At 35.9% G+C, this 270,037-nt stretch overlaps 12 protein-coding genes and 2 long non-coding RNA genes across 24 annotated transcripts; 6 read left to right on the top strand and 8 right to left on the bottom strand.

Moving 5' to 3' along the window:
* Positions 1 to 4,032: 4,032 nt before the first annotated feature.
* On the top strand, positions 4,033 to 9,316 carry LOC123870569 (uncharacterized transmembrane protein DDB_G0289901-like). 2 transcript variants are annotated; one of them, XM_045913941.1, is made up of 4 exons: positions 4,033 to 4,252; positions 5,069 to 6,828; positions 7,243 to 8,497; positions 9,048 to 9,316. In XM_045913941.1, exons 1-4 carry the CDS (start codon positions 4,159 to 4,161, stop codon positions 9,062 to 9,064), a joined length of 3,126 nt encoding a protein of 1,041 aa, XP_045769897.1. In that variant the 5' UTR covers positions 4,033 to 4,158; the 3' UTR covers positions 9,065 to 9,316. The 2 variants fall into 2 exon arrangements, with proteins under 2 accessions (XP_045769897.1, XP_045769896.1); XM_045913940.1 differs by having other exon boundaries at positions 4,034 to 4,252; positions 5,069 to 8,497.
* Positions 9,317 to 21,846: 12,530 nt separating this feature from the next.
* LOC123875130 (putative cyclin-dependent serine/threonine-protein kinase DDB_G0272797/DDB_G0274007) lies at positions 21,847 to 23,173 on the top strand. Its single transcript, XM_045920809.1, has 2 exons — positions 21,847 to 22,154; positions 22,398 to 23,173. The coding sequence occupies exons 1-2, from the start codon at positions 22,115 to 22,117 to the stop codon at positions 23,093 to 23,095; spliced, it is 738 nt and encodes a 245-aa protein (XP_045776765.1). The 5' UTR covers positions 21,847 to 22,114; the 3' UTR covers positions 23,096 to 23,173.
* A 186-nt stretch (positions 23,174 to 23,359) lies between these two features.
* LOC123875137 lies at positions 23,360 to 33,234 on the bottom strand. The gene is made up of 4 exons (XM_045920822.1): positions 33,084 to 33,234; positions 30,501 to 30,665; positions 27,040 to 27,145; positions 23,360 to 23,813 (listed from the first exon to the last, which is right to left on the bottom strand). Exons 1-4 carry the CDS (start codon positions 33,136 to 33,138, stop codon positions 23,687 to 23,689), a joined length of 453 nt encoding a protein of 150 aa, XP_045776778.1. The 5' UTR covers positions 33,139 to 33,234; the 3' UTR covers positions 23,360 to 23,686.
* A 3,778-nt stretch (positions 33,235 to 37,012) lies between these two features.
* Positions 37,013 to 41,577, bottom strand: LOC123875124 (translocating chain-associated membrane protein 1). The gene is made up of 9 exons (XM_045920796.1): positions 41,431 to 41,577; positions 41,179 to 41,333; positions 40,891 to 41,079; positions 40,527 to 40,680; positions 40,047 to 40,224; positions 39,399 to 39,514; positions 39,104 to 39,249; positions 38,562 to 38,676; positions 37,013 to 38,122 (listed from the first exon to the last, which is right to left on the bottom strand). The coding sequence occupies exons 2-9, from the start codon at positions 41,311 to 41,313 to the stop codon at positions 38,022 to 38,024; spliced, it is 1,134 nt and encodes a 377-aa protein (XP_045776752.1). The 5' UTR covers positions 41,314 to 41,333; positions 41,431 to 41,577; the 3' UTR covers positions 37,013 to 38,021.
* Positions 41,578 to 43,431: 1,854 nt separating this feature from the next.
* Positions 43,432 to 54,680, bottom strand: LOC123875082 (ATP-dependent 6-phosphofructokinase). Of its 4 annotated transcripts, none has more exons than XM_045920744.1 (15): positions 54,584 to 54,680; positions 54,112 to 54,424; positions 53,706 to 53,910; positions 53,109 to 53,263; positions 52,157 to 52,265; positions 50,483 to 50,671; positions 48,795 to 48,938; positions 48,283 to 48,417; positions 47,595 to 47,758; positions 47,055 to 47,196; positions 46,410 to 46,592; positions 45,919 to 45,988; positions 45,151 to 45,375; positions 44,216 to 44,417; positions 43,432 to 43,579 (listed from the first exon to the last, which is right to left on the bottom strand). In XM_045920744.1, the coding sequence occupies exons 2-15, from the start codon at positions 54,393 to 54,395 to the stop codon at positions 43,438 to 43,440; spliced, it is 2,349 nt and encodes a 782-aa protein (XP_045776700.1). In that variant the 5' UTR covers positions 54,396 to 54,424; positions 54,584 to 54,680; the 3' UTR covers positions 43,432 to 43,437. The 4 variants fall into 4 exon arrangements, with proteins under 4 accessions (XP_045776700.1, XP_045776704.1, XP_045776701.1 ...); XM_045920748.1 differs by lacking the exon at positions 52,157 to 52,265 and adding an exon at positions 51,935 to 52,043; XM_045920745.1 differs by lacking the exon at positions 52,157 to 52,265 and adding an exon at positions 51,503 to 51,611.
* A 257-nt stretch (positions 54,681 to 54,937) lies between these two features.
* LOC123875120 (potential E3 ubiquitin-protein ligase ariadne-2) lies at positions 54,938 to 60,907 on the top strand. The gene is made up of 8 exons (XM_045920781.1): positions 54,938 to 55,383; positions 56,199 to 56,445; positions 57,207 to 57,382; positions 58,094 to 58,279; positions 58,677 to 58,862; positions 59,614 to 59,730; positions 60,369 to 60,521; positions 60,602 to 60,907. The coding sequence occupies exons 1-8, from the start codon at positions 55,162 to 55,164 to the stop codon at positions 60,770 to 60,772; spliced, it is 1,458 nt and encodes a 485-aa protein (XP_045776737.1). The 5' UTR covers positions 54,938 to 55,161; the 3' UTR covers positions 60,773 to 60,907.
* Positions 60,908 to 62,134: 1,227 nt separating this feature from the next.
* LOC123875071 (DNA-directed RNA polymerase II subunit RPB1) lies at positions 62,135 to 70,449 on the top strand. Its single transcript, XM_045920733.1, has 7 exons — positions 62,135 to 62,260; positions 62,591 to 62,860; positions 62,969 to 63,275; positions 63,857 to 64,148; positions 64,417 to 67,844; positions 67,926 to 68,117; positions 68,252 to 70,449. The coding sequence occupies exons 1-7, from the start codon at positions 62,180 to 62,182 to the stop codon at positions 69,418 to 69,420; spliced, it is 5,739 nt and encodes a 1,912-aa protein (XP_045776689.1). The 5' UTR covers positions 62,135 to 62,179; the 3' UTR covers positions 69,421 to 70,449.
* Positions 70,450 to 74,155: 3,706 nt separating this feature from the next.
* Positions 74,156 to 79,862, bottom strand: LOC123875114 (acetylcholine receptor subunit beta-like 1). The gene is made up of 9 exons (XM_045920769.1): positions 79,743 to 79,862; positions 78,125 to 78,261; positions 77,791 to 77,945; positions 77,610 to 77,700; positions 76,830 to 77,177; positions 76,325 to 76,518; positions 75,642 to 75,794; positions 75,150 to 75,414; positions 74,156 to 74,741 (listed from the first exon to the last, which is right to left on the bottom strand). Exons 1-9 carry the CDS (start codon positions 79,801 to 79,803, stop codon positions 74,577 to 74,579), a joined length of 1,569 nt encoding a protein of 522 aa, XP_045776725.1. The 5' UTR covers positions 79,804 to 79,862; the 3' UTR covers positions 74,156 to 74,576.
* Positions 79,863 to 80,859: 997 nt separating this feature from the next.
* LOC123871972 (neuronal acetylcholine receptor subunit alpha-7) lies at positions 80,860 to 93,666 on the bottom strand. Of its 2 annotated transcripts, none has more exons than XM_045916062.1 (11): positions 93,533 to 93,666; positions 88,453 to 88,592; positions 87,365 to 87,409; positions 86,207 to 86,316; positions 85,389 to 85,569; positions 84,842 to 84,917; positions 84,132 to 84,326; positions 83,860 to 84,056; positions 83,311 to 83,555; positions 82,931 to 83,033; positions 80,860 to 82,859 (listed from the first exon to the last, which is right to left on the bottom strand). In XM_045916062.1, exons 1-11 carry the CDS (start codon positions 93,606 to 93,608, stop codon positions 82,707 to 82,709), a joined length of 1,521 nt encoding a protein of 506 aa, XP_045772018.1. In that variant the 5' UTR covers positions 93,609 to 93,666; the 3' UTR covers positions 80,860 to 82,706. The 2 variants fall into 2 exon arrangements, with proteins under 2 accessions (XP_045772018.1, XP_045772027.1); XM_045916071.1 differs by having other exon boundaries at positions 83,344 to 83,555.
* Positions 93,667 to 104,836: 11,170 nt separating this feature from the next.
* On the top strand, positions 104,837 to 158,667 carry LOC123871819. Its single transcript, XM_045915803.1, has 9 exons — positions 104,837 to 105,260; positions 114,538 to 116,287; positions 141,690 to 141,754; positions 153,901 to 156,227; positions 156,353 to 156,478; positions 156,569 to 156,650; positions 157,288 to 157,470; positions 157,832 to 158,007; positions 158,302 to 158,667. The coding sequence occupies exons 2-8, from the start codon at positions 114,591 to 114,593 to the stop codon at positions 157,996 to 157,998; spliced, it is 4,647 nt and encodes a 1,548-aa protein (XP_045771759.1). The 5' UTR covers positions 104,837 to 105,260; positions 114,538 to 114,590; the 3' UTR covers positions 157,999 to 158,007; positions 158,302 to 158,667.
* Positions 147,913 to 187,747, bottom strand: LOC123872003 (serine/arginine repetitive matrix protein 1-like). Of its 4 annotated transcripts, none has more exons than XR_006797395.1 (6): positions 187,515 to 187,743; positions 166,485 to 166,652; positions 165,389 to 166,221; positions 164,856 to 165,000; positions 161,410 to 163,040; positions 147,913 to 147,923 (listed from the first exon to the last, which is right to left on the bottom strand). XR_006797395.1 is itself a non-coding variant. In XM_045916127.1 (5 exons), exons 2-5 carry the CDS (start codon positions 166,639 to 166,641, stop codon positions 162,910 to 162,912), a joined length of 1,263 nt encoding a protein of 420 aa, XP_045772083.1. In that variant the 5' UTR covers positions 166,642 to 166,652; positions 187,515 to 187,747; the 3' UTR covers positions 161,056 to 162,909. The 4 variants fall into 4 exon arrangements, 2 of the variants coding, with proteins under 2 accessions (XP_045772083.1, XP_045772067.1); XR_006797396.1 differs by lacking the exon at positions 147,913 to 147,923 and adding an exon at positions 159,700 to 159,710 and having other exon boundaries at positions 161,955 to 163,040; XM_045916127.1 differs by lacking the exon at positions 147,913 to 147,923 and having other exon boundaries at positions 161,056 to 163,040; positions 165,389 to 166,218; positions 187,515 to 187,747.
* A 15,987-nt stretch (positions 187,748 to 203,734) lies between these two features.
* On the bottom strand, positions 203,735 to 205,415 carry LOC123872075. The gene is made up of 2 exons (XR_006797406.1): positions 205,374 to 205,415; positions 203,735 to 203,919 (listed from the first exon to the last, which is right to left on the bottom strand). It is a non-coding gene; the product is annotated as an uncharacterized LOC123872075 (long non-coding RNA).
* An 899-nt stretch (positions 205,416 to 206,314) lies between these two features.
* On the top strand, positions 206,315 to 269,813 carry LOC123871832 (band 4.1-like protein 4). Of its 3 annotated transcripts, XR_006797351.1 has the most exons (22): positions 206,315 to 206,638; positions 225,512 to 225,620; positions 231,867 to 231,971; positions 232,830 to 232,951; positions 238,216 to 238,313; positions 253,949 to 254,069; positions 254,216 to 254,303; positions 254,806 to 254,958; positions 257,288 to 257,442; positions 258,895 to 258,992; positions 259,885 to 259,963; positions 260,792 to 260,983; positions 262,023 to 262,172; positions 263,071 to 263,146; positions 263,259 to 263,344; positions 263,691 to 263,873; positions 264,277 to 264,414; positions 264,910 to 265,149; positions 265,717 to 265,984; positions 267,652 to 267,854; positions 268,177 to 268,394; positions 268,576 to 268,586. XR_006797351.1 is itself a non-coding variant. In XM_045915829.1 (21 exons), exons 2-21 carry the CDS (start codon positions 225,534 to 225,536, stop codon positions 268,190 to 268,192), a joined length of 2,658 nt encoding a protein of 885 aa, XP_045771785.1. In that variant the 5' UTR covers positions 206,315 to 206,638; positions 225,512 to 225,533; the 3' UTR covers positions 268,193 to 269,813. The 3 variants fall into 3 exon arrangements, 2 of the variants coding, with proteins under 2 accessions (XP_045771785.1, XP_045771794.1); XM_045915829.1 differs by having other exon boundaries at positions 268,177 to 269,813; XM_045915838.1 differs by having other exon boundaries at positions 206,315 to 206,642; positions 268,177 to 269,813.
* LOC123872081 lies at positions 236,245 to 239,574 on the bottom strand. Its single transcript, XR_006797407.1, has 2 exons — positions 239,504 to 239,574; positions 236,245 to 236,571 (listed from the first exon to the last, which is right to left on the bottom strand). It is a non-coding gene; the product is annotated as an uncharacterized LOC123872081 (long non-coding RNA).
* Positions 269,814 to 270,037: the final 224 nt, after the last annotated feature.

The raw sequence follows: 270,037 nt of genomic DNA, 5'->3' as shown, positions 1-270,037 counted from the left end.
AAAGGCACAAGTCCGTAGCCGACTACAGCACAGTTTTACGATCTCTGCAGGCAGCAACAGCAGAATCTACTTGTTTCTGTGTAACTTGGTATTATTTCTATGAAATATGAGGCCGCCGCGTTTTTAAGTTAGCTGCATGGCGAGTAAGGAGTGAAAATAAAAAACAAATTATTTTTTCTTCTAAATATATTCACCTGCTACGCCAATACACTTTTCAGATCTTTCGATTGTAGTTTAAACAAACCCTCGTAAAAACATGTTTTGTCATGTTCGGTAAAAATGAAGGACTCAGTTTCAGGCTGAAACTGTATCCTTGTGTGTGATGTGTGAAATTCGATTTCTCGTCGATTTTCTCCATGTCTTCCCGATTGAGTTGCTTGGTCGGCGATAGTTCAAAGACTAATCATGCAATTGCGATAAATCTTGGTATTTTACTACACTGAGTCAATTAACCCGTTAGTACTTAAAAACTACCCTCATTAATAAAACTATCTCTCATTGCGCGAACTAAAAAATATACCTACCCTCGTTCCTACCTTCCAGACGACGCGACGTGCGTGTCGCGAACCACGGAAGGCTTTATTACCCTTTATTATTTCATTCCCCCCGTCCACACTATGCCCATGTGGCATGGGAAGGAGCGAGGAACGGAGGCAGAGACGTAGTGTGGCCGCGTTACTCGCGTGTTCCTCGTTCACGCCCATCACTCCCTATTTTGACGGTAAGTATGCAATAGCGCGCACGCTGCCAGTTTCGACGTCCATCGCGTTGCAAAGGCAAGTGACCTAGAGCGGCGGCGCGGTCGCGATTAATTGCGCGAGTAGTGCAATGTGTGGACGGGGGGTTAGAAATGCATGGAAACCAGTAGAGTCGCGGCTACACGTCTCTTGCTGCTGCTACTTGCAGTCGATTACGAACTTGTACCTTAAGTCACGGCATAAGTAATGCCTGGTAATGCCATAGGTATATCCTGCAAGTACAAAGCAGGTTATAAATTCATCCTTGACCTCTAAAATAAACACGTAACTAATGTTCCGTTTATTTATCATATCGTTATTATTGATGATTTACTGTTTAAGTAGCCTATTTTATTGTAAGCTTTTATTAAAATGACTTGTATCGTACCAGCTATGAAATGGTTGTCTTTCCGTCGAAATTGGTACGTTACTTTTCCGGCTATACCTACTTTCAAATGTCCTATTGAATCGAAATTTTACAGATACGTGTTTGAATGATAAAAATAATTATGATACCATGGTAAGTAAGGGCTAAGGGGATAACGTAAGTACATCAATACGAGTCAGTTACACTGAACGATTATAATTTACGGAGTGTGCAGAACGTTAAAAGTAATCGAGGAATGAACATTTGGGGTAATGTGGACTTGATATCCTGAGTTATGGGGTGACTGATGAGATTCCTGACGCTTGCCATATGCCAATATATCTTATCTCGCAAATTGCAAAAATAGCAGACGGTGATTGGTCGTCTACTAGATGGGCCTCCAAAACTAGCCGACGCGACGATGGTAGGTATGGTGCTAATAAAATTATTAGCTTTATTAGTAAGTTAGACGCTATACCTATTTATATCAATAGGTAAATAACTAAATTACATCAGCTTACGGTTTCTTCTCGTCTGTTTTACACTGGGTCGATAAAATAAACATAGGACATTAAGCTAGACTATAATAAGCCACTTTATATGAGTTATAGAATGCCAGCTTTAAGACAAGCAAGGGAAACCCTGTTATTGAAGTAATCACACCGTATATGTCAAGATCAGGTTCATGATATATCATGCAAGCTCTTATGATGGAATGTGATGATTGAGACGCGTTACCCGGATGTACCATAACTGGGTATTAGGAACGTGTACTTACTTACCTAGGTAGACTAGTGGTTAAAACGTCTCAAGGCCTTCTATTCGTATGGTTGCGGGTTCGATCCCGAGCATGCATCTCTAACTAGTCGGAGGTGCGTTTTAAGCAATTAAATATCACTTGCCTTAGCAATGAAGGGAAACATCGTGAATTATCACCGAGGAGTAAACCAATAGTCTCTCTCAGTTATAATGCATGCCTGAAAGTTCCGCATGATGGTCGCAAAGGTGTGTGATTTCTGCCGATCCGTACTGAAGTAAGGCGGATTATCGTCTAAACCGTTCTCATTCTGAGAGGAAACCCGTGTTTAGTAGTGAGCCGGCGACGTGTTGATTACGATAATCATGATGTTGATTTACTTAAATTTTTGAACAACGCCTTCATCGCATTCCTAGATTTTTTGAGCTGCTAGGTATTATTAATTTTATTTAAAGTTAGGTAGGTAATTACGCGAATTAATTATAGAACCAATTTTGTGCGACAAGACACAATATGTATGTAAATAGTAGGTACATTAATGAAACAAGCTTCGTAGGTAGGTTAGGATGATAGGCATACCTAATACATCAATGTAATAAAATTGTGGTTTCACGACGTGTGAAGCTAAAGTCGGATCTTGTTCGTAACGATTATCCTAACGTTTTTCTTCATAAACCTGTCATTGTGGTTATTTTACATACCTATGAACTAATACAATGTTGTCTGCGATTGCGTCCGCAAGAATTTAATTTTTTTAAATCCCGTAGGAACTCTTCCATTTTCCGACATAAAAAGTAGCCTAGTCTATACTAGTATACGAGTTCCGGGATACAATTTATCTCTGTATCTTTCGGGACGGGATGGGCAGTGAAAAAGTAACAAATATATTATACCTAGCTAGACAGACCAACAACACACTTTCGCATTTAATTAGTATGGATGCATTATTAAAACGTGATTTATATACCTACATACATGAGTTATTTAGCAAACTAAGAGATGTGGAATACAGGGACTATTTTCATAGATAATTGCCAATTATTATCTAAAGATAGGAACGAGCAGGTTATAGATAGGTACGTAAAAATTAACTGAGTTTTCGAATTAGTAAAAGCTTTCATATACCAATCTATCAACTTAATGCAATGGATTTACGTACCTAGGACCATAGAAGTATATAGGGTAGGACTTAGGCAGGCAATAAAAAATGTCGGTGTGCTGGGCGTCACTCAATTTAGGTACTGAACGGATTACCGACCGGAAAAAAAGTGTTTTGAACGCATTTTGAACGTAACTTACCATCATCATCGTCATTTTCACGATCTGGTCATTCAATTCTTTCTCGAAAGGTTGCTTGTAAGAGATTGCTTTAGCAATAAAGCCGTCTTTGCACGCTCATGTATAGTTTCTTCTGTGTTTTCTGTATATTTAGGTATAGATTAGGTATATTATGTTTGTCTGTGCAATAAAGAATTCTAAAATTTAAAAAAAAAATCAACACGGGTTTTCTCTCAGAATGAGAAGGGTTTGGCCACTGTCTACGACGCTTGCCAAGTGCTGATTCACTTCACATACCTTTGAGGTTTCCTTACGATGTTTACCTTCGCTGTTTAAGCAAATGATATAACCCACAAATCGCCGAAAAGTTAGAGGTGCGTCTAGGATCGAACTCCGGACAACCCGACTAGGAGGCTGACGTTTTAACCACTAAGCTATCACTGTAATTTGGCATACTCTTATAAGTAGTTATTATTCCGGGTAATATAAGTAACTTGAAAAATTTGTTTTATCCCGCAAAACAACAGGCTTCGTTTGAGATAGGGAACTAAAATTTCAACAGGAATCATCCAGTTACAGTTTTATTATAATCATTCATGATATACTCGAACGAAATCCTAATTGCGGTATAAATGAACATGGCAACAACTTTTTAGACTAACACAATGTTACGAATAAACCCAATCATTAGCATACAGCTGTAAATAATAATCCCGAGTTTAGAGCTGTATGTCGGTGTATTTTCCAGTGACCGTCTAAGCCTCGAGTGAATATTAAGAAGCATGAGTAATACATTTTTGAGTGGCATGTGACAGTGCCCAATCGCTATGTACCAAGTAGTGGTATCTAAGGCTTGTACTGAGCACGGGAAACAACGGCTGCCTACGCGATCACGAGCAAGTTCAAATTCGCAGTAAACACCAACAGGTTTTTTGTAAAATACACGACTATTTGTGAATCGCTTTATAAACGCTGTCAGTAGCATAACAATAACATTGTGACCGGCAAGCTTCGCCACTATGGAGCTCTCGGGTGTAATTGTGTTAGCCCTTGGCCTTGTAAGCTGTGCGACAGGCACGCCTTACGGATACGGTGTGAAAAGTGGTGCGAAAGGTAAGAAGATTTTCTTTTTGTTAGAAAATATGGAAAAGCAATATTTATATTAAGCAAATACTAAACTTAGCTTATATATCTAAAGTAAGCTATTAAATATAATCAATGAGTTACTTAAAGCCGATCTGTTTTCGAGTGAAATGGTAGTGATCAGTTTTTGATAGGACTTTTACCGATAAGTAGATAGGTTATCTTATCGTTATCTAGTTTAAATCACAAAAATATCTCAATACTATTTAATTTAATAAACATAAACTAACATATTTCGCACTCTATAGTTTTAGTGTACCTACTTAGTTATAATATCGTCTCAGATTTAACTATATTAACACTGTTTTTTTATAATAGGTGTACTTACTTACTGTACTTAATACTTATTAGATTTATTATTGGCTATAAATACACTCATATTATTTATTACATTTTGTGTCATTACAAAAGTATAAGTACCTAGTTACTTCAAAGTGTAGGTTGCTGTTGCATACGTAATTAGTACAGGCTTATAGCTGATATTTTCTGTGTCGAAATGTAGGTACTTGGTGCCCAATGCCCATAGTAAAAATATTCTAATTTACATGACCGAAACGCTATTTCTTAACTAATTTAGTTATCTTCATATTAAAATACCTACCTTCGTCTACCTGCCTACTTCAAGCCGGATCCCCGATTAGGTTCAAATAGGCAAATTGGACCGGTTTATGTAGGTGTTTAGGGACTTTTCATAAGATTGATATTACTATTGGACCTACTAAATAATAAACTCATTTACATTGATTTAAGATCAATCATTTTATTAAACTGATACTTTTTTTTTAGCTGACGCAAACGCAGCATCCGGCGCATTCGGAGGCGCTCTACCCGCTATCCCACTTAGTATTCCCAGTGGTGGTGGATTTTCGGGGAGTTTCTCCAAGTCAGCTTCGTCAAGTTTTGCTTCTTCAAGTTCAAGTTCAAGCTCAAGCTCGAGTTCATTCAGTTTCGGCGGTACCGCAGCAAACGGCGTAGCGGGAAATAGCATACCGTCGACATTACACGGTTCGCCTCATAATGGATTCGGAGCTAGTGGATCAATTGCACAAGCTGCAGCTGGTGCAAGTGCCATCGCAGGATCTTCAGCACTCTCGCATAATATTGGTGGCTTGCCTTGTGCAGGAAATAACTGTAATACTGCTGGTGGCACAAACAATAAATGCACGTCAAATGAGTGCGGATCGAGCGGCCATCAACCTAATATAAATGATAATAAGAATTGCTTATCAGGACATTGCCAACCATCTTCAGGTATACCTAATAACTATGGAGCGGATTTACAAACAGCAAACTCTCCGTCAATTCAACAACAAACGGACTTGGACGATTTTGAAGTTAATATTGGGGGAAAATCGAAACCTAGCAGCAATTTAAACCACGGCCACACATCTGGTTTTGATGCAACTGGATCCCGGAATGACTGTTCCTACGGAAAATGTGAATCGAATATTAATTTAGCATCCCATACACCTTCGACTTCGACCCACCATAACGAACAACCCACAACGAAAAACTGTGACTCTCCCAATTCGGGGTGTGATATTTTTATTCCTCTCGCACCCTCAGGAAGTGCCGCTTCAACGAACCCACAACAGCCTGCTACGCATTTAACTACTCCTAATATTGGACCAGCTTGTGCCACTCACAATTGCAACCCTGCTTTGACCGGTGCGAATTTAATTAACGGAAAACCATCAAGTTATAATGTCCCTATTCTTGGCGGAAACCCAGGCGAAGCATCACCCAATTACAATAGCAATACCCAGCTCAACGGACCCTTGTATAATTTACCGTCAAATGCACCACCAAAATCCGTTATAACGCCCAAAATCCCCAGCTATTCTGATGGAATTTATTCTTCTCCATTACCAATAAGCCCCGCTGGATCTCCAGGTTGTAATGGGGCAAATTGTGATTCGTTAAATAGCCCAACTTATCAATCTCCAAGTAGTCCTTCTTGTAGCACACCTAATTGTGAAGTTCGTCCTATTTCTTCAGGACCCAGTTCACAAGCTGGCTTGATAAAGCCTGGAACTGTTTCTGCTCCAACTCAGTCAGCTTCATTTGGTGTATCAGACACCGAAAATAATTCAGGCCACAATGCTTATTCTGGGCATACTGATGGATTTTTAAAGCCAAATCCTAACAATCCTACCGCAAATGCAGGGCCACTTAATGTTGTGGCCCATCCGGGATCTTCAGAAACACCAAAAACTAATGTTTTGTCACCTAGTCAAAATACTCAGGGATATACGAGTGGATTTGGAGTACCTGCGGGGTCAATTGATGCCGGACATAAACCAAACACTGGATTTGGAACATCAGGTGCATTTGGACATGGCTTAAATGATGGTTTAAAACCGGGTTCAAGTGTGTCACCTTCTAGTCAAAATATTCCTTCGTATACTGGAGGGTTTGGAGGTTCAGCGGGTACCTTTGACACACCTACTAACTCTTATCACCAATCTAAGCCAACTAATGAAAATCCATCATCTGTACCAAATACTGTACCACATAAAAATGAAATATCGGCCAGTCCTGGGCATGTACATGGCTTAAATTTAAAACCGGGTTCAAGTGTCTCACCTTCTAGTCAAAATATTCCTTCATATACTGGAGGGTTTGGAGGTTCAGCGGGTACATTTGACACACCTACTAACTCTTATCACCAATCTAAGCCAACCAATGAAAATCCATCATCTGTACCAAATACTGTGCCACATAAAAATGAAATATCGGCCAGTCCTGGGCATGCACATGGCTTAAATTTAAAACCGGGTTCAAGTGTGTCACCTTCTAGTCAAAATATTCCTTCGTATACTGGAAGTTTTGGAGGTTCAGCGGGATCATTTGACACACATACTAACTCATATTCCCAATCTAAGCCAACCAATGAAAATCCATCATCTGTTCCAAGTACTGTGCCACATAAAAATGAAATATCAGCCAGTCCTGGGCACGTCTCTTTCGGCTTACCAAAGCCAGATTCTAGCTTAGGTTTTGGTCACAGCACTCCTTCTTATACTGGTGGATTCGGGAGACCCACGGGTTCAGCTGACGTGCACTCTGATGTAGGTTCACATGATAAACCACATGTCGTTGGAGGGGCTCCCGTTACTGGATTACATGAATCATTCGGCATTAAGCCTGCATCTGAATCTAATCATAAAAATCCTATATATACTGGTGGTTTTGGTGGATCACCAGGTTCCTTTGATACAGGCTCCAAAATCGGCACACATGTTAAAACAAAACCTACTCAAGACAAAATACCACCTGGCCCTAATATTGCACAGTCTAGCGGTGACCATATAAGTTCAGACGTCGTAGCAAACTCTGGGTTTGGAGTATCGAATAATCACAACTTACATAAACCAAGTGAAAGTCTTATTCCTCCTAACACTGGTACCCCCAACACGGGATACTTCGCTGGTGTAAGTAATACACTAAAACCTGGATTAGTTAAACCAGTTGATGAAAAAACAAAGTTACCTCCATACTTGGGTGGTTTTGGCGGTCCATCAGGAGTACTTAAACCAAATGAATATGTATCGCCAAATATTCCTACGTCACCTTTAGGTCATACTACTTGTGCTAGTGGAAATTGTGGTCCTGCAATTTTGCCTAGTGGAAAGGAACATATTTCGCCTAGTAGTGCTAGCGCAGCGGCAAATGCGAAGGCGGCAGCTTACTCGGGAACTTTTGGTGGCCCACCGGGCTTTTTAAAACCTTTTGACAATGGTAAACCTTCAAAAAATGGATACGATGAACATACTGGAAAAATTATAACAGGAGAGCATGACAAGTCTGCAAGTGGAGTTAATACAGAATATGGCAATACACTTGCGGTGAAGAATAATGAACCTAGCGGTGTGAATAAGGCACCGAGTGATTCAGTGATTGCAGGTACTGCAGGGGCAAATGCTAATGCTGCAACTTTTGCCAGCTCTAACGCATTTAGTGCAAACCAAGGTCTCAGTTCTTCTGGCTGCAATTCTGGATGTGGCTCAAATTATTCTGGAAATAACGGAAATTACCCATCTAGTCAAGGCTCTTCAACAACAGGTGCTTTAGGAGGACACGATAGTCTAGTTGGCAATTTAGCCTCTGCCAATAGTGTTGCGAACGCAGGCGCTGGGTCTTTTGGAACCGGAAGAAGTTTTGCCAGCAGCTCAGCCTCAGCTCATGCATCTGCGGGTGCTGCAGTGAAAGGAGGTAATTTTACTTTTGTTATCCAGTGATTCTATTGAAAATATGCACAACAATGACAAGAATGCACGGAAATACAATTCGACACGTGGAATTTTTCGTAACTGATTAAATTCTGTGTATTCTAGTCTTTGTTATGTGCACATAGTAATACCTATATTTTCAAAATATTAATTCCTCATATACCTACCCACTAATAGCAAAACCAGGTATCGCGGGAAAATCGACATGAAAATCTATCTACCTATTAATTTAAAATAAGTTTTAATCCTTTCACCCGCGATTTCGTCCGCATGAATTTGTTTAAAATTCCCTAGGGTAAGGATAGCATTAGTAGTTTCTGATATAGGAACCTACCTAAGTAGATGTGAATGACGGACGGACGGACAGATTTAGTCGCACCATAAGGGTTCTTTTTTATCATTTTGGTACGGAACCCTAAAAATGGTTATTTGAGTTTTGATAAGGTGTAGATAATAATACCTTTATTAAATATCTAGGTAAGTAGGTACAGTATGTTGTTATTTTTAATATTAACCGTGTACTTTGTTTACAGGTTACGGAAGACGATAAAAATAGGACGGTAACATTATAGCTACAAAATTCAGCGTATTGCTTCTCTACTAAAACATGTAGATGAAGAAAATCGTTGTTTTATGTTATGCCCATTGTGATATAATCACGAAATAAGACTTATACGATAACGTATTTAAGACATTTGTGATAAATTCTTTTGTGAGATAGATAGAATAGATAGTAAGCTTTTACAATACATATTTTATAATAAGTTTTTTAAGTATTAAATATTTTATATTAATTTAATAATTTAGCTTTTTCTTTCATCCCTTTGCACATATACACACTCAAGTAAAAACACAAAGAATGTTTGAATAACTGACATATTATTATACTACGATTAACATAATTTGAATGCTATATTCTACTAGAACAAGTAAATTTTAGTAGCAATGTTATACCTAGTACATATTGAATATTGAATATTTTTATATTACGTAGGTATTAAAATTAATTAACTTTCGAAGTTTTTTCTTTCATCCTTTTGCCCATGGAACATGTTCATATTATGTTAATTTGCATAGATTTACATAATTTTGATATTATATTCAGCATACCTACCCAACAACTAAATAAAAGTTGTTGGTTAGTTAGGTATTAATTAATAATTATTATCATCATAAACACAAAACAAGTTCCAATTTTTCGAGTGAAGCTCGTTCAGTGATGATGGGAGTAAAATCCAGAAAATTGATTAAAATTAATTAATTGGAAAAATTGAAACATATTGCCTATCAATACCTACTAATTGAATGAAGTTTAAGAATTTAATACCTAACTATCTAATAAACAATCGGTCAAGTGCGAGTCGGACTCGCACACGAAGTTCCGTACCGTAGTAGGTACTTACAAGATAATATCACACTTTTTAATTTCAATTTTCATGGCAGCCATTTTGACTAATATTTGTTGTTATAGCAGCAATAGAAATGAACTATGTGAGAACCCTCTACCTATTATGGTTCACAAGGTACAGTTCGCTGACAGACAGACGGATGGACAGCGGAAACTTACCTAGTAATAGGGTTCTGTTGGCGCCCTTCGGGCACGAAACCCTAAAAAGCTGCTATTATTATAAATGCAAAATTGTTATTTTCTATGTTTGTTTGTTACTTAGGCATATGTACATATACCTACTATGTATCCTTTCCACAAATACCCGCTGAACCGATTTTGATATAATTAGGCGCAGAGCTATATAGCTCACTTGGAGACAAAACTAAAGACAATATAGATAATAATTACTTATCTGTTTCTCGAGGTTTAAGTATACGACCTGCTCGCTTACTTTTTTTTACTTATTATTCAGCGTATCTGAATAATTTAAAAGGAAGTTAGCCCTTGACTGCAATCTCACCTGGTGGTCAGTGATGATGCAGTCTAAGAAGGAAGCAGGCTAACTTGGAAGGGGTATGGCAGTTTTTATGGAACTCATACCCCTTTGGTTTCTACACGGCATCGTATCGGAATGCTAAATCGCTTGATGGCACGGCACGGCTTGTGCAGGTAGGGTACTAGCCACGACCGAAGCCTCCCACCAGACGAGACCAAATTGCGAAATTATAAAATTCCGAATTCTTGCCAAATATTGGACTTTGGATAGTTTTAGGTATGGTTTAAGTCAAAGGATTGGCAATGTAGTAAATGCCAGTGAGTGCTATGTGGACTATGATATTATCTAATAGACATCTGAGTCAGTTCACATCCGTGTTCCGTATCTATTTGCCATTCAATGTCATTGGTGACGAAGAAACGACCCCAGCTGTTTTAATGCCTCCTTAAAACATAAGTAATAAAATCAACAACAACATATTCTATAAATACCTAATTATATAGAAAGAACAAATAGCTAACTCATAATATAATAATAGCATATTTAAGTTTGTTACAAGTTTGCTTTGCCTATACCTACATAATATTATAATACGAGGCCTATGTCACAGCCTATGTACATACCTACCTGCCTACCTATATCTACCTAAATACTACCTACATTGCTAGAGTTCAATGACAAATAGGTAAATACGCGTTATTAATAATATTATTTATTGAATACTTACAAACCAGTTATGTACCTACCAACCCAATGTTTATATTACCTATGAGTACCAAATAAAAGAAATTAAATCGAGTATGATCAAAAAATATGATTTAATGAATTACTTACTTAACATATTCGAATTTTACTAAAGTGAATGACCAGAGGTCAAAGCAAGCGCGCGCGCCACCTGAAGGCACTGCGGCCGCCTTTAACATTCGGAGATCTATATCTATAGTAGTTAGGTAGGTATTTAAGTATCTCGTATATTATGCATTTGAAGATTTCCTTAATTACAGATACCTAGTATACCATAGAGTAAAGTAATACAATGTGGTATGCCTACCTAACTTTATCTATCTTTGACATTAACTAACAGAGACCAGAATCGTAATAAGAAGAATCCAATTAAATGTAATTGTATACAATTACATTTAATTGGATTCTTATTCATTTATTTTATTGGATTTATTTATTTTATTGGATTGGATTCGTTATTATTATTCATTAAATGTTGAAGTCATAAACTGTTCATCTCTCGCGCTAATCATCCCGTAAATCACTCGAGCTGGCACAGATACAATCAGGTCTTGGGCACACACAACGAGAGACAGCAGCGACGCGCGATACGAACGTAACGCAGCTCCTACAAGTTTTTTTACATTAAGGACTGTATCAATAAGGGGTTTACAGTTTATATTATCTACAAATCGTGCTCGCCCATGTCTCAGGTTGAAATCTATAGAGCGCACTTTGACTTTGCTTAGACTTTAGTTTAAGTTAAAACGAGACAGATTTATGCCAGCGGTATAGTGCTGTCTCGTTTTAACAGTGTCTGAGCAAATTCAAAGTGCGCTCTATAGATCTCAGACTCAGTGTGACGTTATTGTTCTGTCGTGTTATCATATAAAATGCCTATATGCCATGATGACCAGCCTAATAGAGCTATGTGCGTTAGCATGTTATCCTGTTCCACGGACCACAATAACGCCTCCGTTTGTACTGTCGATGTTGCAAAGGCTGGAGAGTTCGTGCTTGCGACTCAACCCCCGGATAGTCGGTACAGGGTCCTGTCTGATATTTTCTTAAATTTGAAACGAGACATGAGGAATAAAAATTTCCAAACGTCGAAGAATGGAAAGTGGCTGTGTTTTCAGATATATTTCAAGATAAATATTCTATACATAATATAATAAAGAAATAGAAATATTAATTCACAGATATCAAAAGTGTGTTCATATTTAAAAAAGTTCTATTGCTTAGCACTAAACTAAGCTGGTTCCTAGTTCCATGATTGAGAACTAATAATCCTTAGTATCATTTTTTTCACTAATTCGTCGCGAGTTGCAGCCTCTACGCTTTGTGTTTGTCCAGGCCTTTATTCCCATCATGTCCATTGTTCACGATCGCTGGGAGGATGTACAATGCCTTCGAAATAAATAATTCATTAAGAGCTGATGTAACGTTCCACCTACACAGTACACCTAGTGTTCTGTGACATCAGTTTAGATCTTCCTTTAATCCTTTAATTTATTCAGGTTATTCTTATACAAAGGACTATAGGTATATACACATACACATTTATCGAATAGGTATCAGGGGGCACGGTAGTGCTCCCGCCAAGACGAGCCAAACGGCGGCCGGGGCGCTATGTACCTTTTTCTCGAAGTGTTTCGCCGTATTTTTGACCCGTCATAACTTCGGTCTGGATGACGCTAGAAAGCTGAAATTTTCAGTATGAGGTGTCCTCAGCAAACTTACCAAATATACCAAGTATCAAATATCTAGCTTTTATGGTTACAGATTTATTGATACCTAAAATACGCCGTTTTCGTCCCTCACTGATGATCATCAAAACCTCTAAGGTACTTCCCGAAGTCCTAGAAGACTGAAATTTGGTATGTAGACTAGAAATTGCATACAAACTACAGGAAAATTAAGAAATTGGAAATTTCCCCCCCTCTACGCCTCTTATGGGAAAAGCAAATCTGTAAATTCTGTCGCTAGAATGCTGATATTTTCAGAATAAGATGTCCTTGGCAGATTTATTAAATGCATTGAGTATCAATTGTCTAGCTTTTATAGTTTCAGATTTATTGAAAGTCAAAACTTTAGTCTGTAATTTTAGGGTACTTCCCGAAGTCCTAGAAGACTGAAATTTGGTATGTAGACTAGAAATTGCATACAAACTACAGGAAAATTGAGAAATTGGGATTTCCCCCCCTCTACGCCTCTGTATGGGGGAAACAAATCTTTAAATTCTGTCGCTAGAATGCTGATATTTTCAAGATAAGATGTCCTTGGCAGATTTATTAAACGCATTGACTATCAATTGTCTAACTTTTATAGTTTCAGATTTATTGACAATCAAAACTTCTAGTCACAAATTCTAGGGTACTTTCTGAAGTCCTAGAAGACTGAAATTTGGCATTAAGCAGGAATTTCAAGAATTATGAACAAAAGATAAATTAAGAAATCGGGTCCCCCTTCATCCCCTCGTATGCGTATCGAGATGCATATCTGTAAAATCTGTTGCTCGAATACTAAAGTTTTCAAGATAAGATGTCCGTGGCAGATTTTTCAAACGTACCAAGTATCTGTGTTTCCTGAAATCCTAAAAGACTGAAGTTTGGTATATCTGCTTCAAAATTGAGTTGCAAGATTCCACCCGAACAAACATATTTACATACGAGTACATTGCAAGTTGAATAAAAGCTTTTAAAAAGAGAGGTAACGATTGAGAGTGGGCCATGAAAATGATGTACCTACAAGAAATAGATCCAAAAAAAATCTAGGGTACCTGCCAAAAAGAAATGAAATCCCACCAAAAACATTTCATGTAAAAAGGTAGCCAAGACTCACAAGTTCATAATGTTTTCACTGTTAAAAAGTTATGAGATCTCTAGTAGAGCCAAGCCCCTAGCTGAGCTTAGATTTGTGCTGGCCATGGGACCTATCCCAAGTCCAAAGTAATATAGCTCTTAAATGTTCTTGACTATATCACATTTATAACAATAAATAACAAATCACTCTACTTACAAGCTCTGATTCTACAAACCCTATATCTTGGTAAGAAAAAGTACGGCTTGGCCGTTTACAGTTCGTGGATTTTTTATCTGAAATGACATTTAAGCCCGGAATAGCTTCTGCGACCATCACGAAGTACAATACAAATTAGTAATTGTCGAACAAACTATTCCTTATGGCCTTAAAATATGTTATGTCATGTAATAGTTTTACGAACATTAAACGGCCAAGCCGTACTTTTTTTACCAAGATGTAGGGTTTGTAGAATCAGAGCTTGTAAGTAGAGTGATTTGTTATTTATTGTTATAAATGTGATATAGTCAAGAACATTTAAGAGCTATATTACTTTGGACTTGGGATAGGTCCCATGGCCAGCACAAATCTAAGCTCAGCTAGGGGCTTGGCTCTACTAGAGACCTCATAACTTTTTAACAGTGAAAACATTATGAACTTGTGAGTCTTGGCTATCTTTTCACATGAGCTGTTTTTGGTGGGATAGGTACTTACTACCTATTGTTCGGTTGATTGGTGTTCAATAAATGAGTCTAGAGGTTCAAATCCTACACCTGTAAACTCGAGGGATACAGAAAAGGCAAGTGACGCTGGAGACCGCGGGGACAGCTCACAATAAACTTGGCCACCCGCCACGTCCACTGAGCAACTAACGGCATAAAAATGAAAAAAAAAAAACCGGTCAAGTGCGAATCAGACTCGCACACCCAGTTCCGTACTCGGTTATTTTTTCGTCACGATAAATCAAAAACTATTATGCATAAAAATAAATGAAAATCTGGTTTAGACTGTACAGATAAAGCCCTTTCATATGATACCCCACTTGGTATAGTTATCTTACTTTGAAAATTAAAACACATTTTAATTTTTTTTTCTGTGATATAACCAGAAATTCACGGTTTTAGGAGTTATTCCTTTACTTGTGCTATAAGACCTACCTAATTGCCAAATTTGATGATTCTAGGTCAACGGGAAATACCCTATAGGTTTTCTTGACAGACACGACGGATGGACGGACGGACTGACGGACGAACGGACAGACAGACAGACAAACAGACAGACAGACAACAAAGTTTTTTTTGTTTTTTTTCTTAAAAAAGAATATTGTTAAATGACTAATATTCCCCTTTCCTCTCAGGCGTCAGGCTTGTGCTAGGAGTAGGTACGACAATAGTGCAACGGGCGGGGTTTGAACCGTCGACCTTTCGGTTTTCAGTCCACTCCTTTACCGGTTGAGCTATTGAGGCTCTAAATTGATCCTATAAGGGTTCCGTTTTTCCTTTTGAGGTGCGGAACCCTAAAAATCAAAATTTATAAAGGTAGGTATTTTATTTAGGGCCATCAACTAGACTGCTTATGTAGGGGAGCCCAAGAGGGGATTTCGGGATTTACTCGAGCGCTCTATTTATTATCTCTTATGCTATGTTTGTGACTCTGGGTCTGCAACTCGCTTCGGAAAACAAATTCTATTGAGAAAAGCTGACCAGAAACTCAAATTGCTCTTTTCAAATCATAAAAAGTTTCGATACTTATTATTATTATCAATGTAACAATTCACTAACTATCAATGCGGGCAACTGAAATCCCAGGCGCGCTCCACGCAGCTTTGTCGTTACAGAACTTTCCTACAAAGGTAGATAAGGTAGGTTTGAGTATAAAATAATATTAAATTAGTGACCGTAATTGTCCTTCACAAACTTAAATCTTTTGAACATGTTACATTTATTTTAATGATTAGGTATAGGTCATAAATCGTATACAATATAGGTATTCCTATTTCCTACATAACGAGACTTTTCGACGTTTTATCTCTTTAATTTATAGCTATTGAAAAGGTCGATTTTTGTTCGTTGTATTAGATTATTCAGATCCAACTTTCTAGTATTATTAATTATATACTTAGGTAGGTAATATTTATTTATTTTATTTATCATTATTGACATTAGAAATATACAAAAAGTTTTTGTTACATTCAGCGCCACAAAAACCACAGTTAGTTAATAGGTATTATTATTTATACCTAGCCCTTCCTGTTAATGAAGTCAATTAAGTAGGTATATCAGTTTAAATTTAATTATATTAGTTTACGTTACACTCCTGGATCTACTTCCTTATTCCTACCTTAAGAAATTCACATTTTCATCTAGACTCTCTGTATCTTTTTGTCCACAAAATCACAAAATTAAAACAGCAATTGATAGAGACGCTAATATTGCTTTATTTTTACAACCAGGCGTGCCGGTGGGGAGGGGGACGGGGGTCATTTAGCAGGGAATGGAAGCGGATTTCTATCTCGTTATTTCTGTCTCATTTTACTGTCTCGGTTGAAATTAGTTCTTTGCATGTGGACCGCTTAGGTACCTACATCTTTGCCAGTAGCCATGCTGCCAAGTTACCAAATTGCCGCTACCGAAGCCTCCCATCCAGTCAGAACTGGGCCGATGTAGAAATTAACCATTTCTAATACCTACATTTCTATATTGAACCTTTTTTTTTTATTAACTATTAAATATTGAACGTTTTACAAATGCTTTTAGCACAACAAAAAAACCACTAAGGTTTAGTATTGTTGCTTATCATTCCGTCCATTAATCGATACCTGCCAAATATCAAACCCATTACCTCTTATAAATTTATAGAGCTATTCTTATTTGCACATCACAGTGCTCGAGAAACCAAGACGTCCTAGCTTCGAAAACTAAGTAAGTAAATACTTATTTAACATTGTTGAACCAGTAAGTACCTATGGTTCACTTACAACTATTACCTATCGACTATTACAATACTTGACTTAGTATTTGCAAATGAACAAACTTTTTACACATTTAAATAAATAATGGTACGTAACTGATGCCCCAACATTCAATACGGTGAGGTAGTGTTATAGTGTGCTTAGAATCCTAATGACTTTATTAAGATACATGATGTCAGTGACTCCGAAGCGGCTCCTAGAAAATGTAACACAAGACATTGTATAAATTAACATTGCAGAGCCGCGCTTCTGTCGTTGCGCTCTGAAGTGCGATGTATTACATACATTACAGTTAAGGTACTTGTAAAGAGAGAGTCAGAGCTTACCTAAAGCTCTCTTAAAGCTACTTTTTTCGTGGGGAAATCCTCATGGATACCACCGCGCCCGGAGAGGCACGGAGGTTATATCGGACTCTTACTGACTAAAACCTTACGGTGTTTCACGCATAACCCGGTGGCTGGGCAACGGGGCTAACTAAAAACGTTCGCGCAACCCAGCAGCGGCGTTTGCTGAGTGCAGATCTTCAGACCCTCCTCAGAGGACCAATGGAGTCCCTACACACCGTCTGAGACCTTTCTTTTCGGACGACAGACTCCCCGCGTCTATCGCCCGCAAGCCCTTTTCAAGGGGGTAAGCGACCATAACTCGTCACTGTTGGCTGCAGTACCGCGTTCCCTAGGTAACATTCTATCCAGATGGTGCTGCCATGCATTTTATCCATGCCATATATTTAATATTATAAATGCGAAAGGTTTCTCATGTTTGGTGATGAAAAGTTTTGGAGATCGAAGATGCCTTAACTCAATTATTGACAAGTGTAAATTAAAAATTTATAACACCCCCGACGATCCAAAGTATTTGAGTTTTCCAAAACATCATTTTCAAATAAATAATTATGTATTTAGGCAACGTCCATCTTGACAGCTTGACATTTGTCTATTGACATAATATTAAGAACCTAACGGTTATCTAACCTTCTTTTCTACAAGAAAACTAGAAAAGAGCTGATAACTCTTAAACGGCTGAACCAATTTTTTTAGATTATAGCTAAGAACACTCTCAATCAAGCAACCTTTCAAACAAAAAAAACTAAATTAAAATCGGTTCATTCGTTTAGGCGCTACGATGCCACAGACAGATACACAGATACACAGATACACACGTCAAACTTATAACACCCCTCTTTTTGGGTCGGGGGTTAAAAATAAGTTAAAAGCATGAAATTGAATCTCGTTAACATACAAAGTAGGTACGAAATTCCTCTCCTGTCGAAACAATTTATTTGTGACAACGTGGCCCTGTTTTTATGCTCATCTACTTATGGTATTGCATCGGAAACTTTCTTAAAACAGTTATTGCAAAATGAGACATCGAATAAACGTTAAGATAAATGTTTCATTGTATTGATCATAAATAATAAAACGCACAGCTATGCGACTTACGCATTTTGGCAGTTCTGCCTATCACATTAATTTAAACGTTGCAAAATATCGAGAATCTCGTTCAAGAAAATACATATTTACTTACGCAGTGTTGTCATAAATATGTAGTTCTTGTTTTCTTTTTCCTTTAATCTTCTGTTGGTAATGGATATACTTACCTAATTGGTTTAGGTACAATTATTTTTCCTGTTATAGGTATATCGAAATTACCTATCAGAAAGTATATTTCATTACAAGTGCGGAAAGGCTGTCATTGCAAAGAGTTCCGACAAATGTCTACCCGAGCCGAGGCGTAGCTGAAGGCGAGGGTTGACAGTCGGAACGAGTTGCAATGACGGTTCCGCACGTGTACTGAACGACTATTTTTAATACAGTTGCGAAAAAATGAAGCAATTTAATAAAATAATAAAAACACAATAAACTCAACTAACTTAATTTAATTTAATTTAAAACAACTTTATTGTTAATAGATATAAAAAACTAGGGTCGAAATTACTCATTTTAGGCAACCAACAACTAAACTCGCAAAGAAAATTTCTGAAAAATGGCGCCAACTGTAGAATATAAGCAGAGTTTTTTTTTCTTCACCCATTCTGGTAGGCAAAGGGAACTATGCCCATACAGCCAAGTCTTCAGTAGAAGTTTTTTATTGATATGAAATGAAAATTAAATTTAATGAGATGAAATGAAATGAAACCTAATCAAACTTTCAATCAAATCATTAAATCTGATATTGAAACAAATTAGTAGCTTCTTATTAGAAATACGTATTTGCATGAATCATAAAAACTTCTATGATTTTTTTTAGTAAAAACTTCATGGTTGGTTTTTCTTTTTAATATTTTGACAGTTGGGAAAGAAAAAGCACGAGTGCGGGAAAGGTAAAGAAAAAGCACGAGTATGTAATAGCCCACATCCCGAACGCTATACGTCCCTGTAATACGCCACTTTTTGAGCAACTGTATTAAAAAGATTTTTACACCTAGCTTTCATTATATGCTCAAGATTTCATGACAAGCAAAATTACAGGTTTTTAAATTTGTACATAGTTTAAATTATTACATAGTTCAATTTTAAAACCATTCTTATATTATACGAATTCGTAGTCAATCTAGGTAAAATTAAAGCGAAGAGTCACAAAGTAAAATGTAATGTGATTATAACTTGATTTATGACTGAGTTTTCGTAAGAGATACTTTTAACATAAATTACCCTCATTATTTCAGATTAATATCTTCATTAAGTAAATAACATAAATATGTGACATTATATTTACGGGTCAACTCGGACATTTCTCTCAAGTCTCACATAACGTTACTTATTCATAATCGCATAAGAACCTACAAACCTGAAGCACTTTAACCACTTCATTCATTACGCGACAATCTGCTTTATTATTGTTGATTCACTTTATGTCTTATAGCTAGTTTATTCCTGTGACTTGGTCTGCTTTGTCAATTTCTGTAAATCTCTTACGGGGTCTACTTTATAAAGAAAACCTACATGCAAGGTCTTAATTAAAAATTTAAATAAGATCTAGCGGTTTGTTGTTGTGTACCTACGTCAATCAGTTTATTCTTTTAAATGTATAAGTAATTAACCAGATTTTATATAACAGACTAGGTTTCTTACCGATAAAAGTTAGTCCGGTGAAAGTAGGTGAAAATCGGACACTTAACCGTCTAAAGATTAATTAGCTACCAAGTACGTTAGATGACATTTTCCTATTCAAGATACATAACATTTTAGGATTAACTAACGTTTGATTTTAAACGAGAGAAATCTTGAGAAAAAGTACTGGCTTGACAGTGATATGCCAGTAACACGAAATGCCTACTAAATTGACCCATTGACCACTTACCTAATTGGATGATCAATTGTTGAACTTTAAGCTAGATTTAAAGATAACTGTGATTAACGAGCTGTGAATACATTTGAATTGAAATTATTATAACTATTTGGAAACAGAAAATTTATACAAGAGTCGCCAATACCTATACGCATAGGCTTAAGAAATAGGCAAGTGACCTGTCTTTTGTTTTAACTGTTTTTGTTTAAATAATAATTAGTTTCATAATTTTTGTACAGAGTTAGTATTTAAATCAGCCTAGCTACCTACCAGTATTTCTACCTTACCTAGGTACTACTCTAAAAATGCACCGACGCTGCTTTTATTTTCAAGTCTCATCGTAGTGACGTTAACAATGTTTTCCTGGGAAACGAATTCATAATTTTTTAGTGATGCATGAAAGACATAATACTTACATAATATGAACCTTTAGACGAAATTGCATATGTAATTACTCGTACAAGTATAGAGCTACAATTTCATAGATTTCCAATTCAATTGATTTAAATCTTGCCATAAAATTTTCAATTAAATACCTAGCCAGGCTACCTATTTCTATTGAACCGATTCTCGAGGTACTTCGCACACTAATTTGGTTTCAGCTCCGGGTTCCAACTTCTGATTTTGAAGGGTAATGTTCACATGAATGATAAAGCCAGAGGATCTGCCGATATTCTGAATAGTTACTATGGGTTGAATAGGGCATGTTTGTTATGATCCGCCAGGAAAATCAAAAACTATAGGATACCCGTTGACCTAGAATCATTTTGGCAGTTTGCAATGTCTTAGAACATAACAGTTATTTGTTGTACGAGGTCGGGCCCCTTCAAAGGGAATCTGACTCGCCCTTGGTCGGTTTTTTAAGTAATTTTTAACCGATTTCCAATTCGGCACGTAGGTATTCTTTTTATAATAGATTAGTAATATTCATTATCTTGGTTTGCAAATAGATGACACCCTCATAGAGTCATAGCCCAGTTAAACTTCTAATCTGGAAATTCTTTCGATAGTTACTGAAATCTAATCTAACTTACCTACCTGCCTATGACCATTTAGCTTTAAAACACTTATTCATTCATAACTACCTATACCTTTATGTCGTGAGTGTCATGAAGCAATATTTCGCAAAAAGCTTCTGCGCTACGAACGACAATACCGTGACAATTATCGAAGACAAATACTCGTTATCTTATGAATAATGCCGATTAGGTATGTTGGGTAAACACACGCACGGACGAGTTCCAATGCATTTTTCACGAATAGATATCTTATATACAGGCTGTACCTTTTTAAATCTCTCTATTTTCCCTCTAACAACCGGCAAAAAAGCTTTTGGTTTCTGTATGTCTAGAATCTGTTAAGTAATTTGTATTCAGGTTTAAATGTTTACTTATAACCTAGTTATGATGAGATGATTGATAAGAACAATTTATTACAGCCCACAGGAGGCATTTATAAAAAGTTAAGTAAGTAATATCATTTTCATTATTGCATGAATAATGGTATGTGAATGTCATGAAGACTGCCTCTGTACCCTCATAAGTTTTACATTAAAAAATGAACATAAAATTACAATTAAAGATATAGATGTATAAAATTGCATAAAAAGAAGTCGTTACGCAACTTACGTAATCGAATCTTTATTATGTACCTGACATCTGCGATCGATCACGAAAAGTTTGTTTTCGCCACGGCCTGTGAATGCAGAAGCCGGCGACGTACGAGTCACCTAGATGTCACGCCTATTGTCCACGCAGTGCCATCCGCTGGCCGCTGGGTGAGCCGCTACCACGCATTACCTCACACTTTCAATATTGGGTTACGAGAATTTTTCTTCAAGGTCCTCATTTAGGAGTAAACACAGCCGGTATAAAGGCAAAGACAGGCAACAATAGCACACAGTTGAGGTTCAGTAACTCGTGCGAAAATGAATGCACCGGTCATCGTTTTATTTTGTAGCATCGTAGGTAGGTGGTGCGACAGTGTTTATGTGCAATTGTGATTTTAATTAGGAATTAATTTCATTCATTAGACTTTCTTACTTTCAAATCAAAAAGAATTTCAGGAGGAATATTTTTGTACACTCTGTGAAAATAATTAACTACTTATTAAATTAATAAATAATAAACAAACATATCACATATTTCATTTAGTTACTTGGCTTTGCATTTGTGGTTATTGCTGAATCTACATAATACTTTTTATTCTAGGTTGCGTTGTAAGTTACAATGTGCAACGGGAACTACTCTACAACATTGATCAAAACGACCCCTATGCCGTTGAAGTAAACCGAAACTTTGGCTATGAACCATCGCAACAGTTATTTTGGGGAAATGGCGGTAGCAACCAGGTCGGCGGCAACGGCGGACTGTGGTCAAAAATTACCAACAAATTCCCCTTCTTGGAAAACATGTTCGGACGGATGCAGTTACCAACACAATATGGACTACCCAACGTTCAACAGCAGTACGGAGTCCCAAATATTCCCCAGCAGTATAATTCACCACAGCAGTTTCAACAACAGCAGTATTATTCACCACAGCCGTTTCAACAACAGCAGTATTCTTCTCCACAGCAGTTTCAGCAACAGCAGTATTATTCACCGCAACAGTTGCAACCGCAGCAGTATTTTACACCTCAACAAGGTCAACCGCAGTTCTATCGCGCACAGTACCAGCAGCAGCTCCTACCATCTGCTCGTGATGTTGGGTTTACAGACGACGCTGTGATTGTAACACCACCCCAAGTACCTATTTTCCCGCAGCCGGTACCACAACCTGTTCCAGTGCCAGCGCCCGCACCCGCACCCGCACCCGCACCCGCACCTGCACCTGTACCATCCCCTGAGCCATCACCTGGGTACAACTATAACAAACCTCAGTACCGATTGGAATTACCTCGCAAATAAAGTGAACTTAGTAAGTAGGAAATAAAATATGAGCTAATAGTAAGTAGGTCATTCTCATTAATTGTAATTATCCAATTTTTTAATGTTTCAATATTTTTTGGACAAATTACCTACTTACATTGTTTTTTTTATAAAATTTTATTTTATTGTTGAATCGAAATCAATCGAATTACATACGGGTACTGATAAAATATAAATAAAATAAGGAGGCTCTCTCAGCAGTATTAACTATTATTTTACTGTATTTTTAATAATAAATATGAATTTAAAATACTGTGTTTTAATGTTTATTATTACAATTATTATTAATTTAAACTTACAATAACATCCATCCAGATCCCAGTGTCTTTATTTTACTAGTTATAAGTTAAAGCTTACAAGGTTACTTTTTTTACATTAAAGACTTAATAATAAAAATTATTGAATAAATAAAATCCAAGCATTTAAGCTCTGACAAAGTTTTAAAATTGAATAGCGATGGCATCTAGGTTTAAATAATTTAATGCACTTATATTATAAATAAATTAATATTAGCAGGTAGCAGGTCATTATTTTTCAGTGTTGTACTAGCTCAGGCGCATGAAATGGAATTCAGTTTGCGACGGAGGTATATTGATCATAGTGTCCTTTGCCGGATGAGTCGACGTTGACTGACGTGCTTGCACTGACTGACCGAGCGCCTTGGACTGATCCAAATTGTCGACGCGTTATTCCAGGGCTGAAATTGAAGTATGTATTTTGCTAATTAGGTATATTGTATCTCTAGTTTATCTAGAATTTACGTACTATTCAACCCCTTGGGAGTGGAGTTTGTGGAGTTTCTAAAAATCGTAAAACACGTAGTTCTTCATTTTTAACTTACCTAGTCCATACAAAGACTTTCATACAAACTTTCGTCCCCTAGAAAATTTAAAATCCCGTGGGAATTTTTGATTTCCCCGGACAAAGTAGACAATCCGTAATAGCCCGTCCCCGGGATGCAACTTGTTTCTATACCGCGTAAAAACATTTAAAAGGACGAAAATCCCGAGGGATCACCAGGATTTAAGAATGCAATTCCTTACAACAATAAAGTCTTTACTTGGTATAGATACCTTCAATATCAATTTATAACCGACAGTTTGTAAATCTTGAGCTTTGGTGATCAGGTCCCCTGCAGCATCAGGATTGAAGAGCTGGAATCCAAATTTTTTACGCAACAATGTCGCCAAGTTCCTCTATCGATAAAAAAAATTACGCATATCGGTTCAGAAATCTTGGAGATATCGGTATACATAGGTAGAAAAACACGACTCCTCCATTTTTGAAAATCGGTTAAAAAAGTTCCTTCCTCCTGGATCACTCCTTGGCTCGTCTACTTGTCTGTGAAATTCCCGTCAAAATAGGTCCAGCCATTCCGAAGATTAGCCCGTTCAAACAGACAGACATGCAAACAGACAGACAAAAATATTAAAAACGTGTGATTCAGTTATGTTAACGTTCAAATAATTATATTAGCTTAGTATGAGGTAGTTATTTCAAATTTCAGACACTCCTATTTTATATATTTTTATTAGTATAGATAAGGGAACCTACTGTTAAAATTTTAAGTAATTCTTGCCCCAGCGGCTATGCCATATTATATAAGCTTCGATTGGTAGATCAGTCAGTCAATCAGAACTAGCCTTTTTATATGTATAGAATATTTTGTTGTATCATTTCCTTCATTAGCAAAATTAATTAACGGATGGACATGATGCAGCAGTTTATCGTAAGTACCCATTGAAGTGTAAGTACCAATCTAATTTTGACCGATTTTGAAAATTCCTTCACCAGTCCAAGCTACATTATTCCTGTTTGACACAAGCTATATTTTATTTCCAAAAAAATTAGAGATCCCTATAAAAATTGTGATAAGCTACCCGTGCGAAGCCGGGGCGGGTCGCTAGTTCTCAATATCGAAATGCAACATACAAAAATATGAAAATACTTATTAGTTCTATACTTCGATTTTGAGTATATATTTAGAAGATATCTAGATACCTACCTGTATTTTTTTTAATATTGAGTTGCAATCTTTTCATATAAAAGACTTCAACGAGCGTAGAGCTCGTATCATATTAGGTTTAGTAATATTAATAGGTATGTTGACTAGTACAAAATAAATTTTCTTAAATAAAACGTAAAATTTGGTATTTTATATTTAAGAATATGATAGTTTAATATATTTTAATAGATAAGTATTTCAAATACAAACTTGAGTCGCAGTCAACAAACGTTGAAAATATGTGCTTGAACCCCGAAATAACAAATTGGATTTATTTAATAGATACACGGATACATAATTCATTTAAACAAAAGTGATTTTGTTACTTAATTTTATATATTATGAAACACAACATGGGTAGATACTAATTTTCTAAGGTATACTAAGGTATATATACTAATGTACATACTAGGGCATAGCTGATGAAAATTTTAAGCGCTCTACATTGAAGAAGGGGAAAATAAAAGAACCCAATATTACTTAACAAATAAAACACTTTATTAGTAGGTATAGAATGTTAATTACAATAAATAGCTGATCTTCCGGCAGTTGCACGGCGATGCGCGGGAGGCGGCGCGGGCTTGCAACTGGTGGAAAATGCGCGTCTGGATGGATGAGCCGACACCATGGAATTAGTTTGTTCTTTAGCTTTCAGTTAGTGCCTATGAAAACACACAAAGTTACCATGAGTTGTTGATCAATGAATAAAATAATAGTGTGGTTGCTATAATCATATCAAAAATTTAAGTCCTGAACTCCTCTTACGCTGACGTCAGTCGCGCATCTATTAAGCATCACACACTGCGATGCTGACAGTGCTGACTGCTGACAGCTTCGCAATACGAAACGAATACTACGCGTGACCGACGCGACGCGCGATGTGACGACGGACGTCGCTGTCATCAGTACTCAGTAGCTTTAGAACACACCATCGTTGTTAGTGCGACAAAGTAAAATGGGCCTTGATTGCTCTTGTTTAAAGCTCAAGTTCAATAGGCAGCGCTCGAAGCTGAAAACTTGCTAAATTAAAATTGATGAGACTGAATTTTTTACTTTAAATTAGTTCAGGCATTAGGTTCATTTTACTCTGTCTAACACTATTATGGCTAACGTTGACGAGTACGAGTATGAGATTTGACATCTCGTATAAGAGGAATTCAGGCCCAAACATAGGTAAAAGAAAGTGCAATGAGGGCAGCCAGCTAATCTATATAATATTATTTTTAAATAGAAAGTAGGTTTACTAATGTAATAGATAAAGTAGGTACTTATATTATATCAATGTGTTTATTATTCGATTTTAATTTATAATTAGTCTTTATTTGTTTGATAGAATTTAACGGTATAAAGTAAGGAAAATTGTTCAAATATCTAGATAATGCCCGCGACCTCATCCGCGTGGATGTCTTGGATAGCGCGTCTTATAAAGTCCCGTTGAAGCTTTTTGATTTTCTGGAATAAAAACTAGCCTATGTCTAGCGTGGCAGACTATGTCCTAAAGTTTTCTCAGGGCGGGCGGTTACGCACTCATCCGACCTGAGTCCGTGAAAATCGTAAATCGTATTTGCATCGTAGTTTACGCACTACATCCGACTTCCGACATCCGACATCTCTCCGATATCCGTGTGAATATCTCGGATGTGCGTCGTATACAAATCTGACCTATGCTTGGAAGCTTGGATTTGGATCAGAGTTCGGATTAGTGCGTAAGCAATGTTCGGATTCAATCCGATTTTTATCCGTATTTTTATCCGTGTTGTTATAAAATTAGCGAGCAAACGAGCAGGTACAGGGCATTCGGATCGGATGAGTGCGTTTAATCGCTCTTATCCTGAGAGGAGACACATTCTCATAGTGAGCCGGCTGGGGGTTGATCCTGATGATGATGATGATGATGATTGAACTGAAATTATCTTACCTGAGAGTATTAGGATTTGAGGAGCCGTAGTTCCATGCAGGAACGTCCCAGCCACCCGCGCCTGCTCGAGCGTTAGCGTTGGCGTTGGCATTCGCATCGCCTCCCCCTGAAAAAAGTTAAAAAAGTGACCGTCATAATGTAAATAGTTGAAATAAATAAAATTGTTATGCCCGCTTCTTGGCTAAGTAAACTCAGCAATAATTCATTTTTTTGTAATCATGTACCTACCTACGTTTTTATGATAATATTGGAGATGTCTTTGAACAAGTTCAAAGTTTTCATAAAATACAAATTTATTGAAAAATTCTATTAGAATATACCTAAACGATAAGAAATCTTGAGAATGAGTTTCAAAGAATGCCGGGCTGAGTTTGTTGTGGACTCTTCTTAGAGCTACGCGCGTAATGGAACACTTGTGATAGTTTTAGTTTTTAAGGTTTACGTAATTAATAAAATTATCACCATTACAAATTATGTTTCAAATTCAACAATTACTGACTATCAAAAGTGTACAATGAATGCTTTTTGTTACGAATTCGACGTCGATAAAGTAGCTTAAAAAAATTATAGCAACATGTGTGTCAACATAAAGTGTTCCAGACATGGCAGCATTTTATACCACAAGCAGCTTTATATTACTTGTTATAAATAAAACCGTTAACCTCTATTAAACTGTTGATCTAAAAAGTTCCCACCTATTCGGCTATGGTAAGTGCTCCCGTTTCCGATAGAGCTAATCATTTTTTTGCGCTACCAATAAACCTAATAACTGACCAGTGCGTTGTAGATAGAGTATGGACCGTTAGGTGAACGGAGACAGTCGCCGGCGGCGATTGAACTTGCTCTACACGTCCGATTCTACTGTTACTATGGAATGTTCATTACACGTTGTACAGGCGACAACCAGAACGCATACAAATTGGCGTTGCATTTCTATGAATTGCAACTATGTACTTATAACCTGCAGCCTGCATTCTATTTATGTAAACTTTAGTCGTTTTCACACTGTGTGAAAACGACTAAAGGTTTTTTTGAAATAAGTAATTGAACGCATTGTTTGAGGTAAATATTAACTTTATCAAAATAAGGTATTTTTAAAAGTCACAAACTTTACCTTTAAATTACTTTTGGATCAAATCAAGAAATAAAATTGCACAGATTTCCGTGGGTAGGTAAGGTAATTCAATGCAACAGAAAAACAAGTACAGTTGAAAAAAAATTACTAAACCATCAGAAAGTAAGTAGGTAGGCATACCTAGTTACGAACGGATTCACGAAGACCATATTGTCCAATGCTAACCCAGTGAGGATTGGCAGATTTTATTTCATTCACACATTTCACACCTTTGTGAACGATATGGGGAACAGATCCGCTCTACAGGTTTCCTCAGAATGTTCTCCTTCATCGTTAAAGCAAGTGATATTTAATTGCTTACAACGCACATAACTCCGAAAAGTTTTTGGTGTGTGCCCGGGTGGTGTGCGACTTCTTACGTACGTGGTGGTGTCGGACGAAGTCCGACATCTTAACCGCTAGGCTATTAGTGCTTCAACTAACTAACTTCATAGCTTATTTAACCACATAGCTCAGTTTAATCTAAATAAAATAGTACATAGTATTGTATAAATAAAATAGTACAATATTTAGATTCAATTATGTTATGTTCAAATGTTGTTATAATTATTGGTTTCGTATTAATCGCATTAACCTCTTTCTACTATAAAATGTAGATAACATGCCGTAAAGCATGAAATTTTAACATAACTTATTTAATAACTATGATCTAGCCAAACAACTAAGGAAACGTTTACTTATGTTATCAAAAAACTAACAAAGATGTTGCAAACAACTGGCAAGTTAGTTTTTGGTATTCTTATGAGGAAACGATTTAAGTATATACTACATGGGCATAAACTTTTAATATTTAATTGCTCAATTATTCTTATGAGATAGTTAATTAACATGAGATGTTGCACACATCACGAATACATATTTTTATAAAGAAATAAGTAGGTATTATTTATTAATAGGTAGGTATATTAATTTTTACCAGTCAAGTTAGAGCACTCAGCCGTTTCTAAAAATGCGAAATAATAAGCAGAACGAAAATTGTATTTATTACATGTGAATGAGTAGATAAGATGTAAATAGTGATAGCCTCGGCCTGCTATTTGGGATTCGATCCCTGGCACGCACGTTTAACTTATCAGAGTTGTGTGCGTTTTTAAAAAATACTTATATTTAATTTGCTTTAAACGATGAAGAAAAACGTCGTGGGAAAATCTGCATTTTGTTTTCAAAGGCATGTAAAGTCTGTCATTCCGCACTTAGTCAGCTGGGTGGACTCTGGTCTAGTTTTCTTATTCTGAAAGGAGACCCGTTCTCAGAAGTGAGCCATCGATAGGTTGAAATGATTAATAATAATTAATAGGTAGGTTGTTAAGTTATTAAAAATAAAAGATACAGTACATCTAACTTTACCTACTTGCAATTATGAATCTAACAAAGTTAGTTATTATTAACTGACTGCTATACGTAGAAATACCTCAATCTCAAACCATATTTTGTTAGTTGAAATTATTGTTCACTAAACTGGATATTAAACGCATGGTCTTTGGCTTTTATCTTCGCAAGACGATATTTGCCAATTTACAGACCCGTAAAAATACCTATCGTAAGCTATCGCAGTTCAGTAGGTCAAAAACCAAAATTGTATACTTTCTCACACTTATAATATTGTGCTGAATTGCTGATATACCTATTTGTCCTCATATAAGAAAAAAACCGGACAAGTGCTAGTCGGACTCGTATATGGAGAAAAAAGTAACTCTTACAGGATCACCTCGTTGTGTCTGTCTGTCTGTTGTGTCTGTCAAGACCAAAAGACGTAAAACTTACAGGTTTCTTCCTGTTGATTTAGAACCATAAAATTTGGCAGTTAGCACTGTCTTACAGAAGAAGTAAAGGGGAAAATCCGAAAACCGTGAATTTGTGGTTAGGTACATCGCAAAAAAGTGTTATTTCTTGTAAGTATAATGGTACTACGGATTCGGAACTACGGAAATGGTACTACGGAACCCTGGATGCGAGTTTTTTATTTTATTTCTACAGAAACGATTCTAGTTATGATTATTGATAACCGTTTCACCCTGTAATTTATTACGGAGATCTCTACATTGGAATTATTGTCCTTTTTTATATTTGAAATTGCATTACTTTCAAGGTTTGGATTAACTCCTAATCCTACGCACCGAGGCCTGGGGCGGGTCATTCTCCACAAAGCCACTACTTTGTATACAGAGCTTTATTAGAGCAATAACATATTAACATGCACCGAAGGCGTCTTACTCATTCACAATTCACATATAACAAACTTTACGTTTTTCAGGTCGAACAAAGAGTTAGATCCTGTTCACAAACTCATTCAAAATGACATGGGAACATATTCAAAGTTACTTACAGCTTTGTGCATCAGCGTTGGCGTTGGCATTCGCAGAAGCTCCTGCGGAGTAAGGCAGCGGGTAGGGGTTGACGGAGCGGCGCAGCCTGCGGAGAGGAACGGGGACCGACGCGTGGCCTTCCGCGTCTATTATGTAGTACGAGCGGGGCACGTAGTATTGGCCCTCTGAAATGTAGACCATAACATAACCAAGATTACTTTCTGTGAACAAGATAAAGTTGAAAACTAAAACCCGACTGCGATCGTCTTAATAAACGCTGAAATATTACAGTAAAATTGTTTTTCTGTCGCTTAGTATATTTTATGTTGTACATTTACATGAATGAGCTCACAATTTTCTCTTTCATTTGACAACCCACTCGATACAATAGCAAAAAAAAATTTTGGAGACCCCCACTTTTTTGATGTAAGTAACGTCCGTTAGGTCAATTTTGTTCATATAAAATATAGCCTATGTCACCCGTACCTTTACATCGAATCAATTGACACCTCATTCATCGAAATCGGGCCAGGCGCTACGGTGGAACACACAGAATTTGGATACAAACATACACACACACATACATACGAGTACATAGACTGCTAAAATCATAACCCTTCCTTTTGGCTTTGCCGTAGTCGGGTAAAAAAGAGCGCTTTTCAGTGATTCATGTGGAATAGTTGAGGATGTTCAACTCTTATTACCTACCTAAATGAATGTGTCCGATTCCAATCTGGGAGAGATGAAATTGTAAGAGATGAAATTGTAAATTTGGATTTAAACAGATTTGATACGGGCATGTCATGCGTCTAAGAATACCAATAAGTCTATTTGAATCCATATTCCATAGCCGCGACTTTGTCCGCGTATCGGTTAAACAGATCAGCTTTTAATAATCCCGTGGAAACTCGTTGATTTTCCTGAATAAAAAGTATTGCATGTCCGTTCCCGGGACGGGATGTTAATAGGCATATAACATGCAAGTAAACTAACTACCTCCACTGTATACCTTTCGTTAAAGTCGGCTAAATGAAAAGCTAGCAGAATGACATACTGACACACTTTTGCATTTATTTTAGAATGGACTAGCTGACTTGCCCCGGCTTCGCCCGGGTGAATTCACTGAAATTCCTTTCCTAGGATATCCTAGGAAACTAGGTGCTCGTTGTGTATCCTAGGGGTGCACACCCCTAGGATACACACCACCAGTTTAGGCTGTTTGTTGTATGTCAGTCACGATAGTGTATCACACTATCACACTAATATTATAAAGGCGAAAGTTTGTGTGTATGTAATATGTGTGTATGTGTGTGTGTGCGTATGTTCGTCACTCTTTCACGCAAAAATTACTGGACGGATTTGGCTGAAATTTGGAATGGAGATAGATAATATCTAGTATTAGCACATAAGGTACTTTTCATCCCAGAAAATCAAAGAGTTCTTACGGGATTTAAAAAACCTATATTCATGCGAACGAAATCGCGGGCATCAGCTAATATGTACATAATATAAAAAAGATAAGTATTTGCTCATTTGAAGATGTAGGTACCTAGGTAGGTACATACTACATAGGAAACTCCCAGAAATGTTGAGATCATCAACGTTTAACAACGGATAATTCGTGAGCTTAATTGACCTTACGAATCCATGACTTCACTGATGAATCGATTTCCAATCAAACGATTGCTAGCCGATGGAAGTTTGTTTTGGCTTTTTGCTAAGACTTGTAAGTTCTTGAACATTTTAATTTCGTTTAAAACATTTCGTGCCCAATTAAATCATAACATTATGTTAAACTTCATCTCATTGCTCATTCAGTGCATTCTAATATTATTATAAATGCGAAAGTGTGTCTGTCTGTCTGCTAGCTTTTCACGGCCCATCTGTGTAACCGATGTTGATGAAAGTTACAGAGATAGCTTGCATACCGGGGAAGGGCATACATAGGCTACTTTTTATTTCCGAAAATCAAAGAGTTTGCACGAGTTTTTAGCCTATGTCCGTCCCCGGGATATATAAGCTGACCCTGTACCAAACGTCAGAATCGGTTAAAGTGTTAGGCCGTGAAAAGGTAGCAGAAAGACAGACAGACACATTTTTGCATTTATAATATTAGTATGGAGGATGTTGGACAGAGTTTTTCATGATACCAATGTTTTATACTTAGATAGGTAGGCATGTGCCCAACTAGCAATTTATCACTGGTATAAGGCAGGTACATATTACGAATTTAGGTGCAAGAAAATACAGGTACTTATCTAGAAATAATAGCTACATGCCTAATAAGCACTGGTTGGTAGTACCTACTTAACCAAGTTAGGTTTTATTAGAAAAAATATTGTAACTATTTTGGTAGTCACGGCTTCTTCCAAGCCATTTAAACACTTTTTTATCACTCTAACACCAAAGCGTAACAATATACCGTAGGTAAACTTAAGTAAATAGGTATATTTACAAAAAACTTAATGTAAAAGGACACAGGAAACTATTTTCATTAACCATAGCTGAAACCAATGGGATATTAGCTGTGCACAATGTTTATAAAAAAGGAAACACAACTGTCGAGTCAGCTTGAGTGATGGCAAAAAATGGGGGGCACTAACCTGCTAAAGCCATGGCCACGATGGCCGCAAATACGATCAAAGTAACACTCTGCATGTTGACGTCGTGCCTCTGCAGATGCTGCTTCAAAACTGGCTTCTACGGGCTGTACAAAGTGTTTATATACTTTATATGTATATTCGTGGAGGCTTCGAAGGCATCGTGTGTGCAGCCGTGCGCATTGTCGTGGTCATCCGTATAATAACGGTCCAAGTAGCAAAAAAGTTAAACCTAAAATTAGGCAAATAAAAAACGAGAGCGTATGAGCGTAAATATGTACATTGTACATACCACTTGCATTGCACATTGAGGAGGCTCGTTCTCAGTAGTGAGCCGACGATGGGTTGATCATGATGATTATATTAAGTACTTATGGGCCTTATAACAAGAATAATTATTATGGTATGCGCATCTTAGTGCATTCTCTTGCAATCATATTAGGATTCTATTATAATATAGGTAGGTACTAGTAGACCCGCCCCGGCTTCGCACGGGAAGCCGTCCTACCCCATAGACAAAATATGAGTATGAGTGTGTTATACCTACCTATTAGAAACTACCTAGGTAGCTATAAACATTCCTCGTGAAAATGTTCTGAATACAATGAAACCCGTATTGAATTGCACTGAGAAGTTCAGGTACGTATCATTTTTTTTTATCGGAATCAAACCTGCTATTAATAGGCACTAAATGAAAATGTATTGTATGCTATATGATAAGCATTATGTTTAAGAGTCTAATTTTAACCCCCGACAAGAGGGGTGTTATAAGTTTGACGTGTGTATCTGTGGCGTCGTAGCTCCTAAACTAATGAACCGATTTTAATTCTTTTTATTTGAAAGGTGGCTTGATCGAGTTGTCCTTAGCTATAATCCAAGAAAATCGGTTCAGCCGTTTGAAAGTTATCAGCTTTTTTCTAGTTACTGTATGTAACCTTTACTTATCGGGGGTGTTATATACTTATTTTTAATTTACACTTGTTATTAAGGTATTATACTGATCGGGATCGATTTTCTGTTGCCCGTTGAGGAGTTCCTCCTCTATTCCAAAACTGTTTATTAAAACTTCACCAAACCTTTACTTTGTACCTACTAACCTGTTAGTATAACCTTTATAAATAAAAAAAATTGTGAAAATGGGTTCAGTTTTGATGGAATTATGGAGTAAAATCGATAAACACTTAATCCCGTATCCCGAAGAAACCCTAATATTTCTACCCTATATATTAACCCAGAGTATCAGCTACCACTGTACCTTTAGTTTAAATCGGTGTAGTAGATTTTGCGTGAAGCGCGTACAGACTGACAGACAGCAGACGAAAATTCCAAAAAAAAAGTTTTGAGGTTCACATCGATAATACTGTTTCCTATGTAATAGATAATAATGTTTGTAAATAATATATTTAATGTACAGAAATCGTCCAGTTACAGTTTTATTATAAGTAAAGAAGATTTTAAGTGTAAGTTATCAAATAGGTAAATATAGCTCCTACCTACATAATATGAAGCGGTATCAAGTCAGCCGTAACTTTTGTTTTGTGGAAACTTACAATGAAGTAGGTAGTTAAGTGTTTCTAACAATAAATCACAGGAAGGCTACGATTGATACTTAGGTTTACAAGTTGAACACTATAGATTCGATTCAGTAAAAAATGACCACATCATTTTGAATTATCAACATTTTCAAGGAAAAACTTTAGCATACTTACTAGTAGTAACTACGAGTATGCATAGTATATCAACGATGAATGTATAAGATTCGGGGATCAATAAAAAGCCACGATTTCATACTTATCGAAAGAAATGAAAGTAAGACTACCCGTCTACGTCTGCCAATTCGCACTTGGCCAGTGTGGCTAACCATGACCTAAAACCTTCTCATTCTGAGACGAGACCTGTGCTCAGTAGTGATTCGGTGATGGTTTGCGAGTGAGTAGAGTGTAGAACTAGTCATGATGGTGACTATACTTACTTAATACCCACTACAAACTTTTTTTACAGAATGCAGAAGCCTAAATTATACGTCTTATAACTAATAGTTACTTATACAAACTAGTCAAGTGCGTGTTAGATACACCGTAGCCTGTAGCCGTATACTTATATAGTATCAAGATAAAGTTCAATACTAAAACCCGACTATACTTATATACTTACATACCTATATGAATGTAGCCTATATTATCACCATAACAACCAATCGATTCACATTTCAATCATTAGACTCGGCCCAGTAGTTAGACGCTACGGTGGAACACAGAATCTGATACCTGCATAGACTATTAAAATCATTTAACCCTTTCTTTTAACTTTGCCATAGTAGGGTAAAATGGACTTCTTATCGTAAACTAAAACACCTATTCCTTACCCCGTTTAGAGTTCCGAGTACCCTAAATCACTTGGCGAGACATCCCTACATACCAGTAGCGTGCTAATTAACAGCCATAGGAGAGCTAACCTCCCATTAGGCAGACCAGAACCTATCACATCACACTAATCACACTATCACACTTCACACTAATATTATAAAGACGAAAGTATGTGTGTATGTATGTGTGTGTGTATGTTTGTTACTCCTTCACGCAAAAACTAGATTGGGCTGAAAAGAATGGAGATAGATTATACCCTGGATTAACACATAGGCTACTTTAATCCCGGAAAATTAAAGAGTTCCCACAGGATTTTTAAAAACATACATCAACGCGAACGAAGTCGCGGGCATTAGCTGGTTTAGAAATAATAATTTCCCAAGATGCCGAATTTCAAAATAGCCGCTAACCAAACTATAAATTTTTTAAAGTCAGTACATCCCTAGTGTTAGGTATATCTTGTACGATGGTACGGAACCTTTACGGAACCCTTCGTGTTCGAGTCCGATTCTCACTTTGCACTTGACTTTTATAGTTGTACCTAGCAATATGGATGGGTAAGACCAATAGTAATAAGCTGGAATACCTACTAAGAATATTTTTTCCACGTGTTATACAATAATTTTACATAAAATATAGGTGGCTGACATTAATTAGACAATTTTTTAATAAACAATAATATTAGTAGCTCTATAAATCGCCTTAAAGGACAAACAAGTTATGTCATCTCTTACCTTGCTCGTGAAAAACCTCTTCGAGTAACTATAGGTACAGTAGTTAGGCACTGTTTACTCCATTACTCTAACAATGGTGCATAAAATTTAATACTCGCCCAATGGTAATGATGTATAATTTTAAAATGAATAAGTACGAGACAAAATGTAAGTAATATAAATTTTGTTACCCGAAGTTGAAAGAGGCGGCTTTTAATAGAGAAGCTTTTCGGATGATGATCGCCAAACTTCGTTTCGAAGAAGGCACGTGATGATGATGATGATGATGACAGTCTACGTGTAATGTGAAGCCAGTATGTAGCTACTTTTTCTATAAGTCGCCCGCCTTTACGAACATTTACTATGTGATTTGTCTCCCTATAGTAATGTTTGTGACTATAGGTCAGTATCAGCAGTCAAGGCAGTCAAAGTCAAAGGCAGGAGATTCTCTGTACACACACGATTTGTGATAGTACCCCGAGTCTACATGTCAAAAATGTAGCAGAGTTCTGAAAAAAATTGCCATAGTAAGTTCGACAGATTTACCTCTCAGTTTAGCCAAACTCCCGCTAACTTATATACCGTCACATACCACACCAATAATGGCGTCGATTCTGATGTTTTTTTCCAAACTGAATTTAGAGTATCTGCATAAAATAAAAAGACGAAAAATTTTAGTGCACTCTACAACACAACTGGCACCTAAAGCCCAGAGACGTATTCCCAAGTATCCGTTCACACGTAAAAAAGCGTTGGCGTGTAAACATATTATACTTGGGAATAATATTTTCATTTATGACAGAATCAATACTACTGCCTCAACTCCCGGTCAGGACCAAAATTAAAAACATAATTATCTTACAAAAATTTATTGAGAAATAAAATAACATCAAGCCTTTAAAATTGACAATCCTCGTGAAAATAATACAATAATTTATGAGCACAATTTCATTTAGGAAGAATTATTATTACATTACCGCCTAATTCAGATACAAGTATAACAGCGATCTGGAGCATTCTCACAGTTCATTTTGACTATTTCACCCCCAAAGTCACTGAATTTATTAGGTCCAGAACTATTATACACTTAACGTAGACATAAAAATATATTGTACAGTAAAGTTGTAAATATAAGAGATGGAATAAAGCACCTAGATATCATTGAGATGTGCAATAGCAAATGTCTATTGTCATACAAAAATAGATATGGTTAAGTTATCCAAGTATATTAAAAACACTATAAAAATAAAATATTATAAACAATTTTAAAAACAATACATTGGAATTCATGGTACAAAACGTCAGCGTTAGAAATGCACAAAATAATTGAATGGAATATTTCAGTTTTTTTTTCTAATGTGTACACACTACACATTACTGTAAAATTCTTATCAATATATCAATATAAACAACGTTTTAACCTATACTTTAAGTTTTTTTTTTTACATTTTAAAGAGATATTTTTACAACCCTGTATCCACTATACGTAATGACAATAGTGCGCTTCGTAGTCTAACGACGAATGTAAGTTACACAAAATACTTCGACACCACAAGTTACACATACAGATAATAATAATAACATTACATTGTGTGGTAAAATTAAAATATCATGAAATCACACATACATTAATAATAAATATTAATTTTAACAATCTCAAACAAAAATAATTTCGTTAGAAGTTTATTCTGAGTTACCTACTAAGAACAATAATTTCTCACAACTTGCAGCACACAGTTCCTTTTGTGCGTGGACATTTACGTAACTAAAATGTATTAGGGGGAAAGTAATGGAAGATGTGTGGGTACTTACGAATGGAAGGGGATAACCTATTATTTCTAAGTAGAGGGCAGTGTGCGTTTTTATTTAGTCTTGACTGTAGCGGCTTGTCGTTGTCGCAGAGTCTTGTTGGTGTTCTGGTCTACTTCAGGGAGGTCGGACTCCTCGCTGTGGACTTTTTTCACTGTAAACGCAAATAGTCATGAATTATTATCTTTTATCAACAAACACTAGGAATCTTGATTTCTTGGCATGTTATATTCATGGATAGTGTGCCAAATTTTATTAAAATCCTTTCAGTCGTTAAAAGGTATAATCGAGTAACAAATTGGTAGAATCTTGACATGGCAGAGGCAATTTAGGAATTTATAATTTCTTAATTGTGTCTATTCCATTCAATCATCAGTAGCACAAGCAAGTAATAGACATACATCATTTTAAAACTGCCATTCCATTTCTATAAAGGTCTCTTTTTTCAGATAAGTTTAACTTTTTACAGATAACCGCTTTTAAAAAAATCAGACGGCAGAAATATCCAAATATCTTAGCAAAATAATATTAGTAAATTAGGTAGTATGCATAAATTTTTTATAGGTTACAAACAAGTAAGAACATAGCATTACCCTTTTCCTTCTTAGGCTTCTCTTTCTTTTCCCTTTTAGGCCTGCTTTGAGCCAGTTGGCGAGCCTCTTGTCGCTGCTTGATAGCTTCCGAGATGAAGTTGAACATCAGGTAAACCTAGAGGAAATAAACATATTCCTTTTTATCCCATATTAGGTTTTTTGTAAGAAAATTTCATTCAATAAAATTATTTTAAGACAATTTAAAAAATAGCTAACCGAAATTTGAACTCGGGCACTACAGGGTTTCTGTAGTAAACTTGAAAGACTGGATTGACGACTATGGCAGGGTGGGGCACCTCACGCAAATCAGCGAAAATATCTAAGCACGCTCACTTGGTCGCAGGAACCGAGAAATATACCTACAGCGGCGCGCCCCTTCGACGGCTTTCGCATAACTCATCTCTTATACAGATAAGAGTTAACGCGATAGAAAGAGTGATGATTTATGGGCCGCAGAGTTGTGTGAGCTGAATTGCACTTTATTGCGTCCTAACAAGAATTGCTATTTATTTAAACATTTTTCTTGATTGATTTATCTGTACCTGGAAGGAGACCAGCAGGACGAGGGCGGCCAGACGCAGCAGCAGCGGCGCCGCACCGGCCGCACCGAAGTAGAACGTGAGCACGCCCAGCACCAGCGAGCACAGCCGCACCGCCACGAACACCGCACCATTCAGCAGCCCCAGCACTGCCACAAAACCATAACTTAATATTTTCCAAGAGTCAACTTGAGGTCCAAGTGGTGTGACTCTATAATACTTTTGTCAAACTGAACACAGCTCAAGAAATTGGTAAATACTAGTCCAAATTAAAACTAAAAATTTGTATTTAGCTTACATTTGTCCAGATAGTCTTCCCGTTCTCCCCGAAGGATGGTGTTGAGACGATAGCTGTGAGCCACAAACTCGGCCAATGCATGCAGAACAATAAGACAGACTCCTACTCTTTGGAACCTGTTGGACAAAAATGCATGTCATTTCAACATTATATTGTCAACTTTTATTTAATTATTATAAATTAAACTATCACTACATAATATTATAAAATTAAGTCCCCCGCTGCACTGGGTTTGTGTTTGTTCAGACCAATCTCAGAAACAACTGTATGGATTTTCATGCAGTTTTCACCAATAGAAAGAGGAATTTTCTAGGTACCAAATTTCATACAAATCGGTTAAGCGGATGGGTCTTGGCGGAATCCCGTGGAAACTCTTTGATTTTCTGGGATAAAAAGTAGCCTATTTCCGTCCCCGGGATATAAGTTAACCCTGTACCAAATTTCATCAGAATTGGTTAAACTGTTGGGCAGTGAAAAGGTAGCAGACAGACACAGACACACTTTCGCATTTATAATATTAGTATGGATTAAGCTAAATACATTGGAAATGCTTATCTCTAAAATGATTATCTCTAGTATCCTATATTTTGAAAACAATAAATTAATAAAAATTGTCATGAAAAATTTATGATCATGATTTAAACTTACTTGAAGCCATATGCCAGGCCTACAAATGTGAAGGCGACAGCTGCCTGTCTGATGCGACCTGACCACTCATCTTTCTTGATGCGTTGGAAATATAGTTCTGGAATAGTGTGGATCCAGTATGCAGCTTGGACAACCCACCATAACTTTAACAAGAAACTCATTGGATGGTTTGGGTAACCTAGAAAAAATAACAAGTGTTAAATAAATAAAGTCTTGTATTTAAAAAGAATTCTTAGATTTTCTTATGTTTAGTTAAGAATTAAGATTCTATCACTTTTGATACTACTTAGCTTGCATACGCTGCTAAAGAGAATTTTCAAATGTACCATAAATATTTGCCACTAAGATATTCCTAGATAGCCATAAATAAATGTATTTATTCCAGTATGCAAATTATACTCATATTTTTTTCATCACTTAGTAAAAATAAAGTATAATGAAATGAGTAATTAAAAAATTAGTTAAGTATAATTAACTTACCATCCCAAAGCTGTGAAATATTGAAAATGAATCCTTCACGTAGAATAGCATCTCCACCCCAAACTAGAGTCACAAGTTGGAACACAACAAGCTGGCCTGATTCATTCAGAGAACTCAATCTTGACTTCGAGAGATGAAACTTCTTTGATATTTTCTAAAAATAATGTCATTTTTAGCATATTTTAATAGTCCATGTAGTCCAATCTGAACACAAGGCTAGGTACATAAACAAACAACGGACTTGTGTATTTAATGCTTAGACTAGGACCTGCACAAACCGCCATATTGCAACTTCAGATTTGATTACTTGTTTTATGCACACTACCACTTAATAAATTAATGTTTACAAGTTTTGATGACTTACATCTAAGAAGTACTCTTGAAGGATAGCATGCATAACAATGCACACTAAGGAATAGAAGAACACAGCACAGGCATCTTTCCAGCCAGCCTCGTACAAGAAAGGCTCTCCCTTCGGCGTCTCCCGCGTCGGTTCCACACCAGTAACGTTGTGGTGCAGACTGATGAATAAACTTGCCACTGGACTAGTCGACTGTAAACAACAACAAGAAATTCAAGTCTGCCAAAAGTAAAATAACAAACAACGCCAAAAAACATTTGGAGGATTACGTGGCATTCGCTTATCGCTTACCTGTACCATTAGTCCAACCAGGAAAACCATAACAATACATGACACAATATCAGCATGGTTTTGTATCACAAATTCGTGGCTGAAAAATGGGGGGTTCTTGTTAGATTTTCTTCCAATTGCAGGTTTTACACCCATCTTCCCGGTTTAACCTAGAACTGAAAATTGTACGTTAAATACGTATACAGTTAACGTCCACTAAGAAGGTTCGAATTCTAGCAATATTAAAATTTATGTAATAACAAGCAAAATTACCAATTTTAAATTAAAAGGGCCGATTTAGAAGCGAAATATTTCGAAAATTTGACAGCGATTCCACTGACGTGACACTTTCACTTGCTACGCGGTCAAACGTCAACACTAAAGCCGTTTGTTGACAGTTGTGTTGGCACTGAAATAGTCAAATGTGCGTCGTTTTTTACAAATTTCTATTTTAGAGCTAAAATAACAATTAATTTATACAATCCAATTATACTAATCAAAATTTTAAAATAACATTTTACGCAGCAAACTCGTTTATCAAACTCCTAGAGTTTTTAAAGTAAATACATATCCGGATATTCCTAGGCTTATAATCATTTTACTCAATGCTATTATTCTTCGAATTCTTCAAAATATTGTCTATGAATCAATTATAATGTTGCTATACTGACCTAACAGTATTCCCCATATTCTTTACCCGATTTTCAAAGGAAAGGAGTGATGATGTTCATTAAGAAATTAAAATATTATTTAAGTAACTACATAAAAATTTTGTTTTAAAAAAAAGAGCACCTGCAGAGTTTCTTGCTGGCTCTTCTCAATAGAACTGCTTTCTGTACCGGTGATTTTCCCAATATTATAAGTACCTACGTCCTACAGTAGGTACCCGGCAGGAAATATTGATTTAGAAAGAGATAGCGGTTTCTTAGAGCACTTGTCCTAGTAATATCTTCTCTTGAATATATTTTGTCAGATCGTCGTACCTATATTATGACGATTCTTTCGAATTTGTTAAAATTTAAAATAACCATAAAATAACACTGCAGAAAATAGTGTAAATTATTTAAGATTTCAGACAGATTTCGAGCAGGCTGTGAATTGTCAAACAAGTTCCTCTACATCAAATTATATTCAACTATTCTGATCATAACTACTAATATTATAATTGCGAAAGTGTGTTTGTTTGTTTGTACTTCAATCACGCCGCAACGAAGCCGCGGACTGGCATGTTTTTTTGCATGGACATAGTTAAAAACTTGGAGAGTGGCAAGGACTACTTTTTATCTCGCAAAATCAAAAAGTTCCCACAGGATTTTGAAACCTTAAATCCACGCAAAGTCGTGGGCATCAGCTAGTTGGAAAATATTTTTTGAGTCAATTAATAGATTACTGAAGACTAAAAGTACTAAATATTTAGATACTAATATGGATTAAAAAAAAAAAACAACTTTCTGGTATTTGTAAATAATGTATTAAATGTAGATTCATATAACGCACAATATAACACTGAGTATTGGATAAAGATAAACATCAAGTTTATATCTTCTTCATAAACATTTCAATCTTTATAAACATTTTGGGGCTCATATAGAATTAGTGTAAAAAATAAAAGATCGATGCAAGTGATCAAAAATATTTGTTTTCCAATTTTAGAGTCAAAGCCCGTAAAAACACTCCAATTAAGTAGATAATTACAAAATATGTACCTAGTCAAAAAATTACCACGATTTTGATCTTTCACAAGACAGAAACTAGATTAGTTATTATTTACTTTTGTTACATTATTTTTCTTTTCATAAATTATTGTTATTCAAAATGTTTTACATTATAATCTCAACAAAAAATGATAGTAAAAAATATACCTAATACTAAATTTTACACATAGACATATTACATAAGATAATATCAATTATTATAGGTATTTTTTGTTTAAAAATCTTAATAGACTCAATTGCTTCCTTATAAAATTAAATTGTATCTAAAAAGGAACTAACTCTTTACAATACATAGAATAATTTCGAATTTGACTAAAATAACAACTGATCCAATATCTAAAATTTAAATATAACTTAAAATTTTATTCATGAATTACAATCTAAGTTTATAATAATACTATATCTTTGTATCGTTACCAATTATAAAAGTTAAAATTATATTCTAGCAGCTTCAATAACAATTTGGGCAAATCTACATTGAGATACATGGCAACATCGAGGCAACACCATTGCAAGTGTGAACTGTAACACAAACATTTTGGACTAGTTTTAAATTTTTATTGGTTTAAATAACATGTTCGGAGTCTATCTCTCCTTGTTCGACTGTCATGTACATGCCCTCTTCCTCGTAGGTGGAATCGTGTTTGGCCAAAATACGCAACAACGGCCGCAGTTTCATCCACCATTGTTGCTTGGCTATTCTTTGCCTGAAAAAAAAAATTGCTTAGTATAGATAGAATCACTACCCGTACTATAAAATCCACGCGAACGTTATCGCGGGCAAAAAAAAAATACGTCGATTTAAGGATAGTATAGATGGTGGATTAAAATTATATTAGTGCCCAAAATGAGATTTCTCTGACAGCTCTATGGCCTACACCTAGTTCGCCTAGAGAATCATCCCTAATTCCGTAATTTTTCATAATAATTACACCTTTCACCTCCACTTAAGTTATTCATAAGCGCTCCTTTTTTAGTATGATTATTTTTCCAGATAGTTTAACGAATTTATCTCGTTGGTTTAGTGAGTTAGTATATTCGACTGAGAATAACAAGATCCTGGATTCATTTTCCGGATCGGGCCAAAGAATAGTTACCTAGGTAGTCAGTTTTCTGTCAAGAATTTCTCAGTATTAGCCCGGAGTTAGGAAGTTGGCGATGTTTCACCTGCGTGCCTGTAAAGCCGTCTATCCTATGACTGATTTATCTCTGGTCGTGTCGTATTGCCATCCCATCATGCTATACGAGTAAGGGAAAATGAACTGCCCATACTTGAACTCCCGCGCACATGGTCTGGTCACATCTCTGTGGAGGAAATACATGATTAAGGAAAATGCACTCACGCAAAGTTGGTCTGGGCCTTCAATTCTTCAAGAGGTGTAAACTTATACTGTCGCTTGACAACGCCCAGCAGGCAGGCGGAGTCGGCGCCGCGCGCCGGCCCCTTTTGAATAGTCTCGACGAGCCAGTGCAGGCACTTGGCGGCCATTTTGGTCCCCATGTTGCGGTCGAAGGGGGTCGGTGAGCCACCTTGTTGCATGTGACCTGCAAGTTAATAAAATAAATTTCATGTAACAAAGACTCACTACGGGAATTCATTATCATATCGACCTTTGGCTGGCTCACTACTGAGGGCGAGTCTCCTCTCAGAATGAGAATGGTCCGGCCATAATCTACCAAGTGCGGATTAGCAACTTCACACACTTTCGAGAACATTATGCAGGACTCCCATGCATGCAGCTCACGATGGTTTTATATCACCGTAAAAGCAAGTGTTTATTTGGTTAAAACGCACACAACTCCGAAAAGTAAGAGGTCCATCCCCTGAATATGAGGCCTACATATTAACCACGAGGCTATCATAAAGCGAATCAACTTTTTGGAACTTCTACTGCATGAATCTTCACCTGCAACTAAAACGAGGCAGCTCCATCAAAGCCTTGAAAGCATTATAATATTGCAGGTGAAGGGCACTGTATGCTTTTTGAGGACCATTCTATACGTCGTGAAATAATTTTTGTTTTCCTTTAGATTTTTTTAGCATCTAGGTTTAGGTTAGGAGTTAGGACCCTAAATTCAATCATGAAGTTATTGCTTGGTATCTACAATGTTAATTCACTATCAACAGTTCCTGAATATCTACGGTTTAGGAATAGTGTCATCAGGGTTTGGGAGTTGGGACTTGGAGTTTGATCATGTAGTTTGCTTTACTCCTATAATATCAATTTACTATCAATTTATATAGAAAGTTATATGTATGTATTAAAAACTGTCTTACCCAGTACATTCATTCTCGCTGTAAATAATCCTTTGCCCTCTTCAGAGTAAAGCCGATAAATGAAATCGGTGTTGTAATTCTCATTGGCCTTCTCATTGCGTAGAATCAGACCGCGCTGGATGCCGCCAGTCATCTTGGACGCGATGTGATAAACGTCTTGCTGTAAGTCTTTAATGGAGAACTTTTCCTCGTAAATATATGCAGCGTCCGCACCGCCCGCCAAACCTGTGTGTGAAAAGTAATTATATGAAATTTTACCATAGAATTGTACCTTTCACGCACAGAAGGATCACTTCACAACGATGTTTGAATAAATAGCAACTCTTGTTACGATGCAATAAAGTTCAGCCTAAATATATGTATTTTTTCTATCGCGTATTTTTATTTCTTACATGTCTCTCTTTTTCGCAAGAGCTAGGCGAGTGCCGTCGAAGGAGCACGTTGCCCATAGATCAGGAGACCAAGTGAGCTCGGGCTGGTAAATAGTGCATGCAAAACATGCAGGCCACAATTTGAAAACGATGTGTACTGTGCATTTACAAAACAGATCTCAGTTTCATATTTTCAACTTTCAACTTCATATTGGACTGTTTGTTTTGCGGGTACTGTAATACTAAGGATTTTTGCGTGAAAGAGTTATCAAAAATGTAGCAATAAAGGTCATTTTTAACTGACTTCAAAAAAGACTTCTCAATTCGTCAGAATCTTTTTTTGGATTCAACTAGAAATTAGTTCATTTATAAAGTTATAGGTAGTGAGAAACGTAACCTGCTAAAGTGGCGAGGTATCCGCAATAGCCTCCCATAGTCTCCACAACGAATACTCGGCGTTTAGTGCCCTGGTGAAAAAGATTTACGTTAAAAAATGTTGTGCTAAAAGGTTTGCCCCAGCTACGATTACCATTACCCAAGCTATTTAGGTAAAATCCGAATACTAACTTATTTAAGTTTGAATATTAACTACATTGAGTTTGAATATTAACTAAATTAAGTTTAGAGTATACTCAACCGAGTTTATGTTTACACCACACTCGCAAAAACCTTCTAAATATGCTTTATTAACAAGTAAAAAATAAAAAAGTTTGAATTTTAGCTACATTGAGTTTGAATATTACTAAATTAAGTTTGAATATTGAGTAAATTACGTTTGAATAAATAAATAAATAAATATCTTTATTATAAACAAATATCTTAAGTTTTAAAGGGCGGGATACATATACTAGGGGTGCAGAGAGCGGGAATCGTATATTATGTGCTCACCTGAGCCGACTGCCGGATGCGGTCGCAGATCTCGGTGATCTCGTTGAGTGCGGTGTCTGAGCCGAGAGAGAAGTCTGTTCCGGGCACGTTGTTGCTGATGGTGGCGGGCACTACCACTAGCGGCATACAGAACTCGGGGTACTGAGAGCGGGATTCGTACATCTCCAAACCAGCTTGATATGCCTACAAGAGACAGTATCGTTATAAGTAATATTGGTAGATTGTACTGAGAAAATTAGTATACTACGCAAAAATTAAGTTGTCACAATTTATGCCATGCAAAAGCGTTAAAAAAAAGTAGTTCTTACTGACTGCTTAGCGCGCTATATATGATGACAATAGGACAGACAACATAGGCATAAACTACTACTACCAACTACCAATTGCCTACACGAATAAAGTACCAGGACAGCATAACAGGACAAGAGAGAGCGGCGGTATTCCCGTTAGATTTCAACATGAGGTTATTCAAGGGGCGGATCAATAAATTCCAGAAAAGTGGACACGCATTGGCGATTCCTCTAGTGCTGCAAACATTCATGGGCGGCGATAATCACTTGTTAGCCTGTTCGTTTGCTCGCTACTTAAATATGTAGGTATTTAAAATAATACTGTTTGATAAAATTCAAGTAGAAGTTTTCTCACCTCAAATCCACCGATGATAAGTAAGCCTTGTATGTTGAACTCCTTGATGCGGGCAGCTATCTCCGCCTTCTTGTCTCCCGGAAGGGTGCGCTTTGTTCCTAAGAACGCTCCACCTTGACCCACCCAGCCTGTCACATCGGACCTTGAAATAATAACGAATGCCTTGTTGAAGTGAAACTTCTTTACCCCGGTAAAAATATGCATATATTAAATGCTTCATCCACACGGATTTAGGTCTTTAAAAGTTCCATGGAATCTGTTTAATTTCCTGTAGTAAATAGTAGAAGTAGTGGGTATAGTAAAAGATGGCGAGTGACATACGACTCTCCAGGTCCAGGTAAAAAATTTACATCGACCCGTAGTTGCGTGGTGGCGTTATAAATAGATAACACAACAAACAAACAAGTAATAAAAATCGTAAGTTTTTGAGTTTTGTCTTTTGGCAACAAAAGAGGACTTTGGAAGAATTCTCTGCCTGGAGGCATAGGCAAGTGCATCCCTATACTAATGCTTGTAAGGCAATTCATCATCATCACTCACCACTCCATCTTGACAATGTTCCCGCTGATGAAGCCCTCCATGCCGTCGTGGATGCCCAGCACGGTGTCGCCGCGGTAGATGCAGTTACGCGCGAACGAGCGCACGGCCGCGTTCATGCCGCACGCGGGCGCGCCCACGTGCATCACCGCTAGCGTCAGACCTTCCTACACAAAACCCCTCTTTATAACCACAAACCACGCAAATTATAGCATATAATCACAGAAAAAAGTGTCATATAACTTTTTATCCACATAAAATACGGGAAAATTTCTTCGGATTCTGGCGCGTTGTTTTAATTAAGTCTCTTTTGAAAAAGGTACGAAAACAAGACCGATGTACAAACATGACCCAGAAAGTATGAATTTCATACCCTTCTGGCAACGCTAGCTAGCATCGCGTCTGAAAAAGGTTCTCTCAAATAATTCAAGACAAGTTCTTAAACATATTTTTCAGTTTAACCTTCTCTCGTATGGAGTGTGAATAGCTTGGTTTTTAATGCGTCCAAACTAATAAAGGCAAAAAGTTTCCGCCATGTTGTGTGATTATATTTTGTAGGACAAGTTTTCAATGGATTTCGTAGGAGTTTGGAGGCATTACGAATTACGAATGTCGTTACATTCTATATCGATAGATGGACTCACTATCATTTCAAGACAGCAGTGTTCCTGACAGCACAAAATAAACATACCGAGGGTTTGCCCATCTCATCGAAGGCTTCCTTAGGTGGCTTCAGACGAGTCAACATCTTGTAAGTCTCCAAGTTACGTGCAAAGCTGCGCCCGCGCATCTGCACAGCTAGATCCCAGTTCTTGTCAGCCATAGCCTGGATAGGTACAAGATACAATTATGAAGTTCAAAGGAATGTTTTAAAACTCTTCAAGTTATCTTTTCCCAATACAAATAAGTTACCTACTACCGTCAATACTTGGACGTCTTTTACTTCTACACCCAAATTGCATACCTATTACCCACGTACTTTACTGAGAAACGTTTAATTATTTTGATTACTAAGTAGTGAATGATAATAGTGAAGTGAATAATAATTATATTATATAAACAAAATTATTTACTTACAATAGAATTACATCATAAAGACGATATTAGGTATAATTCATAAATATGCGCAGTTCGAATTAAGGGTAGTATAAAACGTTACCTAGAAGTAATATTTTGGTCACAATATGATTTAATAAAATTCACCTGAGCAACAGCCTTAGTACGCCGCACGCATTCCATAAGAGGTAGCCGCACAGCTTGGTTGCCGTCTAGGGTCACCACACATGCCTCGGTTTCAGGAGTCGCTTCCATTAGAGCCATTACAGCCTCGGCGCCCATGCGGCAACCCTAAATAATTGCACAAATTAATTGAAAATTGTCATTTCAACATTTTCTTTTTGTGACGTTTCCCTGAAGACTGAGTGAGTAAGAAATGAAGATCTGCAGGAGAATCAAAGTCATTGAGATAGTCTAAATCAATAGTTAGTTGCAATGACAGTGGCAAGCCGTGCTTGTCGTAGTAGGTACTTATTCTAGTGTATTGTTAGATACTTATTGTAACTTTTTATGATTTGGAAAAGCAACTGCCGAGTTTCTTGCCGGCTCTTCTCGGTAGAACCTTCATTCCGAACCGGTGGTAGAGACATAGACGTAGCATAAGAGACACTAGTTGTTCTGTATGAAATAAATAAGTTTTGATTTTGATTTCGTTCACGTTAACTCGCGGGTGCGGTAGCGGACAGGGTCGCGACAATATCAAACGTACAAGTTCATATGTACGAGTTGAGAAATTGTCGCATCCGCCACCGCGCCCGCGTATTTTACGTGAGCATAGGATTCAGGCAATTATAGCTGATAAGTCCTTGCTTTGAGACCGGGATAAGTAAGCGCGCTGTAGAGAAGCCAATGCGATGGATCGACGAAATAAATGCTTAGGTGTTTCTTCTTTCTTATATCTGGACGGGTTTCCGCACTTCAATGGCTCCATGTATTGTGCATCTAAATACGAGTAGGTGTTGTGGGATGGCTGTATAAGGCTACGGGTTTGATGGCATCCAATGAGGAAGAATCAAGACCTATGTCAAACAATTTACATTCAGGAATCAGTACTCATACAGCAGTACAGTACATAGTATATCAGCCCAGTCTGGAATAGGTAAGCTGTAATAGCGAAGCCATTACGATAGCTGGCTGATGTCTGGGAGATCTATTATCCGTCACTTTTATCAAACTTAAGTCAGTATACCTACTGTATATTATTTCAAAGAATACCTAATATTATTTGAAAAAAAATGTTCTAAGTAATGTCCATTCAGAAGGTCACAGTAGATACAGAATTTCGACTGATTGCATCATTTGTGGGTCAATAACCCTCAATTGTGGTGACGAATTGACGATGTAATTAATAATTATAAGAAATATGAACCTGGCCTCGTGCACGTGCTACTTTCTGACAATACAGTAAGTATATACCTACGTGACTTGTACAACGTACGGTACCGCGGGAAAACTCCGTAGACATACCTACTCCTATATACAGGTTTCTTTTTATATGTGGCAGTCTATGGGAAACTCCTTTTTTGTAGCTATGGTTGGTTGTATAGGTGTAGTTGTGGTGTTGTATAGTAACTCACAATACGTACAAGTAAAATTAGAGTAACATTGTTAAAAATTATGTACCTACTTATTTAAAAAAATATAATATAATTATGTTTTATAAACAACGCGAGGGCGCCTTCGCTAATCATTCAGCTCTGCCCAACTTTCAAGGTTGTGTACCTCTCTTCTGGCAATGTGGCTGAAATAATCAAGGCTCCTCTGGAGTCTGGAGACAGATGGTGATAGCCTTTTCGTCATTTACGGTTTATTTAGCTATCCATTCATTTTCTTACCAGAATTCTGTCGAAAGCAGACGGGGATCCTCCGCGCTGCACGTGACCGAGTACAGTGATACGTGTATCCTGCTTCAGGTTATCCACCACCACCTTCTTCACCAGCTCCGCGGTGATCGGCTTGCCTTCGCGGTCGATGGCCCCTTCCGCTACGATGATGATGTTCAGCCGCTGGCCCGACTTGCGCTCCTGGTTATTTGACAATGTGGCTAATTCTGTTGTACAAAACTCTAAACTAAAATGACAGGTTCAAATATACTGTTATTCCTTTCATATTGTTTTTGGGAACAGTGTTCTCAACGGAAAAGGATAGCACTAGATTTAGACCTGTCAATTTATTTCAGTTTAGAGATTGCATACAACAAAAATTAGCCACAATCATTTATACCCAATTATTTAAATATTAAACCCAGTGCAAATAAATGGAATAAAGATAAACGGAATTGAATCTTGCTGCAAATCTTTATAGCAGAGTAATGAATGAGTAGCGCGACATAGAAGGTAACTTGTCGACTACCCTCGCAAAAATCTTTAAAAACCCTTTCAGAGACTGCACCGTGAAACTTGAAGTAATTTTCCGTTTAACAAGAGGACCCACATGCGGGTTATTGATATTTAAAATTATTTTGATTAATTAACATGCAAGTGTTAACATTTGCAGAATCTTTCCATCCTTACTTTAAACAAACACATGTTTTAATCAAAGATAACCCAGTACAGGTTATGCAAAAAAAGTAAGATTAGCTTAAGAATGAGATAGGTATGTTACAGTAGCAAAAAATATTAGACACACAACACACAATAAATAATCATAAAAGAGTAGGTACGAGTACATAGTAACTAACAACATATACATCATTTTCTGAGCTGACAACAGCTTGTTGAAAGTGAATCATGTATGAATTGCCTGTCCTATTGATGTTATTACGAGTTGATAGAACCAGCGAGAGCTGGAAGTGGTTGTATTATACATTGCGTGTTATATGACGTGATCAGTGCCACTCAATTAAGTCGGCGTACCTGTGCTAAACGCTTGCAAAGTTTTTCAACCCACTTATTGGGAACAGGGTCTTCTGGAATGAATACTTGATCAGCTTCGCTCGCCAGAGCGGCCACTAATGCCAGATAACTGCAACAAGCAGCACCCAAGCATAATGGACCATGCATGTTACACCAATTTTATAAAAAAAAAATGATAAGTAATTTTGACAAATGGATTTCATATTTTGTTGAAATGGGTTCAATAAGTACGTGGATGGAATCTTCAGTCTATTCAAATTTTTCCTACAGTTAAGAACCAAAAGAAGTTGCCAATTGGAAAAGAAAAAAAGAAATGAAAAATAATAATTTACAACATTTGAACATTTTTATGCCAAATGCCGGTTAATAAAATGAAAATGGAAATTTTGAAGTGATCCTGCTCCCACATGAAAAAGAATATTGGATTCTTGCCTCTTTGATTTTCTCACACAACTTTTTATCCCAATTGAGAGGCGCTGGCTCTTCGCAAATAAAACAATATGTAGCATCCGTACCGAGTGCCGTGAATACTGCAAGAAAACTAAAGAGAGACTTAAATTAAGTATGTGTGTAAATGGAACTACAGGGTAAATTGAGGATAAGAAATCCACACTCATAACAAGGGCATGGTGCATACAAATTAGAAACGCTTGCCTGTTCTAACTTATCACATAGTTTATCTGGCCAGTCCACTGACGGTGGTGACTCTGGGATAAAGACAAAATCTGCTTCAGATGACAAGGCTGTGACCGTAGCAAGATATCTATATCAACAAACTTTTTATTTATTACAAAAATATTAAGTTGTTAACATAATCATGATAACTGAAATATTAAACACAAGATGAATAATTGGCTTCTTTCACTTATTAAAAAGATTGATTAAATACAGAAAAATGCAGTGGAAACTCTCTGAAACAAACAAGGGGCTACCCATTTTTTGCTACAGAAATATTATAATCGTTGTATCAATGCATGTATTGATAAATCAACCAAGCTCAAGCAATTTTTGTTAGAGAAGTTTGCTGTAGGGAGTTTACACTGTAAATTATAATGCCATGTTTACACCAACAAACAAGACTTAAAACTAGTTTTAGGCAAAACTTGTCATCAAACCGGCCAAGTACGAGTCAGACTCGCGCGCCGAGTTTCCGTACTACAGAAGAAGTACAACAATTGGTTTAATGTCTAGTGGCGATTTTTTCTTTTAAAAATTAAACAACTCGAAAATTGTTTATTGCAAATAATTCAGACAGGCCTCATTTTATTTCATGTCAATTTTTAAAAAACTATGCATATCATGTTTCAAACTTCTATACGTTGTTGTTCCATAATACAAAAGTTTCTGAACAACTTCAATTCGTGGTTATCTGTTTTAACAAAATATTGGCAAAAATTGAACCCTAAAAATGATAAACTTATATTGTCATTGTTTCCAACATATTTTGCTTGACTCATGTATTAACAGATTAGTCAAATCAAAATTGTTTACATATTACAAGTTTTGTCACTAGTTGCTCTTGGTGTAAACAAAAACTGACAACGAAGCACACTACATGTAGAAAACATGTTCAAGACTTGTAATAATATATCATATATTTTCTTACCCACAATGTCTGCCCATAACCTCCATAATAAATGTCCTTTGATGAGAATATGCTGTACTGACAATAGCATCAATGGCTTCTATGATGCGGTGCAAAGCTGAATCTGTACCAATGGTCATGTCTGTACCGCAGAAATCATTGTCAATGGAACCTACCTGTTGGATTATCAGAATACATTTATATATTCAGTCCAACAAACAGAGAGAAAACATTTCAGTGCAGATATTTGGCAGGAAGGTAGAATATTTTTTTTTTCAAATTGGTATAAAGTTTGTGCACATAATACGTATCATTAGTTTGAACTAACATATTGGTTTCCCATTTCATATATAAAATAAAACTATAGCGAATTCAGCATAGGAAATGGAAAGTTTGCTCACTGGGATTGCACTAACAACTTGTATAGCTACATGTTCAAATTGTACATATACAAAAATCAGTATACAAATTCATGCTTATTGATGTTATATTATATCCTGTCTGGAATTATTTGTCTTATGTTTTAAAAATAGACAATATACTTAGTTTTAAAAATAGAAAATATACTTAGTTTTAGGATTAGTTTAACTGTGAAAAATATTTAGTGTTGATCATTACCATTCCAGCAATGTGCAAGTATTTGTATTTTTCTCTCTGGTCCTTTGTAATTTTATTGTTCTCTAACAATTCATCAAGCAAGCTAGACCACTCTTGGCGGAAGAGATTGGCTCCAGTGAGTGAACCGTCACCACCAATTACTACCAAATTAGTAATACCTCGATTAACTAGGTTATACGCAGCTTTCAGGCGACCTTCTCGCTTGCTAAAACAAGTAACAGTATTTTGTATTACACCAACAGGATTGGATTTTTTTCAGACCATTGTAGACTTCTAAACCTACAACCAATTTCCAAAAAAACTTGCTACAAAATAATATAATTTTTTTTAGTAAGTGAAAAATATTCTGTACTGGTTATTGCATATTATAAATAATTTGTTTATATTGGGAAACAATAATACTCACATAAAATCCATACATCTAGCTGATCCTATGATTGTACCACCTTTGTGAATAATCGAGCTTACGGATGACCAGTTGGCTTCTTCAATATTGTCTCCACCATCAACCATACCCTGGTATCCTTCTCTGATAAAATAAACTTTACATCCCAAGTAGATTCCCATCCGAACTACTGATCGCACAGCAGCATTCATACCCTGAGAGTCACCACCGCTTGTGAACACTGCTAGGCCTTTGCCTTTATGCGAGCCTCGCTCTATAAACCGTTGTGTACCTGACACATCCATTTTTCTTCAATTTGAAAACACCCAAACACCTAGATGCGACAATTAGAAAATTAGTAATAAAATGGTGAATTGTGAAACGTTGTTCTTTTAATGATTACAAATCATTGCTTATTGAAATGTATTAGTACTAAGCAGTCATAAATCTGATAAAACAGTCTCAAATTAGTAAAAATAAATTTTTCAATTACTTTAAGTTATTTGAACGCCGGGAAGGTGAACTTTATCAAGGTGACCTTTCCTTGACTCGCTTGACATGCGCTTGACACTTGACCATCGACAATATGTCATGACTTATGACAGTTGAGTGCATTGTGCTGGTCTGGCACTTCAAAAAGCCACTATAAACAAGGAAAGAAGAAGAAGAAATTGAAAAAGTCGATTGGTGGTTGTAAGCTGTTTCATTCAAAATTCAGGCTGCAGCCTGCGAGTTAGAAGCTGCCACTGCAACGATTTAAAAAATTGCGCGAGGAAAAAAGGAAAAATAATTTGTCTATGGTTGAGCTAAGGACCATAGAGCCAAAAGTTTCATAGTCATCAAACTGACAGAAAAACAATTTTATATTTTTTTATTCTATATTTTTGTGTTTTACAAAAAGTTTTGTAAAATGTAAAAAAAGCTCGATTTCTAATCTGAAAAGTATGTGAGAAAGTTGGTTTTATTTTGCTATACTTAAATCCGAATTTGTAAAACTGATGCATGTTGCGGTGTTTTGCATCAAAACGATTTTATAGTTTGTGTATGGTCGTCACTTGAACAGCCAACAAAATGTCTGCTGAATCTGATATGGAATATTCGGACAATGACGGCGATGATTACGATTACTACGGTGAACAAGACGACTGTGATATGGAAGCAGTTGATCGAAGTAAATCAGATCCTGAATATTTCGTGTTTTCGTGTCTTAGAGTGGAAGAAGTGGAGAAGTTACTAAACGAATCGATAGAACTGCTAAGCAATAGCCTTCAAATAACGCCTTCTCTGGCTAAGGTAAAACCTTTTAATCGTGCTGCCTCGTTCGCTAGCTGTGATGTCAATGAGAATCTCTGGGGAATGTAGGCAGAACCCCCATCAATTTTACTTGCCAGAGATGTGATGAAATTCGATTTTAAATTAAGTATACAAAATAGTAGATGGAATGTGGCTCAGATATCTGACTCCAAGCAATTTTGTCTACTATACTTTTGATTATAAATTTTGCTATAAAAATGAATTCAGGAGTGAATGATAAATATTTATGTCTCTACTCCCTACCATCTTGTCGTCTTTGCACCTCCAATAATGTACTGTTATAGGTTAAACTTAAAATTTCAAAACTCATAAAACTTTTGCATCTCCAGCAGACAGGCTTACAGGAAAGGGGAACTAATACCCTTCCTCCTCCAATCTGATACCTTCTCAACCCTCATCGGAAGTAGCACAGTTTGAAACTTATATAATATTTAATATTTATATATTTGTCACTTATATATTTAATTTAAAAGGTTATATAATAAATAGTTTGGTTAAATTGGAAATTATTATAATTATTGTATACACACACATGTTCACACACAAACACACACAATACACACACACATATATTTTTAATTATTTATTCTAATTTTGATCGATAAATATTGGATTTTGCATCACGGAGGAGGAAGAGCGGGGACCCTGAGATACAGGTTTTGCAAACTTAATTTGAGGGCCCCAGCACAATTTGTAAAATGGCCAATTTTAAAAACAAATAAATCATATAATCATATACCTTTTCATTTTACATTTTCCCAGTTTTTTAAAGCTGTAATGTATAAATTTTTCAGGTTATGCTTCATGCATATGAATGGAATGCCCAAGAGATTATAAAGAAGTATCAAGAAAACGCAAATGAAGTGTTAGTGTACAGTCGTGTGAAGCCCAGCTTGCCTCTGGTTCAGGGAAACTGCAGTCGCTCTGTTTGTGCTGTGTGTGCAAGCACTCCTTCCATAAACAAATACAGTGCCCTTGCATGTATGCATTACTTTTGTGATGATTGTTGGGCTATGCATTTTGAAGTACAAATAATGCAAGGTTTGTATGATCCTATTTAAAAACCAATGATAGTTTTTGCATGCTTAATAATATACTGGCTTAATTCATAAATGTAGAATTTTGGGAAATCGCAAAAACTTCTCATTGATTGTGACTTGCTTCTTGTTACATATTTAGAAAAAATAAATTATTTAATTAATTAAGATTATTGCTAAAAGAGATTCCCTAGCAAAGTATTTGATTTAGACCAATATCCAGATTGGTCAGTTTATTACTAAACCTGCATTTTGTACTTTTCACCTGTGTTTTGTTTTTTTAATTAATTTGTCCACTATAGAATATACAATCCATTTCAAGGAGTGACCAATATAATTTGATTCAACATACCCTAAGCATAAACATGCAGTTTGAAAAAACTGCATCAAAAATTATTACAATCTTAATTGACGTAATTGGCTCAATTTTCGGCATTTTGCTGCAACAATGCATTTAAGCGTATAGCGACAGAGTGTCAGCCAATGAATGCAATCTATGTGAATGCAATCCTCACACTGTAACTATCAAACTATTGCAGTAGAGCCCACTTGTGAATGAATATGACAATAGTTAAATTACAAAGATCATTAAAGAAAAGCAAATACAGACGACAATAATAGAAAAACTGTGCATGCAATGGGGGCCTCATTGCCAAAAGCAAACTCTTTCTCTTATTCATCAGCCTATAGCTTACACTATACTATTATTATTTTATTTATACTAGTTTTAGTAAATATAAACTTTAAAAAAGGATTTTGTTATAGGTGTATCAAATACTATACAATGTATGGCCCAGGACTGTGAAGTGAGAGCTCCGGAAGATTTTGTACTATCTCATGTGGCTAAACCAGCAATAAGGGAACGCTATCAACAGTTTATGTTTAAAGACCATGTTAAATCTCACCCACAACTTAGATTCTGTCCAGGGCCCAATTGTCAGGTAAGAATTCTGGGTTAACAAAGGGGTATGGAAAATTATTAAGAAATTTGTCGTTTTGGTGATTTTAGAAGCAATTGGGTATATTATAATTGTCCTCAAATATCTTTAACCCAATAACAGAAATAATTTATTGAGTAACTCAGCTTGCACTGATGAAACCTATACATTAAAATGTGTTAAAAACTCTCTTTTCTGGCAATCTACTGAACTGTAATCGTAATGATTACATTTATGAAATTACCGGTTTTAGCCAGTGTTTGTAAAACATGCCCTGAGAGGAAGCCTGATAGCGTAGGAGTCTAGCGCCGGCCAGCTCGTCATTTTTAATGAAATTCAAAGGGCATTAATTTACTGTACCTTATATTTTTAAAAGTTGTTACCCAAAGGCAGCCAACGGGGCCCTATTCCTAAGTCTCTACTGTCCATCTGTCTGTCTCAAGAAAATCTATATGGTACTTCCCCTTGACCTAGAATCATGACAGATAGCTAGGTCTTATAGCACAAGTATAGGAAAAAAATCCAAAAGTGTGAATTTGTGGTTACATCACAAAAAAAATTAAATTGTGTTCACGAAAAAATTAATTTACTAAATTACATTAACTCGCAGTAAAAGTGTTAGGTACTAAATCTAGTACGATGGTACGGAACCCTTCATGTCGTCGGACTCGCACACGAAGGTTTCGCGCTTGACCGGTTTTTCTATCATTGCAGTGGATTTATCAAGCTTGGGTTCGTGTAGGTGCACGCAAAGTGGAATGTAAAGGCTGTGAACTCCTTACTTGCTTCTCCTGTGGAGCTCCCCACCATGCTCCTACAGATTGTGCTACTATCCGTCGCTGGCTCACTAAGTGTGCTGATGATTCGGAAACTGCTAATTATATCAGTGCTCATACAAAGGTAAGCCAGTCCTGGTGGGTGCATAGTGAAGATGTAAAAAAATTGCATATAGGCAGTATAGGGGATAACAAAATGGAATCTCGCAGCATCAGCAACCGACCTGTGCACTTAATACCCTGATTATTCAATAATTTACTACACTAGATATAAAATAAAGTATTGTATCCCTTGGATTGAAGTTGCAATGTACTTCACTAAGAAAATGCCGTTGTTTTAAATCCGTGTGACGCCATGACAGTGCATGAACATAAAAAAATGATGGCTAGCGTTTTTGCGGAAATACAAAATTAATCTAAATAAAAAAAAATTGTGACTTTTTGTTAGTTTATTATAACCTTAGGATCTAACTAAGAAACTTTGTAAAAAAGTGTAAAATACTCTATTGTTATATTTACAGGATTGCCCAAAATGCCAGATATGCATTGAAAAAAATGGCGGTTGTAATCATATGCAATGTGGTGCTTGCAGACATGACTTTTGTTGGGTTTGTTTAGGTGATTGGAAAAGTCATGGATCTGAATATTATGAGTGCAGTCGTTATAAAGAAGATCCTAATTTAGCCAATGATAGTCAACATGCACAGGTAATGGTTATTATTTTAGAAGTAACAAATAATTAACGAATGAAAATTAAACAAAAAATTTGTATCAAAAATAATATCATACAAATCAATGCATTGAGGCAATGTGACTGGGATGGCTGCAGTACCCTGCTGAGTGGCCTAACTTATACCTATAGCACGCGACAGGTTGAAATGGCAAATGGGGCGGGAACTCCCCGCACACCAGCACAGCCCCCGCGCTGTAGTGATGCGGGCGACCGCGAGTGACGTGCGGGTGTGCGGAGCGTCGCGGACTATAGTTGAGCCATTAAGAACATGCGAACTGAGTCATAAATCATTTTTATCAGACCTTTCGCACGCACTTACTTACTCACTTAGGCCTTATGGAACTGAAACCTGATCATCAGTTGCTTGCTACTGCTATTTTTTAGTCCCAGTTACCTGCATCCGAACAGCATCCCCTTATTGATAAAGATTTCTGTGCCATTCTCACAACCATGTGATCGTAATTGTTTATGATCCAGTTCCCATGGAGAAGAAAAGAAGAAGAAGATCCAGTTCGCACGTAATGGCTCAAGCACAACAAACAGTTGCTTGCGACTTTGACTGTGTAGATTGTTTAAAAATCACTTGGGGACCAGATTAAAAATAATCTTCTGCCATAAATTTTTTTTTGTATCCTGTATATCAATACCTCAGTTCCAAAGTATAATATAGTACAATATGTATAGTACAGGTAATCATTTGCTTTTACATCAATTTTCCTTTACAGGCAAGAGAGGCTTTAAAAAAATATTTACATTACTATGAGAGATGGGAAAATCATTCCAGGTCTTTAAAGCTGGAGGAGCAAACCCTTGCAAGCTTGAAGAGTCGAATTAATCAAAAGGTATGAGTTTAGGTTTTTCCATGACGTCATCCACAAGGATTTTTTTAACGATCCTGTTGACTCGAATTCCTTTCTTAATAGACCATAATATTATAGAGAGAACCTACGTGTAAAATCCCAAGTTTGCAGACCTAGCTGATTGAGCTGTATGTTGATATGTCCGTCCGTCAGTGTGGCCAATTCTGTTGTATACAATCTCTAAACTGAAGTAAAATGACAAATCACATACAGAATGTAACCAAAATGCTAGCAAAACCTTAGCGTAATCATCAATATAATCACCTGTCTTCGTTTTTGCTAGCATTCTGGTTACACCCTGTATAGGGACAAAATAATGCACCCTAAGGAAAAAGATAGATTTAGACCTGTCAATTTGTAAATTGTGTACAACATAGCCACAATATTCTCCTGTTTTGCTCTACGCATAAGAAAATCTCTAATATTCTAGCAAATAAACACTTCTTATTCTTATTCTAATACTACCTATACATGACTGTTCTAGATCAAGACCTAGATTGGTTTACCATTTAACAAACCAGAACACCTGTAGTGCACAGAACACTGTGTTCTTATTATTTAACTTTGCTGAACCCAGAACTGGGCTTGAGCAACAAAATTGTGATAAAAATATCTTTCAGGTGATGGCCGGGGAAGGGACCTGGATAGATTGGCAATACTTGTGGGATGCAGCAAGACTATTAAAACGTTGTAGATACACCCTCCAATACACTTATCCTTTTGCCTATTACATGGAAATTGGCCCAAGGAAAGAACTATTTGAATATCAACAGGTATATTATATGACATCACTATGTTACATACTTTCAATCAATCAAATTCAAATTGTTTTAATCATTACTATATTTTTCAGGCACAGTTAGAAGCGGAAATTGAAAATCTCTCGTGGAAGGTTGAGAGAGCAGAAACAACCGACAGAGGTGATTTAGAAAATCAAATGGACATAGCGGAAAAGAGAAGGACAACATTGCTCAAAGACTTTTTAGAATTTAACACTAATAGCGCCTCCAGTAGTAAAGTTTAACGAGACTAAATTATTCTAAGCTGTAATGAAACAAAAGCAATGAATGAGCACCTTGCGTATAACATTTCAGAAAGCTAGATTTTTCTTTGCCAAAGTATATTTATTAACACTTTGCAATAAAATAGTTTAAAATGGCTTTTGAAGTTTCTTTTCTATAAATTATAAATGATGATGGTGATCTTGATGATGATGATGATGATAAAATAATGAGTTTGACGTGTGTTACTCATAAATTAGTCGATATTCTAATTTCTTAAAGTGGACACTTTCAAGTAAAGATTTTTATATTTTGCGGAGATGATATTTCCATTGGCGCTATTAGAACGCCATAGGCCTACTTTGTCGTATTAACTTTACAAATTGCGAAAAACCCATGAACCTATTATACTATTATATCTCTATGGAAAAACCAAATTAAATTTCAGTTTCGCGGGCATACTCGTGCCCTGCACCTTGACAAATTGACAAACAAAATAGTGGCCACGGTGATAAGGACAAAAAATAATTAATCATTCGTCACGTTTTAATATGAGCTTAAATGTGTTTAACTATCTCGCTCTATCAGTAAAATTCACAGGGCACTTTCTACAGGTACAGGTACCATATTCTACCTATTTGTTCTGAGCCAAACACACGCTTGACAGTGTTTGCTGTGGCTGTTTGTCGGTCGCAGTCGCAAACATGTGGATCCGCCATCAGGAAGTAATGCCAATAGTGCCAACATAGACGATGACAAGTGTCAGCAAGTTGGCACTTTCTAGAGTTCTAATCAGTATTGCCAAGCTAGTAAAGTTTCCCATAAAACTGGTGGTTTCGACCCCATTTTAGTAGCGTGTAATGCTTTTAGTGGCTAGTAGGTTTTTAGTGGTTTAGTGAAATTCAGTTTAAATAGCTGAAAATGCGAAAACTCAACCACTAAACCATGTTTCGGAATAACGTCGTACTTAATGAGCGCTGACTTTTTTTTATGGTTCTGTACCTGAAAAGGAAAAAAGGAACCCTTATTCATCCTCTGTCTGTCTGTCTGTCAAGAAACCTACAGGGTACTTGCCATTGCCCTATATAGTCATAAATTTGGCAAGTACTTAGGTAGGTCTTATGGCACACATATTATAAAACAGATTTTATTTATTTATATGCATATTAGTTTTTGATTTATCGTGCAAAATGTTTGAAAAAATACCCGAGTACGGAACCCTCGATTCACGAGTCTGACTCGCACTTGGACGGTTTTTGTAAGAGGTTTACACTTTACAGCCTGGTGGAGAGAATCACGTAATGATTGATAACGGTTACATCATACCTACTCTTTAAACTTAACTGTTGGCAACATTGGTTCTAACTTCAACTTCATTGACAACAGTCAAGCTTCATGCTTCATGTTCATTCAGTCGTGAGTCGTCCAAAATGGCGGCGACGAATGACTCGAAGGCGCCTTTGCGCCTTGTTAAAAGAGTACAATTCGGAATATTATCTCCAGATGAAATCGTAAGTTTGGTGTTAAATGTTATATTGATGAAATAAATCGAAGTTATCGAAAAATAGTTTTATTTAATGGAAAATTCTCAATGTTGTGCAAGGGTGCTACTGCCCCGACTGCGTCGTGTTTTCCTGTTCTGTATCTACTGCAATGTTTTTAAAGATTGTTTATAGATACCATTGAATAATAAATAAGTTTTAAACATGCTGCATAGTTTAATACTATCCTATTAAACAACTTACTACTTCAACTTCAAGTGATCCTAGTGCTTCGTAATCTGTATCACTCACAAGCTGTGAAGATAGACGTTTTTGGAAAATGTATTATTTAATTTCCAGCGACGAATGTCAGTCACAGAAGGGGGTATACGTTACCCGGAAACGATGGAAGGTGGTAGGCCCAAACTTGGAGGCCTTATGGACCCTCGACAAGGGGTGATAGACAGAAGTTCAAGGTGCCAGACTTGTGCTGGTAATATGACAGAGTGTCCAGGACATTTTGGCCACATAGATTTGGCGAAACCAGTTTTTCACATTGGTTTCATAACAAAGACAATAAAAATATTAAGATGTGTCTGTTTTTATTGCTCCAAACTGCTTGTTAGCCCGGTAATTATTGCTATTTTATTTGTTTAAATTATTCTATCATTTATTCATAATTCTATAAATATTTTATGTAATATATATTTGGCAGTAATACTTGTTTTTACATTTTAGACAAACCCAAAGATCAAAGAAGTCATCATGAAATCAAAGGGCCAGCCTCGTAAACGTTTGACATATGTTTATGATTTGTGTAAGGGTAAGAATATTTGTGAAGGAGGTGAGGACATGGATATTGGCAAGGAAGGGGAGGAGGGCAAAAAGAGTTCAGGTCACGGGGGTTGTGGTCACTACCAGCCATCCATTAGAAGGCAAGGTTTAGATCTCACAGCTGAATGGAAACATGCCAATGAAGATACACAAGACAAAAAAATCCTTATAACTGCAGAGCGAGTGTATGAGATTTTAAAACATATTACAGGTATATATGACAAAATTCCATAGAATGCTTGTTGATCCATACTATTATTATAAGTGTGAAAGTATGTCTGGTATATCCGATTGAAGCCTATCTGCTTAGCCGATTTAGGAATTTAGTACAGAGGTAGCTTGCTTCCTGAAAATGGATAGTTTTTCCTCAAAAATTTTTTGAAACCTAAATACATGCAAAATCAGTTGTGGGCATTATTTAGTAGTTAAAATTTCTATACATGTACCTTTTAACTGAGACACTATTAAGTGTGGGGTGCTGATTGTGGGAGGGTGACAATGATTTTGGATTTCTTGATTTTTAACATCTGCTATCTTCTGCAATCCTCATCCTATCTTAAGAGCTGTCTCAATGGAATAGCTTAACTATAGCTTTCTTTCACGTGTTAAAACTATAGTGGAGTAGGTACTATGCCTAACTAGGTTCAACTTTGTCCAAGTCCATTTTTAAAGGGCCTTTGCTCGCTGTGCGACTCCATTTATAACAGGACTACATAAATTCAAACTTAAGAATGAAATATAAAGTATTTATAATGAATAAATCGGTTATAAGATAATAATTTTTTGTTTCAGATGATGAATCCTTTATATTAGGTATGGATCCTAAATTTGCCAGACCAGACTGGATGATAGTCACAGTTCTTCCAGTTCCACCTTTAGCTGTAAGACCAGCAGTTGTGATGTTCGGATCAGCTAAAAATCAAGACGATTTAACTCACAAGCTTGCAGATATCATCAAAGCTAATAATGAATTGATGAGAAATGAACAGTCAGGAGCTGCTGCGCATGTACTCACAGATAATATCAGAATGTTACAGTTTCATGTTGCCACATTTGTAGATAATGACATGCCTGGAATGCCAAAGTAAGTAGGAGTCAAACAATATAAGCATGTTATGTTAGAATTTAAAATATTGGACATAATTACAGATATGATCTCAAGCTAGAACATCAATTAGCATTGTCAAATCCTATAAACATTTTTTAACCAATAGAGTTGAGCACTCAATTAAACAATTTAAAATAGCTTAGACAGTAGTAAAAAAATCTTGAAGCACAAGTGATATAGGTGCATCAGCCAAAACTGCTTATTCTATTATAAATAATAATTTAGAATTTTCATTACTTTTTAGGGCCATGCAGAAATCTGGAAAACCATTAAAGGCGATAAAGGCAAGATTAAAAGGCAAAGAAGGTAGAATCAGAGGAAATCTTATGGGAAAACGTGTTGACTTCTCAGCCCGTACTGTCATCACACCCGATCCTAACTTGCGTATCGATCAAGTAGGAGTGCCCAGATCTATTGCACAGAATTTAACGTTTCCGGAATTAGTTACACCTTTTAATATTGATAGGATGCATGAGTTGGTTCGTAGAGGGAATGCACAATACCCAGGAGCTAAATATATAGTGCGTGATAATGGTGAAAGAATAGATTTACGATTTCATCCCAAACCATCAGACTTACATTTGCAATATGGATACAAAGTTGAACGACATTTGAGAGATGATGATTTGGTTATTTTCAATCGACAGCCAACTCTACACAAGATGAGTATGATGGGTCATAGGGTGAAAGTTCTGCCGTGGTCAACATTCCGTATGAATTTAAGTTGTACTTCACCATATAACGCTGATTTTGATGGGGATGAAATGAATTTACACGTACCACAGTCCATGGAAACTCGCGCTGAGGTAGAAAACATTCACATTACACCAAGACAGATTATCACTCCACAAGCGAATAAGCCTGTCATGGGAATTGTGCAAGATACACTAACAGCTGTAAGAAAAATGACCAAAAGGGATGTATTTCTCACTAAAGAACAAGTCATGAACCTGCTCATGTTTTTGCCGACGTGGGATGGCAAAATTCCTCAACCATGTATTTTGAAACCGCAGCCACTTTGGACTGGAAAACAAATATTTACATTAATCATTCCTGGAAATGTAAATATGGTTCGAACACATTCAACACATCCAGATGAAGAAGATGATGGCCCTTACCAATGGATCTCCCCTGGTGACACTAAAGTCATAGTTGAACATGGTGAACTGCTTATGGGGATCTTGTGTAAGAAGTCTCTTGGTGCATCTGCAGGTTCCTTGCTGCATATATGCATGTTGGAATTAGGACACGAAACTGCTGGACGCTTTTATGGTAATATTCAAACAGTTATTAATAATTGGCTGCTACTGGAAGGTCACTCCATCGGTATTGGAGACACCATTGCTGATCCACAGACATACCAAGAAATTCAGCGTGCTATCGTGAAAGCTAAAGACGATGTCATAGAAGTAATTCAAAAAGCTCACAACATGGAGCTAGAACCTACTCCTGGTAATACGCTTAGGCAGACATTCGAAAATCAAGTAAATCGGATATTGAACGACGCTCGTGACAAAACGGGAGGCTCTGCTAAGAAATCTCTCACAGAATACAATAACCTCAAAGCTATGGTGGTTGCTGGGTCCAAAGGATCAAATATTAATATTTCTCAAGTTATTGCTTGTGTGGGCCAGCAAAACGTAGAAGGAAAGCGAATTCCATTCGGTTTTCGTAAAAGGACCTTGCCACACTTTATTAAAGACGATTATGGTCCCGAATCAAGAGGTTTCGTAGAGAACTCATATCTTGCCGGTTTGACTCCTTCGGAATTTTATTTCCACGCCATGGGTGGTCGTGAAGGTCTTATCGATACTGCTGTAAAAACCGCTGAGACAGGATATATTCAGCGACGTTTGATAAAGGCTATGGAGTCTGTGATGGTACATTATGACGGCACAGTTCGTAATTCGGTGGGACAACTAATTCAATTGAGATATGGGGAAGATGGGTTAGCGGGAGAAACTGTAGAATTCCAAAATCTTCCCACAGTAAAGCTGTCTAATAAAGCATTCGAAAAGAAGTTCAAATTTGACCCAACAAATGAAAGATATTTAAAGAGAATCTTTAATGAGGATATAATAAAGGAATTAACTGAGTCAGGATATGTGATTAGTGATCTTGAGAGTGAATGGGAACAGTTGTCTAAAGATCGAGAAGTATTGCGTCAGATTTTCCCAAGTGGCGAGTCTAAAGTTGTATTGCCCTGTAACTTCAGGAGAATGATTTGGAATGTACAAAAGATTTTCCATATTAACAAGAGACTGCCTACTGACTTAAGTCCTATTAAAGTTATACAGGGAGTTAAAGATCTATTGAACAAATGTGTGATTGTGGCCGGCGATGATCGACTATCCAAACAAGCTAACGAAAATGCTACTTTACTTTTCCAATGTTTAGTGAGATCTACACTATGTACTAAATTTGTATCTGAGGATTATAGACTATCAAGTGAAGCTTTTGAATGGTTGATTGGAGAAATCGAAACACGTTTCCAACAAGCGCAAGTGAATCCCGGCGAAATGGTCGGCGCTTTGGCCGCTCAATCCCTTGGAGAACCTGCTACTCAGATGACATTGAATACTTTCCATTTTGCTGGTGTGTCATCGAAAAACGTAACCCTCGGTGTGCCGCGTTTGAAGGAAATCATTAACATTTCAAAGAAACCTAAAGCTCCCTCGCTAACCGTTTTTCTTACTGGAGGTGCAGCCAGAGATGCAGAAAAAGCCAAAAATGTCTTATGTAGATTGGAACATACAACTTTGCGCAAAGTTACCGCAAATACTGCTATTTACTACGATCCTGATCCACAAAATACAGTTATTGCTGAAGATCAAGAATTCGTCAACGTTTATTATGAGATGCCAGATTTTGACCCCACAAAGATTTCTCCATGGCTGTTGCGTATTGAATTGGATCGTAAAAGGATGACGGACAAAAAACTTACAATGGAACAGATCGCGGAAAAAATAAACGCCGGATTTGGAGATGATTTGAATTGTATCTTCAATGACGACAATGCTGAAAAACTCGTGTTGCGTATCAGAATAATGAATAATGAGGAAAGTAAATTCCAGGACAATGACGAGGAAACTGTCGATAAGATGGAAGACGATATGTTCCTCCGGTGCATCGAGGCTAATATGTTATCAGACATGACCCTGCAAGGAATAGAAGCGATCGCCAAAGTGTACATGCACTTGCCTCAAACGGAAGCCAAGAAGCGTATCACGATTACGGAACAAGGAGAATTTAAAGCTATTGCAGAATGGTTGCTGGAAACAGATGGTACCTCATTGATGAAAGTTTTGTCGGAACGTGACGTTGATCCAATAAGAACATTCAGTAACGACATTTGTGAAATATTCCAAGTACTCGGAATTGAAGCGGTACGAAAGTCAGTAGAAAAGGAAATGAATGCTGTCTTGCAGTTCTACGGTCTATACGTGAACTATCGGCACCTTGCTTTACTTTGTGACGTCATGACAGCTAAAGGTCATCTTATGGCTATCACTCGTCACGGTATTAACAGACAAGATACTGGAGCATTGATGAGGTGCTCTTTTGAAGAGACAGTAGACGTCTTACTTGATGCTGCTAGTCATGCTGAAGTAGATCCTATGAGAGGTGTATCTGAAAACATAATTATGGGACAATTACCTAGAATGGGAACTGGTATGCATCTAAATGATTTATTTAATTTAAATTGCTAACTGTATTATTTTTAAGGAAATCTAATGCTTAAATTTTTTTCAGGCTGTTTTGACTTGCTACTTGATGCCGAGAAATGTAAACATGGAATGGAAATGGGTGGACTCACAGTAGGAATGGGAGTTGGAGGAGGAATGTACTTTGGCGTTGGCACTCCTTCCATGACTCCTTTGATGACACCCTGGTCTAATCAGAACACTCCTGGATATGGAAGCAGTGTTTGGTCTCCTGGTCAAGGTAAGCATAGTTAAAATATGGTTTTTGTGTCAGTGAAATTCCTATTTAAATTATGTAAGTACTGATAATTGTTACTTGTTATGTACTACTACTTACTACTTCATATACTAATACTTCATTATTATTTCTTTCAGTTGGAAGCAGTATGACTCCTGGTGGGCCGTCGTTTTCACCATCTGGAGCTTCAGATGCTTCAGGTCTCTCTCCGGCTTACAGCAGCTCATGGTCGCCTCAACCTGGATCACCCGGCTCGCCGGGAGCTCCTCTGTCACCCTATGCTTCTCCAGCAGGGGCTTCACCGTCGTATTCTCCAACAAGTCCAGTATATGTTGCGGCCTCGCCTAGCCTCACTCCGACATCTTCACACTACTCGCCAACTAGTCCGTCTTATTCCCCGGCTTCACCGAATTATTCTCCAACGTCGCCTAATTATTCTCCGACATCCCCTATATATTCGCCCACGTCTCCCGGTTATTCGCCGACCTCGCCAGGGTACTCCCCTACGTCTCCGTCTTATTCGCCAACATCCCCCAGCTATTCACCTACGTCACCGAGTTATTCCCCAACAAGTCCAGCGTATTCACCTACGTCTCCTAGTTACTCTGCCACTTCTCCCAGCTATTCACCAACTAGCCCATCTTATTCGCCGACTAGTCCGTCTTATTCACCTACAAGTGCGGCCTATTCGCCGACATCTCCTGGTTATTCACCTTCCTCACCTAGTTATTCGCCAACTAGTCCCGCTTACAGCCCAGCATCACTCAGCTATTCACCATCTTCGCCAAATTTCACACCAGCCGCACCGGCTTATTCGCCTACAAGTCCGTCATATTCTCCAACATCGCCGGCATATTCGCCGACTTCCCCGAGTTACTCGCCGTCGTCACCGCAATACTCACCGTCGCCGAGCTATTCGCCGACTTCACCGTCGCATGCGGGAGGAAGTCCTACATATTCACCGACAAGTCCACAATATTCTCCAAAGAGTCCTCAATATTCGCCAACCAGTACGGCATATTCTCCGTCATCACCGCAGCACCCAGGAAGTACTAGGTACTCACCTTCATCACCAAATTACTCTCCTTCGTCACCAAATTACTCCCCTTCGTCGCCCAGCTATTCGCCATCATCGACCAAATACTCACCAACTTCACCAACATCACCACAGTACACTCCAACGTCTCCGACGTATTCTCCTACTTCACCAGCTTATTCGCCATCTTCAGTCGGCCCATCAACATATTCGCCCACATCACCGAATTACTCGCCCACATCACCTTCACATGACGATGGTGATGATTAGAGCTTAGGTTAGATAGTAATTTTATTGTAAATTAAGATTTAAAACGACTTTAAAACAAAAAAAAATGGTTTTTGACAAAATATTGATGTTAGAAATAGAACGGTAAAATTTTGACGAGCAATCGTTTTATGTTGTCTCTTATGAGTTGTTCACAAGTATAATTTATGGATTTACGGCCAAATACTGAAACAAGAGCGCTCCAACTATTCCAAAGTGGCTAGTGATATTTGTTGTATGCCCAAGATGTCAAACATGCACTGACATCAAATATGACATCCTTAGGTTCAATTTATATTAGCAGCGAATTTGTAAAATTTTACAAAGCATAATATTTACAGCACAAAATTTTAACAAAAAAAAAAAAATCGCCCTAAGTCCCGATCATTCGCTCGAGTCTTGTTGCGCAAAAAAAAATGTGCTCTATTTAGTGGAGATACAGATCAGTAAGCTATGTAAAATTTTAAAATTCGCTTCTATAAATCGACCCACAAACATAGGTTCAGTATTCGGCCGTAAGTAAACATAAGGCGTAATTTAATATTTTTATGTAAGTATAATAAATAAATTCAAATTATGGTGGAATATGAAATATTCCTTAGCACAGGGCGCTAAGTTTGTGTGATGTTGATGTCGTATTGTCTGAAACGTATCCATTTTGTCACGTAAATTTTGTCAGCAATTTACAGTTTCAACTAGGTTTTGTCATTTCGTTCATTTGTTATAAGCCAAAATCGAAATGCCGGCACATCCATCGTGATGATCCTAAACAATCCTCAGGAATACCGAGAGCTTGGTCCAAAACCAAAACGACTTTTGCCTAGCGAATTTTCGGTCTATTTGCGGAGTGCCTAAATTCTTATTTCATAGCCGGAACTGAATTTTATCAATTTGGCATCTAGGCAGTTCTCGATTATGAATTTGCCTATTACCAAACGCGATGTACTGGCATTTCAGTTTTGGATATAACACGTACCTATACCAAACGGCAAAACAGTTTTTATATTTAGGAATCTCTAAAGCGCATTTATATATTTTTATATTTGCGCAATCAGAGCTGACACTCAAATTCATATCAAGATTTTGATGACCGCCAGACGCAGGGAAATATTAATGTCTTTTCTATACTGTTGCGGCTAGATTTTGTTACCACGCCACTTGTTATTATGTAATTTAGACTCGCTGTAAAGTGTGAGCCAAATTGAATATCATAAAGTTTATAATTTCATTAAAATTATATATAATAATAAAACTATTTTAATATAATGATTAATCTTTATTTTACTTATAAGAAAAATAGTATTTAAGGATAAGCGCCCTTTAGGAAAAATTATCCCAAAAGTATCCTAATATTCAATGTTTTGTAGCTGTTCCTTAATTTTCATAAAGCATTTTTGATGGTCTTAAAGTGACAATTTATGTTTTAGTTTTTACATTTTCACGGCAATGTTGAGGTCAAGACTGAAAAATGTCGATATTTTGTTGGTTCTTAGTTTCTTATCATTGCGGATACTTACGCATTTTTGAAAAACTTTTTTTATATCTATTGATGAGGTGCCGAAAGCGGAACAATTGCAATGCTCAATAATTCATTGCAGCTTAAAATTAGGCACCTGTACAGTGTGCTTAGTAATATTCACGTTGATAGAATCCGACCGTCGAAATTTGAAACAAAAGTGTAAAATCGATCTGAGGGGCCTTGCATAAAGTCAAAAATTCAGTACCAATGATTTTAACATCTGACTAGTTATAGGGTAAGTTAATTTTGATTTCTGGATAAATGGTAATGTATGGATGAATTTGAGATTTAGATATAGGCCGTTAAGATCGATTTTGCTTTGAAGCTAAAGTGTTTCGACGCTCGAATTCTATCTACGTTGGTGAGATCTTATACTAAGACCTGTTATCCACCTAAGCGGAGAGGAGAGGAGATGTGTACAGCCAACCAATCAGATTTTTAAAAGATGACGTGATAATTTTTTCGCGTCAACTATGAACCTGATTGATCGACTGAACACATCTCCTCTTCTCTCCACATAGGTGGATACCGGGCCTAAGGCTGCTTACTGTATGTACTCGTACCTACCTACATAATCGGAACTAAGTATAAATCTCACACGTTCCTGACTTATTTCCGTCGTACCGGTAATATACTTATCTGTTTGTGGAGATTTCAATAAAGAACATTAAAAACTGAATTTGTTTTAATTTTTGTTAATATCATACTTTGTTTCCTATTCCCTAGACAAGGCCTGAGGTCTAGAATCTATTGGCACTGAAATGGAAATATATAAGTACGCTGGAAGAGGTGAGCCATAGAAAATGACAGTTAATTTTTGTGCGAATTCGAAGTACCCCACTGAGTGTTCCGGGAATTAAAATTAAAACTGTCAAATGGCATTTGTATTGACAAATGTCATCACTAATATGTAATTTCGAGTACGCTCACATGACTGCTATCGGCACCAAATTGCCGAAAATCAAGTTGTTTCAAAAACAGGTCGGCAATCGCAAGTCCAGCGTGGTATTACTTAGGAGATCAGTGCCTAGACCCTATAGGTAAAGCTACCCCAGCTTTCTGATCTGGATCAAAATATGAGGATTGTCTTATCAAATGTCTTAGGAGAGAAGTTAGTCAAAGTGCAAACCTCGCAGCTATGACTAACGACGAGATTTTGGTTAGGTACATACCCATTGTGCCTGTTTTGCACAAGCAGATAGGTAGGTACCTATCTACCGTCAAGATGGAACGCAGGTAGGTAATATGTACTTTGGATGAGTTCCTAAGTATTAAACGGGTTAAACGGACTATATAATTTTAATGAGCAAATAGGTAGGTAAGGATTAACGGTGGATTATTAATAAATGATACACAATTTGTGTTTAATTGAGAATTTTATAAAAAACAAAGAAATACAATAGACCTATGTGTGTAATAGGAATGAATTTCGAACTAATACAAATTCTAATTAGGTAGGTAGGTGCCTACTTAGTATTTTAATTCTTAACGTAGCTAGGTATAAACCCTTGATTGGAAGCTGTGGTTGGAAGATTCTTATCACAAAATATGATGGTTTAATTTATTTTAATAAAAATAGGTAACAACTAAAAATGCTTAATAGCTAGGTAATAAATATTGAACATTTGACTTTTCAACTACCACCCAATTTCTTACTGGCTCTTCTCGGTAGAAATGGCATTCCGAAGCAGTGGTAAATTATTTTCACTAGGTATTCAAAAGTACTTGTAAAGTTTATTTGAATAAAAATTCTATTCTATTCTAATATTAGTACCTACTTAGCTGACCCGCCCCGGTTTCACACGGTTAATGAAAATCCTTTCTTAGTGGTGCTTGCCATATCAACGTTGACCCAAATCGGTAAATGGATGGGTGACCAACTTTGAAGGTTTGGAGAAGAATTTGGAGTCCGTCACCTAATCTCACCTAAACACATAATTCACATCACCTAACGAAATCCTAAGTCGTATGCGAGAGGGTATGGAAGCCCACCGCATTCCAAGAAAACCCCTACCATTATGAATAATGGTTAGCGGTCAAAATCCATGTGTTAGGTAGGTACTTACCACTTAATCACCTACCTACTACTTCAGTGGTTTCGGCGTGATGCGTGGACAGACATACATACATTAGGTAAGTAATAGGTACCTATGTCTTGTATTTTGTAGGTAGGTAGGTACTGTTCTGTATCGTTAATAAAGCTTCCTCCGATTAAAATATTTAAAATACAAAGTTATAGACTTATTACCTAAGTATATTTAATGTACTTACAGAAGTCGTCTAATTAAGTACCTATAATTTAATTATACACTTAGTAGTTGGCAAGTAGATATATTAGATTTATTAAGAGGCCGCTTACATTTTCACGCAAAAATCTAAGATATTAAGCTCAAAATCTTACCTACCACCATACCTAGGAAAGCCTTGATTCGTATTGAGAGTTGACATTAAAATATTACCGTACCTATCATCCAGAAGAAGGTGTTTAATTTTACTACATGTAGGTAGGTAACTAGGTAGTCGGTAGGTACCTATGAGGTGGTACTTACTGAATTGGTACTTACCTACCTACTTTTGTTTAGGTAATTACTTAAAAAGTATATAATAAGATATTATAGTTAGGTACCCTACAGTAATGACTTTGCTGCCATATTATTAGGTAAGTATATAAAATTACATTTAATCTAATCTAATTTCATTATAATCGATTAGGACTAGGTACTTATTTGTGCAGCTCTTCTAAACATCAAACACAGCCATTTTATATATCTACTTAATTCTATGAGTTCAATAAAATAAGATAGGTAGACTTGGAGACAACACCCGCACTATCCCACGCCGGGTTATTTTTTTTCAAAAAAATATTGGGTGTCTTTTGAATTAGAAAAAAATTTAAAAAGTTTATTTTAATTAAAAAACCATTCTTTTGAAAAAAAAAAATAAGTAGGTACCTGCTTAGGTATATTAGGTATTGATTTTTCATTTTCATTAGGTACCTATATTGCACGAGGCCAGGGAAGTGCATCTTTCAGGATGAGCCCACTGGGCGTCGCGCAGGGGAGGCACCGGCGCACGTTCATAAGAGTTCCCGGAGCCTCTTAAAATGCGCTGAGGATGGCCATCGAGGGGGTTTTAGTGGGTACAAATCCTACATAACCCGATCTCTCCTCAAAGAGGTCGGGTATCTTGTGAAGATTTCCCCCCCGTCAACAAAAAAAAAAAAAAACCTATTATATTGACCAATCATTGCATATTAGGTAAAATGGCCATACCAGTGTATGGCCAAAACAAGGGGAAACGTAGCCAAAAATAGTGAATTGACACCATTCATATTTAAAAACTAATAACACAAAAAAAATTATTCTCATACGCCTCTACAAAAACAAAGTGGACAAAAACTTGCCCTGTCCTATGGAGTTTTAAAATACTCTTTTTGGAAAACTGTGATATACTTAAAGTGGTTACAACTGGGGCTATTGCCCTACATGTTTACCTAGTACCTCTATCTAATCGAATTAATTAATTCTCTGCCTTTCGAGGTAATTTAACAGAAATTATGTAGGTATAGTAAGTAATACATGGTATAGTAATACATAGCCTTAGGTATGCAGCTCTGATTATATTATAGGTAGTACTATACTTATTTTCCTCTATATATTTCTATGATGCGATCCTGATCAACGTATTCAAAGATATGCGGGGCGTCCATTAATATTCCGACTGTGCCAGCGGTTGTTACAATAAAAAATATGTAGAGCTGTAGCCTGTCGATCACCATTGCAACGTATTTCCAATCTTCTCGCGTCTAAAAGAAATAATACAGCAATTAAGTACAGTCAACTGTTACATTAGGTATTATCTACATTATAGTCAAGAAGAGGATAATATAGGTAATTAAAATAGTTACCTGCCTACTTACTTATTTTATAATTATGTTTTCACTAAATTGTAATAGATCCGCCTGCGCTTCAGAGCCCAGGATTCAACTTAAATAAACTAAGTACTGACCTACTCGTATACCTACGGATGAATTAAGATATGAAGAAGAAAAATGCTTCTAAACTTTAATCCGTTCATCACTTTTAAGATTAGGTTTTTCGTGCTTTCAAAAAGACAGACATATGCGACAGAATGACTTTTAAGTATTTTAAAGATACCAGCGATGTTAAAGTATATACTTATACTGTAGGTACGTATACCTCTTAAAACTTACTTGTATGTAGAGATCCTCGTTACGCAAGTGTTCAGCTATAAATTCGACCGCTTCGGTTGCTTTAGCGGCTTCAGGGGACAAGAGTAACGAATCAGAGCTCTCAGATTCTCGTCTCTCGCCGAGTCCTAGGCCGCCGAGTGCTCCAAGACCACCCAGAGCACCAACTTCTCCGCCACCACCAGATGCTCGATTTATTTTGCAATTGGGATGATGCAAGTCCGATAACTCCATCGCTTCCATTTTGCTCTGTTTAGCTCCGATTGCGCTGTCAAACCATTTAAATTAAGTTCATTCAATATTAGGAGAATATTAGATAAGTATTTACATTATTTGAGTATTCAATAAAAATACATAATAGGCATCCTGGGTAGATACCTAACTACGTATTTATTAAAGTATATTAACTAAAATTGCAAAAAGGATTTCTTTTAAACTTTTTTGCCTGTGGAATGATTTGGATTGTCCGTAAAATTAGAACATAGTAATTATTACCTTATATGCTTTGGCAAGTCGTGAGGCTGTTGAGGTGGAGCTCCCATTCCCGGCATTTCCATCATCCAACGTAGACGTGTCTTCCGAGGTCGCCGCATGAGAAGCCCCGCCGGTAAATAGTGTAAAAAGACACTTCGGATCCAAAGTGGCATTCTGAAACATTAACCAAGCCATCTCTGTAGGGGCATAATCTATACAATACGTATCCTTACATGAGTGTAAAAAAAAAAAGATTCCGACGAATTGAGAACCTCCTCCTTTTTTTGAAGTCGGTTAAAAAGAAGGCAGCTATCAAAGAGGAATGAAGACGCATACGTCTTATTTAAGCGTGCCAGAGCACTGCAGGGACGAAAGACTACGACTGCTCTGTCAGGAGCGTAACGACAAAGAACTTGAAATTTTGACAGTTCCTTTTAATGATACCTTATGTAGGCGTAGGCACCCACTAAGGAAAAAAAATTTTGGAACACCCTTGAAAGATCTAAATAGGGGTTGAAATTTTGTATAAAACTATTATTTTTCAAGTTAAAAATAATATATGTTTCAGGATTTTAGGAAATTTCACATCTAAACCGATTTTTAAAAATTCCACCCCACCGAAACCGGGGCGAGTCAGCTGGTATTAAATATATCTATCCAGAATTAATAAGCTCCAATAAAGTTCAGAATTGAATATTTTTTACCTGTGCGTTCTGGGTCCTCTGAAGTTCCAGTTAATTATTATGACTGTTACAAGTATACTAACAGTGTTCATGATAAACGTAAACAGTAGATACTTGGCAATGAGTGGCAAGACGAGGGACGTTGGTGGAAGAATCTTTGAAACTAGCAGCAGAAACACAACCAGTGACAGTAAAATGCTTATACCTAAAGTGACCTGAAAAAAGGAAAAAACACAAAATAGGTAAAATAAATTAACTAGTAACTACACTACACAGATTTTGCACTGCACTAGACAGATTTTGTAAATACATAAAATCAAATATGACTATCACTAAAAAGGTGTGGAATGCCCGTCCGGTGCCCATATTTCCTGCCAAGTAGGTACAACCGAGATGTGTTCATGACAAGAGTGAATAAGCAACTTCTAAGCAAGCCCTCTCGAACATAGACCTTATCATTGCTTTTTATTGGGTATGATTCTTGTCAAGCGTAAGTCTATCTTCAAAAAAAAAAGGTGATGCTTACCTTTTCTCCGGCTTCAGCTGGTAAGTAGAAGACAAGAACGCAGAGGAAAGAAATTAACACGGTTGGAAGAATCAAGTTGACGGTGTAAAACAAGGTCTTTCTCCTTATGATTATGTAAAAAGTTATATCCGTTTCAGTTGGATGGTTGCCTTCGTATATATTTAAATAGGCAGGGACTTCAATTATATCCCATGTACCAGATTTCCAGTAATCAGAGAGATCTACGAAGTTTTTGTTATTGTATAAAGCGAGTGACACTTGGTCTCCATTGAAAGTCCATGATCCGAATTTCATGATGCAAGTTTGCTGATCGAATGGGAAGTATGTTACGTCGATGGTACAGGAACTCTGAAAAAAAAAATACTCAGTAAGCATGTGGCTATGCCGAAGGCACTTATGCGATATTTTAAAGATTACATCCATATAGTCTATATCATGAATGCGAAAGTGAGTCTATCTGTCTGTAGCAACTAGTAACCAAGCTTTTCACGGTCCACGGTTTAACATGTTTGATGAAATGAACAAAACGGGGACGGACATAGGCTGTTTTTTTTTTCACAGAAAATGAAAGAGTTCCTACGGTATTTATTTTGAAGAACATAAATCCACGTGGATGAAGTAGCGGGCATCATCCATTTGGTACAGAGATAGTTTGCATCCCAGAGACGGACATAAGCTACTTTTTATTTCGGAAAACAAACAGTTCCGACGGGATTTATGAAAAACCTAAATCCACGCGGGCGAAGTAGCCGCGAGCAATATCTTGATTACCATATTTACCTGATATATAGCTGGTGGCACCCATAAAACTTCTCCGTTTGGATAAATCAGCACATTAGATTTATATCGCACCTCATAATTGCCATCGGCACTGAAACAAAATATCTTTATTTTTTTACCTTTTTCCTACTTACAACCCAGTGAGAAAGTTGCTTCAGATAAACAGCTATCCTATACTTACTTGTTAAAAAGTACAATGTCGGGTTTCCAAACCTTATCAGGAGGTAGTCTCAATACACCAATACCTCCATAGTCAGCTTCGTCCCACATCAGCTGATAGTCCATCCATACCAATCGCAACCAAACGTTTGATTTCATGATTTGATTCTTTTCATTCTGTAATTGAAAGGAAATAAACTTTTATATTTTGCAAGCTGCGTGTTTTTAGGTAATATAATAATAGCTTTATTTTATTCATAAGCAGGTAGGTATTTATTTTGAAAGTATCTTTTTTATTCAAAGTTGTGGAATGCTGCATTTCATTAATAATAAATACAATTAAAATTGTAACTTACCACGTTAATCAATTGAACGAAGGCCAGGCCGAAGCGGACATCCACTTTTTGTGTCATGTTTTGAACAGGCCGGATGAGCTTGTTGTATCCTCGAAACAGATCTCGGACGAGTCGCTCTTCGTCTTCTGAACACCATCCTGACAATACGATTTTGTTTAAGTTAATAGACTGTAAAAACTAAATGGTCTCACCGGTTGAAATATTTGAAATTTATGTAAATTCTGCAAAATCGCAAGGCTGGATTGGATTTACATGAATTTTCCTATCAACAGAGAACGAAGGAACCCATTGATCTGTTTGACATTGGAATCTAACTACTTAGCACATTGTTCTTCACTATCTTCAGCTTGGTTCTTGATGAAGGATCACTAATCATAATCACATAGATAGGAATAAGTAAGTACCTAAGTATATAAATAAAAAAAAAATCTTGTCATTTCGTTTTGCCGGCATATAGACGTTTCTATTAAGATACAAGTACTATCGTAATATAATAAAAATAAATAAATAATAATAATTAAATAAAATATTAACAATTTTCACTGTTCATATATCACTAGCCTTTAGGTATTTCACATGCTTACTCTATTAAGTTTTCAATTCTAAATGAATAAATATTTATTCATCCAAATCACACTAATATTATAAAGGCGAAAGTTTGTATGTGTGTGTGTGTGTGTGTGTGTATGTTTGTTACTCCTTCACGCAAAAACTACTGGACGGATTTGGCTGAAATTTGGAATGAAGATAGATAATATCCTGGATTAGCACATAGGCTACTTTTTATCCCGGAAAATCGAAGAGTTCCCACGGGATTTCGAAAAACCTAAATCCGCGCGGGCGAAGTCGCGGGCATTGGCTTGTCATCAATAACAAACAAATATAAAGCACCATAGTTCCCAGGCTATGTTTTCTCATTTGAATTCTCAAGAATTTCATTTCTATTTAAGTAGAAACTCACTGAATGACTTGCATATCACAACGCTCAAATTGCTGAGTCTAGAAAATTATATATTCAATATAGGAGTGTGTAAGAAAGGATTTTTACAAATTCTACCCATGTGGAGCCAGGCAAGCCCTAAGCTTTACATTTTGCCTAATCGTTGATTTTCACATTAAGAGTAGAGGCGCGTTCATTACTACATCTGCTGATGCTGCAGCCTGCGATCAATAAGGATTATTCGTAAGATTTAATTATACAGTTCTGAGTTTTATTATTATTCTAGTTTTAAGATTATGCTAGTCTTAATGATGATAATAATAAAAACTAGTAGATTTTTTATGATTCATGGACTCAATACTAATTTTATTAAATCTGGTAGGTATCTACGTACTTAATTTTTTTTGTAACATAAAATACCTATTATCTTCATTATGGAAAATCTGCATGGGTATTTCTACAATAAGTAACTTAAACAGGCCAAGTAATTATTAAATATTCTTACTATAAGAAATTCTGTACCTACCTTTTATAATTTAAGAATTTAGTAATAATTGTTTAGACAAATGTTTCGTGAACTGATTTGTTGGCAAAACAATGCGTTTGAATTAAATAAAGGCTTTAAGTTTTAAATAATATATATGATTTAATCATGCCGTTAAAATCATGACCGCGTACCTGAGTAAAGTGCTGCAAAGAGGGCGATGGCAAGCAATGGGCCGCGCGATCCAGCCGTCATGGCGGCGCTCACTACCGCACGGCAGAGTATAGCTACGCACGCGGCCCGCGCCGCCGCCGCGCCGTAGCCGCGCCCTAGCGCGTTGCCGCCCGCCCAACTTTACGGTTGATTCAGATTATCCAAAGTCAACCCTTTCAAAGGCTTTTAAAAAAATATGTCTCTAGATTCATTAAAAGTTTAAACGGATTCAAACCCATGTTATAAATTAGCATCTGATACGAACGTTTTATGATGTAAGGCATGTACTAAGAGATGCGTTAATTATATTATAAATGGGGTTGTTATTGGCTATCTCTGTACTATATGAAATACAATACCAGAATATAAGAACGTCAAGCAGTTTTATATTTCGTATTTGTTAGCTGATGCCCGCAATTTCGCTCGCGAGGATTTAAGTTTATAAAATCCCGTGAGAACTCTTTGATTTCCCGGGATAAGTGGCCTGTTATTCTCTAGGTCTGTAGCTATATCTATGTATAAATTACGTCAATATGTTGCTCTATTGCGACTTGAGTGAAGGACAAACCGACAAACAAACCCTTTTGCATTTATAATATGGGAAGTGATCGTCGTTGTAGAATAATAAATAATGTATATACTACCGAATCGTAAATACCTAACAAAATTACTTTTGGTATTTTTCATCTGGACCCTCTTAATTTTAATATTGACAGAGTTAATCTACAGATTTTACATTTTACAAATTGAGATGATGAGAAAGAGAAAAGAGAAAAGGCCAGGAATGATAAGAATATTTTCTTATCATTCCTGGTCTTTTCTGCATGGAAATGTGACTTTAACTGTGATACATTCAGTGAAACATTGAACCTTCTACTTGATTTACTGATGGTAAAAGTTTAAAAAATTCTTGTTTCTGCTATGCTGAAGCAATATGTGCGCATGTGCAGTTATCCCTCGGGATATCATCGATTGTCTACAGCTACTTAGCCCTCTACCCAAGAACATTTAGGTCAAGGCCTACTTTGGTACTAACAAGTGCCTCTTTGTCGCACATTAGGAAAATACGAATTATGTAATCGTGTAAAATAAAAGACATTTTCATTCGTTTATATTTAATAAACAAAGTGCAATTCAGAGTATTAACCCTAACAATTGAACAAATTACGGGGACAGACATCGTCCCGATGCCGGCGTGAATGCAGCGCATTAGCCCATCATCTAGTACAAAGATAGTTGCACCAGACGAGAAGGTGCCTAATGCGCCTTATCCCCGCCCGACTCTCCTCGGCCTCGATGGCTCAGGAGAACTCGTTATATAACAATAAATAAATAAAGGGATGATGGAAAACACTGGCACATAATCACATTCGCTCCGCAACTTCCAAAGGAACGCCTATGATTATTTTACAGCGGTACCTCAGACAAGAAAAACAGAATCTTCAGGAGGCCTGCGAGGGTACAATCGTCTCGACTGAATGTATCCGCGCAGCTCCATATAATAATTGTACGTTTTTCTTTTAGGAGGCTTACAATGTTTTCGGAAAATTAATCTTAAGTAGGTAGGTAAATTTTTAATGGCTGATATAAAAAGTTTGGTGAGACGATAGTAGTATACTAAATCAAATCTCAGCGGGTATGTTATGAAAAACAAGTTTTCATGGAACCTTAAGTCATGAGAGCTAACCAAATCGAGGTTTATAGAAAATCGATATCGATTCATTGTTCTGTGGCGCCATGTATAAGTCGCCGACATAACAATCAGACAACACATGATTTGGTTGAACGATAAAATAATTATCTAATGGATGAGTGAACCAACTAATTGTTGTAGATGTATGTATAGATATTAAGAGTATGGCTATATGTCAGTTTGATATATTCGCTGATTGAGAAACTTTAAAAAGCTACAATATTTCAGTATTAGGTATGATCGTATCGAAAGAAGTACAAGGTACAAACGTGATATCACCATGTAATGTAATGTAATTATTTGTATACGTTAATCCGAAAGATCCGAGTATGATTTTAATAAAATAATATGTTAACTACAACTTTTAACGAACGTTTTATTAAGCTATAGCTTTGGATATTTTACCATTTATAACAATATCGACCCGTTCACAACGAGGCCCGTTCACAACCTGTACCAATTGAATCAACATTGTTTGTAAAGTTCTATTCTAGCTACTGACACAAATACATCTGAAAATAAACTTAGGGATCATAACCACGATTCACGGAATCGAATAAGAAGGAAAAGAAGGGCCATTGCTTCACCGCCCAAATCCTAAACTGTACATAAATTTCAAGATTCGAGAAAGATAGGTATAACAAATATTTAAATTTATAAACGCGACAGGTTGATCAATGGTAAGAAGGAAGACGTTTTTGTGCTACGATTTTTGAAAGTGACCATAGTCATTTATAACATGGTCTGAAATGGCGACTATACTAGCGTGGATCAGTGTGATATAAGCTTTGCCATCGGAACGCCACGCCGGCGTCGTAAGTCACTTATTGCCACGATAACAATTTCTTATACTTTTTCTGTACAATTACAAAATAATATGCGTAAAATTACTTTTAACAGAAGGTATTCACTTGTTTTTGTGCGTAATAAATATTGCTGCATGATAAAGAATGTTTATTGTTCCATGTGTAAAACACAAGTCATTTATTTTTGGAAGAGCATAGAATAAGCCGTTGAAAGAGAGGCCTCAGAAATAAAAGGACAAGATACAGGACAGGCAGTATTTTGTTTCATGCGTAGGGATGGCAGTCAGCGGTAACTTATCTCTACAGGGGCGCGCGGGCGCCGAGGCGGGCGGCGGCAACTTCTTCGTCGCGGCTTCGACGCTCGCGCCGCTTCACACATCACAACTTAATTTATATTCGCGGTATCACAGAACGTTACGCATGCGCAGCCGCAAGCGGGCGGGTCGCTACGACACCATGATGTGCGGTGCGGACAGCAGCACGGCTAGCGTGGCAATGATTGTGAACAGGGTAAAGATAATAAGGCACAGTCTGTCCACGACCATGGCAGCGAATTTCCAGTCGCGCGAAACGTCCGCATCTTCATCATCTTTGCGCATCTGTAACAATTTTATTTTGTTAAATTTCTGGATAAGTTAGTACAAAGAAGAGCCTTTACTCCTCTACAGACCTGATCTGTGATGACTCGAAGCTCTTTTAGTATGAGCGAGAGCTCGTAGTCGACACCGAAACAGCTGTGTGCCGCTAGACCCGCGCCATTTTCTTCGCCACTCCTGCGAAAATATGGCTCTGTAACTCTCTGAATACTATTGCGCTCTACTCTACAGGTTCGGCAGAGGAACGTATAGGGCGCTACGGGAGTTATGCTGATCGATGTGATAAAGAAAGACCCAAGAACCAGAGTAGAAATTTTGATTTAAGTAGGTACCTATTATGAAGTATCTAAGATGTGAATTTAGATGATTTCATTTTGATGTTTGTTAAGCTGTTAGGGCCAGGTTGAACTGCGGAACGTTCGAGGCGGGTTAGTATTGTAACCGTGCTATTTACGGCGAGTAGTGTTCGTGTAGATCGTCGAGGGACCTGTAGTATCGGCAGCAAGGCGGCTGCTGCGCGTGGGAATGCCGGAAGTCGTCGTCGATGTCGAGTACGTTAGCTAGGAGCGACTTGGACGAGCGCTCGCGCAACTCCAAGTCCGGAGGAGGCGGCGCACGCGCCGGCGGCGGTGTTGTCGCGGAGCCTGGCCGGGACATTCGCAGGATCCAAGGCAGCCAGTAGAGAAACACGCACCGAATCTATAAAACAATTTCATTGATTAATTCACTATTTATTCAAGCGCTGAGTATCTTAATTACTTATTTACAAAAATTAATATTTCCCTGGTCGTTACCTTTGAGAATTCATCCGATTGAGTTGAAATTTGTAGACTACTACACTTCCGTGAAGGTTTCTGAATTCTGATGTTATGTCAACGCAAGATAGGTGCCAAGCCAGATTGCAACGCATACCGGGCATTAGCTAGTATTATATTATTACCTATTAAAAAATTTACTTCTATAGAAAATTGATTCCTACAACGGTAATTGTTTGAATACGAACCCAATCGCTCATTTCGTGTGTATCTGCATGTCGGTGGTGATAGTTGAGGATAAGGATCGTAGACACCACCGAAGAGGCCACCATAAACATGATGCAGTTGAAATATGTGCCCAGTAGTGGCACAGCATCTGACGTCGCTGGCATCGTCTCTGCTACCATGTTCAGGAACACTGTCAGCGACAAAAGAATTGTGACACCTGCAAATTAAATACAATATAATTAACAAATTCAAAAAATTCACAATTAATTAAAATAAATCAAAGTTATTTTACCTAATGAAAGTTTTTCGCCGGAATCAGGTGGTAAAGTAAAGCCCAATAAAGCCATTGAGGCTATAAGCACGCATGGCACGATCAAATTGAAAAAGTAGTATAAAGTTTTCCGCCTAATCACTACCGCGAAAGTAATATCGATGTACGGCTCGGGGCAACAGTTGTAGTAGATTTCATTACGCTTGCCAGGTACTCCTGTGAACAAACCAGTACTAATATTTAATAGCCAAATGCAAAAAATGAGAATTTTTCGTTAACCTATTAATATCTAAACATTGGGTTCGGGCCTGAAATTTGTCCGGCATTCTACGATGCGAATAGGTATAGCTTGCTAGGAGTTCTACCACAACTCGCTATAGGGCAGTGATTTATCAACTGAGGAGCTGGCTGACAAAACGGTTTAAGTGTCTGAAATAATTTTTTACAGGAGGAGCAAAAAATTGCGTTTTGATCGAAATTACGCAGTTTCGACTCAATTTCAGCGCATTTATAGGCTGTTTTGCTAGGAAATGAGTCCAAGTTTTGTATTCAGCAGGCTAAAATACCCGGATTAAAGACAAAAAGAAATATTTTGATTAGACATGTAGGTAACTACATCGTTTCTTTCGCCAGCTTCTCAATTGCTTCTGTACTTTTTATTATTAGTTATTTGATAATTTATTTGAAAGATTCAACGAGTGATTTTGTAGTTAAAATAAATCAATATGTACCTATTAGTTCCCATTCTCCGTTTGTAACAAAACTGCTAATATCTCCGCCACCTTCATCTTGTAGTTGAAGATCCAGCTATAAATCAAAAGGCTGGATGTAATTACGCAATACACTTTTTTTTATAATTTTAATCTTTAAAAATCGACTTATATGTCGAATAGGTACCTATTCTCTGATAAAGTCAAGGAAATCTTGGTTTGACCGTTCTTAATAATAATAAATATAATTCTAATTCTAAATAAATATAATATTACAGAAAATCAAAAAATACTGCTCAAGTGCGAGTTGGACTTGCACAGGAAGGGGTCCGTACCATCGTACAAATATTTTTTTGTGATGTAAGCACAAATTCATGGTTTTCGGATTTTCCCCTTTACTTGTGCTATAAGACCTACCTAGCTGCCTAATTGCATGACTCTAGGTCAACAGGAAATACCCTTGGGTATCATTGTACACTTTTTGATGGTCAAATTGTGTTTGAAAGAAATTAATTAATTACACTACAAACATTACAATTTTTTAATATAGCATGTTTAGTCTACTTACTTGATAACCATCATAAGTCCAGCTGCCAAATTTCATTTCGCATCTTTGGTCGTCGAACGGAAACCAGGTGATGTCTATTTTGCAAGTACTTTTAAATATTCCAGGTGGTACATAAAGACAAGATCCATTGTTTCGCACTACTACGTTTGTGGGGTACGTGCTGTCAAATCCTTCATCCGCACTGTGTATAAAAAATATAATAAGTAAGCAGGGGAAATGCTCAGATGTCTTTTTAGTTTTGCAATTCTACAGGTGACCGGTAAAATGTCACCATGTTGAGCAGTTATAGGGGAAACCTTAGGGCAAAATGATCGTTTTTTTTTAAATTATTGGATCGTTTTGTGTTCAGAAAAAATTGCGGATTAGTTTTTTTCTTAAACCAAAACATATTGCTATATTTTTTTTTGATTTTTAAGTAGTTGCCACCTAATGACCTAACTAATTAACTAAAAGCACTAAGATGAAAATTTTCCGATTAAAGCTCCGAAACTATCGTTTCAATTTTGTTGTCTTGATAAAGGGAATGGGTTATTTTTAAAGAAAAATAATTTTTGTCAAGCTATTATACCTAAATTATTAAACTGAAAGAATCTTAGAGTTATTAATCCGGATGTCCAATGCCCATAAAAAGGTTGGCAATATATTTGTACCTAGTCGTTTTTATATTTTTTTCTGAAAAACAAAACTTTCAACTAAAAATGAACCGTTTTTGTGGCCATTTGATGGCATTAGACCTCCCCTACAATGCAATCAACGAGATCGTGACGTTTTACCGGTCACCGAGTAGGTATTATCTGAAACAAAAGGTGCCAAATTACCTGTTGTACATAAGAACATCAGGTTTCCATAGTCTGTGAGGCGGTACTCTTAAATCTTTGACTCCGCCGAAATCAGAAGTGTTCCACCTCAAGTTCATATCATTCCATTCCTAGACAAGGTGAAACGAGAGTTAAAGTTGACATTATTGTAGGTAGGTAGTTGCCGATTTTTCCTATATTTTTTCAGAATATTAAAGTCTTTTCGTGCATAGTTGAGTATAATCTAAGTTTTGTTAATATGATTGAGGAGCTGGCGAATAAAACCGTGTATAGTTGCACGAAATTAAATTTTACAAATTTTAGAAAAACAGAATGATGAAAATTGAAACCTGTTGAAACTTTACTGTAATCATTTTGATCGAAACCCTGAACAAAAGCTCAAATTCACAGTTTTAAGCTGTGTTCCTTAAAAATGAGTTGAAGTTTATATTCAATGACCGAAACCACGAAATTTGGAGGTCAATTTTAGTATAGTTTTAGGTGGTTTTGATTAGAAATGAGTTCATATTTGCATTCAGTGGGTCCAAAAACGTCCGGATCAAAGAAAAAAAGTATTTTAATCAGAAGTGTAAGTAATTATACTGTTTTGTTCGCCAGCTCCTCAATTAGGATATAGGTTTTTATTTCATCTAATTAGAAGGTTGTCAAAAATTGAAATTGTTTTAAGGGATAACATCAAATCCAAATATCTAGTAACAATAAAGCAAGTCTAAGAATTTAGGAAAGACCTAAGTCATTTATTTCTAGCCGTTATAACTCAAAATTTATAAACCCCCGACACAAAAACCTCTATAAGAAAACTAGAAAAGAGCTGATTACTTTCAAACGGCTGAACCAATATTCTTTGATTATAGCTAAGAACACTCTCGATTAAGCCACCTTTAAAAGAAAAAAAAAAACTAAATTAAAATCGGTTCATTCGTTTAGGAGCTACGATGCCACAGACAGACACACAGATACACACGTCAAGCTTATAACACCCCTCTTTTTGGGTCGGGGGTTAAAAAAAAGGTAAAATTACAATAATTTTGCTGAAATGTCCCTTAAAACAATTTAAATTTTAGACTTCGCATCTCATAATATTATTTGTTTATTTACAATGTAGTTCGAGTTTACTTAATACAAATTTAAGTGCCGGTTTATTGCCCTAATACTTACTAGTTTAAGCCAGATGTTAGTTATTAGTAGCTGGTTCTTTTCATCCTGCGAAGAAATATTTAATTAAACAAATTTAGTTATGGTTTTTATTTTTTGTTTATTAACAAATGAAAGCTAAGCTTAATTAACTCTGCGTTTTCTTTTGTTAGGAAGTTTTTTAATTAATCTAAAACATAAATCATGATAAGTATACGCATAGCTGTACCTAATATTATTAGTACTTATATCAAAAGCATTCTAATTTTTAAGGGCTATTATCATAGCAGTACAAAGTTGTAGAGGCAAACAAAATTGCTCGAGTTAATTTTTAAAATGACTTAAATGTAAGTTTAACTCCTTTGTAGGAACATTTTTATTTAAGCCCTATTAAAATAACAAGGTGATATTATGGAAATTGAGAAAGTGAGATACACAAACAAAGTATATTTACATATCCAAGGCTCTGATTTGCATGAGCGTGAAGCTGAAGGACAATTGAAGTCTTTTTTTTAAATGTTATGATGCTTTTGATGATTTTCGAAGCAACTGCTACTTAAGTTTACAACAAAACATCAGAATTATTTTGCTACAGCGAAAGCAGGCTACTCACACACCTGCCACAATCTAAGTCGCACGGCGAAAGGAGCAAATTAGAATTTTTCTTTATACACAATATGCTTATCTATTAGTACTATCATATCACCACGATTATTGATGATATTAATTTAGAAAACTATAGAAATTGCCCCAATCGCGCTGCACACGCGACGGAGCTAAGAAGGTCTTGCGCTCCTGCCACATGCCGCTGAGACAATTTACGAAATAGCTTCTGCTTGCCTATACGCATAACAATTAAGGAGGCAATAGTGTTTAAACTATCGTGAGTTATTTCTATTTTAAGTACATACAGGGCTTACATTAACTAAATACGTGAGTATACCTGGTACAGTGGCAATTTAGGATTAAAGAAATTAATCAAGAATTTAGGATTTAGGAAAAAAGATCGGCTTAAAGAGGCAATTTAGGATTAAATTCTTAGATTACCCCCGCGGCAGGTGTGTGAGTAGCCTGCTTAGTGTAGGAACAATTATTATGTTGCAACAGTTTACCACGTCTATGATCTGCATGAGCGTAAGGCCGAAGGAGAGCTGAAGCGGGTCACTCTCGTTGACCACGGGCCGCTCCAGCACGTTGTAGTGGTCCAACAGATGATGTAGCAACCGCTTCTCGTGGTAACCACAGCGAACCTCTAAACAATATCATCATTATCATCATCATGATCAACCCACCGCCGGCTTATAACCGAGCACGGGTCTGCTCCAAAATGAGTAAGGGTATGGCCATAGTTTAACGCTGGCCAAGTGCGGATTGGTAGACTTCATTGACCTTGAGAACATTATGGATAACTCTCAGGTGTGCAGGTTTCCTCACGACGATTTTTCTTCGATTATTTTTATTGGCGTTTTTAGTTTTTCATAGTCGTTTTAAAATCGATATACGAGTGCTTATGTGTTTTAACAGTTATATATTATAAAAAGAATGCACAGTGGAAATGTTCCTTTTAATTAGATCTGAAAAAGTTACCAACGCTATAAGTCTATCTTCTATTACTAACTTACAATAACCTAAAAAAATATATTTAAAAACGCACAACTGAAAATCTGTGGATAATTTGGCTACCCGTGTGAAGCGGAGATGGATCTCTAGTTTTGTAATGAAAAGCGAGATGTATAAAATGACAGATAAAAATGTTCCTTTTCCATAGAGCTCTGAAAATTTCATATCCTTTGCGTCAGAGTTATCCTACGGTGGCAGCAACCGGTGACCCCGCCGTACAAACGAAGGAAGCACAACTATCGACCCACTATCGACCAAATCTCTGTAATTACACGTCACGCACACAAACTCAACATAAATTCTACGAAACTGGCCACTTAACACCTTCCGATACGCATTTGACACAACGTAGTGATTATATTTTTTTGTTTGACACTTCAATGAAATAATTTAATTTTAAATCGTATCGTAATCGTGCTGTGCAAATTACACAACTTCAAATTGAAGTCTAGGGTTGTCAGAAAATAAATGGGGTAATTTTGCCTAAAAATGAGCAATTTTTTTTTCATTATATTTAGACAAATTTATATTTTATTTTTGATGACAATCATAATATAACTAAGCGAAAAAGGCTGTTTTGTTAATTAAAAGATTTTAAATTGATATTGAAATTTAACTACAACAAAACTTATTACTAAATTGTAGTACATTTAATATACCAGTCTCCGTCATAATAGCTGCATGCCAAATTTATCATGAAGTACCTAGGTACCTACGTAATTGGTGTACGTACGTTGGACAGATAAAAACATACGTTTTTATCTGTCCAACGTACTTACCATGTTGTCTTCTATGTTTTTTGTAAATGTATATGTTTGTGTGTGCAATAAAGAAATAAATAAATAGGTAATCAAAATCTTACTACATTAATAATATTATTTAGTTATAGTTAGTCCATGATAGGTAGTAGTATTGGCATCACTCAGAAAAGCAGGTATTATTTAAATATTTTTATCGAATTATTGGAATGTCCTCTCCAAAACCAACACAAAAAAACACAAGTTTAATGTGTAAGGTTATCCGAGAGTAATAATCTAAACAAACTAATGCCAAAATAAGTAATTTAATTAGAGCGTGATTGCTATCACAACATCTAATTATCCAGTTCACAATCCAAATACCGAAAATATGCGATATCGCTCCGAATCTCAGAAGGAGACTAAACTAAAACCTTCGAAACGCCCGTATTTATGCAAGTTCAATCTTGTTGGCCTCCTAGCAACAGATTGTATGACATCGAATGAGCGAAATATCGATTTTATCAAACTACCTGCATTAGATAAATTAATAACTTTATATTATTTTTGACAACTCAAATCAATTTTTAAAAATAACCTTAAAGTAGGCACCCACCAAAACAACCTTAGCGACGAACGGAGGACTCGTCACGCGTGATGTGGTCAAAGATGGGACGCTATACGGATAGCTAGAATATTTATCTTTATTTCGGTATTTTTTAAGGTCATAAATGTCAGAAAACACAAGACAAATAAAATATGAACCCATTTTGAATAAATAACTTTGAATTTGGCTTAGAGAAAAAAAAAACCGCTACCCAAGAGCCGCTTTGTGTAATTTGGTAAGAGATCTACGATATAGGGATGTAAACTTGCCCGGTGTATAACACCAAAAGTAGTGAATAGTCTACTAACCCTGCGAGATACGCTAAATAAAATCGCTAACTGGTACATACTTGGATTATTATTAAATATTTTTAGTGAATATATTGCGTTTTTATATTTGACTTTTTAACTTTTTTATTTTTAACTGTCAGGATACGATTATATAGTAAACATGGTGATGGGCACCCTGTTAAGCAGAGATTTTCAATAAGGCCAGAGGCCCTATACTGTAATTAATCAAAATTATGTAAAAACAGAGTAGGTAAATTTTAATACGTTGCAATCGATAAATTATTATTTTCTAGCATCGAACATCCATCGATTTGTAACTATCATAATAAAGACTAATCTAATGAGATCTCATTTTTTAATAATCATCGTGAAAGGGAAAAATAGGGAAAAATAGGAAAATAGGCAAATTTTCATATGTGAATGGTATCATTCCATAACGCACACATACTCATCAACTGACAGTTCCCCTGCTTCATTTGACTTTTCGGAGCATACCATCCTGAGTATTTATTCATCCAAGGGTGGCAGATGATATTAAAGCCTTTGCGGAGTGAACCAATAACGTTACCTAGCTAGGTACGTCAATGATGAGAGTTTGAGGGCATTGAACAATGTTTCAGACGTATGTATCTGTCTATATCACACGTATTCCACACTATGTTATATAAGTTACAAGTACAAGTATATAAGTAAGTAAAAGTACCTATATACACCTAACACATTATTATATCCAATCATCCATTATTATAAAGCCACAGTGTGTCGTCTGTCTGTGTGTTTGTCACCTTTATGACATTTGTTATAGACATAGCTTGCGTTCTGAAGACGGACATAGGCTACTGTTTATCCCGGAGACGAATTCCCACGAGATTTTCAAAAAACTCAAGTTCAGCCGGATGAAGTCGCAGACATCATCAGTATTTTCATAAGCTTTACTGAACTCCATGATCATATGGATACAGTAACGAATATTACATACGTTATCATTATCATCACCATCACTAACAACTCATCGCCGGCTCACTACTGATCACGGGTCTACTTTCAAATGAGAAGGGTTTGATCAGTCGCGTAGCGCAACACACTCGCGTAGTGCAGATCGGTAGAATTCACACACCTTTGAGTTCTTTATGGAGAACTCTCAAGCATGCGGTTCACGATCTTTTCCTTCATCGTTAAAGCAAGTGATATTAAATGAGCTCTCAGCATTTTAATTTGATTGTGAATGAGGCTGTTAAATAATATAAGGAACGTTGACTTCGACACACGAGCATACTCGCGAACTCTCTACTCGTTACGTTATCTGACGATAAATGCTCTTGAGATTGCCTCCAATAAAATGACATCGCTTAAAAGCACATTCTTTTGTGTGGAATTTTCACCACTTATGTTTCGACGGACAGAATCTTTCACGGTATTTCGGTACTCAACTAGGCGTTTGTAGGCGGGCTTAAATGTGCTAGACGTGGGCATTAAGCGTTCTGCACAAAGTAGATATGAACTAAGTACAACTGTGATATGATTTTGTGCAAAAATTATCATCATAAATACTTTGCTTTACTTTACTTTATCTTTATTATTTGAATACTTAGTCAGTATATACAAGTAAACTAATGTAAGTACCTATTAGTAGTCTTCTATGAAGAAGATTTCATATCGATCATACTAATGTCGATGCTAGGAGTACGTCATACATTATAATTTGCACGCCTTAGTATGGTACAATGTGACTCGAAATAAAAACTATTGTAATAACTACTTAAGTAAGTAGGTATCTACGTACAATCAGCAATTAATAAATAGGTACTTAAATGATAATATGATTAGTGTGGTCCTGGTGACACTTAAAAAGTGCCTGGGAAACCTTTGTAGCTGTAGATAACACCTCTAGTACTACTCATGTGCTTCTAGGCCTAAAAAAACCGGCCAAGTGCGAGCCAGACTCGTGCACCGAGAGTTCCGTACTCGGGTATTTTTTCCGACATTTTGCATGATAACTCAAAAACTATTTAGCTATTTAATGCATAATGGTTTCTGATTTATTGTGCAAAGTGCCGAAAAAAAAATCCGAGTAGGTACGGAACACTCGGTGCGCGAGTCTGACTCGCATTTGGCCGGGTTTTTTTAACTCTAGCCAACTATTTCAGCGCGGTGGACTATGTTCTACACCTTCTCATTCTGAGAGGAGCCTCGTGGGTCGGCGATGAGATGATGTCGATTAAAATAATGAACTATTTTTGCGTGGTACGTATATGAATTTTCATAATATAATGAAAATAAAATAGCGATAGGTGGCAGTAAATGAGGCCTACTTTTAACTGAGTGTTTTTATTTCCCTAACCAGTGATAGATTCAGTGACGATTCAAAAGCACTTGTAAAAGTATATTTGAATAAAAAATCTTTCTATTCTAATGATCCTCCTTCAACGTTAGGTAAATACTTATTATGTTAACTCTACTAACGGTTCGGTTTCCTAATCGGAAAGGGGAAACTTTTGTAGGCTGTATTAAATAATTTGCAGGAGAAAGTTGCAGGGGGCAACTTAGTAGTTGAACCTGATTTTCAGTAATACGTATACAAAATAGTACAAAAACAGGTGTAGGTAAATGGAACATTCGCTAGGTATTATTTCATATGATATTTTTATTAATATTTCAATACTGATAGCCAGAAAATAATTTCCTTTTTTCCACAATACCTACGTATGCTTTTGTTCTAGAGTAGGTACATACATTAAGATAGTAGGTATAGTGATAGGTGTATTAAGCACAGCCTGTACCTATGTCTCGTGGTAAACAAAACTAAAGTTTCATCTAAATTACTTAGTAAAACTATAAGAATTTATTAACAATTAGTATTTGAAGCTCCCCCTGTTGTCTCGGACAAGGGTAGTGGCGGTGGTTGTGACGGGTGGGATGGCATGGTGGTGCGGCTTACCCCTCGGCCAGAGCAGGCCTAGCAGCAGCAGCACCGCGGGCGCCGCCTGCAGCGAGCGGCGCGCCCGGCCGGCCATGTCAGCGCCGCGAGCCCGCGCCGCACGCCGCGCCCGCGCGCCGCGCCATCTTCCCGATCCGCGACACCCGCGACACCGGCCCCCGCCTCCCGTTACCGCACTCCCGCCCCTCTATTCCGATCCCTCGAATACGATCAGCTTAAAAATTAATTCTTTTACGGTTTTCATAAATCAAATCTTCTTCAGGACCGCTCGCCGACGGCCACGCGTGCCGTCCGATCCTCGAGCATCGCCGACTGCGCCGCCGCTGGGTCTGTCGAGTTAGGTTGTGTTTTTGAGCATTGTTGTTCAGCGGAGTGCGGCCGACCGTGGGGCAGCGGAGCCGCCGGTGTGCGGACTGGCGGAGGCGCCGCAGCCGCGCAGCCGCGCCGCCGCGCCGCCGCCCATTCAAGCGCCGCGCGCCGAGCGTCTAGGGCTACCATTGCTGTCTTCCATTTACTTGTCATTACAACACCAACATCAGACATCGAGGGAAATATACACTTAGTTTGTAACTGCTATCCACTAAGTTGCTCCACTGTTTTAAAATTATGTAGAGGAAATATTTCAATCGTATTAAGGAAGTTTACTGAGGCGTAGCACTTGACACAGTCATTTCAAAATAAAAAAATTGCGATATTTAGATCAAGATTTTTTGCCCTATAAATTACAAAAACAAGAAGAATACAATTCAGAAGATTCCATATATTCCTCCGGATGATGGGATGACTCAATCACGCTTGTTACAATTTAGGTACTTACCTAAATATCTTTTTTTGAAAAATATCCTCGGTAGCCCTAGTTTCCCGCAGCGCAATGCCCGCGCCGCTGCTTGCCGCCTCGGCCGCACGCTCGAACGCCCAAACTCTTCTCTCGTGCTCTATCTAATTATGCAAATTTTGTCCCTTTACGAAAGCTCTTTGCTGTTGTTTTAATCCAAAACCAGTGGAAAAGGTGTATCCCAATTTAATGTACTTAAACTATTTTTAACCAGAGTACGTTGTTGGCGCTAGATAGTATAAAGGATCTATACCGATGATCTATGAAATATACAATTAACATGAACCATAAAAAAAGTGAAATATTATATGATCATTACGCCACAAGATACTCTTTTAAAACAGTATCTACCTATGTTTATAAATACATAAACAAATTGCATGATCAATCAATCTAAGAAGGTAAACTAAGTAATAATATTTTGCAAAAATAACTTAACACAGGATTTTTGTATATATTATGTAGGTATGTATAAATAATAGATAATATTATCTATTATTTATAATTTACCTAATAAAATAATACACGTCAAGTAATATTATCTCATGGTGAAAAATGTTTAACCAGTTTTTATAAATAATACGTAATTTACATATTAATTATAAAAACTTACGTAACATTTAGGTATCTATGTATTCACGTTAGGTGCACAGGAATACATAAGTACATTATGCAGATAGAAAGAAAGCAATTTTTTTAGAATTACACATATTATGTGAGGTGGAAATGGAAGCTAATATTATGGTCTAGTTGCGTAACAGGCGTTTAAAGTTAAAATATTGGCCTAAGTTTAACGTCGAACCTTTATTTGTGCAACCCATGCTTTTATTGATGGTCAAAAAACCGTAACAGTAACGTACGAGTAGATACATGTAACCGCCTGCCATCCATCTGGAACTTAGTCGACACTCGCTTATCAGAGTAAAGATATTTTTATTTAATAATATATATTTATATTTCTTTATTAAACTTAAAAAATATACAGAGAGTTTTGTTATATTCAGCGTCACAAAAACCACAGTTGGTTTTACCAGTTTACGACATTGTCCGTGTTTATTTAGGTTACTAAAAATCCCAAGGAAGCTCTTTGATTTTTTTGTATTTTGTAAAGTGTCCTATGTCTGGCTTCAGGATGCAAGCTCTCTTTGTAGTACGAAATCCCGTGGGACTTCTTTGATTTTCTGGGACAAAAAGTTGCTTATGTCCCAGAAAAGTGGAAACGACAAAATGAGCCGTAAAAACTAGCAGACAGACACACTTTCGCGTTTATAATGCTACTATACCTACTATAGTATGGAATTAGTATAGATTAAACTGCATTTCAATAATAAAATGGCATGTGTAAAACAAAAAAAAAAGAGTATAAGCTGTACCCATTCCAATCGGTCACGACTTTAATGGGGTTAAGAATGAGATGAGCTTTCGAATTCCAACGATTGCAATTTTGAGTGTTGAATTTTGTGGTTGTGTCGAGCGGAGAGTGCGGGAGGCGCGGGGATGCTGCGCGGCGTGCGATCAATGAGGGACACTGCCCTCTTCCTCGGTCCCTCCGCCGCGCGCCCCCATACTGCAACCTAGTACCACGAGCTGTCGACTTTACTAATTCGCACATTGACTGCAAGGACGTCACACAACCCATAAAAATAACACACGCGACACCTCCTATATAACTTTCATTCAGTATCAAAGGAGGGTTAACTTTACGTAACAATAATTATTATAGATTCTTAGTTCAAATTAAAATAACTAAATTACGTATCTACATACTAATATAGTATACCTTGTTCAATAATATTTTTTTTAAATACATAGATACGTATTTACATAAATATAATAAATTTTTTCCTTATACTATTTGTTTCTCTGGGAAAAAGAGAGTAGATAACTGGTAAAGGGTAATAAAGTAATTAGTTCCATAAGAACTTTGTAAATTACCTAAATATTTTCTTCAGTTTAGGGTTTTGGAATCATTTATACAAATAATGCATATTATATTATAATACATGATGCCTGATGACGAATATGATTCAGATTTTTGAAGTTCCGAGGGTACCTACTCTTTGATTTCCTGGGATGTAAAAGTAGCTTATATCTGAATCTGGATTGCTAGCTATCTCTGTATCAAACTGATGATGCCCGTGACATTGTCCAAGTGGATTTTGGTTTTGGATGGTTTTGGGTAAACATCCCTTGCAACACTTTGATTTTCTGGAACAAATGAAAGCCTATTACCGCCTCCAGGATGTAGACTTACTCTGTACCCGTCTAAATAGGTTTAACGGATGAGATGTTAAAAATTACTAGCAGAAAGACAGATATAAACACACTTTCACACTTGTCATATTAGTGTAGTATAAATCAGAAGTAAATTATAATACCTACAGCGTTTAATATTTCCCAATGATCTTAGTTTTACCAATTAAGATCCTCATATTCCAATACAATGGGAAAAGCTGACACAGCAGAATCTGAACAGAAACCATTACACTACTTCAGACTACATAATGTTATATACGTATAGCTATATCATCGTCTCCATTATTGGTGCGATCGGTAATAATTAATTGTATGTGATTTGGATGGAGAGTAGAACAATGCTATACTCGGAGTTCACGATCCAGTTCTGCACTTATTGGGCGGTCTGAATATATTTGGTAAATGGTAAATGTGTCTAGGAGCAGATTGCGAAACTTGGTGAAAGCGCTACTTGTAGGGTTGCTGCGTCTTTCTGAGTGTTTGCTAGAATTTGGCAGAGCCCAGGTACAGACTAAAGAATCGAAGAAAAAAGGGGGTTGCCAATTTTTGAGTTGAGATGGCGTTGTAGGGGATCATGGGTTGATTCTCGTAAAAGGATAGCTGGTATTCTTAGTTTGAAAATAAAAAAATGATTTTCTTCTTTTGCCACCCCGCCTCATACCCCGATTGCCATCTCGACCTGTCTCATACTATACTTACCTTTGTCAACAAAATATTATATTAAATATATTTGGCTACCCTATTTACCATTACAGAAATATTTTACAAATACAAAGGCGATTCATACGCTCGAAAATAGGTGAAATAAAGAACCCTTTATAAGTCAAATGTCAAAAGTTAACTGCTAAACGAGAGATAGAGGCAGTGTCACAGCAGTGTGCTATAATAATTGCATTTGTGGGTATTGCGTGAACTAGACAAAGATTATAAATATACGTCTACTGTACCTATAATATGATTAAATGAATTACCTGTGAGGTTTTATCATAATTAATATATGAATCGCTTCTTTCAAAGATATCATTTGTAATGTCCTAATTTTGAGTTAAGTACATAAAACGCAGTATTGGTATTTTTTAACGCAGTATGATAGTTTTTGATGATATTATACCTACTTACCTACCTATATTATGTAATTCTGTTTTATAGTATTCCTAATTGTTGTTTCAAGGCTGTTGACTAGAACGATTAGTATGTATAGTATTTTTTTATAGTAGATACCTACTTCCTTTCATCAACCCTTCAGTTAGCTTTTCAACATGTAGATAGGTACTTGGTAAAACACTAGAAGGCCTTTGCTCGCGTTAGTTCCCACGGGAGTTTAAAAAACCTAAATTCACGCGGGCGAAGCCGCAGGCGTCTTCTAGTTGTATAATATCTAACTCTTCATTAGTTGTAGGCACGTCATGTACTCGTAAGTTCAATTAATTCTGAAAGTTGGATCAACTTGACGTTGAATATATTAAATTTTGAATGCAAATTGAAAAGCATTCTAGAGATAGGAGCACTAGAATTTCCATACAGTAAATGCTAAAGTAGTTGTGTATAACAGGTTAGTAGGCTTATTGGAATTGCATTTACATACTATACTTAAAACATTGTTTGTTGTATAATTTTTAGTAACGCTGGTAGATCGTATTTACTTTTAAAAATCAACATTTAAACAAACTGCAAAGCTTTTAGACGGGCTAATAAATAAGTACCATTTGACATCTGGACGAATTCTTTACTAATTTTCATCAATAGCAAAATTAAAAAGCTACCAAAATCAGACAACAATTTTCCCGACTCAATTCAGCTTAAAAGACTGATATCCGAAAACTTTGTTGAAGACTCTACCTTATACATAAAAATGATGTATAGTGGATCACAGGTAAAAAGATCTACAAAAAAACTGGTCAAGTGTGAGTCGAACTCTTACACGAAGGGTTTCGTACCATCCATCGTTCAAGATATAACACCCCCGTCCACACACTGCCCGTGTGGCATGGGAAGAAGCGAGGAACGGAGGCAGAGACGTAGAGAAATTACATACGAAGTGTTTTGTCAAGTGCGTAACTAAGTAGTTCGTCTTTTCGAACCTTCATGATTGATAATACCTACCTAAACCATACCTACCCTTTTATTAATAGCTTTATTTACTAGGTACTCGTATATCACAAGTGGCCAAAGGCGTGGTCGTCGCGTGACCGCCATAATATGCGCGCTTGCAAATCGCATATTACACGCTGTTCAGGTGCAACCGATCATTAGTGCATTCCCACCGATTACTTCACTGCGAAACGAACCATGAAAACTGTAACGGCCGCTTTGAATTTCGTTGAAAACAGAATTTCCGTGAAAGTAGTTTTATTACAACCTTTTGCATAATGCTAGAGCTCTTCGTCTACTTATCAACCGATAGATGACCTTTGCTGGATATAAGTAGGTCTCTTGTATGGACTTCGACACGCCGGCGCCGCAGTGATGTACTGCCTGGATCCATTGGCTTAGGTACTGCTACTTGTTTGTAGTCGTCCATCCACCTAGTGAGAATCTAACAACGCTGTAGGTCCTTTCCGGTATAAGGTTGCCATCCCAGTACCTTGAGATCATAGCGTCTATTGATTCTTAGAAGTACCACTTCAGCTTCGCAACCCGTTCGGCTATGTCGGTTACTCTGGTTCTTGTCATTTCTGATTTGATCACGAAGAAAAACATTTAGGCTCATTAATAAATAATTAATCTTATCTTTTTATTTGTTACTGTACTTGCAACATACTTGAGCACCAAATAGAGTAGAGTAATTGATAATCAAGAACTGATTACAAATTGATGACGGCACATTACCATCCGACAATAATATTTGACCCAAATAGCACTATCGATCGAATACGAAGATGGTTTCTAATGATACTCATTTTACGTACTTTGCCGACTGATTCATCAACGACCAGCCCTTAGACCTAGAAAGCTAAACTCCAGAGAGGTTCCCTTTACAATGTAGCCAAGGATTAAGGCTAGATTTTTCGAAATCCCTACGGGAGCGAAGGTGCGAGCGGCTAGGTGTTTCTAATTTTGTAAGAGTCCACATGATTTTTTTCTATCAAGAAACTATAATAATATGCTATCTATTTCCAAAAATACCTAAAAAGCACATATTCAATCAAAGTTATTGTATTTAAAATATTCATATCATTTCAAAAATAGCATTTAGTATTATTTTCAATATGCGGCCTTAAATCGTTCGAGCTTTTTTGAATGGTAAAATCACTCAGCTGAATTTTATTGAAATAAATGACTTTTTAAATGTTTTTTTTTTTACATCGGGCCGCTTGTAATCGGATTCAGGTTAAATTGTGAAGCGTATTTTAATTAAATTTTATCTTTAGGGGTGAACGGGTTCAGGTTTCATTTAAAAACCGCAAAAGTATGCCAGAATTTACATAAATATAATACGTTTTACTTATGCGGTGTTTTTGGTATACTTACTTATCGTTTCCTAATTTATTACGGTCGTTATAATGACTTAACTTGATAAATGTATGATTGAAATATGTGTCTAAACGGTGAGTAAGGGCCCCTCAGTTATGTACTTTGATACTTAATAGTATAAGTACCTAGATGATCACACTTAATTTATTTTCAGTATATGTTAACAGTAGGTATACAGTTTGAACAAATATACCTGTTGTATAATTGTTGCGATTGTGAACTTGCATTATTAAAACCTTATTAAATACTAGATGATGCCCGCAGCTTCGCCCGTGTGATTTGGTCATATCTCCTGCAGCATCAGGATTGAGGAGTTGGAATCCAAATTTTTTATGGAACAATGTCGCAAAGTTCCTTTATCGATTAAAAAAAACTACGCCAATCGGTTCAGAAATCTCGGAGATATCAGTGTACATAAGTAGAAAAACAAGTTAGAATCTAATAAAAGATTAGCCCGTTCAAACAGACCAGACACTTAAATTTTATTTATTAGTATAGATTTTCACTATCTAACGTTTGAATACAAGGAATAGGTAGGTAGGCACCTGTTGGTTTCAATATGGTTTCAATACTATTTGATTAAACGTAATACAAAGCTTGTTTTATTCAAAGTTTAATGATAGGTAACAGTCATACCACGAGTATTTCGTGATGAAAAGAGAAAGTTAGGGCATGAATAAAATCATGAGATTTATTCGATCGGGAAAGCAGTCACTAATAATAAACATAATAGTTACTATGGAATAGAACAGGTTGACATTCAAATCAACTTTGACCACTATCTAAAGTTATATGACGTAACAGCGTTTTCACTTGCGTTCGATTGTTATAAGTATGCGGGTTTCGATGGATGCTGTACCTAGTAATATCTCCATCTAGTCGAGCTCTCAAGTTAATGTAATTTATATCATCACTAGCTGATGCCCGCGACTTCGTCCGCGTGGATTTACGTTTTTCAAAATCCGCCAGTAACTCTTTGATTTTCCGGAATGAAAAGTAGCCTATGTGTTAATCCAGGGTATAATCTATCTCCATTACAAATTTCAGCCATAGTTTTTCGTGATTGAGTAACAAACATCCAAACATCCACACTTTCACATTTATTGTTAGGATTAGGATTAGGATTATTTTCAACCGATAGACGTCCACAGCTGGGCATAGGTATCTCGTAGTGATTTCCACACGCCCCGGTCTTGCGCCGCCTGAATCCAGCGGCTTCCTGCAACTCGTTTGATGTCATCTGTCTCACAGGGAGTGTGGGGGGTTTTTCAACGCTGTGCTTGCCGGTGCGAGGTCGCTGCTCTAGTACCCGGGGTACCCAAAGTCTATCAGTTTTTCAAACTATATGCCCTGTCCATTGTCATTTCAGCTTCTATGTCAAGCTATGTCGATTACTCTGGTTCTCTATGGATCTCTTAATTTCTAATTTGTATAAATAGGTAATTTGTTATAAGTATATGAATTAATGTGAATGGTAGTTTAGTTCCTACTAAAGTAAAAGTGTGTTTAAATTGTTTTGAATTCTATTTTTAGAGTTCCGTACCCCAAAAGGAAAAACGGAACCCTTATAGGATCACTTTGTTGTCTGTCTGTCTGTTTGTCCGTCCGTCCGTCCGTCGTGTCTGTCAAGAAACCAATAGGGTACTTCCCATTGACCTAGAATCATGAAATTTAGCAGGTAGGTAGGACTTATAGCACAAGTTAAGAAATACATCTGAAAACCGTGAATTTGTGGTTACATCATAAAAAAAAATTAAAATGTGTTTCAATTTTCAAAGTAAGATAACTATACCAAGTGGGGTATCATATGAAAGGACTTTACCTGCACATTCTAAAACAGATTTTCATTTATTTTTGTGCATAATAGTTTTTGATATATCGTGCAAAATGTCGGAAAAAATACCCGAGTACGGAACCCTCGGTGCACAAGTCTGCCTCGCACTTGACCGGTTTTCTTTCTATCAATTTGTTTCTCAAATGTATTAATTATTATTTAACGATGTATTAGACAGCTTTAAGACTGTGCGTGTTACCTACTTGCTAAACTTACAAGGTTCGTCGTGTACAAGACGAGTTTATATCTCGTTCATGCCTTGCTAGGCAATTAAGTGAACCTCTTGCTCTCCCATTATGGATGAAAGCGGTGATTTTCATTAACCTGAAATGTTAAAAATGTTGCTCTCGGGGAATTCGTACACGCTTTGGGGTCTGGTGTAACTTGTAACTGCAGCGCTAAATAAGTTTTGGTGTAATGAATAAGTTATAATATGTATTTACTGAGTTGTTTCACTGCCTCCCTGACTTGTTTAACTTAGCTCTTATTTTTATTTTTTACTCCTTTGTTCTTAGACATTTATGAGAGGCGTACGCGTAGGTACCTTTTTAACCTCCGACCCAAAAAGAGGGTTATAAGTTTAACGTGTGTATCTGTGTGTCTGTGTATCTGTGACCCAAAAAGAGGGTTATAAGTTTAACGTGTGTGTCTGTGTGTCTGTGGCATGGTAGCTCCTAAACGAATGAACCGATTTTTTCTTGTTTGAAAGGTGGCTTGATCGAGAGTGTTCTTAGCTATATGTAATTGAAGAAAATCGGTTCAGTCGTTTGAAAGTTATCAACCCTTTTCTAGTTTTCTTGTAGAGGTTTTTGTGTCGGGGGTTTTTAAAATTTAGAGTTACCTATATCTTTATAAATTATCATGTTACACTTAATATTTGTTTTGCTGTTAGGTTCATATTCTTTCTATTTACATTACTTTGCCCCTAAACATAAAAATGTTGGAAATTACATTTTAGGTTAATTATTATTTTTGGCTATTAGCATATTTTCAAATAATATCATGATAATTCATAACATAAGGTCATCTATTAATTAGTAGGTATGATGTAGATTGTAGGTAAAGTCGTGTGTCATTAACGGAAATAGACAATTAATGACTTTGTTGATTCGCTCAACAAGATCTTACTTGTAGGACAGACAGTCTCGTATCTATAAGTGGACGTTTGACGCATTTCTACTGCAAGATAAGGTATTGAGAATCTAATACTTAGCGAATATTGTAGTATTGTGTTATTAATTTACTTATATGTCAAATTTTTAAAAAACATTAAAAGCTGAAATTTAGTCTTTTTTAAGTTAACTTTAAAAATAAATCAGTTCTGATTAGAATTAGTAATAAATGCAAATCATGATCCCACTTAATTATCATACTATTTTTTTTGGATGAAAAGCATTTTCCTTATGTGTTTATCAATCGCGCCGACTCGTGATATTTGAAAATTTTGAATTATTTTGATTATCTTTGATGCAGTAGATTGTAGAGATGGTATACGTAATATTAACAATGGAACAACCACAAAGAACAAACTCATCGCGCGTGTTGTATTGATAGCTTCCGTTTTGGAAGGAAGTTCCGGTCTCAAGAACAGGCGTCGTAATAGACCGGAGATGATAATGATGAATTAAGACCGATAGTAGAAGCGGATCCATTACAATGTACATTTGAGCTATCACTTTTTTTTTCAAGGTGAACTTTAGATAATAAATTGCAATTATTTCAGAAAAATTGAATATGAGAAGTGATGCGATATGTTGCGCTTAATATTGTTACTAACCCCGACCCAAAAAGTGGGGTGTTATAAGTTTGACGTGTGTATCTGTGTATCTGTCTATGGTATCGTAGCTCCTAAACTAATGAACCGATTTTAATTTAGTTTTTTTTTTGTTTGAAAGGTGGCTTGATAGAGAGTGTTTTTAGCTATAATCCAAGAAAATCGGTTCAGCCGTTTGAAAGTTATCAGCTCTTTTCTAGTTACTGTATGTAACCTTCACTTATCGGGGGTGTTATAAATTTTTATTTATACTTGTTATGTCATTAAATTAATCATGTAAACTACATGGTTACTAGGTACCGATGTTCACAACCACGAGGAAAAACTTGACTCAGTAAGATACACTTACAGATTAAACGATTATGTAGGTTACAGCGTGTTATTTGAAATATCAGGTAGGTATGATGCATGCGAGACCACGTGGACTACACAAATGTCAAACCCCTATTTCATCCCTTTTGGGATTGAACGTTCAAAAATCCTTTCTTAGCGGATGCCTACGTCATAATAGCTATCCGCATACCCAGCCCGATCCGTCCAGTAGTTTGAGCTGTGCGTTGATAGATCAGTCAGTCAGTCAGTTTTCCGTTTTATTTCGATATTTAAAATATGTATATGGATATGACTCACGATAGTTTAAACGCTAGAATCATAATAATCTATAGGAACTATTATTTTTAACTAAGATGCCACAATAAAACGGACAGTCAGCCCTATTCTTAGTTTGAACGAATCATTATAATACGAATGCATTTGTTGAAAGATATAAGAGGTTTTTGAAGAACATTATAAAATTAATGGAATTAAATGTTGATTGTCTTACATGACACGAAAAATAAGTGATTGACAACTTACCTCACGGGTTATCTATATAATTATGTAAGATCAATACCTTATACCTAGGTACCTAGTTACTTTCACTTGAGTACCTACTTATTTCCAGAATCAAACCATTATCAAGATATCAGGTGGAAATCGCACATAGCAGTCAAGTTCATGACAAATCAATACTCAGAAAACCTCTAGTGAGAAAAAAACGAAGCCAAATAGGTATGAACTCTACAATCACCTAATTCAATTACAATAGTTGACTCGGCTTCGTGTTCTGGCGCCAGTCGTATTAGAACGGGCGGCTGGAAATCGAGAGTAATTTTTGATTTTGGATTTTTTGTGCAAGTTAAACAAATGACATAGTAACGTGGAACTTTCTTCGAGATCGAACACGGTACGGTGTCAAGTGCGATTATAGTGAACATTGTGGCAGGGCGGCGAGGCGGTGAGAGCGCGGCCCGGTTGCGACCGGTCGGCCCCTCCGCCAGCGCGCGCGCAGCACACGCCGCTCCGCGCCGCCGACGTCGCGACGCACCCGTGTGCGATACGCCGAACCGCACCGTCGCTATCGTAAAACATTTCCTTCCACTAATTCCCGGCCCTATCGGTGTGCTAAACGAAGATGTATTAACGAGTGTTATCGGACTGTATTACCAGTGTATATGTACCGTGACCGATACTGATGTATTGAAAGCTGAGATTTCGGAGCTTGCGATACATTAGGGTGAGTTAAAAGTTTGCGCACTATATTGTGATAGAATATGAGTCGCCGGACGATATAAACAATAGCAAGGTGAGCAGGGTATTATGCGGGTTCCCGTGTCTGAAACCGGGCTAAGGTCGAGGTAGGCGCCGCGTGCGTGTAATGAGATTAGGGCGGGAGAGGCTGCGGCGAGTCCCGGGGTCCCGGGTGCCCCCGCGCCCGCCTCGCCGCCCGCGCCTCCTTCCGCACCCCGCCTGCTGTTTTCCGCGCCACCTGAACATGAACTGAGTATCCTATTTTCTTTTTCCGCCCGCCTTACCGCGCCACGATTTTCAAAATTGATCAGGCTTATTATTTCAATATTTTTGCGTTGCCTAAATCGCAACTAATTATTTCATTAGGTATTTTGAGCAACACAATTATCGTAGTAAACGAAGACAGGAAAATAAATTATTTCGCCAATTTCAAAATTCTACTACCTATATAAACTTATCAGAAAATAAACATTTTTACGTAGATACAATATTTCCTAAAACAAACAAATTAGAATCCAGAATAAAATATTAGATAATGTGGCATCTGCAGTCAAATAAATGAAGTTTGTACTAAACAGAAAAATATAATAAACATTCAATCGGTTCAAATTCGATACACATTGAAAACAACTTCATTGTTTGAATATCTAAAATCTAAATATATAAAAGAAAAAAAGATGACTTACTGACCGACTGATCCATCAACGCACACACCAAACCACTAACTGAACTGAAATTTTATAACTATTATGTCGTAGGCATCCGCTAAGTAGAGGTTTTTGAAAATTCAACCCCTAACGAGGTAAAATAGAGGTTTGAAGTTTGTATGAAAGTCCGTCACTTTTCAAGTTAATCTATTAAACTGCGTACCTATAAACCTAAGGTTACGACTAAAAATAAAGACATAAGTATTTCAGGATTTTAGGAAATTCTAAGGGAAAGAGAAGGGAACTTTAAAGAGGTTTTCACAGGCAAGTAGCGGGTTATACAAGAAGTCACACGCACGGGCTTCTAAGGAACCTAATACCATACGCCGACGAAGTAACGGGCAAAAGCTAGTTTCAAATAGACAGATTTATTACTTTGCCAGTGCTCCTGCTGGGACAATTAAATGACGTCGCGTTCGGGTGAAAATAATCATGCGTTTCGTATTAATTAATGTACCTACCTACTTAATCTAGTATTTCTTTTCTTCAAAAGTTATATTTTGATGGTCAGCGTTATATGAAAATTAAAATAACTTTTATAATCCATATCCATACTCACTACCTAATTAATATTATAAATGCTAAAGTGTGTCTGTCTGACTGTCTGTCTGTTATCTTTCACGGCCCATTCGTTATATCGATTTTTACAAAATTTTGTACAGAGATAGCTTGCACCCCAGAAACGGATATAATTTACTTTTTATCCTAGAAAAATAAAGATGTACCAAGGGATTTGTTTGGACCCTTATTCTAGACTCTTCAAAGAAGATCGGATACAAAAAAACCGCATGCAAATCGGTCTTGCCAGAAGCGAGATAGTCGTAGACATAGGTACCTATAACGACTGTAACGGGTCGGCATTTTTGAAGCATGCTCGTGGGTGTGGTTTTACCTAAAGGAGCGTAAACACTGCGCCATTATCTATGCAGTCTGTGCATACGTGTCATACACACACGGCAAGGGTACTTGCTTCCCTTTTTAAAATCCGAATGTATGAGCTTTGCCTATCTGAAGTTTTGTAATACATACAGGCATATGGACTAAGAGTCAGCGAGGGCCGGATCTACGATATTTTTTAAAAGCTAAAAGTTTCTCCGCGTATTGTCCTCAACACAGGAAAGAACGATCATCGAATATGGAGTATACTATTTATATTTTCTTCGGAATAGTATTAGAAATCATAGTATTGCCAGTTCTTAATATCGTGGCAACCCCCTGCGAGACACCTTTAAAGTTTAAAAGTTTAAGGGGCAGTCTGTTATACGCAGAGAAGCTTTCATCACACTATAATATTATAAAGGCGAAAGTATGTTTGTATGTGTGTGTGTGTGTGTGTGTGTGTATGTTTGTTACTCCTTCACGCAAAAACTACTGGACGGATTGGGCTGAAATTTAGAATGGAGATAGATTATACTCTGGATTAGCACATAGACTACTTTTTATCCCGGAAAATCAAAGAGTTCCCACGGGATTTTTAAAAAACTACATCCACGCGAACGAAGTCGCGGGCATCAGCTAGTCTTTTATAAAATAACGAAGGTCTGGCCCTCGCTGGCTCTCTCTGATAGGTAGGTGCATATTGATATGGATGGTGCCAGTTATAGATACCTACATACATAGTAGCTTAGATGTCAAATTGAGAACCCCTTTTTTAAATTTTTGACGTCGGTTAGGAAGATTTTCACACGATATATTAAGAATACCTAGTAGGTTCTTAAAAACATTATTTTTAAGCTAAGTTTGGGTTTTATTATGTTAAATATTCAAAATTAATTTCGAATCATTAATGTCTACCATTTCATTCATGCCGTTATAGAGCAAAACTTGATATTTTATTGGTCTCTACATCAGACATAACATGATAACACGTAATAATTTTAGTCCATTTGACTTTTTATTACATTTTGAAATCGATCTCATTGGTCAGCTACCGAAGGATGTTCACCTCTCGGAGCTTTGCAAGGGGGCTAGGGTAGCCATTTTATCATCAAACTAATATAAAAAAATAAACTTCTTTAGCTAGTATAAATTTAGGTCTAATTGGACTGTTTAGACTCATTTAGGAACGAATTTATTATTACCATATCATTCAGAAAGCAAGCATTACTAGTTTCATTACCAAAAACAATTTTGATAGCTGATTTGAATATTCGAATATAATATTATTTAGACCCAAATAAATAACATGCCACTACAAATAAAACCCAAATAACGTGTAGGTGAATTATAAAATAGGGATGGCTATTTTTTTTTGGTTTATTCTGCTTATCCACCCTAAAACAGCCCACCCTGGGTTGTATACTTGAAAACGTACTATATCCAACCCGGGCGGCGTATTTGTACCTACCTACCAACATTACTTTTTATTCCGGGATAGATAGACGGACTCCTAGATTTCCGAGAAACCCAAGATGCTGTTTTAAGGTGAATAAATGAAGTAAGCCATGATTTTCTTCATTATACTGAACTACGAATATTATATTGGTAGGAATTAGGGCTGAAAATGTTCTGTAAGAAGTTCTTGTCTGAAAATCAGTTAGAAAAGCAGGTGAATAGTGATTAAGCAGTAAGTAAGCAGTAAATAAGTATACTACTAAAAAAAATCGTCTTAATTTTTTTTTGCGAGTTTTTGTCACCCCAACTTTAGATGGGACCGTGGTAAACGATGTCTGATGTCATGCTTCAGACGCCCACTTCACTCATAACTTGGCTATTTGTATAAAACCAATTCCAGTCGCAAATATTTAAAGTCGAATATTAAAATGCTTCTTGCTTATGCTTAATATAACTCGATTCCTTATCTATTCTGTCGGTTTTCGATTTAATACAACATTTTTGAAATTTAGTCTCGAAGAAATTTCGTTTTCAACAAAATTGTTATTTAATGACACATCAAAACGTCTGATCTTTAGAGTGATGAATGAGCCAAATAGGATATGGAAGTGGAAGAAATGAAATTCTCGTTGGAATTTTGATTGCCTAAGTAGGTACCTAGTTTTTTTGCAATTTGTTAAGATGAAAGCATACCTACCAATTCCGTCAATAAAGAGATTTTGTCTACTACGAATCTTTTGAAAAACAGCAACGAGGTCAAACACATATTACTAACACCAATGTAAACGTGACTCTATTAAAGAACGGTTCAAGTTTATAGTTGTGGGAAACATCAAAGATAATCTTTTCACATACCTACATTGGTTTTCCATTACCATTACTTTTCATTGACTAAGAAATTTTACCAGCGCCATTAATGTGGATTAAACAATAGGGCCAAAATATATAAAATACACGATTAGATTTCGTGATTTAAACTTTACCGAATAGATTTTTTTTTTAAATAATGATGGTTCCATTCAATTTGCCCAAACAGCTTGTTGAGGTAAGATGGAGTCTTGACACTTTAATTAGCCAGAATCAAGAAAGATTTTTTAATTAAAATTTTGATATCAGATCATGGTACTCGTTATCTATATGCAATCCTTTTTTAATTAACTTTTGGTGACACTCCTAGCAGATACAGTCTGAGCCACTCTTCCCTCCTTACGGTGAAATCAGAGCCAGTTTTAAATGCCATCAGATATAATTATATTCCAAGCAAAATTCTGCTAAATAATTACAAGCAGACATGTTCTCGATGTTATAAATGTAGTTCACTTAATTAGAATTTACCTGATGAAGTAATAAATATTTCCGGTCTTTCGTTAACGTTGCGAACATCGTTTGAGAATTTGATTGAATGCAAATGAATGTGTGTCAATATCATATCAGCCATTGAAATGGACATAATATTATACACAAGTACGCTGGATGAGGAGTGCCATGTGGCACTAATAAAAGCCACAATCATACTAATATTATAAAGGAGAAAGTTTGTATGTGTGTGTGTGTGTGTGTGTGTGTGTATGTTTGTTATTACTTCACGCAAAAACTACTGGACGGATTGGGCTGAAATTTAGAATGGAGATAGATTATACACTGGATTAGCACATAGGCTACTTTTTATCCCGGAAAATCAAAGAGTTCTCACGGGAATTCCAAAAACTTACATCCACGCGAACGAAGTCGCGGGTATCAGCTAGTTCAAAATAAGAAGAAGATGAGGGGTACTATATAAAGCAGTTATTTCTTGTGCCGATTCGAAGTTCTCCAGTGGTAACTTTGGTCAAAATTGATCTTTGCGTTGACACTATATTGACGAATGTCTCATCACTAACATTTAATTCCGAGTACGCTGACATGACTGCCTCTATCAGCACCAAAATGGCGAAAATCAAGTTGCATCAAAAACAGGTCGGCAATCGCCGGTCCAGTGTATTTGAATAATGTGTAGACGTTAGTGATATTATCCGGTCATTAGGCAACATCACCACCACTATAAAATAAATAATGCTTACCAATACTTATAAATTCTTGCTAATCTGGTATTACCATATCAACAAATTCTGAACACTTTGTATTACCTTGGGGACTTTCTGTGTACCTATTACCTACTATAATAATACTAGTAAATATCTACTTCTACTACTAGTGATAGCTTAGAGGGACGGGCGTTCGATTTTCCGTACGCACCTCTAACTTTTATGAGCAATGAATATCACTAATATCTTTAACGGTGAAAAAAAAACATCCTGGGAAAACTGCATGCCTGAGAATTTTCCATCGTGTTTTCAAAGGTGTGTGAAGTCTATCAGTGGATTATGGCTACCTTTCTCATTGAGAGAAGAGACCCGTGCTCAGTAGTGGACCGGAGATGAGTTGATGATGATGATGATACTAGTAAGATTTGAAAGAATGAAATGAACATATACTCACCTTTCCGATAAAAATAGAGGAAATTTATCCAACCAGAGGTAGATCATTATATGGTTAGACAATATTTTTTTATTAGTAAGGGGTATAGAATAGCGAATTTAAACACATTTCTTGACTTCTATAATGTTTTGATTGTTACGACTATGACGCCAAGTTACCTGACTGCTATGTAAATGTCGCGTGCCGATGGAGTCATGGGTTCGAGCGTTCGAAAGCCAACTCTAATAAATTGCAAAATGTTTAGAAAACAGGATATTTTACATAATAACGGATGTGACAATGTGTTCTCGTCATTTCTTAAAATACACTTGGTCTATGTATTTTGCACATAAATAATGATAGGCCGAAAGGAGTTACGATGCTTGACCCGTCATCAATTAAATTGATAGTAAAATTCACAACTTAGGGTCATTGGGTTCATAGGTTTGTGAAAAACCGTAAAGTTCCAATCAAAACGCTGTAAGAAATGAAAATGTGATCATGTTCAACCCGCAAAATATTTCAATACTCATCTTTTTTAGGGTTCCGTTCCTCAAAAGGAAAAACGGAACCTTTATAGGATCACTTTGTTGTCTGTCTGTCTGTCTGTCCGTCCATCGTGTCTGTGAAGAACACCTGTAGGGTACTTTCCGTTGACCTAGAATAATGAAATTTGGCAAGTAGGTAGGTAGGTGCTATAGCACAAGTAAAGGAATAAATCCGAAAACCGTGAATTTGTGGTTACATCATTAAAAAAAATATTAAAATGTGTCACATTTTCAAAGTAAGATAACTATCCGAAGTGGTGTATCATATGAAACAGATTTTTATTTATATTAATGCACAATAGTTTTTGATTTATCGTGCAAAATGTCGAAAAACATATACCCGAGTACGGAACCATCGGTGCGCGAGTCCGACTCGCACTTAGCCGGTTTTTACGAAGCCGTTTGTTTAGATGCGGATATACTTTCCGGGTTACATAATGCGGAATTTGTGTCAAAAAATAAATTCAAAGATTCACACTATAGGTACAGCTACTAATTCAAATGCATTAGCAGTAGGAGTATAAATTATTGTACAATTAGTTACTGTATGCATCATGCACACTATATATTGGTCTCGAGGCTGGTTTTGTTGCTTACACAAGCACTATCAAGGATGGTCTAATTAGTTGTGCTACAGTGATTGGCCACTATTTGCCCCACGAAAATTATGCCAAGACACTGTATATTTTCATGCACGAAAATGTAGGATGCATTGCGTGTAAGGTACGGCGAGTGCCTCTATTGTTTTTGTCGGGAACTGGTTTTGTAAATAACAGGAGTTTTTGTTTACTTAACGCTAAAAAACGCGGTAGGTATATTTTTAATATTAAAATAAGTTTTGCTGAATACATAATCGAATTTGCTTTGACCTAAAGAGAAAAAAATAATAAGTTATGCATCCATTTTTTAAGACTATTAATGTATTATACATACCTAATCCTAACTATTTCTTTTTATTTAGCTTATTCTCGCAGATGTTTCAATTATAGATTCTGGAGGCAAATTATATTAACGTGGACAGGCCGACGAGACGTGCTGAAAATGTTTATAAACTTGAAATGATGATTTTTATTTCTAAGTTCTTATAATATTTTAGTAGTGGCACAGAATATAATATAATAGTACTAGGCACAGAGTAATTTCTATGTACCAGGCTTTCCCATCATAGAGGTCTTATAATATTACTTTAAACATTTAAAAAAAAATGATTTCAAGGGCCATAAATCAAGAGTACCAATGTGTAATAAAAATCATAATATGTGTTTATTAAGGTCTTGCGGTCTTTTTGTAGATAATATAGAGAGCAGTAGCAATGACCTATTTGTTTTCTGTATAATTTGGCTATCAAATTTTAAGCAGCGTTGCGTTTCACCTACTTGAGCACCCTACTGTGTAATTACTATGCTTCTTAACCCAAAATAAGTGTTTACGTTCGAATTTTATTCATAGGTACATGATTATGTAGATTCATGAATATTTATTAATCTTCTTAACTATATCAATGAACTCTAGCTTTATGTTTGTTTTTATAATATTTTTGTAACGGTTTCTATTAACCGCATGAAAACAATTATATTTAATTAATTATACCTACTTACCTATATTTAAACATAAGTAGGTACGAGGTACTGCACACTCGTACACTTTATGAATGATATTTAGTAGGTTAAATTGTGAAGATTCAATTTTGTGATATCGTGGAACAATACCCACTATATATTATTATTATTATGTATAACCGTATTTCTTTTCTTTGTTTACTCGATAAGAACGGACATGTAAAAAATCACTGAGTAAATTCGCTCTCCTTTTCGTTTTAACAGGGCTCTCTCCGTCACTTACCTACTCCATACAATCGTAGTCTCAATCTCATTTGAATATTAAGCAACCAAAGTCTTCATATTCGTCAAGATATATTCTAGAAACTAATATCTGTGCCTGCGGTGTTTTAGGTTTTTCTAAAAATATGTACTTAGTTTTAAAATTACAGGGGCTCAAAAATTTGTATGTGAATTTTTAAGACCGTGTAACTTTGAAACCGATTATTTTAACGGAAATCTGGAAAACCACAGGCATAGATATAAGTTCCCGGAACGTCTAGTACAAAATTCCATTGAGTATGGATTGGTTAGTATTCCAATGAGAGGCAAACTACGTTTGTATGGAGCGAGTGACGGAGAATACAATTCCGAGGTCATTTATGATCTGTAATGGTCTGTCGGACAGCGATTTCTTTCGAAAGTATTTTTAAAGTCCAATAGTCGTCTTAGTCGTCCATTAGAGTATTGCCAATATACATAATAACTTGAAAACGTAAAATGTAGGCACCTATAATAAATACTAGCGGAGTGTTAAATAAATAAAATTAAAACAATTTATTTTATTTTAGACCCCTGTGATTTAGTTGTAAAAAGCTGTTATGTGATCTGAAAATAATATTAGGACCGAAATTTAATAAAAAACTTCAGAGATTATTAAATAACAGTTTTACTACACTAAAAATTCAGTAAAAACTAAAGTTCTACTAAACTAAACTAAAAAATTCAGTTTAGTTTATAAAATACTTATTGAAAACTTGTTTTAAATACAGTAATGTTTGTAGGGTATGAAATCGAGACTGTGGTTTATGAGAAAATTGTAGAGAAACGTGAGAATGAGAGGCCCTTAAACGGAACTCGGGTGTAACGGGTCGCAGCCCTGGGCGTTATGCTAATGCCTCGATCTCTGGGGCCGCGCGATGGCTCTGGCGCGCGGCGCTGTCGTTGGTTCCACTAACCCACATCTCTACCTTCCGATGATGTGTCTGCTTGAGTCCAATGCGTTCTCGAACACGCTCGTTATACTTTCATATTGATCGATGAAAGTACCTATCTGCAGTCGTGAGTAGGAAATAAGCACACGTTAAAGTAGTAAAAATTCTCACATCTGATTGTAAACTTTATCTGTTGATATTTAAACATTTCTACCAGATTAGTAAGAGGTCACAATAATGTTTAGGTTTTTAGATTTGTTCTTCAAAATGTATTTGCGTACGCAAGTACTTTTATTTATAAATACTAATCGTATTTGTACCGACTTTTGTTCTTCTTGAAAAGCGGACCCGAGCGCAACGGTGAAAGAGAGAGGCCTTGCGCAGTTCTCGCATGCCTCTCGACGTGCGCGCAACTTTAACCATTATTGCATATTATGCAATCTCATGCATACTTTTTGTCGACAGATTCTGATCGAAAAGCGGTTATTCCAACTGCTTGGGTGTGCGTCACACGCGGTATGGAGACAGGGGCGGCGGACGAGGAGTTCATCACTATAGTTCCGGTAGGCGACAATAAGCCTGCCGTACAGGACTCTGCGTTCGTAACAGTGCTTACAGTGGGTGCTGCGGCGGGTGCCGCCAAAGTGGTTGTATGTAGACCACGTGGAGCACGACTTGGATTAGGACTTAAGTTTGAAGGTGGTTCAGCTGCCGCTGAGAGAGTGAGGAGACTTTTGGTACAATCATGTGCAGAAGATAGCCCTGCTGCTAAAGCTTCTACGCCCTGGGGTAAATTAATACCAGGTGATGAAATCCTAGCTATCGATGGAGTAACGGTTTCAGAATTAACAAGAATCGAATGTGTTCGTCGTTTAAAAGACTCAGATGAGAGTTTAGAATTACTTGTGAGACATTTTGAAGCTGAAAAACAGCCTGAACGAAACAGTATGGACTTTAAAGAAAATATTACAGATAACAAACAGAGCTCTGAAATAACTAGACCATCGACATTACCTCCCCCTGTTCCACCAAGGAAATTGGGAAAGAAAAACTCTTTCAAGGACAAATCTATTCTTCAAACTCTTGGCGAACAAAATACACTTGGAAACATAGATGCATCTAAAGAGAGTGAAAATAGCAAGGACACACTGCATAGTTCAGTCATTCCTATGATAAATAAGTTATCACGAAAATCATCTTTCGATAGTCACATACACAGGCAAAATAAGGAAAGTATTGCTTACTTAAGAAAAGGATCACCTGAAGAAGTGAGACGCTTAGTACGGAGACTTTCAGACGGTAAAGCTATACCCCCAGAGGCGGAAGTTTATTTAGATTTACTTTCTAATGAATGGGAACGCTGTCTTGTTTTGGCAGACGCGGAGTCTGATGACACAGGCAGTTCTATTTCAACAGTTGTTGATAGATTAGGATCAATGGCAAATTCTGTTGAGAATAGCATTCCATCAACTCCGATAATGCAGCCAAAATCTATAGATATTCAGAAGGTACTAAATAGTATTGAAAACATTGATTCCGATATATTGAAAGATATGACTAGTGCAAAACTTTTGGAAATAAGCGATGATTCTAGGAAAACTGACAAAAAACCATCAGATAACGGATTGAAAAATTACGAAATAACAATTCAGAATGCTTTAGTTACAGAAAACACAGTAAAGAAAAAGTTGGAAAAAAATGATAAAAACAATAATCCCACGCACATTTTGAAAAGTAATACCGAAACAAATGATTCTACGAAAATCAATGACACACCTTCAAAGCAAGAAACTGTTTCGGAAAAACCTAAACCAATGCCGAGGAATACGAAAGTGGAACGTTCGGCTAGTGAAAAGAAACGCCGTCCTATTCCCATTCCAGAACTACTTTCACCACCACTGTCCGAACCTCTTTTAACACCAACAAAGAAAACGTGCATTGAAACTTGGTTGCAGAGATCAGAAATTGAAATGAATAGCAAAACTGAAGATAAATTAGAAGACAGTTCTGTACCCGAAATATTGCCTCGGCTTATCGATTTTGTACCTAAAACTCAATACAAAGACAGCAGTGGCAGTGAATCACCTACAAGTACGTGCACACGGCCAACTACCGCACCACCGCCGCCTCCTGTAGAGACTAGGGAAGATGGCTCCGGGGCATCACTCGACACAATAGGAGAATTGGATGAATCCAGTGACGTTACCGACAATGTGTAAGTATTTTAACACTTTTCTACTCAACGATTTGTTTATCTTTACATCAATTTGTTTCCAAAACGCTGTTATTTCTATTTGTTAATGATTTTATTTAATTACTTACTTTTTAATATAATTAATACGTGCGTTGTTTTTTTTTTTTACTTTTGTCGGGTTAATTCAGAAAAATAATAATAATTTATATTTCAGTAAAAATAAAGTAGCATAAGTCCTTATCTACCATTGACTTTCGACTTCCTATATGTAATGTATGTGGATGTAAATCGTTACTTCCTCGAGAATCCGTCATGCAAGGTCTTTTACTGGACTGTTGACAGTGGACGATAAAAATGAATGTTCATGATTTGTGTTAAAAAAAATTATAGTTGATTTTATATGTTTTACATGGTTTACACCCTGGCCCATTACGGATTGGCTGACTTTATAGACCTTTGGGAATATTATGGTCAACTCTTAGGCATGTAGTTTTCGATGTGATATTTAATTGATTCTGAAAAGTTAGAATGTGCCTGGAACCGAACCCCTAATCTCCCGAATAGAAGACCGATGTCTTAACCACAAGGCTATCAAGTCACGATAATAATATAAAGTCATAAAATTAGTAAGAATATCAGGATTGGCAAATAATAAATATTTAAAGTGATTCATGCGTTGTCACTTTAACAAAGAACGTTATTTATCTAGCGTAAAGTCTAGATAAGGCTTAGGCTATCTAAACAAGACTCGAGTGCGTTACCCTGTGCTGATTTTATAGCATGCAACAAAGGAAGCGTACGCAGAGAATATTACGGCATACTACCTAAATTAAAATCTATTACACGTACAAACATACTACCAAAACATAAATAGGTACGTATAAAGCAATCTAAAAGTTGCTTTCAAGATCTGTGCCGGGTGGAAACATAAAGTGAACCAAAACTACCTAGGTACTTAAAACATTCAATATCGACAAGCAAAATGTTGATGATGATCATCATGAATTATTTCGATGTGATCAACCTAACGCCGCCGGCCCACTAACCTCAAAACTCAAACTCAAAATCATTTATTCAAAGTAGGTCCTCCTCCATTTGATGGTCAGAATTGTTAGATTTGTAAGATGATATTATAGTGGTGATAATTAATTACGTAAACTTAAAACTAAAGCTACGCTAACTATACTAAGCTTAAAACTAAAGCTTCTACTGAGCAGGGAGAAAGAATGGTTTGGCCATAGTCCATAGTCTATCAAGCTGAACCAAGTAGGTACGGGTTGAAAGACTTCACACACCTTTGAGAACATTATGGAGAACTCTCAGTTAGTAGATTTTCTCACGATGTTTTCCTTAAAGCAAGAGATATTTAATTGCTTAAAACGCACATTTCTTGAAAGAGTTAGAGGTGCATGCCCGGGATCGAACCCCCGACCTTTGGAATATGAGACAGGCGTTTTAACCGCCCGGACTGCAAATGGCAAATAGCAATTATAAAAAAGTAGGCCCTATTTGTTGTAAAAGTGCCGGCAGTCATCAGTGTGAGAAAGTTCATTTTCACCTCAGAAATAATCACTGCCTGCAATTGATAACATCCATTTATATAAAGTAGAACCGGTGCTGTGCAGTGGTTAGAAATGGGTCTTTTCTTCACAGCGGAAGCGTGCTAAGTACTAATGTTTCTCGTGTTTACAATTGTAAGAATCAGGTGGAAATTAAACCCATAAAATATGTGAAATGTTTCCGTTTACAAGCTTTAAGTAAGGAAAGTTAAAATGGGGGTAACTGATTAATATTGACGTGGAAATAAAAGCAAGAAACTATTAATATCGGACACCCAGAAGTGGTCAGAACGGTCGTTGCACTTCTGATTCGAAGAAGGGATATACTCGTAAGATTACCCAATGGGTAACATAATGCTGAACTTATGTTAGTTCTGTTCCTGGGTAAATACATAGGTATTCAACAAAAACTGTTTAGAATTTATATGGTACCTATTTAAATTTTCTATAGGTAGAAAAACTAACCACGACACAATCACAAAGAAAACATTAAACTGCTAGAAATATTATGATGGCTCTATTGTTGTAAATTTTAGTCAATCAACCTATAAAAATTACACGCGAATACTTAAATATTTTTTAATAACAATTTCGATTGTAAAATAAATTGGCAATCAAAGAAATTGTTGGTAGGTAGTCTCATTTTTGGTGCGGTTCCAAAATCATATCTTATTTTTGTGATAAGAAAAATTAGGATTCTTTCATGTCAGTTGAACATAATATTATTAACTACATATTATGCTTTATATTTCATATAAAAAAAACTGATGTGTCTTGATTGTTATAAATAATGATTGTTAGTATAATACTCTGTGGTCACAAAATTATAGTAAACTCTAAGTAGGTTCCTACTTACTTACCTATTAGAATAAATTAAGGGGCATGAGACGGCTCTGCCCGCGAAATTCAAATTTAATGTGGTTTTTCGCAATTCGTAAGCTAATACGACAATATAGGCTTATGGCATTTTAATTGCGCCAATGGCAGTATGATCCTCACAGGTTTATACAAAAACGGCAGACCCGTCGCATCTACCTTAAGGACAGTTATTGGAATGTTAATTTGATATAGAAATTAATCAAACAGTTTAAGCTTAAATAATATTACTTGATGCCCGTGACTTCATCTGCTAGGATTTAGTTTTTTAATCCCGTGGGAACTCGTAGCCTATGGCCTTCTCTAACGATGCAAGCTACCTATCTCTGACAAGCTAGCAGACAGATACATTTTTTGCATTTATTAGTATGGATTCAGATTAGCCTTTCTACCTACAGGCTAGATTGTAATAAGATGAAAGCTGGCATTATATAATGGTGCTTCATTTGTAATAAAAAGAATCGATACGGGGATGGTTTTGCGTTTCATAAGGCCTTGATGATGAAGAATTTGCATTTCCTTGTTTTTACAGAAACGCACCTATGTAGCGCTGATATAATTAATCTACATTGGTACAAAGTTACAAAGCGTTTCCATTGTGACTTCATACAAACGATATATTTACCAGTTATGCAGAGACAACAGACTATGTAGAAAGAAAAGAATATTTTATTCGTAACGGTGACACACACGGAAAGTTTTCTGTATTTTCAAGTAAACTAACGTAACAATGGCAAGCAGCACTAAGGGTGGTAACGGCCAACTGCACCCCTCCACCCTTGCCTCTCACCCTTAAAATGCACCAGCCTATACAACCTTTTGTGTAAACTCTTTGACACGTATAGACTGTGTACGCGAACTATCCTGATAGAGCTTTGAACTGGTAAATGTATTCAGTTTGAACAAAGATATTTATGGAATACACACGTGTGCACCATTGAGATTGGCTTATCCAATCTCAATGGTGCACACGAGTATTGACATCAGCTTACATCACAATAATAATTACTATAGAAAGTAGTACTTTTTTACCCGACTACGGCAAAGCTAAAACGAAGGGTTATGATTTTAGCAGTCCATGTATGTATGTATGTGGATGTTACATCCACAACAGTGGGTGTCTCTGAATTTAATTATTATCGCATCGAGTGGGATGTCAAATGAAACAGGAGACAATTCTGAGTTTATAAACATGTAAATATAAGTAGGTAAAGTAGGACAATATTAAAATATATCATATAATATCATGCGCCCTGAAAAGAATTTTACTATAATAATTTAAAATTTATTTCATACAGATTAAAATCGTTCTTTAATTAATGTAACTTGAGACTTAATTATTTTATTTTTATTACACTGTGGTTAAATTTATCATTTGTTTTTAAGGAGTTGATACCAGAATACCTGAGTAGCTACGTACGTATAATCTACAGTAATGACGTTGTTTATGTAAAGAATTAGGCATGTCTTCAAGTGGAAATAGGTATTTTTGATTTAATTAATACCTTAGTAATTAATGCTATAATATTTTTGATTTAATTACTTATTCATTTGTCAACAAGACAAAGTTCAAACTTTACAAACTTTAGTCGGGATTTGCCTTGTTGACAAATGAATAAATTATTAAAATTTGAAGAAAGATTATAATCTGTATGAGGTTTTATTAATCAGAGTCGTGGATGAATTTACAACTACCGCTATTCTACCTGAGCTACCGTTGATGAAAAACTAAAAAAAAAAAATGAAAAACTATATTTACAGTTGAATTACTAGTTAACGATATATGGCCGATTTTACAATTGATTAGAAAATAGAACTGGTTAACTCTTTAGCGTATACCGTTAAACGTGCCTACACACATCGGCAATGGCGAGACTAAGATTTGTTTTGACCCCTACTGAGAATTGGTTTTCATGTGAAATGATTGACAACTGACTTTCTTGACCCTCGGATAGGGACAGGTATAGCTAAGAAATTCTTGCGACTCACTCGCCTACCGATAGCTTAGAATACCTCTATTACTTTGAGCAAAATTCTTTACTACTAAAGGAAGGACACTGCTGTGCGTTGTAGAGATGCTTTTGTCTTAACAAAAGATTATAAATTAATAAATTTATAAATGTTAAACATTTACAAAAATCCGTAATACATTTAAGTAAAGAGATTGGCAATTCTCGCATTTGGTGGACAAAACAGTAGTATTTATCATCAGAATTAGAAATGCGAAATAGAGTTGCAGGTCATTGGAATGTTACTGTTACATGTATTTGATTTCGTTTCGCAGACTTGCATGCTTGACATACTTAGTGACTGTTTACATAGCGTTGAAAGTATTTAGCAATTCGTAGGTAAGCTGTCTAAATAATCATTTTCAACATATTGCCAGTTCACTATTGACTACTGGTCTCCTCATAAAATGAGAAGGGTTTGGCCAAACTCCCCCGTACGCCTATGATATGAGAACATTATGGAGAAGTCTTGGGCATGCGGGTTTCCTTGCGATGTTTTTCTTCAACGTTAAAGCAAGTGATACTTAAAACGTACATAGCTCCGAAAAGGGGATAGTGTGGTCGGGATATTAGGCTATTAGCGCTTGTCTACATAACACGAATTCAATAATGTTTAACTCATTTCTTATTTTTACCATATCCAACGAAACAACAATCGTCTAATGTAAAGTGATGATACCATACTACATACAGGCAGAAAAGATCTACGATACGTATCCATACATGAACTATGTAACGAATTTCATCTGCAACATCATAATATCATTATTGCTACATGACTCTAAAATGATTTAGACCGTGGGTATATTTTTTTATATTTTTTCGGGTCGTGTTATTTTGTATGTATATTATTTTGTAAATGATGATAAAACAGCTTTGTGCTAAGTCCAAATTGTATGCACTTAATTTTTCAACTATGACATAAGAATTAAAAAAATGTAATCTTGGATACTTGGAAATAGAGAATTTAAAATGTTCCATAAATAGATACTGTACTATACTACTATATACTATAACTAGGTACTACAATGCAGGTAGGTACTTAGATGAGAAAAAACTACTTGAGTATGATACATTTCGACCATCGATTATTATGACAAACAAGCAGATAAATGGCCCACAGACATAATGAACTATTATGAAGATCTATGGGACAATAGGCAAAGTATGTATGAATGTGACCTGCAACATCGTGTCATTGTTGATACTCGTACATGGCTCCGAAAGATGAGTAATGAACGTGGGTATCTTTTATTTCTTTCCCGTGATTGTTGTTGTTTTATCTCTACATTGATAAAGAACTAATATTTTCTCTATCACATTCACTTCGAAAAAAATTATGTACTTACTAACTTACTTATCCATATTATAAAGGAATGCTAGTGAGGGGAATCAAATCTTTCTGAAATTGATACAATTACATCGAATGTCCTACTTATAGTTGTAGTCTTTAAAACTACTTCTAGGACTACTCTAGAAATTGCCTCATTTGGATTTTAGGTCTGTAAATGTTTTTTTAATTCCATCTTTTACACTGTGAGGTAGATAGGTCAGTCAGATTCAGATATTGTTTCTCGAAAAACTTATTGAATTTGAATCGTTCGAAAATTGTGGGTCAAATAAAATAAGTCTTGCGGCAAAAGATAATGGTTTGTAAGAAATCTATTCGAGTTGAAAAGAAAGTAGATATTGACTCGTATTCCGATTATAATCTACTGGACTATAAATAGAAAGAACTTTATTATAGGCATGTTTGACATACAACGCCGATTCTCAATAAAGTAGATTACAAGTAGTTCAATAGCTCAATTGGCAAACCAGTTGAGGTATACGTTTCACTTATTAAGGTTACTCATATACATATCAAACGATTACTTATTGCTATAAAGGTGAATGATCATTACCAATAAACGAATATTAATCATGAGCCCATTAACTTTCTCACGATCTTTGAAGTTTTTTTTACTCTTAATAATAATTTGTTCTTAATTAGGAGGTATTTATAATTGAGTATTAGTATTAGACTGAGATTTATAGTAAGTCAAATTTCCTACTCTATATAAATCTGTCTTATTTTAACTTTGTCTTAAGTCTGAGCAAAGTCTATAGTATGCTCTATAGTAGATCTCAGGATTAGACTTGCAAGTGTAATGTTGTTCTCGTTGATTTCGCTATACCCACCAAATTAGGTTAGTTATTAATTTACAACTTTATAGAGGGTAGGTAGGTAGGTAGTGCTATCGTTACATTATATTTTAATGTCATAAAACTGACTACAATTATTGTTAGGACAAACTTCATAATTCCCATCTTTGAGGTTTTTACATAATTTACAACAATTCAATGCTTCCATCAATCACACTTTAGTAACTATTCGAATTTTTGTCCTCTTTGTGTGAACATCGAGACATTTAATCTAAAAGTAATTTAAATCTAAAAGTAGCATCACCAAATTGGATGAACTCATTAGTTCATCCAACAAATTTTATAAATAGCTGAAACATCACCAGGTACTACTCGTAGATGAAGCTTTTACAAGCGACGACGGTGTAATAGTATACGTCTAACATCGAGTGAAATGTAGCTCTTGACATTTCTAATCACTACTGTGCTACACCCACTTTGTAACTGTACATACTTGATACAGCCGGAAGAAATGCTCACCGAAATTTATTTTGTACTAGCTGTGCCCGCGACTTCGTTCGCGTGGAATAGTGACTTTTCGGGCAGCATAATGTTCGCCGTGATTCTTTAAATTGACATAACTTTTTTATTTATGAACCGATTGACATAAAATAAACACTAAATGTCTTAACATTTAAAAGCTTGAATTTTTGAAGCTTACTAAAATATATTAGTGAAAACCGTATCTAAATCGAATAAGCCGTTTCTGATATAAGCGTGCACAAACACACAGACAAATAGACAAACAGACAAAAAAAAATTAATTACAATTTCGGGTTCGGCATCGATATAATAACAACCCCTGCTACTTTTTTTTTATATATTTCCATTGTACAAACACCACTTTTCTACAATTTTATTATATGTATGTCTAGAAGAAATCTGTTAACAAAGGCCTATTTTCAATGTTTCGATAATTTTTTATGAGATTATATTGGAAAACATCTTGATACCTATACCTAGTTTTAAGGCTCTTTTTACGCCTATGTAACGGCATAAAATAGTGTTAAGTACTTATTAAAACTACCTACTGACCTTATTTGCCTACGTATATCAACAATTAAAAAGATTTTGATTTCATAATTTTAACTACAATTTTAAACAAAGGTACTTATTAAAAGGATTTGTAATCAATTTTCATGTCTACTGTAAATATAATATGGTGGTAATTTTGAGAAAAATATTTAAAAAGTGTATATTAAATATAGAATGCGATAATACAAAAATGGAATATTCCAAAAGTTATTTGTGCTGTTTTTAACAAAACTGCACTATGAGCAACTTCTGGCACGCGAGCAGGTCATACTGTACATAATATTATAAAATTCCTAAGATCAATATCCTATCTAAAACGAAATTTGAAGTAGTTGAAGATTTTTTATAATACCTACCTACTGTTTCAAACAGATTATACACATGAGACATGGAACATATGTGTATATAGAAATTATATTTAGGTGGTTTTAGTTCCTAATGTATATGATATATCACTTTGTAGAATGTATTAGGTATATAATGTGACAGAAACTAAGTAGTATTACAGAACCTAGCTAAGCCGTGGTCAGTTTACACTAGTTGGTTTACTGGTGGCTCTATTGCATAAGTCTAGTGCTTCAACCGCGATCAGTGCCAAATTGCATTCGAATTAAATCTTTATAGCGTCAGGGATTTCCACTTCAGTTATATAACGAACTGAAACCAATTTGGAACCGCAATTTGGAGATAAAAGAAATAAAACATTTAAATCTAAAATGCGGTAACTTTGCAGAATCAATCAATATATATATATATATATATATATATATATATATGCAGAATAAAACAAATGTGCATGCCTGAGAGTTCTCCTCAAAGGTGTGTGAAGTTTGCCAATCGGCACTTGGTCAGCGTGGCGGACTATATACCTATAGCCTGCAATCTTAATCCTTCTCTTACCCATGCTCACTGGCCAATGCGGATTGACAGACTTTACTGAGGACATTATGGAAAACTTTCGGGCATGCAGGTTTCCTCACGGTTATACATATTTAATCCAAATTGATTGTTTCTGCAAACTTACCGCATTTTAGATTTAATAGTTTTATTTCTTTTATCTCCAAATTGCGGTGGCCATGATGTTTTTCTTCACTGCTAGAGCAAGTGAGATTTAATTAGGTAGGTATTTAAAACGCACACAACTCTGAAAAGTTAGAAGTGCGTGCCCGGGATCGAACACCGAACCTCTCGACTAGAAGACCGACGTCTTAGCCCATTATAGAGCCTATTATAAATTCAGTGGTCAGGTAAAACCAGTATAGACTAGTTCCTATTGAGAAGTTGAAATAATATTATAGAGTGTTTCACATTAAAATACGCGGAAGCAAATTATTCTTATTGTCTTTTTGTTTCGGTCATGAAAATCAGAATGATATAAAGTTGTTCTTATTATAAGGAAGCAAGCAGGTACATAGGAACAAAACAACAATCGTAAAGGTTTATTCGATTCGATATTTAAAAGTTACTAGTTCTCCTTACTGTCAGATATTCGAGCTTTTATACAGGGTGGACGGGAAAGTGACTTCCAAAGTAAAATAATTTAGACACCTTAATATTTAGGGGTTTAAATCACCACAATTTAATAATATTATGTTCAGTGATTTTTAGCAGTATTCTATCTCCTAATAGATTTTTTTAATGTTTTTTCTCATAACTATCTATCATCACTAGCCACATACTAGCCATCGGTGTTTATTTTTCTCTTTCTTTTGTTTTCATTCGCTAAATAAACTACAAGATATCCCTATAACCTAAAAATACGGTTTACCTTGACATTAAGGGATATGAGTTTTCATCGAAAGTTCAAAATTGTTCGAGTACAAACAAGTCATATTTTTTTTTAAATGGCACCCATTGCTTTTTAGTAGGTATTTTTAGTAAACTTATATGGGCACTCATCTTCAGAAACCATGAAAATTATATTTTTCATATGTCATCATAGAACTACCTACTATTTTTTTGAGGACCTACGATATCATCAATATAAGTAGGTACCTAGGAACTTTATATTATGCAGAAATAAAATGCAGGTATGTATTTCTGAGTGAAAATATTTTGCGTAAAAATCGGGGAAATAAACACAAGTAAATTACACATAATACAACTGTACGTAACAAACCATAGCCGCCAATTTCTTAACAGTTAGGTAGTTTAACTGTTGAAAATAACATCAAATAAAATATCTTAACAAAGCAATATCAATAAATTTAAATAAATGCTCTTTTTTAACTTTAAGTAGATATTATATTGCTTTTTAATTTTCCGAATGGAGAGCTTTTTTGAAAAAAAAAAAAATCATGATAATACTAACTTGCCCAAAATATAAAATTAACGGTTATATTAAGGTTAATTATATTACGAGTATTTTTCCGTATTTTTTTTGCGGTTACGATGTTGGTTAGAGTACGTAAATTCTCATTCGAGATAACCAAAGTAAGTAATAATGTTCCGTTGTGATTGTGACCCACATTCTGATTTTCGAAAGAGAAAACGTGATGCATATTGGACACTACAATATCGACATTAGCATCTATACCAGCCTGTTTATAAGTGACAGCTTAATATAATTGATTGTTCGCGAAAACAATATTGTTTCATGTAATTGCTTGGTTTTTCAACACTTTGTGCCTTTTCAATAATTCCGAGATATCCTTTTTTAAAAAGTTTTCAGTCTTTTTATTCGGATTACATACCTATCGATGTACTTACCCGTTGAAGCTAGCAGTGGCGAAGGGTGCAGATCTGAAAAAGGGAAGCCGGAGCAAAAAAAGTTCTAACCTAACAGAATATCAGCACCGCCGTCACTGATGTTTCTATGGTGATTAAAGACCCAATTTTACCATTAACAATATAAAAAGCACTGGGACTTCGTCTGTGATGGCGTTTGCTGGCGCGCGTGCTATGCTTGTTTGGAGTGTTTTATTTTGTTAAGAGTGGATGGTTTTTGTGTTAGTTGGTGTTTTTTGGTGGTGGTACTGACTGAGAAACGCTCTAAAGGGGCGCCGCGCGTATGTCGGCGGGCGCCGGCGCAGACGGAGTCCATACTTGTATAGATTCAATAACTTGAAAATAACTACAAACTTGACATTGGCTAATCAGAGTAAAGCCAGATTTAAAGAAAAAAAAAAAAAAAAAAAAAAGCACTGATATTTTGAAAACCTCGGTCGCTTTGAAAAAAAAACTTTTAATATAGCTGTGATATACATCCTTGCTTGCTTTATTAAATACACCCTTAACCCATATGGAATTGAAAACTATAACAATTTTAGTCTTTAGTTTAACACATACACTAAACAAACTGAAACAAAATACCGTTAACTTACACTTATTAGTTATTAAAAATCGCTAACTTCAATTTGTTATATTATCAAAATCAAACAATCACTAAACTTTAAATTCAAGCACGCATGTATGTTTCACGTAGGTAAACGATTGTATTAAATCACCCTTAAAAACAGAAAAGTAGTATGTAGCAGGTACCTGTTAAAATAGCAGTGTAAATAAAATATTTAATTTTAAGGTACGATAAGCCGGTTTGCATCGGCTTATGAACCATATTTATCTGACCTGTCAGAGAGGCGAATTCGTATTCGTTCCGGGGCCACATTTAATTGGTGGTTCCATATTGGCCACCGCAGAGCGAGACAGACTTTGCTCGCTTCCTAGGGAAATGAAAGAGATGGAATGCTAAGCAGCAAGCCGGTATGTTTACGGGTTATCGAAGCTTTTTTCTATTGATGATAATTTTCCCTGACACTGTTATAAATTTTTAGGCGTCAAATAAACGTACACAGTACGGTAGTATCATTTACTTTGGTAGCCTGCATGATAATCGAACTTTTGCCGTACATTTGTCACTAAGTAGTAAGTGCGTACATAATATGCCAATTCTTAAAGGGAAGCCGATGGGAATCGGGTTACATGGACCTTTCGCCACTGGAAGCTAGTATTGTATTAAATTAAATATTTACTTCATTAAAAGCTTCATCTAGACGTAGAGTGCATCTGATTTTACTAAACCTGTTTCAATAAAATACAACTTACTTTGTGGTAAACTTTACTAAAAGATCTGGCAATCCATTCGCATTATAATCCCAAGAAAGCTCTTACCAGTATGTGATTAATAACAAAAGGTCACTGACCCTCAGTAATTAAGAAAATGACGCACAGACAGTTTTTATAGTTTACTGAATTCCAAGCTAAAGAAATTTTGGTTATTATTTTTCATCGTCTAGAAGTAGTAAGTTTTCTAAAGTAATACCTGGACAGGAACAGTTTACTCTTTTACTCCTATAATAGGTCATAATGGGCTAAGATTTACACAAGGTCGTTCTCATAAGTTGAACCAAGGTGCAAGTCATTCTAGACGCGACATAGATACAACAGTCGAGGTCACATACTGATATTCTCTCTAACGGAATGCCTTTTCAGTTACCTAGTATTGGCATATTCTATGTGCGTACGTGAAACACTTTAGTATTACTTGTGATGGTTTACCAAGAAGTGGTTCGCGAGGTCTTATTCTAGGACAACACCATTTTGCGAGTCTTTTACTTTATTTTTGAACTTGTTTGCCCTGTGCGCTAAATAATACGATGCAGTTTACGATTTAATAATTCAAGGTAGACGACTCTGTATTGAAAGTTAAGGTTAGCCCTTACCCTTAGACTGATTTTATGTGAACTTTATTAGTTTTTTACGAGTTGGTATTATAACTTAGGCATATCTCTTAATCAGAATTAATGTGAAATTTAATAACAGGACTTTATTATATACTGGAATATTTTTTGTAAAATAATCCCGCTATAGGTACGTACGTCATAATTCATAATACTAATTACATACCTAGTAGGTTCGCTGAATCTGCGATTGACGAAGTGAATTTGAAGCTACTTGATTATTATTATCGACATTTTGGCACTGATAGCAGAAGTGAGGGTCATGTGAACGTATATTCGGAACTAAGCATTAGCGATGAGAAATCTATGACTATATAAATTGGCACACAAAAGACTGTCATTTATGTATGGCATAGCATATCTAGCGTACTATGCAAATAGTAGATATTAGTATATGTATGAATTATCCGGTTTGGGCAAAAAGCTTTTGTGGTGAGAGGCCTCAGCTGCGATTAGTTACAACTCCACTGCCAAATAACAACGATTCAATACGGTGTTATTTAGAAACTGTTTAGAAGTAATGGTCTTTTGAAGTGCCATAACTCTACCATCTTATTTTCATCAGTTACTTTTAATTGAAACTGTACCTAGTCGAGCGCAAACCTGTCACCAATAAAGAAACCGCCGTTATCTTTTGTGTCTACTATCGAAATTTTAATATTAACTGACATAATTTATAGATTATCTCGACTTAGTGGCCTGATCGTGTCGCCAGAGTTGGCGGCATGCGGCGAGCTTTGCCCGCTAACGGTACCGCGTGCCCGCGCCGATTGGCCCTGCATCGCAGACCTTGTCTCCGCAATCCAATACATCTTATACTGTTATTAAATTTATGCGTGTATCTATCCGATGGTACTTTCACCCACTCGTTACAATCGTAAGCATCCGTCACGACGATGGTATCGATATCTCGTTTTGTATATCATCATCGTCATTCCTCATCATTATCAAACGATAAACGTCCACAGCTGAAAATAGATATCTTCTCACGCCAAGGTCTTGCGTCGCCTGATTTCAGCGGCTCCCTGCGACCCCTTTGATATCGTTTACCTACTGGAGGGGGTCTTCCAACGCTACGTTTTCTAGCACCTTAGACCCCAAAGACTATCGGTTTTTCGAACTATCAGGCCTGCCAATTGCCACTTTAGCTTCGCAACGCTTAAGCTAAGTCGGTTACTCTGGTTCTAATGCGGATTTACTTCCTCATTTCTGATTTGATAACGTAGAGCAACTCCAAGCATAGCTCTCTCCATCGCGCGCGTAGTGGCTCTAAGCTTTCTTATGAGGTCATCGGATCCCGTTTTGTGTGCCAACATTTATTTCAACACCTAAAAAAACTGTGCTTTATATTTCCTACCGATTAAAATTGCAAGTCTTTTGAAGTTAATAAGCATCGGCGCGTCTGTGCAGGTAATTAAATAGTTAGTTGGAAAGCCTGCGAAATCGCAATAATGCGGCTATGGCTCTGCGAGCCCGCCGGACGCGTTTCGACGCATAGATTCCTCGTGTAAGAGGCGGAAGCGGTGAGAAGGGCCTTGATCTCGTACTAGTGGCATTCATGTGAACATATTTATGCAGAAATGTACAAGAAATACATGTCGCGAAGAGGCAAAGAGCGAGACGTTGTTACAATAGCGCGTTCGACCCTATTCGCACGCTCGTCCCTTTCTTGACTTATTGACTAGTTGGCTGCCCCGCTTATGAGAGAGTATTTAGCTATTTGCACATACAAGTACATAATATTCTATTTAGTTCAAACAAAATTCCACTCTAATGGGTTACATTTGCTTATGCTTACCAACTTGAGTAAATTGTGATTAGTAGATGTGTGAACCTATACCAATATAATAACCGGTACGAATACAGTTATGTTAATATCCATCTTTATAGTTAATTAAAAAAAACACTTTCGTACTGTTATAATTAAGATAATTTACGACTATCGTTTTGGTGTGTGATAAAATTGGCTTAGTTTGGAGATTTAATTAATATTAATCTGCTACGCGTGAAGTTAGAGTATAGACCTTAATCAGTTTGGGATAAAGTGCGATCTTTTCTTTACGTTGTTTGAGCTTTTCCGTAGAAGAGTTGTTGGTATATTCTATACTACATGCAGAAGACACTACTAAGTACACTATTCTATTCCATTTCTTACATCTATGAAGTTACTTACTTAGGATATGAAATATAATAAAGGTAAACGCGTATGATCTGACCCGCTTTGCCAAAATTGGCAGATTTGAACCAAATTACTTTTAAATCAAAGATTGTCCTGCCTGCTATTTAAAAAAAAAGTATGTTCACCAATTTTCATATATATCCAAGATATATCCATGAAAATTGGTATTTAAGTTACTCTCCGGTACTTTTATACTGTTCGATTATCGTACAAAGTACATTTTACCCCATTTTCTAGGAGTTTTTTTTAAGAACCCTTTCTTAACCGTTGCCTATGCTATAGGTATCTATAATAGGTAGTATCTGTACCTATTCCAAATTTCATCTCGATCCTTCCAGTGGTTTGAAGTATGCTCTGATAGATCAGTCAGTCAGTCACCTTTTCCTTGCATATATTTAAACTAGCTTACATGCCTGTCCGCACGGATTTAGGTTTTTGTGAATCCGCCGTGAAAAGGTAGCAGACAGACACGCTTTCGCATTTGTAATAATATTATTTATTAGTATAGATTAATAGGTATGCATAGATACTTTACTTGAATAGTTTATCGATTGGAAAGCACGTACATACAACGTTAATTTAAGCCTAGCTTTACACTGGTGGAACTAGTCACTCCTCGACTGATGTAAATTAGAAATATGTACCTAGTTGGTGCACTGCAGTAGCGTATGCCCCGCCCTTGTCGTTTATCACTAAGGGGAAGTTCATATCGAGATAATTGATTTTCGATATTAATACAAGTCAATTTTTAATCCCAGACCCTTTTTCTTTTTTTTTCAAAAGTGGGGTGTTATAAGTTTGACGTGTGTATCTATCTGTGGCATCGTAGCTCCTAAACTAATGAACTGATTTTAATTTAGTTTTTTTTTTTTAGATCGATGTTTGAAAGGTAAGCCACCTTTCAAATATCGATCGAAAGAATTCTATCCAAAAAAAATCAGTTCAGCCGTTTGAAAGTTATCAGCTCTTTTCTTGTTACTGTCACATTCACTTGTGGGGGGTGTTATAAATTTTTAATTTACACTTGTACAAGTAACAAATTAGGTAAACATTAAAGATACATAATTTATAGTTAGATGATGATCGCGACTTTGTATCCGTGGATTTAGATTTTTTAAATCTTGTGGAAACTCTTTTATTTTCCAGGATAAAAGTAGCCTATGTCACTCGAAATATTTTTTGAGATCTCTATGGGAACTGCATATTTTATATCCTACACAGACAGGGGATTATTGTCCACGAAGGACAAACATGGATCATTAAGATCTGCATCGCATAACATAGGTACACGATGGACTAATCTATATAAATAAAAGGAAAAGCTGACTGACTGACTGACTAACTGACTGATCTATTAACGCACAGCTCAAACTACTGGACGGATTAGGCTGAAATTAGGCCTGCAGATAGCTATCATGACTTAGACATCCGCTAAGAAAGGACTTTTGAAAGTTCAACCCCTAAGGGGGTAAAATAGGGGTTTGAAATTAGTGTGGTCCACGCGGACGAAGTCGCGGGAATAAGCTACATAGTAGTATCTACGGCGAAACACCGTAGTAGAAGATAGGGACTTTCGTCCCTATCTTTGGCTTTAAGGCTTTAAAAACTGCGGAGTGTAGATATTTGCACAAAGAAATGTAATAAATTTATTGCTGCAACGGTACAAAGAATGTTTCAAAGATATATTAGGCATATACACTTTTATATTATGTATCTACAAGGATTTAACAAGAATGTAACCGTACGTTGTCGGACAGAACATGTAGTGTGGGAGCAAACATATTTTTTGTTGAGCCTCTGACGAGACTCGCTTCGAAGGGTTGTCAGTTTATAGGGGTAATCTGTATACATAAAAGCAAAAGCTGACTGAATGACGATCAACGCACAGTTCAAAGTACTGGACTGATCGGGTTGAAGTTCGGCATGCATCTAGCTATTATGACGTAGACATCCGCTAAGAAAGAATTTTTGAAAATTCAACCCCTAAAAGGGTAAAAGTCGGGCGAAGTCACGGGCTTATGGCTCGTCCTTAGTTTTTTCATAAAAATACAAGGCTCCATTCTACAGTCTTATATCTAAAAGCGGTTAACTATAAAAAATAGTATCAGATGATATCGCCAAAAGACATAGGAATTTATAAAAACTGATAACGTAACGTTTTTTTTGTTAATTGAACATTCGTTTTTGAAAAATTCCCAAGTTTTTGGCGATTAACTTAAAAACGACTTTTTGCAGTTGGTTTACTGCATAAAGTCGTTTTGAGTAAAGGATGACAGCATTATAGACCTGCATATTTTATTAACCCCCGACCAGGGGTGTTATAAGTTTGACGTGTGTATCTGTTTATCTGTGTATCTGTCTGTGGCATCGTAGCGTATCGTATCGTAGTAACTAATGAACTGATTTTAATTTAGTTTTTTTTTGTTTGAAAGGTGGCTTGATCGAGAGTGTTCTTAGCTATAATTCAAGAAAATGGGTTCAGCCGTTTGAAAGTTACCAGCTCTTTTCTAGTTACTGTAACCTTCACTTGTCGGGGTTGTTATAAATTTTTAATTTACACAATTTTGATTACTATTCATTACATCGACCGCAAATGTAATTTTTTCGAAAGTAATTTTGTCATACAGTACATATATAGCGTATAGATAGACATATAATATATGCTTACGAGTTAGTAACGGCGAATTTATAATTGAGCTACTTAACTCATCATAAATCTTGACGTAATCTACCCGAAAATTAGAGTTCTCTCTCTTTAACCCCCAACCCAAAAAGAGGGGTGTTATTAGTTTGACATGTGTATCTGTGTATCTGTCTGTGGCATCGTAGCTCCTAAACTAATGAACCGATTTTAATTTAGATTTTTTGTTTGAAAGGTGGTTTGATCGAGAGTGTTCTTAGCTATAATCCAAGAAAATCGGTTCAGCCATTTGAAAGTTATCAACCCTTTTCTAGTTACTACTGTAACCTTCACTTGTCGGGGGTGTTATAAATTTTAATTTACACTTGTATTATTGATGAATGGAAGGGAGAATTGTCAGCCCTACGTGATAGGTAATGAAAAACGATGCAACGCAATATTCTTCGAAGTGTCGCCCTCTAACGGTAACTTTGTACTGGACTTTTACATTTCAGTGCCTTATCACGTATTTCTATAAGCAACGGACTTCTTTTTACCCGACTACGGCAAAGCCAAAAGGGAGGGTTATGATTTTAGCAGCCTATTTAGGTTTGTATTTATGTGTTTTCCACCATAGCGCCTAAACTACTGAGCCGATTTTGATAAATGAGGTGTTAATCAATTCGTTATCATAGTCCCGGTGACATAGGCTAGATTTTATACGGAAAAATCGACCAGACGGATGTTACATCCAAATAAGTAGGGGCCTCAAATTTTTTTTTGCTATCATATCGAGTGGAATATCAAACGAAAGAGGAAAAAAATCTAAGTTCGTAAATATAAATATAGTATATTGTCAAAATTCACTGAGCTACAGGAAAAAGATTTAACTATATCCATCGCTATCTATCGGCAGTTCGCAGGCAGTATTTGTTTAACTTTATCTTGTTACTTTCTTAGGTATATAGTAATCCAATCGTCATAATAGGTCTATCTACTTTCTTTTTTATTAACCCCTAGCCCAAAAAGAGGGGTGTTATAAGTTTGACGTGTGTATCTGTGTAGCTGTCTGCGGCATTGTAGCTCCTAAACGAATGAACTGATTTTAATTTAATTTTTTTGGTGTTCTTACCTATAATCCAAGAAAATCGGTTCAGCCGTTTGAAAGTTATCAGCTCCTTTCTAGTTTTCTTATAGAGGTGTTTGTGTCGGGGGTTTTTTAAATTTGAGTTATATTATTTATAATCCATACTAATGTTACATTATGCGAAAGCGTGTATATCCTTCTGTAACAATAACGTTAAAATCGGGAAAATGGATGTGCCGCGAAAAGCCAAAAAATCGGTTAACGTCAAAATCGGTTAATCGGTAACACACTTACGCATCTTTAATACTTATTTATACCTACTATAAATATGGATTTCATCGACGTAAACAATAGAGGTGATTTCTAAATTTACATTCACTAAAGTCTCAGTTATTTATTAATAAACACAACATGTGACGTTAACCTAGGATACCTAGGTATACGGACGAGATAAGAAAATGAAATGTTGGTTCGGAATGTAAGCTGCTCACAATATCTAGATTCAACAAACTTATTATTGAAGCAGTATATACTTTTACATTATTTATAAGGTGGTTTAAAAGATAAGATGCTGTATCATAAACAACAATAACATACCTACCACAAAATAATATACCTACTTTTTTATTTTACCTATAGTTTTATCAACTATAGGTACCTACCTAGATAACTATAGATAGCTGTTTTAGTTCAGAATTGCTTAGAAATTACTCTTAGTTATTATGGAATTAAAGTAAATAAGTAGGTAGAGGTACCTACCTACTTAATTAAAAAAAAAATCAAAGTATACATACCTACCTACTGTAAGTTGATGCAAATTACTCAGTCTAGAAGCAGCCCATAATAATTATATTAGCCACATGACTAGCTATTAGGACATTGATAATTGAAATTGAAAGTAATTTATAAATACTTGACTGTTTTATCAAACGTATAAATTGAAATTCTAAATGAACTCAGGTCCTGTACGTCAAAAACTGTAACGACCTGCAGTTTTTTAAATAAAATACTAATTAGTATACTGTATGTAATGTGTAGAATCTATACCTACTGTTTTCATAGTATTTATTTTATTTCCATGTGAATATACCTACCTACTTAATTAAAAAAAATACAAGATCTCAAATTACAAAACCAATTTTTATCAAATGTTATATCTCTGGAATTGTAGATAAGCATTATTTATATGGCAGTTTAATAGACAAGAAGCTGCATAATAAACCAGTGAACAACAGACCATAGAATATCAAAAAAAAAAAACCAACTGGCAGTACAGGCAATAGTGGCTATTTATAACTAGAGGCGTACAAAAAGGGAAGGTTGCTCGATCAATGTTATACGTGTACTGAACTAGGAATACCGGTATTCTGTATAAGGTATTTTAATTATTTAATAGCATGGTAATATTATGTATGCCACTCGATATGAAAATCGTAAAATGCATTATACTTACTTCGAGTACATTAATGGGTCCTTATTCTAAATTATAAGGATATGCTAATCAACAAAGTTATTTGTATCGCTGTTGCGCATACCTGCATATTTAATGATAGTTTGCATGTATTTATTGAGCATGTGTTTATTTACGACGAACCGAACGATATGTAGAGACGAAGGAAATTGTTAACCAATTTTTTTTAATTAAAAGTAGTAAATTCCATTCTTTACCAAGCGATTAATTGCTAGATCTAACCAACCATAACATAATGTATGGAAATAAATTATTTGATTTGATAGTAAAAAATAAGTACAAAATTCTTTAACATAAGTATCTTTTCTGTGTTAACATTTTATTTGAATTACAAGAATTAATAGGCACTGTGCTTAGTAAACATGTTTGGTTTGATTTTTGTCATTCTTTGCCTCAAACTTAGGACTAATGAATGTCAAGTATGTTAAAATACATGCGTGGAGGAATCAGACGGATCAAGCTTTCAAAGGCAGTGTTGCCGCAATGACATCACAAACCACATGTGCATGTTGTTCAGAAAAGTTACTAAGTACTACTAGGTTATAGGGAAAGTCACTACTTCTAAGTTTTAGGGAAATTTAGCAAATTCTTGGGGGAAAATTTTTTTAGGGGTCGGCAGCACTGTGGCCATTAGCCTTCGCGGTATTGCTATACAGTATAGGTACTAGATAATATTATTATAGTCACAGTAAGTATACCTAATCCTTACTCTGTGTAGTAGATGCTAAATAGTAGTTACGAAATTTATAGAAAACGTGCAAAAACTAAACCGTGATAACATTAATTATCCAAAAAAAACTTGTTTTCAACAGAAATATATTATCTAGTATGTAAAATGGTTATATAGTTAAATTGCAAAAAAAACGCGTGTTTCATTTACTACGTTTTTTATTTTAATTGCGCCTTAATTGCTGCGAGATTAGACATACTCGTAAACACCACATACCTATTGTGGGTTCTGTAGAACACCTGTTCAAAAGTCACACGAAGTTTTTTAAGCGATCTTTGAAGACGATTGAAGACAGAAACAATGAGAAGTGAGAGACATCAAAGTTTTTTATAGGAAACACCACTTATTAATTATTATTGTATATTGTAAAATAATAATTTACTTTCGTTTGTTATGATACGGTCTACTTTCGTTTGATATGTGTTATGATGTGCAAAAATTATTTTAATGACGGATTATGGAAGTTTTATTTTGTGCTTCTCGTTAAAACTTGTACCCGGAAATGAATCTTATGGAAATGGCCTCAGTCGCAACTGGAAGTGCACCTAAATACTTAGGTACCTACTGAATAATGATAAAAAAACTCTTGTTTTAAGTCTATCCTCTTGCTCTTTCTCAAGTTTGGAAGGATAGAAATAATGATAGGAAACTATAGGTACCTACTTACTTCATTAGTTATGCATATTAGCTATTAGGTAAACTTATAAATTCACTGTCTAGAGGATTGGCAATCATCGTAACGAAATAGATATCCGCTTTAGTTTTTTGCTGTTGTAGGTAACGTAATTTAATATTTAAAAATATTTTATGGTCAAGCTCTATTAGTGCATTTATTGCTTCACCTGATCTACCCCATATTTTGCATTCTTTCAGGATATGAACCTTACCCAAGTGCAGAAAAAAAAATCCGTTTGTAATTGTAAATCGAAAAAGTAATCTGACGTGAGGGATTGAGGATATTCATCTCAACAATAACTCATTCAGCTTGCATTGACTTTCACTCCTTAAAAGGTTTTAAAGAATTGAAAAGGTTAAAAGAGTCATGCATTGTTTGCCTTCACTATGAAGAAACTTTGATCCAATATCGACTATCGTAACTGAATATAATCGTGAAGGTTTTCCGGCGAGCGACGGGCGGCTTAACCTGCGCGAGCGCTGCGGGGGGAGGGTGGAAGGGCGAGGGGGGGGGGGGGTCACGACGTGGTTAACCTAGGTTACACCACGCTCTAAAATGCAGACTTTCGCGCGTCACTTCGAATTCCTTGTAATTTTTAGAGTTCCGTATTCCCAGAGAAAAAATGAACCCGTATAGAATAGACGGCCTCCCTGGCGCAGTGGTAAACGCTGTGGTGGGAGGTCCCGGCAGGAGGTTGGAATTTTATAATTTCTAAATTTGTGGTCTGGTCTGGCGGGACACTTCGGCCGTGGCTAGTTACCATCCTACTGGCAAATCCATGCCGCCAAGCGATTTTGCGTTCCGGTACGATGCCGTGTAGAAAAAACCAAAGGAGTATGGACTAAATGAAAACTGCCATACCCCTGCCCGCTGCATTGTCACTTACCAGTTACCAGGTGAGATTTAGTCAAGGGTTAACGTGTATCTGAATAAAATAAAAGAATCATGGCGTTATCTGTCTGTCTGTCAAGACCCGTCAAGGGAATCAAAACCTATCTAGGGTATTTCCCGTTGACCTAGAATCATGAAATTTGACGGGTAGCAAGCAATGTATTTTATAGCACAAGTAAAGGCAAAAATTCGAAAACCGTGAATTTGTGGTTAAGTACATCACAAAATAAATTAAAAAGTGTTATTTCTTGTTCGGTGGTACGGAACTCTTCGTGTGCGAGTTCGACTCACACTTGGCCGTTTTTTCTGTCACGTGTTTTGGCGGCATGCTGACACCGAAACGCATCGAGACGTCTTTTTCGATTTCTTTTCGTATTGTACCTACCTACCTAATAAAGAAAAGCAAAAACTCTTTGTCCATTATTTTGCGAAAGGTACATTCACAAAAATATAGTGGGTGAATACGTGCCAATGTTATTGGAGCAATGATTTGTAAACAAAATAGGTAAGGTGTGCAAAAAGTACCTCTAGTTTCTAGTTCCGCTTTTTTGAGTTCAGATGAGTTTTTTCCGACTTTACATTCCGTTCCGTTTTCCTATTTGGGATTTTTTTAGCATTATGCCGCTTTTTCTCTAGGCTGTACTGTAACTGGACGATTCCTGTACATTTAATAGGTATAATTTTTTTTAAATATTTGTTGATGTTACTCCACTGAATTGCCAATTTTCACAAGTTTTTTTTTTACAAAAGTCAGTTTGTTCATATAAAGGTGTAGATCTGATGAATAGTTTCAGAGATAGAGAACGAAACTTGTCAAAGTTACTCCTCCAAAAAGTAGATATACGAATTGGAAAGAAATTTTCTTTCCTAGGGATAAAGAAGATAAAGAAAGATATTAATAAAGAAGGATACCTATTAACAAAGAAGGATTTAAAGAAAGATATTTTTGGAATAAAAAATAAATAAAAAACGTAGTCTCACGTCGACAGTCACAAAAATAGCCGGTTAGATATAAACAACTAATGGGAATGAATAAGAATGTCTTCATATATCTACATAATATTATTCTAATTAACATAATAGATAGTAGACTAGTATAGTAGTACTAGACTAGTAGTTTTAGTTATTATGATAAGGATAATGTTTAAATAATTAGATATATGGTTTGATGCCCGATATTCAACAGCTTCAAGGCTTTGTCGCGCATATTGGATAGGTATTTGAAATACCTAGTTAGGTATTCAGGCTTCGGTAGAGTCTGCTGGCATTCTGATTGTTGGCAGTTGCCGGACCCTGACATTTTGGTAGAGACATCGGACAGGTTTTCGATGTTATTGGATTTAATTTAGCGACAAAGCAAGTGTAAATTGTTCGAGTTAATAAAGAATGCGGCTGTGAGCGTCATATTTCACGGAGCCAGCAATTTGTTTGTTGATTTTACTGGCAAAATAAAACACAATGGGACATGTTAAACGGTCAGGATAAGAATTGATGATATGGCAAAACTTTATATTCGAACGATTAATAAAACTACTATCTATAGATACCTAGATGGTACCTAGTTGTAATGTATATAGGTAGCTGGATAATAAATTAATTACTAGGTAAATTAGATAAGTTTAAAAAAAGCTTTATATATTATCTTTGAAAAGGCTAAACCGATTTACCGAAAATTTAACAGGCAGGCGTAAAAGGATTGATCTAAGTTAGGTATTTACTATCTACTATCAAAAACGGTTCCGCGCGGAAGAAATCACGGGTAACTGCTAAGTAATTAATAATAAATTATATGTAGTTAGGTACTCGGACAGAAAAGTTTGTTAAAAAGCGGACACGTGTTAAAAAAAAAACCTGCAGTACCTGAGTACAAAAAGAGGTCAGGTCCAATATTGGTTACAATATGTACTGTGTTGGTGTGTTGGTCCGATTAGTCATTTATGCAAACATGTTAGTCATCCAATGAATCAATTAATATATCGGACGCAGTGTGTTGATAACGCGTAGGGTTCTTATTAAAGACGTGACGATAACCATTATTTTCTCACTAGCACGTGCTTATTAATTGTAGTTTCTGTATTTACTTATTAAATTATCGATTACTCTAGTCTCAAACAGATTATTATGTAACTAGATGATACCAACGACTTCGTTTATTCGCGATGTAGGTGTTTAAAGATCCCATGAGAACTCTTTGATTTTCCGGGATAAAATATAGTCTCCGGAGTCCGAAATGCAAGTTAAAGGTCAAAATCTAATGGCACCTTCGAAAATCGTGGGGATTTTTGATTTTCTGGCATAAAAATTAGTATAAGAGAACACAAAACACAATAAGAGTACTCATACTCGTAGGTACTTTTAGTTTTTAACCAGAACCAAAACGTGAAGTCCGAGTAGCTATATTTTCTTTTAATTTTAGGTCAAGAACGGTAAATTACGTAGAGGTTATCGTTTTGAGTTCCGGTAGGTTTCTTAATAATTTTCCATTCATTTTATAAATTTAGCTCTGCTCGTGCGGTCAAGAAGGCACAAATAGCGATGTAGGTATATGAAGCAATCTATATGACACAGGTCGAGGATATTTAAATATGCAAATACAAATTGAATATAATATGTACAAATATTCAGGTGAAGGTTAATGGGTGAGTGATAATTACAAAAAAAAAATTGATATTCGTCATCGAACATTTTGACGATCGCTAGTTTTGATAAATTTTATGACCCTCATCGCCTAATAAGACACCAGTTCACCTTTAGGAGGGCAAATATTATAAGCAGTCATTTTGTGCTTCTATTTTTTATGATAAAATTAAATTAATGCTACATAAATATTAGGATGGAATTTTCTAACATAATATTTTAATGCAACTTATATAAATCTAGACATTATCACGCTGGAATTTATATTGGTAGGATTCAGTAGGTAGGTTTTTTTAACCTATTTGTCTCTTTACTGCGATTCGATCAGCGCAGATTTCTTTAGATTTTTAGGATCTTTGCACAACGGATCAGCCTGGCTGGCTGGAAGTGCAGCCAGTAGTCTTGGCACCATTCCGCGCTTTAACCTTTAAAAAAAAAGGTTTTTTGAAAAGTCTCAAAATCATATTGGGGTTTTACTAAAGAAAAGCTACGCAAAATCTCGAGTAGCGGTTCGAGGCCGAGCTATATGCTGATATTGCTCTGTCACATAAGTAATGTTTTTCCAGTAATTTAGTCCAAAGATATTATAAAACTCCAGATAGGCAAAGCTCATACAATTTCGAAAAGTAAAGACAAATTAGTACGCTTGTTGTGGGACACATAGATACTTATGCTATGCGTAGCGAAGAGGTTTACGCACTTTTGACACCTACGACCGTGGTTAAATAATGGCAACCAGGGTTGAAAATTTTTAATATTTTTAATGACATATTTATTTTGTTGTTTTCAGGAAACCCGCAACCGACAACGAAGCGAATAAACGAAAGTCGCTGTACGAAAGAAGTTTTTGGGATGGTGAGTTGAATGGATAGGTATACTTTAGAATAATAAATTAGGTAAGTATCGAAATAAAATAAGGATGAAAAAAAAATCTTGATTGAAAACATAATTAACACAATTCGACGTTTGGAACAGAAAAAGCTTTTAAAGCTTGATAAAGGTAAAATACCTATACAGCGGTAATAGTTTAGTAGTGGTCAAAATGTTGAAATTCGGCGAGGTCTGGGGTTCAATCCATACTTGACCAGCGTGGTTAAATATGACTAAACACATCTCATTCTGAGAGGACACCGTGCTCAGTAGTGAGCCGACGATCGGTTGATAACGGTGATGACCTATAGGTAAGTACCTCATAGTAATAGATTTTTGGTAATCTTTACAAGAGGAATCCAAAAACTACAGAATTATTAAGTCAAATAAGAGAACTCATTAAACACTGCAGCAATTTCGAACACGTTTTTTGCGTGTATTTTACTAGTAAGCCAAGATACGAATATTTTAACAGAATAAATGGTTATTGCAAAATCATGTTTGACTATGTAAAGCCCGGGAGATAAAATATTTACTTTGATCTCATCATGTAGGCACCTATAGATTATTATTATTACAATACTACTTACTTACCCTTTGCAATATTTCGCCGTAATTAGTGAATTTACAAAGAAATTCATATCCATACTTCATACTCTATACTAATAATAATAATTATAACTGCGAAAGTGTGTCTGCCTGTCTACAAGCTTTTATGGTTCACCCGTTTATCCGATTTTAACGAAATTTGGTGCAGAAATAGCTTGCGGAGAAGGTCATAGGCTACTTTTCATCCCGAAAAATTAAAGTTCCTCCGGGATTTTTAAAAACCTTAGCTCTCTCTCTAGTAGCTTTTTATCTTGATAAATATTTTCAGTAGGACGATTTTATTGTAGGCATGTAGACCTACAAATTATATATACATATATCAGTTGTCTGGCTTGTGATAAGGTTGCGATATAAAGTATAACAATAGGTAGGTGTGTATAGAGAGTTAGACGTTGGAAACCTTACGTGTTCAAAGTCGTGAAAGTGCACCTTGCTCGATCGCCCTCTTTGTCACACCTGCCTGTTCCTTGCACATGGCGTAACATTTGTTGTAACGTTCCTTTTTGATTTGGAAATCATAAAAACTTTGTTCAAGACAATTCATCCGCGTGGTTTTCCGAGAACTCTTTGATTTTCTGGGATAAAAATTAGCTAATGTCCTACCCAGAAATGCAAGCTATCTCTGTACCAAATTAGTTTCATTAAAGTTGCCAAAATGAATAGGTCCTTAAAAAAATCTACGGGAATTATGATTTTCCGGGGCAAAAGTAGCCTATATCTGTCCCCGGGATGCAAGCTATCACTGTACCTTTCGTCAAAATCGGTTAAGCGGATGGGCCGTGAAAAGGTACCAAGTTGACAGGCAGACACAGGTGCTTTGGCATGTATAATATTAGTTTGGATTGGGTCTGGATATTTACTTTATCTAATTACTAGGCACAAGAGAAATAAATTTGACGTTACATGACTCGACTAGACGTGGCTTCTGTTCCTCTTTTTGACTGAATCCTCATTAATTATAGCACCAGTTGATCGTAATGAAATGCATAGGCACCTTTATTTTATACATCATTACATACCGAGAAAGAAAACACATTTTGCCTGCGGTATCAGACGTTACAACGTCAAAAACAATTAATTAATTATTCAATGATTGAAAAGTAACTAGACAACATTTTATTAAAGTAGGTACCTATCCGAACGATCTCGTTTAGAATTATTTAATCCTGCGCATAACACATTGCATAATACGAGTAGGTACATTGAATAAAAACAAGCTACCTACAAATAAAATGAAAATAAAATCTCACATTAAATTATTTAATGAATGGATAAAATGATCTTTAATTACAGCATTCTCATGAAGCCGAGAATGAAAGCTTTGTTTTCTTAAACGAAAATTCCAATTATGAAATATGCACACAAATGAATTCCCTCGAGGAAAGTAAGGTGGCTTGGAATCCCGCTGTACGACCATTAAGGTAACGACCGCGACCTGCCCGTCAGCTTTCATTGTTCAGGCAGCAGTTTGCATGCCGTCACTACAATTTTATGCTGCCATTTTATGATTGAAAGTGATTGACGAATCTTTACACCAGCAACAACTATACAACTATAATACACTTTCATTTAATCATGTTGAAAATAATCATAATCATCAGCACTAACCCTGAGCAATGAGCATGGATCTCCTCTTAGAATGATAAAGGTTTGGCCACAGTCTGCTAAGCTGCCCAAGCGCAGATTGGCGGACTACACACACCTTTGAGAACATCATGAAAAACCCTCAGGCATGCAATTTTCCTCACGATGTTTTCCTTCAACGTTAAACAAACGCACATAACCCCGAAAAGTTAGAGGTCCCGACATCGAACCCCCAACATTTATGTACATTTTTGTGCACATAATATTATGAATGAATAAATGAAAGTATTATTACCATAGACTTTAAAAAATTTCAATGATTCGCCATTTATCCATCCGGCTGCTACATAAAATTGAAGTCTTGGAATTTCCTGTAAGACAACAAAAAGCTCTCGGTTGATGTTGTTTCTGTAATATCCGGCTAGCGTTAAGGGTATAAAGTCGACTTTCAAAGAGCCGTCAAGACAAAGGCTGTTGTAACGTTTAATATAATATGATTTGGCAGATTCCGGAGCAAGCTTGGTTTCAGTTTGTTCGCATACCATCACAGAAGCGTTTTATTTGACGGAAATACCTGCCTACTTGTAAACACATACCTACTTGAGTTTTTATAACAATTCATTCATGGCACAAAGTATACAAAAAGCTATATTTACGTCAGTCTATTTTTATTCATGGTATCATCAATGAGCAATGACGTTAAAACTATCGTATTTGTATACTCAACTAGCTGATGTCCGCGACTTCGTCCGCCTACCTACGTCGATTTACCTGATGACCTTTAAGATCGAAATGTAAGATAAGTACAAATGTTTCTGTTTTGACCGTTTTATCTTGAAGAGATTACATAAGACATGTCACTGGAGAAAGTTAATTTAGTTTTGAAAGTGAAATCGATTGCACTTTCTTTCACTTATCCATTTCATAGTGTAGTACTTTATAGTACCTATTTGAATATTCAGTAATTCCAATAAATTCAATAATTTAGTTCATTCAATCCATGGAGAACAAAAGCGGATTTAATGGGTAATCCTAAAGAATGATAATTTTTGAGGGTTCCGTACCAAAATGGTAAAAATAGAATCCTTATGGTACGATTTTTTCTGTCTGTCACAGTCGATTATTTCAGTAACTATCACAAATATCTACATAAAATTTGGAATGGTTGTATATTTTGAGTTCAAAAAAATTAAAAAAGGGGAGAAAATCGGGGGTTTGAAATTTCAAAGTAACATAACTATAGATCGAATGAAAGGACTGTACCTGTACATTCTAAAACAGATTATTATTTAATTTTATGGATAATAGTTTTTGATTTATCGTGCAAAATGTTGAAAAAAAAAATGCCTTTTCACGACGGACGACCCACCCGTAAACGATTTTTAAGAAAGGTAGAGCTTGCTTTCCGTAGAATAGCTTCCGAGATACTATGCTAGTTTTTATCCCTAAAATCAAAGGGTTCCCTCGGGATTTTTTAAGCCCATCTGTTTATCTGATTTTGACAATATATGAGAGTATAACTACAGAAATGTTTGCATCCCAGAGAGGGACATAGGATGAAGTCGCGAGCATCATCTAGTAGATCATAGGTAGGTACTTACTATGCCTATTATGAAAGTACCATTCGAATTAAAAAGAGATTTCTAAAAGTGGAATCATCACGAGCTTGTATGTTATCCTGGAGTTCTGATGTTATATAGGAGCTTTAATATAAGAGGGGAATGTAAAAAAATGTGCAAACAACTCTACAAACACGTCGGAGCGGTTTAAAGGCCGCGTCCGGATTGCGAGGGGCGACGGCGGAGGGCAGGCAGCATTCCAGCTTCTGCGGCCGCCGACGTCACTTCAGTGCACGTTCCCAGGCGAGCCTTATGTTCCAACCGACATATCAAATTGAACTTTACCTATATGAAAATCTAATCCCGTGCAGTCTTATTTTGACCTACTTTACTACGGAAAAACCAGAAGGAAGGCTTATGATTTGAGCAGTCTTTAGGTAGCTGTGTATGAGCAAATGCATCATAGCACCAACACTACCAATTGAGCCGATTTTGATGAATGAAATGGCAATCAATTCTTGTTAATTATTATGGCCCGGGTGACAATAGGCTACATTTTATTAACCCCCGACGCAAAAAGAGGGGTGTTATAAATTTGACGTTTGTATCTGAGTAGCTGCCTGTAGCATCGTAGCTCCTAAGGTAATGGACCGATTTTAATTTAGCTTTTTTTTGTTTGAATGGTGGCTTGATCGAAAGTGTTCTTAGCTATAATCCAAGAAAATCGGTTCAGCCGTTTGAAAGTTATTAGCTCTTTTCTAGTTATATAACCTTGTCGGGGGTGTTATAAATTTTTAATTTACACGTCTTGTATACGAATAAAATCAATATGCCAGATGTGGGAATGTGGTTATATCAAAACAAGTGAGGTTTTCTGAAAGTTTTTTTATATTATCGTACCGATTGGGTGTCAAATGAAAGGGGAGAAAAATCAGAGTTCGTCAATATAATTATACAATATTAAAATGCAGAGAGCGACAGAACCAATTGTACCTACCTACTCGGATATTTTAGTCGGGTTTCAGTTTTGAACTTCATCTTGTAGCGAGCTTTTGATAGGAGGCGCAGTGCTGCACTTTACGACCCTGACATCTGTATTGCGGAGAATCGTATGTTACGCTCACGCACGGTCGGCGCCCTCTGATACCTTTTACTCCTAAAAGAAAAGCAGGTATTATTTAAATATTTTTATCGAATTATTGGAATGTCCTCTCCGAAACCAACACAAAAAAACACAAGTTTAATGTGCAAGGTTATCCGAGAGTTTTAATCTAAACAAACTAATGCCAAAATAAATAATTTAATTAGAGCGTGATTGCTATCACAACATCTAATTATACAGTTCACAACCCAAATACCGAAAATATGCGATATCGCCCCGAATCTCGGAAGGAGACTGAACTAAAACCTTCAAAACACCCGTATTTATGCAAGAGCCAAATATCGATTTTACCAAACTACCTTCATCAGCTAAATTAATAATTTTATATTATTTTTGACAACTCAAATCAACTTTTTAAAAATAACCTTACAGTTGCGTAAACGATCCAGATAGAACACCGTGGGTTTTTACTTGGTACCCGACTGCAATTGAAAGAGAGTAATGTTTTTCGGGTGTATGGGTGTATGAACCTAAGTATAAACAATTGTTTAGGCTTTTAATACGTCTTTTGGGAGTGACACTGGATAGAATATGAGGCCATAAGAAATATGGCAGATGCCGGTCACTGAAAAGAAATATTTTCTGGCGGAACCTGTAGACTAAACGGGTTGATCGATTTTAATAATGGGGGTCGTTAGATTATTTTTTGAATTAGGGATACTCTCATAGCGTCTCAAGAAGTGCTTATTCGAGAGTAAACCTAGTATCAAGTAGGTAAGATACCTACCACATTTCAACAAAACAGGTTTTATAAAATGATCAAGAGGTTTCTCGAAAAGTTATTATAATGAGAGTAAGAAACACTTATTATAATATAATATATAATATGTTGTTAAACCTAAAATAAGCCTAAAACAATTAATAATAGGTAGTAACTTATTCATGGTTTACAAAAAATTAAAAAAGAAGCAATTTGAAATAAAAATTTACTAAGCAGTACTTAGTACCTATAATTACTACCTATAGATTGAATAAAAAAAATAATTCAAAACTCGACTGCGTGAAGCTGAAATACTAACAGATTCTTTCACAAAATAATGTAACCTGTAATTTTATATGCAGCGACAAGCTTAACAAACAGCCTTTGAGACCATTTTTAAGCTCTGAACCCGACTTATAAGTTGGGTTCAGTTGGGTTCTTTTTAAATGGAATATAAGCTCTGGACCTAATTAATAAGCTGGATTCACTAATCATTTTTATGAAAATAAAGTTCTGAATCCAATTTATAAGCTGGGTTCACTTTAAATGTAAAGTTAGGTTCACTCTAAATGAAAGCTAAGCTTTGAACCCAATTTATAAGTTGGGTTCTGTAGTGTTCTTTTTAAATGAAAATTAAGCTCTGAACCCAATTTACAAGTTGCACTGATTCAACTTATAAGTTGGGTTCTGACCGTAATTATTTTCATTTAAAGTTCGTTTCAAACGGTCTCAAAGGCTGTTTGTTAAGGTTTTCGCTGCATAGGCGAAGTCCAGAGCCATAAAGGGGTCTGCGAGGCGTCGCAGGGGTCGAGGGATGCGGGGAGTCGCGTGCGCAGCTCGTCGTCCGTCCCGGCCTCGGAGCAACGCCCCCGTCAAGGGCGGCGACGCTGCAAAATTCTGCAAGTCCGAGGCGATTCAGTGCATCGCGCCCCGCCGCGGCGGTTCCGCGCACGCGTCTCGACGCCGAGAGCTCGCACGCCGCGCACCGGCATCGTGGGCGCACCGCACGCACCGCCCTATGTTAAATAACTGTTATTTCGGTCTTTAATGGAAATGTTCCGCATTCTTAACTCGCTCCTCTCTCATGTCACTCTGTGACATCAGATGCGGTCTCATTAATTACGTGGTTAACATTTTGTTCACGTAACGCTTTTAGTGACAATGTTTTTACACACTTTTTTTAAGACGATGAAAGTAAATGTATTATGAATGAGCGGATGCCGAAAACAGGTTTAATAAATGGAAGTGTAGTGTTATGAGTTCGGCCATGACGTTTAACTTGGGATCTGATCGTCAATTTTTTACGATGCTGGACACACGGAAGCTGCCCAGACGCTCCATCTCGCTTATCGGTCCGTATAGAATAAAAAGATTTTGCTGTTTTGATATTATGTAAAAAATATATTTTATTTTTTGTTTTCAAGTTAATAGGAAGTTCATTAACGTACTAAGGACCATCGCTAAGTTAGAAACGCTAATCGCTCTTCAATTTAACAAACATCAATGAAAAGCTTTTTAGTTCTTACTTAACTATCTTAAACATGATGTGGTAGAGTTTTAGTCATAATATGGACTCTACCATGATTAAAATAAGTATTGCTATTAATTTATGCCGTAGTTAAAAACGTTATGATGAAAATACGCATCATTCAAATAGGTCCGGTAGCTTTTTAGGGATCCGTACCCGAAGGTCGCCAACGGGACCCCATTACTAAATAAACCTCCGCTGTCCGTCTGTCCATCCGTCAGTATGTAAACGGGCTGTAGGTACGTATATTGTGAACCCATAGGATGAACCGTTATAGGTAGAGAGTTGAAATTTTCACAGAATGTGTATTTATGTCAAATAAAAAAAATCAAATAGCTGGCATGAAAATTAAAAAATAATAATTACAAAACGATTTTAACTCTCCACGTGCGACTCTGACTCGCATTTGGCTGATTTTTATATCTACTTTACTTTTACATATTAAGATATTATATCCTTAGCAAGGTAGGTACAGTCCTGAAAGTTTAGTCTATTTACAATACTACTTATGGACCTTATATACCTACCTACTTACGTGTCAATAAACTCCTATTTTGTTAGGAGATATTTAATACCTAGGTACCTACCGCATGTTTGCATTAAATGCTTACTTTTCAATAAGATAGGTAATATAGGTTGAAACAAATAGGTACGACGTTAAGCATTTTCAGAGTTTCACAATTTAATTTCCGTTCAACCATTGTTGTAACATAACTCTTGGTATTTTTATGAGTGCTTTGACGAGTTTAGCCATAATCTTACAAAGCGGTTATTTGGTGAAAAGTGCTACAAACAAGGATTTATTATTTAATCATTTTTTTAATTACAAAAAAATAAAATTATTTTATTATTATTATCAGTGACAATAACTATGTACTTATAGTTACCTAATGTATGTAAGTTTCATTTTCATTTTAAAGATTAGGTTCTTATGACTGCTCGTAAAGTAATGTAATGTTTTCAGGGTTTATGTATGTATGTATATGTATGCGAGTTTCTTTATTCTACAATGACTTCTAAACTGAACAGATTTGGATGTATAGAGTATTGTTAGAATCCTTACATCATCCCTAGACCCTAATGGCAAAGACTATAGCTTTATTTATTTTTTGAAAAAAAAAAATTACGGCTGTAGAGGTGTTTTTAGCAGAGCAGTCAAGTTTATAATTTTTAATAGAGTTGATCTTAACGAAAATATATGATATCATAATATGATATTTTTTTATCCTTGGAAAATTTGAGAAGTTCCACGGTATTTTTAAAATCTTAAATCCACGCGGATAAAATTGCGGAGTTCACCTAGTATGGCCTAAGTTATACTAAACGTGACTATAACTAGGTATTCGTACAATGAAATAATCTATATTTAAAAACTAAATACAAACGCATTACCTACCTGTAATTAAGTAGACAAAAAATGTTACAGCAACGGTTGCAATAATAGTAACGTGAAGCATTAAAAGCTCTATACCTATGTAAAAACTTAAAGTACCTAACCCCTCAAAAGTGCAAGTGCGATTAAAAAGACATACTTGAGTTAGCACCAGGTACCTATAAGACATACTTGAGTTAGCACCAGGTACCTATAAGACATACTTGAGTTAGCACCAGGTACCTATAAGACATACTTGAGTTAGCACCAGGTACCTATAAGACATACTTGAGTTAGCACCAGGTACCTATAAGACATACTTGAGTTAGCACCAGGTACCTATAAGACATACTTGAGTTAGCACCAGGTACCTATAAGACATACTTGAGTTAGCACCAGGTACCTATAAGACATACTTGAGTTAGCACCAGGTACCTATAAGACATACTTGAGTTAGCACCAGGTACCTATAAGACATACTTGAGTTAGCACCAGGTACCTATAAGACATACTTGAGTTAGCACCAGGTACCTATAAGACATACTTGAGTTAGCACCAGGTACCTATAAGACATACTTGAGTTAGCACCAGGTACCTATAAGACATACTTGAGTTAGCACCAGGTACCTATAAGACATACTTGAGTTAGCACCAGGTACCTATAAGACATACTTGAGTTAGCACCAGGTACCTATAAGACATACTTGAGTTAGCACCAGGTACCTATAAGACATACTTGAGTTAGCACCAGGTACCTATAAGACATACTTGAGTTAGCACCAGGTACCTATAAGACATACTTGAGTTAGCACCAGGTACCTATAAGACATACTTGAGTTAGCACCAGGTACCTATAAGACATACTTGAGTTAGCACCAGGTACCTATAAGACATACTTGAGTTAGCACCAGGTACCTATAAGACATACTTGAGTTAGCACCAGGTACCTATAAGACATACTTGAGTTAGCACCAGGTACCTATAAGACATACTTGAGTTAGCACCAGGTACCTATAAGACATACTTGAGTTAGCACCAGGTACCTATAAGACATACTTGAGTTAGCACCAGGTACCTATAAGACATACTTGAGTTAGCACCAGGTACCTATAAGACATACTTGAGTTAGCACCAGGTACCTATAAGACATACTTGAGTTAGCACCAGGTACCTATAAGACATACTTGAGTTAGCACCAGGTACCTATAAGACATACTTGAGTTAGCACCAGGTACCAATAAGACATACTTGAGTTAGCACCAGGTACCTATAAGACATACTTGAGTTAGCACCAGGTACCTATAAGACATACTTGAGTTAGCACCAGGTACCTATAAGACATACTTGAGTTAGCACCAGGTACCTATAAGACATACTTGAGTTAGCACCAGGTACCTATAAGACATACTTGAGTTAGCACCAGGTACCTATAAGACATACTTGAGTTAGCACCAGGTACCTATAAGACATACTTGAGTTAGCACCAGGTACCTATAAGACATACTTGAGTTAGCACCAGGTACCTATAAGACATACTTGAGTTAGCACCAGGTACCTATAAGACATACTTGAGTTAGCACCAGGTACCTATAAGACATACTTGAGTTAGCACCAGGTACCTATAAGACATACTTGAGTTAGCACCAGGTACCTATAAGACATACTTGAGTTAGCACCAGGTACCTATAAGACATACTTGAGTTAGCACCAGGTACCTATAAGACATACTTGAGTTAGCACCAGGTACCTATAAGACATACTTGAGTTAGCACCAGGTACCTATAAGACATACTTGAGTTAGCACCAGGTACCTATAAGACATACTTGAGTTAGCACCAGGTACCTATAAGACATACTTGAGTTAGCACCAGGTACCTATAAGACATACTTGAGTTAGCACCAGGTACCTATAAGACATACTTGAGTTAGCACCAGATATGACGAGCTACTCGTAAGTAGAGTAGACAGACACCTATCATTTGTAGAGGATTCTAATAAGAAATGAAAACAACTAAATAAGTTCTTTTATTTATGTACATAAATACTCTCATTTCATGTATTGGTATAAAATATTACATGCATGTATAATAGTTCGTATCGTTGAATCTTATGCGAGTGATTTGATGTTATCCGTCTAGGAGTTCCGTCCTCTATCTCCGGTTAGGTATTCATGAAATCTTTTTGTCAATGGAATGAAAAAAAAAATATCATTAGGAAGGCACATTCTTCCAATGAATTTTTTTTCATTCCAATGACAAAAAATTTCATCCCCTATCCCGAAGGAACACTTGTTTTTCGGGGCTAAAATATCCTAATCGTTTATTTTGAAATATTTGCTACCTATAGGAAAGTATGCTCAATTGCATTCAAATCCGACCTGTAGTTTCAGCGTGATGTGCAAACAGAACAAAATTATTAAAAAAAATCTGTTTTTAAAATGTACAGAATTCGTCAGTTAAGTACCGTTTAATTATAATTTTGGATAGAGAGTTTTCAAGACGAAGTCGATATGCACGGGCATCGATATAAAATCTATGGTTGGTGATGAGTGATAACTGATGAGGTCTAGTTGGGAAGGATTCGAAGTTTGCTAGCAAGAGGTATGGTTATGGATCATGGTTAGGTTATTCTATGGAATAATATTTTCCGAACTTGATATGCTACTTTACTGCCTTTTTCACATAGAGAGCTATGTGGTGTATAATGACATACATTTGGAATTTTAGCTTTAGTTAGAGGTTACAAATGTTTGCTAAATAAATAATTTCAATGTTTTTGCTCCGAATAAATGACAATGTAATTTAAAGGAAGGACATGAAAATGACATTTGGATTAACAAAGCCAAATTTCAGTGGTTGGCACAGTTGTGCAAACAGACTGGAGCGTGCCATGTCTGTAGAAATGTATGCGCAATGACGTTAACAGTTAACACATAGGAATTGAAAAATATGAATTTTATCAGTTTACTAGCGATTTTCCCCCTGTGTGTTACATTAAGTACAAAAAAAAATTCAAAAACACGTGATGTATAAACAAAAGGTGTTAGTGACAGATACAAAATCTTACAGCATTGTTAAAATTCGTCATTCACGTATTTTACACCCAATTACAGAAGAAGGTATTTTCAAATTTTATACACGTGTTCACTCTAATTTTAACTGAGTGGTATAAAATTGGACAATAAGTGGTTGTTGGTATATCGGCAATAGAAATATACGTTCTATGAAAATTTCAACTCTCTATTTACCTATTACATGCATAAAAATACAGCCCGCTGACAGACAAACAGACAGCGAAGACTTACCTAATAATAAGGTCTCTTTGGAACCCTTCGGGTACGGAACCCTAAACAAAAGAAAAAAGTATAATGAAAAAACCGCTGGCTATTAAGTATTTCAATTTACTGACCCAAACGAGTATGTAAATCAAACCTTTCTGATACTGAGAGGAACGATTGCGTGTTGGAAATTAGGACAAAACGGTAGCTGTTCATTTTCTCAAGCCATTAGGTACAAGAACTGTCATGTTTATTTTAGGACGACAAGTACCAATTTAATTAATATTATCTTAAGTTATAGTAAGTACATTTAAGTTAAATTTGTGATTTTTAATTACAGATCGTGTCAGCAAAAGTGATGCCGAAGATAAAAGTCTTTCGAATGACGAAACACCATTGCCGTCCTGTCCGCGACAGCCTCCTGATGGCGTGGAGACACCATCGGATGCTATCGAAAAAACTCCCGACTTACCTACGCGTTTACCACCTCGACTCTCGACTGGAACTGGCTGGAACAGCACTCGTCCTCGGTTCTCCTATTTATCGCGAACTCAAGACGCAAGAAGTGAAGCTAGTGTAAAGGACAAGATCGCTATGTTTTCTGTCGATCTGGCAAATTCATCGGATCGTTTAGATACGTGTGGAACTTTACCAATCAGATCACATTCAACTTTACGAAAGAATTCAACTCCATATACGAGTACTTACACTGAAGTGTCATCTTTAGATAGACGCTTGACAAAATCTCAAGATAACCTGGATGAAACGCCGCGCTCATTCAAACGAAACGTTGATAGACCTGAAGTTCTTGGTGCATTAGAAAACTCAATTACAGAAAAAAATATTAAGCGATTTATTCAACCAGAAATAAGCAATAAACCTCTATTTTATGGAAGCACTACTACATTGCCATCGGATGCAACGTTTACTCGTCCCACGTATCATGTGCGAAGTATAAGTGATGATAATAGTAGCAAAAATGTTTCCACACACAAATCGAACTTAGAATACTTGATCGAGCAGAGAAAGAAATCTATGTCAAAACTGCGAGGCTTAGTAATACCTGAAGTCCAAGCCCCCATAGTTGATTTACCTGAGATTAAAGTTCTAGACTCGCTTTCTAAACCGTTCCTTTACAATTCCCCAAATAAAGATATCAAAAAGGAGTCTAACTTAAGCCATTCCAAATCCATAAGCTTATCAGAAAATAAATGGAAAACTAACTTTATTCCGAACAACATTCCCAAGTATTCGCCAGCATTTAAGCGGAAATCTTTGCAAGTATACTCTCCTTCTTCTTTATCAAAAGAATCGACTCCGGAACGCAAATTAGTTGAAAAGATAGATACAATCAACAGAAAGAATAATTATAGCAATACTCCTGCTTTACAACCAGTACGAAATTCATTTGAATTTTCGAAATCATCCCTCACAAAATCAGGTTCATTATTTAACAGAGACTATTATAAAAATCATGCTAATGGAAATATTCAAGACTTTAAAAATGTAGAAATAAAAATATGCACTACGACGGATATAGTAGATAGCGACAATGATTCGGCCATGAGTTCTACCCAATCTAGTTATCGTTCATCAGCTTCCTCGCCTATGCATACTATTGAAAATATAGAATCAGATAGTTCACGTCTCTCTCCAAGGATTTCTCATTATAATACGTACACGATTGTTAAATCTGAAATACCTAATAAGTGCACTACTGAGAAAAATTTTGAAGATTATAACAAAAGAAAAATTTGCAGATCTATGTCTTCGGATACAAATATATCGCTTAGCTCCTCAGCAGGCTCAGCAGCAACATCAGGGTCACAAGCAAGTTGTAGTTCTCTAGAAAGTTCTGTCGCTGACTCAGACAAGAGAAAAGTTTCAAAAGTTTACAACGTGGATACTATCAATAGAAGAAATATTGTTGCTTCGGCAAAATGTAGAAGTGGAAGAGATGTCAAACTTAAGTCACCGGTTGTTGAAACTAAATTCTCACATGAGTCTCTCAACAGATCTCCCAGTCCAACAAATAAAACGTCTGATCGCCTTTCTACACTCACAACATCGGTGAGTGCTATAACAAAAGGTGAAAACAGACGGCGTAACAAAATAATTGTTGACAGTGATTCTGACTCAGATAGTGAAGTAAATATTCGACAACGAAAATCGGACTTCAAAAATACACGATTGAAACGCAATTCAAGTTTATCAAACAAAAGCAAACAGAATGAAATGAATCAAGATGTAGAGAAAGCAGCAGAAACACTTAAGCACACTAAAGCTGAAATAGCCAATGAGATCAATGAAGGTTGTTTAGAATACAGTGATAGTATTAAAACAGTAATGTTGCAAAAGAAAAACAGTTTCAGCTCAAATCAAAGTAAAAAGGAGGTACAAAAAATTGAAAAGCTCGAAGAAAATCGAAAAGGAATTCCATTAAATGAAACAAGGGAGCTGAACGCTCCTAATGTCGTTATTAAAGCAAAAAGTGCGCCTACTGCTACTACAAGAGATAATAAAAATACTAATAAACAACAAATTAACACTAAAAATAGTGATGTTTGTAAGACTTCAACACAAATTTTCCGACTTATAAAAGGTGCTGGGACCGGCGTGGGTCTGATATTAGCCGGAGGAGTTGACTGTGAGGCTAAAGATGTCACTGTGAGTTTTTTAAATTATCTATTTGTGTAATTAATTATACGACAAAAACATATATTGTGATATGTATGTGTTCTGTAATACATTGCATATATTGTAACAAAATTATTGATTATACACTTTGTTAGGTACATCGAGTATTAGAAGATGGTATTGCTGCAAAAGCTGGAATAAAGAGGGGGTCCAAAATTACAAGCATAAATGGCATTGCAATGTTCGGCTTGACGCATGCTCAATCTGTTACTATACTGAAGGTAATTTCATGCTGAATATTTAAAGCTAATTTCTGCTAATTTAAAGATCAGGTTTATTTTGTCAGATATAAATATTTTTATCTATTTCAGGAGCAAAGATCAGAAGTTATAATTGAAATAGAAAATGAGGTTCAACAAAACGGAAATCCTAAAGCATGCGGCTCTGAACATGGTACGTAAAAACATTACTTCTGCTAGTGTTAACTTTGATCGTAAATGAAGCAAGCTAAAATAAAAAAAACAAAATAGCGCTTTTTGTGGCCTACATTATACCTATCTAAGACCTAACCTGCTTTGAGGTGGCAACACACAAAAACCTGAATATCGCCCCCAAACAAATTCATACAAGCTCTTACCCCCAAACGCACATACCGTCTCCGGATCGAGACAGCAAAATGCGTTTTGAGGTAAGAGTCTTAGGTAAAATACTATAAATGCGAAGTGTCTGCTAGCTTTTTGCGGCCTATCAGTTGAACTGATTTTGACGAAATTTAGTACAGAATTTGCTTGTATTCCGGGGAAGAGCAAAGGTTACTTTTGGTCTCAGAAAATCAAAGAGTTTCCACACGATTTTCAAAAATCTTAATCCACATGGACGAAGTTGCGGGCATTATTACTCGTATCTACTTGGTACACAGATGGCCTAGCATCGCACATGTAACCTAGATTATTATTAATTTCGGAAAATCAAAGAGTTTTTACAGAATGTTTTAAAACCTAAATTCACGCGGCCTAACTCGCGGGAATCATCTAGTTACAGATAAGTATAAAATTTATATTAATAGTGTGTATATTTTGTTTAATTTCAGCGGAGTCGAACGGAGACCAAACTGATGTAGCTAACAGAAAAGAGACTGATAAGAATGGTCGTACTGTAGTGACCGTTATGTTAGAAAAAGCTGGTGGTGGAGCTGGTTTAGGTTTTGGTTTGGATGGAGGACGCGACTCTCCTCAAGGCGATCGTCCCTTAACTATCAAAAAACTCTTCGCAGGTAACAATTATAGAATATACTAAAAATAGAAATTGTCTATGTATAATCACTCACATCAATATGGGAGTCGCTGAGAACTAAAATTATGACAGTGCATAGTAATCAACATATTTTTGAAAATGTATTTATATGTCCATTGTCCATAAAACAAAAATAAATGAAAAAAAATGACTGTCATAATATAAATGATAGAAACTAAATTAAACTTGTAATGCCCGCCTTTAGGCTACGTAAAATTAGCAATTCATAATATATTGGTAATTAGCTATTCTGAAGAATAATATATTTTGTGAAACAATTAATTATACGATAATATCGAGAATTTGCAAAGATTTACAGGATTTTCTGTTTTAATCTCCAGGAGGCGCTGCTGCACAAAGTGGGCGCATTGTGGTTGGTGCAGAGCTCATCTCCGCTGGAGGACAATCTATGGAAGGCTTCACAAGAACTCAAGCATGGGCTGCCCTAAAAGCGTTGCCAGCTGGTCGGGTGGCGCTGATTCTTAGAAACCCAAGTTCGTCAAATTAAATGATGTAAACAGTACCCTCAGTACAAGATTTTACTTCTCACCAACGTAATAGTATTTGACTATTTGAGAGTCGAAACACTTAGCGTTAAACTAAAATTGCCCTTAACAGCCTTGTTTTAATGCTCAAGTTTGAACATATATTTACAGCCAGCGCTCCAAGCGGAAACGTCGCGAAATTAAAATCAATGGTACTGAATTTTTTACTATAAATCAAGAAACTTTAGGTCCATTTTAGTTTGACGTCATTTTGTTTCGACTCTCGAATAGTACCAAAATTAAAAGTAAAATCTCATACTGAGGGTACAGTAGTCTAATATTTTAAAAATATGATCCTTACTATAATTTTAATAATTATTTATTTCATTGGGAAATGATTAATGTATCTGTCGCACTAATTTAAATGATTATTTTGTTAAAAACCTTTTTAAAGTAACTTAATAATCATGACTTTAAATGCCTATTTTGAATTTGTGTAGACTACCTACTAAACGAACTGATTTAGGAACGAAGGAGCTTTGAGTTTTTCGTTAATTTCAATGATTTGTACTCACTCTTTAGTCAGCATTAGCAGATGCGTTGTACATAGTATTTTAATAATTCGGTGAAATTGATTAATAACTCATTATTCGTAGCATTAATGCTATAAAGAATGTAATCAACGATTTGTTTAAAAAAGAAACTATAATTTATTAATTTAGGGAATGTTAATACTAGTCTCGGTGGCAAATTGCGGCGATGTTTGTAGATAATATTAATGTTGTATGCGACTTATTTGCATATTATTATGTTGATTTGTATTCAAAAATATGGATTTATTGTGACAACATGAATTTTGTTTTGCGTGCCATTTTAAATTTATGTCTAAAGTTCTGCGAGATTGAGCATTTTAATACCTAATTGTTTCAATTGCATTTTTTGTAATACCTGACTATACGTGAAGGTAGTTAGGTGCTTTCTTCAAATAGAGATAACAATGTTAATCACAATATTTACTTATCGTAGTTGATAAACAAAAGCTACTCATCTCATAAAAGGGGGGAAACCAATTTTTCAAATTAATTGCCTTAGTATCTAAGAAATAATAATATGCACTTATGTTAGTATAGAATTACTCTATATTCATATTATTTTTTTCATTAAATTATATTTTACTCTCATGTTAATTGATTTATCCCGGTTACTTGCCATGTTTTTTTTATCAAAGCCTTACTTACCACTAATTAATTATCATTTTACAATATTAGGTTAATTAATAATTATATTTGTAAATAGATTGACTCGTTGTATTATTGTATTATTAATCAAATTATATATTTTTTATTACCCGATAGCTTCTTATGCATATTAGTATGATGAGATTTTGCCATCATCATCAATTCATCGATTCTGTTTATGAAAAATATTATTTTGATTAAGTTTATAAAATATAATCTTTTTAAATTTAAAGTTGTTTTCTTGCTCATTCGAATCGAATCCTTCAAAATAAGTATTATATAAGTACCAGCTTCAACGTTAGGTACATCTGAATTTATTTCTTGTAAGTATAGTCAAGTCTACTGCTTTATTTTTTCCTGCAAATTCCATTTTACAGGTCTTGTACCTTCTTAGGTACTTCAAAATAGACCTTGTAGTTCTACGGTGTGCAAAATTAAATTTAAAATTCAAATATTGTGTTTAAATCCTAGTGGAGAAGAAGGCAAGTACCTACCTACTGCATTATTCCGAGTAATTTTAATGTACACCTTTGACCATGTAGAATTTAAATACATAGGTATTATGTACTAGATAAGTGTTTGTAAAAAATGTTTGGTATTTTCAATTTTAAGAAAAAATGAGAGGAACAAAACTGTTTTTCAAAAAATGCTGAATATGCATTTAGATTGAATACATCAAGGAAAGTAGGTAATACAATAAATCTACTCGTGCTTACTTAGGTATCAACAATTTATTATTCATATAAATTAACATAATACGGTCTGCACACGTTTATAAAAGAGAAAAATTTTTGCTCGAAATAATACATAAATAGGTAAGATATTAAGTAGGTAAGTATTTATGTTGTACCATATTGTCATAGCTCGGTTAGACTTTAAAAGCTTTGATGCGAGATTGATTAAGAATTTAATGATAAGATCGAGTGATAAAAAATCACAATTTTTTTTTTAGATATGATTCAAAAGAGATAGCATCGACATAATACCACATTTTGACACTCGTAGATGTTATTGAAACAAAAAATGGCTTACATTGCTAATACAGGAAACAGATTTCTTAACTTACCTAAATTGAAAGGTGTAAAATAAGTGGTATCCTTTTTACAATATTTCATAAGGCAAAGGATTCAACTACTTTTAGACCTATCAACTACTTTGTATATTTGCGAAAAAACGAATGGACTTCTTACTGTTCATATTAATCAGGTTTATACTCTTTTTTAGGGTTCCTCAAAAAGAAAAACTTATAGGATCACTTTGTTGTCTGTCTGTCTATCCGTCTGTCTGTCCGTTAGTCCGTCTGTCCCTCTGTCCGTCTATCGTGTCTGTCAAGAAAACCTGTAGAGTACTTCCCGTTGACCTAGAATCATGAAAATTGGCAGGTAGGTAAGTTTGTATAGGAAAAATAATAAAAAATAGGCAGGTGGCATAGGTACATGACGTAATGGGTCTTTAAGTAACAATAGTAAGTAATAAAAGTAGTGCATATTGTTTCTCTTGCATAGTATGTGTATAATGATTTTTAATAAAGTAGGTACCTATAACTACTTTTCAAGTTTTAGACATGTTTCGTATATTTTAAACTTTTGAATTACAGTATCACAGATTACTTCATAATTTTTTCCTGCTTCGTTGCAAAATTTTACTTAAAATGATTGTTAAATTGCGATACATTACTTTTTAGTCCATACAGTTTGTTGTTTGAATTTTTGCTTATAAGTTAAAATAAGTATTAAATAATATAATATCATTACGCAATTCGTTGTGTAACTGTCTTTGATTTGTTAAATTATTAATTAAAATATAAATGCTTACCATACAATTTGTTTTTTAAAATATATAATATCTACCTATCTCTTAGTAAGTATTATGCAATCAATAAACCAGAATTATTTCTAACTATGCAGATATAAACAAATGCATTTACTTAAGTATTTTATCTACTTCTGAAACTGCAACTTTGAAAAGTGCATAGTAGGTATGCATTATTTAGTATTAGGTATAAATACAATATTATAATAAGTATTAAAATATACATACACATATAGAATAATAATACCTGAATACTTACAAATTCAGATGAATACTGTTTTACAAATCCATGTGCGTATTTGTTTACATTAGTTTTATATATTATCATTATATTTTATAACAAATGTATCAAAATCTGTCTTTGGATAACTAGGTAGACTGTACCTATATTATTAATTATTATACAATAAAAATTTATACAAAATATTCTCTACTGTAAATTTCCGACTCAAAAACTAGTTATACCTACTCAACGACAACATTTTAATATAATATTATACATCTAGGTTTTATCTTCAATTACTGTATGCCTATACATAAATAAAATAATAGGTATTTATTAAGTTTATAAAATTAGGTTATCCGCAGTACCTACCTAATTTTATAATAGAGTCTGCCCCTGTGTTCTAACCGACACACTATAGATCCATTACCTACAATTATTGTAGATCGATGGATTCTTATATGAAGTTTTATTATTGTATGGATTATACACATTTACCTAGGCACATCCGAATCAAAATAATTATAATAAATTGCATCATAAATTGCAGAAATAGTACAGGTAGTAAAAGATAAAACTTTCTTATAAATAAGAAAATCCTTACATTTTTAAAACTTAAAAATAAATCATAATATGTAGATTCAGATCTGGTTTAAAACTCAAGTAACTGTGAGTTACGACCATAAACTTAATATTACGCTCGTACCTATATACTAAGCTCATGAGTAGAATGCAGAAGTATGCCAGTGTAAAGTACGGGTATGTTAAATTATAAAAAATTATCTATGCAGTAAGAGTAAAACGAGCAGAAGTATAATAATAATAAATTATAGTTCTGTAAGTTAAATTAGGTTCCCTGTTGCACAATACGCTTGTATAATTGTATATAGTCAAAAGTCAAAGTCAAATATCCTCTTGGCGGTTACGCTGGCTAATTTCTGCGCAATTGGACTAATTTTGAGTGTCAAAGGGGAATCATGTGGGAATTTACTAACGACTACACCATGGGATTAAAAACTATACTAGAAGGATGACCATTCAATAAAAACGGTTACCTACCTACATGTTCTCTCAACCGCCAAAAGAGTTAAGGGGTAAGGAGGTACCTAAGGGTAAAAAGACTATAAGCACCAAGCAGCCTGACGAGCTTACATTCCATTGATTTCAGCGTGTACGCAGCGTATAAGTGTATAGCGTATTAAGAGAGATACAGTAGTCCGACGCCTTTGTTCTCGTGGTAAATGACGACAACGATGACATAGGGCTCTAACTACATAGGTCAGTTCGGGTACTTTTTGTCCCGCACGTACCGCACTATTAATTACACTGTTTCATATCCTTACTCTGTGGTGTAGGTAGCGTTACGCACAAACGCACCATGAAAGCTGTACCTTAAGGTGAACGCACACTTATCCGAACCGAACGAAACGAATTTTAGAATTCTGTGTATGAAATCTTCTTCCGATTCGGACGATACGACGCGGGGAAGTGTGCGAGGTTTCATGAGATTTCATAATATACAGATTTCTAAAATTCGTTTCGTTCGACGCGTTCAGCTCGGGTAAGAGTTCGTTCACCTTTAAGAAGTCCTGTATTTACAATGTGGAGTAATTAGGGATGTATTGCGCCTGAAGCGGTTCCCCGCAGCAGGCGCAGGGCAGTCAGCGCGCCGGGGCCCGCCTGGCCACGCGCAGCAGTACGGGACCAGCTCGCACGTCCTTGAAGAGCCGGATAGCTTCACTGTGGGTCAACCCGGCGGTGCCTCGACCGTTTACTGACATTATCTCGTCTCCTGAAAGGATGTAAATTCCAAATTCTATTAAATAGTTCAGTACACTTACCTACCGGTAAGTAAATTAATGTGTAAGTCCGTAAGTACTAGGGACATGTGATCTACATGTATACTACGGGCGTGGTTTGAATTGATGTTGAACTTGTGCATTACCTACTTATATGGAATAGGCAAACGGCTTTAACGTCTTTTTAAACTGCGCCTTTAGTTAGTAACTTCCAGCCCGGCTAGCATGGGCAGTAGATAAAAATTATATCCCCGATTATATCCACTGATGTAATAGAAATCAGTGGATATAATCGGGGATATAATTTTTATCTACTCCCCGTGCTAGCCGGGCAGGAGAGTCAGACAAAATATAGAAAAAAATCATCCCCTACATGCCTGTTACAAAGACAAAATCCTCAACCGTGTGGTATTCAGGTTAAGTACCATCTTCTGTAAATTAAATCCATACTAATACTACAAATGCGAAAGCGTTCCTACCTGTCGTTTGTCTGTCTACTAGCTTTATACGATCCATCCGTTTATTCGATTTTGACGTTTGGCACAGAGATAGCTTGTATCCTGGAGAATGGAGATAGATATACTTTGGCTACTTTTTGTCCCAAAAAATCAAAGAATTCTTTTTTAAAAACCAAAACTTATGCGGACTAAGTCGCGGGCATTATCTAGTCTGTACAATGGTTTCGGACTGCTAAAGTTTCGTCAACTTTTTGGATTCACGCATAAAAAGACATGATATAGTATAACGTACTAGTTATTACCTACGTAAGTTATTATTTATGTATTTTATTTATAATTATTAAACTAATAACACGTACAGGACATTTTTATTACATTCAGTGCCACAAAATAATTTTGTAATTAGTAGAATAGAAGAATAGAAGATTTAAAGATGTCTATTTAACTACTTCGTAAAATACTGGCCTAAACTGTGGGTGATGTTAATTTAGTTTTTATTTATTTGATAATTAAATATTCGTAACATTTCAGCGTAAAAGTTGATTTAACAAAACAACGAATCAATTGATTATGTAAGCAACCTTTAGTTATAATTATTTAATAATGGCTTAACTTGCAGGTGTGCAGGGGTCATTTGTTATCCTGAATGACTTTAAGGCTACAGCTGTTAACGGTCGTGATGGAATGCACTCGTTGAACTTCTACTTTAATAGCACTTTTGTTTCTTTACTTTCTCGAATAAGTTAACTCAAGTTAGAGTCGACTAAAACATCGCATTAACATCATGTAGCTATCAAATCCTATGAAATTGAAGCTACTGTATTGTTTAGTTGTAATCTCAAAACTCATCTTTCAAATAGTTTTATTGACGTAAGAATAATTTGGATAATTAGCTTATAACCACAGAAATCCAAACTTATAACTGTACCTAGTCTCTATTTTGGAAATTATACACATTACCGCGAGTAACTGACCTGCTTTGCATTCAATCGATTTTTTTTTGAAAATCGATAAGGGGATGCCAAATCCGATGCGATTCATTCTTTAACTTTGACCTAAAGCCCAAAAACCCAATTTCCATTTTGATGGATATGGATGAAAAACTACACTTTCATCTCCTGTTTAACCCCTCAAGGGTGCAACTTCCAAAATTTCTTTCTTGATAAATGCTTACCTACATTATTTATAGAAAATCTACTATCAAAATCCAAAATTAGAACTCTAATTTTAGGTTACAAATTGATAGATCAGTCAGCCTGGACAAGTAGATTATGTGTTTTGTGTATAGATTTCGTTTGTTCTCTGGTAAGTTATACGTGTGGGGTAATAAATAAAAATTTACGAGTATACCTTCACGAAGCAAGCCAGATTCAGCAGCCTGCCCATTGTTGAATATAGTTTTAACAAAAATGCCCATGTCTCCCCGCGGTGAATCCCGCCCTCCAACTATGCTAAATCCAAGTCCTTTACCGCCCGCTGACTTTGTGAATCGAACCTGGAAATATGAAAATATTTATATTAATGTAAGCTCTACATGTAACATGAATAATTTAAGTATGGGCCTTAGTCATCTGTTTCCTTTTTTTTATTAATTTGCGCTTGGCTGCAATCAGATCCGATCGCAGGACGATGCAGCCTAAGATGGTGCGCGCTTGCCTAGAAGACTTGAAGATAATATTATTATCTATACTAAAAGTGGAAGGAAAAACTGATGCCGGAAAGGCGTTCCATATTATAGCGGTTTGAATTACAAACGAGGCAAATCGTTTCGTACCTGCCGCGGAATTTCGACTACGTACGTACGGGTAAGTATTTCAAGTATTTAAAAAATTTAAATGTAATGTAATGAAAAGTATTTTTATGAGCTAATGACATTATTTTACCTCAAACGTGTGGGTGTCCCGCGGTTCAGGTGCGGGCGGTCGTTTATTAGTTTTTGGTGCGGACGTGGGAGGTGCCGGTGGAGGTCGAGCGGACCGAGGAGTCGAACTCACTCTTAGCTCAGCGACACAGTTGCGGAGCTGCTGAATAGGCTCCTGCCGAACTTGTACTCGGGGCAACCTGTAAGGTTCTTCCCACAATCGTTCTGCAGCTTCCGAAGTAAGTCGGTTGTAACCGTTCCTATACAAAGTCTCCACCTCAACATTTTCACTGTAAGGCCTGCTTCGGATCTCTTTTCCATTTTTCTTGCGTTCTAGTCCGTAACTGTAATCTACTATATCTCTACTTTCATCATCTTGATTTATTAGTGGTGTACGATCTCGAGATGCTTCTTTCGCTCTGTACACATTCGGAGAGCTACACCGTCTTCGAATCGTGGCGCTCTGTCGAGTCGGTGAAGGTGATTGAGGCGTCCTTACAGTACTTGGGCTAGGGACGTAAAATGTAGAGGGTTGTTGCTGTGGGGGTGCAAGAACATCGTGAGCCGATAGAGCTCGTCTTCGCAACCCACCACCTAGTTTTCCAAGAGCTCGAAGCAAATCTGGTGCCCCGCTTGTCACTCGTAATGAAGCAGTTGTATACACTTTGCCCCGGTGTCTGAACGAGAGCTTCGAGGGTGGGGCGGGCGAACAGTGTGACGGTGGTCTCGGAGGCGATGGCGAACACCGCACTGGGCTCGGCTCACGATTTCCATTACCAGATCCAGGTCGCAACCGTGAACATCGACGCCGCAACTTTCTCCATCTTTGAGACAGGTTCGCGTTCCAGCTTTCTTCTGGAAAAATGCATCGAGTCTTTTAAAAATAAAATGCATGGCAAAGGCGTGTAAACCGGTCTCTTATGACATTTCAGAGAGCTTAAATTGATTACACGGTCATGTACAACTTGAAATGCTTGTTGGTTATTGCACAATTTTAGTCATGAAATTGGACAGTTACAGCGCAGTGATTGTTTTAAATTTATTTTACCAATGTCAAGCTTTTCATTAAGAATCAAGGATGGCTCCTTCATTATCTCGATTTCAAAAGTAACGTTTACCTTTTTTATTAGTATCCGCATCGGAAGCATAATCGTGAGTTCGAGGCGGTGGCGCTGGCGGCGTGGCGGGAGCGGCGAAACTGTGCCTTAGCGGCGTCATCCTCAGCAACCGAGGCCGGTCGCCGCCGCCGCGGGATCCCCACGCTGGGGCTCCCATTGTTAGCGCACCTGTAAAGTATGAAGAGAAATACCACATGAGAAATCGAGGTCATTGGAGCACGCGATCTTTTGTCCAATTTTGAGAGTAATTTCAAAGAATACGAGCAAAACGTAAGGTACCTAGCAGTAACGAAGACAAATTGCGATACAAATGAGTACATTCATTCGAAAGGGGTATTAACAATACAATAGCTTGTTTTTGGGCAGTTGCCGTAACTATACATTAGCAACTAAGATGATGTTCAAGATCTGGTACATACATACATACACGTATAATAACTAAGCACTGCGCCGGCGCACGTTTCTTTGGAGTTTCCAGAGACCCTGAGGATGGCCACTGAGAGAGTTTTAGTGGGTAGAAATCCCATATCTCTCCCCAAAGAGATCATATATCTTAAGAAGATTCCCCCTTCAACAAAAATTGATAGATATTATGTGAATTTTTATACTGGAATTTGTAGGAATAGTGCGTTATATTACTTTGAAAGATAACATATTTTATAAGCCTTATGAACACAGTAGAAGAATGATGATTATGATATTTTTAATTTATGAATAGGTAGGTACTATTTTGTTAGGTACGTGAATCAGGGACAACATTATCATAAAGTTCAATTAACTCGTCACCTAGCAAATAAGGTTAAGTGCCTCTCTTATCTCTTACCTAATAGGTAAGTAGGTACGTCTTTCGTGTTGATAAATAATTTTTTGTAAAATACATTTAAGTCACAGTATGTATTTTATACTAACAGGAAAATTATTGTAACTATTACAACTAATGATATATAAAGTAACTTTAATTACTAGGTACTGATTATTTATTCGTTACAGTCACACAAGATTTACTTTTGAAATATGATTTTACAAAAAAAAAACTAGATCAATAAACCACTTACTTTTTTAATCTAATTAAGTCGTGGACGTGGTCATGTTTGTCTTTTTGCTTCAGAGCTAATATCGATATAGGTAGGTACCTACCTATTTTATTTTACGCACAAACAGAATGACAAAAATAAATAAATGTCACCGGGTAATTAATGTTCGCCCTAATATAGTTCGTATAGTGTCTGTAATAAATAACAAAATAAGTCGGTCGATGGCCATAACCAAGTGTCCATACAAAGATATACCACCTAACACCCACTCCGTGTGGGCTTAGGTCAGCAAATAGTCAACATCCGGTGATCAGTTGCTGCTATGTATTTGTATCTTTATGATCGCTAATTGGACATATAATCCAGTTGGAAGTGCTTCTGAAAATTTTTAGATATAGTGTCCTTCAATGTGCCTTTTCCCCCCTATAAATATATTGGTTTATAACCAAGCATTATTGTCAAAATTATCCTTAGAAAACTCCGACCATTATGTTATTCTCGGATCAAAGTAGAAAAGGCTCATGACACTCAGTAATGAGGAATAAAACGCATCGATTAAGCAGAAACCTTTCTGCAGTAGGTCATCATAGCTCGAAAATTGTGCCAATGCTGCAATCGTATGCAAAGAGCTCCAAATCATTATTAAAATTTCAAACATCGGTAAGAATATGTCAAGCTAACAATAAGAAGAAACTTTGTACTGTAAATTAAATAAAGATAACTGAGGAATAAGTTATACTAGTGCAAAATACGGACATAGGCAAGCTCGCTCCATCTTAGGCTGCATCATCACTTGCCAGCACGTCTGATCGCAGCCAATCGCTTGTGTAAGTATAAATAAAAAAAAAGAATTAAAGATAGAGAATAATCACAGGTGTTAATATAAAAATGCCAGATTAACTTCATACAACCCACTTTAATCAACTGTGTAGGTGTGTGTCGTACCTACAAAGTTGATTAAAGTGGATAGAATTAAGACTGTGTAGGCAGATACACTACAATATAATCGTAACTATAAGCATATTGAAATATCGTATTGAGCAGCTGGTCTCATAAGCACTCAAAGAATAACAAAAAACTCCCAAAAACATAAAATTATCATTAGTACTATAATAATCTAAGCGGCCGGTGCGTCGAATGCGTCGTCGGCGGTGCTTTGCGGATATCCGGCGAGAAACGGCGCGGGCGATGCGTTCCCCATACAGAGCAAGCTTACACTAGGTCCTACCTTCTTTCCAAGACCACAAATTAAACAGAAAGTTACTGAATATTTAAAATAGACAGCTCTTTTTCCCTTTTCACTAGATGTAGATTGAGACAACGTTTTCTATAATAGAAAGGTATGCAGGTAAGCACGTATTTTGTTTCAATAGCATTATGTTATAGCTTTATCATTGTGTTTTCACTTGTATCATGAAATTCATCAAATCAAATTGTATGAAAATAGAGCTATACCTTATTGTCAATCAGTCGACTTATTAGTACTGATAAAAATATCCTGAACTCATAACAACTGACTTTATTCCATCGCTATACAATGCATGATGAACTTTAACTTTAATTCTACACTAATAACTTCTTGAAAACATATTAATAAATTCCAATCTTTTCTGCTTCGAATCAATATCGACCGCTTTTCTTGCCGCCATTTTCCCATCTCCCTAATGTCTGTTCTTCTTTTTTTTAATTCAACTCTAGGCAAAGGTTAAATCGCTAACAGTCGGCCATTCTGACCTCTTGTCTGTCCTCAGACATCCAATAGACTCCATTGAAAGAGTTTCTCATTCCATCAAATTCATAGCTTTATCATAATCTCATGATCACTAACTCTTCTTTGATCAAACCACATCTTTGGTTGATTGTATGTATTCGAAGAATTTTATCTTTTCTTAGTGGAGTTTCTCATTCCATCAAATTCATAGTTTTATCTTAATCTGATGATCATCGTCTTCGCTTTAATCAAATCACTGTGGTTGATTATTGAATTTCACGAATTTCACCTTTTCTTGAAAGAGTTTCTCTCACCATCAAAATCTTTGTTTTATTTTAATCACATGGTCACCATCTTTTCTTTAATCAAAAAACTTTTTTTTGGTTGATTGTATACAACATCTTTTCTTGACAGAGTTTCTCATTGCATCAAAGTCATAGTTTTATCTCAACCTGATGTTCACTATCTTTGCTTTAATCAATCCACTTCTTTGGTTGATAGTTGCATTCGAAGAATTTCATCTTTTCTTGAAAGAGTTTCTCATTTCATCAAACTAATAGTTTTATCTTAATCTCATAATCACTATCATGTTCTTTAATGAAACCACATCTTTGGTTGATTAAAACATTCGAAGAATTATTTCGTTTCGGCCATCCTTTTCTTAGAATGTCCTCATTCTTGTATTTCTTGTTTCTTATAACTTCTCCTAATCACCGTCTATTCGTAGGCATATTCTATTCATCGACATCAAAATATTAAGTGCTTTATGATAACTGACGATTCCTGTTTACATGTCATCTAAACTCTCTACGTCTAGTAAGCTAGTTTGTATTATGGTTGCACGCTCACCCACATGATTATAACAATCTTATTAACTTCATCACTTACGCCATAGTGGCCCTCTCACCAAACTAATGGTCGCATACTAATTGTCTTAAACTTTTACAGTGATCGTCATCATATCCACAACGTAATGACATCAGTATAATATCCATGAGCATTATGTCAATGATGCTCACTATTACGTGTCATCATTAACTAACTATATCATTTACGCCATCGTGGCCCTCTCACCAACCCAATGGTTGCAAACTAATAGTCTCAATCTCTTATTGTGATCGTCATCATATCCACAACGTCATGACATCAGTAAAATATCCATGATCATTATGTCAATGATGCCTGAAAGGAACAAAATAAAAACAATTAAGCAGTATCTGAGTTCTTAAATAAGTAAATGTAGTTTAACTTTAGATATATACTCACTTATTAATACTTGACATCATTATCTAACTATATCATTTACGCCATGGCAGCCCGCTCACTAGCCTATGGTTGCAAACTTAATAGTCTCATTCTCTTATCAACATCTTAATCATCATATTAATCATCATCTTAATCATCATCTTAATCAACATCTTAATCATCATCTTAATCATCATAATAATCATCATCTTAATCATCATCTTAATCATCATCTTAATCATCATCTTAATCAACATCTTAATCAACATCTTAATCAACATCTTAATCAACTTCATAATCAACATCTTAATAACATCTTAATTAACATCTTAATCATCATCTTAATCATCATATTAATAATCATCTTAATCAACATCTTAATCATCATATTAATCATCATCTTAATCAACATCTTAATTGACATCTTAATCATCATAATAATCATCATCTTAATTATCATCTTAATCAACATCTTAATTATCATCTTAATCATCATCTTAATCAGCATCTTAATCAACTTCTTAATCAACATCATAATCAACATCTTAGAACATCTTAATCAACATCTTAATCATCATATTAATCATCATCTTAATCAACATCTTAATCGACATCTTAATCATCATAATAATCATCATCTTAATTATCATCTTAATCAACATCTTAATTTTCATCTTAATTATCATCTTAATCATCATCTTAATCAGCATCTTAATCAACTTCTTAATCAACATCATAATCAACATCTTAGAACATCTTAATCGTCATCTTAATCATCATCTTTATGAACATCTTAATGAACATCTTAATCATCGTCTTAATCATCATCTTAATCTTCATATTAATCATCATCTTAATTATCATCTTAATTAATTATATCATTTACGCCATGGTGGCCTTCTCACCAACCTAATGGTCGCAAACTAAGTCTCAATCTCTTATTGTGATCATCATCATATCCACAACTTCATGATATCAGTAAAATATCCATGATCATTATATCAATATTGCCTAAGGGTCGCAAACTAATAGTCTCATTCTCTTATTGTAATCGTTATCATATCCACAACGTCATAGCAGCATTCTTATTTTGGTATAATATCTTCTGATCATTTCAATATCTCATTTGTTTCTTGTAAGTCATTAATCTCTCTATTAAAATATTAATTATCTCTCTATTAATCTTTAATAAGTCGTTAATTGTGGCGCATTTACGCCTTGATCATCATTACAGATTGTTGCTGAAACAGAAAGAAAACACAAAGCAGCAACAAAATCGCAATTAAACATTTATCAAAGTATTATGGTACCTGATTTTTGTTTACTTTTAGTTTTACTAATGTATAAAATAAAATGAACTTTTATGTATCTACCCAATTTCATTAAGACTTCAGGATTTGAACTAACTAGCATTTTTATAAAGGACAAGAACAATCTAAACCTACGGATTTACATTCTAGACCATTTTAAAACAATCGATTATTCATATGAATCTGTGTTTGTATTAAATTCCTCATTAAATTTATCATTGGTTGGAACTGAAAATGTTATTTAAGGTTTCATTTTCTCAGCTGTCGCTATTATATACATTTGTATTGAGCTTAGTGTACTATCTACACTGCTTACTTCATTGCGGTCATATCCTAGCACTTTGTCATTATGACCTATGGGAAACTTTCCATCGAGCATCACGTAGTACTACCATTATGCTGCTGTATTAAACATTTTTAAAAGTCTGTATTCAATATTATATAATATTCTTGTGCTTTGAACCTTATACATTGCAATTTTTTGTACATCATAGTAATAATTTATTTCTCATCCGATGCAACAGCCTCAGTGTTTTCAATGTAAGCTTTACAAGCAAGATGATGAAATTTCATAGTCAAGATATTCTAATCTAGTCTGGCGAAATTAAAAGTAAGTTTAGCTACTCTAAGCATTTTTAATGCTTGTTGTTATTTATCAATACCTTCGTCAATAGTTTTAAATGAAATAATATCACCCATTAAGCTAGAAGGAACTCTAAGTATCTTTTCCGGGACAATATTTTGTTAATTAGCAGTTGAAAAAGAAAACTGGAGTATTGCAAATACCAGAGAGCATTCAGTTATACCTAAAGTGGCTTAGAATTAGGTACATTATATAAACAAATTATTGTTTCCGGAAGTTCTGTCAAATCTTCTCATATCAATATATTGAAACCTTTTGGTAAAAGTAATTGAAGCATAAATTAAGGGTTCGGTGTGAGTAAGTGAGGCAGGGTAAGTAGGTATGTATAACATAAGCGTTTATAATTTCATTTACCTACTGAGTTGATTTCTAGGTTTCTCTGTATCTTAGCAGTAGATCTTATAATGCATTAGTAAACCCTTTAATATTGGCCATTCATCAGTGTGAATTTTAGAATAGGTAAATCTTTATCGCATTAATTCTCTTTTTATGTTGTGACTTATGAGTTGTGACCCGTGGCCATAAAGGACTTCCTGTTCTCGCTGAGTTAGAAGTTAGTAGTTAGTACCAGGGTGCTCAAACTTAGTACAAAAGTAGGGAAATGTATTCCGTATTATACTTCAAAACTACATAGTACGCAAAATTCTGCGTTGTAATACTAAAATAACAATATTTTAATTTAGCAGTGTTGTAATCAAGTAATTTAATCTTCAATAGATGGCGGTATGTGGCATCTTGTAAGGTGTACCAGCTCATGAAAAAAAAACTACTAAGGTGATAGCTTTTATAAAAGCTTCATTTTATATTGTCTTTGAGTTAAGCTATCATTTCTGCAGTCAAGTTCATCACAGTGATATATTTTGAGCACCTGAGTTAAGAATCTTGTTCAATGAGTAATTTGTTAGTGGACAAGGACTTTTGTATTTATACAAATGAAAGTGTATTATTTCTAGTGTAACTTGTAGTGTAATCAGCAAAATATTTTAGATAGGTACAATGTAAATGATCAATTTCGTTTTAAGTAAGTATAAAAAATATAAATCATCCTAAAAAATAATTTTGCTTTATTCAAATAAAACGGACGCATAAACTGTTGCCTTATGCATAGTTTTAGTAGTCTAAAACCATCTACGCATTATTTTGTCTTTCTAATGAAACTGGTTTGGAGCATATCGGGTGGATGGTTTCAAAGTCTTTAACGGACGCAAGTAAAACCATTTATTTCTTTTATAAGAAGAAAGAATTCTTAATTTGAATTGAAAGCTTCAACGAAATAATGAATGAGTATTGAGTAATTATTATTATTAATTATCATGTTTTAAGGACATTCAACTTTTAGAAGTAAAAGATTCCCGCCTATAATTTTCCCGCGCACATATTTCTAAATTTTTTAAATGTACGAATTCTCTATGGTGGTTGTTATGGTGTCTCCACACTTGTAATAGTTCAGCAGCAGACAGTAGCTGTAATTACCCAACAAACACAGATCTACATGCATGCGTCTAGCATAACCATTACAATTTAATCTTATTAATTATTTAGTTTATTTAAATTTTACCAAAAAAAAAAAAATTCAATAGATAGGTACATACTTAAGTTTTTGACTAAGAAAAAACATATTGAAATTAAATCCAAGAAAAATAAAACCTGGCTGCACGGTCTACGACCTTTGCCTTTTCTGAAGAGGATAAATTAAAAAAAAACTATTGATATTACCAACTAATTAAATATTTTCAAACATATTATGAAAATAATTATATTTACTGATAACAGTCATTTGTAATCGATACAAAATCAATTAATTACTCATTTCAAAACTCTTGAATTACATTAAATGAATAATAAATAGTACTCACAAAATTGTGGACGTTGAGTAATCTTCACTTCGGAACTGATAAAAATATCCTGAACTCATAACAACTGACTTTATTCCATCGCTATACAATGCATGATGAACTTTAACTTTAATTCTACACTAATAACTTCTTGAAAACATATTAATAAATTCCAATCTTTTCTGCTTCGAATCAATATCGACCGCTTTTCTTGCCGCCATTTTCCCATCTCCCTAATGTCTGTTCTTCTTTTTTTTAATTCAACTCTAGGCAAAGGTTAAATCGCTAACAGTACGTATTACGTACTCTTCGGCCTTCGTGCTTACCTCTGACTTTTTAGAGGTATGTGCATTTTCAGCAATTAGGTAAATATCACTTGCTTTAACGTTGAAGGAAAACATCGTGAGGAAACCTGAGAATTGTTCATAATATTCTCAAAAGGGTGTGAAGTCTGCCAATCCGCATTGGGCTTGCGTGGCAGACTATGGCCTAAGCTCTTCTCATTCTGAGACGAGACCCGTGCTCAGTAGTGGGCCGGCGATGGGTTGATCTAGATTCTAGATGATGATCCTAATGGGAATGATCCTTACGGGAAGGATCTTTCTCATTTATTTAGAAGTTCAGTTCGTTGTTAGATACACTTTGTACTATTTTGGTCTAATAGCGCTTACAGAACCAAATGAACTTGGGTTAGAAAAAAGTATCAATAAGCCCCAAGCGTTTTGGATCGCGTGCTAAGAATAATAATGTCTGGAATGTTTCAACCGTACGCTTTATTGGCCTTTACGTGCAAGTACTGTATGACCATTATGAGTGCACGATATTAATGCTATAATTATACTTTGGGCACCAATCGAATTATACAACGAACATTGCTTAATAAGTTTCGATACGACAAAAATTAACATACATCAATCGTACGTCAGTAATAAAATTGTAAATAATGTGATTATACAAAATGTTTTCATCCACGTGGTAATGTCCATAAATTACTTAATAATATGACTTACGGGTTCTTTACCTCGTTATTAATTGACCACGTCCTCGCTTTCACAGTACATAATATTATAGGTGTTTTAACTTAGCATTTGGTGCATTAGGATTTGATAATAATAATAATAAGTATTATGATATATCATCCTATGGTTGGTAAGTAATAAAATCTCTGAGAAAGTCTGTTACCAGTTTAACCCAACGTTTGCAGTTAAGTACTATCTTGCTGATTGGCCCAAGTGGTATAAATTGACAGTAATGAAGCAAATATGGGCCAGTCTAGGACAGTATGTTGTTACGTTAGGATAATGGCTGCGATTAATATTCATTTCATCGTAAGGGTCCGTAAAAAGAGTGTTTGTCTCTAGGGAAAGATAAACAGGAGAATGTAATTAAATTCCGGGTTTCCCTGATCAGGGGGTCTTTGTTCCCGATAGATCACCCTGCGGTCAAATGACATGGGGGAGAGATTTATTGCAAGCTCGGGGATACAATTTGCTACGTCATTACATCTACTTATAGAGTCCTTTATAATTTCTCCATATATAACGTAGTTAATAAAAACATGCATTAAATTTTTGTTGGTAAATTGGGAAATGCCAAATCAGTTTTTGCTACAAGTATGTTGACAGAATTATTATTTATTAATCAAGAGCAAGATCCCGGAATCGCAGTATAAAGTGCCGTGGGATAGAGTAGGTATGTGGTACTAATACTGTAATACTGAGCCTCCGCTGTCCGTCCATCTATCCGTCTGTCTTTTTATCCGTCCGTCTCTTTGTCAGCGGGCTGTACTATCTCATGAGCGGTAATAGGCAGAGATCTGAAATTTTCAGTGTGTATGTGCTATATCAACAAATAATAAAAAATCAAGATGGCGATTTCAAAATGGCCACCGTGCAAATTAAAAAAAAAACAGTACATCTTGTACGATTATATGGACACGCACGGGACCCTTCGTGTCTGAGTCCGACTCGCACTTGGCCAGTTTTAAAATTATTGAGTCCGTTTAACTAAAGTGAGACGTTTTTCTTATTAATTAAGCACAAAATATTCTAAGTAGGTCACTTATTTTCTGATATAAAATAGTTATTTGAGCTAATTATTTTATATCAGAAAAGAATTATTTTAAATAGGTCGGTCGATACGTTACTTAGAATTGCGATAAGAAGTAAGTTAACTTGAGCTAAATCCATATTTTTGGATTATTTAAATCAGAATTACATTGAACCTGAAAAAAATTCAAAAGAAAAATAAAACCGACTTCAAAAACCACAAACACTAAAAAGTAAAAAATATTTTTTGTTTAGCTACACGTGTAATGTACCTAGGGTATGAAGTCGAGCGAAACAAAATTAGAAATCCAAGAATGAAGCTCGTCCGACTTCAGTCTCTTTCAAACAAAAAAAAAATCCAAATCGGTCCAGGGGTCATAAAAAAAAGATCCCGACGAATTGAGAACCTCCTCCTTTTTTGGAAGTCGGTTAAAAACTGCAAAAATACATGGAATAGATAAAATTGATTGGATTAATAATAGTGTCGATGTAGTTTTGAAAGCATCGTTAATTTGCACTGGAAGGTACCGTTGTGTGCCGAATTCGGACTGGTCACTGCTCTTCCGGCTCTATGCAAGTCTGTCTCGTCAGTCGTCAGGCACAGGAAACCATGTCTAAATAAAACTCAAAGATGACGTTGAAATTGAGAAATTTTACGAATTATTATTTATCTTAGTAATGGATCTGCGTCACAACTCTGACTGCGTTCACTAATATTATACAGTTAAAGTACAATTTTAATAAAAGTTTTGTCGAAATATTTTAATAAATAAACGAATTTTATGATTCTAATGTTAAGTACATTATTAAACTAATAATTTCTTTATTTATTTTGTGCCAATTTAGTTTTTCTTGGTTACCTATAATAATATTAATAGGTAATAGGTATAGTAGGTAAAAGGTATAGTTAGTATAGTATATTTGTAAATATTTATGTGTATTAGTATATAGTATAGGTAATAAAGTTATTTGTAATTTATGTCAGTAGGTAACATTAATTGATTGTTATGATCACTTGTTGATGATTCATAAATCACACACATAATATTACTTACACCTTCCTACATATTTTTTATATCAATAATTTATTTTTGTTTATTTTATGCAAAATATTATTATGTCAATTATTAACAATTCATTTAAATGAATATTTTATTTAAAATTATTTAAATAAAAAATGATTAAGTAGGTATAGAATACAATTATATTAGGTACAATATATTATTTATATAAAAAATATAGTGGAGATAGTTTCGCTATAATCAGGTTTTCCAGTAATATCCATTAATTACATCATCCTATTTCCATTTCTTATTCGTTCACATTTTATTAACTTGTCACGCCTTTGTAAAATATTTCTATCAAGCGCCATTTAATTTTTTAGAAACCAAATCTCTTGCTAAGTTGGTATGTAAATGTTAAAGGCACGCTTGTTATTATACCTACCTACATTTCAGAACGAGTTACACCTACATAGTTATTTGTATACCCGCCTTTTAAAATGCATAACATCTTATTCTTTTAAATTCAGATATTTTTCTAATTCTATAGTTATTATGTAAAGCAATCTTCATCCAAAACTTCATAGGTTAGATACTCAAATGTATCATAGTTAATATTAACTTGATATTTGCTAAACGCATGTTTATTAAATTTCACCACAATGCTTTTTGTCGAGAAAATTCAAAATGAAACAATAACTATATAAAATCTTATTAACTTAAAAAAAAATTAAGATAGAGTCGAATAATAATCATATTTGAAACCAGTATAATATTTTATTCACAGTGAATTTGTAGCACTCCATTGATTAATTAGTAGGTAACGTTTTAATATGATTATGATACTTCTTACCAAAATATGTTCCCAATTAGTATTTCTCACATCGGAAGTTCATTTGCCTCGTTTTGCATAATAAAACGTGTGAATATTTCAAAGTAAAGCGTACCCCGTTATTTGTGAATCAATTAACATCGCCCAGAAGGGTGCCACTAATAAGTTCTAATTGTAATAGGTACCTACTAGGTACGTGGCCAATGCCCGATGCATGTTGTTTGGTATGTATCTGTAATATACTAGGTATACCTATTATGTATGGGTAAGTTTTTTGTTCTCACATTCTAGGACTTCTGGTAGCTCTTAGGAATGCAGGTTTCCACACGATGTTTTCCTTCACCGATAAAGCAAGTAGGTAATATTTAACTGATTAAAACGCACAAAGAGGTGCGTAACCTGCCCGGGATCTAATCCCAGTGGCCAGTACCTAGTACCTACCCGAATAAAACGCCAAAGTTTTAACAACAGAACTAGACTATCGCGTCTTTATAGAAGTAAGGGGAAAAAATTACGATAAACATTATTTAGTTTCTGAAATATTCATCTTTTTGGTTTATGGCAATGCGGTTGTATACATGACTCCGAAACCCTATTCTATGCATCTTCTATTCTAGCTTACACTAGACCAGTTTTTCTAAATTATTCTATTTAGTAAAGAAGTCTATGTCTACATTCAAGCGAAAAATTAAAAGAAGCCGTTGATGGCGCTGCATGAGGAATCGTTTCCCGTGATAAAAAGTAGCCTACTCACTCTCCAGGTCTTTAACTGTAACCATGGTTAAAATTACGTCTACCCGTTGCTTCGTTGCATGTGATTGAAGGAAAAACCAACAAAACACACTTTATAATATGCGTAGTCATTGTTTTTTTTTTTAAGATATTCATTATTTACTATTTAAATTTGCTATGTTTGTTTCTACCACAAGCTGGCTAATGAAGTTTTGTAACAAACCGCATAAAAACAAAGTGTAATGTAACAGAGAAATATAATACCTAACTACTATCGAGGAATGGGTACAATAACCACAATTCTATTGTATTAATGTTTACGTAATAAGTAGGTACACATGGCAAAAACATAAAGTCAAGGATACTAGTGTCGCGATTACCTTCAGCTTCATTGCACGCGTAGGTAGGTAATTATATACTCTGTAGTATATAATATATTATTAGCAAAACCACTGTAGCGAAAACGATAAATATCTAGACCTACTTATTTTAATTTTCTTTACGTGGCTGGCTTAAAAGATAAATCGCAGAAACCTCTGAGAAACGCGTAAGCAACGCGATTTGGCCGGACCCTCTGGGATTAGGTTTTACTCTTACTCGTACGGTCTATATCATGATTCAAGAGTACTTGTAAAAGATTAATTGAATAAAAATATTTTAAATTTTGAATTGTATCAACTTTTACCGATCTCGTCTGCTAAGGTGCGATTTTTTTTTGTTTAGTTACATACTCAGATTAACTAGTTAATGTTGATATTCCCTAGGTTATTGTGTGTTGTGCTTGTGCCTTTTTTTCTTTGCTTTCTTGGATTGGAGAAGTATCTAGCCTATGACATTTTTCAGGTAAAATATTACGACGATTCGTTGCTTCGTTGCTGCGCGATTAAAGGAAAAACGAATAAATTAACAAACCAACAGACAAACACACTTTCGCATTGATAATAAAGAGCGCTTGCGCATCTTTAAGTATCGAACTTGTTGATGTATAGATTACCTAGTTAAAGCCGACACTAACGATTAGTAATACATAGCAAAACTGAAGACACATCGTCTTAAAAAAACTGTGAACTGTTATACTTTGCCTCCAGAGCATCCTCGAAGACCAATTCACTCTCAGGAGCTAGAAAAACCAATATAAGAAAACCCTTAACAAAACAAAACTGTAACAGCTCTTGTTTGATATGAAAATATTGTAGCTAAGGGGCCCTGACCTTAATAAATTCTTATCAGGGGACAAAATTGCACGTGTTAGCTAGAAATAAATAAGAAAAAGTAGAGTGTAACCGTGCCTTTGCAGCGCCCACACTTGTTAACAAAACTGAGATTTATGCGTGACTACGAGGGCGATAGTCGCGCAACTGGCTGAGGAATGTGGCCCGTGTCGTATTGTTGTTGTTTTGACACATTCAAATAAGTCGCTAAATGAAATGCAGGCGTGAATCATAAAAATGTACCTATTATGTTCAGTGATCTATACTGTCAGCTTTCTGAGCGTTCAAAAACTTTAAACTCGAGGGCTTTCAAAATATGTGGGACCTACGACTTATGAGCTTTTTATTTATCAGGTTGTTATATATCATTAATATATGATCCATACTAATATTATAATTATAAATTCGAAAGTGTGTTTGTCTGTACGTCTGTCTGCTAGCTTTTCACGGCCCGATTTGTACAGAGACAGCTTGTATCTCGGAGACGGACATAGCTACTTTTTATCCCGGAAAATCAAAGAATTCCTACGTGATTTTTAAAATCCTAAACTCATGCGAGCGAACCTGGGGGCATCATCTAGTATTAAAAAAATTATACCTATGTGACGAGTTATTAGCAGTTTAGTAGTTCTTTAGACTTCCAAAACAGTTTATATTTAGTTCATAAAAGTTGATTAAGAAACATAAATGAAATAAAATAAAATTATTGATAAATATGTAGGTACCTAGTTTTATTTTTACACATTTAAAAAACTTACATTAGTTGCTTTTAAGCAAAACCAAAAGAAAAAGAAGCCTCTTCTAACAAAGTAATTTTCAGAAAAGAGGCAGCCCTCATTACGGCAGATGTCAGCTGCTGTTAGTTATTACTGTAGTTCACAATACTGTTCGCTATCGAACTGAGAAAACTTCTCAGCACCAATGCTCTAGATCTCAAACGATCATTCTGGGAAATTGCTTCTCTGTGCTATTATGTTGATCAGTCGCCTTTATTATATTTTTCTCAGGCGAAATCATTTGCTCTAGTTTTGTTGTAATGTTTGTTAAGCGACTGTCTTCCTTGATTAATAGAAAGTTGCATATAGGAATTATAGGAGCATAATTATAAGTGATTGACGACTGAATAAAACGTGCTAAACAGATTTGATTTTACATTCTAATTTTGTAGATATCTATTATGATAATATATTATATATAAAATTGTTTCATTAAACATTCCTGAAACAAATATTGCTTTAAGTAGGTAGGTACTTCACAAACGTACATACCTGAAAGATACCTTATATTCAAATAGACACACTATGTATGAATTTTAAGTTAGTTATTGTAAAAGTGATACCTATATCGGAAATAATATATCATTATGTAGATATATAGAATCGGTTTGATATCATGTTCCTGCAATAAAACAAATCGGAAGAGAATGTCGACGTGCCACTTAATTTACAATTTTGTATAAAAAGAGCTCTCATATCAATACTTTTGATTATTTTTATCGAAAAAATGGTAACGGGTATATTTTATATAAAATATATAAAGGGCGCTTCCTAAACAAATTTATTTTTTACATTAGTAATGTCGCAATAAAGTTGATATAAATCTCTATTGCTATCGAATAACCTATTCGTGAGTTTACTCTATCATAAATTATAATCTGATTCTGATAATAGAGATTTATTAGCAGTAGGTACCTACAATTTCCTTGTTATACAATTATAAGTAGGTAGATAATAGGTACCTATTCCGTGAGAATATGTTGAAATTCATTATTCAATATATTTATATTATCTAGGAGAGTATTTTTATACTCTCGGTAACATTAAATTACATAAAATTAACAGATAGTACGAAAATTAAATATCATGGTAATACATTTGGAGTAGCGTTATGTAGTTATAACTTACATGTACTTAGATATAAACCATTCCTATTTTTTTTTAACTAATAAGTTTCCTTAAACAAAAGAAAATGAACCTAGCTAGGCACTAAAGAGAAATATAAAGTTTGTATTTAGTGCCTATAAATGAAACTTTGTAGGTACCTAGTACCTACTTTTACTTACTTCCCATAGCCTAATCATCCTAGTTATCCTATCCTAGGTATCCTATCAGGGAATCCTAGTTTGGGGGCCAGGAACATTGCTTGTCATTACCATGGTTTACTTAGTATACAATCTTTTATTAAATAAAGTTTTATTTTATTTTTTAACGTCGTCTATATTAAACGGCGTGTAAGTAAAGAATTATACGATTGGGCGTCCAATCAATAGATGATACTTATAAACGTTAGTTTGTTTAGAATGAATGTAGGATAAGAATTTCGTAAAAGTAAAAGTAGGTGCCTATCTATACGCGTGTATCGTGTTATTTAGTCTTTAGTAGGTACCGTATCGTGATAAGAAAGTGAAGAAGATTACAAGTTATAGCCTGTAATAGTGATCACTATTAAAAAAGCTTTCTTCTTGAATGTTTACAAGATTTCGCCGAAAATTTTATTAGTCGCGCTTTATTGGCCAAAAATATTTATAAAGTTTTAGAAAAATTAAGTTGAAACTCGTAATGTCTGGAAAAGTATGCGTAGAGTAGCAGATAAGAATTATTTCAATCTATATACCACGAGGCAGGAAAAGGAAGCCCAAATGAATATTACTACCTTACTATAGTATTTTGACGCCTGGGGAAGGAAAGTCCAAATAAGAGAATGTAACTATGTATATTATGTACCTACTACCTACTTACTTTCTAAATAGTTAACAATTATAATATTAGTCTTCTACTAAGATCGAACGATTTTATTTTTCCGCATTGTAATTTATGATTACAGCTATTATAAATCTGAACGTGTATATTTGCTGTCTGATAGGTTTTCATAGCCCATCTAATCATCCGATTCTGACAAAATTTTGTACAGAGATATTTAACTTGCAAGCCAGGCTACTTTTTGTCATAGAGAATCCCATTCCCATGGGATTTTTACAAACTTAAATCCACGTGGACGAATTCGCGAGCATCCCGGAGATGGATATAGGTAACACTTTATCCCGGAAAATCAAAGTTCCTACGAGATTTTCAAAAAACAAAAATGTACGCAGACGAAGCCGCGAGCTAATTTATGTAGGTAGGTAGTACTAAATTATGTTATTTCTAGCAACTGCATTTCCTCACTTTTTCAAAGGACGTAAAATTGAGTACTGGTAACAAGACTACTACGTTTTGTAATTTTGTTAGTTACTTATAGTTAAAAGGCTTACACAAAGAGTGTTATTGTGAAGTGCCGGTCCAGAAATTTTTCTATTCAGCGCTGTCGTTGACCGCCCTCTCATGTATCTCGACGATGTAGGTATAAAGAAGCCATTGTCCCCATGTCGGCTTCATTATCTGACGTGGGAGACCTAACATATTTATTTTCTCGTATCCATCTAGGTTTATCATCCAATCTTGTTTTATGCGACCAATGTAATAATGTTTCTCTTTTCCTTGTAGGTATACATTATTGTACAATGGAATTACGTAAAATACCTAAATAGGCATGTAGAGTTTTTCTTCACATTTTCGCACAAACTTTTCATTTTCCTTGATATAATTCATACTAATATTATAAATGCGAAAGTGTATCTGTCTTTTTGCTAGTTCTTCACGGTCCATCCGTTTAACCAATTTTGTTTGGTACACACTCACAGAGATAGCTTGCATCTCAGAAATAAGATAGATTTGACATAGGTTTTTGGCCCAGAAAATCCACGGGATTCTTAAAAAACCTAAATCCACGTGAACCAATTCGCGGGTATTATCTATTTGATACGGCGATAGCTTGCATCCTGGAAAGGGGCAGTTCCTTATTATCCTAGAAAATTAAAGAGTTCTCACTCCAATAAAAAACCGATCACGTACGAGTCGGATTCGCACACGAAGGGTTCCGTACCACAAACAGACAAACTGAAGGACAGACAGTTCCGGTACGGAACCCTAAAGACTAAATCCACACAGACGAAGTGACGGGCATCATCTAGTATAGAAAAATTTGCTGTTCTATTATTCAATATCGGCATGATAATTTTATTATTTATATACTGTTAAATTTTTTTCCTTTTTCGTTGAACACCATTCAAAAAGAAAATACTCTTTCCTCTCATTTTAACGAGATTTAAAGCCTTATTTTGACAAATGGAAGGTAATTCAATTAATATGTAATCCTGTCCATACTGCAGCACGTTGCCAGATTGCCGTAGTAAATAAATTATGATGCCCATGATCTTAACCTCGTCGTCCAGTTTTAGGTATCTACTCTAACATAATTTAAGTTCGGTACTCTAAAAACGAAGGAATGTATATATCTGCATGGGTGGTTTGTCTGTTTGAACTAAAGTCGTAAATCAGGAACACGTAAATTTATCTTCATAGCTTGTTGATTTTGACGCAAGTCAAAAATATAAAGGCAGACCAAGCTAGTTTTGTAAATAAATGGTTTCCTTGAATTGAAAAACTGGGCTCTTTGAAATCTGTTTATTTACACCCTTTTGACACTTTGTTTTTCCACACATCTATGTAATGGCTTTAGGTGCAGTGCACACCGGCAGAGTGGAGTGTTGTGAAGGCGCGGCATCTTTCCTGATAACGCGATAACAACTCAAACTATAATGCATCTAAATTTTAAAAAAAACTACTCCGTCTATATACGATAATCCTTACTTTCACGCGTAGTTTATTGCAAAGAAAGTTCAAACTTCCACACTGCTTTACAAGCTGCTGAAGTTTTGCCGATTTTTTCTCCTCAGTATAATATACTTTCTGCTTTGTTTTTCTGCATGCTAAATTGGGTAGGTCTATACCTACCACTATACTATCTACCAGTTACCACAAGGAGTTGGCACAGTCATTTAAATACAAGACTGTTATGTAAACATTGAAGTACAATAAACTACTATAGCTAGAGAAGGTATGCAGCCTACACGGGATATATTATTGGCTTTGCTGTTTAGCTTCGTGACTTGTAAAATAACGTGAAAGGTTGCAGAATGTAGATTCATGTCAAATATGTTGTCGGCTGTTATAGATCAAGGACTTTTGAATAGCTGGATAACGCCATACCAAACCAATAACAAGGTTTATCATTATTTTATTCACAATTTTCGTGTTTTTTCTAAATTATATTTACTATTAATTACTATTTACTCGATTTCTTCTTTACATATATCCGAAGAATATTTTTTTCTTAAATCAAACATCCTACCTAGCAAGACATTTTCCAAGCAATCTGCATATTATCTGTTTGGCATCTGGTCGATCCCCTATTATTCGGCATATTCCCATCCATGGAAATCTTTAAAATTTAATAATAATGTATCACTATAATTTTGTATCGTTTCTTTATTAATCAGCCATTTTAGTTTAAATTCCGTCAAATTCTTGAAGTGGATCGACGCTTTTACGAAAGACGGTGTCTTTGAAAAATGGGGAACTTCATTTCTTCATTTGTATGAATAGGTACAAAAAAACAGTAACTTAAGTAGATATTAGAATGTTAAACAAAACATAGCCTATCTACCTGTTCCTAAGAGAAACCTAAATGCAAAAATGAAATTCAAAACGATTATAATAATCGTTCCAGGATGTAACGCTCTCTAAGCTGCTTAATAAGAATAATATAACTGTTTGGCTTATACGTTTAACCCACACATTACCTTATTGGTAATCATGTTCGCCTGTGGTAATGACCTAACGCCTTCGTTGGAAGGAGGACATGATAAACTTTTGGTAAGGATGTTCGTTATATTAGATGCGGGTGAGTCAGAGTGGATTAACGTCATTAGCATAAAAACGTTATTTTAAATTGCTATCAACAATCACACTGACTAGTTTATTAATTACAACGGCGATAACCTATTTCTGAAGAACAGGTTGTTCTATCATCAGAATCTATTTATTATTTTAACCTAGATATCTAGACTTGTTACTTTTACATGGTTACCACTTGATCAACGTGGTCCGTTAAGTATGAAACAGTAGCGCTCTCGTTTGACGACTTATCTAAGCAGTACAAATGTGGTACAAGTTATTCGATTATTAGCTAGGTCAATTCAAGTGATAACATTTTTGGTATCGGGAAAAATAGGGCCAATGCAAATCGGCAGACCGACCTCGGAGTATTTATCTCAGCAGTTTTTTCTCTGCGGTCTCCGAGCAATGAAATCTTATTTCAATTGGATAAGTATGTAGTAAATATCTATAAAACATGAATTCGGACATTAAAAACAAAAAGCCTTGATTTTTCATGGTCATTTAAAGATTTGCATTTCGCCCTTACTGAACCCCAACTATTTGTAGTTACATAGGTATACTTTCTACATGATTGTCGTACTTAGTCCTTTATATTTGTAGTTCTACAAAATGATAACAATCGACATTTAAGATTTCTCTTACACCTTTACTCTTGACCCGTTTTATAGTATTCTCATGTTAAACCATTAGATTATGTAAGCGGTTACACAATCCGCAAGACATCATTTGCACAACAAAGGGTGTTATAACAATACGAATGGATTAATCGTCTAATGGATTGATATGCGTTACAATAGGCACCGCAATATGCATGCCGTATAGGTAATAAACCGACACCCTCGTTGGATGAATGCACTACAAACAGACAGACATATTACAATCGAAATCAGAGGAGAATGGCCTTTATGCTCTCGGAAATAGGATGAGGGTGAACGTAGACGGGATTTTGGTACAATTGTCTAGCGGAGTGTGGCGAGTGACTACGTGGGGCCGAAAGTAAGGGGACGGAGCACCCCAGTGCAATGCACAGCTAACTGTGTTTTTTTAAGCATTTAGTTATGAACTTTCCAGCTGACTGAAGAATACGTTAAATTTTATCATTAGTAAGTATCTACTACCTACTTAGAGATTTGAATAGGTAACTGAAAAAAATAAGTGCATTTATAGGCTTCACTTCACTGTGCCTAAATAAATAAAACCATTAAAATCAATTTACTAATATTATAAACAACTGCGGTAAATTCATGTAGACTGTACTAAATTCTATTTTTAAGAATTCTATTATATATTTAAATTTCAATGACTCCACATTGAAATTTAAAAATACGCCTGTATGCCCATCGCTGTACATAATGTATATCAGTTAGTAGGTAGTAGGTATTTTCGTTACTAATTAATTCAAAAAACACATGCTCATTTTTAAATCATAAAAAACACTCTGTTTCCAAACTTTACAGATGTGATCTCATATACTATTCCATAGACATACGAGATTGTAAAGTCGTTACATTCAAAATGAAACCGTCTCAAAGTTTAAAGTAAAATAACTAATGGTTTACAGATTAAATTATTTTCATGTTTACAGATTAAATTAAGAAGTTTGTTTAGTTAGTTATTTAAAATTACTATTACATATAAAAGTTCAACATACCAAATAAAGACTCGATTTTGGGAATCGCAGAAATCCGAAAAAAAAACCGCACACTTCAGGAGCAATTTCTGTTTTTCAATTCATTGATTTAACTTCGTATGGACCACAAATGCACTCAAGTTTACGGGTATCGATCCTCAACAGATGCACACAATAACACAGCCGGCGTCAGTACGTTCGGCGCCGCCAACGGTTGAATTAATACTAACATAACCTTAAAAGTTACGCAGGCCGTTGTTAAGAAATTGTTTATACTCAGTATAATTATACGTTCATAAAATAGGGTTCTGTTGTGGCTAAGACTAAATTTATTATGAGATATGACTCACTGAATAAGGACAACTGTGTCTTGAATTAACATAGACTCGGTATTAGGATACCATATTTTTATATTTATCCTAGTAACTTGTAGACTGGAGTCGATGTATGTATACGATTGGTTGAAGTTGGAAATAAAGTATTCATAAATATACGATACCTACTGTAGTAAAGAGCAACTGCCGAGTTTCTTTCTGGTTCTTCTCGGTAGGAAAGAAATTTTGATTTCAGAACCAGTAGCGGTACCTAATACTTTTCACGATTCAAAAGCACTTGTAAAAGTTTATTTGAATGAAAACTCATCCTATTCTATTCTCAAAATTTTAACGATTTCCTGGATTGGTTGGTTGTAGGTTTTCACTATTTGCAGGAGTTTCTTATTTTTGAAAAAGATTTTTATGATAATAATGTATTGAAACGGTCTATAAATAAATATTGTAGATATTGACTTTTGTATTGCTCTAATAAATAGTAAACATCTTTCACGTGCACACTATCCCTTTTTAAATATACATAATAATGCCCCAGTTATACTCTCTAATTACTCTGTAAACTTTGGTCAAGTTGAAAATACAAACTTTTCGTCTTAAAAATATTATGTGTACTTACCTATATAGTTTTTTTCAGTTTCATTTCAATACGTGAAATTAAACGTAAGATGTTAAAGTAACAGGTAGGAACTCAAGAACGTTTTGCTTTTGTCTATTAGAAAAAAAAGCTGTTACCGGTACGTACCTGCGCCTCGTCTCCCAGGGGTCTTTTATCACTCAAAGAACCGCTTAAGGGAATGAATGATTTTAAACAGCCCCAACAAAAACCTGCTTTGAATTCCTTGCCACTTGTATTGAGAAGACACTGTTTGGTTTCGAATACATTTGTTGGTCCTTGTTAACACTTTGCTATGACTTTTTACAGTTAAAGCATGAATGACCACTTTTAACATTTGATTCTAAGTTAGAAAAAGTATAAGTAAAGTACCTATCTACCATTTACTTGAAGTGAAGTGATCTATGATTATAGATAAGTTAAATATAGATTGCTTCTCTCATTTTCTTTTCCCGCCGCGCCTGTCTGAAAATATACTAGGTACCTATCGGATTTCTACTTTTTAAAAATTGTAGGTATACGAGCTTGGGCTTAACTTAATAAATTCATGTCGACTACAGTCTGGCGCCCCTTCTGGCGTCTGCAAGGCTACCCTTAACATTTCTATTATGAGATGCCTTTTATTTGGGACTAGGGCTTATATTGAAGCTTGTTTTCAGTCTTATCGATTTCATCTCGTTCCATCTCCATGTTTTATATCAATATTTTATCAGACATCTGCTGATGTTTGTTTTCGTTTACTTTTTACAATCGTACGTACATTACACGGTACACCTAGGTAACGTAGGTATGTATTATATTATTACATAAATTATGCTGCTTGCATTACTTGAAGCGTGGATTTATGGTTTTCGGAACAAAAAGTATAGATGGTCTTGTCTTGTGAACCTGTAATGTAAATAGAGTACTAACTTATTCGTACCAGATATTAACTTCTAATATTTACCTGGGTATTAAGTGGGTATACTCTGTGACACCGGTTCAGCTGGTCAAGGAATGTATGATCGATCTGATACAAGTATAAGCCAGTTTGGCCTACAAACTGTATATGGTGTTTGTCAAGTCCATAAACGAGGGGTATGAGTGACATCGTTCGTGGGTCGGTTAGCGGCGCGTGTTTCCTGCGCGTGCGTCGGCACATTATGGCGCTGGTCTGGAAGGGGCAGGCGCACGACTTAAAATGTGGTTAGGTGTATTGCACCATTGTAAAACATACAGGTTGAGTAACATAATTACAGTATATTTCAAAAAGTTCAATTATCTTCTTATAGTAAGTACAGCTGTTTCTACCTTCCTACTAAACATTTATGGCATAGAATAAAAAATATAATTTTCTTTTAAACATAAATATGTTATAGCGACAATAAAAATACACACTCCATCTAAATTTTAACTCACTGTCTCTACCTATTATGCTCATGAGATACAGCCCGTTGAAAGACAGACGGACGGACAGTGAAAGCTTCGTAATAGGGTCTCGTTAGCCATTCAGGGTACGAAACCTCAAAAAGCAATATTCGAAGTGCATTACTGATTTGGCATGAACAAATGTCAAAAATAACAAAAGGAGTTTTCCAAGTTTTTCACGAACGCGCTGCACATGTACCTACTGGAAAATGGATCTGTGACCGTCTACTAAAGAAAACGGCATAGATCACAGGCCGTATAGCAGCAGCTGTACAGCCTGTGACTGTATAAGTACTTATGGCCTCGGAAAACAAAAAAATTGTGTATTCTGAGCTTACAGCATTCACAATTTGTTTTCGTTGCCGTTGTTACGGGCTGCCATTTTTTGAAGCACGAGGATTTCAAAAGATACGTAAACCCCGCGCCAATAATATCTTTGTAGTATGTGTCACACACAATCGTATGAGTTTGTCTTCGCTTTTTATAATACAATAAGAGCTTTGTCTGCCTTGCCTGGGGGCCCCGAGTTCACTCCAGTGGAATTAGGTATTTAAAATCCCGTGGAAATTCTTTGATTTTCCGAATGAATAATTAATTATTATTATTAAAAGTATTCTATATCAGTTTCCAATATGAAAGCCAGGTCTGCCTAATAATTTTTGTTCCTATACATCGGTCTGCGCTTGAGCCATGTAAAGGTGAAATTACAAGTCATGAAAGGACAGACAGGCACATGTTTGCATTTATAATATAAATTAGTATGGATAAAGTATTAAAAATGAAGTAGATATTAGTAATAAAGTACTTAGTAAGTTAGTCGTTTTATGAGCACCCTGTAATAGTTTAATATGCGTAGTTAAACTATTACAATACGCGTTACAGCCTGTTGATATACTGTGGACAAATATTTACCAACTACTGTGTCGAAGGTATTTTTGGTTTTATAAAATAGACTTTTCCTACCTGCGTTAAACAAAGAAAATAGTGATATTAACTTTTTGTTGCAAACACGACGATATTAACAATTTTATCTAATACTAGATGTTGCTCGGGACTCCGCCCGCGTGTATTTTTTTTAAAATCCCGTGGGAACTCTTTGCTTTACCGGGGTGAAAAGTTGCCGAAGTCAATTTCAGGGCGTTATTATTAGGGCATTACCTCTGTGCCAAATTTCATACAAGTCGGTTAAACAGATGGGCCTTTTAGAATCCCGTGGGAACTGTTTGATTTTCCGGGATAAAAAGTAGCCGTCCGTCCCCGGGATGTAAGCTAACTCCTTACCAAAACATAACAGACAGGCAGACAGACAGACACACTTTCGCATTTATAATATTGGTATGGATTGTGAAAAGCAATGATTGTCGATTTTTCTTTATACACTAGTATAGTAAACATTAATTAAATGTTAGTTATGTGAACTTGAATACATAAAACTGAAGTTTAACCGTGCGGTAGTTACGGCTGGCTGCGTTGTTCAGTAGCCGTTGCGAATCATAATAACAGTTCACACAACGGACTCGCAACTCAGATATCAAAATAATAGTATGTGTTTCATTTTGTAATTTTTTTTTACTTTACTTCCGCCTAATTATTGTTTATTGACCTCTGAAAGATCGCAGGAAGATCTCGAAAGGTATTTATTTAAAAATATTTTTTTTGCACAAAGTAGGTTGGTGGAAAATCGTGGACCTTCACCCAACCCACCATCCATCCATACTCACAGCTCGCCACACATACTCCATCATACTTATATGATTAAGCGTTTGATCTCATACTATTTTCATTTGAAAAGTGGTATTTTAAAAACGTAAAATTTTTGCGGTGTCTGTGTTCGTTTCTGTTTTGCTTTAGAAAAGATTCGGTAAAAAATTTGGCCTTAATAACCCTGGGGCCCTCCCTCGAAATCAATTTCTGACTACGTTTAGTACGTTCGCACGATACTTGGTTATGCCTTTCCCTTTCAGTAATAAGACGATCAAAAGTCACGTGGCCTATGGTATTATCTCAATAAAAGTACCTAACAGCAATCATCTCAAAGAAATACCTTTCATCACGACACTAGGAAAGTATTATCCATCCAAACATCGAGCTCAAGGCACCTCATCACCATACTACTTGAACACCCGTTCATTACACCTTCCGTGCTCATGAGAGTTGTTGCTACAACAAAGGGTTTGCTATATAAACATCTTCGAGTTCAAGTTCTAAGAAAAGCACGCCTTTTGCCACTCCCAAGCCCCGTGGAATGTAAATAATACAATACACGCAACTATTATTTACTAGATGAAGCCCGCGACTTTGTCCGCGTGGATTTAAATTTCTAAAAATCCTGTGGGAACTCTTAAATTTTCGGGGATAAAACTTAACCTTAGTTCGTCTCTGGGATGCAAGCTCTGTACCAAACATCTAAACCGGTTAAACAGATGGACCTTTGATTTTCTTTCTTGCGCTCTTTGATTTTCCGCTATAAAAATAGCCTGTCTGCCCCGTGCTTCAAGTTATCTACGTACCAAATTTTGTCATGATCGGCCCATGAAAGACATGCAGACAGACAGGCAGACAGATAAGCAGACAGACAGGCAGACAGATAGGCAGACATAGAGGCGACAGACAGGCAAAAAGGCAGACAGTCGGACGGATATGCACACTTTCGCATTTATAATACTAGTTTGAAGGTAGGTACATACTACATACATACATATGTTAATTTACACCAGGAACCAATTCGGTGCGCTCTACCTAATTTTATGCCGGCTGATAAGACTTATCGGTAAAAGTTGTTCAAAGCATAAACAAGTTATTTAAGCAATGGTAGGAACTTACCTAATAATAATATTGAACTTGTTTTAATAATAATACCTAAGTGCAACCTACTACCCATTTTACCATATATTTCAATCAATGTTTTTTTCCTTCACTTTAGTTTTCTGTTGTTCCTGTTTTTTATTTTTCTGTTGTTTCTGTTATTTTACTTTTGTTATTTGTGTAAACATTTTTTTTTTAATAGGGCACTATGAGATTAATAAATGAGAGTTTTAAAATACCTATGATAAGACTTTTTAAATAGTACATTTATAAGTAAAAAAGAGTAGTTTAAATTGTGTTGCAACTAGGTATATTATGTATGTAGGTGGCAACAATTTCACTATTTATTTATAATAAAAAGGTCTGCCTAGAATTCGTTTATTCAGAAACACGTCGTTTCGTCGTTAGCAGTTTAAAAAATCGAGTCCTAAATATTCATAAATAGTTTTTCGTGTAGAGTAAAAATGAGCACGCGCAGCAGTAGTAGTAGATAATGAGGTAGGTACAACTACTTAGTGAAAATAATTAACAAATACATAGTTATTGTATTGCAATGAAAATGTTGTGATTTTGAAAGCAAAGCTAGAAACTCTATACCAAGCTGATGAACTGACATTATAATAATTATTTATTATTCGTGGGTGGCTTTTAATTTATTGCCTTCAGAAAGGAAGCGCGTTTCGTTCAAGGTTAGAATATCGTTACATAACCTTCATGTTGCCTGACTAAGACATATTTTTCATTTGGAATTGGCTCTAACATATCATATAATCAAACACTAATGAAAATAACAAATCTTTCATGAAGCCAGTTTGAATTGGTAAAAAGTTCTTATAGGCATACGTAACGCCTTATTTCCTAGTAATCTACTATCTGAATGACGCTTGAATATAGGCATTACATAAAATAATATTAAATGCTAGGAAAAAGAAATCACTTCAATGATTATTTTGTGAAGCGGGTACTGGTGCTTATTGGTGATAATTTTTTATTATCAAATATCAATGTTAGTACAAAGAATGATTCCTAGTATATTTTCATACAAGGCATTTTAAAATTTAGGTAGGTATAAGGAAACCCGTTTGGTGCGCTAATCCCACGCCTAAGTCGACAGCACAAGTAGGTACCTATCAGTCTAGATGATATCATACTCGACCTGAGTTGCCTTGGTTATCTATTGTGGGAATGTCTGTTTTAATTACTGATTAAAACTATAGGATTCTCATATTACTTATGTTTTTACGTAGTTTTGATTAAGGATAGGTATAATAGCGTTTAAACTATCGGACTTAAATATAACAGTCGAAAACTTATTTGAAAATATTACAATAAAACTTAAATCAAGCCTTATCTAATTAATTATTATTATCATACAAATCATGCCCGCGTGGAATGGTACCAATAATACTGGTTGCTTCCCGCGCTGGACAGCCAGGCTGATCCGTTGCGCAAAAAATGAGCCAGCCCTTTTGTCAGATGAAATTGTTAATCGTCGTGAAATGTCTCGTAATTTTTTTTGCACTAACATTAGCTGAAAATTGTTGCTATTGGATGAAGGTCTTATAGTATTAACCCCAGGGTTTTAGTGAAAATAAACATAAGTAAACCAAGCCATTATTTGCTAAAACTAGTTTAGCAACTGTTGAATCTAATAAGTAGCAGAATATGCAAATTTCCGAAGTGACTAATACTTACACAGAAATAATTGTTAACCATATAAAGCATAGTTAGACAACTGTGGAACTTCTATGCTTATCTGTTACGTTTATCGCTTTGTTGTATAATCAGTCATACAAAAACACCTTTTAGGTATATACGCTAAATGGAAAAATGTTTTCTGAGCCGTACATTTCCTATAATAATCAGCATAGGTTGTATACTGTATATAGGCACCTGTAAAAAATGTGCGAAGGTATTGAACATGGGTTTGCCATCACCGGTACACATACAGTAAATGATTCCGTGGGAAACTCTGTGGGTATTGTGTTTTCTCTGACCCGTTGTTTCCCGCTAAGCTGTTAACTTCTTTGTGCCTACCATTAACCTTTAAAAAGTTGACTCTATAATAATACATAATTTGTTTTAACAAAAATGAATGAATGAATTAAACCTGCATTCCGAACCTGTGCAGTGGTAGAGTCACAGACGTAATCGTAAAAGACACTAGCTGTTGTCCTAGGAATAACACAGTAAGTAGGTAGGTTATAGGTAGGTATAGTACATGACAGGTCGAGATGACAATCGGGGTAAGAGGGAGGGGGGGGGGGGGGGAGGAGAGTACACCTGCTTGTCAGCGCGGGAGCTGTGCGGGTGTGCCACGTGTCCCCACCCCGATTGCCATCTCGACCTGTCGCGAACTATAGTTGATAGCCTTGTCACTACCTAACGATCTCTTTCAGGCATCCATTACATGTACTAGTGTTGATAGATGCAGCAAATATATCTTATATGCATAACATAATATTATCTTAAAAGCAACAACTAACATAAGTATATGTTACAAAAAGGACGTAATATGACATTGACAATGGACATTGGACAGCCCAGTACAATGCAGATACAACCAAGGCTGCGTCGGTAGGTACGATCAAAGGGCTAGAACCCAGAACCGCCCAGGCCCAATGGATTTTGGTGGAAAAATTACAAAAAGTATTATTTGATTTTGTTTTGTTAACAAAACAATGCTTTAATAATATTATTTTCTTTTATGTTCATATTGTGTTTTATATCTATCTAGATTTTAAGATTAGAGTGCATATAATAGATATTATACAAAATGTTTAAAAAACACTAGCTATCGGCATCATCAGTGCTATACAATTACACGGTGGGAACCAGGCAGAGTTTCCACTCGAGCGAGCTGCATCATGCCTATCGACAAGTGTCATATCGCCGTTATAATTACACGATCTTTACAAAGTGCCCGCATCCGATTGCAACGCAAAATGATTGAGAAGTGTTGTATACTGCACTTATAAAATTATGGATTTATAAGATGCTTTTGTAAAACATTTATATAAAATTTCATTATTCAATATAAAAACACCTTTGTGGTATTTAAATACAGGTGTAAGAAGGATTCCCCGTCGCCGACGCAACGGGTCGGGATTCGGATAAAGCAATTGAAAGAACTATGTTTGTTGTGTTACATAGGTATAAATACGTATGTAGTAGTATACCTACACGATGTAACCAGAACGCTAGCAAAAACTTAGGGTTATAATTATACTAGGTACCTAAACACAATCCACTGCCATTAACCATTTGCCTCATTATCTAGTTTTAGTGATTTAGTTCTTTTGAAACCCGCAATGTAAGTATAGCACGCAAAACTCGGGTCAATGCCCCACCTACAACACGGCATTGACCCCGAGTGGCCTATTTACGTAACTTTTGTTCTAGCGTCAGTCAGATGTTTTATTTGCAATATATTGTGAACTTTTAAAAATACAGGATTTTAAAAAACGCGTTTTTTTTATGGTACCTTATCAGTAAGTAATCATCAGTACTATCACCTGTCTTCGTTTTTGCTAGCGTTCTGGTTACACCTTGTACAGGAATAAGTAGTAAGTACGGTAAGGTGTACCTTGCCTACACAGAACTCCTAAGTTGCCTACCTCTACCGACGAGACTGAACAAAAACGGAATGTGAAACTTTTAATCGTAATAATTGTTATATCATACGAATAAGGTTAATGTGTTATGATAATTATCTTTTATAATTTCATCCATAATTTATTATTACAATCAACATCAATAAAACATGTAATTTATTTATTCTGTACTAGATGATGCCCGGGACTTTGTACGCGTGAATTTCAGTCTTTAAAAATCTCTTGGAAACTCTTTAGTTTTCCGGGATAAAAGTAGCCTAAGTATGTCCTTTCCCGGGATGCAAGCTATTTCTGTAGCAAACATCAAGGCTAAAGCTAGCAGACAGACGGACACACTTTCGCATTTATAATATTAGTATCGATTAGTATACTATGGATTTAGATATGGATTGTCGACTAGCCTTTGTTTTCAGCTGAGATGTACCTATATTTTACGTACATTTCGATTGTTTTTATTCGATTTTGTTACAGCATGTACGCGCTAAAAATTGACTATTAAATCCGTAATCGAATTCATACACTAATGATGAACTAATAAAATATCTGGATATCACGCACATCTAATACATATTTACATAACGTCGCTAAGGTTTTAACTTCACCTAGCTAAGTCAGTTTTTGGCGGTTTGATGTCATTCGCTAAAGAATCGAGTTTGAGAGATGGGTCGTTCCGGTCAATCAAAAACAAGAAAACGTCCAACCTAGTAAAGGAATAAAAAGTAACTGCCCAACATCAAACAACCCAAACCTCTGGAAATAATGTTTTTTTACTCTCCTGTACAGTTGTTAATTTTAAATTACGTATTGTTAAAACTTAAAGTATCACAAATTGCAACCTTGTAACGATCATGCCTCGGGTTCCGGTCCAGTAGAGATTTATGGCTATCGTTCTGCTTTACACACAATTGATTTGTTATGCTCTATACAAGAATAGCACTCAAATTAAGGTAAATCGTCAATAAGATTAGACAAAAACTCCTTTTTACCCGACTATGGCAAAGCAAAAAGGAAGGGTTTTGATTCTAGCAATCTATATAATATGTATGTTTGCATGCATGTAGGTAGGAATCACGACAGACGGACAGACAGACAACAAAGTGATCCTATAAGGTTTCCGTTTTTCCTTTTGAGGCAAAAGAAGAAACTTCTTTAAGAATCTTATGTATCCATGTTTCGTAGCCATATAAAAGGGTATGTCAGGTACTTTAATATTATAATCGGGAATGCGATATCTTGTAGAGATAACTACAACAGATTACAGGAACGATGAATTACGAATGACTGTCATATAAAAGTTGACCTCGGCGTTTAGTTAAGAATTTGAGCTACTTACTCTTCCCATAATAGTGACGACTGACGCAGATACAGTTTTTGTTAAATGCCTAAATGTATTTAAACTTCAAAGCCCTTAGACATAATTAAATTTTCCAGCCCTAAGGAGCATTGAAATACCAACGCAATTAAGAACTCTTGAAACAATTTACTGTAATTGCACTTGTTCATTTTGCCCGCAGACTGTCTGCGATTTCGCTTTGATGTGACAGATTAAAAAGGATATTGCACCTACTGTGGGCTATTTACTTTGGGTTTGAAATTTTAATTACATTTTAGGGTCACAATTTACAGAACCATCTTGTTAGTCGTAATATCTACTAGGTACATAATATTATTATGTCATGCCTCTACGTAGACAGAAGTATAATTTAATAAGAAATATCGAAGAAGAAGAAGAAGAAGAAAATTAGTTTATTCATCTTGTGTGTACATCAACAAGTATAGACAAACTTAGGTTAGTAATGGGTTAGTAGTAGATTTTAATAAGTACTTAATAATAACTAATTCTTGCACCCACATGGCACAAGATGAAAAATCGATTAATATTTCAATGAATCATAAAAACACAACGTCATAATAGTGCTTTAAGTTTAATTAATGAGTCTTAGTGATGAATTAACGTAATGTTATTATCTTTTCCTTATTATTAAATACCTACATTATAGCGCTTGAATGAAACTTACTATAAACCACCCATTAATTATGTAGATGTCTCATATACTTTACTTTGCCTGAATCACGCACACATTATTATAGCTAAGTACATAAGTACCACATACATATTGAAAAATTGTTTAATATGCCCACTGATTTCATATTAATTACATGCAAGACAATATACATTTTATAATTGTCCAGCAGTAGAGACTATTAGTTTAAACGACGAAGTATTTTCACAATTGGAGATAGAAGCATATTTAAATAAAATAGAACATTTTGTTATAATAATATCTGCTCACATAAAAATCTTCTAGAAATTTTGCGAGGACATTGCATATTTTCTACGTTATGTGGTAGATAGCCCCAATCTACGCCATCTTGGCATAGAAAACGATGAAACCTATCGTGGAACGAGAAAGTTTCCGTTGCAATTTTAAAGTTTTTGTTTGTTATTGGCGAAGTTTTGGCAAGGACCTAATTTGGTCGTAAAGAAAAATAAGAATCTTTGAAGCCATAAAGACTGCAGAAAACCCAAGTTTTCCTATATAATGCTTAAATACCTAAAATTTCTAACTTACCAGACAAAAGATTCTTTACTTGAACATTCTGAATTATTGTTTTTTTAAGAACATTATTTCTTAAGGTCCACAGTCTAAAAGATAAGCCCATATTAACACAATAATTAGGTACGTATATACATTTAATAATTTCTTATATAAAAATACCTACTTACCCAATATTTTCTTTAGTAGCAGACATTATCTGGTTTAAAAAGTACCTAGCTCTAAAAAGACATTGATGTATGTAGGGCGGTCATAATTTCTGGACCAGAAAGGACATTAACCAGCCATTGTTCTCGGCACTTGAGTTGCACGAGCCGAAGTTACGTAAATAACAGGGCATTCCGTCACTGCGGTTTATGTATCTTAATGCTTATTTGATGTATGTGTAGCAACAAACAACTTCGTCACTTGTTTTGGCATTAGATTTTTACGTAGACCCACCTATTGTTTGATACCTACCTACAAAACTATTGGTGAAGATTCGTAGGTAAGAATTTGATGTTTCAAAATATGCTATACCGACTATATATGTACTATATACTATATACTCCATTTGGGATACTTATTTCCATATAAAATAAAATGGGAAGATATTCTTATTATAAAAGCGAAGGAAAACAAAAAAAAAATTAATAGTTATCTATATAATATTATGGTGCGTCCCAATTACTTTGTATTTTCCTAGTTAGTTTTCCATGCCAAACTTTTCCTATAACAAATACGATCAAATGTTAAAAGTTAGATTGTTGTCCCATTACACATATATATTATATTATATATATATATTATATATATTATAAGTAAGGATTTGATTTTAATGTTATATTTCATGTCTTCGCCGTTTGTCTTTTACACGTCTGCCCAAAAAAGGTTATGTATTCAGGATTCATTCAGCATTTCAGGATTTCAGGGAGGGAGCGACGTGAGTTTTTGCATATATATACCTCGCAAGACCTGGAGAGTGTCACAAGCTACATTTTATCTGCAAAATAAAGAGATCCCACGGGACTTTAAAAAACCTAAATCCACCCGAAATCGCGGGCGTTAGCTAGTAGTGTTATAGTCTAGACCACTATTTGTATCTATTTGAAATATCTTCTTGAAAGTCCCTTGTTCTGATATTCGAAGTGTTTGTGGTGCTTCAAGTCTAGAATATGAACTAGGGTCGGCATGACGAGATGCGTGTTAATCACTAGTCTATATAGAATTTTAGCTTCACTATTAGCTGTTCACAAGTGCAATGGTAAAGAGCCGCCCTTAGTGTTAATTTTGTCACGTTTGCCTACACTCAGTGAGTCATATACCGCCCGCACTGCGACCTGTCGTAGGGACTCCTAAGAATATCAATGTTGTGTGACTAATAGACAGATACCACATTGCAAATACTCACCAAAAATATACTGACACATCCGCAAGGCGTGATAACATGAATTATGAGTTACTAGATGATGCCCGCGACTACGTTCGCATGGATTTAGGTTTTGAAAATCCCGTGGGAACTCTTTGATTTTCCGGGGTAAAAAGTCACCTATGTCAATTTCCGGGATGCAAGCTACCTCTGTACCAAATTTCATACTTAGGTATATATTGTTTAAACGGATGGACCTTTAAGAATCCCGTAGGACCTACCCGTGGGACCTTCCCGAGCGATCCTATAAGGGTTCCTTACCTCAAAAGGAAAATCGGAAACCTTATAGGATCACTTTGATGTCTGTATGTCTGTCTGTCCGTCCGTCCGTCGTGTCTGTCAAGAAAACCTATAGGGTACTTCCCGTTGACCTAGAATCATGGCAGGTAGGTAGGTCTTATAGCCCAAATTAAGGAATAAATCCGAAAACCGTGAATTTGTAGTTACATCATTAAAAAAATTTAAATGTTTTTCAATTTTCAAATTAAGATAACTAAGTAGGTATACCAAGTGGGGTATCATATTACAAAAGGGCTTTACCTGTTTATTCTAAAACAGATATTTATTTATGCATAATATAGCTTTTGAGCTATCGTGCAAAATGTTGGAAAAATTATCCGAGTACGGAACCCTCGGTGCGCGAGTCTGACTCGCACTTGGCCGGTTTTTTATGAAAACTGCCATCTGTTAGATAACGCTAATATTGTGTTGGTAAAGTAAAACCTTCAGGCGTAGCTCTACTGTATGGCTAGTATAAGATTTCACAGTTTTTAAAATACTAAACTCGAAAACGAGTTTTTTCATACATCTACAGCCAGCGACACAGGCGGAAACATTACGAACTAAAGTTGATCGAGCAAATGCGAGTATATCTTTTACTTTACCATACCAAATACCAGATTAATACGTCACCATCGAGAATGGCAGCCGTTTTCGTCGAAACCAATACCAATACCAGCAAATCCGAACCACGAGTTCATCGTTTGACACCAATTTGACACGCTAAAACTAGTAAATGACGTCATTTTCGCGTAAGTTTACGAGTCGGTGGTCGAATTGTAACTCACCAAAAAATACTCAGTGAGAGAAGCTTGAGAGCAGTGATAAATAAACAAAATGATGAAATTTTATAAGTCCCTGGGCCTTAATTTGCCCACGGGAGGCGAGGAGAATGATCAAGCAGACTGTGAAAGCTAACCGTCGTGGTTGTGTAACTAAATTTGACTCAGCGGCGTTATTTGTGATGTACATAGTGCATCCGTCAAAGAAAGGTTCTAACATAGCCCAAGCCACCAGCAAGTTGAAGTGGCAATGAACAATCCATGCCTGTCGTATTGGGCGGAGATTGGGTACAAGCACAGCGTACCTCAGGAACCTACCTAAGTGTAGTGTGGGATACCGTGTCATTGACTGGCGATATTACAGAGTAACGTTAAGTGACTGGATGAGGGCACAGGAAGCCTCAAGGCTGGGTGTGGTGAACCTCTTTGAAAAACCCTACATTTAGAAGTACCTACCTAGACGACAGACGTCCGTAGACTGAAATGATAATAAGTGCATCTCGAACGATCCATCTTGTGCAGCGATAGCCATCGGCTCGCAGAATGCATTTAATAATGCTAAATGTTAAGGTAGAATAATTGTAATGTTAGAAGATCGACCACAAAGAGTACCTACCATATCACCCTCACCATTGGGCATTGAGGCTAAGTTAAGAAAGTCTATGCACAATAGGTAGGTACGCTACCTACCTATATCTACATAATATTATTCTAAGCCTTATAGTAGGTACATAATACGTGTGGCTCCAAGTACAAGCAGGTAGGTACTTATGTGTTACTCTGTTTAAATTTCAATTCCTTAGTGATAAATTCATTAGTACCTACTTATCTCTGTATCTGAATATTTAGTTCTATTCTATTTAAATTTCTTCATTGCAGCTGTTTTCACCATCATTTACTTACCTGGAACATTTTGCCATGATTGGATTCACTTATAGAAAGTAGCTACTACCTATCATAATATCTGATAAATAAAATTAATCTATTAAAATTCCACCAGTATAGTTACCTAGGTAGGTACTTGTGCAAAGCCATAGTGAGTTGGCTTGTTGCACAGCTGGGTAGTTGTTTAGAAGTATTCACCTAGGTAGGTACCTAAACACTCAGTACATGTTCTTCAAACTTATTACCTCACAGAGGTGAAGTAGGTAGGTATACTTATACAATTGCAAACAGTACCTATAACACCTATCACTCCTTGCATTCATTGATGATGGAGCCACGCCAGCTTGCATCCACTCAGACAAGCAAGTACCTACCTACCTACCTAACATGGCATAAGTTAATGAAATGTTGTGTTAAATGAACCTCCCTATCTGCCTAATTTTATGTAGCTTATATTAAATACTAGCTGATACCCGCGACTTCGTTCGCGTGGATGTAGGTTTCTTAAAATTCCCGTGGGAACTCTTTGATCTTTCGGGATAAAAAGTAGCCTATGTGCTAATCCAGGGTATAATCTATCTCCATTCTAAATTTTAGCCCAATCCGTCCAGTAGTTTTTGCGTGAAGGAGTAACAAACACACACACACACACACACACACACAAACTTTCTCCTTTATAATATTAGTGTGATTTTCTGAATCAATTTTTTTTTTCAGGTTGCAGATCACCAGTATTATTACCAGATTATGATGCCTGCCTCCCTGATCCCAAGTACCTACCTAACTCAATTCAAGACTAACCCGAGGTCATCAATCTTGTAGAATACCTATACATATATTAAGAACTGTTTATGATGTAGGTGCTTAAATACATCTTATGTAATTTAATTATACAGTTGTATGGTACCTACTTATTTATGCACCTATTGGTACCTAATACCTAGGTATCTAAAAGTACCTAGGTATTAATACTATTACAGGTGTAAGGTATAGATCTTTAAGTAATAGTCATTAAATCTTTATTGTTTTAATTTGTTTTACTTATTTCATTTTAAAAATAAAAGTTCTTAGGGTTTACATAAGTAACCAATCCTGGAATTTGCCTGCCTGGATATTGCCTGAAATCTATGTTCAAAACTAAATTAAAGCGACAGGTTTAAATGCTATTCCTTTTGTAATGCTCCCTGCACTACGGAAAAGGACAGCACTAGATTTAGAACCTGTCATTCTAGTTTAAAGATTGCGTCTCACCCCAAGTCCCAACTGCTTGTGAAAGTCTCATCAAAATTGGTTCTGTCAATTCAAAGATTAGCACACCAAATTGATTACTTATAGCTTAACAATTACTACAGTAACATACAGACTTAATAACAGACAGTAAGTCATTCAAGAAGTGGTTATAAAAAAATAACAACGAAGACTGGCATGCCTGCCACAGCTCTCTAACCTAACCAATAACTCATTCAATATATCAAAATCTTTGAAATGAGCAACCGTTGAGTTTCTTGCTGGTTCTAGCTATAAAAACATTTTTTAATACTTAATAAAACAGAAGAGAAAAAAAAAAACATTTTATTTAATTTTAAATATTTATATTATTACAAAATTGTACAGGAGTGTTACTGCACTGACAGCTTATGGGAGCTTATTCTGTAGTGTAGTCTTGATGCAGGAACACCACAATGCAGTCTTCTAGCAAAGTGGATTAGGCACTAATCCACAGGCTTTCAAGCTCAGGTTTCACTGAAAAAGGAATTATTGATCTTTAATTTTCTAAATTGCTAATTAGACAATTAGGTAATATTCTTCTTATTTTACTATATATCTGTTAAGATAGATAGTAGTCTTGTGTTATTTATAATATTTAATAACTACATGATGCCCTTTTAAGTTTTAAAAATCCAGTGCTAACTCTTTGATTTCCAGGATACCTAGTCTATGTAGTCCAGTATGACACCAAATACTCCATACCAAATAAATGATAATAATGACAACTTAATTTGCACGGATTTATCCCATAGGAACTGTTTTTCTATAATAAAACATCAGCAATGTCCATCTCCGGGATACAAGAACCTTGTACCTTTCCTCAAAATTGGTTGAACAGGTAGGCTGTAAAAAGCTAGCGGACAGACAAACAGATACACTTTATTCTGACATACAGCTTAAACTCAATGTCCTGATTCTGCATATTTGTAAGTTACTAAGCATAAACATTTAAAAATTTATAACACCCCTGACAAGTGAAGGTTACAAGTAACTAGAAAAGAGCTGATAAGTTTCAATTGGCTGAACCGATTTTCTTGGATTAAGTATAGCTAAGAACACTCAATCAAGCCCACCTTTCAAACAAAAAAAAAACTAAATTAAAATCGGTTCATTAGTTTAAGAGCTACGATGCCACAGATAGATACCTCAAACTTATAACACCCCTCTTTTTGGTTCGGGGTTAAAAAAATTAAGAGATTATGTTAACTTTATCACTTAATTATTTATTAAAGTGTTATATAAGGTTGCCTTTCTATTGAACTATTATACATAGATTAAATGTTTTATTGCCACTTTAAACACAAGTCCTAGCTTTTAATTTTGTAGAACCAAACTGTATGGTATATTACAAGATTAAGTCTATGTAATGTTGTAATCTTAACACCAAAGCTGCCTAAAAAAATGTTGGAATTTTAATAGCCAAAGCTGTCTAACAAATATACTAAATAATCAGTGATGGGCTATGGCTCAATAGTTTTTGAACCCATTTTATGCTAGGTACCTAATAGACTAGTTATTTAAGTAGGTACAAAATAATAATGAAGTTATGATTTCACTATAAGCGACTAGATACTCTTGAAACCTGATCACTTGCTTGCCTTATTCAAATCAAGAGATTGGTATGTAGATAGTTATATCTCTAGTCTTTTCTAGTTACTGTAACCTTCACTTGTCGGGGGTGTTATAAATTTTTAATTTACACTTGTGATTTCACTATAGGTTAGGTCACTTCCCTTAATCAAATCAAGAGATTGGTATGTAGATAGTTATATGTACCTATTAAGTACATACCAATCTAGTTATTAAGTGCTATTATTCTAAAAAAACCTATGTAGACGTGATATCAAGAGACAGTAAACGTACATATAAAGCTGACATACGATATTATTAGGTACTCATTGCATTTTATTTAAATAGTACCTACACACCTAAATACAATATATATTATAATCACTAGTTCTTGAATAACTATTTAAATGAACTTCTGTATATTAAAATCCTTTCATTCAGTTTGCTTTTATTTATTTTCACTTTAACAGACAACAGAACGGTAACTTTTTTTAATCTGACGAAAATTTGGCTTTGGATACCAGTGTTTTAGTGATTTCAGAGTGAATATAGATGAATTACCATAGACAAACATACCATAGAGTATGCGGTGGGTGTCGCTTGACTGTCACTGTCACGCTGTTAATCATCTGTCAATAGCGTCAAAAAACGAAATAATATATGCCAAATTAGACAAAATGGCAGCGTATATCTGTCCCACTTTTTTGTGAATGTGTAAGTGAGACAAAAGTTGGACCTACGTTTCCACATGTTGGTATCGTCATGGTATCTACGTTCTGTCCAAAACTGACAGTTAGGACTAGCTCGTACTATCGATGAATACGTTAACCTTGGCAGTCAGGAGTAGTCGATACTATTAACCATGTATGCGGTGTTCAATGTTGTACTAACGGTACTGATATCATGGCTCTACATGCCAACTTGGTTTAGAGTGATCATGAAGATGGCGTTCGTTAAACGACAATGTATTTAAATCTCAACCTAGATGGCGCTACGAGTAAACCGAACTTGCAGAGCGAGCTTTTCCTTGGAGCTGCTAGCTTTAATTTTCAACTTGTTTTACTCTCATATCTCTATTTTGTGTAAGTCAATGTAAATAACAAACTTTTATACATTGCTGAGAATGTGAGAGGATTCCAAATTCTTTACTACCGAGTCAGCAATGAATGGTGCGCTGATATTGTGTGCTTTTGTGAATTGTATGGACTGGGTAACAGGCATGTGGATTGTGGGCCCCCAGCTAAGTTGTGAAGTGAACGCGGGAGCTCGGCAGAACCGCAGCCGCCGTCCGGCCGCCGGCGCCCGGCAGTGCATACTTGTTCGCCGCGGGTGACAGGTGGCACGATGCCCCAAGAAAACTAAGTTGCGCTCGCGTATTCCATTCTTTTGTTTATAACACTTGTTGTGCACATGCAATAACTAAGACTTTCTACAACTCGACTAAACTATAAGTTTCTGTTAAGATGTTAACTTAAAAGTGTTGTGAAAGTGCGAAAAGAAAATACCGGCTCCTCCGTCCACAAGTACTTACAATTCGTATGCGAAATTGTCATAAACTATGTTCGTAATCCTGGTATGGAGAGTGGCATGTAACTGAGTTTCGGATCTGAGACGAGACGTACTAGTAAGTAGCTGTTAAAGTTCTCATAAAGTTTTTTGGAGGGCACTATCTGTGTGGTTATGGGGCAATTTACGTGTGCATTGGAGCGGAAGTAGTTAGTGTGGTAAAGCAGGCACTGATATTAAGGTAGTGGCTGCAGGCAGTGAATAGCCACGGCTAAGTTGAACGCCCGCCGCCGTGGCCGATGTCACCGCTCATCCAATCGCAACCACAGTATTACCTCACCTTGAAAATATTAAAGCCAATTTAACCACAATTGCACGCATTGTCCGTGCCTAGCCAGTTCGTCGGTCACTCACGGTAAACACAACACTGAATCTCATTGGAGCTAAGAGACTGTAATTCTCATACTTTGGTCAAAGAAAGTTGTTATTTCTTCATAACGTTTTCTCTATGGTTTTATCTTTTAATAGCAGCAGCTATCGGACATTTCGCCAATTCAACAGAAACTTAAGTACTTACTTAAAATTCTGGTGTTAATTTAAGTGTACAAAAGGTAACAGAAAAATGACTATCACTTAACCGACTTGATTAAACAAAAATCTTTGAAATCTCAACTTTTGAGGTTTTCCAGTAAGTCCTGGAACCTATTTCCCAGGGTGACAAAAACCTACTTGACTTGACAGACCAAACGTAAGTAGGTATTTCATGAAAACTTGACGCTGACTCAATGATATGAGCTCGTGAGTTCAAATTGAAATTATAAAATATTTTTTATATAAATATTATTAAAAATAGTTTTTTCATATATATGTACATACCTTTGCATTTTAAAATAAATTCTCGGGTTTTCTTCGTCTTGGTGGCCGACAACCTTTAGTTATTCAAGCACCCATTACGAATTACTAAGTAGGTAGCTGTCGACTTATTCAAGTGTCATTCAAATTCCGTGATCCTAATTCTAAGATTTCTACGATACAACATACATATACAGAGGTACATGCTCGTAGTTATATAACTTTAAGTACATACCTACCTACCTACTATGTTTTTGTTTGTCATAGCTTTTCAAATCTCCACTATACTTTTCGGAGAGCAATACTTACCTACTATATCAGGTAATAGATTCATAACTATCAATGTAATTATGATTCTATATTTAAAAAAGATAAAATCAGACGCTTCTCTACAAGCTCTCCATTTCTACTCCATATTCAATGATCGCCATTACCGTATATAATTTAAATAGTTTTCATATGTAGGTTTCAAAGACGTGTTCGAAGACCACAGTCAATACTCTATAACCTCAAATGGCTATAATTAGTATTCTGACTTCAAATATGATACATTTTATCAACATGAGTCAAATCAAAAACTCAAAGCTTGCCATCAAAGAACAAAAGAAAAAGAAGTAGGTACATACATTTTCTTTGAGATTCAACGAACTTGTAAACTGCAATAGCTGTCGTAAAACCTCGTAAAGTGGCTTCGCTAGTTGGCTTGGTAGCTAGTAGTTGGCACGAGGCTTGGTCCTAACACATGTTCTACACCAAATACAAATGCCGTATTTTTCGGCTGACGATGTCCTCTAGGGACAACACCATCTTTCTTTGGTACGATCTCGTCCTGTCCGTGACAAAGGAAACTAATGTAGGTAGGTCCTTTCAACTTTGAAATTGGGTCGGTAATATCGTTCGTTGGGTAGACCCTATCTACTTAGATACCATTTTTAGATTTTAATTGAAATACTTCTCTCAAACAAAGCCTTATTCATGCCTAGTCTACCCAATTTGAATACTTCATCTGTTTTAAAAACACATGAGGCAGAACTCAAAATAAATTCACTTTCGCCGCGGAAGTTGTATTGAAAATCGTTAAAAACTTTGTAGCGATTTTCATTGATGTAGAGATCAAATAAAGATGACCTTTTCCTTCCTTGTATACAATTTTAATCAATCCTGTCCATTATTACAATTGCATTCCTTATATGTATAAACATATAATAGATCTTGTAAGTAGATAGGTATATTTTATCACACATAATCTTGGATGAATTACACATAGACATACTTTTAATAGAATAGATATATTTGGGCATATTGAAATACTTTCTTACAATTTTTTATTATCTTTAATAAAGAAGATAAATATTGCTAAGTACCTACATAAATATATCAACGTAGCCGTAACTAAACTCGAATATTTTATCATGTTCCTTTCCTCTAAAATCCAATTAAAAAAGTTAATAAAAGCGTTTTTACTTTACGACTTCTGTTTTTATTGCCTACGAAGAAGAGAATTACCAAACTTGATAAATCAATCTTGAAAAGGCAATAAGTAATTGTTTCAAAATAGATTTTCGCAATTTTTAAAAGTCTGTACTTTGCCTACATAATGAAATCGTAAGCAAATTTTTACTCCTACTGATTTGAACAAATGTACGTACCTATTTGTACTTTCAAAGATTTTTTCCCTCTAGTCTAGCCTTTTGTATTAAATAATATGTTTTCATTTAAGTAACGTGAACCAAAACGTTAATTGGTTGGGTGACAGAAACTTAACAGTATTTAGGTACCTACCTAAAACCCAAGATCTAAGAACATCATCACCAGGTAGAACTAAGCTTGATAATAATTTATCAAGCAGTGGCATAAGCACAGATGTCCGTGTAGAAAAGAGGTTGAAAAAATTGGAATTCACGAATTCTCTTGCCAAAGGAACGAACGACAGGCTAGTTCTATTGATACGAGTAAAAGCGTTTTTGCCATCATAGATATTGCTGCGCTCATTAAGGCGGTAGGGGTGATGGTAAGAGACCTGATGGATTGATGCTGGTTCCCTGGGAACAATTTGTGTTGGCACATTAGCCCTGTACTACATTAAGGAGACAACATCAAGAACGGGAACTGCAGCAGCAATACCTGAAGCCGGTAAGCGGCGAAAGTATGCCTCTCATATCGAGTAACGTTTTTGATTCGTTTGTCGTAAAGACACTGGGATTATAGAGTCTTTGTGCTAAACATTTTTAAGAGACATTTCACCACGGTTAATTGGCTCATCTGGTGACAGAAGAGCTGGCTTGTTTTGTGCTAAGGATCAGCCTTCAGCCCTGTCCAGCGTGGAAACGCAGTCAGTATTCTTAGCACGTGGGCACGATTTGTTTGTACAGTAATAAAATAAGTCTACGCGATTTTACCTAATATTTAGGACCAATGTATGTACCATATTCTAGTAAATAAACATTCTTATTCTTCTTCTAACTTTTAGTTTTGTTGCAGGTAACAATGTCTATAAACAAGTAGAGTTGTGGTTTTATTCAATTATAATTTACGCTATTAATTTAACGAAAATTTTCATTAAAAACTTAGCGGTCATTAATTTATTATTTATCAGTCACAGCTAGAGAAACTTGGCTGGGGTCAAGTGCCTCTTGCTCTCAATGAGGGTTCGTAAATCGTGGTTCACTCAGAGGACCGCCCACTTCAAATGCTCCTTGCTTCTTTTGTCCTTCCCACTAAGATATTTTGAGAGTTCGTTATATTCGTGACGGTCGAATCAACAATTTTATTTGGAAGAATTCAAAATAGATTAAAGGCGTACTATAAATTGGTCGTGTTTTTAGGATTTGCATTCGTCCCTCCTGAATAAAGCATGAGAAATATAATGAGTATTTTCTTTCGCATGAAATTAGTGTTATCTCTTTGGTGTCTTAAAAGGCTCTTTTTTGGAGACACGGTGTGTTGCGCGTCGCGTGGATATTAGAAAAAGAGCCAGCGTGTGCTAGACCTTCGTTATTTTATAAAAGCTGAAAGTTTCTCTGCGTATAGTCCCCAGCTCAGGGAGGAACGATCAGCGACGATGAAGTTTGGATCATGGCGGCTTTGGGAGGTAACAGGCAAAGGCGTAAAAATCTTACGTCAAATATGAAGTCTATTTTTTTTTAATTTTCTTCGGAATAGTATTAGAAATCACGTCATGCTTTGCTGGACACTTTGTGTCCTGTCTAAATTATTGTAACAGAAGGAATAGTAGATACGTATACATGTACATATAACCGATGTTAAACAATACTGACATGAGTGAGTCTTTTTTCTTCCTAAGTATGTAGAGCATAAACAAATGCCTAGTAAGCAAGTAGATTAGAAAAACATGTTTTGCACATTATCTGTAGAATTTTTTACGCTGACTTACTTCATTTTCTCTTACGCGTAAATGACAATGGCGTACCTACCTACTGTCATTAGCACCTACTTCCCTACTTTACGCCCTTGCATGTATGGTTAGTAGGTATAATCCACATGAATATTTGCGGGCAGGAGGCGGCGCGGGCGCGGACGCGTCGCGGTCGCACAATGAAGCCTTTGTTGCACAATGCCCATTTCCGATTACCAGATTGAATCGTGCCATCAAAGCGCTCCCGTTCCAATAATAATCGTCAGAACAGAATTGAACATTGTTACACCGTCATCTCTGTAATGTCTCAGTTATGTCTGAAATAAAAATAATAGTTATAGAAAAATCTTCACCTGCGATTTCCATTTTGGCATTAGATAAAAATATTCTTTATCCAGACTTAATTGAAGTATTTTGAACCATAGCCATGAGCTTTTTTCTGGTTATAGCTGGAAACCATTTAGTCTTTCTCAAAAACCTTTCATTTTAATACGTTCTCTTCTTCTTTTCAATTTGACTTCTGTTCGTGTGATATTCTCTTGCCTATTAGCGCCTAAAGAATTTAGATCAATGGCTTTATATAAAGAAGAAATAAATGCCTGTAAGAAAATCTCTAATAACGATAGACGCAGACTTTGACTAACTTGCACAGAACGTTAGCTAAGGCACCTGTCAGTATTTCGTTCCCAATCGAGATCCAATCATTATTGCGGTCAGGAACTTCCAATAGGGATCGAACTAATATCGCTTTATTCGCTTCACAGAGTTCACGGTAGACTACACTTCTTGTGAGTTCCCAAAGTTTTGTTGTTATTTAATTTGATCTCTTGTACCTAATACAGTTGAACATATATACAGTAAATAACAAGGTGGCAATTATATCATCTAAGTAAGACATAAATATATCCAATTCGCATTTGGCTAGTGAGATAGGCTACGGCCTGGGTTCTTATTCTACTACGGCCAATTCCCTCTTATTCTGAGAGGAGACCGTGTTCATTAGAGAGCCGGAAATGGGTTGATCATGATAAATTATTATACTAAAAAACGTTTCATACACAAGTGATATGTTAAAAAAAATATTTGACTTAGGTATTTCGTTAATCAAAAACTTTAAATTTTGCACCAATTCAACTATTCGTTCTTGTTGTCTGTATGTAGTTTTCATTTCTATTCTGTAGTAATTTATGATTTTTTAATTTACTGTCACTAACTAAGAGCACTTTATTTACTTTTATTTTTACAAGGGTAAATTTTTATTTGCTATTTCCAAATTTTGTTCCAAAAATAAAAGAAATCTTAGCTCTTTCTCTGCGAAGTGACGCCGACTGTTTACGTTCATTATTGCTAAAGTTTATACGAATTTACGACAATCGTCTCATGAAGACGTATTCCGGTGTGAAGCTTTTGTTTTACAAAGCGAGTGTAGAATATGACGGAGCGAAGTTTAGAGGGTTCTTCGTTAGTTGCTCACTCACAGGTGGAACCGCGAGACTCCTTGAATATGTTAATAGTAATTACATCACAGTTCCTACTTGCGTGTTATTATGTACTTGCCTTAACATTTACATCATGAAGTATGCAATAACCTGTCCTTTGTTCTATTTCGATTGTATCTCGCGAAGATTTCCAAGTATTTTGTGTCGGATAGATAAAAGAAAGAAATTGGATATTTTAACAGGAAAGTAATGAAAATTCAACTTCTTGCAGCACCCTTAGCATGAGTAAGTCCCGCACGCTGTTATAGTGTGAGAGGTCAACGTTATATCCACACCTAAGCGTCTAAGAGGGGCATCCATCATACATATACACTTGGAAACGAAAGACATGAGAATTTCCCAGCCTATTGTCACTTGTATCAGCTTTTATCAATATTCAATACCTATTGTAAACATCAGCGGCGCAAGACCAGCAAGACTGTGGCGTGTGAAAGTTCCTACAAGATTCAAGACCCAAGTATGCCTAATAGATGGATCTCTATCGGTTGACAACCATAATGATGATTGTAAATATAAAATTCGTTGACATTGCCTGAACTGTAACTGGGACTTGAAACACTCTTGTACGTAAAACGACAAAAATCGAGTGGACATATAAGTCTTACGAGTTACGATTCAAATTCCGCGGGAATTATTATCTTGGTGTCATGCTAAGGCTGCAGATAATAGTTTGCCTTTGTTTTGTCAATTTTACACCGACACATATACTGCGGTTAGGTATTAATATAAGGTAGTGATGAATTTAGCATGGTATATGCTCGGGATTTGCAAGTGCTCCTGTAAACCAATTAATACCCCCTGTGTAAACGCGACTGTCGGCTACCCATTTATAGTTAATAGAAACAATTAATCTCGTGTCCGGAAATCCAGCGAAGCGCTTTAGATTACAAGACCTGCCTGGCACAGTAGTGTGCGCTGTGATGTTATAAATGGGAGGTTCCAGGATCGATATCCGGCGGGAACAGTTTAGGTATTTACGATTACTAAGTTATTTCTGATCTGGTCTGGTGTGAAGCTTCAACCGTGGCCAGCTACCACTCTAACAAAAAAGCCGTGCGGTCAAGCGAATTAGCGTTCCGGTACGATACCCTGTAGAAAGAGGTGTTGGGTTTAATAAAACCTACTAGGTATACTTACCTCTTCCAAGGTGGTCCGCTTCCATCTTAGGCTGCAACATCACTTAGCACCAGGTGAGATTGCAGAATTAAAAAAAAAAAGTGTCCGGCTTCAAAACTGCGACAATGAGTTTGCAAAGAGAAAACTACTTCTTCATTCACATACCTATTTCCATTAAATAAGAAAGTGTCTGTCTGTTGGTCTGCCATCTTTTCACGGCCTATCCGTTTTACCGATTTTGACGAAATTTGGTACAAAGATAGCTTGCACCCTGAGGACGGGCATAGGCTACTTACCTATATGTCCCGGAAAATGGAAAAGTTGCAACAGATTTTTTAAAAACCTATAGGTATCCGCGCGGATGAAGCCACGGGTATCATCTAGTTATTTGGTATTATAACTTGCAACAGTTGCCAAAACAGACAAAAATGCATATATGTAATACATAATGTGATGGTATACCTACCTACCATCTAAGTACTCGTATCCTAGGTATTTCAATCTTACAGTATTATCCATATTTGCAACGGGACTGATTTTATTCGGACGTTATTAAAATTTCATCTACTTTCACCCCGACAACCGCAAACCAAGCTGAGAATCCTTATTTAACTGCAACTTTTTAATTAACGCTCATATTAATGCCTCACAAAAAGAGAAGAATCGCTCGCTTCCTGCGTCATCCGGTTTGAGGCGCTTATTACTAAAAACCTCAGTGTTTAGTCATAATTTATACATGTCAAATGTATGACAAAAATGTGATTAAGTCATGTTTAAGTAGTGCTTAAATTTTTATTAGACTCTCATTTTGCATATATTTTAGACTAGCCGATGCCCGCGACTTCGCCCGCGTGAATTTAGGTTTTTCGAAATCCCGTGGAAACTCTTTGATTTTCCGGGATAAAAAGTAGCCTATGTGCTAATCCAGGATATTATCTATCTCCATTCTGAATTTCAGCCAAATCCGTCCAGTGGTTTTTGCGTGAAGGAGTAACAAACATACACACACACACACACACACACACATACAAACTTTCGCCTTTATAATATTAGTGTGACTAGCTCGTATGCTAACTACCTACTAAGTATAGTATTTTTTTATTAAATGTGCTTTTTAAAAAAAAACGAAGTGTTAGTTATATATACTTACAGTGACGATCAAAATTGCTAGAAATATTTGAATTTTTTGGTAATGCCACTATTTTCATGTTTAAAAAGCCATTCTCAAAATTGCCATCTGCATGACGTGTCCACCCCAACTTTAAGGTTTATCAAGACGTTAGTTTTTATGTCAAGACTTAAAACCAAAAAAAATCTTTATACTTTATTACTATTTACTAAGTACCAGAATATAACTGCAGCTATCAAACACATTAAACCCGCGTTTTGTAGAGCACTTTAATATTATTATCCACATCAATGCTCACATGCGAAAATGTATCTGTCTGTCTGGTACCTTTTTATGGCTCAGGCCTCAGACGCTAAACTTATAAAATTTTACAAATTTTATTACCACAGGTATATAATTTTTAAGCGGACAAACCTAGGTAATCAAGTATATAAGCCAGATGATTTAAAAAAAGTTTTAAAAAGCTTAAGTTCTATATTATTAAAAACGGTGGTGTTACTTTTTAGTGATTTTTGGCATAATTACATAGGTAGGTAATTAAAAGCACCAGAAAGTATAATAAGATACGTTTTGTACGAGGTGCTGTGCTAGTATGAGCTCAGGATGTGCTTAATAAAACCTTTTTTATGAACAGGCATCGAATAAAAGAGGTCGATGAAAGTACTGCAAATATATTAAGAACTAGATGATGCCCGCGATTTCATCCACGTGATAAGTGCATCCATTTAGTTCTTTAAAAGTTCCATAGGTATATTTTCCAGGATCAAAGTAGCTTTTTTCCTTTCCCCGGGTCTTACCAAAATCTCTTTACCAAGTGTTCGTACGTCAAAATCAGTTAAACGGATGGACTGTGCGAAGTTGGCAGAAGCTTGACACTTTCGTTTAATATAAGTTAGGTATAACATCAGAAGGTACGGTTACTAAAATTCCATACGGACAAAGTTGCAGGCAACAGCGAGTATTAAATCAAAACAACGAACTAGTTAATTCCCAGGCGAGTCGAAAAATTTTAAATAGTGGGCGGAGTAGCAACAGAGAAGGTAAGCCTTAACGTGGGCTGTTTGATCTCGGCTTCTACTGATTGTTATGAGAGAGATCGCCGCAAGCTACCTGCTGTAATTTTAGACTCAAGAAATTACTCTTAATAATAAATGTACCCACTAATTTTGAAAACAAAAAAGTTTCTCTTCCTTGAAACGGTCAAGATCATACAGGGATATTATCCTTGACTCATTTGAAATTCTTCTTTTCCTGTCCAATGTTCATAAATGTCTTTCCTTTTTAAAATTCTTTGGCACTTTTCGCAGTTTTACCGTGTACGAAGTATGTCGCCGACGTTTATATCATTTGCAAGCAATTTACAAGCCCTGGCTTTTTGGCGCTATTCCAAGCAAGCACTCGGATCCAAGTCATCTGTTAACTTTATTTCAAGGTCTATATTGCTTACTTTTATTTATTGGGCATTCTATTGGGTACTAATATATTTTGTTATTTTTTTAAGGCAACGTAGATTTTAATCTATACCTATCGTTAGGTTTAGTTAAATCCATCCATACTAATATTATAAATGCGAAAGTGTGTCTGTCTGTCTGTCTGTCTGTCTGCTACGTTTTCACGGCCCAACCGCTGAACCGATTTTAATGAAAGGTACAGACTTGGAATACATCCCGGGGAAGGACATAGGCTACTTTTTATCCCGGAAAATCAAAGAGTTCCTACAGGATTTAAAAAAACCGAAATCCACGCGGGCGAAGCCGCGGGCATCCTCTAGTACTTAATATTATAAATACGAAAGCCCGTTTGTATTTCGCCTAGCTTTTTACGGCCCTCTTTTTTAACCGATTTTAACGAAATTTAGTAACGATGGAGATAGCTAGCTTGCCACCCGGGGACGGACATAGGCTACTTTGTCACGAAAAATCAAAGAGTTCCGATGATCTTTTAAAAGTCTATGTGTGTGCGAACGAAATTGCGGGCATCATCTAGTTAATTTATAACTAGGTATATTGATTGAAACAAAATCAGTTATGGCGGAAGTTTTGAACATGCGTAAGAATAAGTATTTACCTACAGCGGGACTTTATACAGCTTCATACTACAAGACTTTATATGGCATCCATCCTAGTATAGCAGGTTTTGGGTTTTACCTGGAACATTTCGCTTGCACCTACTACGACTACATAACATACCAAATAAATGACATCCATACTATACCACTAAATATTCATGAAAAATCCACTCCCGGCACACTAATGAGCATAGGTTTCTTCTCAGAGTGAGAAAGCTTTAGGCCATAGTCTGCCACGCTGGTCCAATACGGATTAGCAGACTTCACACACCTTTAAGGACATGGAGAACTTTCAGGCATGCAGGTTTCCTCACGATGTTTTCTTTCACCGTTAAACTAAGTGATATAATTTCAATTGCTTAAAATGCACATAACTGAAAAGTTAGAGGTCCATACCCGGGATCGAACCCCCGACTTCCGATTAGGAGCCGAACGTTTTAACCACTAGGCTATCCATACTAATTATACCTAATAATTATAAATGCGCAACTGTCTGTCTGACTGTCTTTTTATGGTCCATCCCGTTTTTTTCTTATACTTAATTTGTGAGTCGTTATACCTACACCTAGCTACATAAAAAAGTGTGTATGCCTACTTGGAGTCTGAATAGTTTTCCAGTGTTGTTGCCAAATTTAATTTTGGGCTATTTAATTTAAGTAGGTAGGTACATGAAATTCTCCAAAGTGAAGTCTTAAACGTAATTGGCCTTGTGCTGTCTGATCTCTGCATATAACAATGTACATGGCACTCACGAAGTTGCGTGCGACTTATTGCCGTATAAAATTCGAGCTGGGTCATTTGACTTAATAGGAACGTAGTAGGTACTTATGGCACAGCCAGATACATTTCGTTATTCAAGACAATAACAGCGCCGAATTTCGGTTGCTTTATCACTTTTACGTTAAATAAATTATTCATCCTTAACAACTGCGTGTAATAACTCGCAGAATTATGAGTCAATTTTGAGATGCTTATTCAAGGCTTTGTCTTTGATGCTGAGTTGGTGGAAAGGTCGATAGTTCGTTAGTGATTTCGTTTGTCTTTTGTTTTCAGATGAGCGTATTCCATTGTCATACTGTTTTAGTTGGTAAAAATCTTAGTTTTCTAGCGATAATTCTCTCATTAACTTATTTTATTTTCGTCGTTGTCGTCAACCAATACTTATACACCTGCAGATGACATTATTGGTCTCTTTTAAGAAATTCCATATGCCACGATCTTGCACCGCCTGGATCCTGCTCGCAAAACTCTAAATACCAATTTACATGATTATGACTTTAAAAAATGTCGTTCTGTCATAAACTTTTCATGCCCCATATACCTAACCGTTTTAGGGGTAAAGCTTCCAGAAATCTTGAAATAACCTTTATTATTTTTAACCAAAAGATCAAATGTCGATTTCCATGGATTTAATTCGAAAAATGATGGACTTTCGTATAAGCTTTCATCTTCTATTTAATTCCCTTAGGGGTGAAATCTCCAAAACTCATTTCTTAGAAAGAGCAGTCATATTAAGAGGAACCTATAGTTTTTTATGTTTTAACCCCAGTGTTTTAGTTTGAGCTATGTATATTTAGTATAATTTATTTCGATTACGGACGTACCTAATTGGTAGGTATTTTTGTACCCAAGAGTATTTTATCTAAAAGCCCATAAGCAGCGTTTATACAATACTACAGCTTTGTGTAAAACTGCGTGTTAGAATAGCTTATTCTTACGGTGTATTAAGACAAACACATGTATTGACATTCATAAACGTATTTGGTCGTCATTGCTTTGTAACGGGGTATGATTGACGGCATACAAATTCAACGTTTGATGTATCATACTCGTACCTTTGATACTTAGACGGTAGTAGACCATATAATCATACGATACTTTTACGATACGATGCTTTTGAGCTTATTACAAGGAGAATACACATCGAATGGAGAATATCCTATTCATCGTTATCATGATCAACCCATCGCCAGCTCACTACTGAGCACGGGCTTTCTCTCTGGATGAGAAGGGTTTGGCCATAGTCTACCACCCTGACCAAGTGCGGATTGGCAGACTTCACACATCTTTGAGAACATATTAGAGAATTTTCAAACATGCAGATTTCAGCGTTAAGTGAGTGATATTTAATTGCCTTAACGCACATCCCTAACTGCAAAAAGTTATAAGGATCGAACCGCCGACCCCCCGAAAAGGTGGCGGATGTCTTAGCCACTAGGCTATCACTGTTCTATGTCCTATTTGGGGCGCGCATTTCCCGCCAATTATAATCGCATAAGAAAGTTTTGCCTAAAGAGTTCAGAAGGCGGAACTAGACGCCGCCGCCGTTTGAATCACATTTGCATACCCACTTGATGCCAGCTTGATGATTGAGCTACCATACTTGAGTTCTTGACCGCTAAGTTTGTTAAAAGAGAATTTTTGTTTGGCGATCGGCAAAAGGCATTAGTATGCGCTGAGCGAGCACGTGTCGGCATGCGCAAGCGTCCGCTCGCACCTTCGCCTATACTTTAATGCCACTATAAATAAAAGCCATATAAAATTGGTTACAATTTAGTTCGGGTATGTAACTAATTTTAGCATTTTATTTTGGGATACGTCGTCTCTTTTTGAACCATCCATATTTACCTTTTATGCTCGTAGGATGTTTTAATAAATAATTATTATGGAACATAAGTAGGTGCTTACTTCTAACGTACGAACGTATATAAATCTTAGATTAAGACGTATAAATTGGTCTTCGCTGCGCTCTGACCACGCTCTGACAAATTTTAATGGTTAATCTAAGGAGGTATAAAATTTATGGTTACTATGCAAATCTAATTAGTGGGGTTTTTATTAAAAAAAAGGCCAAAACATCAAAAGCTTTTCTTTTCCAATCCAAAAAGCAGCGTAATTGTAATAAATCATGAACGTGACATGTAATAATTGTAAAACGAAAAAAAAAACTAATAAGCACTAAGCCAAAACTATTATTATTTACATTCTTTGTTTTCATGGTGCCAGCTTATAATACCGTGATTGGTTACAGACAAAGTGTTTCGTATTTTCCAGGTTTTTGCGTGTAATTCGTTGCGGTATGCACGAGATTGACGCTAATCCTATTTCCTTATCGCTGGTTGGAAATAAAACTGTAATTCAATATCTGACTTTACAGAAATATTAGTTATCTGACGATGTCAATTCTAAGTAAATACCAGTGTATAATGCATACATTTTGAGATCTCACTCGCCATTTAAGCTCTATATTTGTCAAAATGTCACGTCAAAAGTTCGATTTTAGACATGATAGTTGATACATCCTGTGACACACCGCAATTTTTTCCTCGTCTACCTTCCTGAGTTCCCAGGTTTGGCAGCCATAAATTAGACATGGAAATATAGCGACATCATATAATTTGGCCTTGATTCTAATATTTGATTCTTTGTTTTTCATCACTTTCCATCAGGTGTGATTGTGGTCAAGCGCTTACCTATAGTGAATAAAAAAAAATCTTGTAGGCTCCAATATATTTTCTTCCAGGCTAGGGCGAAGGACACCTCCTCCTCCCCGATCCTCAATCAAAATTATTTAAAATGGAGAGTAAAATCTTAAAATGTATGCATGATCGTTTTATGTACTAAAAGATCAGTCTATAATACAAATCGCTGAACCTAGAAACAAGATACATATGATATTCAGACAAAGCAACCCTTTTGCCAAAGAGGCGTGGAAACTGAAATCCTTGGCCTAGAATTAATAGTATGGAATTCCAACATACATTCCAAAATACGCACAGCTGATGTTAGTTCTCCAGGATGTGCGCCTTAAATTAGATATGACCAAATTAACACGTAAACCGTTATTTAAACTTTCCCTACGTACATCTCTTTTACTATCTAACCCAGATATTATCACATCCTGTTTACCTGCTTACCTGTATTCATATCGAACCTCATCGTAAATTCACAACCTGTTTTTAGGCTAGCACTTTAATCAAATGTAGAATCGGGAGCAACGCAACGATATATTCCCAGAAGCGCAAAGACTAAATCATGATCAACCTCAACGGCCAACTACTGAACACGGATCTCCTCTCATAATGAGAAGAGCCATAGTCTGCCACGAATGCCCAGTACGAATATGCAGACTTCAAACACCTTTGGCAACTCTCAGGCATGCAGGTTTCCTCGCGATGTTTTCCTTCACTGTTATAATAGCAAGTGATCTTTAATTGCTTAAAACCGAAACGCACATACCTACTTAACCTTGCGTGCCTGGGGCTCTGAACCCTCGACCTCCTTTTTTATTCCTCCTCAGAACTTTCAGATGAATAAATCTTAAATTAAAAATTAAAATGTTGTAAAAGTAAACTATGAAATGGGTACGTATTCAACATCAGTGGCATTTATTCGTATGTAGATGGTACGATTAGGTAGGTACCTATTTGAATCATGACATTAGCACTTTCATTTTTTAACGTAATAATTAGATTAGAGATAAGCGCTTCCGATCTCAATTTAGCGACATAATTATATCCTAAGTAGTTTAGAAATTAATTGAGAAGTGCTCAACTACTTTGTTGACCGACTCTATACACTTAATACTTAAAGACGTTTCTACGATACTCATGGGAAGTACCTAGTATACGTGGGAACGTAACTGATAAATAATTTCAAACGGTATCATCGTGGTTCGTAATGTTTTTGGTGCATTGTTTCATTTACATTCATTTCCCATGAGCATGCTTCGAACAAAGAAAGAGAAAAATCTAAGCATGCGCCCGCTAGCGTCAGTAGTTTGCAATTTTACTAGTTTCATAGAAAGAAAATATAAAAAACAATAGAATAACAATTAGATAATACTAAATGATAGACGTATACTTCAAGAATATTCTTGTTTTTTTTTGTGTCTCCGTAATAGGTATTTTCTCCATTCTCCATCCTTTACATACCACGAAGTAGGTACGCACGCCAGTCAAAATTGTATAACTATTTTCGACATCGTAATTGCCTAATTAGATGTAGCCGGGGGGCTAATATCCACAGTAAGTACATACTGCAAGTTACGCCACAATGTGATTAATAACACAGGTGTGCGAATTTGTTCCATGATCATTGCACATCTTTGTACTTATTTCCCGATTATTAATAACTATAATAAGTCCAAGAAGTCCAAGATTCTTTCTTATCGTGTGTATTGCCGACTTTGTAGTGACTTTTATTCCACTATATTGATTATTATCATAAGTTTCGCGGATTAATCTCTTTTTACAATGATCATAGCTTTTCATCGAAATCAAAGGATAAAGAAAAAAAATAAAAGAGTTCCCACGGGATTTTTGAAAACCCAAATCTACGCACAAGTCATGGGCATCCTCTCGTATCAGTAGATATAATATTTAGAAATAAATGACAGTATAGATATAACATTCAAACATACATACAAATATAAAGAGTAGAGCTCCAAAACTCTACCTCGTGAATAAACATATCTGCATGTCCGTTGAGCTCTCCATGGGACATAAAGCCAGTATGTCAATCGTAAATCTTTTGTCCCGATCAGGCAATGACAGGAAAATATTTCATACACGCGTGGAAGGACGACTAATCTGTGTTGGAATTGTTTGGATTAATTGATCATGTTGCTGGTTTTTCTGGGATTTGTCGCAGTGTGATAAAAATACGAAAATTGTGTGAACTCATAATTGTTTTTTGGTTTATATTGGTTTACTGTATTTAAATAATTATAAATATACCTAGATAAGTATCTACTAATGAAAAATACCCCTTAAATATATCGTTGAATCTACGCAAATAACTTGGTCCAAGGTTTCATGTCATTTGGTTTAGGTAAAATTGATCTTTAGCATGTGTGCTAATTCAAGAGATTTTTTTTAGATATGTGTTTTTGACCTAAAAGTAAAGCAATTTTTTTCAAAAAAAAAACTAAATTTAATAGTTTCTCCTGAAAACATGTGTTTTTCCGGTTTTTCCACATAGCAGAATTTGCATGCGCCGCGAAGCTATGCAGACTGCAGTGGTAAAATAGATCATTTGACCGCTAAGCTTTACGAGCGGAAAACTCGAATGTCAATCGCAAATCTTTTTATTTTCGATCAGACAACGAGCGTTTTTCCATTGGAGGACACCGCGCCGGAATTGAAACGCGGAAAGGCAAAGATAACAGAGACAAAGGCGTAAAAAAATAGAAAATCCAGCGTCTCAGGTGTCACGGCGCGCGCGGCGGGTGGAAAGACGTTTAATATAGTAATTTTTTCGGGATCTATGGATCCATCATTGCAGTACCGTCATGTTGCCGGTGCCAGTACCGGCACTGTGCCGGCGAAAAATGTCCAAAAGCTGGGAAATGATTTCCACGCATGGAGGGGGTTGGGGAGATGGGGGACTAATCTCTATCGAGCTCCTTTGGATTAATTGTTCGTGTTCTCGTCTTTGTTGTTTGTTTCGAAGTTTTGTTTGTTAGAAATTATACTTATTTAAACTTATATTTATATTTTAGGTCAAGCTATATTAATCCGGTGGGAACTCTCTGGTTTTTTTGGGACAAAAGTAGCCCTATGTCTTTCTCCGATATGCATGTCTATGTCTGTTCCAAATTTCGTCAAAATCGGCCAGGAAATGCTAGCAGACAGATACACTTTCGCTTATACCAGTATACATGGATTTCAGAGTTTTTGCTTTGCAAACTTCGGAGATAAGGGGATAATATTGTTTTATTTAAACATTTTTCATGATAAGTCAAAACTAAGTAACTTCTTGTTGTTGTTGTAAGTAAAGTAATAAAGGGGAAGCATTAAAACTATAAACATTTCCAATGATACATTAGTATAGAAATGAAATAAACAGCTGTGTGACGAACGGATTGATGAAGTCGCCCATAAGAGGTTTTTTTTTAATATTTACCCTAGAAACCCTAAAAAAATTCAATATTTTACAGGCTTTGATTTTTCTTTTAGCTATTCTCGTCCTCAATTTACAAAACGCTAGCAATCACGACTCCAACTATTAAAACGAAGCTGGCTCGAATCAAACTGTAATCCTGAAAGTCTCGTGTGTAAGCATTAATTAAGAGAAAAAGTTCATTTAGATTCGAAATAAAAATTCGCAGTCGTACAATGGACGTCCGTCAATACCTCACTACATAACATTGTGTACATATTGTGGCATAACAACCCTCAAATCAAATTCTGCCTGTTACGCGTGCGGCATTTTTAGGGTTCCCTTTGGGAAAAGCTGAGCCCTATTAACATCACTTTGCTGTCTATCTGTCCACGTGCCTTAGGTCTCTAGCTCGCAGACGAATTGAGTTACAAACATGAAATTTTGGTATTTGGTGTAGAACGCTGACCTTAAACGGAACATTAAATGGAAAATTCAATTAATTATTTTTCAGAGAGGACACACATACAAGCAAAAGGAACCGTATTTTTTTTACCCTATCATGTGAGATAGCATTGTCAAGATCTTATGGAATAGAGTACGAATATATTTTTTTCCTATTTTATCTCAAGGAAATGGGAGACCGTCAAAGTTGTCAGTTTTAAACCATTTTTGTGACGCGGTCTATCTCAAAACTAAACTACTTAAGAATATGAAATTTTGGTATATTAGGTACCACATTGGACCACATCATCACTTTCCATCAGGTGTGATTGTGGTCAAGCGCTTGCCTATTATAAATAAAAAAAAACATTATACTGAAAACAAACGGTTCATGAGATAATTTGTAAGCTGTGACCAAGACATAATTATGTACGGAACCCTAAAAGAGCAAGGCCCGATTCGCACTTGGGTGGTTTTTATTAACAGTTTTGGAGTGATTACTCTTTTAGTAACTAATTAACCTGCTGTTATGTTAAATGATATAATTTTTATTATTGTTAATTAAAAATAGCTTTAGTAGTAGATATACATAGTACGAACTAAAAATTTACATATTGATGTGTGACTCTTATAATTATCTATTATTTACCTTACTAAAAAATGTCAGGTAAGTAATCTTTTTAATTTAAGGGTGAATTTAGTGTCAATTTTCCCTAAACCCCATTGATATTTTAGGGTGATTATAATTCGTTTGGTGGCAGCACTAGTTAATTAAAATAAAATTGTTAAAACAGAACGTAGAACTCGCTCGCCCCGGACAAACTTTTAACGAGGATATATTTGGTTACGACTAACCCTTTGGTGATTTTACCATTGAGTCTGGCTGCAAATAACTCTGTAATTGCCTTCAAACAACTTCTCCCTTTGTGCAGAGAATACCGATGTTGCATCTATGTTTTGAAATACCTGTAGGAAGCTAGGTTTACAAGAGCGATTCACGCTATGTACAATTTGTACATTTTAGAAGTAGTGTGTAAATCAAGCGACGTATTTTATGTTACAAAGATCTACTATTAAGACTTTAGGGTCTAAATATACTGGTAATCATCGTCATCATCGTTAACACGCTTGCCCCCAATCGAGTACGGGTCTCCTATCAGAATGAGAAGGGCTTAGTCCACCACGTCGTCCAAGTGTGGATTGGTAGACTTCACACACCTTTGAGAATATTATAGAGAATTCTCAGACATACAGGTCTCCTCATGATATTTTACTTCATCCGTTAAAGCTAGTGATATATTCCAAGTTACAAAAACGTACATTCTATTAACTCCGAAAAAGCGTGGGATCGAACCCCGGGGTCCCTTTAATATGAGGCCGACGTCTCTACCACAGCTTTATTTTGGTAACAACGTCAAACAAAAAAGGCTTGGGAGTAGAAATTAGCTATTTGCTAAGTCTCAAGTATACCAACGCTAGCGACTAAATCCTAGTTTTTAGGGTTCCAGACCCGAAGAGTGCCAACGGGACCCTATTAGTAAGCTTTTGCTGTCCGTCCATCCGTCTGTCATTAAAAAAAGTAAGAATACACTGAACAATGTTATAATAATATGTTGGTTTGACAGGTGGCGTAAAGGATTCGTCAAGATGATGGACTGCCTCTGTCCGACGCCACGCACACTAGCCTGCCGCGTGGTTCTTCTCGACGAGAGGGAACTGCTGCATGAGATACAGGTACATACAGAAGAAAACATAACGAATAAGACTCAAAAAATAAAAACGGACAAAACATTAGGACCGAAGGTATAATTGACCAAAGCTACGGCCCTGCCGCTAAGTGCAAAATGATATTTTTTTTGATTTATCGCCGAAAATGTGGGAATTTTCAAAAACTGATGTTTCTAAACAAGAATATTACGTAGGATATATAACATTTTTTTTTAATTCTCACGTTTTAGGCGGATAACTCAAACTGTATTTTTGCACTTAACAGCTTTTAAGTTAAAGGACCGTCGAAAGGTTAACTTTCGATCAAATACCATCCTGATAAATTCTTTAATACATTCTATATCAGAAATAAAAATGGAAAGCTTATTTCAAACCCGAGCTTGCCCCGCGGACGTCCCGACGGACGTTGACGGTATTTTCAATTTCGCTGTATGATAAAACAACGCTTGGATTTTTTTCTCCGTTTCTATTCCCGCACTTTTGAAGTGCAGCTATTCCGAGACGAATTATTTGAAGTACACCCAGGGGCTCAAGGAAGGTCTTTTATATGCGGGGCTCGGGTCCAAGGTGCGGGCGATGAATTCACTGAATCGTACGTCGACTCTATGAATATTAAATTCTATTTGGCTGGCATTGTCGCCGCGTGGTGAATGTGAGAGTGGTTCCCGGGACCTGCGACGTATCCGCGCCGCACCTACTCGGGGCACTCATACCCGCGTCTTTCTCGTCACAAGTCACTACCTAGGCTGATGTACAGAAATGTAAAAGCCTGTAAATAAAAGATTTAAAAAAAAGTCACAAGTTTCTGTATGGTTTTGCAATATTACGCGTGATATGACGAAGGATAAGGAGGATACGATTTGTATCCACGTTTTGAGCAAACTTGCTTATTTTTATGATTGCTTGATGTCAATTATTGCGCTTAGGTACCTATAATTCTGACTTGTATGCAAATATTTGTTGGAACTAGCCACCGCCCTCAAATACATAAACTCTCTTTATTTCCTATATACCGTGAGAATTTCGAAAATTTCAGCCTATTCCTTGTAATAAGTCATATTAGTTACTCGGGACTTCTTCTTTTAATATATTATTTGGATAAATTATTGATGTATTCTATTTATTTTGTATTTCAAGTATATTATTACGTAAACAGAAATAATTTTAGTATTATCAACAAAGCTACGAGGACTATAAAGAATACAATACCCGCGTTGAAGGGATAAAAGCTGAAACAATAGGGTCTAAGTAATTGCTCGGATAAGACCCTCGCTTCTACCTTAAGCGAAATTGTCTTCGTTTTAAACTTCACATAATATTATACCTAATGAAATTTCTGTTTTATCTTGAAAACCCCAAAGTGGGAAACTCTGGACACGAAGGCTCAAACACTGCGTAAGCTATTACTCAGCTACACTCACTCAAGTCATATAACCGTAAACAAACATAAAACTTCGAGATATTATATACTTTTGTTTGACTTAGAACACAAACTTGTTCGTCAAGCAAATTCCGAGATATATGGGGATAGAATCGTTCAATTTGCACAAAGTGGAAGCGACGACAGTTCGACGTTGTCGCTAAATTGTATGGTTATTTTAGATAAATCGCCGTCCTTTCCTTACAGTTTCCCCATCTACAAAGGGACATTTGTCTCAAACGGATTCGGTGGCAACTTTTCTCCTTCCACATTACTAATATATAAAGATTTATTTGTTCCGACTACTGCCATTCCACGCCCGGGAGTGGGAATTACATCGAAAAACAAATTGCGTGATTAAACGAACCTTATCAATGTTTGCAAACCAATTTATTTGAGTGGTCCATCATTTTTGAGATTTTTGATACGTTATTTATAGGGCTTTTATCGAATGAAATTACATTATTTTTCTGTAACCGAAATCATAAATTCACAGCAATCTATCAGCTTTTAACAGAATATCAGACAGATAGGAACATTTATCATTAACAAGGTAATGCCCACGATTTCGTCCGCATGGATTTAGGTTTTTAAAATCCCGTGGAAGCTCTTCAATTTTCTGGGGCAAAAAGCCATCATGTTCGTTTCCAGGATACGAACTATTTCTGTACAAAGGAGATGCTCGCAACTTCATCCGTGGTTTGAGGGTCTTTTAAACGCCGTGGAAACTCTTAAACTTTTCTGGGGCCAAAAGTAGCACAATGCAAGCTATTTCTGTACCAAATACTAGCAGGCAGACAGACGCACTTATGCATATTTTATAATATTAGTATGGATGTCTTTGGAAAAGTTCTTTGAAATTAGTGCTTTATTAAATAAATACAAATAGTAAGTTATTATGAACGTAGCCATAATATCAATAATTGATATTGCCTCTTCTAAGATTAAAAAGTTGAATTTCACATAAGTATATCTTAACCCTCGTTTACACACCACGTAATATATAAACGTTTACCCAGGCAAAGGGAACATTGCCTTATTTGAGTTTACGATTAAAGCGTTTGAAGAACTTTAGGTCGTTCTTTATCAAAGTATAACTCAATGTCAGCATTTTAACTTAAATAGTGACTTAAGTTAACCCTTCGGTCGTCTAATATTTCTTAGCCTAATATGTACTGAAATCTGAAATAAAGGAGGAGGATTTGTTCAGCAATTTACGATCAGTGTAGAAAGTGTTGTCGCAGGTGTCGCTGGGACAAATTGTGCGACAGTGTTTCACGGTCTATTGCGTAGATGCACCTCGCATTCATACATTTCTTCATTCTTGCCGACTTTATTGCCTGTTGCTTTCACCCTGACAATCTGCTACGGGGGTTTTTCTGCTAAACAATAGTTTAATAGAAGCTTTTTAAACGTTGAAGGCGGAAAAGTTTTCATTGTCTTGTGGAGGTCTCGAGAAAAGGTTTTGTGAGTTAATGTTTAAGAATGAAATGTAATTGGCTCCGAACAAAGAGCTAAGCTACTTTAAAGCTTATTAGGTAATTAAGTTCAACTCCTTACTAATTGCTAATTTATGAATAGAGCATTGAGCCTATTCATAGAGATTAATTATGCAAAACGGAGAGGCATAAACGGCCTTATCTTAATTTATAAATTAAACGAGGTAGATACCATTTATTTTTAGTTGAACGCGCGTAGTCACACTAAAAATAATGAACTCTAGCCCAGGGGCTTAATTAACGTGCAATAAGGCACAAAAAGATTGAAAATTAAATACTGCCATCGGTGAACTGTTTGCCGTGCCATGCAGACAGGCAGGATGGCCGGCGGCGGCGGCGCGCAGTGCGTGCATGCGTACCTACTGCGATTGCTGTCAGGTTTTCAAATCGTTTGTTATTTTTCGAGCTGAACACACTCTGCTGGGAGCAAACGGGCTCTGTTATTAAATCATTTATTATTCAACTCGGCGAACTGTTTCGCAATTTTCCCACAAAATACCGCTCTCTATAGACTATAACGCAGTGTAGCTATAAATGTTTTTGTTCCTGCAAACACATCCAGCGTTTAGTTGTTGATGATTTCGAATTACGAACGTAAATAGTTGCGGTGATAGTATAAAATATTAATTCAAACGTGAATACCCACCGAATTGCAATTAGTTTTCCTAAATCACCATGATTGCATTGGATTAACAGTAATGAGTTTTCGTTATTTAATATATGTTTTAGTAGTTGACAACGCTTTGTACAAAGCAATATATTCATCACAGTAATATTAATTTTATTTGATTAGCTTCTGATTACACGTTTTCTGCTACAAACATATTATTAACATCCCAATATAACCCGTGATGACCTATTCTATCATTCTATTTATTTTTATGTTGTATCCCTATATTTTGAATCTTGTATTCTTCCAAGATACACTCTCAGAAAGACGTCTTGAACGATTCGTAGTTAAAAGTTCAGAAACACGTCTACCCTGCCAAAACACTAACTAAAAAGTTAAAAATTCATATTTGAACCCAAAATGGCGCCATGAAACCGCCATATTGAGTTTACTTAAACTGCTTTTTTTGGGCAATCCTGTATCTATTTATTTTGCGTGCTACTGTACTTTGAGCACAATGCTGTGATTATATAAATAAAAAGAGCAAAAGGCAAAATTCCACAAGGCAAATCGCACCAATTTCGATAAATCACTATTTTAAAAGCACAATGATCATGCGATTAAGCTTGCATTCCCGTCGATGCGTGAGAGTGGAGCGAACCCTCATTACAGTGCCAATGCCTCATCATCGACTACTGGTCTTACAGGTCCCTGTTGCGTGCGAATTAGCTTAATTGTGGAAAGCTCAAAGCCCGGCATCGAGAAATGCTAATTAGAGATAGTTTGTGCCGTGGGAGATCGATTTGGATTCGATTCTTTCTGACTTTCTACTTTTTTATGTCTTGCGCATATTGTCCTAATTTTTTCATAATTTATGAATCAATTCGCGTATATTTATTACATCATGAGTCATATCATTTTATCGTAAACCAAGTGGACCAACCGGTTTACAGAAATGGCATGCTGGATTTTATCTAAAGCATGTTTGTTGTTACACTATACATCTGGAGTAACATACTTTTTTATAATTTATTTAACTACCTACTATCACTAGGTAAAATATATGTTCCTACATATATTTTTATGTGAAGTTTTTAAGTAACTTTTTAAGTTAACAAATTAACTCTGCCTTTTCTTATTTAGTACGTTTGGAGTACTTAGTAGGTGTAGTACTTTCCATTAACGTTATAATTTGGTGTTCTCCAAACAATTTTTCCAAAAGTTCCAAAAGCTACACTGAGGTACTGTCCAAGGTACAAGTGGGTAGGGAAGTATGAATTAAGGTACTAAAAATGTTTAACCCTAACAATAAATACCTACTGGTATTGCAGGTGAAATAAATTTTAATTGGAATCGTATTGGAATATTAAGTCGGTTGGTGGTAGAGGGAGCTCTGTCGGGTAGAACGAGCGTAATAATTATTAGCTGCAGACGAAGCTTCCCTTTTGGCAAAACAACTCGATTCGAATGTTTAAGCATAGAAACACTTTCGATTGACTCAATCGGGAATTATCCTTGGGGAATCATTTATGGAAAATCAGACCATAAACATAAAACAAGTAATAAGAAATTAAAACATGTTGATTTTTTTCAAAAATTAATAGCTAGTGTCACTCGGGATGATGTGGATAGGATATAAGGATACCCCATACATCTAAATCTGTTCAGGCATATAGAAGTTATATTATGGTGAAATAAATAAACTCACTCAACTCTGAAAATATTACAATCCTTTTTATTATCCTTCAGTTAAGTAACGATAGAAAACGAGCGTAGCTACATAAATTACCTTTCATAAGTTTTAACTGTTTATGTTCTAGACTTCTAGATAGAACTTTTAGCTATAAACCCGGTTTCCAGAGTTTCTAGCGGTAATTCCATACCTACCATTAAAACTAAAACTGCAGTAAGCATGCGGTAAAAAGATATAAAGGAAAGCCTTTGGTTAAATACTGTAATTGCAACGAGTATGCCAGGGGTTACTACTAGGTTGAAAATAAATCTACCTGTGTAACTTTTAATTCAGAATTTCTTTTTTTAGGTAGTCTTTTTATGCTTACATATTAATTACTTTGGATTTCTTTATTTTTTAAATCCATATTTTTAAATTAATATTACAATGCAAAATTATGTCTGTCTGTCTGCTAGCTTTTCACGGCCCATCCTTTTAACCGATTTTGACGAAAGACACAGAGATAGCTTTCATCCCGGGGCGGGGAAGGATGTAGGCTACTTTTTGTCCCGGAAAATTAGAGTTCGTACGGGATTCTTAAACAACCTAATTCCACGTGGACGAAAATACGGGCATTATCTTTTTTTGTATAGAAATGGTAAGCTTGCATCCTGGAGACGAACATAACATACTTTTTATCCCAAAAAGAGTCTCCACGAGATTTAAAAAAACTAAATCCAGGTGGACGAAATGTTTATTATGTTAATTACTAGTATGAAATTATTCATTAATTTTTGGCAGTATTATTGATTTATTATTTTTATTGATTATTGATTTACTTACGTATTTCTTTTTGAAATCAAATTGAAATGATGGACCATTGCATTTGTAATAGGTAGGTACCTAGGTAAATATCTAATATGAGAAAACAAAGCCAGCATGGATCGACTCTTATTTTTCCTACACAGTGGCTCGACCAATCCGGACCACTAAAAATATTACTTCAGTCTAGACAAAACGGGTAAAATTAACATAAGTTTCTTGTTATCAGGATAATAACACTGGCCAAGCATTGCTCGACGTGGTATTCAGGCATCTAGATCTACTAGAGACGGCTTACTTCGGCCTCCGGTACGTGGACCAAGATAACCAAACGGTAAGTGCCGACAGGGGATCTGATTTATTATTGGACGGGGCAAATGGAATATTCTTATATTTATGGTTGCCTGTGTAACGGTCCCAAAACGCCGTGCTGCGGTTTATTTCTAGCTGTTAGGTACCTTCATTATAGAAACCTAATGTAGGGCAAGTTATTTGTATTATTTTATTCCACGTGTGCATCAAAAATAAAAGATAGCTCTTTTTTAGAGTTCCGTACCTCAAAAAACAAGAAACCCTTATATGATTATTATTTATTTTAACTCACTTGGTTGTTATCTATCTGTCTGAGCTGATTATAATGTCTTCATCTTCAAACTATTCCACAAGGGCAATCAATTTTTTAAAATCATTAATCAGTGTTTGATTCTGTCGGGTGGCGACTTTATGTATGTGTTTTTATAATTTAATGATAGTGTTTTTACCCACACTTCAAGGAAATCCATACGTACTATAATACTATAAATGCGAAAGTGTGTCTGTCTCTCTGTCTGCTACCTTTTCGTTTAAACGATTCTTACGAAATTTGGTACAGAGTTAGCTTATATTCCGGGGACGGACATAGGCTACTTTTAACCATGGGGAATCAACCATTTCCCGCGGGATCTTTAAAAATCTAAATCCACGCAGACGAAGTCGCGGGCATCATCTAGTTCTAAATAATTTTTAAACACATTTCCGACGCTCTGACCCAAGTCTCAACCCAGGCGCGAATCCAGAAGACGCAGGTTCGAATCCTGCCGGTTCCGCAATTTTTATATCTATTTAAAAATTATTTATGTGTTTTATAGTTTTTTATGTAGATATCTCGAAATTTATTTTTTGAAGAACTCGTAAAAACTTTTTTTTTATCTAGCACTGGCTCGACGCTGGCAAACGTCTGCGACGTCAACTACGCGGCGCCGACACTCATACATTCTACTTTGGAGTGAAATTCTATGCTTCAGACCCCTGCAAGCTCTTAGAAGAGATAACCCGGTATGTATATAAAACTTGAGGTCTAATAATATTATTATTTAAGACAACAAACAGGTAAAGGAGAGAAGAAAGCCTTACGTTACCTTATCATACTACAAAAAATTGTAACTATTCATTATGGGTTTATTAAACTATAAGTATGACGCGTTTTTTAGGGTTCCGTACCTCAAAAGGAAAAACGGAACCCTTATAAGATCACTTTGTTGTCTGTTTGTCTGTCTGTCAAGAAACCTATAGGGTACTTCCCGTTGACCTAGAATCATGAAATTTGGCAGGTAGGTAGTTTTTATAGCACAAATACAGGAATAAATCTGAAAACCGCGAATTTGTGGTCACATCAATTAAAAAAAATTAAAATGTATTTCAATTTTCAAAGTAAGATAACTATACCTAGTGGGGAATCATATTATGAAAGGGCTTTACCTGTACATTCTAAAACAGATTTTTATTTATTTTTATGCATAATAGTTTTTGATTTATCGTGCAAAATGTCGGAAAAAATACCCGAGTACAGAACCATCGGTGCGAGAATCTGATTCGCACTTGGCTGGCTTTTTATAATTCCATTACTATTATAGTTAGCCATTGACTGCGATATCACCTGGAAGCAAGTGATAATGCAGTCTTAAGATAAAAGCGGGCTAACTTCGAAAAGCGCTCACCACTGTTTCATAGTCAATTTACAGCAGTATTGGCATAGTTATGGCAAATCTGACAGCATAACATATGCTGGCTTAGTACGGCTATAATGGACCCATTATATTTGTAAACAGGACGAGGTAGTAAATGATAAAAGTATGAAATACAATTTGATGACTGAAAGAGAGATGGGGCGGGCCGCTGTTCAATAGAATTCTCATAATTGGCTCTACCTATTCGGGTAGGTACTTTGAAAGCTCCAAGAACTCCGTGCTATATTTACCTTTTCCGATTACAATATTATAATACTAATATTTTAGCTTGTTATAACGATTCTCGTCTGTAAATATTTACTCCGGAATAAATTAATTAGGTAACCATCTCTCGAATAATTTATTGCTTACATTAACCTGTTATTGAAATAAAATGTAAATAGAGCAGAAGAAAATTAAATCTAAAGCACCTTATAAATTGAATATTAGTGAAACATCATGATAGTAGCGCTTCCAATTTAAATACTTGTTTTATTTCCATGTTCATTGTCATGTTCTCTTATTCAACAAGTGTAAATTAAAAATTTATAAGACCCCCGACAAGTGAAGGTTACAGTAACTAGAAAAGAGCTGATAACTTTCAAAGGGCTGAACCGATTTTCTTGGATTATAGCTAAGACCACTCTCGATCAAACCACCTTTCAAACAAAAAAAACTAAATTAAAATCGGTTCATTAGTTTAGGACTACGATGCCACAGACAGATACACAAATACATACACACGTCCAACTTATAACACCCCTCTTTTTGGGTCGGGGGTTAAAAATGAGCTTTAATATGGTTTTAACTTTTTTTCACTCAGAATAATTGTTTTTATAATATGTATAGATTGGTTTAATGTCATTATAATAAATAAAATATTACCACAAAAACAAAATATAAACGTAGTATTTATTAACTGGTGTGGTTTATTGGCGCATCGCGAAAACGTTAATATCTCGTTACCACGCAGCACCCTGTGGCTATGTGGTTTGCTGTATAATAAAAGTGATAACTCAACACTAATATTATAAATGAGAAAGTGTGTCTGTTTATAAAAAGTCACGGTCCGTTCGTTAAACTGATTTTGGTAAGTACAAATATAAATTCAACCCCAGAGAAGGACTTAGGCTGATTTTGATCCATAAAAATCAAATTTTTCCTATTACGAGAAAAGTGAGAATGTAAGATGACAATAAAAAACATCTGCGCTCACGTACATGGATCCAAAGTGCCGTGTGTCAGCAACAAGACGTCCCAAAATTGCTCTCCTTCTGCTCTCGCCACACTTACTAACTACTAAGGACTACCTACGTTGTCTGGCGTAGGTAAATAAATACTTATATTAAGACGTTGTCTGCTGCAGACAAAGCATCCCATAAATTAGTATTAATTAGAAGGTATGATTTAATTACATTTACAGAGGGTAAAATCCTAATAAAGTGTCGTGGAATAATGATGTTAGATCAGATTATTATCAGACCCAAGAGACTCAGACTTCTTTAGCTGAAAGAAACGTCTCGGAAAACTTGGGTACAATCCTATTCTATCACAAAGGATTTTCCCCTTTTGACGGCACGGAGCCAATTTTTTAAGTTACAGATCCTTATTAAAGTCACAGTAGACATTGTTAAAGTACGTACCTATACAATGGTACGTCTTTATTCGTTTACATTTATTGGGAAAGTAAATACTCCAAGATAGGGCAGGTAGAGAAAGTTTTCCTTTAATTAAAATGTCCCTTATACAATGTCTCGACAAGTAGTAAAATGTAAAGGTCTGAATTTAAGAGGGGTGTTCCTTTATTGAACGATTGCATCGAATGCTTTTCTCATTTTATTATCACTTTGAACTTTTCAAGCAGGTTTAGGTATAAGATAACATCGAGTTGAAAGAGACTAAACAAAAGGTTTATACACGAATCAGCCTTTGCTTTATATTATGTTTATGAATTTATGTGCTTTTTGAGTAGAGTTTTATTAGCAACTACCTTTCAATTATCCGTATATTTTTAAAGAAAATATTTAAAGCATTGGTGAAAATAACTAATAATAAAATAAGAAAAAAATTTATAAAACCATAATAGCGTAGTAACATTTTACTTATTTTTATAAGGGTGTTAAAGTTTTATGGGCATAAAGGGGGAGTGAAGTGCGAACGGAACAAAGGAACTCTAGTACCTTCGTATGCTGCGTACGTAGTACACTTGCTGTAAACCTGGTGAGCTCATAAACAGACCTAGGACGATGAATGTAAGAGCCACGGCAATAGTGTTCAGTACTTAAAACTGTGTAGGTAGGTACTTAAAATAAAAAAGTTGTTGATTCTTTCATTAAAATAATAATTAGGTAGGTACTAGCTCATCTTTCACAAAATAAGATAGCAAGCCAGTGTTAGAAAAAGCCTCTTAAGAAAAATAATTTGCTATGTTTTTTTTTGTTCGCGACAGGTCGACATGGCAATCGGGGCAGGAGATGAGTCGTGCAGAATAAAATCTGATTCAAAATCAGTAGTCAAATTCAAATCATTAGTGTTTGTAGCGATGTTAGTATAAGTAAGATTTTGATTGTGATGAATCACATATTATTACATCAAAATAAGGTCGTAAAAATTTCACTCTAGTTTTGTTGCGTACCAAAAAAATATCGTTATCGATTACCCGGTATGTGATGTCACCTCACTAGAAAATTGCCATCTCGATCTGTCGCAAACAAAATTTAGTATGTGGTACCTGGCAATACTAAAAGCGAACTAAGATATAGGTACCCATAATATATTCTTCTTACGCAATCCCCATACAAAGGTTTTACTTTGAATTTTTTTTTACCCGATTGTGACCAAGCCCAAAAGGAGGGTTAGTGTTTGACCTGTATGTATGTATGTATGTATGTCCATTCCTACGAGTATGTCCACTCGTAACTACTCGACGCCAACGGCTCAGGCAGACACCTGTAATAAAACACTTGTATTTTTAAAAGCAAAATGGTTTTCTTGAAATTTTTTTAACAACGGTGTAAATTGAAACCGTTCGGTTGGAATTTTTTAAAAATGTACCCCGTTGCTTCTCCCCAGCGCAGTTATTCGAAAAGAACACCGGGGTGTTTTATTAAAATTTCGTTATTACAGTGTTGACACGGCTCCCTTGGAAGCGCCCGGCGATTTTCATAGTCGGAACCGTCCACTTCGGATTTTTTGTAGGTTCGATAAATCGGACCGATAATTTCGCAGACTTTTATCATTGATTTTATAACCGATTCAACGCATACGCCCATCACTTTGTCATGTGGGTAATGCCCGGCAGTAATTTACAGATTTACAAAGGAAGAAGAGGAACAGAAGAAAAAAGACAGTTCTGGGTCGATCAAATAATTTCTCAGATTATAATAGCGGGTTTTTTTTGTTCGTCAAGTGCACGTGGCCGACTGTTCAGTGAACAGTACCGATGCGTTAACGCATACATTTCCGAATGTTCGATTTTCCATGGACAATTGGATTGATTGGGATGCACCGGTTCTGTTTTCGACCAACTTTTTTGTAAGACTATTGCAATTTCTATGATTCATTTTTGCCGACAAAAAAAATCTGTCACTGATTGTCGGATGTGAGCGGAGTGCCATAGCGGAACAACAAGATCCGTCTGTCTTTTAGGTAAAGAGTACTCGTAGATAATAAAATCTTTGAAAATCTTTCCCGTGATGCTCTTTTAATATTTAATTTCCTTTTAAGGGCTATGCTTCGTACAACACCCTTTCTTCGTCTCACTTGACCGGCCAGGAATAAATGAAATAATAAAATAGCATATAAGTATAAATAATTTAAATCTAGTTGATAAAATAGTAGAGCATTAGTTGTATGTTACTAATAAAATCATGATCAAATATAAAATTTATTTATGTACCAAAAATAACGCTAATCGAAAACAATAGAATAATGTAGGTACAGGGTCTTTTTTAACAACAAAATCTTAAAGCAAATCTTTCAAAAAATATAATCGTAGGTATAACTAGATGATGCCCGTGACTTCGTCCACATGGATATAGGTTTTAAAAAATCCTGTAGAATACTCTTTTACTTTTCGGGATAAAAATAACCTATGTTCCTACCTATGTACCCTATAAAAAATAACCTCCAGGATACAGATCTCTGTACCAAATGATGACGTCCGCGTTTTCATCCGCGTGAATTTCGGTTTTTGAAATATCGCGTGCGAACTTTTTAATTTTCTGAGGTTAAGTCCCCGGGATGTAAGGGTAACTCTGTTTATTTCATAACCGACTTCCAAAAAGGAGGTGGTTCTCAATTCAGTCCATTTTGTTTTTCTAATTTTGTTAATATCGGTTAAACGAATGCGACGTGAAAAGCTTACAGCAGACAGGCACACTTTTTCATTTTTTTTGAAATAAAATATAGCGAGAGAAATGAGCAGGCGGGTCACCTGATGTTAAGTAATTATCGCCGCCCATGAACGTTTGCAGCACCAGAGGTACCGCCGATGCGTTGCCGGCCTTTCAGGAATAATTATAAATTATAATATTAGGTATGGATGTAATAACTATTTAGTACCAAATTGTGTGATATTTTTATTTTGCACAGGTACCAGCTATTTCTCCAGTTAAAACAAGATGTCTTGCGGGGTCGACTGCCCGTCAACTTTGACCTAGCTGCTGAACTTGCCGCCTACGTTTTACAATGTAAGTTTTGCACTATTTTTTTTTTCATCTACTTGTCGCTGGGGGCAGTGACTTATGGAAACCATTTTAACTCAGTTTTTGCTTGATAATAGTTTTTCATTTTATGAGTTAACTATCAGATGCCAGAAACTTTGCCTGTGTGGGAAGTTTGCGTTTTCGCATGCTTGCCTACTCAACTCAAATATTTATAAAATTGTTAACATACGAGTATTTCTTCTTGACTTAAGTTTTACTATTATATGCTAGGAATTCGAACATTAAACGCTTAAACCGGTAGAAGTATGCTAACTTGTTAGCTAGCACCGCATTGTAAGCTTATATCTAGAACAAAATGTACCTACTTAACTCACCTACCCTAGATCCTATATTACTAACCCTTGAAACTAGAAAGCTGAAAATTTGCAATGGGATTCCCTATAAAATGTAAACAAAGTATAAGATCGGATTTGTCAAAATCCCTGCGGAATGTGGAATAAATATTGTTGTTTGATTAACTTGGAGTAGGAAAATCTAAACTATAACTCCATCAAAGTTATTAATAATTATTATCAAAGTAGGTAAATGGATAGAAAAATCTTACAACTTCAACTTACAACGAAGTTCGCCAAGTTGCCTACTTACTACATGAAAGAGCACTTCGGAAGTAAAAAGAAGTGCTTTCCGAGGAAAACCATTAGAAAACTCATGAAGATTTTATGAAGTTAAACGTTAGTTGTACGCTGTTGTTTAATTGAAAAATATATCGTCATTTAAAAGGCTTTTTGCTTCGTTTTGATCAAGTTTTTGAACCAAAAGAGATACTACTATATAACTTATTTACTTATTTTTAACCCTGTGCCCAACTTTTCTAAACTTAATAATTATTTGCATAAAACTATTTGTAATAAAAGCAGCGATAAGACGACAGAAATTAGTGTTTAGTGCTTTAGTAACGATAGCTTTTAGTACCCATTTCCTATCACAGCTGTGGTAGGGGAGCAGCTTAGGGGTATGTTTAACAGTTAGGTATCTATTGTTATATAACCACTAACCAGATAAGCTTTGAACGGTGTTAGGCTGTCGGTCGATTTGACCATATCGGCCCATCGTGTTGCGATATGTTTTCAGTTAATAGGTCTGATGTTAACAGCTGATAATAATCTTGCTCAGCATTACAGCTAATGAGAAGCTAAGCTTGTCTAGCTGCTTACCTTTCCCTCGATATCTGATATTGACGACCTCCCTGGCACAGTGGTGAGCGCTGTGGGCTTATAACTGTGAGGTCCCGGGTTCGATGCTTGGCAGGGGCAATTTTGGAATTTATGATTTCTAAATTGTCACTTAGGTACCACCGGATGAGGTTGTAGTCAAGGGGTGACTTGTACTTAATGTAATTTAAAAACAAGTGTAAATTAAAAATTTTCAACACCCCCGACAAATCATTTTCAAATAAATAATTATGTATATCTAGGCAACGTCCATCTTGACAGCTTGACATTTGTCAATTGACACTTGAATATTATGAACCTAACGTTTATCTAACCTTCTTTTATACAAGAAAACTAGAAAAGAGCTGATAACTCTTAAACGGCTGAACCAATTTTTTTGGATTATAGCTAAGAACACTCTCGATCAAGCCACCTTTCAAACAAAAAAAACTAAATTAAAATCGGTTCATTCGTTTAGGCGCTACGGTGCCACAGACAGATACACAGATACACAGATACACAGACACACAGATACACAGATACACAGACACACAGATACACAGATACACAGATACACAGATACACACGTCAAACTTATAACACCCCTCTTTTTGGGTCGGGGGTTAAAAATGTGGGCTATTAAGTACTAGCTGATGCCTGCGACTTTGTTCGCGTGGATTCAGGTTTTTAAAAATCCCGTGGGAATTCTTTGATATTCCTAATAAACTAACCTATGCCACTCTCCAGGTTTTTAACTTTATCCAAGCAAAAAATGACGTCGATCCATTGCTCCCTTGAGGCAAACCAACACTCAAACACACTTTCGCATTAATGAAATGAGTAGTAATAAAAAAATTGAATGCTGTTTAGTGATAGTAGTGTTTCGTATACTAATTAGCTAAAATTCAAACCAACTAGGTACTTTACGTAGGTTGTGTGAGTGTATCGGTCTTCATCCGAATAAATAAAATAAGCGATAGAGTTGGTTGATGTTGATCTAGACCTTTTTTGCGCACCTCGAGTATGTTTGCAAGCGGCAATTCATAAACTTTGAATGTTTTTCCGGGCCGACTGTTTGGCAAATCAAACTGAAAAGCATTTTGGCCCGCCACTGTTTGCTTGACTCTGCAACTTTTATTTGGTGGCACTTCAGTCGGGGACCGCAATAAATGTTCGTCCTTTTTGTCATTGGACTATTTAAAACACTCTTGACGTCATTGCTTTAACAACAAGGAATTGCTATGCCATACTCTGCCTAGATCCCAATTCCCAGTATACTATATAGAAAAAGCCAATACTTCGATAAATGGCTAATGTCAATATAATTAATTATTATTTTAATACTAATAAAATCATGACGCGTAGCTACAAGGAAAATATTTAACTTGTTGGAATTAATGATTTTTACGAAAATTAACCTGAGATGATAGGTACTTTAAATGAGTCCTGAAATGGTACTTTAAATGAAATAATTCCTATTAATTTCAATTTCTTGCACTTTCCTTTTTAACCCCCGACCCAAAAAGAGGGGTGTTATAAGTTTGACGTGTGTATCTGTGTATCTGTGTATCTGTGTATCTGTGTATCTATGTATCTGTGTATCTGTGTATCTGTGTATCTGTGTATCTGTGTATCTGTCTGTGGCCTCGTAGCGCCTAAACGAATGAACCGATTTTAATTTAGTTTTTTTTGTTTGAAAGGTGGCTTGATCGAGAGTGTTCTTAGCTATAATCCAAGAAAATCGGTTCAGCCGTTTGGAAGTTATCAGCTCTTTTCTGGTTTTCTTATTACTTTTATCCCAGGACCACCAGAGGTTACGTATTTTCTGACACAGGAAATATGTACGATTGAGTAGTGTTAGTAAGTACTAAGAAAGCATGCCTAGCCTACGTGCTAGCTTGCTTAGACGGCCAATTTTCAGGTATCTGATAATCAAGGTACATAAAACCATTACTTACCTCACGTAAATTCTCCAAACTGATTTTTACGTATATTTAAGGCAATATCCTTAAAAATATGTCGCCAATACTCCCAGACACTTCCCGCGTCGGCCGTATTGCTTTGCAGACGCTTTAAAGCTCCCAAAATAAGTAATTACTTAACTGCACGTAAATTCTGATACTCCATTTTTATATATGTCCACCAGACAACTATTTTAAAACCTTTTACAAGAAGACAGACCGATCCAGAGGGCCAATCATCCCCTAAATTCAATTTTAATGCCTCTGTGGGTTTGAGCGCGAGGGCATCATTATCTACGCGCATGAGACTGAGTAAGACATGTATTAGGATATATTGACTTCTCTCTCACTCTCTTATAGTTTACTTATGTGAATTAATTATTAATATAAAAAAAAACCAAATCGAGATGGTCTAACGATATAGTACAGATAGCAGGGAAGAATTGGCTTAAAACAGCAAAAAACAGAGAGAAATGGCGCGAACTGGAGGAGGCATATACCCAATGAGGGGCCCTTATCAAAACAGAATTATAAATACAATTATATATAAGTAAATATGTAAAAAATAAATTTGTAAATAACTACTAATTTACTAACACATAAATAAACATAACTTACACACATAAATACACACGCATACTTTTATACAATACGCTTATATGCTTACACAACACACACACACACACACACACACACACACACACACACACACACACACAACTATTAACATACTAACAAATAAAATAGAATAGACATTAGAATAGATTAAATTAGTTACTATAAACATAAACTATGTAAATACTTGTAATTGATAAGGAAAATAAAGGCTTAATAATAATAAAAAAAAAAATTAAAAAAAAAACAGCTAAAAATTAAAAAAATTGGAGAATTTACGTGAGGTAAGTAATGTATTTATGTACCTTGATTACCTGATACCTGAAAATTGGCCGTCTAAGCAAGCTAGCAGGTCTGTAGGCATGCGTTCTTAGTAGGTACATACTAACACTACTCAATCGTCCAAATTTCGTTCGTCAGAAAATACGTGACGGCTGGTGGCCCTGGGATCTTTCACTATTGTAACAGAGGTTCATAATATTATGTCAATTGGCAAATGTCAAGCTGTCAAGATGGACGTTGCTTAGATACATAATTATTTATTTGAAAATAATGTTTTGGAAAACTCCGATAATTTGGATCGTAGGCGCGGAGTTTCTAATTTATAAAATATTATAATCACAGTTAAACGAGAAAACATCAATTCAATTATAATATCCAACAGTCAACCAAAGGCCACGAACAATCAACCCAAACCCAAACCATAGTCAAACTATTTTTAGGGTTCAGTAGGTATCTGTAGAAAAAAAAAATGTTGTAGCCTTGACTGTTGTAGTCGCGTAGGTGTGCATGGCACCATTAAATATCGTAAATATAGGCGATGACCCTCCGCGCGGCTGAGGTTCCCGCATCGTAGTCGCTTTGTCGCGCAGGTTTGGATGATGCATTAGGCGCACCTTCTTTATATTTTATCTGCTTGAACTCAGCTTATTTACTTTGACAAAATACGTTTAAAATTCATCATTATCAGGATCAACCCATCGCCGGCTCACTACTGAGCACAAGTCTCCTCTCAGAATGAGAAGCTACCACACTGGCCAAGCCCGTATTGGCACACCTCACGCACCTTTGAGGGAGCATTATGGCCAACTCTTAAGCATGCAGGTTTCCTGACGGTGTTTTCCTTCACCACTTCGTTGTCTGTCTGTGTGTCATCTTTCAAGAGAATCAAAACTTATAAATTGGGTACTTCCCGTTTACGTAGAATCATGAAAGGCAGGTAGCAATATCTTATAGCCCAAGTACTCTACTCCTGTGGCCCAAGTAAACAGAAAAATCCGACAACTGAATTGTCATTACATAAAAAAAAACTTGTACGGAACTCTTCATGTGTGAGGCAGACTCGCACTTGACCGGTTTTTGAAAGTTATGTCAAATAAAAATTTTACATGCAATAACAAACAAAATGAAATACAAGCCAATTCATTCCTTCTTTCATCGGGTGAAAGTCGATTTCAATTTAATCGTAGGTATATCTTGAAAAGCGAACTATTATACGACTACGTAAAATGGGTACATTTTTAAAGCAACGACATGTTAGAAACAGATATTTCGTTTTGGTCATGTTAAACTATGTGAGTCATTCAGATAATTCTTGATTTAGTGATGTTCGGTCAAAAATATTTCATGGAACGTATAATTAACATAACATTGATGTTACTTTTGAAGAGATATTAGCTGCCTTATTGGATTTATATTATTATAGAAATTGGGTTTTAGAATGGCACAAATAAACGGTAATTTATGAATAAAAGTTTAAAAAGCGTGAAATAAAAATTAAATTAAAAATTTAAAAAACCCCCGACACATAAACCTCTAAAAAGTAAAAAAATAATAGGTAAGTATGTATGGGCCCTTTAAGAATAGTATAAATAGTAAAGTTTTTATCCAAGCGTTCGTTGCGTCGGGGGACCGCTAAAGACTATTCTTTCTACAACAGATGACTTTCATAGTTTATGATAGGTAGCGGTCCCCTGGCGCAACGAACGCTTGGATAAAAACTTTACTATTTATACTATTCTTAAAGGGCCCATACATACTTACCTATTATTTTTTTACTTTTTAGAGGTTTATGTGTCGGGGGTTTTTTAAATTTTTAATTTAATTTTTATTATTGTTCTTAAACGTTTAAATATCTACTCTAGTGTTACCATTGTTTGGCTGTTAAACACAGCACAACACAGTCAGGTAAAAGCACCGGCAATGTACAACAAATTAATGCAAGGTCCATTAAGTCCTGCGCAGAGTGCCATTTCGTTGTTAAGCTCTTTGTATTGTATCATACAATGAAAATAAAAAATGCTGTAGGTAACAATCTGTTCAACATTCCGTGTCATAATTGTTCTAGGCCACGCAATGGAATTACAAACGAAACTGAGCTGCCCGAGGCTATACGAGTAGGCTATGCGTTGACTCATCGCTAAAGGCACTGCCCGAAAATTACCAGTTGCCCACATTGGGCTAGCAAATGCCGTACAATTTACTAGACATGAAACAGAATAATTAAACAAACACCGAATATTCATTAGACCACCCATAACAAATTAATATTGTAAGTAAGTAGGTAATTCTTGCAACAATGAAACTATAATAAATTAAATCATGCCCGTGACTTCTGCCCTATGGATTTAATTTTTTTTTAATCCTGTGGGAACTCTTTGATTTTCGGGGATAAAAAGTAACCTGGAGACGGGCATGTCTCCAGATGCAAGCTATCTTGAAATATTAAACTTCTTTGTTGGTATTTAAATGATGAATGGAATCTAACCTACATAATTGTGCATCACCTTTTGTTCAATTTAATGCATAAGCATACCTACATATTCAAGATTCAAGATTATCTAAGAATCACATGGGATTCTTTAATTTTCCAGGACAAAAGGTAGCGGCGTAATATGCCTTCCCCATGGGCTGCAAGCTACGTTTTGAAAATGAAGATGATAAATTACGAAAGTAAATATAATGTCTCTGTAACGCAATATTACAACCAAATCTTAGTGTTAATTTACGGCTTAGTAGCCTCGCGCGTTTTTCTGGCAAACATGCAATGAAAATTGCTGTGACAATAAATACTTAGTTGTTGCAGTGGCATGAGAGGAATCGAACAACTCAATAGACCGCTGCGCTGGACAATGTGGTCAATTGAGTGTACCTATTGAAAGAGTTGAACTTCGTAAGACCTCGTACCAAAGCATTATTTCGCATGCTTTCGCTAATATACTTAAGTCTATGTACTTTTATGTCGCTTTTATATCTACAATAAACGCAAAATAAACATACTAATATTAAAAATGTGAAAGTCTGTCTGCCTGCTAGCTTTTCATGGCTCATCTGTTTAGGCCGAAAAATCAAAGAGTTCCCACGCGAATTTTTAAAAACCTAAATCCGGAAGGCCGAAGTTACGGGATTCAATGTGTTACAGCTTGGTACAGCTTACATCCCATGGGTAGGTATACGAAATCTAAATAAATATATAGATCGAAATATAAAGATATAGATAGAAATATATCCAGCTGTGGACTTCCATCGGCTGATAATGGTGATGGTGACGAAGTTCATTTTCAGCACATTTTGTCATTGAACTTCAGCAATGGAAAACAGACTACACAAAACCAATTCTCTATGAAACATGCAAAATAAGGCACATCTTTTTCAATGCTCTGAATTGGCTGCATTGTCCAGTGGACTATTGAGTCTGGTTCGATTCCGCCCGCGCCGCCGGAGCAATCATTGTTAAATCTACTTCCATTGCTGTTGCTCGTCATAAAAAAGCAAGCTTATTTAGTCACAATGCCACAATAGAAAGCGTATTATAATAAGACATAGAAAAATATTAAAAGTTAACATCTCCTTTTCCTAGTCGAGTTGTACGCGGAAGGATCTGGGAACCCACCGCATTATTATCCCAAGAAAACTCCTACCATTCATTATGTGATTCATGGAAAGGGGTCATGATCTTCAGCAATGAGGAATACGATGCGCAGAGGGAAAAGATAAGGTTTTTATTATAAAAATCAGGGTACATATTTGTATGAAATAATAAATAAAAAAAAATAACTGTTAACGTAGATCTCAAACGGATTACCGATGAACGTTTTTTCGATAAAGTTTTCCGTCACGCGACTTTTTTGCCTGGGTACTGTATTGAGGAATAATTTTGCTTTATTTTTTCCTAGAAGGATAACTTCAGAATGAAAATGTACAAACCTTTAATGTACATTACCTACAAACATACGCCTCGCTTAAATTGCCTCCAGTATTTATTTATGATGAAAATATTATTCGAGAGATTTAAGCATATTCATTACATCGTTATCTTACGCTACTTATCTTTATTTTTACGCTCCTAAAGGAAATTAATGTCTTCCTCACCTTTGAACATCTACTTCGACCGTTAATTACAATTTCTGTCGAATATATTTATCCATATTTTATCCGTATTAATTAAGTACACATATTTTCCTCACAGGTAGGTCGTATTTAATTAGCAGGCCCTAGGAGGCTTGTTACCTATCTACCATCTACTTGCTATTTATTTTTTCTTATTTATTTGCAATGATACGTTTTATTTGCGATGCAACATAGATGCGTTGTTTATTTGATTAATAGATATATATTGTAGTTGAACATTAAAAATTTTGATTGACGTAATCGGATGGGATAGTGATTTTTTTAACCCCCGACCCAAAAAGAGGGGTGTTATAAGTTTGACGTGTGTATCTGTGTATCTGTGTATCTGTGTATCTGTGTATCTATGTATCTGTGTATCTGTGTATCTGTGTATCTGTGTATCTGTGTATCTGTCTGTGGCCTCGTAGCGCCTAAACGAATGAACCGATTTTAATTTAGTTTTTTTTGTTTGAAAGGTGGCTTGATCGAGAGTGTTCTTAGCTATAATCCAAGAAAATCGGTTCAGCCGTTTGGAAGTTATCAGCTCTTTTCTGGTTTTCTTATTACTTTTATCCCAGGACCACCAGAGGTTACGTATTTTCTGACACAGGAAATATGTACGATTGAGTAGTGTTAGTAAGTACTAAGAAAGCATGCCTAGCCTACGTGCTAGCTTGCTTAGACGGCCAATTTTCAGGTATCTGATAATCAAGGTACATAAAACCATTACTTACCTCACGTAAATTCTCCAAACTGATTTTTACGTATATTTAAGGCAATATCCTTAAAAATATGTCGCCAATACTCCCAGACACTTCCCGCGTCGGCCGTATTGCTTTGCAGACGCTTTAAAGCTCCCAAAATAAGTAATTACTTAACTGCACGTAAATTCTGATACTCCATTTTTATATATGTCCACCAGACAACTATTTTAAAACCTTTTACAAGAAGACAGACCGATCCAGAGGGCCAATCATCCCCTAAATTCAATTTTAATGCCTCTGTGGGTTTGAGCGCGAGGGCATCATTATCTACGCGCATGAGACTGAGTAAGACATGTATTAGGATATATTGACTTCTCTCTCACTCTCTTATAGTTTACTTATGTGAATTAATTATTAATATAAAAAAAAACCAAATCGAGATGGTCTAACGATATAGTACAGATAGCAGGGAAGAATTGGCTTAAAACAGCAAAAAACAGAGAGAAATGGCGCGAACTGGAGGAGGCATATACCCAATGAGGGGCCCTTATCAAAACAGAATTATAAATACAATTATATATAAGTAAATATGTAAAAAATAAATTTGTAAATAACTACTAATTTACTAACACATAAATAAACATAACTTACACACATAAATACACACGCATACTTTTATACAATACGCTTATATGCTTACACAACACACACACACACACACACACACACACACACACACACACACACACACAACTATTAACATACTAACAAATAAAATAGAATAGACATTAGAATAGATTAAATTAGTTACTATAAACATAAACTATGTAAATACTTGTAATTGATAAGGAAAATAAAGGCTTAATAATAATAAAAAAAAAAATTAAAAAAAAAACAGCTAAAAATTAAAAAAATTGGAGAATTTACGTGAGGTAAGTAATGTATTTATGTACCTTGATTACCTGATACCTGAAAATTGGCCGTCTAAGCAAGCTAGCAGGTCTGTAGGCATGCGTTCTTAGTAGGTACATACTAACACTACTCAATCGTCCAAATTTCGTTCGTCAGAAAATACGTGACGGCTGGTGGCCCTGGGATCTTTCACTATTGTAACAGAGGTTCATAATATTATGTCAATTGGCAAATGTCAAGCTGTCAAGATGGACGTTGCTTAGATACATAATTATTTATTTGAAAATAATGTTTTGGAAAACTCCGATAATTTGGATCGTAGGCGCGGAGTTTCTAATTTATAAAATATTATAATCACAGTTAAACGAGAAAACATCAATTCAATTATAATATCCAACAGTCAACCAAAGGCCACGAACAATCAACCCAAACCCAAACCATAGTCAAACTATTTTTAGGGTTCAGTAGGTATCTGTAGAAAAAAAAAATGTTGTAGCCTTGACTGTTGTAGTCGCGTAGGTGTGCATGGCACCATTAAATATCGTAAATATAGGCGATGACCCTCCGCGCGGCTGAGGTTCCCGCATCGTAGTCGCTTTGTCGCGCAGGTTTGGATGATGCATTAGGCGCACCTTCTTTATATTTTATCTGCTTGAACTCAGCTTATTTACTTTGACAAAATACGTTTAAAATTCATCATTATCAGGATCAACCCATCGCCGGCTCACTACTGAGCACAAGTCTCCTCTCAGAATGAGAAGCTACCACACTGGCCAAGCCCGTATTGGCACACCTCACGCACCTTTGAGGGAGCATTATGGCCAACTCTTAAGCATGCAGGTTTCCTGACGGTGTTTTCCTTCACCACTTCGTTGTCTGTCTGTGTGTCATCTTTCAAGAGAATCAAAACTTATAAATTGGGTACTTCCCGTTTACGTAGAATCATGAAAGGCAGGTAGCAATATCTTATAGCCCAAGTACTCTACTCCTGTGGCCCAAGTAAACAGAAAAATCCGACAACTGAATTGTCATTACATAAAAAAAAACTTGTACGGAACTCTTCATGTGTGAGGCAGACTCGCACTTGACCGGTTTTTGAAAGTTATGTCAAATAAAAATTTTACATGCAATAACAAACAAAATGAAATACAAGCCAATTCATTCCTTCTTTCATCGGGTGAAAGTCGATTTCAATTTAATCGTAGGTATATCTTGAAAAGCGAACTATTATACGACTACGTAAAATGGGTACATTTTTAAAGCAACGACATGTTAGAAACAGATATTTCGTTTTGGTCATGTTAAACTATGTGAGTCATTCAGATAATTCTTGATTTAGTGATGTTCGGTCAAAAATATTTCATGGAACGTATAATTAACATAACATTGATGTTACTTTTGAAGAGATATTAGCTGCCTTATTGGATTTATATTATTATAGAAATTGGGTTTTAGAATGGCACAAATAAACGGTAATTTATGAATAAAAGTTTAAAAAGCGTGAAATAAAAATTAAATTAAAAATTTAAAAAACCCCCGACACATAAACCTCTAAAAAGTAAAAAAATAATAGGTAAGTATGTATGGGCCCTTTAAGAATAGTATAAATAGTAAAGTTTTTATCCAAGCGTTCGTTGCGTCGGGGGACCGCTAAAGACTATTCTTTCTACAACAGATGACTTTCATAGTTTATGATAGGTAGCGGTCCCCTGGCGCAACGAACGCTTGGATAAAAACTTTACTATTTATACTATTCTTAAAGGGCCCATACATACTTACCTATTATTTTTTTACTTTTTAGAGGTTTATGTGTCGGGGGTTTTTTAAATTTTTAATTTAATTTTTATTTCTGTAAGTACAAGATCAGTAATTCTTAACGACCTTTCATTCAAAATGAATTATATGAAGAGAACAGATTTCTTTGACTTGCCAAAAATAAATACGATGTAATATTTTATATGGGCTAAGAGCTTTATATCACTGAGTCGAAGCAATTTCGTGAGGGTACGAAGTACTCGTATAATATCAATGCGTTGTTCAAGAGGTAAATGAGCCATCAGCGGCGAGGCATCGTTTGCATCTAATCTCGCCTACATCAGCGGCCCCTGGGGCCCGGGGGACACATATCAACGGCGAAACGGGCTCCGTACAAAATAACCGCACGCCATCGGACAAATGAAACCCATAAGCATAGTCAATATCCTACGTAAATATTTTCATTACTCGAGAAAGAGTAACATTATGGTACACGGGAACAATAGGGTTGTTATTACGGCAGTTAGGTTCGTATTTTTCTGTGAAAGTTGTCCGCTTGGCCTTTTCTTTTATGTTGTGAATAATGGAAAATATTTGGATTTTCACGTTCACTTGAGCTCAACATTATCGAAGCTTATAACAAACATCGGAAAATAAACTTTATTAAAAGGCACATTAAGTTTACCTACTTAAATATTTTAAGGCGAAATTGCTCGTCCCATCAATGTATTTAGGAAAATACTTTTTTTTATTGGAATGCCTGTTCAAATATCGTACAACGAGCGGGCCGCAAGGTAGGCCACCTTCTATTTGTTGGTCTATGGACTCTACCTAAAAATTTGGCTATTATTATACAACAAAAATATCCATTATAAATAAATTTTATTTACGAGCACACAAGACAGATGATCGGTTTCTTTTGAACAATCTTATTTTCCTAAAACTTTGTGCTTAAAAAGTTGTTCGGGAGGGCAGGGATACACCTATTTGTCACAGCTTGAGGCTATCTATTCTGGACGGGTGTAAGCAAAGTCGTTTTCTGTTTGAAAGTATCGTGAGCGTAGACAATGGGCCGTCCCTCGCAACAAGTTGACTTAAGGAACACTCCTCGCATTAATCAACACGATGGGCAATCACCCAGACGGTTAGCTAAATAAGAGCAGGCTACCATGAACGAGATTATACTGAAGTACCGGTTTTGTTGAGCGTGGAAGAAAACACTTAGAAAAATGGTCCCCTTCTAACGGATATCCCCTATTATATTTTTCTATTTTCGTACATGAGCAGGTACGAGTAAGTATATTGTGTGATTTTCTATCTGCTATATACTTTAACATTTTCAGTTACCCTGTAGCGGACACATAATTATTTTGTTAAATACTCGCTGATGCCCGCGAAATCACCCGCGTGGATTTAATTTTTTCCAAAATATCGTGAGTAACTTTTTGATTTTCCATGGTAAAAGTAGCCTGTGTCACTTTACACGTTTCTAAATATATACATGCGAAAAATCACGTTGATCCGTTTTTCAGTTGCTGCGTAATTGAAGGATAAATCAACAGACAAACACACTTTCTAATGTTGGATAAAAGCAAGTGCTACTTGCCATGGTCTATGAAATGCAAGGAACAATACTTAAGTTTAATGCTATATCAAACAAATCTATATGGTGCAATATACAGCATATGCTATGCACTTTCTACCCTACCACTGCTAAACATGCTGGAAAAGCAATCCACCAAGCAAGCAAAAAACTATAGCATTTATAATAGGTAAGTATGGGTAGTGAATTGTCTGTTTAATATTTTGTTTTGGACTGAGGATATATTGCTTAACGAACTAATTCATTATCACATCCAACTTAAGCCTACTCATGTGCTTAAGCCACCCATTGAAAGAGCCGTCCACAATACCATTTACCTACTTATACTCTCGCATTACATGTTCTCATGCAATTATTATTAGTCACATTAGTAAACATGTTTCTAACATAACATACCAGAATCCCAAGATTTAATGCGCGTAAACATATATTTGGGAAGATAGTTTACATTGGGCTTGCCGTATGTCAACAGGCCAGACAGTATTCGATTTACACCTCCATGCATCATGATCTATATACGCCTGTCGACGCGTACTCTTGCACATCATTCTCACACAAATAGTGACTGAAAACAGAACACAAACTACGGTGTTGATGGAAACTTTGATTGAAACCATCTGATGAAACACTTGATGTTATAAACTTTTGTAAAACAATAACTAACCAAACTTCAAGGCGTGTCAATCATCACAAAGAAATAATAATATGTAGTAGGTACCTTTCTCTTTCTTAATTAAATTAAATGTCATAATTAAATTGTAATTTTTATAAAGAACTAGCTGTTCCTCCGGCTTTACGCAGGTGAAATTTGATATATGTATAGTTACAGCATAATATGTTACTTCTGGATAAAGTAACTTCCTAATGGTGAAAGAATTATCAAAATCGGTTCAGCCGTTTCAAAGTTTATCCAATACAAACAAACAAATCTTTCTTCTTTATAATATAAAAAAAAGTGCAGGTAAAGCTAAATTATCCACTCATAACATAATTATTAATTATTCTTAGTGGGAAATAAATTGATATTGTTATGAAAAACTTGTGAGATTATGCTCGTTCGTTCCTCGTTCGCGAAAATGTTCGTTAATAGTGACGAAAACATTTCATACAATAATCTTGTTTTAACATGGTTAAAACAAGATTATTATGTGAAATTAACCGTTAAATTAGGAGTAGGTACAATTTTTTATTTTTCAATGTAGAGTGACTCTTGTTTCTCTTATTATAGTGAATCATAAAAATAACATGGAACACGCGTGTGTTTTCCACGAGCGTACCAGATGTTGCGATTTCTGAGGACAAAAACGATAAACGACGGGAAACGAGTGTCAGTTTCGCTCACTGCTCCACAGTTTTTTCCGTTCCAAACATGGAAGTTCTGTTTGTTTTCTCTTTGCTTATTTTCTCAATAATTGGTTTACTATTCTGTTTACCTTTACTTAGCAATTAGAAAATTGTGTTACGGTCATGTATCCTAGTTATTCAAAACCTAGTCTGAATCTTTTCCGAAGTCTCGGTATTTAAGTAGGAAGCTTAGGACTGGGAGTCACCAAAATATTTGATTAGCATTGTACGAGTATGTTTCAACACAATATGTAATTGATGGTATTTGAATGCGACTCAATGAGAAATTTTCATCGATAAAATAAATATAAAAGATAGATAAAAGCTTATATTAAACAATGGATGTCAAATCTCTGTCTTACCTCTTTATATCGAAAATATATGATATCCGAGTAGTTTCGCTTTCGAAATTGAGCAAACATAATAGACAAATTTATGTACGTTTACGTGGAATAAAGGCCTTTGTTTACCCATTAAGTTCTCTATTACAACTTGCGTTTACATATTATCGTTCTGCGTATTTATTTAGGACACGTATTCGCCCGCCTTAACCAAATTAATTACGATTTGTTAAAGACGAGGTCGGCATTATAATCGGGCGGCTGAATAAATATTACACGTGTCTGAGAAAGGTTTATTCCATAATATTTTAATATAATATTGTAGGTACCTAAATAATAAGAAATATTAGTATTTTCACAATACATTATTGCTATGTATAGTACGTAGCTAGTATAATCGAAAATTCCGGGGATCTATTTCTGACTCTCTGAATGACCGAACTAAAGCATCATACAAACATGACGCGGCAAAAGCGACTACAATATTTCAATGATCTAACACGTATAGATTCACGTCGTGGACGCTCCCGCATCGCTTCCCGCATCCTGCGTTCATAATGCGCAGGTGTGGCTGTGGCTTTCATGCGTTACGTGGTTACACACGTCAACCTTTGCAAAGTCGTCATAATTGCAAAAAAAATAGTAATATCCTGACTGTGTGAACTACAGCCTCGCAACCTCCCTTGATTCCAACACCAACTTGCTTGGATTGCAAGATGGCCGCGTTTGATTCTTCAACGATTGGCAAAAAATGTTTGAAAATGATTTACGAGAGGTACTGCAAAATATTAATATGGGCTAAAAATATTATTGTTTTTACACAGCGGAGCTCGGCGATTACGACCCTCGCCGTCATATGCCGGGATACGTGTCTGAGTTCAGACTGCTGGCGCATCAGACACCGGAACTGGAATCGAGAGCAGCTGATATTCACAGAACGCTTACGTGAGTCTTGCTTTGTTAAAACAAATTTTCCATTTGTTAATTAGACTTAGGTTTGAGGAGAATATTATCATGATCAACCCATCGCCATCCCACTACTGAGAACAGGACGATGGTGATGAATCATGCTGATTTTCTATATGTTACAGCGGTATTTCACCAGCGCAAGCGGAACTTAGCTACTTAGACAAAGTGAAATGGCTCGACATGTATGGCGTCGATCTCCATCCTGTCTTGGTAAGCATTTGAAATAGTCACTTGTTTAATATGACCACTTCCTGCGTCAGTGGCTCTATCGCTGGTTCGGAAGGAAGATTAAATTGAGAGGAGCCGGCAAGAAACTTCGCAGTTGCGCTTTTCAAATCATAATAAGTTACAATACGTAATAATCATTAATGTCGGAACTACCCCCCATAAATATAACTCTATGGTAATAATATACTACACCAACTTGTGGTAATTTGAAAACTCAGCCGGTTGCTTCCACGCAACTTTACTAATTGAGAAATTCATCAATAATGTAATAGCCTGTTCTTACACAATATTTAAATTTATGTAATGGCAAATCTAAAAATTCTTCCGAAACCATATTATAATAAAAGCAAATACACAGAACCACAAGAGATATCTGTACTTTACGCAGTCGACATAGCGGCGTTGCCAGTTGATAGCGGTTTTAGTAAGTCAATTTTGTATCCCCTCATATGTAAAATAAACAGAAGCGATGTATCTAATGCAGGGCGAAGACAGCGTGGAGTACTTCTTGGGACTCGCGCCAAGTGGCCTGTTGCTGCTACGTGGAAAACATACAGTCGCGACCTATTACTGGCCGCGTGTCTCCAAGCTTTACTACAAAGGAAGATACTTTATGATTCGTGTTGCCGATAAAAACGTGAGTATTCACTTTTGGGGTTCCCTACCTTCAAAGGAAAAAAGTAACCCTTATAGAGTAACTTCTTTGTCTGTCAAGACCCTTTTCTCAGGAACACGTGAAGGAATCAAGTTGAAATGAAATACTCAAACCAATCCCTTGGAGCTGTGAAAAAATCTAACCTCTGAATCAACGCAGTCAAAAGACACAACCGTTCAATCAACCTATAGGATACTTCCCGTTGACCTAGAATCATAGAATTCGGCAACAAGCAATGTCTCAAGTAAAGAGAAAAAATCTGAAAACCATTTTATAGCTATACTTATCACAACGAAATTTGCGATTCGAAACTTATATTATTTGCAGTTGGAGATTATTTAACCAACAATATAATCACACATATCCATCCAAGGTACAGAACTCGGCACGCGAGTCCGATTCGCACTTGGCCGGTTTTATGAAAAGTTTTGAAAAAGGAAAGAGTGGAAATCGGACGAAACACTTGACCCCGTTTCTCCGGTAAGGATTGCTTCATCCGATAAGAAATGTTTTGAATAGTTGTGCGAGATGGAATCCGTCTTGCATCGCTTTCTTAAAAGGCATTCGTAGACGGCAATTACAGATAAGCCTCGTAGAACTGAGCCGTCATATTTACCGCGTTCTGGGCGCATGCTGATAACACTTGCTGCCGCTCGCAGCGTGAAGATACGCCGCCTTTGAAGTAGGTATCTTAAAAATAGGGGAGAGGTACCGAAATTGCCTTAAAATACATTCTTCATGCAAAATGAACACTGATCAAAGGCGACGCCGGAAAATTGCTTTTCTTATTATTGTACAAGCGACCCCGAAACAAATGAGTTGAGATGAAATGTTTTTAATTTCCTTTATTATAGCTCATCAGTTCTAAGAAAAGTGTTCTTCTTTATACCTACCTACTTTCTTTGGAAATAGTTAATTAAAACAATTCAATAGAATAGAAATATTTTTTATTCAAATAAACTTTTACAAGTAGGTACTTTTGAATCATCATCTTCTCAACCAATCGATGGTCCTCTATACTTACTGAGTACGGGTCTCCTCTAGGAATGAGAAGGATTCAGGCAGATTGACAGACTTCATACACCTTTGAGAATATAATATTCCATCCATAATATTCTATCATTAATCATCAATATTCCATCTCCATAAGTTTCCTCACGATGTTTACCTACACCGTTAAAGCAAGTGATATTCAGTTGCTTAAAATGCACATACATTGACTCCGGAAGGATAGAAGTGTGTGCCCAAAATCGAAATCCCAACCTCCCGAATAGGAGCCCGAAGTCTTAACAACTAGGCTATCACCACTTTTAAAAAATTTAATACACACTAATTAACCTAGTTAGTTCTAATTTATATGAGAGCCAAATTAATTTACGAAGCAGAGTTGATATTCGCGCATTCCAAATAGATCTACAATATATTAGTTTTCTATTCATTAGGTTGGCTTTAAGTTGAGCGTATTCTGCGGGAACGTTAAGCCCCTGGAAGGGTTTTATGAAATTCTCACAAGTGGAGATGAAAATGAACAACGAAATGTAACTTTCATTAGTACCAGACAAGCTTTACCAGACGCAAAGTTTTGAACTGACTACGAATTTGATTAAGTTAAAGAGCTTGAGAATTACAGTTTTGTGGTTTGCCCATGATATTAAGTTTCAAATTGCCTTGTTGGTCAAGTGGCTAACTTATTCTGCTACGGATCATGAGGTCACGGGTTCAAGTTCCCGGTCGAGCCAAAAACGCAATTTCTTGACTTGTTGAGTTAACTTTACAGTAAACCCCTAAAAATTGTGGGTCCTTTACTTGATCTCGCTCCAGTCGTGTCGGATTGCTGTCTCTTCGAAAAGAATAAAGAGTTTGCACGCACATTTTAACGGTCGCAAAGTACAAACAGACTGCTGCAATTTTGGCGCAATTCACTTTTTTATAAATGAACATCATAGTTCCTTAATCTATCACGCATTTTACTAAGACTTTTTTGAAAAAAAATTATTAAAATAAGTAAATTGATTATTCCTAGGTAATAAAATATTGAAATTTTGAACACAATAGCTTTGTTGTTTTAAAAAATACGTTAAACGCCTTGCTGAAAAATCACTTTCTTCTTGTTCTTTGCGACTGTCAATTTGAGCACCGCATACATACCTATACTCGTTACTAATACACGCATAACTGACGGGAACGTGAAACTAGTCCAGAGAGAAGAAAGAAAGAAAAAATTATATTCGTAACCAGTGTAGGTGGCTAATTTCCGTTGAAATCAGCGGTCGGGTGAAATTCGGTTAGGACATTATATTGTTTGTTTCAGAACGACACGTCAACCTACGGTTTCGAGTCCCCGACGCGGGCAGCCTGCCGGCACTTGTGGCGTTGCTGCTCTGATCACCACACGTTCTTCCGCATGCAACAAACCTCGCCGGCATCCGCTGATATTTTTGCGTTAGGTTCAAGACTAAGAAACAGGTAGAGAATGTCGATTGTAAAATTTAAAATAATTACTTGTGGGCTTTTCTCTTCCTGAAAATGATTAAGTGCTATTAATTAATTAATTGATCTATCTGTAACAGATAGTAAGCATGCATCGAGAAACTATAATACTATGGAATAGAATAGATAACAGCAATAGCTATTCAAATAAATAATCGTCATTTTTCAAATTTTCAAGTCGTCTATCGAAAATACCTATATCGTGAATTTGTGTCATCTTTCTACTATAGTTATTAGTTATATCTATATAACTTACTCTCACGCCCGGTTACAAAATAGATATATATATAAAAGCCAAAGGGAATATAATATACTTACATACATAAAAATAAATAAACCTACATATACATTTACATAAATACATATTTGTACCGGGCGGAGGATTACGCCCCGGCAGGGGAGACCAAACGGCCGGGGGTCAGGGCGACAGGCTGAGAAAGCGGCGGACTATCCTAGCCGAGTCTAGCAAGACCGCTTTTTGCATCCTGGCTGCGAGCGAACTGCCACGGAACCCCAGTCGCCTCAGATGGTGAGCGAGGCTGACTGGGATCAACCCGTTTGCAGATATGACGATTGGGATGATTTCGGTGGACTCCACATGCCACATGTCGGAAACCTCGTGAGCCAGATCAAGATACTTGCGTTTTTTCTCCGTCTCAGCTCTCACGAGGTTCTCGTCATATGGAATGGTGATGTCCACCAAAAACACCCTCGACTGTTCCCGGTCCACCACCACGATGTCAGGCTTATTCGCTAGAATAGTCCTGTCCGTGATGATGGACCGGTCCCAATAGAGCCGGACTCCGTCGCGCTCGAGTACCGGCACCGGTGTGTACCTGTAATACGGCAGCCTCTCATCCAGGAGACCGTACTTCAGAGCAAGCTCTTGGTGAAGGATTTTGGCTGCTTGGTTGTGTCTGTGCAGATACTCAGTGTTGGCAAGCGCCGAACATCCCGAAAGCACATGTCTGAGTGACTCACCGGGATGGCGACAAGCTCGACAGATGTCGTGAGTGCCATCCTTCAGAATGTATTTTCGGTAGTTCCGCGTCTTGACCACCTGATCTTGTATCGCACAGACAAACCCTTCGGTTTCCCCGAAGAGGTCACCAAAGCGCAGCCATTGCACGGACGCTTTTTTATCTACGTGTGGCTCATTAAGAGCTTTAAAAAAAGTTTTTAGTTATATTATTATTATCAATGCGAAAGTATATTTGTCTGCTAGCTTTTTGCTACCCGTCTGTTAAACCGTTTTTTGACGTTGGTACGGAGATCGCTTGCATCCCGGCTTACTTTTTGGAAAATCAAAGAGTTGCCCGGGATTCTCAGAAAATCTAAATTAAAAAAAACTCAATCTATGCGGAAGTCGCAGGTATCATCTAGTGTAAAATATGTTCTGTATAGTGAAATGTATCGTTTTGTCTCCAGCGGCCGGGGGTCCCGCCCGCGGCCGCCGCCCGCCTTCACCCGGACGCCCTCGCGGCGGATGGCCCGTCCACACACCTCCTACTCTTCATTACATGACGGTATTTTTAATTATTTTCCACTCTACACTTGCTTCGTTAAGTATTGTCAATTATAAAACTCATCTATATCTATAACTTTTTCAAATTGCTATGGCACCTACAATATTTACTTTTCCGTTACAAAGTTTATAATTTTTTTTTTGCAATTTTGAGATAGACTACTTTTTTTCCCAAAGAAACAATATTAGGAACACGATAACGATAGCTGTATGCTGTACGTATAAATTATAGTATTTCATTAGTATCATCAACCCATCGCCGAGCCGGCTCACTACTGAGGATGGGTCTGAAAAGGATTTCTAAGGGTTGGCCATAATCTATCACGCTAGCCGAGTACGGATGGCACGGCACACTTCACACACCTTTGAGAACGTTATAGAGAACTCTCATCCATACAGGTTTTCTCACGATGTTTTCGTTCACCGTTGTAGCAAATGATACTGTTTAAAGGCATGTACTCCGAGAAGTTAGAGATTCCTTAGAGGATCGAACCACGGGCACCCCTATTAGGAGGCCAGCATCTTAACCGCTAAACGTTAGGCTATCACTACCAGAAACACGTTTACCTATATTATGTAAGCCTTCATTTATTACCATACATACATACCAACTTTGTATATACTGATCAAATTGAATCTCCTCGAAAGTTTTATAAACTTTATATGACCAATTCTGTGATTTTGACGGATTTCAAATATAAAAACGGCTTTACTTCTCAGTTAAACTTAACTTGACGGTTGAAAAATCTGACCTAATTAAATTATCACGATCGATCTTAGGAAAAAAATATACTTACCTATTTACTTCTCAGCGCTTGCTAAAAAAGTGATAGACAGAGTTATTTCTTAGTTAAAGTTTATTCAAGCATCTTTAAACTTTTTTATTGTTACAGTGCCAAAGTTAGAAGACTTGAGAATAAAAGACTGCCCTCCTGAAATGAAACAGCCTACCTCAGTACACCGACCTAATTCGTAAGTAGGCGCTTGTTTTTTGTCACGCTGTAAGTCCCACTCGTGTTTATTTTGTGTTATGAATTTTTATTTCACTGCGAGAAACCGCAAAATTTTGTGAACAACATTAGACTGTTACTTTTTGTTGTGATAATAATATTATTATAGCTGTGATGTCTTTGGCGATTTTTATGTAAATTACAAATGAATTAGAACAAAAAAAAAAAATGCTAAAACTACGGCAATAATAAATAACTTAGGTAGTTTAATATTGGGTGAACCTTCATTCGTCGTTCTAGTATCGATACAGGATTTCAGGATTGCAGAATTATGACCCTGCATTTAAAACTTTTTTTATGTTTCTTGTGTATTTGTTTTGTGGGTGAGTGTAGGTTCAAATCTCACCCGTTGATTAGGATAGAAAGTTTAATATGAGTCATGTTGCCATGCCTAATATTTCTTAGCAAAAAATGCACATAATTAATTTCATAACTCTGCCTCCCTAAAACTTACGCCGATTAGGTACTTTTTACGGTACCTAATTGGTTTCAAATATTTTTTGATAAAATCAAGATATTCTGAAAGTTTAGATAAGCAAAGCTTATACATATAGGTACATTCGCATTTTAAAAATTGAAGACATATAACGCTTATAATAATTATGACGACGCTTATAATATGACGTGTGCGATGCGCATGCGAGTAGCAGTACCACCTAGTATGGATACTGGTGCGACTTTTACGCACCTTTGGGTAAAACGACACCTACAAACATGCATCAAAAAATAATGGTAGGGTGTTACCAATCTATATAGAAGACGTTGGTTAAAAATAACTAATTTCTGGTAGAATAAGTGGGGAAGCAGGTACATGCGAGCAACCCGTTGGCCCTGGAGGATCTCCACGATCGACGCGATCCGCTCCCACGCGGCGCGGCCTGTACTCCGCGTCTCCGACGGCAAATAGACCGCCGCCTGTTCCGAGACACCGATCCGCCTCCGTGGATTCGCAGAGCTCAAACGATTCACGATCAAATCGCAAGTAAGAATTGAAATAAAATTGTGTTCGATATTTAGTAAGACTATACTAGAAAGACTCTAACTTATGCAATATTTTGAACAAAAGGTAGAGTAAGTAAAGCATCTATCGCACGCGGTTCTACACAAAAATTGCATGTCCGCATACGCGTGTTTCACGCACTTTACCCATTCCTTCGCTGGTTGAAAAAATCTGAGAAATTGTATTATCTTTTTAACCCCCGACCCAAAAAGAGGGGTGTTATAAGTTTGACGTGTGTATCTGTGTATCTGTGTGTCTGTGTATCTGTGTATCTGTGTATCTGTCTGTGGCACCGTAGCGCCTAAACTAATGAACCGATTTTAATTTAGTTTTTTTGTTTAAAAGGTGGCTTGATCGAGAGTGTTCTTAGCTATAGTTCAAGAAAATCAGTTCAGCCGTTTGAAAGTTATCAGCTCTTTTTTAGTTACTGTAACTTTCACTTGTCGGGGGTGTTATAAATTTTTAATTTACACTTGTTAATTTACTTAACTGTAGAGATGCCCGCGTCCGTCCGCGTATTATATATTTCAAATTCAAATTCAAATTCAAATTCAAATTCAAATTATTTTTATTCAATTAAACTTTATTTATTTATTTCTAAATACTTTAGAAATAAATATATAATATTTAGAATAATTTTTAGAAATTCCATGTTAACTCTTTGTTTTTCCGAGAGAAAAAGTAGAGCTTGCATCCTGGATGCAAGCGGACTCTGTAGCAAATATAAGATGCCCGCGACTTTGTTCCCGTTTAAAAAAATCCCGTGTGATCCGGAGCAACAAGTCACATTTGTCCGTCCAAGCTACCTACTTATGCACCTACCTATGTCCGTATGGTGCAAGGTTTCTATGTACCAAATTTAATCATAATTGTTTAAACGGATGGACCGTGAAAAACTAGCAGACAAACAGACATACACACACTTTAATATTGGTATAGATTTAGGTAAGATAAGGTAATTTTTTTAATCATATGGCATTGTATGTATCGAAATAGTTGAAATCGTTTTTTTGATTGGCAGGCACAGGCATCGCTCCAGGCGGCAGCAGTCAGATGCAGAAAGTGAACTGTCTAGGGGCTCAGGTCGTTCCGGACGGCGGCACCGCCGGCACCGCTCTAGACATAAGCACGAGTCAGGGTCAGAGAAAGATGACTCGCAACCGGACACAAAGTTAGTTTCCAAAAATCTGTACATATTGTAAAAAAAAACTTGTCCTGACTGATCTGCCTACGCCGCTAGCATTAGAAACTTGATGTTTTGATTCTGTAACAAAGGATTTTTGCAAATTCCACCCCTAAGGGGTTTAAATAGGGAATGAATGTTTGTAAGAATTTCCGTCATATTTCAAATTATGTCTATGATAATTGGTAATTGGTTGAAGTTATAAATGAAGAAATATGTTTTTCAAGATTTTTAGAAATTCCACTCTCAAGGGAGTTAAAATGGGGGATAAAAGGCGAGAAAAAGTAATAAAAATGTGTAAGGCTCCATTTTTCAAGTCATATTTACGAAAATTTGTATTTGCGCTTTCGGGCACAATTGAAGAAATACGTGTTTCAGAATTTTTAGATATTCTTCTCCCTTTTACAAATTCAACTCGAAGGAAGCCGGGTCAGGTCAGCTAGTTATAAATATGTATTGCTCTAGTACTAGAAATGCAGACCTCTCGAGACAGTAATATCATACTAAAATCTTACGGTGCCGTCTTTTCAGGTTTTTTAATTTTGCTTTGTTTTTCTGTAGGTATCATTATTTATTATGATTTTATTTCGACCTTATTTTACAGGCACTAGCGAATCGCTATTTCTTTATCACGATATGTGGACAGATTTTAAAAATAAAACTGTGAACACATAAAATTAGTTTTGGGTGATTGAAAAATCGGCTTTTAATTTTATTTTTTAGTCAGTTCAATAAAAACGAGATCATGAAAGAAAGAAATGTAATTTAACTTTTAACGACGTACCTAACTAACAAAAGTTTTTCCTTTTATCGAAAGGGGTAACTTAAACGAAAACTTAATTGATTTTGGAATTAATATCTTTCGCTAATGACTTAAATATTTCAGGGAGTACGAACTAGTCGATTCCGAGTCACAATGGAAGGAAGTATTAAGGCAAACGACGGCTGGCGGGGGCGTGCAAGTAAGTGCTTCCATTGAATAAAATAAATATAGTCTCTTTGCGTGTTCTTGTTTCTCTAAGCTACTCTATGGACTTTATTTTTCTTTTATAACAACATGATTTTGTAATGCAGGTAGCGAATGTCCGACGTTCGCAAATGGAACCAGAGACTGGAACGCATCGATCGTCCCATAGACCCCGAAGACACAAAAAGCATCGGTATTTACCTTGTATTTTTCAAACTCTAGGTGTTTTATTTTAAATTCCCATTTTTTTTCTTTCTTTAGTCAAATGTTAAACTGTTGTTTACTCTTGTCTTATTGATATTTCACGAAAAATTGTCATACTTACAATCTTTATTAATCGTTGTGAACATGATTGCGGTTACGGAATCGGAAATCAGTTTAATATTTTATGATCGCGGTATATTATCATTGAGTCAAGTTAGGTGGATAAAGTTTATTGAATTATAAAATTAGGAAGTAAAAATATATGATCATAAAAAACATAGCTTACCTAACCTTTTTTCATTGCACATCTAGAAATATATTTATTTGTCCTTTAGGTCACGGTCACGTTCACCGAACGAAAAAAAGTGGCTGCCAACTGAACTAAAGCAACACCTCGAATTCTCTTTAGTGGATACTACAGGAATGACTGAGGAACAGCTTAAAGAAATACCGTACACCGTTGTGCAGACCAGCCATGCACGGCATACCAAGCTCAGGACGACATCAAAACATAGACAGTACGTGACGTGAAATTATTAGTTTGGCTGTAATTACTTAACTTTTATACTGAGATCTATCTACCTATGTATATAACTTGGATCGATTGAATTAAACATGCATCTTAATTAATATTGCCTCTAAGTTTCTTATCAAAAACCATTTTGACGCCATTGCCTGAATAAACTCTGTTCTAAATATACCTATGTACTTACTCTTTCTAAATATTCTAATACACACAGACGTGAACATTAAAAAAAAAAGTTAGTTTTAAATACTAACCCAACGAGTACCAAACTGGTAAAGATTGAAGTACTCGTATAAAAATCTATGTAGGTATCATAGCAAAGATGATTTTTGCAGGACGAGAGTTCTCAACCCTACTTTGAGCCTTTGCTAAAATAAATTCTTATTATAACGTAGGAATGATCACGGATCACTTGCCAGACGGGAGAAGAGCTCTTCATCGCACAAAAGTGACCATGACAACCACAATCAAGGATCTCTCAGGTCTAACTCGAGCATACTCAGCACGCACCGAACCAATGAAAAACATGGAAGGTATGATGAAGATAATAATTAAATTGCTTCTTGTTGTACCTAATTCTTAATCAATGGTTTCTTGCTATACTGACAGGTCATATTTTAATCTGTAAAATTATGCTTCACTTGACGATAATTGAAAAATTCTCAGTATTATCATAGGCATTTTTAGTGATAATTTGGTCACAAAAGTCGATTACATTGCTTGAATTTTCGGATTAAAGGTACCTATTGTCTTATTAGAACATTGTCTAGATCTAATTTAAACATTCACTAACTGTTTCCCGCACTTATTTTTACGGTTAACTACATTGATACCTACATATTGGCTCCTAATGTTTATAGTTACATGAACCATCTTCTCGATAAACAAATGGGTAGTAGTATCACAGGTAGTATATCAGAAAAGTCGTCCAGAAGTTACATGATCACTAACAGGCGCGTTTAATATATGAAAAATACATCTTGATAGTTTTCACTTTGTGCCTTTAAAATATTTGCATATTCTTTTAGGCGGGTTTACCCGAGCTTCGACGAGACCGTCGGGAGAACAGGCGACGATTTCCTCACCAACAATGGATATAAGAGCACAGTCACACCGGCGTTACACAACAACAACCCTTACAGTCCCGTGACAAATAGTAATAGTAACAGTTCGAGTGGGGAACTGATATCGGGCAGCGCGAGAGTGTCGCATGAGCATACAGATTCTGGGTTGGGTGCTGATCAGGATTACGCCTATTCTTCCGAGAGGTAACTACGTCTTTTTATACCACATTATTGTGTAGCTGGCAATTGTTTGACATGTTCTTGCGATGGTTATTTTACAAGCTTTTACCAATATTATGGATGTTGAAAATGAAACTGAATGTAAACGGTTAGGGTCATTAAAAGTTGGTTCAGCCGCTCTTTGGAGGTATTCCCAATGGAAGACTGCTGCGTAAGCATCTGCTAATTTAATTTCGTTTGAGAACGAGTTGCGCAGCTTATTGCTCATTGTAAGCCTGGGCCACCTGTCCTGCTACTTGGAGATAAACTTCTAGGTTAATTATCAAGAGTATCTCTAGTTAAAGGTCTAAAAAAACTTATTCAGCTTAACAACAATGAGGCATTTGACCGGCTCTGTGTGAGTTTTGGAAATACGCCGTTTGGCATTAGACAATTTTAACTTTAATTCAATTAGCGTTAGATGTTAACCTTCAAGTGTGGCCACTCAGGTATTTTGCTGCCAAAAGTTTGATTCATTTAATTGTGCATACCTACTCAACTATTTCAACCCTTAGTGATATTTAAGACTTGACGGTAGAAACTTATCACCAGGTCGAGTGACAGCGCGAAGTGCGGCGCAGGTGGAACGCAAGCGCCAGTGAGTAGGCAGTGGAGGGTGGGCGGGGGTGCGGGGTGCGGCGCGGCGGGCGCGGCGGCGCTGGCGCGGCGGCCGCCCGCGGTGCCCGGCCGCCGCATCACCGCCTCGGGCTCCCAGCGCTCGCTGCTGTCGGTGGCCAGCGACAGCGCGACCTCGCGCCGCCCGCGCGACGTCGCGCCCCGCTACTACCCGAGTCCCGCGGACAGTGGCTTTTCCCTTTTCGTGAGTGGGCGCTTTGCTTCCTAACATACTTCTGCGATCCAACTGCCCTTGTAATTCAAAGGATGAAGTGTGAAACAAAGCCATTCATTACTTTACACAAACAGAATTTTAAATTACGTGGTTAACCCCAAAGGGTTCTATTAAAAACAAGGGGTGTAGATTATCATCCGGAAACTTAAAGGTCCCGGAGTGAAGTCTAATTTCTCAGCTCACCTATTGATATCTTGTTATTTCAATATCACCAGATTGCAATAGGTGAGCTCAGCTTACTGTTGGAGGCATAAAGAAATCAGCTACAACACAACTTCCTCTTTACCAGGAATTGAAATCCACTCGCAGATAGAAAACACAATCATTTTTGAATGTATAGGCGCGATTCAACGAACGGGACCTGAACACAATTTCATTCACGTAAAAGCGTGACATACTTTTAGTTTAAGTACAGCTTTTTTATAATTTGCGACTATTCTGTTTTATTTTATTCTGTGTACCTCAGTTTACAAGGGCTGTTGGAATAATCTGCAGCTCCAGTTTCAGGGACGCTAAAGATTTAACTTGTACAGGCTAAATGACATAAACCTTCTTTGCATTAAGCCTTGTCCTACCCAATGAGAATTTTTTTTTATTGAAAACACTACCTACTATTGAAATACATACTACTACAAAATATTGAAAGTATTACCTACTTCTGAATTATATTTTTTTTGTAGTAGGATAGATATTCTAATAGACTGACAATATATTATATTTACCTAAATAATATAAGTATTATAATAAAATCATATTGTTCTTTCTACGGGACGAAAGAGCAGGTCAATATTTAAAAATTCGATTGCACTTGCTTCTGATCTGATTGCATAGAATTCTTTGATTATTTACAAGATGAAGCCCGTGACTTCATCCGCCTGGATTTAGGTTTTTATAATGTTTTTTTTAAATTTCCGGGATAAATAATATAATTTAACATTTGTCAGTCATCAGGCTGCTAGGCTATCTCTGTACCAAATAGACGATACCCGAAACTTCGTCCATGTGTATTTAGGTTTTTAAAAATCCAGTGGAAACTCTTTGATTTTCCAGGACCAAAAGTAGCCTATCTCCTTCCTCAAGATGTAAGCTATCTCTGAACGAAATTTCGTCAAAATCAGTTAAATAGATGGGCTGTAAAAAGCTAGCCGACAGACAGACGGACACTTTCGCATTTATAATGTAACTATGGAGTATTATCGATAACTTGGTAGGTACCTATACTTGTTTTTTTTTTTCAATGAAGCAAGCAACAGCCGAATTTTGTGTTGACGTAAAAGTCTGCCGATGCGATTTGCGTCCTTCTACTTAGTTTTATATCTTTTGCATAGAAACTGTGCTTAGAAGGGGCTTGCAATTTATACAAAATCATCTTTTTAAAATTTGGTAAAATATAAAATTGGTTTTTCAAGCAAGAGACAGAAGCAGAAAACATTAAAACAAATTTTATAATTTACCGAGCTGTATTAAATGTTGACTGTCAGTTATACTTCTTTCGTTTGAGAACTGTTTTGATCTATGGATTATATTAGATCGCTGCTTAATGTTTCCCCTTATTTCGGGTTAAGTACTTCATAATTATTATAATGTGTATATTGGTGTGCACTGGTAGTTATGGCGTATGTGATTGGGATACACAGAGACATGCTAGCAACAACAACATAATGGTCGGCGAGAGCGGCTCGCTGGCACGGCGGTACGCGCGACCGACGCGGGAGTCGCGCGACTACAACGCGAACGTGGCCCGCACGCACGCGCGGCTCGCGCACCACGCGCACCACGCGCACTTGCGACACGACAACACCCTCGACATTATTCTAAAACCTCTCATAGAAAGCACGCAGTAAGTAAAGTCGCACGGAGGTTTCAGCAGTTTGTGTCGCAAGACGTAGCGGAATGACTTAGCTGCACGCATTGGTTTGTTGCCCCCTCCCGGTTGCTCGCGGAGGCACCTTTTCTTTGTTTGTGTTTGTGTGTGCATGAGTTTATGGGTAGAGGCTGATATTAATACCTGACTAACACGATTTGACTAACCGTTTTTTTTATTTTACTCTGTGTTAATCTGTGTGATTAATTTTGTTTTGTTAATTTGTTTTTTTTTTTTCTAAAAATCTGTTCTTTTTATTAAACATATAGGTGTTTTATGTACTGTATTTTGGATACAGGTTACAGAGCAACTAAGTTCAGCAAACATACCTTCCAGCAGCGCGGATTCCGTGTTTCACACGTCTAGTAACAGCGGCAAAACTCCAGGGGCGGCTGAGATGAGCACCGAGCTATAAAACAACCTATTCTTTTAGAAAATTGCCCTCGACGCTAACACCGCCTTAATAAAGTTACTATCTCCACTCTTTACATCACTCCGTTTTGTAAAAATAATATTGTCATAAGTCTTAGTGCTGTAGCGTAAACATGAAATTGTAGCTACTTTTATGTACAAAAATATATTATCTTACACGGATACTATACTTTACACAAAATAATATATTATTATACTGTACCTATTGCATTCAAAACAAGTAAAAAAATTAATTGTACATAGATTTTGTAAAAAAATTAAACAGTTTATAATATATGATAAGCAATTCCATAATATTTTTTTCAAGTGAAACCGTATTTAAAGGACATTTTGTACAAAAATAGGCAATGAAAAGAAAGAGCCATTAAGGTTACCAAATTACCGTCATAAATATTATATGAACTTTTTGTTTTTCTTTTATCAAATGTTTTTCGAATCGGTGATGAAGCCTCGAGCTTACATCCTGACGTTAAACTTTTTAAAAGAAATGCGAAGTAATTTCTTTCTCTGAGAAGCTTTGACTTAGCTTTTATTAAATGTATTCTTTTACTTGTTCATAAAAAAATGCGACTGTTAAAACAGACTGTTTTTTAAATTTTACATAAACTTGCACATTTTTTGCAAATTAAGTTAATTTTTATTTTGAAATATTTTTGATGTGTTAATATTATATCCATGCCAAGTTGGCATAACCTAATGATTATTACTTTAAATGTCCTTTCATATCCAAGAATTTAATTTTGTTACTAAAGCTGGGACCTCGTAAAATAATGTTTTTATAAGAATAAGCTGTTTTGCCTAAAGATACTAAATCAACGCTTTATTTATTCAAATACTGAGGACGGGTATTACTAGATATATTTCCTTAACTATACGGAATCATAATTTTATAACAATAAGTATCTCATAAGATAGTGCATAGGATGTAAATGTAAAAGTTGTTATGTAGTTTAGGTGTAAAACAACATATAATACTCATTGTACATGACGTAATGATAATCCACTGAAATAAATTTATATTTGTTTATAATAGGTAGTTATCATTTTGACAAATCGTAAAGGCTCGCAGGTTATGATTGGCCGAATTAGTTTTTAACTATAACAGTATAAAGCTATTCAGAATCTTTGCTGAGGAAAATTTTCGAGTCTTTTCAAAAAATCTTTAGATGCAAATCGGCCAATCTCAAATTGGGTAATTATGCGTAGTCTACACGTCTTACATACTTACGTCGCGTTGGTGGCGATTACTTTGTGATCGACCTGAAGATTGATTTTTTTTTCAGAAAATTGTACCTATAGACTATTTTTAACATGTACTAGGTATATCTATCGTAAGATAAAGAAATAATATTAAAGTCAGTCAATTTATACATTGAAAAGACTGATGAATGCATTTTCCCAAGCTCTACAATAACCCGATAACTTACAACTATTTGCAACACATGTATTTTTCCAGAATTATTGTTCTTCTTGTTTATAATAAAAACTAATAAGTATTTGAAACCCGTTTATCATTTCGTCATTCATTCGCCGAGTTAAATAAGAAAAGGGATTTCCCAACCCTGCGGAAATTAATGGGGTACAAGCTCACAAGCATGGTACAAGTATTTTAGAAATATTTGACAGGCGTTTATTAAACTTATAGAATGTACAGGATGTAAACTATCTCTACAATCTACATAGGTATACCAAATAGATGACGGCCGTGACTTGTCTACGTGGACTTA

The sequence above is a fragment of the Maniola jurtina genome, chromosome 2 (assembly GCF_905333055.1).
Source record: "Maniola jurtina chromosome 2, ilManJurt1.1, whole genome shotgun sequence".
NCBI classification, from domain to species: domain Eukaryota; kingdom Metazoa; phylum Arthropoda; class Insecta; order Lepidoptera; family Nymphalidae; genus Maniola; species Maniola jurtina.
The sequence above is the reverse complement of the archived record's forward strand: the minus strand, read 5'-3'. Positions and strand labels throughout refer to the sequence as shown.

What these genes read in the sequence shown, in the direction of transcription:
- LOC123870569 (XM_045913940.1), top strand. Translation starts at nt 4,159, where the DNA reads ATGGAGCTCTCGGGTGTAATTGTGTTAGCCCTTGGCCTTGTAAGCTGT. An exon ending in TGTGAAAAGTGGTGCGAAAG is followed by an intron (nt 4,253 to 5,068) that starts GTAAGAAGATTT and finishes CTTTTTTTTTAG; the next exon opens with CTGACGCAAACGCAGCATCC.
- LOC123875130 (XM_045920809.1), top strand. Translation starts at nt 22,115, where the DNA reads ATGAATGCACCGGTCATCGTTTTATTTTGTAGCATCGTAG. An exon ending in TTTATTTTGTAGCATCGTAG is followed by an intron (nt 22,155 to 22,397) that starts GTAGGTGGTGCG and finishes TTTTTATTCTAG; the next exon opens with GTTGCGTTGTAAGTTACAAT.
- LOC123875137 (XM_045920822.1), bottom strand. Translation starts at nt 33,138, where the DNA reads ATGCAGAGTGTTACTTTGATCGTATTTGCGGCCATCGTGGCCATGGCT. An exon ending in CGTGGCCATGGCTTTAGCAG is followed by an intron (nt 30,666 to 33,083) that starts GTTAGTGCCCCC and finishes TCTACATTTCAG; the next exon opens with AGGGCCAATACTACGTGCCC. An exon ending in TCAAATCCTAATACTCTCAG is followed by an intron (nt 23,814 to 27,039) that starts GTAAGATAATTT and finishes CTTCAATTTCAG; the next exon opens with CCCTGGAATAACGCGTCGAC.
- LOC123875124 (XM_045920796.1), bottom strand. Translation starts at nt 41,313, where the DNA reads ATGGGTGTAAAACCTGCAATTGGAAGAAAATCTAACAAGAACCCCCCA. An exon ending in TTCAAGAGTACTTCTTAGAT is followed by an intron (nt 40,681 to 40,890) that starts GTAAGTCATCAA and finishes CATTATTTTTAG; the next exon opens with AAAATATCAAAGAAGTTTCA. An exon ending in GGAAGACTATCTGGACAAAT is followed by an intron (nt 39,250 to 39,398) that starts GTAAGCTAAATA and finishes GTTTTGTGGCAG; the next exon opens with TGCTGGGGCTGCTGAATGGT.
- LOC123875082 (XM_045920744.1), bottom strand. Translation starts at nt 54,395, where the DNA reads ATGGATGTGTCAGGTACACAACGGTTTATAGAGCGAGGCTCGCATAAA. An exon ending in ATGAGATGGGCAAACCCTCG is followed by an intron (nt 47,759 to 48,282) that starts GTATGTTTATTT and finishes GGTTTTGTGTAG; the next exon opens with GAAGGTCTGACGCTAGCGGT. An exon ending in GCATCCGGCAGTCGGCTCAG is followed by an intron (nt 45,989 to 46,409) that starts GTGAGCACATAA and finishes CTTTTTCACCAG; the next exon opens with GGCACTAAACGCCGAGTATT.
- LOC123875120 (XM_045920781.1), top strand. Translation starts at nt 55,162, where the DNA reads ATGTCTGCTGAATCTGATATGGAATATTCGGACAATGACGGCGATGAT. An exon ending in TGAAGTACAAATAATGCAAG is followed by an intron (nt 56,446 to 57,206) that starts GTTTGTATGATC and finishes ATTTTGTTATAG; the next exon opens with GTGTATCAAATACTATACAA. An exon ending in AGAGTCGAATTAATCAAAAG is followed by an intron (nt 59,731 to 60,368) that starts GTATGAGTTTAG and finishes AATATCTTTCAG; the next exon opens with GTGATGGCCGGGGAAGGGAC.
- LOC123875071 (XM_045920733.1), top strand. Translation starts at nt 62,180, where the DNA reads ATGGCGGCGACGAATGACTCGAAGGCGCCTTTGCGCCTTGTTAAAAGA. An exon ending in GATTTTAAAACATATTACAG is followed by an intron (nt 63,276 to 63,856) that starts GTATATATGACA and finishes TTTTTGTTTCAG; the next exon opens with ATGATGAATCCTTTATATTA. An exon ending in ATTACCTAGAATGGGAACTG is followed by an intron (nt 67,845 to 67,925) that starts GTATGCATCTAA and finishes AATTTTTTTCAG; the next exon opens with GCTGTTTTGACTTGCTACTT.
- LOC123875114 (XM_045920769.1), bottom strand. Translation starts at nt 79,803, where the DNA reads ATGACGGCTGGATCGCGCGGCCCATTGCTTGCCATCGCCCTCTTTGCA. An exon ending in CTTTGCAGCACTTTACTCAG is followed by an intron (nt 78,262 to 79,742) that starts GTACGCGGTCAT and finishes TCGTATTGTCAG; the next exon opens with GATGGTGTTCAGAAGACGAA. An exon ending in GACTTGCCAAAGCATATAAG is followed by an intron (nt 75,415 to 75,641) that starts GTAATAATTACT and finishes ATGGTTTGACAG; the next exon opens with CGCAATCGGAGCTAAACAGA.
- LOC123871972 (XM_045916062.1), bottom strand. Translation starts at nt 93,608, where the DNA reads ATGGCCGGCCGGGCGCGCCGCTCGCTGCAGGCGGCGCCCGCGGTGCTG. An exon ending in GGACTTATGATGGTTATCAA is followed by an intron (nt 84,918 to 85,388) that starts GTAAGTAGACTA and finishes TTTGATTTATAG; the next exon opens with CTGGATCTTCAACTACAAGA. An exon ending in CACACGAAATGAGCGATTGG is followed by an intron (nt 83,556 to 83,859) that starts GTTCGTATTCAA and finishes ATTGTTTTATAG; the next exon opens with ATTCGGTGCGTGTTTCTCTA.
- LOC123871819 (XM_045915803.1), top strand. Translation starts at nt 114,591, where the DNA reads ATGGAGACAGGGGCGGCGGACGAGGAGTTCATCACTATAGTTCCGGTA. An exon ending in GTGAGGCTAAAGATGTCACT is followed by an intron (nt 156,228 to 156,352) that starts GTGAGTTTTTTA and finishes ACACTTTGTTAG; the next exon opens with GTACATCGAGTATTAGAAGA. An exon ending in AGCATGCGGCTCTGAACATG is followed by an intron (nt 156,651 to 157,287) that starts GTACGTAAAAAC and finishes GTTTAATTTCAG; the next exon opens with CGGAGTCGAACGGAGACCAA.
- LOC123872003 (XM_045916111.1), bottom strand. Translation starts at nt 166,641, where the DNA reads ATGGGAGCCCCAGCGTGGGGATCCCGCGGCGGCGGCGACCGGCCTCGG. An exon ending in TGCGGATACTAATAAAAAAG is followed by an intron (nt 166,222 to 166,484) that starts GTAAACGTTACT and finishes GCATTTTTCCAG; the next exon opens with AAGAAAGCTGGAACGCGAAC. An exon ending in GGGACACCCACACGTTTGAG is followed by an intron (nt 165,001 to 165,388) that starts GTAAAATAATGT and finishes TCATATTTCCAG; the next exon opens with GTTCGATTCACAAAGTCAGC.
- LOC123871832 (XM_045915829.1), top strand. Translation starts at nt 225,534, where the DNA reads ATGATGGACTGCCTCTGTCCGACGCCACGCACACTAGCCTGCCGCGTG. An exon ending in CTCTTAGAAGAGATAACCCG is followed by an intron (nt 232,952 to 238,215) that starts GTATGTATATAA and finishes TATTTTGCACAG; the next exon opens with GTACCAGCTATTTCTCCAGT. An exon ending in CGGCTGGCGGGGGCGTGCAA is followed by an intron (nt 263,147 to 263,258) that starts GTAAGTGCTTCC and finishes TTTGTAATGCAG; the next exon opens with GTAGCGAATGTCCGACGTTC.